Source organism: Setaria viridis, chromosome 4 (assembly GCF_005286985.2).
Source record: "Setaria viridis chromosome 4, Setaria_viridis_v4.0, whole genome shotgun sequence".
In the NCBI taxonomy this organism is placed as follows: Eukaryota; Viridiplantae; Streptophyta; class Magnoliopsida; order Poales; family Poaceae; genus Setaria; species Setaria viridis.
Window position 1 is genome coordinate 12,442,591 of NC_048266.2, and position 286,697 is coordinate 12,729,287.

Here is a 286,697-nt window from a genome sequence, read left to right on the forward strand (position 1 = left end):
GCATTAGTATTCAACTATGTTGAAAAAGAGTAAAAATCGGCTAAGGAAAATACCTCGGCGTTCGGGTCGATGTTGGCTGGATCCAGGAGATTGCAATATGCCGATGCCGAGTTGCAGAAGAGGAATTGTTTCCATTCGGCCCACCAAAGTTTGAATGGCTGGACAGCAAAGGGGGCTACTATCCAATTGTTCAGATCAATAGTGGTGGAGTACGGGATTCGGTCTCGTACCCGACTGTAGTCCAGACCTGTTGTGAGCCCATCTCTAAACTTGACTCGGCCAGCAAAATATACTTGAATCGGCAGCTAACCCATGCTGAGTTGGCGTGTTGCAGCAGAGGGATTGTAGAACTCGTACGTGGGGGCATCTTTCCCCGAAAAGAAGTTGGCTGGCAGGATTCCTGGCTTGATTAGCTCATCAGTGAGTTCTTCGTCGAATCGGCCAGTGGTCGAGTCGAAGCAGGTTGGGAGTTCAAAGATTGGGTCATCCCACTGATAAGGAAACCAGATGGTTGCATCTTCATTGAAGCCGTTGTAGAAGCATCGGAAGTACTTGGCCACTTTTGTAGCAGAGTACAAGCAACCCGGGAAGGCCGACGCTGCTTCACCGAAAGATGTGCATCGGCGACGAGCAGTAGGATCTTCTGCCGATTCAATGTTAGGGAACATCATGTGACCCACATTCTGCTGAGTGATCTTGCTCATATAAAGGTTCAACCATAGATTGATGAACCACCAGGGGCCACCTGGATTTCCAATCGGCTCCCCCTTGGATAGTTTGATGCCGATTTGGTGGAGCATGTGGTACGCCGCCCCTAGCAAGTGTTTCCCAAGGGGAACAGGGGTTCCTGCCGATAGCGCTTCGGCTAAAGCCTGGGTGTTGGTTGATGGGCCGGCTGCTCTTCCGCAAAAGAAATGTTTTTCTAACCACATCATTAAAAAGGCCGTGTGCTCCCTATTCTCAACAGACCCGGCTCTTTTGTTGCATCTGATGAATCCTTTCCACCCGCCGATTCCTCTTGTGTCCAGCCGATGTGACGTTGCGGCTAAGAGGCGGAAAGGTGTGTCCGGGGAGGAAATGTCAAGGCCGGTCAACAGAACCACATCGGCCAGTGTGGGAGTCATGGGTCCATGCCCAAACAAGAAAGCATTGAGGGCATCAGACCAAAATTAGGAGGCCGCTATCACCAACGGTTCATTTCGCTCCATCTGGGACAAAGATAGGTTGATACACTGGCCGATTTTGAGCTCGTCCCATAGGACCCTCTTTGGCTCGGCTATCCATTGGTACCACTCCCTCCAACCTGGGGTTTCATTCGGCCAAGACCTAAAGGTGCCCAACCAGTGATCTAGGTCCATGGTGGATTGTTTGAAGGGGATTCTGTGGGTTTCTAAATTGATGAGCTCTATTGGATCTGGGTTCCCCATGGGTCCGAGGCAAATAAGGCCAGGATTTCCGGTAAGATGGATGGTGATGTGGTGTCTAATCGCCTAAAAAGGAAAGAGGGGGTGCAAAAGTAAGAAACAGATCTAAAAGTAAATGCATTTGCCGATAAAGGGAGGATTCGGTAATAACCTCTGGGATGAAGTTCCTAGTAGTCGGCGTTACTGCTGGTGCAGCTGCGGAGGATGAGGCCGCCATGGGGATAGCTATTGGGATCTCCGATGAAGCTCCTTCTTCTGACGACGGAGCAACTGCTGTCGCCACTACCGCCGGAGGCACCATTTCCGGAGCATCGTGCGCTGGAGAACTGCCTGAAGGGGCCGCCATTGGAGGGGAAGAGAAGAAGCAACAGGAGGATGGCGCTGGGAAGCTTTGGCGCTAAGGGAAAGTGCTGAGGGAAGAAGAAGGCGCGCGCGTTGAGGAAGAAGGACGTGAGCTTGAAGGTGAAGTGCGGGGTGAACTGCCAATTAAAGGGCGCCTGAAGAGGGGTAAAAATGGAATTTTTACCGTGCCGGCGTTTTGAGTTTTTCGGGAGTAGTGGTTGTCGTGGGCGCCCGTTTCGAAAAGATTGCAATCATCAGCTGGAAGACCGCGAAACGGAAGTATATTTTCATTGCGGCTGTTTCGGAGGAGAAATTGAAAAGAATTTCGAAGTAAAAGACTATGTTTTTGTAACGACCGACCCCTAAACCTTCCCGAGTTAATCTTACTCAGAGCCCTTGATCCTAGTCATCTACCTTGCTTTTCCCGCGCCGAGCGCTCAGCTATCCGCCCGGTCCCGACCCCTGAGATCCGACCCCTCTCCGCTTCGTTCCTCTCCCGACCCCGGCAAGCGCAGCCCGCCGTCGGATCCTGCTAATCTTCCTCAACCATCCGTTCTATCCACCGGTGGACCCGCAAGATCTTTTCCCCAGATCCTCCGCGACAGCCGCACTCGAGTTGCATGGCCGCTTCAGAGTCGTCCTGCCACGTGGCTCGTCTTCTCCGACGCCACCGCTCAGTTTTGTCTCTGGCAAGCGACCGAGTGGGTTCTCGCGCCCCCTTCCCCAATGGCAGCGGAAGCCCTCTGCACCCCTTTCTGCAGAGCCTCGCCTCCCGCGCCCATCATCACGCCGCCAGATCCCGGCCCCAGAGCCCGATGTCGCCCGTCTTTTCCGTCCCTTCAGCCACAGTCGCGCCGCCCGGTCGCCGCTACACGACGATTCCTCCACCGCCAACCCCGACCGTGGCCGCGACAGCTCCTTTCCCACGCTCTGTCAGAAGCCGCTCGACAATCTGTTGTTCCGCGCTCGCCCGCGCTTCCCGCGTCCGCCTGTCTTCTCACCTGTGCGCCCTCGATTCTAGCGCCGTTAAACCGGTCGCTTCTATCAAATCTTCCGCACGGCGACGCACGCTTTCCGCCAAATCTCAACCACTAGTCTACCCGCTCCTACGCCGCCCTGACGGCAGAACGCAATGATCGCTGGCGTCACCCCCGGAGTTCTGCACCACCGCCCTCTTCGCTCAATCGCCGCCCCGGCAGAGCACTCCATTGCCTCTCCCCGGCCTTCGCGCCGCTCCCCTTCTCTCTCTCCCGCGCCGCTTCCTTTCCTCTGCTCCAGCAGCTATAAAAGGAATGCCCCTGTCGCCGGAGTTCCCTCCGCCATTGTTGCCCTAGCCATTCTCTCGCTCTCTGCTCAAGCTCCTAGCGCCACCCACCCAGTTCTTGAGGAGTTCTTCTCTCAGTTCTCTCTCAGTTTCTCCAAGTCACCCAGCCGCGTGCTCCTCCGTGCTGCGTAAAAGCTCTCTTGTGATCTGCAAGAAGCACCGCCGCCGCCGTAGCTTTCCCAGTCTTAGCCCTTGTTCGAAACTTTAGTCCCTCCGCCCAAGTCTGCTTCTTCCCGACCCCAAGCTTTCCTTTCAGGAAGAAGGTGAGTTGCCGACCCCAGTCCGCCTCGCCCGACCCCTCCTATCCGTCCGACCCCGGTTCCGTCTCGCCCGACCCTATCTATTCCGCCGATCCTTATCCGCCTCGCCCGAGGGTTCGGCTGTGGTCTTTTTCTTCAACCCGAGGGTGTATGTGTAAAACTGGGGAACCCTTCACCGCTTGCGTCTAAGGACCCCCAGTATATCACATCCTCTAGTTCAAGAATCAGATCATAAGTTCCTCTCCGACCCTTGCCTTTCGATCATCACCAGCTCTCTTGAACCACCCTAACCTCCTGCTCTTTGTCGCGAGTTTCTGGGCTCAGGCGAGCAAGTGTTGCTGTTGAAATAACTATCTATGCTAACCCTTGCATTGCATTCGTGTAGAGCTGCACCTCGCCGACGGCTTCTACGAGCTTCACCCGGCGCCAGAAGCAGAAGCTGTAGCCGAGTTCCTGCCCGCGAAAGCCGAAGCCACCCTAGAAGTCGAGCCGTTTTCGTCCTCTTTTCTTGAAGGCAAGCCCCGGTTGCATGAAAATCCTACGTGTTTTGCCAGACTTGCGCATGCCTTCTGTAACATGCTTGTGCATTTACGTATAGGAGTTGTGTGAAACCCTAGATGCATGACTTAGTCATCCCTATGATCTGAGCACGAGCTGTTGGACCGAGTAGCTGCATTGCTTAACTAGGAGACGGTAAAAGTCGAGTGATTTCCTGTCACTCGCGAGTTGTAGGAGTTGCATGTTTACTCTCCTGTTATAACTATAAGGACGATGGACGGGGCAGGGTTTTGGTAACTCTTTGGTGGACGGATGGTCGCCCCGTCTGTCTATGAAAACTTGCTAAGGCCCGACAGTGGTGGTGTTCGTGATCAAGTGTTTGAAAGTACTAGCCTCATACTTAGTATGGGATGAGGAAGCCTAGTACCGGATTGAACCTAGACGTGAGCGGTCGCCCCATTGTTCTTGGAACGGAGTTTCCCCTGCTGGTTGTCGCACGTGGTGGCAAGCGTGGTCGCAGAACGGCAGAGGCCGGGTCTGTGGAACCTTGCACCAAAGGAAATGGGCCCGACACGGGTTAGGGGATTGATGGGGAAGGCCGACACAGGAAGCGACCTCCGGGTGCGCGGATGTCGTGAGGCTAGGTTCACCATGCATGGTTAAAGAACTCGAATCGATTCGTCTGCCTCTCACAGTTTGAGATTGCTTGATCACTATGTCACCCTGAGTAAATGAGAAATCTGATGATGACATGTTTATTGATGTATCTATACCTCTTGTTTGGTTCTATGAATGCTTAGAATAGGTGGCACAACCTAGACTGGTAAATGAACCTAGAACTGGAGCTAAAACTTGAAAATAAGGTTACTTAGTGCTTCTGGCAAATAAACCCCTCAGCCAAACAGCCCTACATGTCTAGAAGGAGGAGTAGTTACTCCTATCGGTTAAGTCTTGTTGAGCTTAGTAGCTCAGCCTTGTTGTGGCTCTTGTTTTTCAGGTGAAGTTGCTGCGCCCGACCCCTCTCTGGTTGGTGCTTGGCCGCCCCAGCTCCCGCCAGGCTGGACGGTCGAGTGGGATCCTTCCTCGGACGGCGAGGAGAGGAACCAGTGATGTCCCGGTTGGCCTCACCAGGGATGTCCGACCCCGACGAAGTCTTCCGCTAGTGTTTTACCCTTGTTGTTTTTCCTTGAACCTTGCAAAAACTCTGATGTTGGATTTTATGGCCGAACTAAATGGGTAAAACTTGTTTAACTCAGTGGACTCGTTGTATTCTCTGTAACCACTCACCTTCGTGTGGGTTTGCTAAACTCGATCCTGTTTAAGTGGTTAAATCGGAGGAAATCCGACGGCACTTCGTATTAACCCGGTTTAGGCAGGAGTGTCGCATGTTAGGCGGCTTAACCCTGCTTAATCAAGCTAATCCGAAGTGGATCCGCCACAGCTGGTATCAGAGCCGTGTTTAGCATTTCAGAGAACACAACAAGCCCTACACACTTTTCTGAAAAGATAAAAGTTGCCAGAAACTTTTGAAAAACCTCGTACGATCGTTAAGGATGGCTTTAGTACGAGAGGCCCTAGGGGAATTTTGGGGTTGTTTTAGGTGACTAATAAGTACTTGGTTATTTCTGCTAACCCTTCCAGCACTTCGCCACGTCTATCATACGTGTGCCGAGTTCCGCATCGCGAGCATGCGAGGGTTGATAGGGAGTTCCATTCAAGGGACCCTATCTTCGCGGTTGTTTTCGCCCACGTCTATCACACGTGCGCAGGTTCCGTATGTGCTCCATACGAAGGTTGGTACGGTTCGATTCCAACGAACCTATCAGCACGGTTGGTTCGCCACGTTTGTCATACGTGTGCCGATTCCGCATCGCGAGTATGCGAAGGGTTATATGGTTCCATTCAAGGGGAACCTATTTCCACGGTTGAGTGCTGTCCATGCAGCCTTAAACGCATGGGTGCCGTTTCTATAGCGAGCGGTAATGATTGGGAACGCTTTCGTGGGTGCTGGCACGAAACGTTCGTGTGTGGTGTTTTCTGCAGGTATGCTAACCGCGTTCGTATAGGAGACGTTACTAGAACCGACTAGTTATTATAGGGAGAGACGTATTGTTGCCTTGTCACCGGCGCTGACCGCGTAAGACCCAAAGTTTCGGGCGGTTGTTTTTTGGTTAAGTGTAAGGTAGGCCGTGCATGCGTCATACCTAAAAATCTATAATGTTTCCCTCGCAACAGCAACCTTGTTCAGAAGAGTTCTTTTGGATCTAAGGATTTCTAGTTTCTTTTAGTGCTCTCGGTTAAAACCGTATGCTTCTCTATCCGACCCCTGACCCTTGGAATCTATCTCACGTGGTTTTGGTTCTTGGTTCCAGATGGCTGTTCCCGGACATGTTCTTTTTGGAGCGGACGGTACCTTCCAATCGACGTGCCTGCATTTCGAGGGGTTTCCCGCGATTCTGTGGGATACGCTGAAGTGGTTTGGGTACCAGTCCCCGCCCTTGTATGCCGGGCGGTTATATCTGGAACAGGGCATTCAGACGTGCCAAGTACAGGCGCTGGTACCACCTCCCCCTGCACGGCCCGACTGGCCCTCTCTGGGCATAATAGCCTATGGTCTCGCTCCGGAAGATACCTGGGAGTCCGCCGCCCTTCAGTTGCTCACCCAGTTCTGTCAGCTGCATCCCGTGGAGATCACGCTCGACCCGATCTCCAAGCTAGAAGGAGAAGTCGCCGACCTCGTGGACGGCATGATAGAGCTCTCGGAGGAGAAGATGGAGGTGGAAATGGAGTTGGCAGTTGCCAATGCCCATTTGGAGGAGCATCAAGCTGAGCTCGAAGATATGCATGCCCTCAACATGCAGCTCGAGGCTCAGGAGGACCCTGAGGAAGATGAGGGAGCGTCCAGCATGGATATAGAGGAAGATGAGGGAGCGTCCGGCATGGATATAGAGGAAGATGGCGCCCCTTCTCCGACTCATAGTGTCCATTGGTAGATTAAGGGTCCTCAGGAAACCATCTTTTTGTTGTACTCCTCGGCAGCCTAGATTTTGGAAAAAGTTGTAATAGGTTAGCCTCGAGTTGAGTGCTCCCTGTGTTGAAATACCGTTGTATATAAAGTTAATCCTGGTGCATAGCTTTCTCATCTTTGTATGGTGTGGATGCTAGGTTGAGTAAGTTGTGCCTTGACCATATGCTGTGTTCTGAGGACCTGTTCTTTGGCCGACCCCAGCTTGTGAGACCGAGTGCGCCGACCCTTTGAGGCAGTTTCCGCCTCGTCCGACCCTTTTCAAGTATGGACCGTGTCCGACCCCTTGGTTTGAGTTGGATCAGATCATAGGAGTCTGTATGTGGCATGTGTTGCCTGAAGTGGAGTACCAGGTCAAGGTAGAGGTTATCTATGCTGAGAATGAGAGAAATGTGTTTTCTCTATGAGGACGTGTGTTGCACCATTGGCAAGAGTCGCATTAAGGGATTTAAATTATACGTTCCCTTTGTTGGAGTACACCTAAGGTTATGAAATTAATGGGGCGTTAACTCTTGCAGATGGCGCACCGCACTAGGTCTGCTTCTGTGCCCAGCGGTAGCGATCAGCGGCAGGATCTTCCCCCGCCCCCACCCCCATCGCCATTGGAGGCAATCCTAGCAACTCAAACTGAGCTGCTAAGGCATCTGGTGCAAGGACAACAACAACAGCCACATGGCGGAAGAGCTCAGCAGCAGCCACATATCGCACGGTATGAGGACTTTCTGGGGACACAGCCCCCTCTGTTCCAAAAGACACAAGAACCGCTCGATGCTGACGCATGGGTTCGTACGATCGAATCCAAGTTCGAGCTCCTCACCGCTCCATGCCCCGACAACAACAAGGCGCGGTTTGCAGCTCAGCAGCTGCGTGCCTCCGCACGGCTTTGGTGGGATCACTACCATGCCATGCTGCCGGCTGGCCACGTGGTCAGCTGGAACGAGTTCAAGACGGCGTTCAAAGCGCATCACATTCCAGAAGGTCTCCTGGAGCGCAAGCTCAACGAGTTTCTGGCCCTCACCCAAGGAACTTGGGATGTGCTGCATTACGCCCAAGCTTTCAATGACCTATGCCGTTATGCTGGCTATCATGCGGACACAGACGAGAAGAAGCGGGACAGATTCCGCCGAGGACTGAGCTTGGAGCTCAGGGAAAGGTTGAACCCCATCAATGTGGACACCTACAATGAGTTGGTCAATCTGGCCATCTCTCAGGAGGACTGCATGCAAGCCCTCAAGGCCGACCAGAAGAGGAAAGCCTCTGTGGCATTTCCGAGTCCGCCGACTCGAAGGTTCCGGATGGTTCCTCCACAAGCCCCTGGCCGACCCCAGCAGTCAGGGAAATGGATCGCCCGACCCCCGCTGGCAACAACGCCTCGTTTTCCAGGCTTCCAACCGCAAGTGCCCCGGCCGACCCTGCCAACGCCACCTCGCCCGGCGGCCAGTAACCGTTGTTTTACCTGCGGCAATGAAGGACATTTTGCAAAGGACTGCCCCAGGAACAAGAATCAACAGCAAGGTCAGAACCCCATGGCAGCCAGAGGAAGAAGGCCCAAGGTGCAAGTCCGACAAGGCCGACTCAACTACACCAGCTTGACCGAGCTCCCCGAAGGTGCGCCAGTAATGACGGATACTTTCCTTGCTTTAAATCAAGCTGTTGTTGTGTTGTTTGATTCGGGAGCCTCTCATAGCTTTATCGGGAGTAAGGCTAGGGAAAGATGTGGGCTAAGTGTCGGTCACACTAAGGAACCTTATGTGATCGCCACTCCTGGAGGAAGGATAACGTCGGATCAGGTCGTTATTCTTGTACCTCTCCAGCTAGGTCCCACCCTCTTCAAGGAAAACCTTGTCATCCTTGACCTAGAAGGCATAGATGTCATCCTTGGTATGGATTGGATGGCCCGACATCATGTGGTTCTAGATACATCAGCCCGATCTCTCTACGTCAGCTCACCCTCCCATGGCAGTTCTACCATATCCTTGACCCATCCTGAGTCTTCGCTTCCTTGTGCCTACCCTCTCTTGGGAGCCCGTCTAGAAGACCTCCCGGTTATCTGTGAGTACCCTGATGTGTTTCCAGAAGATTTGCCGGGTATGCCACCTGATAGAGAAGTTGAGTTTTCCATAGAGTTGATCCCTGGCACAACCCCTATATCTAAGAGACCCTATCGGATGCCACCCGCTGAGTTAGCCGTGTTGAAGACCCAGTTGCATGATCTGTTGGAAAAGGGCTTCATTCGACCCAGTACATCATCTTGGGGTTGCCCTGCCCTATTTGTGAAGAAGAAGGATGGCAGTCTACGTATGTGTGTGGATTACCGACCCCTCAATGCTGTGACAGTCAAGAACAAGTACCCACTGCCACGCATTGATGTCTTGTTTGATCAGTTAGCCGGAGCAAAAGTGTTCTCCAAGATCGATCTTCGTTCTGGTTATCACCAAATAAAGATTCGACCCTGCGACATACCCAAGACAGCTTTCTCTACCAGATATGGACTGTACGAGTACCTAGTCATGTCCTTTGGACTCACCAATGCACCCGCCTATTTCATGTACCTCATGAACTCGGTGTTTATGCCCGAGCTGGACAAGTTTGTAGTGGTGTTCATTGATGATATCCTAGTGTACTCGAAGAACGAAGAAGAGCATGCCGACCATCTTCATATAGTTCTCCAACGGCTAAGAGATCACCAGCTTTATGCCAAGTTCTCCAAGTGTGAGTTCTGGCTAGATAGTGTTAAGTTCTTGGGACACACTATCTCCAAGGATGGTATCGTCGTTGACCCCAGTAAGGTGCAAGAAGTTATGGAATGGAAGTCTCCTGCCTCAGTACACCAGATCAGAAGTTTCCTTGGACTGGCAGGTTACTATCGACGTTTCATACCGGATTTCTCCAAGATAGCTAAGCCAATGACCGAGTTGTTGAAGAAAGAGGTCAAATTTGTGTGGGACAAAAAGTGTGTAGAAGCCTTCAAGACCCTGAAGCACTTGCTGACCACGGCCCCAGTTTTGGCTCAGCCCGACCCCTCTAGGCCGTATGACGTATACTATGACGCCTCTGGCACTGGACTCGGATGTGTTCTCATGCAAGACACTCGAGTCATTGCCTATGCCTCACGTGCGTTACGACCTCATGAGCTAAGCTACCCAACCCATGACCTTGAGTTGGCAGCAGTGATACATGCCTTGAAGATATGGAGGCACTACCTAATAGGAGCTCACTGCAACGTCTACACCGACCACAAGAGCCTCAAGTACATCTTCACCCAAGCCGACCTCAACATGCGTCAGAGAAGATGGCTGGAGTTGATAAAGGATTATGAATTGGAAGTGCACTATCATCCCGGCAAAGCCAATGTGGTAGCCGATGCCCTCAGTCGCAAACCCCATTGCAACTGCTTGTTGTCAGCAGCCTTCACCAAGACTCTGTGCCACGAGATGGGAAGACTCAGTTTGGAGATTGTTTCTCAAGGAACCCTTGGTCACATCATCCTTGACTCAGTTTTGGAAGACCAAATCCGGTCAGCACAAGTAAGAGATACGGAAGTACAACGGATCATCAGTAAGATCTCAGTAAAGGATGAGGGATATAAGCAATTCCGTCAGGACAGAACGGGAGGTGTGCATTATGGAAACCGGCTAGTAGTACCCGCCGACCCCGAGTTGAGAAAGCAAATCCTAGATGAAGCCCATCTCTCCAAGTTCTCGATCCATCCTGGCAGCAATAAGATGTACCATGACCTCCGTCAAACCTTTTGGTGGAGTGGAATGAAGCCGGAGATAGCTCGGTATGTTTCGGAGTGTGACACCTGTCAACGCGTCAAGGCCAGTCATTTGAAGGTAGCAGGAACCCTGCAACCGCTACCTATTCCCTCTTGGAAATGGAAAGACATCAGTATGGATTTCATAGTTGGACTACCCCTTACAGCGCAACGATATGATTCCATCTGGGTTATAGTGGACCGTTTGACAAAGGCGGCACACTTCCTTCCTATTCGTACCACCTACACAGTCAAGCAGTACGCAGAGTTGTACCTCGACCGTATAGTTTCCCTACATGGTGTACCCAAGACTATCGTCTCTGATCGAGGAGTTCAATTTGTGGCACGTTTTTGGGAGCAACTACACACATCTATGGGCACCAAGCTCATCCGAAGCTCCACCTATCATCCTCAAACCGATGGCCAAACCGAGAGAGTCAACCAGATTCTTGAAGACATGTTAAGAGCTTGTGTTATCCACTATGATAAGAATTGGGACAAGTGTCTGCCCTTAGCAGAATTCTCCTACAATAACAGCTACCAGGCCAGTTTGAAGATGGCACCGTTCGAAGCCCTGTATGGCCGAAGATGCAGGACACCCTTGAACTGGTCCCAACCAGGGGAAAGACAGGTCTATGGCCCTGACTTAGTGGCAGAAGCCGAAGAGCAAGTGAGGGTAATTCAAGCAAATCTCAAGGCGGCCCAATCTCGACAGAAGAGTTACTCCAACCGGCGAAGAAGACCCCTGCAGTTCGACCTTGGTGATCATGTGTACCTTCGAGTATCCCCGACCAAAGGAGTGCAACGGTTTGGAATAAAAGGCAAGTTAGCTCCCCGCTATGTTGGCCCTTATGAGATTGTGGAGATATGTGGACCTGTTGCTTATCGGATCCAACTCCCAGAACAGCTATCGGCCATACACGATGTTTTCCATGTGTCTCAACTGAAGAAATGTGTCCGAGTTCCATCAGAGATCTTAGAGCAAGAACAGCTTCAGGTAGAGCCCGACCTGACCTACGCCGAGTACCCAGATCGAGTTCTTGACCAGAAGGAAAGGCACACCCGACGCCAAGTGGTAAAGATGTACAAGATCCTCTGGAGAAACCACACCGAAGATGAAGCAACATGGGAAACGGACGAGTATCTGAACAAGCGATTCCCAGGTTTTCTATCTCATCAAGGAGGTAAAAACGTCATCCTGCTTTTGATGCCTGAATCTCGGGACGAGATTCTTTTTAAGAGGGGTAGGCTGTAACGACCGACCCCTAAACCTTCCCGAGTTAATCTTACTCAGAGCCCTTGATCCTAGTCATCTACCTTGTTTTTCCCGCGCCGAGCGCTCAGCTATCCGCCCGGTCCCGACCCCTGAGATCCGACCCCTCTCCGCTTCGTTCCTCTCCCGACCTCGGCAAGTGCAGCCCGCCGTCGGATCCTGCTAATCTTCCTCAACCATCCGTTCTATCCACCGGTGGACCCGCAAGATCTTTTCCCCAGATCCTCCGTGACAGCCGCACTCGAGTTGCATGGCCGCTTCAGAGTCGTCCTGCCGCGTGGCTCGTCTTCTCCGACACCGCCGCTCAGTTTTGTCTCTGGCAAGCGACCGAGTGGGTTCTCGCGCCCCCTTCCCCAATGGCAGCGGAAGCCCTCTGCACCCCTTTCTGCAGAGCCTCGCCTCCCGCGCCCATCATCACGCCGCCAGATCCCGGCCCCAGAGCCCGATGTCGCCCGTCTTTTCCGTCCCTTCAGCCACAGTCGCGCCGCCCGGTCGCCGCTACACGACGATTCCTCCACCGCCAACCCCGACCGTGGCCGCGACAGCTCCTTTCCCACGCTCTGTCAGAAGCCGCTCGACAATCTGTTGTTCCGCGCTCGCCCGCGCTTCCCGCGTCCGCCTGTCTTCTCACCTGTGCGCCCTCGATTCTAGCGCCGTTAAACCGGTCGCTTCTATCAAATCTTCCGCACGGCGACGCACGCTTTCCGCCAAATCTCAACCACTAGTCTACCCGCTCCTACGCCGCCCTGACGGCAGAACGCAATGATCGCTGGCGTCACCCCCGGAGTTCTGCACCACCGCCCTCTTCGCTCAATCGCCGCCCCGGCAGAGCACTCCATTGCCTCTCCCCGGCCTTCGCGCCGCTCCCCTTCTCTCTCTCCCGCGCCGCTTCCTTTCCTCTGCTCCAGCAGCTATAAAAGGAATGCCCCCGTCGCCGGAGTTCCCTCCGCCATTGTTGCCCTAGCCATTCTCTCGCTCTCTGCTCAAGCTCCTAGCGCCACCCACCCAGTTCTTGAGGAGTTCTTCTCTCAGTTCTCTCTCAGTTTCTCCAAGTCACCCAGCCGCGTGCTCCTCCGTGCTGCGTAAAAGCTCTCTTGTGATCTGCAAGAAGCACCGCCGCCGCCGTAGCTTTCCCAGTCTTAGCCCTTGTTCGAAACTTTAGTCCCTCCGCCCAAGTCTGCTTCTTCCCGACCCCAAGCTTTCCTTTTAGGAAGAAGGTGAGTTGCCGACCCCAGTCCGCCTCGCCCGACCCCTCCTATCCGTCCGACCCCGGTTCCATCTCGCCCGACCCTATCTATTCCGCCGATCCTTATCCGCCTCGCCCGAGGGTTCGGCTGTGGTCTTTTTCTTCAACCCGAGGGTGTATGTGTAAAACTGGGGAACCCTTCAACGCTTGCGTCTAAGGACCCCCAGTATATCACATCCTCTAGTTCAAGAATCAGATCATAAGTTCCTCTCCGACCCTTGCCTTTCGATCATCACCAGCTCTCTTGAACCACCCTAACCTCCTGCTCTTTGTCGCGAGTTTCTGGGCTCAGGCGAGCAAGTGTTGCTGTTGAAATAACTATCTATGCTAACCCTTGCATTGCATTCGTGTAGAGCTGCACCTCGCCGACGGCTTCTACGAGCTTCACCCGGCGCCAGAAGCAGAAGCTGTAGCCGAGTTCCTGCCCGCGAAAGCCGAAGCCGCCCTAGAAGTCGAGGCGTTTTCCTCCTCTTTGCTTGAAGGCAAGCCTCGGTTGCATGAAAATCCTACGTGTTTTGCCAGACTTGCGCATGCCTTCTGTAACATGCTTGTGCATTTACGTATAGGAGTTGTGTGAAACCCTAGATGCATGACTTAGTCATCCCTATGATCTGAGCACGAGCTGTTGGACCGAGTAGCTGCATTGCTTAACTAGGAGACGGTAAAAGTCGAGTGATTTCCTGTCACTCGCGAGTTGTAGGAGTTGCATGTTTACTCTCCTATTATAACTATAAGGACGATGGACGGGGCAGGGTTTTGGTAACTCTTTGGTGGACGGATGGTCGCCCCGTCTGTCTATGAAAACTTGCTAAGGCCCGACAGTGGTGGTGTTCGTGATCAAGTGTTTGAAAGTACTAGCCTCATACTTAGTATGGGATGAGGAAGCCTAGTACCGGATTGAACCTAGACGTGAGCGGTCGCCCCATTGTTCTTGGAACGGAGTTTCCCTTGCTGGTTGTCGCACGTGGTGGCAAGCGTGGTCGCAGAACGGCAGAGGCCGGGTCTGTGGAACCTTGCACCAAAGGAAATGGGCCCGACACGGGTTAGGGGATTGATGGGGAAGGCCGACACAGGAAGCGACCTCCGGGTGCGCGGATGTCGTGAGGCTAGGTTCACCATGCATGGTTAAAGAACTCGAATCGATTCGTCTGCCTCTCACAGTTTGAGATTGCTTGATCGCTATGTCACCCTGAGTAAATGAGAAATCTGATGATGACATGTTTATTGATGTATCTATACCTCTTGTTTGGTTCTATGAATGCTTAGAATAGGTGGCACAACCTAGACTGGTAAATGAACCTAGAACCGGAGCTAAAACTTGAAAATAAGGTTACTTAGTGCTTCTGGCAAATAAACCCCTCAGCCAAACAGCCCTACATGTCTAGAAGGAGGAGTAGTTACTCCTATCGGTTAAGTCTTGTTGAGCTTAGTAGCTCAGCCTTAATGTGGCTCCTGTTTTTCAGGTGAAGTTGCTGCGCCCGACCCCTCTCTGGTTGGTGCTTGGCCGCCCCAGCTCCCGCCAGGCTGGACGGTCGAGTGGGATCCTTCCTCGGACGGCGAGGAGAGGAACCAATGATGTCCCGGTTGGCCTCACCAGGGATGTCCGACCCCGACGAAGTCTTCCGCTAGTGTTTTACCCTTGTTGTTTTTCCTTGAACCTTGCAAAAACTCTGATGTTGGATTTTATGGCTGAACTAAATGGGTAAAACTTGTTTAACTCAGTGGACTCGTTGTATTCTCTGTAACCACTCACCTTCGTGTGGGTTTGCTAAACTCGATCCTGTTTAAGTGGTTAAATCGGAGGAAATCCGACGGCACTTCGTATTAACCCGGTTTAGGCAGGAGTGTCGCATGTTAGGCGGCTTAACCCTGCTTAATCAAGCTAATCCGAAGTGGATCCGCCACAGTTTTACTCCGAAACTGGGGGGCATGTGTTGACGCTAGATTTCGTCACCAGTGGAATCGGCGCCAAGAAAAGAGGAAATTGGAAAAGTACAGTTGGGAATCGGCCGAATGGCGCTACAGTTCGAGATCGGTTGGTTGGCGCCACAGTCCAAGATCGGCCAATGCTACAGTACGGGATCGGCCGATGACTTCTGCCTCGCTTAACCCTTGGGGTTCGGATCGGACACGCCGGGTTCCCGATCGGTTACCTTTTGCCGATAAGGAATCGGCCGATTAGGAGGTTGGGATAATTGGACCGGTATGTGCTTGGAAAGGAATAGAAGGATGAAGGGGAGATCAGCCCATGAAGCATATAATAATCAACCTAACACGAATCGTACTTGTAAAAAATCGTTTTCTATTTGAATTAGGGATAGAGTTCTAGTCAGTTAAGGATGTCATCTGTACGGGGCTATAAATAGCTACCTTTGTAAATCTGTAATCATCAACAAATCAATACAACCAACTACTATTTCCTCGTACTTACTTTCGAGCAGGCGATTTCGCCAAGCACTTTCTCCTTTTTCACGAGTTCGTACGGGTTGGCAGGGCTGCATCAACTTGATCTCCGGCCGATCTTGTAAGTTCCGTTTACCGAGTAAATTCTAAGCTTTAACTTCGGACGCATCGCTGTCGTTTCGTTTAGATTTATTCACTAGTTATCGATATTTACTAGAATCATAGGTTTTACCTGTCTTTCTAGTTTTATCACCAGTTATCCAGCTAGGAATCGGCGGTTTCGGCTTTCTTTACTTTCTGCTATTAAATTCACTTATTTTACATATTGCCGATTAGATCTATTCCTAGTGTTGTTACTATAGCATTGTGTCGATTACTCCAATAGTTTTCTGTCTACAAGGCTACAGTGATCGGCTGCCTTATAGCCGATTCCTTTATTACGGCAAATCGGCCGATTCGCTGATAAGCTCTCTCGAGATCGGAAACTTAGCCGATCGTGATTTCTGGACCTGACACGTATTCTTCCTTGCCAATCAACAGGTCAGATTGGCTGGCACGCCGCGCGAACCACACCAGGGCAATCACCCGAACAGGAGTTAAGCAGATTCTCCTGGGTCGTGTGTCAGACGCTGGGGATTCGGTTGACCGATTTCTAGCGCCAACAGTATGAGTATGTGACAAGTACACGCAAAGATCGCTCATGAAAATATTACATTAATTAATAATTATTTAAAATAGTGCACTTAATAAAAAAATAATCTACGGATAAATATATATTTCAATAAATATAAAAAATTATCAATGAATAAGAAAAACTTTATAAATTTTTTATTAATAAATATATAAACTAGAGTTTTTATTAAATGTAATATTCATATATATTATTATTAAATTTTATGGCATTGGTCACTAAAATTAGAGATAAATTTTAAATAATTCTATAGATACAACATTAGTAATAATAAAAATAATATCATCAATTATTAGTTATAAAGATAACCTTCAAATAGTTTCAATGATATACTGTCATTATTAATATTCAAATTAACATCATTCATTATTAGTTATAGAGATAATTAATAGTTTCATATGGTCGGATAAAGATAGTGTCGGATATTGTTGAATACGAATGTGGAATCAGGTAGAGAGAAAATCAAGAAAAAGAATTCGAACATTTTAGTATCATATTAATTCGAATACGAATACAGGTATACATATTGTCGTTTTAGCGGGTGCAAATGTCAATTTTTTACATTTCCATTTGTGCTCGTTCGTTCGCATGCAGCATGCAGCAGAGGCAAGAGGGCGAGGGGAATGTTTGGCGCGTTGGGCGACAGGTTCACATGCGTACACGTAGTAGTGGTCAACTTGTGCTCGTTGTTGTATACAGACTACAGCAGTGTACTCTGTTTTCGATCAACACCATACGTAGTCTTCGAACTTCTCTTTGCAGAGTCAAGTACCGTCATACTCCGAAGCCCATCTCGGAATCGGCCAGCACGCGTTCGTTTTCTTGGTTCCAATTTCCAAATCGCCATACTCTGGACAGAGTCGTCTGAATTTCGTGCTCATGCACGGACCTGGTACCGTGGTAACGTACCCTGCTGGAGACGTACTGCCGGTACCTTACGACGCCGCCGCGGACCTCGCTGGACATAAATGGCGGAGAAGCACTACGGCGAGTGGCAGCGCAGCAGGTAGCAAGACAGGGGAGCACTTGTACCAACAACACCGTTGCCCGCATGCAATCCTCTTCGTAGCTGCTATGCTGAAATGACCTTGGCAGCTACCCCACCTTGGCGCCGGGCCGCCGGCACCACCGAACCGGGTGTCGGGACTGGGATTTTGTGAGTTGCGACCGGCTGACCGCGACTCTTGACCATCCTTCTGTTTTTTTGGCTTCCCTCCAAACAAAGTGATTTCTTGGCTTGGACACTAACGCCGGCGTCGGATGGTGTATTGCCTGGAACTGCATTACGTGCTGTTCCCGTCGTCGCGCGCGTGCTTGCGTACCGTACGCCGACGGGAACCCGCCCGCAGCAGCATCAGGTTTCCACACCTGGCAATTTGTTTTGGATCGCCGGCCGCCGGGGCTGCTTCAAACCGTGCACGCGGGCTTGGGAGTCGGGGACACCTGCGGGCACGCACGATTCACGACGATCTCGTTCGGTGGCCGCCCAGAGTCGAATTCGCGGCCCGAGACGGCTCAGGACCTGGCGCGTCGCGACTCGCCCAAGTGGGGAAGGGCCTCCCATTGCCTCTCCATGTACCAGCCAACCGCCGATCGAGACCGATCACGGGGTCCCGAGTGAGCATGAGCACGGAGGGACCGCACGCGCCCGGCGCCCGGGTCGCTCGGCCCGGTCCGCTGACTCGCTGTCGAATCCATATCCCATGATCCCATCCCGTCGTTTCCACACCGCACATGTTCACACAACGCCCTTGGGTGGCATGCCTAGAGCCCCAGACGAGACAGCATCAGGCATTCAGGCCCGGCCAGCTTGGGTGGCGCTCCGCGACCGAATCGCCCGTCGCCGGCAGCAGGTCGTCGTCGTCTGCCACTCAAAGGAAGCTGCGTTTCCGACGGGGTCGGTCGGAGCTGGTCGGGCCTGTAATTTTCCGTTCTAACATGCCCATTCTCTTGTCTCTGCTGGTACGGGACACCGTAGGCGTAGGGTACGACGCAGCGGGGCACCGCCAGGCTAGACGTTTTTTTTTTCATCCGTCGCCCGCCCCCGCGTAGCAATCGCCTCCTCCCTGCGGTCGACGCCACTACCTTGTCCTCGTCTTCTCTACATAGCGGTCCCGCTATATAAAATTTATCACCGTAGTAGTTCAGGGTTTCATTCATCTTCTTTCCTTCTCTATCTTTATCTTTTCCTTTCCTCTTGGTGCCGACGGAGGACGACGATGGGCGCTGCACGCTCCCATGTGGGAGTGGCGACGACAGCGGGCTCCCTCGCGAGGGTGGCAGTCGGCGCGGCATGCTGCCTCATAGGAGCCGTGGCGGCTGCGAACTCCATAGTGGGAGTAGCGGCGGCGACCCGGCCGCGCTGCCGTCGGGATCAACATTTTTTTTGAAGTTTTTTCTATAACTTTTGATCTTCAATTTTTTTCCTTCAAAATTTTTGCTCCAACTTTTGTTTTCTGGCTATTTTTTTCATCATTTTTCATCAAAAACTTTTTTCCTTTTCTCAAAGTTTTTGTTTTAAATTTTGTTCTCGTCTTTTTTTCTCTCGGAATTTTTTGCTAGAACTTTTGGTATATTTGAATTTTGTGTATAGCCTTTCCTTTGTTCTAACAAGATTTGCTTCATTTTTTTTTGTTTCTGAATATTTTTTTAGAAAATGTTGCTTCAAAGTTTTTGTCAAAAGTTTTGTTACCAAATTTTTTGCACACAATATTTGGTTTTACTTAAAACTTTTGTAGTATTTTTTGCTTTTTTTATTTTTGTACTTTTCAAAAAGGATATTTGAATTTTTTTAAAAAATATTTGTTACGTACTATGTTGGAGGTGGGGCGTACGAAGGGATTAGCGGACGGCGCGCAGCTCGAGGAGGATGGCATCCAGTAGCAGGATCCAAAGTGGAAAGGGGATGTTCGAACGGGAATCAACCTGACGGAGACAATCTCTCGAGCGACCATAAATTAGTGGTGCTTGACCATCATCGGTTTCTACCACAAATAGGGAAGTATTTGGTTTGATAGGCCGTTTGACATGCGGGGCCGGGCAGTGGATTGGTGAAGTTCTATGATCATTTACTACCTCATAAACCATGCCTACCCTTGATACTGTTATACATAATAAAAATATTTTCAGACTACCTGTCTATGTCGCTTTCCTAACATTGTTCGTTCTCATGGCGGAAAACATGCATTGTTCGAATGGCAAAAACATCCATCCAATTCTTCGAAACTATAAATACTACTTCAAAACTATAAATACTACGTGGAAAATGGGAAAAATATATGTTTACGACAAGAAAGAAAAACACTTGTCATGGGCCGGAATTGGATGCCCGTTGGGCTTACAGCTCTGGTGGTAACAAATACTCGGATGCAAGTCATGTCTCAGCAACTTGTGAATGAAAAATTTCAGAATGTGCCAAACTCGAGATTGCAGCCCACAACTCCTCATCTGGATGCACTGGGAGGCTTCAATTCCAAGACAGCGTTTTGGATGCTGTATGGTGAAACTGTGAAAGTGCAACCGGGAGTGTTTGTAGGGCAGCTCTACACTACACACAGGAGTGTTTTATCTGATTACACACAGGATCTCCAGATGCTGCCCTCCAAAGACATGACGATCCGATGATGACCACCGCCAACAGCCTTCGTGTGGGATCTTCAATTTGTCGCTCATGGATTGTTCAGCTCGATCAAGATCATCTTTCTAGAAGTTTGAAAACTTACAGCAAAACGATGATGAATACAGGCTGCTTTGTTTGCAAACATGTACGTTCTCTCCGAGTTCCTTGCCATCTTTTCTAGACATCCATACAATTTTGAACGCGTGCAAGTTATAGCGAGCATCAGAAAGGCAAGGCTCGAATATTTGCGCTAGGTCTTCGCTGTCCTCTTTTTCTTCATTGAAGAACTCCCTGTAAGAATTGTATAAAACAAGAATAGAAGGGAAGTGTTATTAATTAAGCATCAAAATTGCAAGGAACCTTTGAATGAAGTAGAACTGACGTGTATTTTTGAATGAAGATTTATTTTTGGACAGTAAGGCAAACCTGCAACTAGGAAGCATCTTGGAGGAGGAGGACTCGACCACATTGGAGCCGGCTGGAGCTTCCATGTCCTCCAGCAGCATCGAGGATGCCATTGCACTTCCTCTCTTCCTATTTGCAGTGGTCGTTGCATACTCATGATCAAACTCCTCATACTCCCTAGTCGACATACAAAAAGGAACATTTTTTTGGTATAAGTAAGAATTCGTGGACTGTGATACCCCAAAAAACATGTCATACCAAATTGGAAATATTTCGATTAATTTTTTCTTAATACTCCTTGATCATAAATATAAGTATGTTGAGTAGTTTAGGATGATATAGTCAAAAGAGTGGAGATTTGACCAACAATTTCCATATGAAAATATGATATCTGAAACAGAAATAAGTATATATATTATGAGAGGATTTTTAATGATGTAGTTACGGGCGTCAAATCTTACCTTATCAACTTGTCTAATTCTCTGCATATCGACGGTCAAAGTAATGAAAGGCCAATACCAAAACCACTAATATTCAGGATCCGAGGAAGTGACAAATTGTTATAGTTGTATTCAACAATGTGATGCAAACGCGTAAAAAAGAGGCTCAAGAGTCAAGACTTGAATGAACGGGAGGTGGAACTAGCAATCCAAATGAGTGATAAAAAAAAAAAAAAAAAAACTTACTGCAGAAAGCTGAACTCGAAGTGGATGGGCTTGCTGGGCGACATGTCTAACCGGAGGCTGGTAGAATGCAACACTTTAACACCTTTGGGGACAAATCGCTCAAGGTTATCTCCCTTGACTCGAAATGTGGTGACCAACACATGTTTAGCATCACAATTGCAAGAGAGCTTCATGCCTATCCAGACAGCGCACATGACCCGGCCACCAAGATGAGAGAGGAACCCATATCCTTCATTGCCGAAAGGGATTCAGTAGGCAGCGCCATCCGGTGCCGATCCTTATCCTGATCCTTGCACAGCTTGTAGGCATAGAGAACAGCAAAGTAGAGGAAGTAGATGGTGTCATCTTCCTCCACATACAAACCGCGGTGACGGATTGGGATGTAGCTGGTCCTCCAATCAGTCTCGACGGTGGCAACCACAGCCCAGGCGCAGTTAGAGCAATTGAAAGTGTAGAAGAGGTTGAATGGCGAGAGCGACAACAGGATGGTGTCGCCGACCACGACATGCCCCTGGAGGACAGGGATGGTGTCCTGGAGCATGTCTGCCGCCATTGGCTGGAGTTCCACCTCGACGTCGCCGGCCGGCACCCACTCCCCAGCATCCCTGTCAAAGCGCAGCATCACGAGGCTGGATGGGCTTCACTTCAGAAATTTCTTAGCGCCATCACCCTAAGAAATCCAGATTTTTTCCCGATTCCGATTTTTCCCGTAAATCCAGTATTCGATCGGTATACGCGGTATACGGTGCCGGTCGGTACGGGATCTTCCCGTTCCTATTTTCATCCCTAGCCCACCACGCGCACGCAGGAATCGATTCGGGCTCGAAAATCTTTGCCTTCCTATATTTTTCGACAGAAACTCCAAACTCCAAAGTTGTGTCTCCGTTCCGATTATTGAAGACGCGGCAAAAATGAGAGTAACATAGCAAAGGCCCTAGAAAGTTGTGTCTCCAAAACCCTAGCTTGCCGGATCCAGTCGACGGCGATGGCGCCGCGACGGGCCGCCGCCGGCCCCTGCTGCAGTTTCCGCGACAAATGCCTATGCAGCTGGGTTAGGCGCTGCTCACCACGGATTCCGAGCGTGGCCCCGGGGCGGGACTACTCCTGCGTGCCGGCCAGCGGGGACGACCCCGGCGCGTGGTCGGTGCTCGTCGGCTTCATCTCAGTGTCCGAGGGCAACGCAGTCGACTTCCGCCTGCACCGTTTCCATGTGGCACGGTGGCGACGACATAGCCAAGGGGGGGGGGGAGATGGAGCCGCCACAAATCCTCAGTGCCATGGCCTCGCCGAGCCCCGATGGCCGCTCGCTCTTCCTCTTCCCCATACAAATCGAGGATCGCCTCCGTCCCCTGCAGCTGCATCTGCGCCTCTACGCCTCCGACAACAGGAAGATCACCGCATCCCCCTTGCCTGCCGTGCCGCTGGGCCCCATCATGCGGACCCGCCCAATAGCGGCCGCCAGCGACCTCTGGGCGCCGTGCTTCTCCGACCACGTTGGCCCGCCGCTCTCCTCCACGCTCACTATGAAACGGCTCGACAAGGACGCCGGCCGGTGGGTGGAGGTCGACGCCAAGAATAAGCCACACGTGACAAGTCCACCGCCTGGTGAGTTCGTCGGCCGTGTCCTCCACGGATACGTTGTGATTGGCCACGTCATCCTGTTGTCGATGCAGCCATCGCACGTCTTCTTCACCTTCGATTGCTCCACCTGCACCTGGGCTGAGGTTGTCACCACAGAGACCGAGAAGAACCGCTACATCCCTATCCATGAGCGTGCCGTGTACGTGGAAGAAGATGACACAATCTACTTCCTCAGTAGTGCTGTTGTCTACGCCTACAAGCTGTGCCAAGATGACCAGGGTCAGTACCGGATGGCTCCGCCTACTCTGGTTGATTGTATTTGCCCTTTCGATGATGAAGGCTATGGGTTCCTCACGCATCTCGGCAACAGACTCATGTGTGCTGTCTGGATCGGTGTTTCGCTTCGCTGCAGTTGTGATACTAGACATGTGCTCATCACTGTTTTTCGAGTTACGGGCAGCATGAGCAACCAGGGGCACTTCTTCCCCAAAGGCATCAAAATCCTTCATTCCACGTGCCGCCGGTTGGACATCTCACCGAGCACACCCATTACATCCAACGGCGAATTCTGCTTTCTACAGTAAGTGATGTCTCTTCCCTGTTTGTTGTCCCTTTTGGATCAATTACTAGTTTTCTTTGGCAATTCACACTTATCTAAGTACAACTTTAATAGTTTGGTGCGGAGGAGTTCTGCAACTGAAAGATTTTTAATTTCCTATGAATTTCTTTTTTGAGTCACTTATTCTTATTTCTGCAAAAAAAAAATGTTTCCTTTTCCATGTCAACTAGGGAGTACGAAGTGTTCAACCTTGATACATCGATGCCGCTTGAGGCTATGGAAGCTGCAACCAGCCTCAATGTGGCTGAACCCTCTGTTATGCTTGGCTGTTGCAGGTTTAAAATCCTGTCCCCAAAAGAATCTTTATCTAACCCTAAATATTTCTTTATCTACTTTATTTTTTTATTGTTTGTTGTGATTGTGAATGTTTGTATACCATGCAATTCCTGCAGGGAGTTTCGGAATGAAACACCACTCCGAACTGCTGTTATGCTTGAGGGATCTCCTATCCTGGCCAGAAAAGCTCTATACATTGTCTGCCAGGTTGCTTCTCATTCAACTGTATACAAGGTTTTTATTGCTGATGGAAGGTTGGAGTGCCATGGCAAGATTCTCAGACCGCGTTGCATCATGAACACGTTTAGTAGTGGAGATGAGTATGGTATGATGAAGAAGCCTCTCCCATGGCATTTTGTTTGTTGCAGTAAGAACATATATGCTTACGGACGCTCAGGAGATGAACTATATACTTGCAATTTGCATTCTGGAGCCCTCTCTTGCATTCCTTTGAAAAGGCCTGTTCAAGTGTCGATAGCTCTTGTTCTTCAAGTTGGCAGCAGGATTATTGCTATCGGTGATACCATCTGCGATGTATATTGTTTTGGTTCTAATCAGGAATGGAAACATATCCGTACGCATGGGACATTCAATCTGAAAAGGGAGGTTAATCTGTCTGGCTATGCAGTGTTGAGTGATGACATCTTCATTGTTTCCGATGCTGATAGAAGCTGCCTTCTTTTGCTTGACCTGCTAACCAGGGAATGGAGTTATATCAGAATATTTTCTGAGTTTTCAAGGTCACCGCATTCGTGGGTAGAAGTTGTTTCTGGCTGGCCGTCTGAAAGTGGATTTCTAAATGGGAGATCTGTATTTATCGAGGGTTTTATTTACTCATGTGCAGATGGAGGTATTGCCGCTTATGAGATAATTAAACAAGGTGATTCTTATTACCTCGGTGATCATGTTTATATGAAACTTCAATGGTGCAAGTTTTGGGAAGCGCGTAGAATGTGCTTGGATTATGTTGGCAAAGACACAGTTTCTGGTGCCATTGTGCTTTGTGTGGTGCAAGGTGATTATTTCTTTCACATTTTTATGTGTCTATCTTCTCCATTTTATCACCAGCAAGTATGAGATTCCTATATATCATTATATACTTAATTTGTCTACTGTCTCCATTTTCCTAATCCTCTTTAGCCTCCTAAATGATCTTTTTTTGGACTTTAGTACTGTATGATTCTGTTACATTAACAAAGTTCAGTTGATTTTGAGTTTATCTTATGTAATGGCTTAATGTAATATTTGAATAAAGGTGGTGGGATGGAAGACCTTACTTTACTTGATAAATGGGTAAATGGCCGTTACTGTGTTCATGTTCGTTGTAGGAATGGTATGTGACTAAGGTTTTATTCATTACATATTATGGGGGAGGGCAGATCTTGCACAGTGCTAGAGTGTCCATTTGTGGCCTGGGGTCCTATGGCAAACCTTGCAGAATTAATTAAGAATTTTGCAAGGGTAAGCTAGACTACGAATTCCCTTCTCAGATCCTAACTTGTGTGGGAGCTCCTGGGTAATTTCTTTTCCTCATCTGGCACAAAGAGTGAATTTCATGAAAGCGTAATATGGTGATTTAGTGCATTATATCTTGGGAAATGCTGAAAGAACTAAAATGAATATGGTAATTTAGTACACTGTCTCTTAGAGCATGCTGAACAGAATAAAATCAGGTCTCGTGTCACTTTGAAACACAATTAAATTATACATGATTCATGATGCATGTTTTTTATCTGATATTTCAGGCTTCATTCACAAAGGATTTTTTTTTGAATAGAGTGGATCGAGTGGTCCATCATGGGGTCATCCCATGATTTCTTTTTTTTAAAAAAAAAATACTATCCCATGAATTTTAGTGGGATGAGATTGAGACCATTCCTCGGTACGAATGAAAGTGACGGTGGATTCTCCAGTTCCGCTCCTCAAACCAAACAATCTAGTTACAGTTAGGTTTGGAGTTTGGATCGGATGATTCAAACCACACACGCAATTAGCTACCACTATGCATGTTTTTAGTTTTTTAATTGCTGTGGTGTGACAACAATTCTGTGTTTTAATTTATTTCTTTTGGAATCCTTGGTTTGTAATGCATAGGTTATAAATATTTATCATCAATGTGCTTTTCCATTATTTGTTGAAGTTCCCACAGTACACACCTCTAATGTGAATGTGATTGCGTTTTCTAGGTGGTAATTATTTTAGCCGGTCTGGTCCTCTGTGCAGCCAGCCTGTATGCATCACCACTATCAAAGTTAAGATTGAAAGAACGACTGGGGGTAAACTGAGACCAGCACTGGACCATGTGGATGTTGGCACTTGTTTCCTTGAGCAGAAAGAAGTAATCTGGACTAGCAATTGTTTTGCAACTGTCCCTTTCTAATGCTCCGTTATGTCCTGTATTATCATTGCATTGTAGTAGCTGTAACTAACGATGCATCAGTAAACTTATCTGATGCTCAGTTGTTGTACTGAACCTATATCAAGCTTTCTGCAACCTTGGAAGTTGGAACCAAATGCTTTGCATGATAAATACTATGTATTTTTGCAGACATCTGGTTTTATTATGTTATGGTGTGGGCGCCTCTTGTGTGTCTCACTGAGTCACTGCATTTCTTTCCTATTTGTGTCATTATTTTTCATTAAAATTCTATAATTCAATAACCGAAGAAGGAAAGTTGTAGAGCGCAATCGCTCTGGGCCACCATTAGCTGCCTGTTAATCTCATTTGCAACTGCTTCCCTCAACTCTCCCTGGGTATCCGATGACGACCTTGATGCTCACAGAGCTGCAGCATGCAGGTAAACCATGTGTGCCACCAAAGATGCCCATACGTCGTAGCTAAACTGTGTCTGATCCTTTCACGGTTAGCTCGAGGGTTCTTATGTCTTCTTTTATTACTTGATTCCGCTTCTGTTTCATTACCCCGATCTTCCTTTTGCTTTTCAGTGCGGCACAGTTGCTGAACGACTCAGAAATGCTCGGGGCAAGGTGGGAGGTAAGTAGTTCAGTTTGCCTAGCCTGCCCAACGCGGAATCATCTGCTTATTGGAGTATGTCATATCTTCTTGTTTTCTCCTGCAGATATCCAATCATGCCTTTTATTTCTTCCCTCTTAACTTATATTGCGTATCTCTCAACAAATGCACATACTATGCGGATTTTATCCAGTAATACAATGGAGTCATGTGTTCCAAAAATTATATACTCTCTTGTTTTATTAGGGCAATATTTTGACCAATAATTACTTTTCAATATACAAATCTAATATCATCAAATTCATAACAGAAATCAACTGGTACAATGATTTTCCTATCCAAATGAAATACGGTTCAAACAAAGGGATAATCCAGAATCAATGCAATTTGGTCTCACGCCCAGCTCTGCTCGAATGTACCTAGAGTAACCGTTGTCCGCCGCAGGCCACAAGCTCCTCTATGTTCGGTGCTTAACTTTCCAGTTGTAGCACAATCGAAGCACTACATCAGGTTGTGAAATTAGGCACCTACTAAGCATGGACGGACCTAGGGCAAAGCTGAGAGAGGGCATGCTTTAAGACTAGCTAAATTTAGAAAGTTTATACATAATAAAAATTATTGAATAGTTTAGATTCAAATTTTGAGTGAGGTCATGTGCCCTCACTAGCTGCAACTTGGGTCCGCCCCTGCTGCCAAGTAGGTTTGTTTGATTAGATACGAGTTTTATTTTTATTTTTCTTAGTTTTCTGTTTCTTGAATTCTATTTCATTCTCTTCTTCATGATCTCGTATCTATTTTCAAAAAAATTTACTTATTTTTCCATGGAACAATAATGATAATTATCGGAACAATTGCAAATGAACAAATTGAGCATTAGCCTTAAGCTAGAGGGACGAAACCAGTGACTTACTAGAACATTGGTTTTAGTTGGTAGAACAATAATAATGACATTTTCAGATTAGTTAAGAAAATTAGCGTTAAACTAGCGGAATAAAACAAATAATATAATAATGTTGATTTTAATTTGTATAATCATAATATTAATGTTTTGAAAACATTTCAAATAATATGATGGAAAATTAGTACTAAACTAGTATAACAAAATGAATTGTATAATAGAATATTGGTTTAAGTTAGTAGGACAATAACAAATTTTATAGCTTTTCCAGTAAGACATGGAATATTAGTGTTCGAAGGTGCAGGTGCAGCAATCGAAGGTGAAGAAGATGTGCGATGGCTGCATCGACAACAGGATGACGTGGCCAATCACAACGTATCCGTGGAGGACACGGCCGATGAACTCACCAGCCGGTGGGCTTGTCACGTGTGGTTTATTCTTGGCGTCGACCTCCACCCACCGGCCGGCATCCTTGTCGAGCCGTTTCATTGTGAGCGCGGAGGAGAGCGGCGGGCCAACGTGGTCGGAGAAGCACGACGCCCAGAGGTCGTTGGCGGCTGATATTGGGTGGGTCCGCATGATGGGTCAGCGACATGGCAGGCAAGGGGGATGCGGTGATCTTCTTGTTGTCGTCGGCGCTGAGGCCTAGATGCAGCGGCCATCGGGGCTCGGCGTGGCCATGAGGATTTGTGGCGGCTCCATCTCCCCACCATGCACTGGTAGAAAAACTGACTATTAGTCCCGGTTGGTAGGGAGCAAATCTCCTGAAAAACCATCCGGGATTAATCAATCGAGACAAGGGGGATCTTTTGTCCCGGGTCAACCAACCGGGACTAAAGACCCCGTTTTTATCCCGGCTGGAATCCCCGGGAGGGCCCCCCACACACGCACGTTGCAAGTAACAAGTCACGAGATTTTTCAAGTAAAATATACGCCTGCGCGGTGCGTGAGATTCGAACCCATGACCTCCAGCCTCGCGCGTAACTTCCTTCCCATCCCACCTATATAGCACATCCGACTATATAGGGAATGCAAACCTTTTGGATTAACTCGTGGGGACCCTTTTATTCTATTCCAGTTGGTATTTCAAACCGGGATAAAAGGTCTCTCAGGGTTTTTTTTCACTAGCCTTTACAACCGGGATAAAAGTAAAAGGTCCTTGTTGATGAGCTCCCGCCAGTGGTCGAGCTTTAGTCTTGATTAGTGAACCTTTTTATCTCAGACCTACTTTGAATCGGGACTAAAGGGGGTGAATCGAAAGTCAGTTCTCTACGGCTCTGTCATTGGCACCACGCAGGACCTCGAGCTGGCCCAGCACGTGGCCGGACCGTGCCACATGGAAATGGTGCAGGCGGAAGTCGATTGCGTTGCCCTCGGACGCTGAGATGAAGCCGACGAGCATCGACCACGTGCTGGGGTTGTCCTCGCTGGCCGGCACGCAGGAGTAGTCCCGCCCCGGGGCCACGCTCGGAATCTGTGGTGAGCAGCGCCTAACCCAGCTGCATAGGCATTTGTCGCGGAAACTGCAGCAGGGACCGGCGGCATTTGTCGACTGGATCCGGCAAGCTAGGGTTTTGGACTTTTGGTTCCCCTTCCGGCGGCTACCCCTTTCACTAGGATTACCCCTTTCCGGGGGAGGTGCTTCTTGAGAGCTGAGAAGGGCGGCCCATACCGTGGGTCGGTGGCCCGAATAGTTTTTCTTTAATTTCTCTTTTTTATTAGTGTTGATGTCATTTATATTTCTAATAATGTTTTGAACTTTTGATTTTCAATCGTATCTAAGAATTTAAATTACTTATTAAAAAAAATCACAGAGTATAGCGATTCCTTTTCTAGATAGATTGGATCGAGTTGAAAGTATTATTTTTTCTAAGAAAAATTACGCCATTCCAATCTGTTCATGGCCACCAACAAGAGAATTGATGAAGCTACTCCAGCACAACTAATTTGGAGGTTCTGAGATGAACTCTTGCACAACCATGGAGAATCTGACATGAAAGCAATCAAACCTAAATATCCTAAAATTATATCTTAAACATATACTCTATTTTTCCTGAAATTACATCTTAAACATATGTTCCATTTTTCATGAAATTACATTTAAATATCTGCAGCAATGCGCGGCGGCAGGTGGTGAGCGGTGGACTCACTTTTTGGTTAATGAAGGGAAGAACCCTTCATAAAGTGAAAGCTATGCTGCTGTCACTGGAAATTAATAGAGCTTATAATTAGGTTAGATGCTCTACTCTGGCTTATTTGATTGAAGGAAGGTTCCTGGGAATTACCCTAAACGTTTTTTTTTTGAAAAAGAATCTCTAAACTTCATCATTTTCATCAAAGACCTAAAGCTAGACTAGTAAAAGAAAGAGCACTCAATGCCCTTTTTTGTTTTGTAAAAAAGGTAGGAAAAATTCTACTTCTGTCACATTAGCCTTTTCATTTGCAGTTTCATTGTAAAAGAGTATCAATCGAGTGCCTCGTTTTTTTTTTGTTTTTTGAGAGTATGGTTTAAACAGCCGGAGGCATAATAATGAATAGTTGTGTGCATAAATTATGCAAAAATAAACTCCTTTTTCCTAATAAAAATTATATAAGAGTTCTCCCAGACTACAGTCAGGAGTATATGATAGATGACTAGAATAGTCTTCCCAGCCAGGCAGCGTCGACACGTTACACCTCCCTGCTGCTGCAGCAGCAGAATGGCGTAAGCCACTACTGCATTAACGCATGGCAGCCTGGTCCTCGCGTCGCGTGCTCAAAAAGGAGACCTACAGCTGCAGGCTACAGCGCAGGCAAAAGCCAGCTACAGGAGTATAAACTTTAGCAGAGTCGTATCGAATGTTCGGATCCTAATTAGGAGGATTAAATATGAGCTAATTATAAAACTAATTGCACAGATGGAGTCTAATTCGCGAGATAAATCTATTAAGGCTAATTAATCCATCATTAGCAAATGATTACTGTAGCACCACATTATCAAATCATGGACTAATTAGGTGCTTAATAGATTCATTTCGCGAATTAGACTCCATCTGTGCAATTAGTTTTGTAATTAGACTATATTTAATACTCCTAATTAGTATCAAACATTCAATGTGATAAAGTTTAGCGGGGTGTATCCAAATACCCCCTTAAACTCACAATTTCACAAACATGCATATTTGCGACGGACATACATGAGATCGAGCAGTGTTCCGAATATTAGACATCTGACAGTTGTCTTCTGTCGGTTTACAATGAACATGTGCCGTGTGAAAGATTAGATGCATTTTTTTGGAAGGGTCGGCCCCTAACTTGGGTGCTCGACGTATGCGGGTCGATGTTCGTGGAGCAACTCCACGCGTGACTTTTATACAGCTTGTACATCACGGGATACACCAGAAGGTTTGTTACACAAATCTAAACAATCTACAACAGCTGAACTTGTACCGCAAGATGTACACAAGAGATTACAATACACACAACGATCAATCTTATCTTTCAACACCGTGACCAACGTCTATTTCAAGTGAAAATATCCATCCAGTATCCCAGCACATGTTCATTGTACTTGTACTGTTGCATAGCACAGTTTTGAAACCTAGAGTACAAGCATTGAATTGTGTCCTCTAGCTCTTCTAAACGCATAACACTTACAATAAGCTAACTAGTTATCTTTCTTTAAACTAATTATTTTATCCTAAATATATCATACATTTTAAATGAGGGAATATCGAAAAATTATCACTGAGATGTGTCATGTGAGTATGAGGGGCAAGCCTCTTGAGACCAAATTAAAGGGGACATCCTCACCCTATACTGTACAAAATTTCTGCCGAAGCACCCTATACTGTACAAAATTCATTCAGGAACTTAAAAGACTAAATCAAACCTTGTTAACTCAAGCTAATTAGTTTCTAGTTGCTTGCTTAGCCCTCTCAACATTCCTCTTGTAACTCTCCTCTTTTTGAGCAATATACCTCTTCAGGCTTCACTCTTCTATCTTTGTCTTTGCAGCGGTTGGTTTCCTTTTAATGTCCTTATTTTCCTCACCATTTATTTAACTTTCTTGTTAATTAGTTTTCTACCTTATGTAAGATTGATTGAAAGGGCAATGTTCAATTTGGCCATCTAGCTGACACGCGGCCGTGAGGTCCACATGTTTGCGACCCCGTTCATGCACGTACGATCAAGACCGCTGCTCTCCTAACAAAACCAAAACATTTGAGATATCATATATGCAGATGAGACTAGTGGTTTGCAAAGAATATATGCACCGACAAGGACACGTCATGTCTGCATTGGCATGTTACATTGCTCCGCTGCTCTACCACATGAATAATGTCCGGCGGGAACTATCACTACTCGAAAAATAACCTCTCGTCCCGAGGTTTAGTACCGATCACTTTTTGACCTGGTACTAATGTTAGCATTAGTACCGGATCCAAATTTGGGATCCCTCGGAGGTCCTTTAGTACTGGGTGGGAACCCCACCCGGTACTAAATCACCCGTTCGGAGCCCCCCCTCCTTCGGTCCTTATCCCTTCCTCCTCCCTCCTCCTCCTCCTCTACACTGTCTAATCCTCCTCCTCCCACATGCGTCTACCTCTCTATCTCTCTCCCTCCTCTATCCTCTATCTCCCTCCCTCCACACTCCTCGATCCGTGCCTCCCCTCCCTTCCCCCCTCCGCTCGCCCCTCACCAGTGGAGCGGAGGTGGAGGGGTGGAGGGGCGGCAGGTGGAGGCTGGAGGGATGGCGGGCGGAGGCGGAGGGGCGGCAGGGGCCACTGGCGGGGGGGGGGGGGGTTGGGGATTTCAATTTTTTATAATTTTTAACACCCTTTAGTACCGGTTATTTCAATCGGTACCAAAGGACCCCCCCTCTAATACCAAATTTCTAGTACCAGTTGCACGACCGGTACTAGAGGAGGGTTGTCAACCGGTAGTAGAGGCCTTTTCTCTAGTAGTGTGTACGCATGCGCACTTCCTACTGGTATTGGGGCTGTTAATGCAACGGTCAAATGTGTTTCCTTTTTGTCAGGAATCACTAAAGATTTCTATCGCAGTCAATGCTGAATGCATGTGAACGAATGGGAGACAATCATCAGCTAGATTTTTCATCCTGGTAAAAAAAAAGTATAGTAGATTTTTCAAAATAGAGAGAAGCCGAAAGAAAGCTTACAAATTTTTCTTCTTGGAGGGACTTGCACGCCAACCACGTAGGACCTGCTTCGGTGGAGAACAAAAGTAGCACAGTGCATACGACCCCCCATCCCGACCTCCCCCACCAGCTCCTCCCCGTCCGGCAGTCCCCGCTCCTGATCCTCCCACCAACCAGACCGGACCGCACAGCCGGACCGTGAAGTGACTGCTGGTGCTAGCCATCCCGCACAGCTCTCCGTGCTCCACCCCATCATCCCCTCGCGCGCGACCCCCTGCTCCATCGATGCTAGAAGTAAGAAATCGTGAGGTGAGATCGGCCACCAGTGCCTCGAAAAGATGACCGAGTTCATGGAGTACCTGGCTCGAGGGGTTGTGCAGCTGCGAGATGCTCATGCTGCGAGTTATGAGACCATGTCTCAACAGCAGTCTCACATCGTCGGGCCTGTGCAGAAATAGGTACAGATCTACCTGCTACTCTAGAGCTCCCCCGAAATCTTCCCCCAACTTATGTATCCATACATGGATTGGATCAGAATAGCTAGATGCACTACTAACGTAGCTTCTTTCTCTTGTGCTATGAATGCAGACAACTGCTGGAGACTATGTTAGGTCATACAAATTCCATTATGATCCTACCCAGCCCATAGCTCAAGGCACAATGACCATCGAGTCCAATGGAACACCCCAGCGGCACGAGCACGACATCACTATTCTCTTCTTGAGTGATGAGGAAGCGTGCAATGGGGAAACTGGTGAAAGGATGGTCACAGAAACCCAAAAGCTTGCTTACTGCCCTGACTCGATAGTAGAAGCATATTTATCTGCTTACTGTGAAACAATCGGCCGTTGGGTTATGGTTTATGAGAGGTTAGACAGATTCTTCTCCGGCAACGACGGCACGCTCCCACCCTTCTTCACCAACCTGGAAAAGTTAGACTTGATGACCTTTTGGAGAGCAACAACCAGGTGAGTGTGAGTAGCAAGAAACGACATTATCTTCTCGATCTGTAGACTTCTTGATGGTGTATCACTTGGACAAAACTACTCAAAAGCTTCTCTAATTTTGCAGCTCATTCATTGCTGCTATTTCTTTGTCCAAATCAAGAGGTGTCATCCATGGTGGCCCTTTCTGTCGGACTTGCTACGTCATTTCCTCAGGAACGGTCAAAATCATGAATGTAGGGCGAGCCCAGCACTCAAGGGATTATGTTGAAGATTTGTACCACCTGAGGTCCTTCATTTGGAGCAACCCAGTTTTTGGTGTCACGAATAGTGCTGATTGGGCTGGATTTGACAATCTTCTTGGTTCTAGGAAGATGCAACAAAAGTAAATTCCTTGACTTCAACTTGAATTCCACTTTCACACTACTGTACATCATTTCCAAAATTTCTTGTCTTGTGTCTAGTTTGAGGTGTAGATGTACATATGGATACTGTGCGTACCAGTAGTTCTAAAATATATCTAGGTATATAAGTATACTTTAGGAAGCATATACATACCGTTTTGCATATGTGATCTAACATAGCAATTTTGGCCAAGCCACTAGTACTGGTCAATGTATCTGCAGGCTGACATGAGGCAGGCCATGACTAAAGGCATAAAACTCGATCGGTTAGCGGTCGTTCATTACCAAATTGTTCATTATCGAATTGTTACAAACTCTCCTATCATGGCGCTGAGCCTCTGACTATTAAGATGGGTGATTGTGACCAGTCCTATTCTTCTTATCAAACTGTTTCTTTCGATGCAGTGTTAGATTTTTCAACCTGGTAAAAAAAAGGATAGTAGATTTTTCAAAAAAGAGAGGAGAGAAGCTGGAAGAAAGCTGACAACTTTTTCTGCTTACAGGCACTTGCACGCCCACACTGTAGGACCCGCTTCGGTAGAGAAGAGAAGCAGCACATCCCCATACGGCCCCCCATTCCGACCTCGGCCAGTCATTGCCCTCCCCCACCTACACCTCCCTGTCCAGCAGTCCCCGCTCCTCATCTTCCCCACAAACCAAGTACGAAACCCTCGCCACCGCACAGCCGGACCGTAGAGTGACTGCTGGTGCTAGCCATCCCGCACAGCTCTCCACCCTCCACCCCATCATCCCCTCGCGTGCGACCCCCTGCTCCATCGATGCTGGAAGTAAGAAAACCCTGAGGTGAGATCGACCACTAGTGCCTCGAAAAGATGACCGAGTTCATGGAGTACCTGGCTCGATGGGTTGTGCAGCTGCGAGATGCTTATGCTGCGAGTTATGAGACCATGTCTCAACAGCAGTCTCACATCGTCGGGCCTGCACTGAAATAGGTACAGATCTACCTGCTACTCTAGAGCTCCCCTGGAATCTTCCCCCAACTTATGTATCCATACATGGATTGGATCAGAATAGCTAGATGCACTGCTAACCTAGCTTGTTTCTCTTGTGCTATGAACGCAGACAACTGCTGAAGACTATGTTAGGTCATACAGATTCCACTATGACCCTACCCAGCCCATAGCTCAAGGCACAATGACCATCGAGTCCAACGGAACACCCCAGCAGCAGGAGCACGACATCACCATTCTCTTCTTGAGTGATCAGGAAGCGTGCAATGGGGAAACTGGTGAAAGGATGGTCACAGAAACCCAGAAGCTTGCTTACTGCACTGACTCGATAGTAGAAGCATATTTATCTGCTTACTGTGAAGCAATCGGCCGTTGGGTTATGGTTTATGAGTGGTTAGACAGATTCATCTCCGGCAACGATGGCACGCTCCCACCCTTCTTTGCCAACCTGGAAAAGTTAGACTTGATGACCTTTTGGAGAGCAACAATCAGGTGACTGTGAGTAGCAAGAAACGACATTATCTTCTCGATCTGTAGACTTCTTGATGGTGTATCACTTAGAGAAAACTACTCAAAAGCTTCTCTAATTTTGCAGCTCATTCATTGCTGCTATTTCCTTGTCCAAATCAAGAGGTGTCATCCATGGTGGCCTTTTCTGTAGGACTAGCAACGTCATTTCCTCAGGAACGGTCAAAATCATCAATATAGGGAGGGCCCAGCACTCAAGGGATTATGTTGAAGATTTGTACCACCTGAGGTCCTTCATTTGGAGCAACCCAGTTTTTGGTGTCAGGAATAGTGCTGATTGGGCTGGATTTGACAATCTTCTTGGTTCCAGGAAGATGCAACAAAAGTAAATTCCTTGACTTCAACTTGAATTCCACTTTCACACTACTGTGCATCATTTCCAAAATTTCTTGTCTTGTGTCTAGTTTGAGGTGTAGATGTACATATGGATACTGTGCTCACCAGTAGTTCTAAAATATGTCTAGGTATATAAGTATACTTTAGGAAGCATATACACACTGTTTTGCATATGTGATCTGACATAGCAATTTTGGCCAAGCTACTAGTACTGGTTAATGTATCTGCAGGCCGACATGAGGCAGGCCATGACCAAAGGCATAAAACTCGATCGGTTAGCGGTCGTTCATTACAAAATTGTTCATTACCGAATTGTTACAAACTCTCCTATCGTAGCGCCGAGCCTCTGACTATTAAGATGGGTGATTGTGACCAATCCTGTTCTTCTTATCAAACTGTTTCTTTCGATGCAGTGTTAGATTTTTCAACCTGGTAAAAAAAAGGATAGTAGATTTTTCAAAAAAAAGAGGAGAGAAGCTGGAAGAAAGCTGACAACTTTTTCTGCTTACAGGCACTTGCACGCCCCCAACGTAGAACCCGCTTCGGTAGAGAAGAGAAGCAGCACATCCCCATACGGCCCCCCATTCCGACCTCGGCCAGTCATTGCCCTTCCCCACCTACACCTCCCTGTCCAGCAGTCCCCGCTCCTCATCTACCCCACCAACCAAATACGAAACTCTCGCCACCGCACAGCCGGTCCGTAGAGTGACTGCTGGTGCTAGCCATCCCGCACAGCTCTCCTTGCTCCACCCCATCATCCCTTCGCACGCGCTCCCCACTGCTCCATCAATGACGAAAGCAAGAAACCCTCAGACGAGATCGGCCACTAGTGCCTCGAAAAGATGACCGAGTTCGTGGAGGATCTAGCTCGAGAGGTTGTGCAGCTCTGAGCTGCTCATGCTGCGAGTTATGAGACCATGTCTCAACAGGAGTCTCACTTCGTCGGGCCTGCGCTGAAATAGGTACAGATCTACCTGCTACTCTCGAGTTGCCTCGGCATCGTCCCCAAACTGATGTATCGATACATGGATCGGATCGTAATAGCTAGATGCACTGCTAACGTAGCTTGTTTCCCTTGTGCTATGAACGCAGACAACTGCTGGAGGCTATCTTAGGTCATACAGATTCCACAATGATCCTACCTAGCCCATAGCTCAAGGCACAATTACCATCGAGTCCAACAGAACACCCCAGCAGCACGAGAACGACATCACTATTCTCTTCTTGAGTGATGAGGAAGCGTGCAATGGGGAAACTGGTGAAAGGATGGTCACAGAAACCCAGAAGCTTGCTTACTGCCCTGACTCTGTAGTAGAAGCATATTTCTCTGCTTACTGTGAAGCAATCGGCCGTTGGGTTCTGGTTTATGAGAGGTTAGACAGATTCTTCTACAGCAATGACGGCACGCTCCCACCATTCTTCGCCGACCTGGAAAAGTTAGACTTGATGACCTTTTGGAGAGCAACAATCAGGTGAGTGTAAGTAGCAAGAAACGACATTTCTTCTGGATCTGTAGACTTCTTGATGGTGTATCACTTGGAGAAAACTACTCCAAAGCTTCTCTAATTTTGCAAATCATTCGTTGCTGTTGTTTTCTTTGTCCAAATCAAGAGGTATCGTCCATGGTGGTCTTTTCCGCAGGACTAGCTACATCATTTCCTCAGGAACGGTGAAAGTCATCAATGTAGGAAGGGTCCATCGCTCAAGGGATTATGTTGAAGATTTGTACCACCTGAGGTCCTTCATTTGGAGCAACCCTATTTTTGGTGTCACGAATAGTGCTCATTGGGCTAGATTTGACAATCTTCTTGGTTTCAGGAAGATGCAACAAAAGTAAATTCCTTGACTTCAACTTGAATTCCACTTTCACACTACTGTACATCATTTCCAAAATTTCTTGTCTTGTGTCTAGTTTGAGGTGTAGATGTACATATGGATACTGTGCTTACCAGTAGTTCTAAAATATGTCTAGGTATATACGTATACTTTAGGAAGCATATACATACCGTTTTGCATATGTGACCTGACATAGCAATTTTGGCCAAGCCACTAGTACTGGTCAATCTATCTGTAGTCCGACATGCGGTAGGCCATGACCAAAGGCATACAACTCGATCGGTTAGCGGTCGTTCATTACCAAATTGTTCATTACCGAATTGTTACAAACTCTCCTGTCGTAGCGCTGAGCCTCTGACTATTAAGACGGGTGATTATGACCAGTCTTGTTCTTCTTATCAAATTGTTTCTTTCGATACAGTGTTAGATTTTTCAACCTAGTAAAAGAAAGGATAGTTGATTTTTCAAAAAAAAGAGGAGAGAAGCTGGAAGAAAGCTGATAACTTTTTCTGCTTGGAGGCACTTGCACACCCACAATGTAGGACCCGCTTCGGTAGAGAAGAGAAGCAGCACATCCCCAAACGGCCCCCCATTCCGACCTCGGCTAGTCATTTCCCTCCCCCACCTACACCTCCCTGTCCAGCAGTCCCCGCTCCTCATCTTCCGCACCAACCAAGTACGAAACCCTCGCCACCGCACAGCCGGACCGTAGAGTGATTGTTGGTGCTAGACATCCCGCACAACTCTCCGCGCTCCACCTCATCATCCCCTCGCACGTGCGCCCCACTGCTCCATCGATGAGGAAAGCAAGAAACCCTCAGACCCGATCGGCCACCAGTGCCTCGAAAAGATGACCGAGTTCGTGGAGGATCTAGCTCGAGAGGTTGTGAAGCTCCGAGCTGCTCATGCTGCGAGTTATGAGACCATGTCTCAACAGCAGTCTCACTACGTCGGGCCTGTGCCAAAATAGGTACAGATCTACCTGCTACTCTCGAGTTCCCCCGGCATCTTCCCCCAACTGATGTATCCATACATGGATCAGATCGTCATAGCTAGATGCACTGCTAACGTAGCTTGTTTCTCTTGTGCTATGAACGCAGACAAGTGCTCGAGGCTATGTTAGGTCATATAGATTCCACTATGATCCTACCCAGCCCATAGCTCAAGGCACAATGACCATCGAGTCCAAAGGAACACGCCAGCAACACCAGCACGACATCACTATTGTCTTCTTGAGTGACGAGGAAGCGTGCAATGGGGAAACTGGTGAAAGGATGGTCACAGAAATCCAGAAGCTTGCTTACTGCGCTGACTCAATAGTAGAAGCATATTTCTCTGCTTATTGTGAAGCAATCGGCTGTTGGGTTATGGTTTATGAGAAATTTGACAAATTCTTCTGCAGCAACGACGGCACGCTCCCAACCTTCTTCGCCAACCTAGAAAAGTTAGAATTGATGACCTTTTGGAGAGCAACAAACACGTGAGTGTGAGTAGCAAGAAACGACATTATCTTCTCGATCTGTAGCTTTCTTGATGGTGTATCACTTGGAGAAAACTACTCAAAAGCTTCTCTAATTGTGCAAATCATTCATTGTTGTTGTTTCTTTGTCCAAATCAAGAGGTGTCATCCATGGTGACCTTTTCCGCGAGACTAGCTACATCATTTCCTTGGGAATGGTCAAAATCATCAATGTAGGGAGAGCCCAGCACTCAAGGGATTATGTTGAAGATTTGTACCACCTGAGGTCCTTCATTTGGAGCAACCCAGTTTTTGGTGTCACGAATAGTGCTGATACGGCTGGATTTGACAATCTTGGTTCCAGGAAGATGCAACAAAAGTAAATTCCTTGACTTCAACTTGAATTCCACTTTCACACTACTGTACATCATTTCCAAAATTTCTTGTCTTGTGTCTAGTTTAAGGTGTAGATGTACATATGGATACTGTGCTCACCAGTAGTTCTAAAATATGTCTAGGTATAAAAGTATACTTTTGGAAGCATATACATACGGTTTTGCATATGTGATCTGACATAGCAATTTTGGCCAAGCCACTAGTACTGGTCAATGTATCTGCAGTCCGACATGAGGTAGGCCATGACCAAAGGCATAAAACTCGATTGGTTAGCGGTCGTTCATTACCAAATTTTTCATTACCGAATTGTTACAAACTCTCCTATCGTAGCGCTGAGCCTCTGACTATTAAGATGGGTGATTATGACCAGTCCTGTTCTTCTGATCAAATTGTTTCTTTCGATACAGTGTTAGATTTTTCTACCTAATAAAAGAAAGGATAGTAGATTTTTCAAAAAAAAGAGGAGAGATGCTGGAAGAAAGCTGATAACTTTTTCTACTTGGAGGAACTTGCATGCCCACAACGTAGGACCCGCTTCGGTAGAGAAGAGAAGCAGCACATCCCCAAACAGCCCCCCATTCCGACCTCGGCCAGTCATTGCCCTCCCCCACCTACACCTCCCTGTCCAGCAGTCCCCGCTCCTCATCTTCCCCACTAACCAAGTACGAAACCCTCGCCACCGCACAGCCGGACCGTAGAGTGACTGTTGGTGCTAGCAATTCCGCACAGCTCTCCGCGCTCCACTCCATCATCCCCTCGCACGCGCGCCCCACTGCTCCATTAAAGATGAAAGCAAGAAACCCTCAGACGAGATCGACCACTAGTGCCTCGAAAAGATGACCGAGTTTGTGGAGGATCTAGCTCGAGAGGTTGTGCAGCTCCGAGCTGCTCATGCTGCGAGTTATGAGACCATGTCTCAACACCAGTCTCACTTCGTCGGGCCTGCGCCGAAATAGGTACAAATCTACCTGCTACTCTCGTGTTCCCCCGGCATCTTCCCCCAACTTATGTATCCATACATGGATCGGATCGTAATAGCTAGATGCACTACTAACGTAGCTTGTTTCTCTTGTGCTACGAACGCAGACAACTACTGGAGGCTATTTTAGGTCATACAGATTCCACAATGATCCTACCTAGCCAATAGCTCAAGGCACAATGACCATTGAGTCCAACAGAATACCCCAGCAGCACGAGAACGACATCACTATTCTCTTCTTGAGTGATGAGGAAGTGTGCAATGGGGAAACTGGTGAAAGGATGGTCACAGAAACCAAGAAGCTTGCTTACTGCCCTAACTCGGTAGTAGAAGCATATTTCTCTGATTACTGTGAAGCAATCGGCCGTTGGGTTATGGTTTATTAGAGGTTAGACAGATTCTTCTCCAGCAACGACGGCACGCTTCCACCCTTCTTCGCCGACCTGGAAAAGTTAGACTTGATGACCTTTTGGAGAGCAACAATCAGGTGAGTGTGAGTAGCAAGAAACGACATTATCTTCTCGATCTGTAGACTTCTTGATGGTGTATAACTTGGAGAAAACTATTCAAAAGCTTCTCTAAATTTGCAAATCATTCATTGCTGTTGTTTTCTTTGTCCAAATCAAGAGGTGTCGTCCAAGGTGGTCTTTTCCGCAGGACTAGCTACATCATTTCCGTAATCCATTTTTCGGTGTCACGAATAGTGCTGATTGGGCTGGATTTGACAATTTTCTTGGTTTCAGGAAGATGCAACAAAATTAATTTCCTTGACTTCAACTTGAATTCCACTTTCACACTATTGTACATCATGTCTAAAATTTCTTATCTTGTGTCTAGTTTGAGGTGTAGATGTACATATGGATACAATGCTCACCAGTAGTTCTAAAATATGTCTAGGTATATAAGTATACTTTAGGAAGCATATACATACCGTTTTGCATATGTGATTTTACATAGCAATTTTGGCCAAGCCACTTGTACTGGTCAATGTATCTGCAGGCCGACATGAGGCAGGCCATTACCAAAGGCATAAAACTCGATCTGTTAGCGGTCGTTCATTACCAAATTGTTACAAACTCTCCTATCGTAGCGTTGAGCCTCTGACTATTAAGACGGGTGATTGTGAACATTCTTGTTCTTCTTATCAAATTGTTTCTTTCGATATAGTGTTAGATTTTTCAACCTAGTAAAAGAAAGGATAGTAGATTTTTCAAAAAAAAAGAGGAGAGAAGGTGAAAGAAAGCTGATAACTTTTTCTGCTTGGAGGCACTTGCACGCCCACAATGTAGGACCCGCTTCGGTAGAGAAGAGAAGCAGCACATCCTCAAATGGCCCCCCATTCTGACCTCGGCCAGTCATTGCTCTTCCCCACCTACACCTCCCTGTCCAGCACTCCCCGCTCCTCATCTTCCCCACCAACAAAGTACGAAACCCTCGCCACCGCACAGCCGGACCGTAGAGTGACTATTGGTGGTAGCTATCTCGCATAGCTCTCCACGCTCCACCCCATCATCCCCTCGCACGCGTGCCTTCAGACGAGATCGGCCACCAGTGCCTCAAAAAGATGACCGAGTTTGTGGAGGATCTAGCTCGAGAGGTTGTGCAGCTCTGAGCTGCTCATGCTGCGAGTTATGAGACCATGTCTCAACAGGAGTCTCACTTCGTCGGGCCTATGCCGAAATAGGTATAGATCTACCACCTACTCTCGAGCTCCCCCAGCATCTTCCCCCAACTGATGTATCCATACATGGATCGGATCGTCATAGCTAAATGCACTGCTAACGTAGCTTGTTTCTCTTGTGCTATGAATGCAGACAACTGCTGGAGGATATGTTAGGTCATATAGATTCCACTACGATCCTACCCAGCCTATAGCTCAAGGCACAATGACCATCGAGTCCAAAGGAACACCCCAGCAGCACCAGCACGACATCACTATTCTCTTCTTGAGTGACGAGGAAGCGTGCAATAGGGAAACTGGTGAAAGGATGGTCGTAGAAACCCAGAAGCTTGCTTACTGCCCTGACGCGGTAGTAGAAGCATATTTCTCTGCTTACTGTGAAGCAATCGGCCGTTGGGTTATGGTTTATGAGAGGTTTGACAGATTCTTCTCCGGCAACGACGACACGCTCCAACCCTTCTTCGCCGACCTGGAAAAGTTAGAATTGATGATCTTTTGGAGAGCAACAATCAGGTGAGTGTGAGTAGCAAGAAACGACATTATCTGCTCGATCTATAGATTTCTTGATGGTGTATCACTTGGAGAAAACTACTCAAAAGCTTGTCTAATTTTGCAAATCATTCATTGCTGCTGTTTCTTTGTCCAAATCAAGAGGTGTCGTCCATGGTGGCCTTTTCCGCAGGACTAGCTACATCATTTCCTTGGGAACGGTCAAAATCATCAATGTAGGAAGGGCGCATTGCTCAAGGGATTATGTTAATGATTTGTACCACCCGAGGTCCTTCATTTGGAGTAATCTATTTTTCGGTGTCAGGGATAGTGCTGATTGGGCTGGATTTGACCATCTTCTTGGTTCCAGGAAGATGCAACAAAAGTAAATTCCTTGACTTCAACTTGAATTCCACTTTCACACTACTGTACATCATTTCCCAAATGTCTTGTCTTGTGTATAGTTTGAGGTGTAGATGTACATATGGCTGCTGTGATCCCCGGTAGTTCTAAAATGTGTCTAGATATATATGTATACTTTAGGAAGCATATACTTAACGTTTTGCATATGTGCTCTGGCATAGCAATATTGGACAAAGCATTAGTACTAGTCACTGTATCTGCAGTCCCACATGAGGCAGGCCATGACCAAAGGTATAAAACTCAATAGGTTAGTGGTCGTTCATTACCGAATTGTTTCAAACTCTCCTTTCGTAGCGCTGAGCCTCTGACTATTAAGACGGGTGATTGTGACCAGTTCTGTTCGTCTTATCAAATTGTTTATTTCGATCCAGTTTTAGGTTTTTTTCATCCGGGTAGAAAACAGGATACTAGATTTTTCAAAAGAAAAAGAAGACAGAAGCTGAAATAATGCTGATAACTTTTTTTGCTTGGAGGGACTTGCACGCTAGCTGTGTTGGACCCACTTCAGTGGAGAAGAGAAGCAGCACAGCGCCATACGACCCCCGATTCCGGCCTCAGCCAGCCATTCCCCTTCCCCACCTGCCCCTCCCCGTCCAGTAGTCCCCGCTCCTAATCCTCCCCACCAACCAAGCAGGAAACCCTCGCCACCGCACAACCGGACCGTGAAGTAAATGCTGGTGCTAGCCATCCCGCACAGCTCTCCGCGCTCCACCCCATAATCCCCTCGCGCGCGCCCCATTGCTCCATCGACGCCGGTAGCAAGAAACCCTGAGGCGAGATCGTCCACCAGCACCTCGAAAAGATGACCGAGTTTGTGGAATAGCTTGCTCGAGGGGTTGTGCAGCTCCGAGCTGCACATGCTGCGAGTTATGAGACCATGTCTCAACAGCACTATCGCTTCAGCGAGCCTGCATTGAAATAGGTACAGACCTACTTCCTACTCTCGAGCTCCCCCACCATCTTCCCCCAACCGATGTATCCACACATGAATCGGATCATTGTAGCTAGATGCACTTGCGAATGTAGCTTGTTTCTCTTGTGCTATGAACACAGACAACGGCTGGAGGCTATGTTAGGTCATACACATTCCACTATGATCCTACCCAGCCCATAGCTCGAGGCACAATGACCAACGAGTCCAACGGAATACCCCCAACAGCACTAGCACTACATCACTATTCTCTTCTTGAGTCACGAGGAAGCGTGCAATGGGGAAACTGGTGAAGAGATGGTCAAGGAAACTCAGAAGCTTGCTTACTGCCCTGACTCAATTGTAGAAGCATATTTCTTTGCTTACTATGAAGCAATCGGCCGTTGGGTTGTGGCTGATGATAGGTTTGACATATTCTTCTCCGGGAACGACAGCACGCTCCCACCCTTCTTCGCCGACCAGGAAAAGTCAGAATTGACGGCCTTTTGGAGAGGAAAAATCAGATGAGTGTGAGTAGCAAGAAACGACATTATCTTCTAGATCTGTAGACTTCTTGATGGTGTATCACTTGGATAAAACTACTCAATAGCTTCTCTAATTTTGCAGATCATTCATTGCTGTTGTTTCTTTGTCCAAATCAAGAGGTGTCGTCCATAGTGGCCTTTTCCGCAGGACTAGCTATGCCATTTCCTCGGGAACGGTCAAAATCATCAATGTAGGGAGGGCCCAGCGCTCAAGGGATTATGTTGATGATTTGTACCACCTGAGGTCCTTCATTTGGAGCAACCTATTTTTTGGTGTCACGGATAGTGCTGATTGGGCTGGATTTGACTATCTTATTGGTTCCAGGAAGATGCAGCAAAAGTAAGTTCCTCACCACTGCACAGCCAGACCGCGGAGTGGCTGTTGGTGCTAGCCATCCCGCACAGCTCTCCGCGCTCCACCCCATCATCCTCTTGCGCCCCACCGCTCCATCGACGCCAGAAGCAAGAAACCCTCAGGAGAGATCGGCCACCAGTGCCTCGAAAAGATGACCGAGTTCGCGGAGTACCTGGCTCGAGGGGTTGTGCAGCTGCGAGCTGCTCATGATGCAAGTTATGATGCCATGTCTCAACAGCACTCTCACGTCGGCGGGCCTGCGCCGAAATAGGTACAGATCTACTTGCTACTCTCGAGCTCCCCCATCATCATCCCCCTACTGATGTATCCATACATGGATCAGATCGTCATAGCTAGATGCACTGCTAACGTAGCTTGTTTCTCTTGTGCTATGAACACAGACAACTGCTGGAGGCTATGTTAGGTCATACAGATTCCACTATGATCTTACCCAGCCCATAACTTAAGGCACAATGATCATCGAGTCCAACGGAACACCCCAGCTGCATGAGCACCACATCACTATTCTCTTCTTGAGTGACGACGAAGCGTGCAATGGGGAAACTGGTGAAAGGATGGTCACGGAAACCCGGAAGCTTGCTTACTGCCCTGACTCGGTTGTAGAAGCATATTTCTGTTCTTACTGTGAAGCAATCGGCCGTTGGGTTGTGGTTTATGAGACGTTTGACAGATTCTTCTCCGGCAACGACGGCATGCTCTCACCCTTCTTCGTCAACCAGGAAAAGTTAGAATTGACGGCCTTTTGGATGGCAAAAATCAGGTGAGTGTGAGTAGCAAGAAACAACATTATCTTCTCGATCTGTAGACTTCTTGATGGTGTATCACTTGGAGAAAACTGCTCAAAAGCTTCTCTAATTTTGCAGATCATTCAGTGCTGCTGTTTCTTTGTCCAAATCAAGAGGTGCCGTCCATGGTGGCCTTTTCCGCAGGACTAGGTACATCATTTCCTTGGGAACGGTAAAAATCATCAATGTAGAAAGGGCCCAGTGCTCAAGGGATTATGTTGATGATTTGTACCACCCGAGGTCCTTCATTTGGAGCAACCCATTTTCCAGTATCACAGACAGTGCTGATTAGGCTGGATTTGACTATCTTCTTTGTTCCAGGAAGATGCAGCAAAAGTAAATTTCTTGACTTCAACTTAAATTCCACTTTCACACTATTGTACATCATTTCCTAAATTTCTTGTCTTGTGTCTAGTTTGAGGTGTAGATGTACATATGGTTGCTTTGCTCCCCAGTAGTTCTAAAATATGTCTAGGTATATATGTATACTTTAGGAAGCATATACATACCATTTTACATATGTGATCTGGTATAGCAATATTGCCCCAGCCACTAGTATTAGTCACTGTATTTGCAGTCCCACATGAAGCAAGCCATGACCAAAGGCATAAAACTCGATCGGTTAGTGGTCGTTCATTATCGAATTATTACAAACTCTCCTTTCGTAGTGCTGAGCCTCTGACTATTAAGTCGGGTGATTGTGACCAGTCATGATCTTCTTATCAAATTGTTTATTTCGATTCAGTTTGAAAAGGGCTGCGGCATTGTCCATCGTACACTTTCTTATCTCAATTTATGGCTCTGTTTGGATTGTACCTTGATGCTGCTCTAGAGAGAAACCTTATCTATGTACAAGCTGGAAATTAGCAGAGCCAGATTCATTTCTTCATTTGTTATAAAAAATAAATGTTGAAATCCATTTGAGATGGATTGCATTATGCTTAATGGAAATATAGATTGTTTTTAAGTAAATCTGGAGCCCAGCCTAATAGCTTTTCTTTTCATCCAGAGACTGGGAAACAGTTCTATTGAATCATCCAATTTTATTGGAGCCAGATGATTTGCTTGTTAGTATTGAAGAACTTCAAACTTTTATGTGGGGCAAGGATTGGTTGCAAACTAGATTTGCAAATGTACTTTATGTGAAAATTCCTAGGTACCGAGAAAACTTCAATATTTTATTGACCGAACCGTGTCCTCGTTAGAGTCTTGGCAAAGAGTAAACCCCTCTCTATCATCTATTTGGCCATCATTCAGTTCTCAAGGAACATGCATCTCCACGCATATGATCACAGCAATGAGGTATACACTTTGCAGTTTCTATGACAGCTACAATGGCTTGTTCTTTACTTCCTTCATCCAAAAAGATGGCTTGTTCTAATGCCCTACATTATGTGCTTTCAGATTTGGGACTCCTCACGAATGGTTCAGGAAATAAATAAACTGTTTCCTGGCTTTATGAGTATGGTCTACTCAGTAAGACATGCGACGAACACTGACTGGAATGACTTGCTCGATCATCATCCAGAAACAAAGAAGTTTGTTCGTTCTTTCTATCGTTAGCATGTGTAAGCCCTGATTTGCTTTAAATATAATGGTTGTGCTTTCTTGAAGAATGGGCTGCTCAGAAGTTTGTCTGAATATCTATTCCTGAAATTAATAGGGCGGCCACCGAGAAGTGCGGATGACAAGAAAGATGGCTCTTTTATGATTATATTGTTTGCAGGGGCAGTCAACTTAAGTTTATGTCTGTATTCTTCAATTTGTCTGATGCACTTACCGTAGCAGTTGTATCAGAATTCAGAACCTATCATTTGTGTAGGTCATTTAGATGTCGTTTGCAATCGCAGTGAACTTAAGTTTCTTTGATGTGGTCTAATCTACTTATTACCATAGCTGTTATATGATTATATCAGAACCTGTTGTTTGTGTTAGACATTTATATAACGTTTTCAGTTGTATGCAATGAACTTAAAGTTTGTTCAATGTGGTCTGATCTACTTATCGTAGCTGTTGTATGAGAACCTGTCATTTGTGTTAGCCATTTAGATGACGTTTGCAATTGTATGCAGTGTCTAAGTTTCTTCAATGTTGTCTGATCTACTTACCGTAGCTGTTATATTGGAACCAGTCTTTCATGTTAGCCTTTTGGATGAGAGCAGTGGCAGACTGGTAGTAGTTTTCTAGTAGACCCTCATCATGACACAATGGTGCCATGATATAACTACCATAGCTACTTTTGCCTTTAAATTTCTGATCTATTAGTGATCTGCCTTGAAAGATTCTATGTGCAAACTGCATATATATCTGATATAAAGTTATGTGCACCGATTTGCATGCTTCTCTTTATTACTTGATGTTTCACAAATTGAGAGTTTCGGTGCTTATGCTTTTGATATATTTGTCCCAATTCAAGTTAAGTTGTAAGTAGTGGATACGCTTAATTATGTAATCACATGTGTACAACCAGTATAAGATTTGAAGTTTTGTAGCCTATGACTGAGTACAGTTCCTGCAGGATATGTACTAGTGAACGTTCGGATGAAACCTAACTCAACCATATTCTACGATTACGATGTAGCAGTGCTGATTCCTCCTTTCTTTCTAACTTTTCATTTTAGGCATTCGTAACATGGTCTTGAATACATGTAATCTTGCGAGTATTTTTACAATGCAGAGAATGACAATAAGGAACTAGCACAGTTGGTTTCATTGGTGTGCTTCTGACATTCTTCTCATTTGGCTTACGGCTTACCCTGGCCTTGGTTGTGTTTTCTCTTCTCCATATTGCTTGGTTCTGTCAGGACCAGTCCCAGCTGGGAGTTTCTCTCCCCGATCTAGTGCTTTTAATTTGCCATGCTATCTTATCAGCGGCAGAGAAGCACAACTTTCAGCCATCGTCTGTAACAACTATGTAAGACGGCTACTCTCGGCATTTTCACAGCTACCATATCTTCACTCCTGTGCCTGACTCCTTTGAGAACAATATAGGGTCGCAGTAGCTACATGGTTTCCACATGCACAAAGTTCTGTCTTGGCTTCTCGGAGCAACCTCCTGGAGCTTGATCCTTCAGAGCGCTGACCCAGAACAGACGGGCCTGTTTCCAGAGTTGGATGCCGGTCATGCCCCTGTGCTGCTATCACCTCAACGCTGCCGAAACATGCTTCAGCCTTCATGAGCGAGCCATGGAAGGCGCCATTGTTTTGCTTCTATAGGCCCTTTCTCGGTCGATCTCGCTGCCTTGTTGGAGATTTCAGTGGTTAGAGAGCTCACTTCGTTAGTGCATACATCCCACCAGGTCCACAGCGAGGTGATTGTTATCTGTAAAAGTAAGGCTCCTTCCATGAAGAATACGTAGTGCATCAGTAGCTGCTATGCTCAGGTCGATCAACTGGAGACCTAACTGTCAAGCTCTACCCTTCTTTAACTACCCTTTGAATGTTCATGTGCTGTACAAATTAAAGACTGCTATGAGCGAACCACCAAGCAAGTTGTTTGATCCATCCTTTCTTATGATGTGACACCCTTAGAACTTCCAATTACCTAGGGAGTTATTTCATTTATCAAATCAAAGCACCCTAGATGACGTATTATATTGCTAACCAGAGGCATAACCCTTCTTTCCCCTCATAAAGGCAGTAGTCAGTTACAGGACTGGAAACTAAACACTGACAATCATAGCCACGTATCACAACACTACAGCAGATCAAATCACATACTGATCTCTTTGAATCTGCATCATTTATGATCATTACAGCTTGACATCAACAAAACACAACCGCAACAATTACCACATCTTAGTCGCACGCACCCACTCCAGCTGTCCAGCAGTGATTGACAACAAAAGCACAACAAAAAGACCTTACTCCTTAAATTTGTTATCCAAACCTCAGCTTCCGCATGCTAGTACTTACCGGGACATCCTTGATCTTTGATCCAGTAGACTCGGGCTCCTTCAACTTGTGTGATTTGCGATCATCCTCTACAGAAACTGCAAAGAAAACCATGATTCAATACTTCATGTACTAGTTATAGTTTTCCACACAACATAGAATTGTCAAAAAAAATGATATTCATTATTTGAACTGCTTAGATAAGCCAAAAAGTGAACTACTGAGGTACTGACTCTCAATTAGCATCTCACTATCAACAAAGCCTGAAACACAATTCCAGATCTTCTTCACAACCACTCACTCAAAAAACACACGATGCATACTCATTTTCACATCAAAAAGGCAAGAACGATCTGCTCTATTTTTTAAGTCACAACTCATATTTTACTTTCATCCAAATCGGACCACTTTATCCATGCAGCAAGAAGAAACAAATTTAAATTTATCAAATTAGACACAGTTTGACCAATCGCTCATTGGCACATCAGCCAAATGTTAGCTACAATGTCCCTCAGAATTGTCCAAGAACAGTGATACATGTCAATAGTATCAACATCCCAGGTTGGAAACTGAATATAGGAATACTGGCCAAAGTAGGCAATAATTATAATGCATTCATCCCTCCAAAAGGCAACTAATAAAAAACTGCAGATAAGTAGTGACTCAGAATACTCAGTTGTTACTCTACTTGATGTGTCTTCTCATTTGGCTTACGGCTTACCCTGGCCTTGGTTGTGTTTTCTCTTCTCCATATTGCTTGGTTCTGTCAGGACCAGTCCCAGCTGGGAGTTTCTCTCCCCGATCTAGTGCTTTTAATTTGCCATGCTATCTTATCAGCGGCAGAGAAGCACAACTTTCAGCCATCGTCTGTAACAACTATGTAAGCCGGCTACTCTCGGCATTTTCACAGCTACCATATCTTCACTCCTGTGCCTGACTCCTTTGAGAACAATATAGGGTCGCAGTAGCTACATGGTTTCCACATGCACAAAGTTCTGTCTTGGCTTCTCGGAGCAACCTCCTGGAGCTTGATCCTTCAGAGCGCTGACCCAGAACAGACGGGCCTGTTTCCAGAGTTGGATGCCGGTCATGCCCCTGTGCTGCTATCACCTCAACGCTGCCGAAACATGCTTCAGCCTTCATGAGCGAGCCATGGAAGGCGCCATTGTTTTGCTTCTATAGGCCCTTTCTCGGTCGATCTCGCTGCCTTGTTGGAGATTTCAGTGGTTAGAGAGCTCACTTCGTTAGTGCATACATCCCACCAGGTCCACAGCGAGGTGATTGTTATCTGTAAAAGTAAGGCTCCTTCCATGAAGAATACGTAGTGCATCAGTAGCTGCTATGCTCAGGTCGATCAACTGGAGACCTAACTGTCAAGCTCTACCCTTCTTTAACTACCCTTTGAATGTTCATGTGCTGTACAAATTAAAGACTGCTATGAGCGAACCACCAAGCAAGTTGTTTGATCCATCCTTTCTTATGATGTGACACCCTTAGAACTTCCAATTACCTAGGGAGTTATTTCATTTATCAAATCAAAGCACCCTAGATGACGTATTATATTGCTAACCAGAGGCATAACCCTTCTTTCCCCTCATAAAGGCAGTAGTCAGTTACAGGACTGGAAACTAAACACTGACAATCATAGCCACGTATCACAACACTACAGCAGATCAAATCACATACTGATCTCTTTGAATCTGCATCATTTATGATCATTACAGCTTGACATCAACAAAACACAACCGCAACAATTACCACATCTTAGTCGCACGCACCCACTCCAGCTGTCCAGCAGTGATTGACAACAAAAGCACAACAAAAAGACCTTACTCCTTAAATTTGTTATCCAAACCTCAGCTTCCGCATGCTAGTACTTACCGGGACATCCTTGATCTTTGATCCAGTAGACTCGGGCTCCTTCAACTTGTGTGATTTGCGATCATCCTCTACAGAAACTGCAAAGAAAACCATGATTCAATACTTCATGTACTAGTTATAGTTTTCCACACAACATAGAATTGTCAAAAAAAATGATATTCATTATTTGAACTGCTTAGATAAGCCAAAAAGTGAACTACTGAGGTACTGACTCTCAATTAGCATCTCACTATCAACAAAGCCTGAAACACAATTCCAGATCTTCTTCACAACCACTCACTCAAAAAACACACGATGCATACTCATTTTCACATCAAAAAGGCAAGAACGATCTGCTCTATTTTTTAAGTCACAACTCATATTTTACTTTCATCCAAATCGGACCACTTTATCCATGCAGCAAGAAGAAACAAATTTAAATTTATCAAATTAGACACAGTTTGACCAATCGCTCATTGGCACATCAGCCAAATGTTAGCTACAATGTCCCTCAGAATTGTCCAAGAACAGTGATACATGTCAATAGTATCAACATCCCAGGTTGGAAACTGAATATAGGAATACTGGCCAAAGTAGGCAATAATTATAATGCATTCATCCCTCCAAAAGGCAACTAATAAAAAACTGCAGATAAGTAGTGACTCAGAATACTCAGTTGTTACTCTACTTGATGTGTCTTCTCATTTGGCTTACGGCTTACCCTGGCCTTGGTTGTGTTTTCTCTTCTCCATATTGCTTGGTTCTGTCAGGACCAGTCCCAGCTGGGAGTTTCTCTCCCCGATCTAGTGCTTTTAATTTGCCATGCTATCTTATCAGCGGCAGAGAAGCACAACTTTCAGCCATCGTCTGTAACAACTATGTAAGCCGGCTACTCTCGGCATTTTCACAGCTACCATATCTTCACTCCTGTGCCTGACTCCTTTGAGAACAATATAGGGTCGCAGTAGCTACATGGTTTCCACATGCACAAAGTTCTGTCTTGGCTTCTCGGAGCAACCTCCTGGAGCTTGATCCTTCAGAGCGCTGACCCAGAACAGACGGGCCTGTTTCCAGAGTTGGATGCCGGTCATGCCCCTGTGCTGCTATCACCTCAACGCTGCCGAAACATGCTTCAGCCTTCATGAGCGAGCCATGGAAGGCGCCATTGTTTTGCTTCTATAGGCCCTTTCTCGGTCGATCTCGCTGCCTTGTTGGAGATTTCAGTGGTTAGAGAGCTCACTTCGTTAGTGCATACATCCCACCAGGTCCACAGCGAGGTGATTGTTATCTGTAAAAGTAAGGCTCCTTCCATGAAGAATACGTAGTGCATCAGTAGCTGCTATGCTCAGGTCGATCAACTGGAGACCTAACTGTCAAGCTCTACCCTTCTTTAACTACCCTTTGAATGTTCATGTGCTGTACAAATTAAAGACTGCTATGAGCGAACCACCAAGCAAGTTGTTTGATCCATCCTTTCTTATGATGTGACACCCTTAGAACTTCCAATTACCTAGGGAGTTATTTCATTTATCAAATCAAAGCACCCTAGATGACGTATTATATTGCTAACCAGAGGCATAACCCTTCTTTCCCCTCATAAAGGCAGTAGTCAGTTACAGGACTGGAAACTAAACACTGACAATCATAGCCACGTATCACAACACTACAGCAGATCAAATCACATACTGATCTCTTTGAATCTGCATCATTTATGATCATTACAGCTTGACATCAACAAAACACAACCGCAACAATTACCACATCTTAGTCGCACGCACCCACTCCAGCTGTCCAGCAGTGATTGACAACAAAAGCACAACAAAAAGACCTTACTCCTTAAATTTGTTATCCAAACCTCAGCTTCCGCATGCTAGTACTTACCGGGACATCCTTGATCTTTGATCCAGTAGACTCGGGCTCCTTCAACTTGTGTGATTTGCGATCATCCTCTACAGAAACTGCAAAGAAAACCATGATTCAATACTTCATGTACTAGTTATAGTTTTCCACACAACATAGAATTGTCAAAAAAAATGATATTCATTATTTGAACTGCTTAGATAAGCCAAAAAGTGAACTACTGAGGTACTGACTCTCAATTAGCATCTCACTATCAACAAAGCCTGAAACACAATTCCAGATCTTCTTCACAACCACTCACTCAAAAAACACACGATGCATACTCATTTTCACATCAAAAAGGCAAGAACGATCTGCTCTATTTTTTAAGTCACAACTCATATTTTACTTTCATCCAAATCGGACCACTTTATCCATGCAGCAAGAAGAAACAAATTTAAATTTATCAAATTAGACACAGTTTGACCAATCGCTCATTGGCACATCAGCCAAATGTTAGCTACAATGTCCCTCAGAATTGTCCAAGAACAGTGATACATGTCAATAGTATCAACATCCCAGGTTGGAAACTGAATATAGGAATACTGGCCAAAGTAGGCAATAATTATAATGCATTCATCCCTCCAAAAGGCAACTAATAAAAAACTGCAGATAAGTAGTGACTCAGAATACTCAGTTGTTACTCTACTTGATGTGTCTTCTCATTTGGCTTACGGCTTACCCTGGCCTTGGTTGTGTTTTCTCTTCTCCATATTGCTTGGTTCTGTCAGGACCAGTCCCAGCTGGGAGTTTCTCTCCCCGATCTAGTGCTTTTAATTTGCCATGCTATCTTATCAGCGGCAGAGAAGCACAACTTTCAGCCATCGTCTGTAACAACTATGTAAGCCGGCTACTCTCGGCATTTTCACAGCTACCATATCTTCACTCCTGTGCCTGACTCCTTTGAGAACAATATAGGGTCGCAGTAGCTACATGGTTTCCACATGCACAAAGTTCTGTCTTGGCTTCTCGGAGCAACCTCCTGGAGCTTGATCCTTCAGAGCGCTGACCCAGAACAGACGGGCCTGTTTCCAGAGTTGGATGCCGGTCATGCCCCTGTGCTGCTATCACCTCAACGCTGCCGAAACATGCTTCAGCCTTCATGAGCGAGCCATGGAAGGCGCCATTGTTTTGCTTCTATAGGCCCTTTCTCGGTCGATCTCGCTGCCTTGTTGGAGATTTCAGTGGTTAGAGAGCTCACTTCGTTAGTGCATACATCCCACCAGGTCCACAGCGAGGTGATTGTTATCTGTAAAAGTAAGGCTCCTTCCATGAAGAATACGTAGTGCATCAGTAGCTGCTATGCTCAGGTCGATCAACTGGAGACCTAACTGTCAAGCTCTACCCTTCTTTAACTACCCTTTGAATGTTCATGTGCTGTACAAATTAAAGACTGCTATGAGCGAACCACCAAGCAAGTTGTTTGATCCATCCTTTCTTATGATGTGACACCCTTAGAACTTCCAATTACCTAGGGAGTTATTTCATTTATCAAATCAAAGCACCCTAGATGACGTATTATATTGCTAACCAGAGGCATAACCCTTCTTTCCCCTCATAAAGGCAGTAGTCAGTTACAGGACTGGAAACTAAACACTGACAATCATAGCCACGTATCACAACACTACAGCAGATCAAATCACATACTGATCTCTTTGAATCTGCATCATTTATGATCATTACAGCTTGACATCAACAAAACACAACCGCAACAATTACCACATCTTAGTCGCACGCACCCACTCCAGCTGTCCAGCAGTGATTGACAACAAAAGCACAACAAAAAGACCTTACTCCTTAAATTTGTTATCCAAACCTCAGCTTCCGCATGCTAGTACTTACCGGGACATCCTTGATCTTTGATCCAGTAGACTCGGGCTCCTTCAACTTGTGTGATTTGCGATCATCCTCTACAGAAACTGCAAAGAAAACCATGATTCAATACTTCATGTACTAGTTATAGTTTTCCACACAACATAGAATTGTCAAAAAAAATGATATTCATTATTTGAACTGCTTAGATAAGCCAAAAAGTGAACTACTGAGGTACTGACTCTCAATTAGCATCTCACTATCAACAAAGCCTGAAACACAATTCCAGATCTTCTTCACAACCACTCACTCAAAAAACACACGATGCATACTCATTTTCACATCAAAAAGGCAAGAACGATCTGCTCTATTTTTTAAGTCACAACTCATATTTTACTTTCATCCAAATCGGACCACTTTATCCATGCAGCAAGAAGAAACAAATTTAAATTTATCAAATTAGACACAGTTTGACCAATCGCTCATTGGCACATCAGCCAAATGTTAGCTACAATGTCCCTCAGAATTGTCCAAGAACAGTGATACATGTCAATAGTATCAACATCCCAGGTTGGAAACTGAATATAGGAATACTGGCCAAAGTAGGCAATAATTATAATGCATTCATCCCTCCAAAAGGCAACTAATAAAAAACTGCAGATAAGTAGTGACTCAGAATACTCAGTTGTTACTCTACTTGATGTGTCTTCTCATTTGGCTTACGGCTTACCCTGGCCTTGGTTGTGTTTTCTCTTCTCCATATTGCTTGGTTCTGTCAGGACCAGTCCCAGCTGGGAGTTTCTCTCCCCGATCTAGTGCTTTTAATTTGCCATGCTATCTTATCAGCGGCAGAGAAGCACAACTTTCAGCCATCGTCTGTAACAACTATGTAAGCCGGCTACTCTCGGCATTTTCACAGCTACCATATCTTCACTCCTGTGCCTGACTCCTTTGAGAACAATATAGGGTCGCAGTAGCTACATGGTTTCCACATGCACAAAGTTCTGTCTTGGCTTCTCGGAGCAACCTCCTGGAGCTTGATCCTTCAGAGCGCTGACCCAGAACAGACGGGCCTGTTTCCAGAGTTGGATGCCGGTCATGCCCCTGTGCTGCTATCACCTCAACGCTGCCGAAACATGCTTCAGCCTTCATGAGCGAGCCATGGAAGGCGCCATTGTTTTGCTTCTATAGGCCCTTTCTCGGTCGATCTCGCTGCCTTGTTGGAGATTTCAGTGGTTAGAGAGCTCACTTCGTTAGTGCATACATCCCACCAGGTCCACAGCGAGGTGATTGTTATCTGTAAAAGTAAGGCTCCTTCCATGAAGAATACGTAGTGCATCAGTAGCTGCTATGCTCAGGTCGATCAACTGGAGACCTAACTGTCAAGCTCTACCCTTCTTTAACTACCCTTTGAATGTTCATGTGCTGTACAAATTAAAGACTGCTATGAGCGAACCACCAAGCAAGTTGTTTGATCCATCCTTTCTTATGATGTGACACCCTTAGAACTTCCAATTACCTAGGGAGTTATTTCATTTATCAAATCAAAGCACCCTAGATGACGTATTATATTGCTAACCAGAGGCATAACCCTTCTTTCCCCTCATAAAGGCAGTAGTCAGTTACAGGACTGGAAACTAAACACTGACAATCATAGCCACGTATCACAACACTACAGCAGATCAAATCACATACTGATCTCTTTGAATCTGCATCATTTATGATCATTACAGCTTGACATCAACAAAACACAACCGCAACAATTACCACATCTTAGTCGCACGCACCCACTCCAGCTGTCCAGCAGTGATTGACAACAAAAGCACAACAAAAAGACCTTACTCCTTAAATTTGTTATCCAAACCTCAGCTTCCGCATGCTAGTACTTACCGGGACATCCTTGATCTTTGATCCAGTAGACTCGGGCTCCTTCAACTTGTGTGATTTGCGATCATCCTCTACAGAAACTGCAAAGAAAACCATGATTCAATACTTCATGTACTAGTTATAGTTTTCCACACAACATAGAATTGTCAAAAAAAATGATATTCATTATTTGAACTGCTTAGATAAGCCAAAAAGTGAACTACTGAGGTACTGACTCTCAATTAGCATCTCACTATCAACAAAGCCTGAAACACAATTCCAGATCTTCTTCACAACCACTCACTCAAAAAACACACGATGCATACTCATTTTCACATCAAAAAGGCAAGAACGATCTGCTCTATTTTTTAAGTCACAACTCATATTTTACTTTCATCCAAATCGGACCACTTTATCCATGCAGCAAGAAGAAACAAATTTAAATTTATCAAATTAGACACAGTTTGACCAATCGCTCATTGGCACATCAGCCAAATGTTAGCTACAATGTCCCTCAGAATTGTCCAAGAACAGTGATACATGTCAATAGTATCAACATCCCAGGTTGGAAACTGAATATAGGAATACTGGCCAAAGTAGGCAATAATTATAATGCATTCATCCCTCCAAAAGGCAACTAATAAAAAACTGCAGATAAGTAGTGACTCAGAATACTCAGTTGTTACTCTACTTGATGTGTCTTCTCATTTGGCTTACGGCTTACCCTGGCCTTGGTTGTGTTTTCTCTTCTCCATATTGCTTGGTTCTGTCAGGACCAGTCCCAGCTGGGAGTTTCTCTCCCCGATCTAGTGCTTTTAATTTGCCATGCTATCTTATCAGCGGCAGAGAAGCACAACTTTCAGCCATCGTCTGTAACAACTATGTAAGCCGGCTACTCTCGGCATTTTCACAGCTACCATATCTTCACTCCTGTGCCTGACTCCTTTGAGAACAATATAGGGTCGCAGTAGCTACATGGTTTCCACATGCACAAAGTTCTGTCTTGGCTTCTCGGAGCAACCTCCTGGAGCTTGATCCTTCAGAGCGCTGACCCAGAACAGACGGGCCTGTTTCCAGAGTTGGATGCCGGTCATGCCCCTGTGCTGCTATCACCTCAACGCTGCCGAAACATGCTTCAGCCTTCATGAGCGAGCCATGGAAGGCGCCATTGTTTTGCTTCTATAGGCCCTTTCTCGGTCGATCTCGCTGCCTTGTTGGAGATTTCAGTGGTTAGAGAGCTCACTTCGTTAGTGCATACATCCCACCAGGTCCACAGCGAGGTGATTGTTATCTGTAAAAGTAAGGCTCCTTCCATGAAGAATACGTAGTGCATCAGTAGCTGCTATGCTCAGGTCGATCAACTGGAGACCTAACTGTCAAGCTCTACCCTTCTTTAACTACCCTTTGAATGTTCATGTGCTGTACAAATTAAAGACTGCTATGAGCGAACCACCAAGCAAGTTGTTTGATCCATCCTTTCTTATGATGTGACACCCTTAGAACTTCCAATTACCTAGGGAGTTATTTCATTTATCAAATCAAAGCACCCTAGATGACGTATTATATTGCTAACCAGAGGCATAACCCTTCTTTCCCCTCATAAAGGCAGTAGTCAGTTACAGGACTGGAAACTAAACACTGACAATCATAGCCACGTATCACAACACTACAGCAGATCAAATCACATACTGATCTCTTTGAATCTGCATCATTTATGATCATTACAGCTTGACATCAACAAAACACAACCGCAACAATTACCACATCTTAGTCGCACGCACCCACTCCAGCTGTCCAGCAGTGATTGACAACAAAAGCACAACAAAAAGACCTTACTCCTTAAATTTGTTATCCAAACCTCAGCTTCCGCATGCTAGTACTTACCGGGACATCCTTGATCTTTGATCCAGTAGACTCGGGCTCCTTCAACTTGTGTGATTTGCGATCATCCTCTACAGAAACTGCAAAGAAAACCATGATTCAATACTTCATGTACTAGTTATAGTTTTCCACACAACATAGAATTGTCAAAAAAAATGATATTCATTATTTGAACTGCTTAGATAAGCCAAAAAGTGAACTACTGAGGTACTGACTCTCAATTAGCATCTCACTATCAACAAAGCCTGAAACACAATTCCAGATCTTCTTCACAACCACTCACTCAAAAAACACACGATGCATACTCATTTTCACATCAAAAAGGCAAGAACGATCTGCTCTATTTTTTAAGTCACAACTCATATTTTACTTTCATCCAAATTGGACCACTTTATCCATGCAGCAAGAAGAAACAAATTTAAATTTATCAAATTAGACACAGTTTGACCAATCGCTCATTGGCACATCAGCCAAATGTTAGCTACAATGTCCCTCAGAATTGTCCAAGAACAGTGATACATGTCAATAGTATCAACATCCCAGGTTGGAAACTGAATATAGGAATACTGGCCAAAGTAGGCAATAATTATAATGCATTCATCCCTCCAAAAGGCAACTAATAAAAAACTGCAGATAAGTAGTGACTCAGAATACTCAGTTGTTACTCTACTTGATGTCATATGCTGAAATCTCCCTTAGATAACCTATCAATTTCCACTTTACAAAGCAGCACTTTACAAAGTTACTAAGCTGCTTGATAAAATGTTCAAAGTTTCATAATGCTGAAAACAAATATCATCAAAATCTGTAGCAACTAGCATGGGAGCTTATCAAGCTATTGAAGTATGCAGTGTAGTTAAAACTTACACCAGGGGACAATCTTCCGAGAGCACTATGCTGGTGTTGTCATCGAACACCCCTTCAAAGCCGAGACTCGTTCTGTCCACCAAGTGGATGCAACTGAAGCCATGGCCCATGTCGTGGCTCGTCGTCCATAGCACCGAAATGTCCAGGTAGAATGGATTATATGGCACGAGCTTCAAAGGGTGGCCGTGGCCCATGGACTTACAGCCCTTGATGGCGTCGCCCATGACCTTGTTGATGAGCGCGAAAGCAGGGTAGGCATCCACGTCCTTGACCCTGTTCCCAGGCCTCTTGTCCTGGATCCAGTGCTGGTACTTGTCGTTGGGGTCGGTGGGCGCAAGGCAGACAGCGCCGTTGCGGACGGTGACGCTGAGGCGCTCTTCAACCTTGCAGTAGATGCGGCAGGAGGGCTCGGCTTCAAGCCCCGCGAGGGTTGTGTTCGTCTTGTCGTTCCAGTTGAGGATCTTCCACCTCTGGGTGTCGCGCTCGGCCCACTCCGTGAGCGTGATGGTGGTGTGGTCCCGCACGCCGCCGCCGTCCAGGTCGCTGGGCAAGGCGTCGAGGCCCAGGTCGATGTCGTGCATCATGCGTATGCAGCCGAAGTACCTGCCCAAGTGGCCGCTCTCCGTCCAAAGCACCGACTGGTCGAATCTGTCCGGGTTGAACTTCACCAGCCTCACCTGAAATTAAGGGCCCCCCAACCACATTATTCCAATCTACAATCTCCAACAACTCGATTCAAACAAATAATTTCAATTTACATTCTCTATGAACTCAAAGATCCAAGATTTACGTTCTCCATGGACTCAAAGATCCAAGATTTCGCGCAAACTGACGAATCAAACATAGTCAAAGGAAAGAGCAGATCGAGGGGGAAAATTACCGGACGGTACGGGCCGAGGGAGTGCTGGACGGTGAGGCCGGTCGCCTTGTTGACGAGGGAGAAGACCGGGTTGCCCTCCTCGTCCTTGACGCACAGGCTAAGGCGCGCGTCCTTGAACCAGTGCTGATGCTCGTCGGCGGGGTCGGCGGGGGTGAGGACAAGGGCGCCGTCGCGGATGGCGAGGCAGCGCCCCTCGTCGGCCTTGCAGAAGACCTTGAACGTGCTCTGCTGCTCTCCACCGTCGCCGCCCAGCTGGCTCCGACCACGGTTCCACCAGAAGTGGGACATCCTCACCGGTGGAGAGTTTTGGGAAGAATTCGCCTTTTAGATTGAATCGAAAGTGGAACCTTTGATCCGCCAAGAGATATTTTGGCCCGCAAGGCCCCAACCATGGAAGGTAATGAACTCGAGGAGTCGAGGTCGAGTCGTTGCTCTGGCGATCTGGCCCCACCCGAGAAGGGGGCATGCTTATATATCTAATGTTTTTTTTTACCGGGTAAAGAGATATGCTCAAGATTAGTTACTCAAAAAGTATTTACAATCTTGTGAGCAATTAAATGCTCAACACGGATCGGGCTGCACTATGACTCAACATTATTGTGAGCTGTGCTAATTTGTGGGCTACGAGTCTACGACATTCTACTGTCTCTTTACATGATTGAAGCTCATCGATGGGAGTCTTTCCGCCCCTTTCCTGGCTTCCCTGATGATAAAAGCCAATGGGAATCTCTACGCCTCTCGGTTAGATACAAATTTGATTTTAAAAACAGTAAAAATATTATCTAAGATACTTTTACGAAACTTGGCACACACGTAGTTTTTTTTATCACAAAGTTAAGGTTTGCCTTCTAGATAATTTATATAAAAATAACAAATTTTATGTGGACACGCAATAGAGGACTTGTCATCTAAGTACATTCTTACCTTGAATTTATTGTTTTTAAATAAATTAAATTGGAACGAATCTGAACCACAACTTTTACGATAAAAGACCATATGAAAACGTGAAATATGGACTTGCAAGTTCTAAATATTTTTTAACCTCAAAATGCGCGTTTGACAAATTATCAGTATTTTTTGTCATCGTATGTTTAAAAAAACAGGGAGCATGTATTGGTGCTCAAAATTGGCACCAAGCCGATCTAGCGAGCCCGACCGGTCAGACCGGTTGGTCGAAGCAATCTAATTTCTGTAACGGGTCTGGCAATACAAACCTATCGGTTTACCCCTAATTCAAGTAAAATTGAGAAGTCCTTGTAGATCACGACTTGTAAAAGGAGACCTCCCCCACCCTATCTTAACAAAAATTCTAAAGGGAGGATCGTTTCCGTGGTAGGTTGACTTTTGATCCGTCATATGTTGACACCCACGGTCCGAACTCATGGTTGAGTCCTACCTGCGTACGTTACGCAAGTGCCAAGCCCTTGGTCGCGTCCCACATGCACATGTGTCTCCTTGCCCATCACTTCAATATAGGCTGTTGTGCATGACGAGCCTCTCGCCGGATAGAAAAAAATTGTTTCGCATAAAAAAAAGGAAAAAGAGAACACCGCTACCGATACTAAACTTTAGGAGGGGTCACATCGGATGTTCGGATGCTAATTAGGAGGACTAAACATGAGCTAATTATAAAACTAACTGCAGAACCCCTATACTAATTCGCGAGACGAATCTATTAAGCCTAATTAATCCATCATTAGCAAATGGTTATTGTAGCACCACATTGTCAAATCATGGACTAATTAGGCTTAATAGATTCGTCTCGCAAATTAGACTCCATCTGTGTAATTAGTTTTATAATTAGATTATATTTAATACTTCTAACCAATATCTAAACATCCGATGTGACATGTCATAAACTTTATGACCTCACGTTCAAACAGGCCCCTAGGTCTACCATTGCTAATCCATGATTCTGCGCATTTTCCTATTTGTCAGCCCGCCTTTTCCGTTCATTCATGCACTAGGACCAAATATATACAGGTACATGAAGGAAAAAATATAAACAAAATCCTTTAATATAAAAGGAAAAATAATGGGTAAGGTTGCAGTAGAGGGTTTGAAAAAGGGTGCTTCATAACCAATTAGTTTTTCATACCATTTAAACCCAATCATATCACGGTAGATTGAGCAAGTGTGAGCGGATCATGTGATGGTACATTGAGCAAGGGTGAGCGGTTGCTTACAGGGTTGCCCTGGCCTACGGAGGCATCGATGACGTCGCCGGTGACTTTGTTGACGAGGACAAAAGCGGGATAGCCTTCCAGGTCCCTGATCCGGTTGCCGGGCCTCTTGTCCTGGATCCAGTGCTGGTACTCGTCGTTGGCGTCGGCGGGCGCGAGGCAGACGGCGCCGTCGCGCACGGTGAGGCTGAAGCCTTCGCCGGCCCTGCAATAGATGCGGGCATGTGGGCTCCGTGTAAAGCCCGCCGCAGGTCTTGTTGGCCTCGTCGCTCCAGGAGAGGATCTTCCAGCTCCGGGTGTCACCATCGGCCCCCTCCGTGAGCGTGATGGCCGTGCCGTCCCGTACGCCGCCACCGTCCTCGTTGCAGGGCAAGGCGGCGTCGAGAGTCAGGTCGACGTCGTGCATCATGCGGATGCGGCCGAATTCCCTGCCCAAGTGACCGCTCTCCGTCCACAGCACCGACTCGTCGAAGTCCTCCTCCGGGTTGAACTTCACCAGCTGCCCCCCCCCCCCCCCCCCCCCCCCCCCCCCCATCCCAAAACACATTATTCCAATCCGCACATCATCCCAATCTGCACAAGAACTCAGCGGGGGACAGCAGTCGAGGGGAAATTACCGGGTGGTAGGCGCCGAGGGAGTGCTGGACGGCGAAGCCGGTGGCCTTGTTGATGAGGGAGAAGACGGGCTTGCCCTCCTCATCCTTGATGCGCAGGCTGAAGCGGACGTCCTTGAACCAGTGCTGGTGCTCGTCGGCGGGGTCGGCAGCGGCGAGGACGAGGGCGCCGCCGCGGACGGCGAGGCAGAGCCCCTCGTCGGCCTTGCAGAAGGCCTTGAAGGTGCCCTCAGGGTTCAGCCAGGGGTGCCCGAGCCCGGAGTCGTCATCTTCTCTCGGGGGTTTCGGCGACGGGGAGGATGTTCTTGGAAGGAGGAAGCTGAAACGGTGGCGACGGCCAATTATTGCACGGTAAAAGTATTTGGTACTTGAGCGTTGTCCGTCGACGGCGTGAATGCTCTAGACCTACCGTGGCTCCGCCCGAAACAAAAACAAATTTGAATATTTTGTTTTCCAAAAAGAAATATGAAATTTGGACATTTTGTTTTCCAAAAAGAAATATAAATATTGTAGAAGAACAAAAACAATATATTCAGTGGCTCTTGGTCAAGACTAGAGCCAACGTTTAGAGGCCAAAACTACGAATTCTTTGCTAATTATAGCCGTGAGAAACTACTTAAACCTGCTGAGTCTATGATGGTTACGTTTTCCACTAGTTCTACATTTTGGACCCAACTTGATAATTTCATTGCTGATGTGAGAAATGATCCCTATTTTACAAATTGTGTGGACCTTGCTACTCTTACTGGCTCAAACTGAAAGACACACAATCTTTTGGTCAATCCGAGCCGGCAAAATGCATCTCAATAACTGGGTAGTTCCTCTTCATTTTGCAGTACCAATTATTTATAAGCCTAGGTCTGAGATTTCAATGCAAAACAGAGCACAAATGATTTGACATTCAATCCAATAATCCAATTGATGATCGAACTTAAACTAGAAAGGATGGGGATTAGAGAGGAGAAGCACCTCAGATCTCTTTGGAGAGTAGAGCCGTGATCTGTGGATGTTTGCAGGAGTCTGCCCCTGGAATAACAATAATTATTTTTATACTGATACATTTATTTTCTTGTCTGCCAACGTAATATCAAGTAAAACAAATAGACTTTTTTAGCTGTGATTTAATAGCCTATGGTATGCACCGGTAGAAAGAGAGATTATTCATCTGTACTAATAAAACACGCTGCCTAGTCTTTGTTAATTAAGAAGCACGTGAGCACTGATGTCGATCTAGTAAAAAGTTGCGCTCTAAGCTTGATACTACTAATTAGCTTGCGATGCTTTCCACAAGGACCAACGCGATGTCGGCTATCTAATAAATCTGGACAAGCAATGAATAGTAGTGTTAAAAAATATTCTTTACATCTACGATGTTGGATCAAGGTCAACTGATATTTTAAGCTAAGAATCTGGAGAATTCAGCATGAGATGAAGTACTAGGTAAATCTAGATTTGTCAGGACGACAAGGTTAGAGAAAGAGTGCACAAGTTATAGTTTAACAAATCAAGTAGTAGTACAATACGATTGCACTGCTCTTTGCCATACAAGCAAACAGATAGCTCCTTCTAAAACAATCAAATAAGATTCTTTGCAAATTCTTGGCTAAGAAATAGCCAGCTAAGTTACTGCAGTAATTGATCTATAGTTTACTAGTAGACCACCTACATTCCTGAATGGTCATCTTCAGAGCTCTAGAATGATGGGGGGAGTACATCCGCATCTTCTACAAAATTATGATAAATTTGGATTGTTAAGGTTAGGAGTTCTTTTATAAATGTTTATTAAGAAGAACAAAGGAAGCCTTAGTGAAATTTTGAATACCTACATCTTCCGCCAGCTAATTAAGAAGGAATATGTTTCATTATCCTAGTTACTACTAAATCTATTTCCTTTAATAAAAGGGTATGCATTACGAGATTCAAACCTCATAGTTTTTATTGTAAGTTTTGTTACATAAAAGTGGTGCAATTATGTTTATATTTGAAAGTGTTACCTTATATTTTTTATTTTCTCCTTGCAGTTGTTACATTACAAGAAAATTATATAGGCCTTGTTTGGGAGGGAGGGGCTAAACTTTAGCCCTGTCACATCGGATGTTCGAATGCTAATTAGGAGGACTAAACATGAGCTAATTACAAAACTAATAGCAGAACCCCTAGGCTAAATCGCGAGACGAATCTATTAAGCCTAATTAATCCATCATTAGCGAATAGTTACTGTAGCACCACATTGTCAAATCATGGACTAATTAGGCTTAATAGATTCGTCTCGCGATTTAGCCTAGGGGTTGTGCAATTAGTTTTGTAACTAGTCTATATTTAATACTCTTAATTAGTGTCAAACATCCAATGTGGCAGGTAGCCCTGTGTCTTGAACACCCTCCACAGTATAGTATAGTAAGAGTCACTTTGGTCCATGAAGTATCAAATCAGCCATCTCACTCCTTTAGGAAGGCCTATTTGAAACGTAGAATTTTCCAAAATACATGAATAGCAAAAACATATAATCGGAATACACATGCAATTGAAATCATATATGATTCTAAAACATAGGAAAGATTCAAAATATATGTTTGGATGAGGTATGGGAAAAATAAAGGAATCCTAAGACACAAAGGAAGGAAAACATCATGAGGTTGAACCTCATGCTAAATTCATATATAGGAATTAAATCCTCTATAATTCCTCTACTTTTCCTCCATTTCAAAGGGGGCCATAAATTTTGTTGTTAGGTAAAAATGGTCCCAAGTTGACATGGTACACCATGTCAATTCTAGGCATCCTTTCAATTCTTGGCATTATTTCACTAACCCATTGTTTCGCAAAACTACAAATGATGCTAGATGTGAACTATACAATTATAAGATGCTTATCATTGTTTTGGGTTGCTTGAGAAGGAACCGACAAAGATAGTGCCATTATAACAAGTCGTATCGTATTTTCATGAATTTTTGCGAAATAAGAGGTATCAAAATGTGCTTTGTAGGAAGAATTGAATAACATAGATGTTCTGTGCAAAAAATGCACCAAAGATGAATACTAAATCATTCTATGTTTCTCTTCGTACTAGAAACACGTTTGGTAATGGTTAAATTGGTTAATTAATAGCCTGTCGTTTTTTTCTATAGAATGCAAAATGCCTACCAAACTCCTTACCGTGCAATAATAGGCCACCGCCACCGCCCACCGCGCCCCTTCAGCTTCCTCCTTCCAAGAACGTCCTCCCCGAAACAACCCCCGACGCCCCGAGCCCCCGAGAGAAGATGTACGACTACGGGCTCGGGCACCCTTGGCTGAACCTTCAAGGTCTTCTGCAAGGCCGACGAGGGGCTCTGCCTCGCCGTCCGCGGCGGCGCCCTCGTCCTCGCCGCAGCCGACCCCGCCGACGAGCACCAGCACTGGTTCAAGGACGTCCGCTTCAGCCTGCGCATCACGGATGAGGAGGGCAAGCCCGTCTTCTCCCTCGTCAACAAGGCAACCGGCCTCGCCGTCCAGCGCTCCCTCGGCCCATTCCACCCGGTAATTACCCTCCCCCCTTGCTCTAGATCCTTCCCCTTTACTCCCTATGTTCGATTCGTCCGTCTCTGTGAATGGTTCTTGGATCTTTGAGTTTTGGAAGAATGCGGACGGAGATGATGTGTCTGGGGGTGTTTAATTTCAGGTGAGGCTGCTGAAATTCGACCCTGAGGACTTCGACGAGTCGGTGCTGTGGACGGAGAGCGGCCACTTGGGCATGGACTTCGGCCGAATCCTCATGATGCACGACGTCGACATGGCCCTCGACGCCGCCTTGCCCCGCGATGAGAACGGCTGCGGCGTGCGAAGCGGCACGGCCATGACGCTCACGGAGGGTGCCGAGGGCGACACCCGGAGCTGGAAAATCCTCTACTGGAGCGACGAGGCCAACAAGACCTGCGGCGGGCTTTACGCCGAGCTCACCTGCCGCGTCTACTGCAAGGCCGACGAAGGCTTCAGCCTCACCGTGCGCGACGGCGCCGTCTGCCTCGCGCCCACCGACGCCGACGACGAGTACCAGCACTGGATCCAGGACAAGAGGCCCGGGAACCGGATCAAGGACATGGAAGGCTACCCCGCTTTTGTCCTCGTCAACAGAGTCACCGGGGACGCCATCATGGGCTCCGACGGTGATGGCCACCCACCCAGTGGAGCTCGTGCCATACAATCCTTGCTACCTGGACGCTTCGGTGCTGTGGACGACGAGCCCCGACATGGGTCACGGCTTCCGGTGCATCCACTTGGTGGACAACACCTCCATCAATCTCGATGCCATCGAGGACAACAAGGACAGCGGCCAGGTGCACGAAGGCAACAGCCTCGGCCTATCGTATTGGCGCGAGGATGACTACCTGCAGTGGAAGATTGTCCCCTGGTGTAAGTCTCCTTTAACAGCATAGGAAGTTCTACAGCTTTTGTTACATTATCTGTACCTACCATCTATAGCAAAGAAAATTTCTTATTAGTACAAGAAAGTCTTAATGTGGTGGATGATAGAAACTGATTGCTTGTCAGTACGAGATTTCAGTATATGACTTTAAATGCAGTGACCATTTAGGATGATATATTCTGAGTAACCCTTATCTGCAGTTCAGTTATTTTCCATTTTTAAGGGACCAATGTGTTACAATTGTTGCCTTATTGTTGCTGTATTCTTTGATGTCTATAGTTAAATTTCCAAAATGGGCTCGTTAAACATCTCTCATGTTTTTGGAACAATGGTGAGGGCCATTTCAGCTACCATTTGTCTAATTGGTCCATAATTTGCCAAAAAAGGGACCTGTGTTAGGTGTGGGGTAGTTTGAGAGATTGAAATTTTGTGCCTTTTTATTGCATGGATAAGCAAATGTAGTTTGGATGGACATGAAATCTGAAAAGAACTGAATGATTTTAGAGTTATAATGGTTCAGAATAATGAATATCAATTCTTCAGCAATTTTGTGGAGTGCGCAGGTGTAAGCTGAGCAGCCACACAGGGCCCCACATTTACCAAATGTATTTTTGTACTGATTGCTAATTAGCTAGAGTAAGCACCCTGGTCAAAGTCAGTAACTAACCTTTATCTATCCATGGTTCCACTTTCCTGGAAATCTGCCGCTAGCAGTGTTCCCCAAGCACGATCCTTGCTGTTAGCCTCTGTACCCTCTTTGCAATATAACCCGATCAAAAGATCCCTTGGTGACCACTATTCAGTTAATGGACCCATTTTGATTGGTGGCAATTTATTTTTTTTCTTTGTGAGGTCACTTAGATACCTTTCTCTTGATCCCATGGTGCATCAATCAATCAATTAGGCTCGAGCTTGTATCATTGCATTGCTCAGTCTAACCATGTTTGTGCTGAATTGGGGTCTAATCATACAGTGGTGATGAACATCGTCTGGACATATTTGAATTAACTACAGTTTAGTTCTTAATTTTCTAGTATGTTAAAAATGCTTTTATTTTTTTGTCTTTGTGCATTGTGGTTTGTTTTCTAACTAGGTTTATTGCTTCACAATTGAAGATTTCACTTTGAAGTATTGCTAGATAAGTTATGCCTTTCAAGTGAAGATTAGATAGTAGTACTAGTTTAGCTTGATTTTGAAGTATTGGTAGTAGAATTATATTTAATTTTGAAGAGTCGAGGGTCTACTCATAATTTAGCACATGATCTTCGTAATAATCTCTAAGACAGCCCTGGTGCAGTGTGTGGAGAACTGGAAACAATGTTTAACTCTAAAACATGCCTTTGTTTGCAGGTCCTATGGAAAATGATTGTGAATCACACAATAATTTGGAGGTGCTTGTGCCTAGAGGGTCTGAGGTTGAGGATGGCCCAGACATGCAGGAGCCGCTGATGGCACAGAGTTGCTGCCACAGGACATGCTGAAGCTGAGGTTTGGATAGCAAAAGTCTAAGGGGATGAAACTTGATTGGAGTTGGAGTTTTTGGGGTGCTTTTCTTGCTAATCTGAACTGCTGTTTTGTAGATTAAGTGTAGGCGTGACTAGGATTTGATAGCTGTTGTATGCTGAAGCTGCATCAGTCATAACCTTGACCTAGAGGTGGGTAGATCAGTTCCTTGTTTGTTATAGTGTTGTTAAATCTCGTGTGTGACCTCTGGTTATGATGTCTGCGGAGTGTGTACTGTTTCCAGCAGTTCTCTGAGAGCTAATTTGATAACCATTCCTCTTGTGGATTGAATAGTTCTCTCCAATGCACAAGGGGAATGGGTGCATCCAAACAAGGCCGGGTGCTGCTCTCATGAGCAAGCTCTATCTGCTTGAACCATCTCCAGTAATCGGTGTTACCTTCTCTTTAGGCGTTATCATGTTAACAATTGCGATAGTATCTTTGAAAATTCATGAAAAAGTTGAATAAAATATGGAAGAAAAGAGAATGTAATAACCTGTATGCATGTAAAGTTTTAGCATGAACAAAATCTTGTGCTAGGGGAAACAAAAAGTCTAAGGCCCCCTTTAGAACAAAGGAAAAGTGAAGGGATTTAGAGGATTTGGATCCTGTAGAAAATTTTCCTATAAGACCCTTTGAAACAAAGGATATATTCCTACCAATTGTATGAAATTCATATGTGATGGTTTACTACATTGCAGTTTTGGGGAAATTCTACCAAGAGTTTAGGCTTCACGGAAATTTTCCTTTTGTGTCACTGTCTCATCCAATTTTTGTGTTTGTTTTCTGACACCATCCAAATGGTGATTAAAAGTGCATGAAAAATCTGAATAAATACAGAACAAAAGCAAATGCAATCATCTATGCACATCTAGATTTAAACTTGAGCAAAATCTTGTGTAAAGAGATAAAAAAGAGAAATGGACATGTGAATAGACGTGGATACAACTGCTCCTATTTGCATGTTGATTTCCACCTTTTGTTTCTCCTTTTCAACCTCTAATTTTACATGCATATTAATGGTTGCAGCTTTATCCATCAATATGTTTGTTAAAAATTTCTACACTTATGTGTCCTGGCCGGCCTCGATGTTTTCCTACTTCAACAGTCGGCAAGTGGGTTTTATTCGAAAATGAGACACATTTCTCTATGTGTATATACATTACCTAAATGAGCTAAACTGAGTTGCATTCCTGTATGAGCTATAGTGTCTTATGGTTGGCAAATTTTGGTGGGGCTGGTGGTGTATGTTGGGCAATATGATACCTATTGCCTTTGGTTGCGATTTTGGTGATTGAGTGACAAAAAAGTCCATGGTACTAATATGTTTGCCAAGTGTAGCCTTATAGGTTTTATAGGTCCCAAGTATGCATTCTAAATCATAGGTCCCAAGTTTGCATTCTAAATCATGGCAGGATCCAAATCAAGTGATCTAAGCCATAGCAAAAGCCAAAAGGACTTACAATTATTCTATGATACACAAGTCATGGTATTCAAGTCATGCTATCCAAATCATAGTATTCAAATAATAGTCAAACTCCAAAGAAATTTGAATTAGACAACTTTTAGCTGAAAAAGAGCATCGAATTATCCTAAAGTACGGTTTTTGTGATCATCAGAGCTTTGAACTTGGTGAAATGCTGAAAACATGGCGGCACCGGAATATTCGATGACTATTGGAGGTTAGCGCCAGGCTAATTCAGAGTAGGTGTAAATTAAAGTGAAGCCAACCCTAGCTCACCGGAAGATCCGATGGTTTTTCGAAAGAAAGCATCGAAGCAAGCATCAGATGAGTGCGCAGAGAAGAGACATACATCTGGAAGGTTTTTGGAAGAAACTCTTGCCTGTACAAACATACTGCAAGTATTTAACAAAAGTGAGATACTGGGCAATTCTTAATTTTTTCTGCTTTCAGTAAATTTCTGTCCATTTCTTTTGTAAAACACCTCTGTTAACATCTTTGTATTTCCTATTTCTGTATGAGTTCTGAGACCCCATGGATTGTTAGGTGCAAGTTGTAGAACAAGATATTCCATAGTCACTGTCTGAATGAAATGTGAATTTTGACCAGAAGCGCTTAGTCTAATATACAATTTTACGTTTTCATTTCTGCATTTTACATTCAAATTTGATAGAATGCAACTTCTTTAATGCTACCTTAGTTGATGCCTTGAACCATGGATACTAGTTCCTACTGACATACAAATCAAATGTTCGTTCTTTTCACAGGTGATGTGCTTTCTGGAACCACTTCTGCTGGTGCACTATGGTGTGTTATAAGGGTAGTTTGGCATGCACTGGTGGAATGGGCCGTTTCTTGTTCTCCCCATTACGACCCTTTGAGCACCACTATGGTAGCATGCTTGAAGCGGGTAAGCAGTTGAACTAACAAAGAAGTTATTACAGGATCTAATCTGAAAGATTTGGGGATATTTGGTTCACTACTATATATCTGAGAATATGTGTTTCTTTTATTTTTCTCTTGCAGATTCACTGAGCTATACTTCCACAATATCTGTTGCTTTGGCAGTTGTATTCGAGATATTTGTCAAGTTGATAGGTGGACAAATTCCAATGCCCAAGTTGTTTCCTGCAGTTCCTGATTTGGCATCTGTTTGGGAACTTTTTACAGCAGTCCCAATTCTTGTCACCGCTTATGTTTGCCATTACAATGGTATGAACATAAGAAAAAGATGGGCCGGGTACATTTTATAATTGCTTTCCTGGAAATTTTATGTATTTCCATGAGCGTGAAAGTGTCAGAAGGATGAACCTTTTCTAGTTCTGACTGCACAAAGAAATTATTACGAAGTGTAAGGAAAAGATGGACCCAAGTCTTTTTTATAATTGCATCACTGGAAATTTAAGTATTTCCAAGGGTGTGAAAGTGTCAGAAGTACAAACTAGTTCTAACTTTTTTTTTCGCAGGACTGCGTATTATTATATTAAGAAGAAAAATAAGTGGGTTTAGAAATCCCATACATCCCCCTACCCTCCCCCCAACGCACACACTCCCTATTACATCTAACGGGAAAATCTCTTTAACATGTCAAAGGCTTGAGCCAAGACCACTGAGAGAACTCACGCATTGGCTGGCTCTAGAGCAAGGAGATTGGATATTTCCCGAGCTCCGGCCAAACTCCAAAGGCAAAATTCATCTCTCACCAGAACCATGACTCCGTTTAGATTTGGTAGGATCCCATCAAACACACAATGGTTACGGTGATTGCATATGGACCAAGCCCCTAAAATGATGATAGAGTTGAGATCTTTTTTAGCTTGATCCGCAATTCCATTATTTGTGCTTGTCCTCCATTCATCAAAGCAGTTGTTGTCAGGCTGGGGAGAGAGATGTTGCAGGCCGACCATCTGTAGGATGCTGTACCACACTTGCCGAGAAAAGACACGATATTATCAGATGGTCTTCCTCAGCTTGATCACAGAGCTGGCAACGTTCAGGGTGGGGCAGACCTCTTTTAGCAAGACGGTCTGTCGCCTAGCACCTGTTGTGTGCCACTTACCACATAAAGAACTTGCATTTGCTTGACGCCCAGCTTTTCCATATTCTCTCTCATGGCCCGAATTGAACAGCCCCAGTAAAAAAACTCTCATATGCAGATTTAGCAGAGTACACTCCTGAACTAGAGAATCATCTGAAATTTTGCAGAACTAAGTCTGATAGAAGGTCCCACAGGTGCAGATATTCAGTCAGCACCGGCACTGTGATGGCACCTCTTATGTCCTGCACCCATCTTAATTCAGTGAGAGCTTCAAACACTGTCCTCTTCCTTGCTCTGTTAGAGATCAACCCAAATAGATTAGGCACTAGTTGAGCTAGACTCTAGCCATGTAACCACCTATCAGTCCAGAAAAAAGTGTTCTTCCTATTACCGACCTCTAAAACAGTAGCCACTGAAAAGAAAGCCTTTACCGAGGGGTGAACTTGGATTTGGAAAGCCGCCCATAGTCTATCAGGTTCAGTTTTCTGCAACCACACAGCCAACGCATCTGGGGAGCCCAGCCCAACTGTTGCAGATGAGAAATGCCAAGGCCTCCAAGCTCGGGTTTCCGAGTAACTTAGGCTAGGCCACCAGGCAATGACCTCCCTTTGCATCTCTTCTACCTCTCTAGAGAAAACTTCTTCTAATTTTATCAATAGCTTTAGAGGTCTTTTACGATATACAATACTACCAAGCGGTAGTATAGAACGTAAGCTATTTTTGATATGGGTAAAATTGTAATTAGCATGACATATCTCATTCGGGAATTTTTTTCGGCACCCATTTTCCCGATCTCACAGCGCACCCCGCCCGCCACCACCCGCACGGCGCGCCGCCAGTCCCGCCGCGCACGCCCGCCCGTCGCGCCCGCACGCCGCCCCATCCGACGCACCACCACCGCCCGTGTTCCTCGGCGCCAACGCGGCGGCGCCATCCAACCGCCACGTGTTCCCCATCGGCACCCTGGCAAGGTAAGCCTGCCGTCGCCTGGCACGCGCCGGGGCGCGACCCTGTGCCGCCGATTCGATTGTGACCAATGGGGTTTCGTTCTTGGATCGGTGGCTGCGCAGCGGGTGGAGGTGGTTGTTCCTGTTCAGGTTCAAGATCTGGTGGATGGTCCCGGCCACCGGCGCCAGCGCCGCGGCCGTGCCTGCGGAGACGTAGATGCTGCTCATAGAGTCCAGGGATGAGGAGGGTTCCGCCGCCGCGGAGGGGGGGTGTGGTGTATGCACTGATGCTGCCGGTTCTTGACGGCGATTTCAGGGTCAGACTTCAGGGGAGCCCCGAGAACGAGCTCCAGTTCTGCTTGGAGAGCGGTGAGCCTTGTCTGCTGCGACCTACTGAATTTCAATTTTCAAGTACTTGATCGAATAGATTGTGCGAAGTTTGTCATTTTGGCAAGAGTTTCTGAGAGGGAAAATGGTGTACTGTTCACTCTTGGTAGGTGATCCTAAGGTCCAGACGATGGAAGCAGCTGATGCGGTATTCATCAACTCAGGGGTTAATCCATTCAAGCTAATGAAGGAATCCATCAAGTAATGTCATGCTCTTACTTTTAAATGTAATAAAAAAAGATTTTTGTTCTCACTTGTAGCTTTATTCAGGTTGCTATCAAAGATCAAAGGAAACTTCAAGCATATTGAGGACAAGGAGGTAACTCTATGCAGGTTCTTTTATGCCTATATCATCTAATTTGTTGATGTTGTCAAGTCTCGGCAGCTTTTGCTCATTCTGTTTTTCTTATGTATTGCTTAAATATATCACGATCAGATCCCTGCAAATTTGGACTGGTTTGGGTGGTGCACCTGGGATGCATTTTACAAGGCTGTTAACCCAGCAGGGATCGAGGAGGGCCTTAAGAGGTATATGAACAATGTTGTACATTTCCTTTTTCACATAATTGTTTATGTAATATTAGAAGGGAATACAGATACAGAAGGACATCTTTTTGCCTCATTTATATTGCTATATCATCTAGTCTTTGCTCCTCAGGTTCGCTGTTAGCTGTGCCAACACTACTTATAAGATCTCGTAATCATTTCTTCGAATTGACATATTTGTCTTGTTTTGTGAGAATGGTGCCTACAATGCTTTTTGCATGTTGTTTCTTACAGGTAGTACCTCTGTCTATGCATGTGTTGTTGCTTGTATGCTGCAAATGATGGAATTAGAGCTGAAGAAGCTAGAGGAAACCATCAAAAATATACATGAAGAAATGTTTTATCTCCGTGAAAGGTAGTACGTAGTATCGACTATGACCGGCAACATTGAAACTAACGTTGGCAAAGCATTTTCTGTATCACATTGTGGCCATGTCATGTGTCCAGGGAGGAGGAAATGCAGGACCTGAACAGGCGAACACACTCGAGGATGGCTTGGCTCGGGTTCCTCTCGCTCGGCATCTGCTTATCAGTGGTGGGCTTGCAGCTGTGGCACCTGAAGACTTACTTCGAGAGAAAGAAGCTATTGTAGTTCCCCAATTATTCACGATAGTACACAGCACTAGAGCAGACAGGTGTAACTTTTTTGTGTGAACGGTTAATCTATGTTACACACAAAATGATAGTTGAACTGCGACACAAAATACATACTCCTCGTAGAAACTCAGTAACTAGCATTGGAGGCTTGGTTTCTGTAACTGCTCCAAGGAACTGGACAATATTAGGATGTCTCAGCTTCATTAGCAAGTTGACTTCATGCTTAAAATCTTGGCTGCAGATTAAGCAAAAATTTTATAAGAAAATATTAGATAAAAACACATACACAAACATGTGTCCTACAACTAGAACACCTACAGTTACATATTCAACCAAAATTACTTTGACACAATTCATATAATCAAATCAGTTGGAGTACTCAGGGAGGTTAACAGTTATTCTGATAGTTTACTTACATCAAAATGAGCCCTGTTGTAGGTAGCAGGTTTGATGAACTTAAGATTAACATTTAACCCAAATACAAAACGAACTAAAAGTGAAGTACCGTACATCAGTAAACTATCTGCATTGAGTAAGAGATGTTTGAAGACTTAACCTTTCCAATGACAACTGGTTTTGTGAAGTCGAACTAATGCTTGCTTTCAGGATTAGAAAACTGAAATATCTTGGTATAAATGATAATATCCATGAAGATTCGAGAAGATATGCACAGGGTAGATGTTCTACTCTTGCAGTCGATCAACATGCAGTGCACATCAATTTAACGGGTAGCTATTATCCACTTGATTCCTACAAGGATATAGTACTCTTAATACTCCCCCACTTCTTTACAGTAGCTTCAGGATCCAGATCGGGCAATATATCGTGCTAAATACAGCTCAGGGCAGGAGGGCACTGGAGCACCACTGTCAAACAGCACATGGCCTAGAGCTCATCTTCTGCCCCCTCTCACTCTCATCTAAGGTCAGGCTATGAACAAAGCTCGGCAGGCAACAACGCCCGGAGTACCATGCCTTCTCCTTCCGGCTCTTGGCGACCACGGTCGGCGTTGGTTCCGTGCTGCAAGCGGAGCTGGATGTGGATTCAGACACCGGCTTCCCGTCTGCAGCAAAGGTTGTATCATCAAGAACCTATCACAGCACATGCAATTTGCGCGCAACAAGTGGAACAATCCACATGCACATGCTACTGATATAATAATAGGACAATCTAAAAAAGGGAATGGTAAGATAAACTAAAGCACTGTTGCAAAAGTAATCACAGTATGATGGGCCAGGACAATTGCACACAACACAACTATAGAAGAAAACTATGTCTTCGCCTATCTAAAACTACATTGAAGCTTCTTTAGGCGGTTACCAATTAAACATGTTAACCGTTTGATTACCTCCATTCACACTGTAAAAGTCATCCTCACAGTCTGAATCTAACCAAGCTCGAGACTCGAAGAACACTTCATCCTTGCTGCCTGCAAATTAAATTCCATAAGTTGCACTCTTGATTAAAAGAGTCACTGTATTCATGTTATTGTACTTTCAGCTAAGTGGAGAGATAAATTCAATCAGCTTGGTATATGAGTGTGTATCAGTGAAGAGAACAATTTCAACTAAGCGAAATTCAGAACCATCAAGAGCTAGCAATTGATTTTGGGGAAAGAAACATTGAAGCACAGCCCATTGCAAGTAAGCTATTCAAGAGGTTATTGGCAAGATCTTGATTCGCTCAACAAAGCCGTGTGCCATTTCAATTTAGGATTTAGTCAGCAATTTTACACGCACAAAAAAAAAACTCCTCCATCCTAACGAAACAACAGAAATAATCAGGCTGTAAAAAGCCTTTAGTCACTAGAGTAATCTACTTTGTATAGAAGAGAGCATCGTCATTTAGAAAGCTTTAAATTTTCAAGAACAAATTGTAACAGCTAAAACTCCTTCTCCATTAAATGAAACCAAAATCAGTCAGTATATCAACAAATATCCTTTTCCGTTCAAGATCGTCAGCCCCTGCAAAATTACGAAGCTACTGATCTCCAGAAGAGATGAATGCAGCGATAACACTACACACTTGGCTATCAAATCTTCCAGAGCCCAATAAATCAATAAACGAACCCAAAAAGTCCCTTTTCATCTAAAGAACTGACTGCCCATCTGCTTCTTTACTTCCAAAGATCCTCTCAAAACTATAGTAATAACTGACTGAAAAGATAAAGATCGGGACCTCCTTCAGAAAACAACCAAAGAAAGCAAAGATTCATCACGCGTACCAGAATCCGGGCTCTTTGGGCCAAAACCTGCCCGCTGCTGCTCCCCCTCGGCCTTGGACTTGAGATCACCAAAGCCATCGCCAAGCGGAGCAACGCCGCCGCCGCCCTTGCCGATGGCGGCCTTCGCCTTGGTGGGCGACGTAAGAAACTGCATCTTGGGGAAGCCTGGATCCTTGTTTTGAACCGAAGCGCAAGAACCCATCCCCGCTTTTCTCCCCTTTCAAGCGATGGCGGTGGCGACGAGACAGAGAGAGAGAGAGAGGCCGCCGTGGACAGGTGGATGTGGCGCGGAGTCTCTGGCGGCTCGGATGGATCTTGCGCTTCCGTGGACGAGGCCGCCGTCGGCCCCCACCGCCCGCCGCCGCCATCGCCGCCAGTCGAGAGGTGGAGATGAGGAGACGCGAGGAGTAAAGGAAACAAGGATACAAGGGGGCGTTTGGATACCAGGGCTAAACTTTAGCCCTATCACATTCGATGTTCGGATATTAATTAGGAGGACTAAACATAAGCTAATTATAAAATTAATTGCAGAACCCCTTGGTTAAATCGCGAGACGAATCAATTAAGCCTAATTAATCCATCATTAGTGAATGGTAACTGTAGCACCACATTGTCAAATCATGGACTAATTAGGCTTAATAGATTCGTCTCGTGATTTAGCCTAGAGGTTGTGTAATTAGTTTTGTAATTAGTTTAGGTTTAATACTCCTAATTAGTGTCAAACATTCGATGTGACGGGGGCTAAAATTTAGCCCCCTCCTCCCAAACACCCCCTTAAGATAGGATAATTAAGGGGGTGTTTGGATCTCTAGGACCTCCTAAAATTTATGTCACATCGAATATTCGGAGGCTAATTAGGAGGACTAAATATGAGCTAATTATAAAACTAATTACACAGATGGAGGCTAATTCACGAGACGAATCTATTAAGCCTAATTAATCCATCATTAGCACATGTTTACTGTAGCATCACATTGTCAAATCATAAACTAATTAGGCTTAATAGATTCGTCTTGTGAATTAGTCTCCATCTGTGCAATTAGTTTTGTAATTAGTCTATATTTAATACTCCTAATTAGTATCTAAACATTCAATGTGACAGAAATTTTAGGAGTGACTAAAGAAACAAACACCCCCTATGAAAGACGTGATATATTTTAACAATACCATTATACATATTTCCAAACATACCCCTATACTACCCATACTACTTATGTATACTACCTATACTACAGCTTAAGGTTTTAGTAGTATACAATTAATTTGAACCGTCAGATCCTTACATACGAGTCCTTTTCGAATGGTAGTATAAAGTAGTATTGTGCACCGTAAAAGGCCTCTAGGTTTAGCCCACGGAGGAAGATCCATTGCCATAGCCAAATATACCAGCATGCTAGTGAACACAAATTGAACCAGAACCAATCTCCCAGCCCTTGTGAGCAAATCTGCTTTCCACCCAGGGAGCTGATCAACGATCCGATCAATGGTTGGCTGAATTTGCTGCTTTGTCAGTTTTCGCAAGGAAAGTGGGACTCCTAGATATTTGCAAGGGAAATCTGAGATCTGACCGGGGAGATGCTCTTGTATGGTGGTGTTATCCTCCTCCGAACACTGGATGGGGAAGACAATACTTTTTTGCACATTTGTTCTCAGCCCTGAAGCATCTCCAAAAAGCTGAAGGATATCCAATGTTATGCCTATATCACTGGCCGATGGCCTTAAGAAGATTACCACATCATCAGCATACAAGGATATGCGGTGCTGCAAGGCCCGTCTCGCAAGTGGTTGCAATAAGACCACATCAGATGCTTTCTTGACCATATGACATAAGACATCCATGACCAAAATAAATAATATCGGGATAGCGGATCGCCTTGGCGAAGCCTGCGTTGATGTAGAATTGTTTTCCCCGGGCTGCCATTGATGAGCACCTGTGTGGAGGCAGAAGCCAGCATCCCGCTAATGATGTCACACCATACAGGACCAGAACTCAAATGTCTCATAATCTCCAATAAGAAAGGCTAGGAAACTGAGTCAAAAGTCTTTGTGATATTCAACTTCAGAATGAAACGACCTTTGATAAATGCACTTTGATTGGGAGACACCATCTGATCCAGCCGCCCTACTAATCTGTTGGCCAACAGTTTTGTAATGAGCTTAGCAAAAGAATGGACTAAGCTTACTGGTCGAAAGTCCCTAATACTTGTGAGATGGGATATTCACTTCCTCAAGATTAATGGTGGTGTCTCTGTCCATGTTTACCCCCAGTAGAGTAGAGTAAAACTCATTCACAATCTTCTCCTTTTCTTCATGCTTGGTGAGGACCAGGCCATCATCTGAGACAAGTTTACTAATAAAATTCTTCCTTTTTCGATGTCTGCATGTGAAATAATGCAGTATTGGCATCCCCTTCACCCAGCCAGCTGATCCGGGAGCGGCTCCTAGCAATTCTTCGCTGCAAGGATGACAGAGCCAAGGCGTGCCTTTTAAGTTGATTGTACAGCCATTTCTCCAGACTAGAAAGAGGACCGACCATCCTGGGCAATCTCGAGTTGATGAATAATTTCTCTCTTGCCATCCCAAGCTGTGAACTGATGTGCCCAACTTTTTTCTAATTCCAGCTTTGCAGCCCTTCTTTGACAAGAGCACGAAGTTTCCTTGATAGAGTTTCAAAAGGACAGGAAGAAGATGGTTCAGAAGACCAGGCAACCTCAACTGCCTCTTGGAACCCTTCCAATTTTGTCCAGTAAGCCTCAAAGTGAAATCTGGCTTTCCCAGGTTTGTTATCATGGAGACCAAGGAGGAGACAGTGGTCTGAGCCATCAGTGGCTGAACTTTGCAACAAACAGTTAGGGAAGAGCTGCTCCCAATCAACTGTACAGAAAACTCTGTCTAACTTGACCAGTGTTGGTGTGTCCTGCTGATTGGACCATGTAAACTGCCTCCCATGTAGAGGCAGCTCTTTTAAACCCAAATCATTGATGAGACGATGGAATCTACCCATCATAGCCCTGTTTAGGTTGTCATTGTTTTTATCCTCAGCTTTGAATATGAGACTGTAATCTCCCAGCACTATCCAAGGGCCCTGGCAAGTGGCTCGAACCGCCCTTAGTTCCTGCAGGAAGAGCACTTTATTGTCGTCCCCCTGAGGTCCATAGACGCAGGTGAGCCACCATGCTTGACCTACGCATGGGCAGAATTGAACAGAGATGCAGTGTCTGTCCACCCGAGTAGCATTGGCTGGGCCAAGCTCATTGCGCCAAGCTACAAGAATGCCTCCACTAGCACCTACCGATGGCAGCTCTACAGAAGGGTAAAGTCTGAACCAAGGGTGGCAGGAATTGTTTCTCGAGATATCTCTTCCATTTTTGTTTCTTGAATGCAAACCACATCCACACGAGAAGAGATGACCAGAGTGCGCACCACATCTTGACGTGCCTTAGAATTAAGCCCTCGCATGTTCCAACATAAAATGTTTGAAGGATTCATTGATAGAACATATTAAAAGGTCGACCATGAAACAAACCAAGAACACATCAGACATCCCCATCAACATCCTCGGGGGTTGCCCATCCAAACAGGGCCGCTAGAGCTTGGACATGAGAAACTGGGAGTGATTGGCCAAAGAGCTTGCTATACTCATCCAAAGCTTCCTGGTGGATACCTTCATTCTCCTCGATGACGTGCAGAGCCTCATCACCTTCTTCTTACTCCTTGTGTTCGCAGCTCCAATAGGTTGTTCAGGTTCAACTCCCGCGATTCGGCGGCTACGACGTGGAGGAGCAGCAGGTGTCCGAGTCTGAGCCCTTGGCCTTGTGGCGCGCGGTGTCGACAGAATTTTCAGTCTTTCTTGTGATTTTTGCCATGAAGCTTGCTCTGCGTGTGGCTGATGTGGGTGTCAGCAGCGCCGGCGTCGAAGGGACAGTGTTGCTGATACCCTCCGGGGCGTCGGTTTCCACTGGAGCAGCGACCCTAGCCTGAACACGACGCCTGAAATAGACCCTAGAGCAGGTTCTTGAGGCATTGGCCATTCTCGAGACCGAGCATTGCCATGGCGCCGCCGGACCACGAACGGGCATGCATTGCTCCGCATCAGCTGCTGGCACGAGCGGGAGTGAGGCACTGCCCAGTGATGGAGTCGCCTGTTCCTGCAGTGGATTGTTCGACCACATCCTCTCCCGAGTGGGAGACCACGTACTGGCCTCAACCACAGGCTGAAGGTCCTCATGTTGTATGGGCTCATGGTTGTCCATCAAAACCTGACCGGAAGTAGCTGCGTCTTCCGCGGAAACAAAGATGGCCCCCGAAGAAGGTGATGCATTTGCAGCAGGAGCCGCAGGGTTCACGACCAACCGGTGCTCCCGCGGCGCTTTGGGGGACACGATTGCCGCCTCGGATTGTCGTGCAGCCATGGGGGTGCTTAGGGCACGTACAACGCGTCGCCGAGTGCCGTCTGTGTCCGGTAGTTTTTGCATAAAACACCCTCGTATGGCGAGGAGATGGTGCCATCATCGTCTCGTGCGGCGACGGCAAAGGCTCGTGGTCCAAGACCAAATCGCCAACTAGAGGACCGCTGTACAGGGTCATTCTCTCGAGGCGACGACGCGGATCCTGCTGCGGGTGCGCTCGGATCCAGATTTTGACGCGAGCAAGATGGTTGCTGCGCGCCAAAAATCCATCCTATCCCTCCACCCGGTCAGCGGCAACGGAGGCGGCAATGGCAGCCCGTTGTGGAAGCAGCTCGGCAGCTGGAGCAGCAATGACGGACCGCCCCGTTGTTCGTGGCTTGGGCGCAACGGCATCACCCATCACCACCGGCGCCAGTCACGGCAACGGCGGCCTCCTCCATGATGTGGTTGACGATGATGCCGTCGTCAAGAGAGAAATCGACGTCACGGAGCCCCCGCTCACACGACGGCGCCCCCGCCCTGCAAGTGCAAGAAACGTCGTCGCGAAAACCTCCTCCCGGTGACCCCGACCCGTCGCGAGGACCGCGGCGACAGAGCCTCCCACCCCTCTGCTTAGTCAGCGTTTATGATGTAAATGAGGTACTCAACGAAAGGTGGCTATGGAGATCCATCGGCTTGCTGAGAACAACAGCGTGCAGCACGGCGGCAGGTGCAGTGTGCAGAACGTACAAGTTGTTCAATGTTTTGGATGTGAAAACTGATTTAGTTTCCTTCTTACCCAAAAGTAAGATCCTAATTCTACTGTGAAGTTTCCACCTAGACTCTGTCAAGCTACTGCCTCTAGTATGAACATGTGTGAATCTTTTTGTTTTGCGTGTGAACAACAACAAAGCTTTCCTTATTTAGTCATATTATGTTTCATTTGATTTATGAAAATTTTGTTCTATTACATTAATATAAATATATTCTAATATCATTTATATTTATGTTTCCAAAAGATAGTGTAACCATGATTATCTTGCTTGATCTTTCTTTTTTTCAACCAGTAACACAATAGTACACACAAGTCTTATTTATGATTGATCATGGCTACATGCGGACATTAAAAATTTAACAGACAATGGGTCGTACACGTTGTCTATTTAGCTATCTTTACGTGGTGTGATATCATCGTACAGACGAACTGTACGAACTGTCTGTGGGTTGGACATGCCGTTAGGGTCTTGGGCGCCGCCTCCTTAGTAAACACGGGCTCCTTGGGATGATGGGCGTGTAGCCGTGGGGGTGCTTTGGGTCTTGGGCGCCGCCTCCTCATTAAACACGGGCTCCTGGGATGACGGGCTCGTTAATTCTCCTTCATCAACCTCTGTAATTAGTGTGGCCGTCTCTTCGGGATGGCGCCTTGGCGAGACAACCTTGGCAGGTGGCCCAGTTTGGGTCACACGCCGGCAATCAATTTTGGCCTCGGCAACTGAATGGGCGCACATCTCCCGAACCGGCCTCAGCCGTTGGTGCACGGGAGCCCGAGCACCGGCGGCGCCGCTAGGTTGCACCTGCTCCGCTCGCTCCGCCAACGGGCTGCGACGTCGCCTCCACCGCCTACGACGACGGTCATCAGCCGGAGCCGATCGAAGGATGAGGTGGGACATCGGCCGGATCGTTCGGACCAAAACGAGCAACTGTGATGTCCACCGGGTAGATGAGGGTGCGCTTGCCTGGCAGAGCATCGTCTCCCGCCGCCGGTGGCTCGATGATCTCCAGGTCCATCGTCGGCAGCACGAGCGTTGGTGAGGAGCACCATGCGGCGAGACGGAAGACATCCCTCTGATCCATAGTGTCAGGGTGGAGGCCGCTAATCCAACAGGAATTGTTCAGCAGTAGCTCCGCCGTCCCCAAGTCCTATGCATGGGTAGGAATACCCCGCAACTCCACCTCGACCGGAACTGGGGCCTTGTTTAGGTCCTGTTTGGCATGACTCCAACTCTGGGTGGAGCTGCTCCACTCCAGAACTCCAGGTGGAGCCAGCTCTGGGTGGAGTTGGAGCTGTCTGGTAAGGGTGTTTGGCTGAGAGGGTGTCCCTAGCTCCAGAAAAGAGGAGTTTGAGGGTAGATTGCCTTTCTTGCCCCTGGTTCGACTTGAACTACTTATCACAAATATAAAATGAAAGTACATGCATTGAAGTCTAAAATAATAATAAATTACATGTTCCAAAATTTTAAAATTTCGAAACAAATTCATAGATCCAAAATAAGGTCATTACTATAATCATTGCACTAATTCCATGTTAGGGCAATTGATGTAGCCATACTATCACGAAAGGTGTCCATAGTCACAAAGCTTGATTCCGAAGTTGATCCATCAGAGGCATGTTGAGACACGGCATACTTGTTGTATCTTTCCGGAATAGTAGGCATGTAGGTAAGATCTCTATCAAAATTAGCAAAGTCCACATCAACGCTAGCATGTTCACGTATGAAATTGTGTAGAACCATAGTAGCAGCAACAATCTTCTTTTGTGTGACCATGGAATAACCGGGCATCTTGTAAAGGATTTGCCATTTCATTTTTAATACTCCAAATGACCGCTCAATAACATTACGAACAGATGAGTGTATACGGTTGAACTTCTCTTTTGGAGTATTTGGTTCCATACCTCGATGCCACTCGGGTGAGTGGTACCTTTCACCCTTGTATGGAGCTAGATACCCCGGACGATTAGGATAGCCCGCATCTACAACATAGTACTTACCTACACATATGTAAAATAAAATAAGTTTGTGCATACAAATATGAAAAGGAACATAAGAAAAAATCTTTACCTTGAGGAGGATGTGGGAAGATATTTACATCTACTTCCAATGCATGGTACAATACACTAGTGTCATGCAAAGAACCCGGTTGACCCGCAGCCACATAGGTGAAGCGCATATCAAAATCACAAACGGCAAGCACATTTTGAGTTGCAATTCCAGTCTTACCAATATATCTCACTTGTTCTTCAGGTGATAAATACACACGAATATGGGTTCCATCAAGTGCACCAATGCAATCCTTAAAGTGTGGGTATGCTCTCTTGTCATTCCTAATCCTCTTGTGCACATTGCGAAAATTAGGATCTGTTGGTCTCAAGAAATCTTGTGCCATGGCAACCACACAATTTAGAACTTCATGAAATTTTCTACTAATGGTTTCACCTGAGTGTTTGAACTTATTTTGTCCTCTTCTATTTGACTCACAACCACCACATGTGAATAGGAAAATAGCCAACATTTCATGAGTATTCACGTGCTTCGATGGTTTTAATCCGTACCTCTCAACCAACACATCATGAAGATCCTGAAAAATAACCTCATTCATCCGAAGCATTCGATGGCACTCCCCTGGAGTGTTCACCGTCTCCATCAGCCAACCCATTCCACTTTGTTGTGAAAACATAAATCTCGGCGGTGCCTTATCCATATATGAGTCATGATAACTTTGTGCTAGCTTACCACAGCTCTCAACCATTTTAAAAAAATATTCACCATCAGAATCACTAGATTCATCAGACTCACTTGAAGACATCTGCAAACATTGACATAAATAAAATGCAATAAAATTTCAAAATCGTATATGATCGGATGGACCCTCCATGTTTAGTTCCCTCCAAACTCCCAACTTTGACACTATGCAAAAAGAAGATTCCCCATCACATCAAACTTGCGGTACATGCATGGAGTACTGAATGTAGACGAAATCAAAAACTAATTGCACAGTTTTGTTGTACTTTGCGAGATGAATCTTTTGAACCTATTTAGTCAATATTTGGACAATAATTCACAAATACAAACGAAACGCTACAGTGTTGCTACAGTAATTTGGACACCTCAAAGTTGGGCAACTAAACAAGGCCTGGGAGGAAGATAGTTGTTGGCGCGGAGCATGGTATATATCTTTTCTTTTCATCTCCGATTACTTTTGGTTTTTGCCTGCTCATCATTTCAGTTTCAAACTTGCAGTTCATGAAGAAAATGAAAATGTTGATCCGGCAGAACCTAAAAGGCAAGAGAAGAGATAAACATGCCAGTTTGCTAAAAAAGGAAAAGGAGAAGATGCGTGCAAAGGCAAGGTTACTATCGTAGGAAGGCTGAAAGCAAAACAATCAAGCCACCACAACACTTAGAAGCCACACCATTATCCTTGAACACCACGTCATTTTGTGACAGAACCAACAAAATCGGATCAGGTCCATGTAATGGACCTCAGTTTCCAAGCGCGGTCACAGGGTCACCACCATGTTTGTCTCGTAGAGGTATTTTTTTTAAATATGATATTTCAAATAGCTTTCAAATGCTACAGACATGATATTTTGATATTATTTGTATGCACAGAATTACTTAAAAAGCTTGGCCAAGATGATGGTGGCAACAAATGGCTACATAGAAACCATACTTACAGAAGGGTTAATATGACAGGGTCTGGACATGTTCGATCAGTCCTTAACTAGAGATTTACATTTGTCATTTGTCATTATCATTACAAGGTTATATTATCTAAGATGCCTTTATTTGTTGTGCTATCTTTGTTTTGTTTATTTCACCATTTATATATACGACTTCAACTAATTTTCAATCCAGTAGATGTTCAAGAGATTAAAACTCCAGAGGAACGTAAGAGGCTTAGAGAAAAGGAGCGATATGCTAAAATGTCTTCCACAGCAAAACAAGATAAAATTTCAAAAAAAGATGAGGCTCGATTACAGAAGAAAACAAGAACACAAGGTGCATTTCTTTAATGATTTGATAATTCTATATAGGGAGTATTTATTGCTTTCGTGTATGCAGCTTTGCCTTCACACACCCCTGTGTTTGGAACCGCGCAATCTGCAGTAACGGAAGCAAGCGCTGTTCGTAGGACTAGAGGTTCTACCAATGGTCAGTATTTTGATTGCAAATATTATGCAATCAAAGAATCATATTTTTCATTAATGCTGACAATATGTTGTTGCTGTAATCAGGAAATAATAGTGGTCCTGAAAATGTTTAGCAGTTGGGATCAGAAATTTGGGAGCCAGATGACATGGAAATAGTGTTGGAAGGTAAACTTTTTTCTATCACTGAGTCTGTATCATTGATTACGAGCTCATTGGACCATCAATAAAATAGTTTTATTCGTGCAAGAGGAAGACTTGGATTGCTTGGAGCCTGATGATGTTGTACCGGACAATTATGAAGACGATGAAGCAAGGGTGTTTCTTGAGAGAGGTAGATACAGTTAAATATTATTATTCACTTTAACATATGTATAGTGTGCAGTGTATATTACTATTTACACCATTTATGATTTTTTTCTTGGCAGTTGTTCATTACAAAATGTGCAGAGATCTAGATGTGTTTGTGCTAGATCAAAGATCCACTATACAAGGATCTACCAGCTACTCACCATGTTCTCAGCAAAGTGGCAAATTATGAATATTGTGGTGCTATAAAGTTCCCGATGAAGGAGATAATTTTTGCTGTAGGAAGGGGAAGGTAAATATATACATTCCTGATGTGCCAGATGAGCTTCGTCGCTTGTTCACAAGCCAGACAGACAGGGATGCATTATATTTTATAAAGAACATTCGATATTTCAACTCACATTTCTCATTCACCAGCTTCGATGCCTCTATTGGTCGCCGCCTCGCCACTGCCGTCGATATTGTTTTGTAGACTAAAATAATTTTGAGGCACTTTATATCATTTTCTTTCTCAAATTTACATTGTTATCGTAGGTACAGGTGTTTATACTTTCAAGGTACATGGTTAGATATATCACAAGCTAGATCAGTAAAAGCCCGGTGGTAAGGGTCCACGACATATGCAGCTGTATTTTTATGATACGGATGAGACAATGGCACACAGAGCACAGAGGTCTCCTCATCTTGATGTCAATTTGATTAGAACTGTTTTGGATATACAGATACATAATAACAATCCATATGTCCATACATTTCGGTGTCTAGGTCAGGTGCCAAACCTCGATGAATACAAGATTGAATTGAATACAAGTATTTCTGTGGACCAGAGGAGATTTAATGCATCGGCAATGGATCAGGTGGCTGCCATCTGGCAGGATGGATCAGACGAGCGGCGTAAATTTCAATGGAGTATAATAGTATATGCAAACTTGGGGCATGCACAATTTATAAAAGCATACCATGGCTACTATGATCTGTTGGCTTATCCTCTGTTCTACCCTGGGGGAGAAACCAGTTGGGTGGATAAAAAGATATTGTTGAAAGAAGCACCGGTTGTGCGTTTTCCAAGGAAAAAGAGAAAGTATACAAAGCGTAAACAAGCAGGTATGTGCATCATCACCGTGTGATTATTATATATCCATTGTTTGTTTACTGATTGGTTGGATCTATTCTTGTAGATGCAAATGGTGAAATACTAAAAGACAAGGGTAAATCTTCATGTAAAAGAGTTGCCAGAACCAGTGGTGGTGGTTCTAAACAAGGTTACATTATACATATTTGTTCAATTAGATTTGCGATTGTTATATTTTTCATAATGCACCACAATATAATACAAGGGACTAATACAGTTAATTACAAAGAGATTGACGGAGATGGTGATGGGGACAATGGTGATGGTGATGACGGAGGTATGTGTATTTGTTTTCACATTATCTTTTTTTTGCTAATTTTACCAGATTTTTTTGTTTTAAAAAATGATATATATGTTGTAACTTTTTTGCACATGCATAAGGTATTGGTAATTCAGGGTCACAACTGCACGTGAGTGCGCGGGGGTATTACTATTATATCATGCAAATACGTGATGGGGTATTTGCAATATTTTTCTATGGAGGATGCCTCTTCCAACAGTGGATTGTTGATATGTATATAAAGATTGAGTCCATGCGCTCAGATTGGTACTCCAATCCAGAACATCAAAAGATTATACGAGCAGATCTCTACCAGGTTTATCCACTAATCATTCATTTATTTAATGCATACTATATGAATTTACAATAGGGTTCTATCCGGTGTATTTTTTTTCTTACATTCATTTATTTAAACAGAGAATCCTTGACACCCTTGCTGCTAGAGAGGTGGATGGTTTAAAGGCTGTTAAACGGATTGTGCTATCTAAGAATTTTCGTGGAAGCGACCATGATGTCCACGCAATGTTCATGGATGCCATGGCTTTAGTTGCATGTTATGGTCGCCCAGATTATTCTGTGACAATGACTTGCAATCCTTACTGGCCGGAGATTATGGAACAATTGTTGCCTGGCCAGACACCCTAAGGATAGACCAGACATTGTTGCGAGGGTATATCATGCGAAGCTACTTGACCTTCATGATTTTTTTATCAGAAGGTGGCTGCTTGGGTACATGTCACTGAGTTTTAAAGAGGGGTCTGCCATATGAGCACTTTCTATTAATTATGGCCAAGAGTGCTAAGCTGAGAGGCCTGGCGATTTTGATAAACATATATCAGCAGAGCTTTCGGAAAAAACTAAATATCCTCTCCTCCATCAACTTGTTTGCACACACATGATGCATAGCCCATGTGGAACTCTTAATCCACATTTTGCATGCATGATTGACGGTGAGTGTCATTTCAAGTATCCTCGCCAGTTTTGTGACAGCACCCAACAAGGAAAGGATGCATATCCTATTTACAGAAGGTGGCAGGATGGACAAAAGGTTTTTATCAGGAAAAAGTGGTTGGACAACAGATGGGTTGTTCCCTACAACCCAATACTTTTGATGCATTATAACTGTCACATTAATGTTGAGGTCTGTTGCAGCATCAAGTCTATTAAGTATATCTACACGTACATTTATAAAGGACATGATTGCTCCTCATTTTTGGTTGAAACCTATGGTGAAAATGGACCCATAAAGGTCAATGAGATCAAGCCGTACAGGAAAGCAAGATGCATCACTGCAATAGAAGCAATCTACAGGTTGTATCGTTTTCCAATGTACTCTATGTCACCCCATGTTCTGCAAATGCAAGTGCATCTTCCTGGTATGCACATGGTTCCATTCAATGAGATCGACAAGCTTGAAGATGTGGTGCAGCGTGCTCAGTCGCAGCGGTCCATGCTTACAGAGTACTTTAGGATGAAAAGAGAAGATGCTAATGCACCCAAGTACCTATACAGGGAGTTTCCAGAGCATTTTAGGTGGATTAAGTCTAGAAAAATCTAGATGCCTAGGAAAATAAAATGTTTTCAGATTGGAAGGTTGGTTTTTGCACACCCTAAAGAAGGTGAGAGGTACTACCTACGTGTGCTCCTAAACCATGTTAGAGGAGCAACTTCATTTGCTTCACTCCGAACTGTGCGTGGCATGTTGAGTTCGTCCTTTAGAGATGCTGCTGATATGCTGGGGCTTGTGGACACTGATAAATCTTTGGATGATGCACTTGTTAAGGCTACATCATTTAAAATGCCTTATGCTTTGAGAAGGATGTTTGCTACAATTACAGTGTTGTGTGAGTACACCACAATCCTTGAACTATGGGACAAGCACTTTGAATCTATGGCAGAAGACTACCACCTTACCCATCATCATCGGTTACTCCACTTGTGCTTAGGGACATAGCCGATATCATCCATTCGATGGGCAAGGACATACGAAGCTATGGACTTCCTGAGCTGGATGGGTCAGGTGAGATATGTTGATATTTTCTGAATAAAAGTGTAGAAAATTCCATCACTAAATGTCCATTAATTATTTGCACTCATTAATAGATCAATATACTTATACTTGATAAATCCTTCTGTATATGATTATAGTGAGTGGTCCTGGAAAATATATCGTGTAATAATCTACTCTTCTTATATAGTCTGAATTGAGGTTATGTGAACTATAGGTTTCAGATGTACATGGCAACTTTAATTTCATATTAGCAAGTTACTAGATTGATAGTTTCAATAGTGTCGGATGTGGATTTTTTGTGATTTGTGTTTTGATATTGTGGTAAATGAATTTTGTAACTTACAAAAGATGATACTTTCTCTTGCCCTCATTTGCTAAATAAATATTATCAGGTGACTGCTAAATAAATATATTTTTAATTGTTGCTCTTTATTAATAATTCAACAAACTTGCTGTTTGAGAGTTGCTTAAAATTTTTTTAACATTAGTTTCACATAATGTTTTTTAAACAACAGATCACACATCAAGAGACTACTACAGAGAGTTGGCGGAGGAGAGAAAAATTGGTTTTGAAGAAGATGATATGAAAATTATTGACTCGTTGAATGCGAAACAGAGGGCTGGTTTTGATGAAATATTTGAGCATGTGGTTAATAATCGAGGAAAGGTATTCTTTGTGGACGGTCCTGGAGGAACCGGAAAGACGTACCTGTATATGGCATTGCTTGCTAAAGTGCACTCGATGAATCTTATTGCAATCGCTACCGCGACTTTTGACATTGCAGCTAATATCATGCCGGGTGGTCGTACTGCACACTCTAGGTTCAAGATCCCAGACAATAATTCCATATGTAACATTACCAAGCAGAGTGGTACGGCAGCATTGTTGCGTACAGCCTCTTTGATTATATAGGATGAAATAGCCATGACACGGAGAAAAGCAGTTGAGACGCTTGATAGGTCATTACAAGATATAATGGAATATTCTGATCCTTTTGGGGGCAAGGTTATAGTATTCGGAGGAGACTTTAGACAAGTTTTGTCAGTAGTGCCTCGCGGGACCAGGGCACAAATCACTGATGCGACACTGAAGCGTTCATATATATGGGACAACGACATACAGAAGATACAGCTGCGACAAAACATGAGGGCACACAGTGATGGTTGGTACTCTGAATTCCTTTTAAGGATTGGCAGTGGAACTGAAGAAACATACATTAATGATTGTGTGCAGGTCTGACGACATTGTCATTAAGTACAAATCTGATAAGTCGATTGATACGTTGATCGAGCACATTTTTCCGGATTTCAAAGGCAAATGTATAGCTGTGGAATATATGCGGGAGCATGCAATTCTATCCACAAGAAATGAGCATGTTGATGGGCTGAATGCTAGGATGATTGACATGTTCTCAGGCAATGAAAATGTGTACTATAACCATGACTCGGTTGATGATGACACATCTAATAACTACCCTCTTGATTTTTTCAACTCAATTACACCAAATGGGTTACCTCATGAGCTCAAGGTCAAGAAGAATTGTCCTGTTATACTCCTTCGAAACCCTGATCCTCACAATGGGCTTTGTAATGGTACTCGTTTGGTGGTTAGGGGGTTTGAGGATAACGCAATCGATGTTGAGATTGTCAATGGACAACATGCTGGGAAAAGGGTTTTTCTTCCCAGGATACCTCTGTCCCCTTCAGAGGATATTACACTCCCTTTCAAGTTCAAACGAAAGTAGTTTCCTATCAGACTAAGCTTTGCTATGATTATCAATAAAGCTCAGGGACAGACGATACCTAATGTCGGCATATATCTCCCTAAACCTGTGTTCTCGCATGGACAACTTTATATTGCATTGTCAAGAGGTGTTTCCCGGAAGACTACATGGATTTTGGCTAAACCTAACAATGATGTTGACTATACTAGGATGAGAACTAAGAACATTGTTTATAGCAATGTGTTGGAAGCATAATAATACATGTTAGTTTGATGATTTGTATATAAGTATATTTTATTTATTTTTACTAGCAAATATGGCCTACATGAAAACTACATCGATATATTACTATATGGTCTGTATGTAGCTAATCATATTTTAATATGACTTTTGCTTTGATTTTTATCTATACTAATATAATGTTTTGTAGCAACAAGACTGCAAATCACAGGAAAATACTTTCAAATGTGTCGCGCCAATAGTCGGTCAAAGTCTATCCCCATCACCTCGCCGCGCTCCCACGCTCCCAAAGGACGAGGGCAAGAAGAAGAAGCGCGCCGCGGGCAGGCCCCTTGCCCGATCCACCGCTCACCCCGTCCCGGAGACCGCCGCGCTGGCCACGTCATGTTGGTACAGCAAATATCAAAGTATAACCAACATAGGTAAAATGTTAATCTAGTGGGAACATAAGGATCATATCATATGTATCTATTGCTGGTAACAAATCGAATTGCCTATCCATAGCTGGTAGCTCACACGAGCGAAGATTTCTATACTAAAAGGTTCATAATCACATATATGCGGCCATACTTGTAAGGTGCCTCCAAATGATAATGAAGATCATATGAGCATCTCATGGTGTCAAGAATCAGATGATTATTCTGGGAGCGATCCATGGTCTTGTCCATCACCTCTATGCATTCCTTGTACTGCTCCATTCACACTGCAACTGCAAAAGTAGATTTTTTCTAGTTTATCGGTGATTTATTTCTTTTACTTCACATGTAAGTTACATAATATAACATGAGTACCAATTACCATTTTTGTTGATCGCAATCTGTCTACCAATGGATTATAAAGCTACAAAGCATGATAAAAAAGAAAGAAACAAGGAATCTACAAAATGTAAGCAGCAAGAACAGATCCATCCTGAAATGTTCATCAATAATGTAAGCAGGAAGCAAGATAGCTACAAAACTTGTAGTCAGCTAAACTAATCAAGGTATCACAAAATGCTACTATGATACTTTCAGTTTTTTCACAATTGATTCATAACCATAAAGGAATCAAATTAAAAATTTGTAAGAAGTCTCAATCATTCAGGACATTAGAATTCAGAATAATACAAACATCTCCATCCATTCACGTATAGACAATCTCTAAACAATATAGCCGTGAATTGACTCCTTTGCTCAAGCAATTCGTCATCTGCAGAGACACAGTTCACATTAGAATTGAATAATGTCAAGAGAATCACCAATATGTAATTTGTGATTCTCTGAACGGCTAAGCAGGTCGGATCACCTGTCTGGTTGTATGCAGAACCGCCACCACCAAAAGCACCATAAGGATCTTCCATCTAACCACCACTGTAGGGAGGAAGAGGATAATTAGGACCTCCTCCAGGCCTGTATGAATGATCATGTCTCTTATCTGCCAAAGGTTTGGCCATGGATGCTTCCAACACTTGACCTGCATTTAGTAAGCCCATGGTTAACTAAGATGCAGTTTTTATTCATACAACACTAAGCAGTTCTACCAACTAAAACATCCCTTTCTACCAACAAAAGAATAGATAGATGAATAGTATGCACAGATCAAATGCCTCGCTTAACAAAAAAAAAGTAGATTCTTTGAATTGATTAACATATTTTGATTTCCTTCTCTAAACTACATCTCTACACCACAAATTGAATCAATTGCACTGAACAATTGCAGTTCCGCTGAACTCATAGAGCTCATGTCAATCTCTCTATTGAACTCTAAATTTTGAACCTGAATATACAAGCACAACTGATAGAGATGGGGACTGTACAAAACAGCAAGCAAAATTGAACGGGAAAAGAAGAAAATTGTACTGTGTACCCATTTCATCGAACATATTGAGGGCATCATCCATGGAAATGTCAAATGCGGAGCTAACTCCAATGAAAGCAGAGAGGAGGGGGTGGAAACGGGGGAGGGTACCTGCTCGAGGTGTCCCTGCAGGAAGTAGAAGACGAGGTCGCCGATGTGCACCCTCTCCATGGATCGATGGGAAAGGCCGGAGTCGGGGCCCCGCCGCCCTAGCGCCCCTGTCAAGCCCGCTCTTCAAGTCGGCGGGGCCGATGGGGCAAACCAGCTCCGCGAGCTACGGCTCGGCGCATCATGCGTGCCAGGGACACCGCCGCGGACGCGGCCGCCGTGTTGTCCTCCTCGATGCAGTCAGACGTGGCGACCACGCGCACGGTAGCCTCCGTTGCCTCGAGGCCCCTCTCGTCCTCATCCTTCTCCGTCCACCAGAATACGTGCCCCCCGGAGACAGGGGCGCGGCCGCCGGGCACCGGCGCGGATCAAGGCCGAGTCGGCTCGGACCGCCGGAGTCGCGGCGCGGCCGCCGTCGCCGCCGCTGATCCACGCCGCCTCCTGCGCGGGGACGCCGAGGCCGAGGTGGAGCAGGCGTGATGGACCGCCTCCTGCTCTCCCGCCCACCGTTCCCCGTCCCCACCCACGCTGCTGCGGGCGCCGACGGCGACCTCCTCGAGCTCGACGTCCTCTAGCCCTCCAGCGCCTCCGCCTCATCCGCGATAGGGCTCGGCCTCCTCACCGCGCTCCCGGAGGACGAGGGCAAGAAGAATAAACACGCTGTGGGTGGGGGCCCCGCCCGATCCGAAAAAATGGGCGGAGAAGGAGGCACGGCAGTGGCGAACGGATGAAAGAAATGAAAGAGGAGGTGGACGGGAGGAGTCGCGAACAGGGAGACAGACGGTTGTCGTGGAGGAGCACAGGCAGCGGACGGGAGGAGACGGAGCCTGGCGGTAGGGAGGAAGCCGTGGCCGCGCCGCCGCAGCAGGCTAGGCGCGCCGGCCAGGGCAGAGGCGCCTGCTAGCAAGCGGGCGTCGGAAGGGAGAGAGAGAGGAAGGGATGGGAGGGAGGCGTGCAGGGGGCGGACGGGAGGAGATAGAGCCTATGACAGGTGAGATCTACGACGGACGAAAAAAAAATTAACAGAAACGTTACTCGTTTTAATATTAGGTATAGATTGGATACGGTAACAATTCAACCTATGATTCATAACACGGTGCAGAATATTTGGAACTGGTTGGCTATCTGTTAACCGCTGTCTGGCAGCATGGATGCACAACAGCTCAATTAGCATGACGTCTCACGTGCATCCTCCTATTATCAGAGTTTAGTTCAGATGTAAATAATATTTTTTACTTCGTCTAACTGGAGATGGATATTCAGCCGATGGGATATGTACCGTTATGTGATACTAGATGCAAGCTCCCGTCTATGTGTTAAGGGGTGTTGTTTGTCTTGCATGCATCTTATTGGACGGTAGCATAAGGTCCATCTCAAATAAAGTATGAAATTTATGGTGCATGTAATTGTTTGTGCTATGCAAAAATAAGTAACTATAGTGTATGATGAAATAGTTATAGTATAGTTTTTTAATTAAGAATTACAGTATGGTTTAAATTTTTCACCGTAAATAATTAGGGTATACTTATTAATGTACAATTATTTAGGTATACTTATTAATGTACAAATTATAATAGGTCGATCTCAAGTGTGATAAACTTATAGTCTCTAAGTTTTTTTCTAAAACACGTGCGTGCACTTAACTATAGTCAGGAAGAAGAAGAATCAGGAAACTAGCAGGGCCGAAACGGCGGACGAGGAGCTATAGTTTTTCCAAATGGGCCGCCCGGCCCTAGCTAGCCCGGCACTAACCCATCCTGACCCGGCATTATTAGGCCCGAAGGGTTTTCGTGCCAGGCTGAGCTGGCACTACGTGCCGAGGAGGCGGCCCAGGCCTGGCCTGACGACCTTTTTATCTGGCCGGGCCAGCCCACTAACACGACGGGCCATGCCGTGCTAGTGCCCGGCCCGGCACTAGCAGCGGCGGCCGGCTCCAGTTGCCCCCGGAGGGCGGCGGCGGCCGGCCTCCCACAGACGGTCGGCCCCCGGCGGCGGCGGCGGCGGCGGCCGGCCCCCCGCGTCGGCCTATGGCGGCGGCGGCCGGCCCCCCGCGTCGACCCATGGCGGCAGCCGGCCCCCCGCGTCGGCCCCTGGCAGCGGCGGTTGCCCCCCTTGGCGGCCTCGAGCAGCGGTGGTTGGCCCCCCGCGCAGCTGGCCCCCTACGGTGTGCATGGCGGCCACTGTCCCAAGCAAGCAGGAAGGTCGGGAGGAAGGTGGGAGGACCCTGGAGGCTGGGATCCTGGGGACGGGTGGACCGTGGATGGTCAGATGGGGAAAATTGAAAGGATAAGTTAGGGTTCTGCATTTATATGGTAGTTAGATCGGGCCGTATCGGGCCAGCCCAAAAATCGTGTCGTGCTCGTGCTGGCCAGCGTGCCGGGGAGGCGGCCCAGGCCCATAGTGCCGGGCCAGCCCTAGCACTATTCACTTTGTGCCGGGTCTATGCTCATGCCGTGCTTTTTAGTGTCGGGCCTCGGGCCGCCCAACGGGCCTGGGCCATTTGGAAATCTTTGCGAGGAGCTGACCAACGTCAAGTTCGGAACGCCGGGCGACCGTGGCAGAGACGGCCTCTGCTGAACCGTTGAGGCAGTCGCCGAACACTGTGACGAGTGACGACCAGAGCGCGGGTTAGGTCCTCCTCCCGTTGTGAGATGGCGGCCGAGCGATCGAGGATCCGCCGGGGGCGGGTTGCCACGGCAGGGGCCTCCTCGTCGCTTGAGTCCGAAGAGACGAGCGCCGCCAGCCGAACAGGATCCGCAGCAGGCGCAGCACTTGGCGGAGCATTGACAACCTCCGTTGGCATGCCTGCTCCGGCCTCGACGCCGCCGTCGACGGCCCATGGTCTCCACCATCCCACTGTGTTCCTCGGAGCGGTCCAACATATCCACAGGGGTCGAGGTAGCCGGAGGTTCCGACGTTGAGGACTGATCCACCGGCCTCCAGGCAAGGCGCCGCGCTGGTGGGCAGTCAGGTACGCGCCGGCGCCGGCAATCGTAGGAGCGGTGCCCATCTGCCCTGCAGGTGAAGCAGCGCGGCTTCGAGCGACACGCCGCCGCCCGATGATCCTCAGAGAAACAGTTAAACACCTGCCTCGGAGATCCGTAGGGACCCGTCGACGAGGCAAGCGCTCCCGGCGGTGACGCTCTTGGCGAGTTCGCCGGCTTTCCGCCGCCCCCAGCCCTCAGCGTTAGGAGCACGCTTGGTAGGGGCGTGGCGGTCCGCTAGCCGCAGGACAATGCGCGGTACACGAGGCGCAGGTTGAGGAGCCGCAGACGGGGACGCCAGGTGAGCAGCGCCACCGGGTCTCGACGCGTCTGCCGTCTCCGCCGCACCACGAAGAAGAACCTCCTTGAACGAGATCAGGGAGGACTCGCCGGAGCTTCCAGAGGAAGGCGAGCCGTCGCGCCACCTCAGCGCCTGGGAGCGCCCAGCAGTCGCGCCACGGCAATCCACGGGGGTAGGGGAGAGGAACACCGTCGCCGGTGGGGAGGGGGTGAAGCCGAGGAGGGTGGCTGCCGACTGCCGTGCCCGGAGTAGGCGGCGGCGTGGGGCTGGTGGTAGGCGACGGCGAGGGGCTGGAGGTAGGGGAGTCGTCGGGGGGAAGGAGAGAGGACGCTCGTCATTTCTCTCGTCTTGTTATGATCATATGGGCACCCACAAACGCACAATCCATTCTAGTTCTAACTGCACAGAAACTGCACGGAACATTTTTTATTATTACAAAGTAAAATATGGATCTGCATACTCTTATAATTGCATTCCTGAAATTTTTTAAGTATTTCTATGAATGTGAAAGTGTCAGGGGCATAGAACGCATATAGATCACCAACGCATGAATAAATGGTCATAGGACACTTCGAGAGCTATTCCTTCAACTTAGTTGTTCACATTTTTTAGCTGATGTCTTTTATGGAACCAAGTCCAAATCTCGACTGACTAGGATATCTGATTGCCTTTTGCAGTTCACCCAATTCATAATGAGCTAAAGGACTCTTTGCAGATCAAATCTTGTGATGTGCTAGCAAACTTTGATTTAAATCTTGTGATTCCATACAGTTCAGTTCTAAATGATGCTGTCAGAGCTATGATGTTCACCTTATGCTCACGTTCCCTTGATATTCCATGCATTGCGGCTTAGGTCCTGTTTGGATAGCAAGTGCTAAACTTTAGCACACTACTTTTAGCACGTATGCTAAAAGTGGTGTGCTAAAGTTTAGCACCCCACTTTTCTTTAGCACATCAAAAGGGTGCTAAAACCTGCTAACAGTGCTAAAAGTGGTCCCCAAGTCCACTTTTTTCCTAGTTGCCCCCCTCTCTCCTCTCCTCTCTCTCTCTCCTCCCTGCCACCTGCCTGTCCCGCTTCTCCTCCCGCCAGCCATCCATCCCACCGGCTATCCCCGCCCCAGATCCACACTCTCCCCGCCTCCGATGACGCAGACCTCCATGCCAACACCCTCGGCCACCACCGCCACCGCCGCACAGGCGCCAAGGCCCGTGGTGGGGCTACCAGACGCCATCGTGGCCGCGCTGCCGCCGGACCCATACGAGCAACTGGAGGTGGCACGTAAGATCACGGCCGTGGCTGTGGCGGCCTGGGCCTCGCGCCTCGAGCTCGAGGCCACGCGCCTTCGCCAGAGGCTAGCCAACAAGGACCCCGCCGCCACCAAGCCTCGACGGGGGAGCAGGACTCGGACCCCTCCACGACGAAGAGCACGCGCGGGACGGTGATGGAGAGGTGGCCGGAGCTTGAGGCCGTGGTGAAGGCCTCCCCCGGCCCAGTAGTCCCCGCCACCGTGGCGGAAGCAAAGGTAGGAGGCGAGTAGGAGCGAGGCGAGGAGGATGAGGAAGCCGAGCACGATGGCGATGGAGTAGCCGAGGCCGAGGTTGGAGAGCGAGGTGAGGAGGGATGGAGGCGGTGAGTCCCTGGTGGTGAGGGAGCGGTGGAATCGGGGACGAGGAGGAATCGGTGGCTGAAGGAAGAAGTTGAGGAGGCGGAAAGGAGGGGTATAATTGTCTTTTGTCACTAGATGTGCTAAAGTTTAGCACCCTATATATCCAAACACCTCAAGGTACTAAACTTTAGCACTCCATTTCAGGGTGCTAAAGTTTAGTACTGTGCTAAAATTTAGCACTTGCTATCCAAACAAGATCTTAATTTGGATGGGCTTCTCTTGGCTTCTGCAAGGCCTCTCTCCTCTGACAACAGAAGATTTGGTATAATGACAGCAGTGCTCCTCCTAGTGGTTTCGGGGTGTGCAAACTTCATTCCTAGTATCTGGGACGCCTTTGGGCAACTGCTGCTGTCTGTATCGCCTTTATTTTCCCCAGCTGCAATCACTCTAAGGTAAGTTGACGCTATTATTATTTTTTGTTTAAAATGATTATAATAGCAGCTTCCTTCCAGTTCCAGTAGGTAGATTCTCCTAGTCTGGTATGCTTTTGTTCTTTATTGTTCTAGATTGCCGATACCTCTGAGCATGCGGCCAATGAGAATAAAAGGAAAGAAACTCTGTCGGTGGTTAGTCCAAAATACATTCGTGGATTTTGACTGTAGTGCACGCTGCTAATATGGAAACATGTAGTAGCCCTGATGGATAACCTGGATTATAATTGGATGAATTTGTGGATTGGTTGCTGCCATGATGGTTAGTTGTGTTGAATGGCATTTTATTGTGGTAGCCTCTAATCCTTTCTTGTTTTGGTATCTCAGAGATCCGCAAGGCATTGCAAAGAAGTGGGACAGGATTAATTCTGGCGGTCTTCATGATTGTTCTTGCGGTTATCAAATGTAGTAGCTGTGTACAGCGATGCCTATAAAATGTTCCACAAGAAAACTGCTCCTTCCAAGGCCTGAAGAAAGTCTGCTGAGGGTTTGTCGTCATGGTGGTTTGTACATAGTTAGTCAATAAAAGATTCATTTAAAGAGTACTCATGTGATCCATTTTGATGGTTCGTTTCGTGGGGCATGGTTGACTCAATAACGTTGAGTTTCATGTATGTATGTATACTAGGGATGCACAAACTCGGTACAGTGTAAAAACAGGAGAACTGTGTCAAATGTGAAATTAGAGAGTTAATATTGTGATGGGCTTTGTTTTTGCAATTGCAAGTACACTGGATGCGAACAGTCACGAGATGGCCTTCCGAGTGTGCTAGTGCGATGCTTGTGAGTTTGCCAAGGCGACCTGGTTATCATTTTGTAGCTAGGGGACACAACCAAATTGTAAACTATGGACTTTGCTGTCTGATAAATAGTGGCTTTGTACTGTTGTGGTCTATTGACAATTTAACTATTGTAAAAAATTTAAACTGTCGATACTTTTTTTTATACATTTACTTCCTTCATATGCTTCATAATCTTTCGTCTCAGAGGGATATGATGACACTACTTCCCAAAAAGTAACATTCTGCTGAAACTGGTTGTACTGTTTTCTGAAATCATTTTGATTGGGTTGAATTTCTTTTCCAGCACCAGCACCTCCCAAATAACTTGGTTTGCTTTTGGATCAACCTAATCCAAGAGGTGGTTTAGGTTCCAAGTGGGTGGGTCATGTCACCGGCTTGCCAAACATGCTCTGTGATCTGTGAAGAAGCCCAACAAACCACAAAGGAAAAACAAAACCCCAGCGTGCCGAATCCAATCCACGATGCAGCCGCCACCGGTGGCCGACGACGATCCCGACTGCACTTTCGGCCGGTGCTTGTGCTCCTGGCTTCGGTCCTGCTCGTCGCGGGTTCCGCCCGTCGGCCCCGGCAGGGACTACGAGCGCGTTCCGATCGGCGCCGACGACAGCGCCGCGCGGTCGGTGCTCCTCGGCTTACTCCCGCCTCCTCCGCGGGACCAAGCCCACTACGCCGCGTGCTCGGCCGGAGCGACGACGCCCTCGAGATCCTAGACGACGTCGACTACGATGCCAAGGGCGATTCAGCGCAGATCAGCGCCGCCGCCGCCACACCGAGCCCCGACGGCCGCTCGCTCGCGCTCTGTCTCTTCTGCTTGGATTTCGGTGTCCCCAGTGGCAAAGTCGAGTCCCCCCTCGTATGGAGCTTCTTCCGGAACTCAACGCCGACAAGAGGATCAGCTTACATCCTCTGCCTCCCCTGCCGCCACGTCCCTTCATGCCGATCCGCCCCATCTCGGCCGCCGGCGATCTCTGGGCGCCAGGCTTCCTCAAGCACTGCGGCCCAACCTCCCTCGTGATGCTAGCTACGCCTTGACAAGGAATCGGAGCAGTGGGTTCAGGTGGCCGCCATGGAGGCGCAACACTGCGTCATCAATGGGTATGCTGTGGTACATGACACCATCCTGCTGTCGTCTTCAACTGCACCATCTGTGCCTGGGCTGCCGTCAAGACCAACAACAATTGCTCCACCGCCTATGCCTGGAAGTGTGGCCAGCTCGTTACTGATTACATCCCTATCCGTGGTCGTGGCGTGTACGTTGAAGAAGACGACACCATCTACTTACTCTGTGGCAGTCTTGTTTATGCCTACAAGCTGTGCCAAGATCAGGATGGGTGCCAGTACCGGATGGATCAGTGTACTTACTATTGGTGATCGTGTCTGTCCTTTCCGCGAGGGTACTCGATTTCTCACGCATCAAGGTGACCGGGTTATGTGCTTCGTCTGGATCAGTGTGCCATTTTGGGATAGCGACCTCCATTGCAGTCGTGATGCTCCCCATGTGTTATTACCACGTTCCGAATTATTGGTGAGCACTTTATCCCCAAAGGTGTCCAAGTTCTGCATTCCACCTGCCGCCAGTTAGACATTGATCCAAGCAAGTCTAGTGGGTCGCGCTACAAGTTCTGCTGCTTTGTACAGTAAGTTATTTCTCTTCCTGGTTAGTTTCCTTTCTCGTTTGCTTTTCATGCCTCTCTTTCCGTCTTGGCATCACATCGTTGACAGAATTATATCAATCTAGTATTGGAAAGTTCTGTAGCTAAAATACTTCCATTGTGATATGAATTCCTTTTTCAATCACAAGAAACTAATTCTTACTTCTGCAAATAAATGTTTTTTTTTGCTTGACCACCAGGGAGTATGAGGAGAATGCACTGCCCCCTGCAGAAATGAAGAGAGAGAATGAAATGACACCTTCAATGAACCTTGAGTTGATGGAAGTTCCAGCCAGCTCCAATGTGGTAGAATCTTCCATGATGCTTACTTGTTGCAGGTCATAAATATTCTGCCTCTAACTCCATTTTTAAGGTTTATCGCTTGTTTGATGCTTAAAATGCCACGTTTTTTTCCTATTCCCACAGGGATTTTTTTCAACAAAACGCGTTTCCTATGTGCTCTCAGGCTTGAGAACTCTGTTATCAAAACGAATAAAGCTCTGTATATTATTTGCCAAGCTCCTAGTTATTCAACTGTGTTTAAGATTAATATTATGGATGGAAGGTTGGCATGCCATAACCAGAATCTCACGCCGTACTCCATGATCGACACATTTGTATGTGCTGATGCGGATGATCTGATGGAACAGCCTTTCCCATGGCATTTTATCTGTGACAGCACATCCATATATGCTGTCTCAGACAAAACGAATGACATACATGTTCTCAGTTTGGCTATGGGAACCCTCAATAGCTCTGAGGCAACAAGGCCTGTTGGTATTGAATTTTCAGTAGGTCTTGTTCTTACAGTTGGTCCCGATATCATTGCTACAAGTGATACTCTTGGCGTCTATCAGTTGTCTGATGCACATGAATGGGAGCGTCACAGCATTCAAGGGTATGTTCATCTGGAAAAGAAGGTTAAGCTGTCTGGTTACGTGGTCTTGAATGAAAAATCCTTCTTGGTTTTGTGATGGTAAAACTCGTTGCTGTTTCTTGTTTGACCTGGGCAAGGATACATGGAGCATTGTGGAGGCATATTTTGGAAGTGGATTTCTAAGCGGGAGACCTGTATTTGTTGAAGGTTTTTGACTAGAAAACCATCAGCACCGGATGATCCGACAGTACCATCGGATGAAGCGTCGGATGAATTTTGGATGTGTCAGTGAAGAACTTGGCCGCGGGGAGGTCAACGACTAGTTGCACCGAATGTTCCGATGCATGCTAAAACTGACCATCAGAACATCCGATGGTATACTTTAACTAGCCGTTGGAGCAACGGCTCTTTGAGTCCTTGGGCTCCGATGGTATACTTTAATTGGACATTAGAGCAACGACTCTTTGAGTTCTTGGGCTATTCATACCCCCTCTACTCGTCCATTTGAAGTTGCTGGAGTGTACAGAAGTTCATTGGAGATCAAAACTCATCAAGAACATATCCAAGCCACCAAAAATGCTTAAGTGATTATTCTAAGGCTTAGCACAAACTTAGGAGAGTGATTAGTGCTAGGATAGACCTAGAGAAAGGGAGAGTGCAAGGTGTGCCGGCGCCTTAGAGCCTTGGTGGCTCGCCGGCAAATCTTCGACCCTCCGTCTTGGTGTGGAGCGGTGTTGAAGACCGTGTGCGGGGACGTAGAGACCCTCTTCCTTAGTGGAGACGGCAAGGTGATTGGGGAACTTGACGTAAGCTTTAGTGGCCGAGTCTTTGTGGCAAGTCAAGAGGTATCTCGGGAGAGGCTGGAAAGCAATACTCTTGTATGTGAGCGAGCCTTGTGCTTTCCCCTCTCTACGTTAAGAAAAGGGCGAGCGGCGGGCGACCTCGTGTCCGGCGTCGATCTCGTCGGCTTTCCCTCGCCTACGGTGGCCGGTTTGGCACCGGAGGGGATGGGGGGCTGCGAGATCGTCGGCCGGTGTACACACCCTCTCCTTCTAGCTTAGGATTAGGTAGGTTAGGGTTAGCTTTGCTCCCGGCGACGATGTCGAGCGAGCCAATAATCTGCCTCCTTGTTCTTGTCTCCGCTGGAGGTTGGATGAGGACGGCTGAAATCCCCTGTGTTCTTCCTGCTGGGGTGCTGGGTGTTCCTTCTGAGGCAGACCCATGGATGATTTTGCTTCTCCAGAGCTTCTCCTGCGACGGCGACGGCGAAGGTAAAAGCTTCTGGAGCTTTGTGTTCTCCTTTGTCCAGGCAGAGGGTGGACTGGATTCCCCTTTCATGGGGCTCTTTTTTCGGGTTGTTAATGTCGTCAGCAGCTGCGTTTTCAGTCCGGAGCGTCGACTTCGTTGATGCTGCTGGTTCTTTCCTCTTCCAAGATCTTGACGGCGTCGGCCGATGCACGCCATAGGGGAGATGGTTTGCGGCTTCAAGCTGGAGGCCCCTATCGATGTCTTGGTTGAGTTCTCGTCCTGGGCGACGTGCTCCTTCTCCGTCTCCGGCGGATCTAGAGGATGTGCGATGTCCAGGAGATCTGCGTCAAGACCTAAGGACTTTTGTTTCAAATTCGAAATTTGCTAGGGTCTTGCATGAAACTTTACATTACTGGAGGATGTGTGCTGAGGACTTGATTGTAATTTCTAGTTCCTCCAGGGTGTTGGTTGTAAGATCCAGGCTCTTTTATTAAACGGGATCCAGTCCCTTCGCAAAAAAGATCAAAGTTGGCCTGATTCCTTTAGCGCCCATCATCTGGATTGTGGAGCATGATCCTGTTATTCCTGTTCCCTGTGAGAAGGCACAAACCAAAATTAACAAGGTGGAAAGGATGGACGAAATAATGCTGAACTACTGAATGACCAATGGAAGTCGTCAAGAATTGTTCATCATAACTGCATGTACCGTAACGCTGGGGAAAAAGCTGGAGAGACATGCAGATGGGATAACTGGCAATCAGTTTCATTACAACAGAAGCTGATAAATAACATCAATCATCTGTAATGATATTATTTACGGGCAGGTTGATGAAACTATATATTCCTGAGACTGGCTACTCAGTTTCATTTTCACGACCAGGAGATAATCGACCACTCCTGTATCGGATTATGGAACCTAACACAACAGATATAGTACGACTGACCTCTAAATCATATCCAGCTCCAAGAAACAATGAGTACATATTTGCAATGGAAATGGAGCTCATAATGACTTGTGCCCTCTTTAGCTTACCAAAAAAAAATCATCGCCAATAATTGCCATTTTCCTCATCACCAGCCAAAACTTAAATGACTTACATTTAAGCAATATAATTTATCATGTTCAGAGCTCATCATTTGTAGTAGTCACGTCACTTGAAACTCAGCATAACGAAAATATTGTTGCCCTGAAACAGGATAATTCTATGTCGTACAAAGCACAAATTGGAATGCTGGTTCACCTTGTGTTTACATCTTGATATATCCTAGTATTGCCCATCTTCTTTCAAGCATCTATACATAAAGGAAATGCATTGCTGAAGAACCAAATCCATCGATCATGATGTGCGCATGCCTGCATCACTCATCACCGAGGGAAGCATGGCCTATGCAGAAAGGCGCAGAAACGCCTACTTTCTGGACTACTTCATGGTCTGCGATGTCAAGTTTGGTTACATTCAACTTGCAGCCTTAATTACGAAATACAAATGTTGGGTAATGGTGATGTTCGGCTCTTCAGTGCTAATGTTTCGACAGGATGATGATGATGTCCTGTTCTTTCACATGTTTTATTCTAAGGCCCTGTTTAGAGGGGTGCTAAACTTTAGCACACCACTTTTTAGCACCTTTTAGCACTTGGGCTCCCAAACAGGGGTACTAAAGGGGGTGTGCTAAAGTTTAGCACCCCCATTTTCTTTAGCATACCCAAGGGGTGCTAAAAGGTGCTAATAGGTGCTAAAAGTGGTCCCAAGCTCATTTTTTCCCCTACTGCCCCTCTCTCTCTCCTCTCCACTTTTCCCCAAGCTAGTCATAAATGAGGGCAATGTAGTCATTTCTCACCCAATGTGCTAAACTTTAGCACTGTATCCAAACAACCCCAAGTGCTAAACTTTAGCACTCCATTTGAGGGTGCTAAAGTTTAGCACTGTGCTAAAGTTTAGCACAAGGTTTCCAAACAGGGCCTAAACCAATTGCACCTCAAAGTTATCTGCTACAGTGCTATATAAACTGCATGCACACTTAGCTATGTTTGGTTGAGCCGTAGCTTTTGGAAAAGTAGCTGTGGGCTATGGAAAAATAGGTGTGAGTTGTGAGCTATGGAAAAGCCGTTTGGTGGAACAATTGTGGCTTTTGGAAAAAGTAGTGAGCGGACCCCACGTGTCATTCATAGTCCACCCCACTCAACCTTCTCTCTCTCACTGATGAGCGGACGTCAGTCCCTTCTTCTTCCTCCGCTGCTCCTCCCCTCCTCCACCTCCCCTGCTCCCCTGCTCCTCCTCCTCCTCCTCCTCCTACTCCTCCTCCTACTACCCGTGCTCACCGCCGCTGGCCCGGAGAGGGCGGGCTAGGAGAGGAGGAGGAGGAGCGCTGCCACCGCTAGCCGGGAGAGGAGGAGGAGAGGCTGCAAATGGAAGTGCGGCCAAACAGGTCAGAAGAGGGGAGCCGGGGATGGAGAAGGTCGCTACCAGAGGGAAGCTCCTCACGCCGGCAATGGAGGTGCGGCTGGCCAGGCGAGGAGGGGCCGCCAGAGTCGCGGGGAGGGGGGGGAGCGGCTAGGGAGCCACAGGGACGGGCTGCCAGGGAGCTGCCGGGGTTCATAGTGCCGTCGTTGTCCTTTTGTCACGCGGGGTGGGAGGGTGTCGTGGGTGGAAGAGAAGGGAAAAAAAAGAAGCGAACCGGTACAATATAATTAGTGGTAGTGGATAAATTTTGGGAACTTATCGATTCACAGCGCGCGCACAGGTGCTGTGAAAAAAATGAACTACATAAAAGCAACTTTTTTTTAGCGTCTGAGGAAGCTGGTGACTTTGGTTGGATTTTAGCTTTTTTGGAAGCCGAAGTACCTACAAAGCCAAACTAAAGGATGCTATTGCTGCCATTCTCAAAATAGGTGAATAGACGGCGGTGGGGGCAGAAAAAAAACGGCAGATTTCTTCCCAAAACCACCCCGAAGAGAATGTTCGGCTTCTCGAACGTCTTCCACCCTACAACAGCGGGCGGCGGCGGCGGCGGCGTGCTGCCCACCTTCAAGATCTTATATGCAAGGCCGACGAGAACTTGTGCCTCACCGTCCGCGACGGCGACGCTGTCCTCGCCCCCGCCGACTCCAGCGACGATCACCAGCACTGGTATAAAGACAAGCGCTTCGGCAGATTCGTAAAGGATAAGGAGGGAATTAGCCCGCCTTCTCCCTCATCAACAAGGCCACCGGCCTCGCCGTCCAGCACTTCGACGGCCCGTTCCACCCGGTAATTTGCCGCCCGATTCTCTCTCTTTCTGTATGATCGATTCGCCCCTTTGTGTCAATGGTTCATTCATCTTCGAGTTCGCCGATGACCTGAGTGAATGATTTCTTCGGGAGATTTTCAGGTGAAGTTGGTGCGGTTCGATTGGGACTCGTTCGACAACACACTGATGTGGACGCTGTCCAGCGAGCCGGGCAACGACGGCTTCGGATTCATCCGCACGCTGAACGACGTCTTCCTCAAACTGGCCGTCATTGAGGAAGACAAGGGCCATGGCGCCACCATCAGGCTCTCGGATTCGTGCGACGGCGGCAGCCACCACTGGAAGATCCTGCAATGGTGCGACGAGCCCTATGCCGGCGGCGGGCACGCCGAGCACCCCTTGCAAGGCCGATGAGGGCTTCAGCGTCGCCGTCCGCGACGAGCACCAGCACTGGATCGAGGACACGAGGTCCGGAGACATAATCAAGGACGAGGATGGCTACGCAGCTTTCGCCCTCATCAACAGGGCCACCGGCCATGCCATCAAGAAATCTGATGAAGCCAGGGAAGGCCCTGTAAGCATCTATCCACCCTTTGTCCAATCCTTTTCATCAAAATTTTAAATGTACGGATTATTGCGTTTTGTGTGAGCTGATTGAGAGTATGTCCCTCTCCATGGCCAATATGATATGAAGTACTAGAAGGTCATAGCAGTAGCAGATACTGCTTTTGATTCTTCTATACAAATTAAATTGAATTGATCCTTAACAATCAGGGACAACAGACTCATTGTCTTCCTGAATATTTATAGGATAGGAATTAAAAGTTTTTGCCTTTTTAGGCTGAAATGGTATCAACTGTAAGCAGAAACATCACACAGCAAAGAACAAATTTATGATAATAGCATTATTCGTCAGTATATATCCTTGAGGCGAGTTCACAATGCAGACATGTTAGGATTGCCACTCCTTAATACTGCAGTCTAATAACCTGTTAACTGTGAGAAGGAGAAAATAAGATGAAAATAAAATTATAAAGACTTTGGTAATATACCTAACATCAAATTAAAAAGAACTAAGCTTGCATACACATCAGTGCATAGCCATTTTTTATGCAAGTCAACTTTGGCATTGGCTAATTATTCTGCCACTAGTACAGAAGTCTTGATTCTGACGCAATTGTTCTCATAGGAATAGTCAAGCCATCTCAAGAACCATTTGTAAAGTATTCTCGATACATAAATGCCTCCAAGCACCAATTAGTGATATTCTGCTCGTACGTTATAGGAAGAGGGGCCTCTTTCAAACACATGTGTAATTCTGCTTCCACTTGTGAAACTGAAACGGTTGGTTATGAAGAATTGAAGATAACTGTTGATTGAATATATATGTTCGAAACTTCACCTTCTCCTTGGCCCTAGGCAGCAGCACTTGTTCTTTCTGATATAGCCGCACTCTGCATGGTAGTGCAAAAGGTATAGGAGAACCTTGGATTACTTGGATCTTTACATTGTAGCGCAAAAGGTATAGGAGTCTTGTAGGGAGGTGTGAGAGTAAATACTTGGATCGTTACATTGTTGTGCAAAAGGTATAGGAGTCTTGTGGCTAGAGTGGGAGGTGTGAGAGTAAATAGGTTTTCACCTTCCAGTTCCTTCTTGCCCTTTATTGGTTCACTGCCTCTCCTGATATAGAGATGATTGTGTGACACCCAAACAATTAGTTAGATTGGATCCAATCTAATCACTTCTTCATACTTGTAGCTATACTAAAGAGAAATCTTTCCCAATTACATAGCTAACATGATTGGCAAGCCTTACATGCTATGGACATGGGCATGCTGCTTCAAAGTGCACCCGGTGCAAGTATATAAGCCATTTTCTGATGCACCTCTTCCTCAAACTGCGAGCTGAAAATTCCGTAAGCAGGCTGGTGGAGGCCATGATTCAATATAGAAAGATCCCATGTCAATGATAGATTGCACTTCAGCCTACATCTCTTTGCTTTGGGTATGGGTATCCAAGATAAATTTTGGCAATGATGGCCTTGAAGGTTGGTGCGTTAGTTTGTAGAGATGCTGTGGTGGACGTGGGTGAAGAGGTTCTTGAGTTAAAGCCAATCCCTATTGATATCATTGCTATTCATGTGATGGTGGTAGCACAGTTGTTAGTGTGTTATTGGCGTCCATTGTGGATGATGGAGTACCATGCCTTTTCCAGAGAGGTTTTTGGACCTTGGACATGAAGAAACAGGGCGTGGTGAACATGTAGCGCTACTGTTGGTGTGCCCTTCATTCTTGATGTCCATGTGTAGTGGCATAAACTCCAATCCAAAATTTCCTAATCTCCTCTCTTCTATATATAATATGAATAGGATGGTGACTAGACTGCCATTTCTTTTTATTACCGGTCAAATTTCACAAAGTTTAATTTTGGGCAGAAAGTATTAGTTGCTTGTAACATAGCCACATAGGTAATGCCAGACATCAATTCAGTGATGTCATATAGCACTATTTTACCTATCACGAACCTCCTTTGCAAACATCCAGTTCAGTTGGAGAAGCAGTAAATTTCCTGAAATCTAATCCTTTCTTGGATTGTAATCTCACTTAAGTTCTTTCCTTTCTCATTCACCTCTTCTGTTTGTTTTTAGCTTGTCATTTTTCCTTCTTTTGGTCCCTTATGGCCCTTTTGTACATATTTGTTTGCTCTTTTTATATGCAAAAGAAATCCCACAGTAGGGATCTCCAAAAAAGCAGTAAACAACTTTTCACACAGCTCCAAATGTGCAAAGATTTCTTTGTATTGTAACACAATGCAACATTAGGCAGCTTTTGCTCAAAAAGAAAAAAAAAGGAGAGGATAAGTTGTACAGTCAAGATTCAAGAGTCAACCTTATGCAGTGTAACACAGCTTGACTTTGCGGATTAGCAAAGCACTTCACTACGTTCTGTTTTACTTGAGGTAGATCTAGAATATCCATATCAAGGATTTCGAGGTGGTGCAGCATCATATAGCTTAGGGGTATGCCTGGGCACCCCCTGTAGACAACACCTAGGTGTTGTGGTGTAATTAAAACCTTGTGGCACCAGAGTTAGGCCTAAGTGATGCCTCATCGACCATGATCCATATTGATTTAGGTATGGTAACTAATGGGCACTTGTGAATAAGAACTATTATTGCAAGCTCTTTCCTTGCAACTTCTTGGTAGATCCATTCCCATATAACAGAGTCTCTGTCCCAAATACCTCCCATGGCCCCATGGGCCTCCCTTTGAAAATTTCCTACAGGGCCTCCCCTTGTGAAGGGAAATTGCCATCCACTCTATTTTTGAATGACTTGTTTGTAACTTAATTTACTTTTCTTTTCAGCCCCAGTCGTCCGCTCCTCCATTTTCTTTCCTTTCAATGACCTTGATGCATATAGTACTCTTTAATGCAAATCAGAGGTGTGCCTTATGAACCATATTTTGTTCAACAAAACTGACCAGGATTTTGTTTTGGCTTTATTTCTTGTTTCTTAGGTAATGCTTGTTCCATATGACCTGCACCACCTAGACAAGTCAGTGTTGTGGTCGAAGAGTGGTGACATGATGCATGACTTCCATTACATCCGCATGGTCGATAGCATCTGCCTCAACTTGGACATCTGTGAGGAAGGCCGCCACGACAAATACTACAAAGGGGTGCAAGATGGCACCAAGGTCATGCTCTCTTATTGGTGCGACGAGGGTGTGTAACACCCCTGGTGTTAATTAGGGTCATTAACATTTAAATTAAACAAATAAATGTATCTAATAGTTTTTGTTAGCTTGTGAGGCTATGATTTATCTTTTAAAATATGATTGTTAAGGTGTTTATGTTATTTTTTTATAGCTAAAAATAAATTAAAAAGGATATAGGAAATTATGCTCAAAGGTAGTTAGAGATGCTAAACAAATCAATTTGAACCAGGGTTAGGTTTGAATGCTAAATCAAATTCGAATTTCACTTTTGGGACCCTCCCTGGTTGAAAACTCTGTATTGGTTTACTCCAATTTAGTCACCTTTGGCTGATAATTAAGAATTGTTTTTACTAAATACTAAACTTTCGAGCATTGCAAAACTTGTAGCCTCTCCTATCTAGTTTCACCTGGTTATGATCTGGATAGGTGAAAACAAAGTTTAAATGCTCAAAATACTGGTCAAACCTTGAGCAAACTGCTGTTTTAACCTCATCCTGAAAATGCCCGAGTCATTGATTGTTGGCTGAAATCATAAGTTTAGGAGCTGCTAACTCCTGTTTTACTTAAAAACATAACCAAGAATTGGTGCAAAATGGATTGTCCTATGTTTGGAGTTTGCATGCACAGGGTTGTTGCCCAGTTTGGAAAACGTTTTGGCTTTCAAAAATCGAACCAAAGTCAGCCCTGTGCAACAAAATGTACAAAAACTGGAACTCTGAATTTTGACTCGCGAGTTTGTTTTTGGCCAAACTTTGGGGGTCTGTAGCTTTCAAACCGTAGCAAATCTCGTCACAAGTTGAATACAAGAACTGTTAGTCTACTTTTCCTCTCCAACTTTTGTATTGGTCGATCGATGTTTTGCTATACGAATGTTGAGAAAATCGAGCCTGAAGTCGCTGATGTTGGGTGGCCGATTCTGAACTGAACAGTTCACATTTCACGACGACGCCGTGTCTGCCATCAGAATGTTGCCGTCACACGCCGACGACTGCGCCTGCACGCGGCCCCCTCGCAGTCAACCCGCGGGACAACTTGTCGTATCATGCCCATGCCGCGGCCATCCCTCACCGTACCGCGCCATGCCGCTGACATTCGCGCCAGCACTGCCTCGCCCGTGCTCGCTCGTCCTCAGCCGTCCTCGCATCGTCCGTGCTCTACTGCTCGCCGTCTCCTGCCATTACTCGGCGCGCCCAACCATCACTCGGCCGGCCTTATCCTCTCCAAACCAGCTGGCTCCCTTTCTCCCTTTCTCAGTCTTCTTCCTCTAGCCCAAGAAAACTAAATAGAGCAAGCTCCATCTGCTGGCCAAAATCCCTGAGCTCCACCCCACCATTCTCAAATCGCCGCTGCCTACACCTGCCTCACCTTCCCAGCTTCCTTCCCCACCACTTTTTTCCCACCGCCATGATTCCAGGCGTCGACGATTGAAAATCCCGTGCCCACCCGAGCCGCCAACCCGCCATGGCTGCCCTCCCGTGGAGCCCCTGCCTCTGGCCACTATCTTGGCAAACCGACCGCACAAATCGAACTTCGGTGATTCCCTGGTGCTCGTGCTCTGCATGCCGCCGGGCGTGCGCCGCTGCCAATCGCGGGTAGAGCTAAGGTTCGGGTTTTGAGGAAAACAACAAGGGGAGCGGGTGCGCCTAGACTTAGGGAGGCTCTTGGGGTAGTCATTGGGGTGCGCGGTGCGGCCGCCGGGCCGGCAGTTCCTCGCCGCCGCCGCCCACTGTGGGCACTCGGGTGCCTAAGGTTGAAGAAGGAGAGGAGGGCACGAGTGTGAAGGAAATAGAAGCTTAGGGGGTTATTGGTAAAAGGTTAGGGTTTAAGTGTTAGGTGGGAAACTTTGAAGGGACCTAAGCGCTATATCCAAGGGCGGTTTTGTAAAGGGTAGGGTAGATCTGCTGGTAAAGTTGACGTAGCTGCAAAAGTAGTTCTTCTTTTTCGTCCTTAGTCCAGTTAAAAGGGCTGAAACTTGTGAAATCCTTACAAAATCGTAGAAAAATGAGACAAATGCAAACTAAATTTTTTGGTTTCTTCTACCTATTAAAAATACTTGCTCCTGCAAAATATGTGCTTCTATTGCTCATTAAAATGCATGTTGTTTGACCTCCTTAATTTAGAATAAATAGCTCCGTACTCCTAAAATCCTAATAAATTCATATAATCTACCTTATTGTTGAAAACTATTCTGGAAAGTTTGTAGCACTGAATTGCTGATAGAACTCTAGTTATAATTCATTCTTCATATCAGCAGATTTACAATGCTTGATTTTTAATAAATTCTGTAGTAGCCCAATCAAGCTAAAATCTTTACAGTAAATTGTTTGTGTGATGAGAGAGCTCCTGTAAATGATTAATGTTTATATAACAGCAAATGTTTCCTTAGCAATTATTCTTTCTGTAAGCTAGTATTTGATTAAAAATTGCAATTATTTTTATACTCTTTATCAGTAGCATATTCATCCCTAAAAAGGCTGCTAGCAAAATATTTATGGTTACTTGCATAGATCATTTGTTTAGTCTCTGGCATGTTGTCACCACAGTTCCATTCAGGAACATGTGTTACTTAGATCTTGCCACTATCATGGCATGCTAATCACTTTTTAGGACCTGATATTCATGCCATGCTGCAAACCAAGTTACTGAAATTTCGATAGTTGTATGTTTCACGGGAAAACTCTAGTAGTTCTTTTTATATCAATCATACTTCTGTGTAGATAACAATGTGTTTCTATGCTCTACTTGGAACTTTTAATCATGTATGATTGAGTTGCTGCACTCTTTAAACCGGATGTTAGGCATGTGTTATCATCTTTCAATCAACTCATACATATGCAATGTCGTGTAGATAACCCACTAGCCGACGGTTTGTACGATTTGATCGCCGCGCTGAGAGTGAGCAGCTCGAAGCTTCTCAAGTTGAAGCGCCACAAGACCTGAACCAAAGTTTAGAAGAGGCCAAGGCTAGTTTGGAAGGCAAGCACCAGAGCATGACCACTGATTTCAAAACTATGCAATGTTCTTACTTAAGTAATTTTATGCATTTAAGTTCCTAGGTGTTGAATAAAACCATAGTTGCATGATCCTTAGGAATTCTAAGTCAAATAATAGTATGTGTAGGTCTTTAGAAAGGCCATGCTTAATTAAGAACGGTAGAAGTCGAGTGATGGTCTGTCACTCGCGAGATATAGGCTCCTTTACTAGTTATGGTTAAATATGAAATGAATGGTACACATGAGAAAAGTTGGAGACCGGGCGGAGATAGAAATTAGGATATTGTTGTTGGTTGCGCTCCGCCTGTGTCGATTAAGGCCTGTCTGTTGTGGCCCTGTTGATCGAGTTTGAATTGTACTATCCACGTGCCGGTAAAGTCTAGTACCTTATTGCACAATTGTAGATTGAGTTGGTCCTAATTTCTATCCTTGTGCTAGTCAGTAACTCATGTCTAGCCTGGGGAGGTACCGGTAGGGATTAGTACTCAAGGATCGCAGGGGTTCTCAAATACTATCACTCTCTAAGGGAACCGTTTGCCATATGCGGCTTGACGGTGCATGCATATGCTGTGTGTATAGATCCACCTTGCAAGGTTAATAATTCAAATCGATTCGCTGTCGCTCTCGGTTAAGAAAACCTTGATCACTGCGTTACGGTAAGTAGTGGAATGGAACGAAATATGAATGATGATGAAGTTATTGTCTAATCAATTATTTTTCTACACTAAAAAGTTTTTGACAACTTGCTGACTTAGAATGATTAAGTTCAACTTTAAATTGGATGCTAAAACTTGAAAGTAAGGATCCACTCTTAGTTGCTTTTTGGCAAAATAAACTGTCGGTGTTCAGTCCCATCAACCTACCGAGGGGTATCCCGAGGTAGTAGATTGATTAGTGGGGGATCGTCGGACCTGGAACTTGAAGGTAAAAAGCGAGGACACAAGAAAGATTTATACAGGTTCGGGCCACTAGAGTAGCGTAATACCCTACGTCCTGTTTGGGGTGTTGTATATTGCGTCCTGTGCTTGGGTATTGTTTGGTATTGAGGATATGGTCCTCTGTTGTGGTTCTATGAGGTCTTGGCCTACCGATCTAGGTACCCCTACCCTCCTTTATATACTCCAGGGGGCAGGATTACTGATCGGTTACAAGGAGTTCTAGTAGGATTATAGGGTATGAGTGCTAGTAAGATTACAAGGGAATTCTAGTAGGAGTCCGTCTTCTTCCTTCCTTGCGGGTACTGGGGATCTATCCCCGACAAGACCCCGAGCACTTTATAGTCGAATGCAGCGGTCTTCGAGTACTTTTCAGATCCTTGCCGAGTAGTTTAGTGCTTCTCGAGAATTTTATCTTGTTGAATATTCAAAGTTCCTCAAAGCTGCCATGAGGCTATGGTGTGATCAAGCCCTTGATTATCTTGATTTTGTAATCTTCATTTTTGAAATGTGATATGGAGGGCGGTGAAAGTCGCACTCCATATGAAGTAGCCCCTGAGCCTTAGGTTGAATCGAAGAATCAGGCTGAGGGTCAATAAAATCTTGAATCTTCTTTCTTCGTCTTGAAAAAAATCAATTGTTGGGTGTAGCTTATCAGCCCCGAGCCTTGGAATGATTAAATAATCAATTTAAGGGTCTAGCGAACTTTAGTCTTCCACATCTGAGTAGTTGTGCGGCGTCTAGCCCCCAAGCTTATGCGCCAGGTGAGCCATAGGAGCTACGTCGAGTAGTTATTTGGCGCTTAGCCCCCGAGCTTAGAAGTTAGCTTAGCCATTGGAAATATTCCGAGTAGTAATTGGTGCGTAGCCCCCCAAGCCTGGGAGCTAGCGGAGCCACTGGAGGTACGCTGAGCTTCTTAGAAAATTGTCACTGAAGCTTGACCTACAAAAATACATTATGTAACATTTTTGTAGAATTTTGAAGATACTATCGAAATTTATTCAGTAATGAATGTAAATGTTGTATGCTATGCTCTTATTTTAGTCGTATTTCTCTCGAACAGTTAGCCTGTTATGTTTTAGCTATTGCCACTGCGTGTGAGATCTTTGTCTCATATATGCGTACTGGCACTGCTGCTACGTGTCTGAGATCTTTGTCTCGTGCACGTGTCCTAGCGTTTAGGCATGATAGAAGATCCGAGGCTTTCACGGATTGAGGCGTGTTCTACTCAAGGAGATTAGCAACCGTTAAGAGAAGACATTTAAAATAAGTAGTCGGCATTGCGATAAAAAGACTGCGCGATTGCACGTAAAGTAGTCATTGACACTTTTCTGCCTTTTTATCGAGGAGAGCGCATGTTGCCGTGCAAAGGATTTGTGCCTCACTAGGGTGTAGCCGCTGTGAGCCTCTAGCACTCAGTGCACCAAACTTCGTGGTAGAGCCTCCTAATTTCGGTGTACCAAGCCTATGGTGGAGCTTCCTGAACTTAGTGCACCAAATCCGTAGCGATAGCCTCCATAATTTGGTGTACCAAGCCCACAGCTGTCGGTCAACATGCCCCAGGAATAATTGGCAAAGTGTAGCTCTGGAGGGTAATTTTCGTCGAGAGGCGTACACAAAAAGTACTCGCCGCGTTGCCCTGCATGCGAAAAATAAGCCGAAAAAATTATATAAAATAATTAAAAGAGTAGCTTAGCTTAATTCGTGGACGATTGTCGACGAAGTCGTGGCGATCGTCGTGAAGCCACGACAGTTATTGATGAAGCTGACTAGTCGGAGTCGATTCCGATTAGTTGTTGATCACGTGAACCCGCCCTCGATTAGTTTGTAGTTGAGACGAGAAGTTTTAGGTAGTTGCTATTGTGTCACTGAGCGTTCTGGTGAAGCAACGCAGTCATGCATGCTAAAGTCCCACGTGCATTTCTTAAATACGTGTAGCGAAGAGGAACAAATCTCCTAGTGGCCTTCGTGGTACATGTACTGAAACTCAAAAAGTAGCCTTGCATGGAGAGTACTCGAGCTGATAGTTTCCTCGATCCGCGCATGAGCAGTAGATGTAATATTGATTGGCCTTCATTTCTTCAGTATAGGATTTGACAACTAGAGGCAATTAGCTTAAGATGCATCGTCGGTGACTTCGACTCGGAGATGGAAAAATAATTTCGCCGATATTTTTCCTTCTCACGGGCGTGGAGCAGTAGCGAATCATCAGCCTTGAGCGACGCATGGAGCCACGGAGGATGATCAGCTATAGCAATGCGACCAGTGATGCAGTTTTTTGCATGCAGATCAGCCGACAACCGATTGATCTCCCACAAGCTTCTTGTATCCGCTTCGAATTGGAACTTGACGACTTGCTTCTCGTCGAGTAGATTGATTTTGAAGATGAGGTCCTTCAAGCTCGCCCGATGATCTCGATGATCACCCCTACCTAGCGTGCCAGATGTTGGTGTTTAGACCTAGCAACCTACCGAGGGGTATCCCGAGGTAGTAGATTAGTTGGTGGAGGTTTGTCGGACTTGGAACTCGAAGGTAAAAGCAATGATACAAGATATACAGATTTATGCAGGTTCGGACCACCAAAGTAGCGTAATACCCTACATCCTATTTGGGGTGTTGTATATTGTGCCCTACGCTTGGGTGTTGTTTGGTATTGAGGATTTGGTCCTCTGTTGTGGTTCTATGAGGTCTTGACCTACTGATTTGGGGACCCCTGCCCTCCTTTATATACTCCAGGATGCGGGATTACTAGTCAGTTACAAGGAGTCCTAGTAGGATTACAGGGTATGAGTGCTAGTAGGATTATAAGGGAATCCTAGTAGGAGTCCGTTTTCTTCCTTCCTTGCGGGTACTGGGGATCTATCTCGACACAAACCTCTCAGCCAAAAGTCTTGCATACTAGGAGTCGACTAATTATATACCATAGTCGGGTAAATTTTGCGGAGTATTAGTACACTCAGCCTCACTTGTTGATTACTTTCAGGTCTTAGTGAGGAAGAAATGGTTGAATTGGTTACCGGATTATCTTGGGATGGCTATCCTTTACGTGAAGGGTTGTTGGTTGAGTGGCTCCTGGCCTCACCTTGAGATAGTCTCATGTTTGAATGACATGTTGTCGGGCTACTCATATTATCGTGTATCTTCACTAGAACTTTATCGTATTTGTCTTCCGCTGTGTATTTATCTTCCGCTGTGTTTTATTTAAAGAACTCTAATTTGTAATATATCTATGTATTTCAAACTCGGTTTGTAAATTAAATCTGGATGTTTGTAAACTGAAATGTCATGTTGTATCATCTGCGCTCACCTTCGTGTGAGACTTGTTGCATATTGTTTTGATCGAGATCAGTGGTTGAATCGGGCTTGACTCGACAGACTGTCGGATTACACTGTTTTAAGTGCGTATTGACCAGATGAACCATTAAGAGGATGGTTAGCATGCTTAAGCCGATTTAATTTGGACGGTTCTGCCACAGGGTGACAGCCAATACTGGAGGATGGTCTCATGGAGTAGTCTCCCTGCATAGCACACACTTCACAAAGCTTGTGTGATTTTAATTTTGATACTTTTACTATATGGAATTACGTGTTAACACTTGACAAGCTCCTACTGATTGCTACCGCCTTTTCTTGATTTTTGATTTCTTGCCATATAAAATTATGTGTATCTTACCAACCAGCACAAGACCGAATAGGATCTTATGGGAGGACATATGCACGCCCAAAGGTGAAGAAGCCGGCAGCTGAAATGAAGGATCAGACGGCATCGACAAGATCTTTCGGTTGTCCAGTTGGTTAGGACATCCAGTATTCCAGTTTGGTTCCGGTCCTGTTAGGAGATTTGATTAGAGTTTGATTAAGCAATTTGTTTTTCCTAGCTGGTTTTTAGGCATTATTAGAGATAAACTTGGGCAAGGAGAAATTGAAAATGGCCGGTGCTATAAACTGGTGTGAGCAGCAGAGGGCAGAGCTAGCCCTGGCGTGAGCGATTAGTCCGTGGAGGTGTCGAACCCAAGTGGGTCCTTCGGCTCATTAGACATGATCTACGCATGGTATGCTGTGCATGACTTTGACCATTTATTCTGAGCTCGACGTAGCCCTTTAAAATTATTCAAACCTCATGTACAAATTAAATGTAAACTGATTATTTATGTCGTATTTCCTACCAAGCTAAAAACAGAGCACATAGCCACGTGTATGATCCACACACATGGAGTAGTGGAGTACTCGGTCCCTCTCCAGTGACGATGATATCCACATACTTATATATGTTAGGAAAATATTTGGTGCAAACCACCATCTCGGTGGAAACGTGAAAACCTCTTCAAAACCATATTTGTAAGTATTAAAAAAATATAAAATGGCGCACACCCATAGTGCATCCATAGATGTACTTTGTGGTAAAAGTTGGGATGCAAACTCAAACTAGGAAAATTCAAATGAAAATGACAACTCCCATGTGCATAAGCACTGAAAGACAATTCCTGTAAATTGGTCTTCTAGTGCATATGCACTTGAAATTTGTCATTTTTTAATGAATTTTTGCAAAATGGTTTTGCATCCCATCTTTTGCCACAAAGTGTGTCTATGGCTGCACTATAGATGTGCATCATTTCAAATTTTTTGAATACTTGTAAGTATGATTTTTTTTAGGGATTTCACATTTCCACCGAGAAGGTGGTTTGCACTTAATATTTTCTCATATATATCACCTACTTGTTTACTCTCACCGAATGAACTAGGGATATCACACGCAAAACCATCCGGAACTCACACGTAGACTAACAACGATTCCATATCCCATAGCTAGACATCATAATCATCATATCCAATGCAAAACAACGCTAAGTATAATCACAATTCTATGAATTAGAATATTATGTCTAGAGAAAATGCTATGTGTGGCTTAATATGAATTTGCTTACAAGAATTAAAATTCTTCGGCTCTATATGCTTGCGCGCTCTGCTGTATGGACAGGTTGCGGGAAATCATTTTTTTCATTTAAAAAATATTGAAAATTTTAATTTATAATTGATTTTTATCATTTTTTTCAGTTCCGATAAAAAGTAGCAATATTTCAATGAGTTAGGGAAAAAATAATTTTCTGATGTGATGTGGTACTTTCAACTCAAATTTGAACCAAGATCTTTGATATGGATTGAAATTCAAATACTTTTAGACCTAGTTTTGATGATCAAAATTTTTCAGCTTTCACCAAGGATCAAAACAACGTTCAACCCGTCGGGCCGTCCGTTGCCCGGGCCGGTCCGGCCCCGTCTCGCCGCCGTCTCCCCCTCTCCTCCCTTCGCTCCGCAGCCGCAGCCATGGACCCTTCGATGCCGCCGCCTCCGCCGCGAAACCCTAACCCCTCCTCCTCCACCACCTCCATGCCGCCTCCGCCGCCCCCGAACCCCACCTCCTCCTCCATGCCGCCCCCTCCGCCTCCCAACCCCTCGCCGCCACCGCCGCGGCCGGAGGCGGAGTCCCAGGCGACGTCGTCCGCGGCGGAGGTGGAGGGGCGCGGTGGCCCTACTCCATCCTCCTCTATGCCTCCGCCTCCGCCCCCAAAGCCCGCCCCGCCGGTACCGGAGCCCGAGGCGAGGGCGGAGGGCAGCGCTGGCCCTAGCCCCAGCGCGAGCGACTCGTCAGCGGAGGAGGTGCCGAACCCCAGCGGGGCCTCCTCCGGCGACACCGAGATGGAGGAAGCGGCCGCGCCGCCAGCGGAGCGGCAGAAGCAGCAGCGCCCGCGCGCGCCGTACGTCATCCCTGAGTGGAGTGCCGCGCCGGATCACCCCTTCTTCCTCGAGGTGCTCAAGGACGGCACCATCGTCGACCAGCTTGACGTGTGAGTCTTCAGTACCCCGCTCTCATCAGTTCCATTTCCATTTGTTAATGAAGTTATGGTGCCATTGTGGTTTCTGCTAGTCTCCTCTGCTCATGTTTTCTTTAAGGATAATTTGTGTACCGGTGCAGTTGGTTCGTAATGTTTTTTAGCTCCTGATTAACTATTTTTTAGTCCTGTGAAATCAGTAATCCTCAGTACCCAAATGAGCTTAGCTAAGTTTTCTTACCCTTATATTTTGATCCACTGCTCTGGTTATGGCTGTCTGAGACATATTTACACCGGAACTAAGTATTTGCTCTAAAATCATGTTGGTTGTTGATATTTCGAAACTAGAACTGGTGAATGACTGGCTTTCCATATATGTTGCAGGGCCAAGAAAGGAGCTTACATGTTTGGACGGATTGATATGTGCGATTTTGTACTGGAGCATCCAACTGTTTCTCGATTTCATGCTGGTATGTTTTAGTTTTAGCCACACTCTTGTCAATTAAGACTTAGGCGTAGTTTCAAAACTGCAATGTTAACCTGCCAGTTAAATGTTCTGCTCCAGAATGGCTGAATGGTTCTTAACACTTAGGAATCCTTCTTGTTATCTTGTAACTGTCTGCATGTCGTATGGTTGGTCCCAGTTTCATACAGCAAAAAGACTGGAAATATGTTTGGACCAGCAAACTTGTTAGTTGTACATCCTTGCTGATTCCTGAAATAGCAGGCTGGAAACTGAGTGCTGTTGTATCACCACTTAATGAACCTTAGGAAGAACAATGAGCACAGTTGCATTCATGAACATATTAGAAATGGCATTGAATCATGAAAGCATGAACTTTGCTTTGAATAAACCTTTCTATTGGGAGGGTAAACATTGCCTAGTAAACTGTTTATTTATAACCAAAATTGTGTGGATGACATCATAACCATGAATAAAGTTGAATCAATATATTGAGCATTAATCTTGGATAAAGAATTCTATGTCAAGTCTATTGCGCACATGCTATTGGAAAAATCTCAACAGTCATGGCTTAGTGACAACATACAGTTGAATAAACTAAATATTCCAGAATTATTGATGATATTAATATGATATGAACAATGCAATGCCACTTTGTCGAGGAGCTAACATTTACTAACTACGATGTAACATATTACTGTCATTATCCCTATATAGCAGAAAGAACATAATATGGGAAACTTGAGAGACTGGGTTAGCTAAGTTATGCAATTAATTTCCCTTGCTTAAATGAGTGCTTCTACTATATGTTCCTTACAAAAATTAGGAGTAGTAGTTAACTTCTCTCTTTATGAGCAAATTGTTCCTCCTTGTTTTTAATGCTTCTTTAATTCCAATTAATCTAGCAACACCAACTTTCTGACTTAATCTCAATAAATTTCTTTTTTTAGTGCTAAGGAAGTAACTCGTGAGTTGCTTTTATGTTATTTTAGTTCTGCAGTTTAGGAATGATGGGAAGGTTTTCCTTTATGACCTTGGAAGCACACATGGATCTTTTATCAACAAAAGTCAGGTAATATGAATTCCTGATATCTTCTGTTTTCTTAATATCCTGATATCATTAAATTTTATGAATGCATGCTGCCACTTTTGGCATTTTAATTAGAAAACAGTATGTTCAGTGTTGCAGTATACTGTCATTCCTTTGTTCTTGAACTGTTGCTTTTTTATTTTGTTGCAATGCCGATTTACACTGTAAAATAGTTCTGTTTGGGTTATTTGAATGCTGGTCCTTGGACTTATTTTGTTTTCTAGCTTTTTGTTACCATCCCTTTTTTTTCCTACATGGTAAAAGGGCATACCCAGTGCTGAAATCTCCTGCACAAGGTGGGGTCTGGGGAAGGGATTTCTTGGAAGCCTTGGAATATATGTATGACAAGGTGGAGTCTTGGAGTATTGATCGATTGGTCATATAGGCATAAGTCAGATGTCAAATAGCTTCAATTTGCATTATTATCCTTTTTCCTTTTGGTTACCATCCCTTTTATTTTCCTAAAAAGTAAAGGGGCATACCAAGTACTGAAAGCTCCCACACAAGGTATGGTCTGGGGAAGGGATTTCTAGACAACCTTAACCTTGGTTATTTGGTAAGGAGGTTAATTCGAACCAGGACGCAAGTGGAGACATTCTACCACTGCGCTAGGCCCACCCTTCATTGTCACATGTTCATTCGCTCTTGTAAACTCTTCTTTAGATATGAAGAATGCATTAGGGTATTGATCAATGCATACCACATTAATGCTTTAGTTTCTTTATGTTACTCTTGTCAACTCTGGGGTGGCCTGTGTTTCTGTCTGTTCCTTTGTGTCAATCTTTCAAACATCCCTGTGTATTATCTATTATATTTTTTATTATATGTTCTGGATTTGCAGGTCAAGAAGAAGTTGTACACGGAGATTCATGTTGGAGATGTAATTCGGTTTGGGCAGTAAGTAAGCTTGTTACTAACTATTTGTCCATTCTTTTTGTTTATTAGTTCTTTGGATCTGGGAACTTGTTCCCTCTTCTGTTAATCTTCCATTTTGCACGAAGAAGTCGCTTAATAAATTGCAGCATTGCGGTGCTGAAATATTCTCTATATGATCTCTCTAGAGCTTCTTTTGTTCTTACGTTGGTGTATATTGTTGCATAACCTACTTATTCCAGAGTTTAGCATACCCCCTGTTCAAATTAATAACATACTGAACATTAGTAATTTAATATGTTAATGTCAAAAAGTCCAGACTGATATGTGTACTGTGGCTACTTAATTGTTTCAGCAGAACATTAGGTTTTACTAACAGTGGTTTTAGTTGACTCACTATGCATTTTAGATTCTATAAATCTTGGACTGCATTATATGCTTGACAAAGTCCCTTCAAATGTACAGACAGATAGAAAGGTTGCAGAAAAAATAATGCTGGTAAATCGAAATGGCACTATTTTGGCTTCCTAGTCATGTCCCTGCTTGTTCTTGTGCAAAGCGAATTTTGTTTTCCTTCGATCTTTTTAGTGTTGTGTCTCTTGGCAACCTGTTTACACTCTATTGATCTGGTGTCTTATTTTTCACTTGGTTAACTGGGACTTAACTCTCCTCTTATGCATTAACTAGATCATCACGTCTGTACATTTTCCAAGGACCATCTGAGCTGATGCCTCCAGTAAGATTCTTAGACTCAATTGGCTCATTTACCACTAAACAAATTTTCTCATTTCTTTGCTTTCTTCCTACTTCATCCACAATTTAATCAAAGTGAATTGCCGATGCAACAAGCACCTTGCTGTTCTCTATTTCTACTTCAAGCGGCTACGGCAACAACAATAACAATAACAACAAATTATTTGAGTCCCAAGCAAGTTGGGGTAGGCTAGAGATGAAACCCCACGAGCCGCCACAAAAAATAACAGGCTAGAAAGGCAAAAGGAGGTATTATTATTATTATTAAGGTTATCTTCAGATGAAAAGACTAACCAGATTAAATCCGTTTCTCAGTTCAGATTTTCTGATTCTTCTGACATTGTATCAGTTAGATTCAAATAGTGAATCAAGCAAAGTGTACATGATTTGTGTGCCTTTGGATTTCATTTTACCCCTATTTATTTTAGATGCTCTTTCAGGAATGTTCAAGGAAAAAAGATTTTGACATACTTCCTAGAGAAATAATTTATTTCAGTGAAAAGCAAAGATAAATTGCGAAGAAGTAGAATATCATTTACATGGAATCGAAACTAGTTTAGTTATCCTTAACTGTTAGTTTCAAGCTTCTTGATTGTGTGAGACCCAATTGTGTCATGCGGAACATTTTTAAATCCCATAAGCTCCATCAACCTATCCTACTGTTTGAGTTTCTTATATTCATTTGTTTCTTTTTCTTGGCAGGAAAAAGACATGCAGAAGCTCCGGGATGCTAAGATTCAGCAAGATATGCTTGATCGTGAAGCTTCTGTTTTACGTGCAAAAACTCAAGCGGCTTTAGCTGAGGGAATCTCATGGGGTATGGCAGAGGATGCAATTGAAGAAACTGCGGAGGTTAGCTGTTTGTTTCTAACAAGGCTACTGATATTTTGTAGTTTAGATAAAAGCTTTTGATGGAGCTATTCTAAGTTCTGGCCACATCATATCATATTTTGCAGCACTTTCCTATTTTGTCTTCATATATTGCTTTGTGTTTTTACTGATCACGTTCTTTTATCTTAGGATGATGCGGATGAAATCACTTGGCAAACCTACAAAGGTCAGCTTACTGATAGACAGGAGAAAACACGTAGCAAGATACTAAAACGAATGGAAAAGGTACGCACTTGTTTTACAGAAAAGCCATATTCTGATATTCCTATACATCATTGCACATTCTTATTTAGCCTAATACTAGGATGAAACATCTGATTTGATTTCATGTGAAATTGCCATTAATTGTTAGGGTTCATATGCAACTGTGTCCAGATTACTCTTTCAAGTGCCTGGGTGATATTGTGATGAATGATGACCAGATCTTGGGAATATTCTTGCCTTATTTCCATTATTTTTGGTTTTGGTTTCCAAATTAAACAAAAGGGGCTATTGGAGCAGCAATTTCTTTTTGAACTGCCTATAGATTATATTAATACTTAATATCATCATGAGAGCTATGCTTGCATGCTGTAATGTTAGGCTCTTCAAAAGGGTGAAAATTAATTCTGAACTTATTACATGGATCCATATTGTGGTGTTGGAATACATTGTAATTTACAATTGGCACCAATTTTTGTTTCACTTTGACTCGTTAATTAGTTAGTTTGTTCCTTTTCTTGTTGGTACAATAACCTTGCCTGCTGTCTCAAATGTTTGTGGCGTGTGAATAAATGAAATCCTCCACATCGAGTGCAATAAACCAATCTACAAGATATTAAATGAAGCCCAATCTTTAATATACCAGAGTGATGCAACTTGAAATAAACAAACCAGTAGATACAGTAAGCAACTAGTAGCGCTAGCAAGTAATGCTGTATGAACAGTGCACATGCTACGTGCCATTGCGCTTCATGCCAGCTGTACGCCCCCTTGCCATAAGGTAACCAAAGGCTTCAGGACTTAATGATTCAGAATTTCAGATGTTAGGAACTAAACTAGAAGCTAATTGTGGTTGTTAGTACCATGCTGGATAACTGGACTATAAATTTGGATTTGCCTGCCACTTTATTTTTGTATACAAGACTAAAGTATGAACAACATTGAGATAGTGGTTGTTGTCATGTTGCTGGTTGTCCATTGTTGTATCAGGAAGTGCTTACTTTGTGTATGAAGAAGTGTTACACAGCTCTCCTGCGTGTATGAGAAAAATCATGAAGCTTTACCTGCTATTTTGTTTCAGATTGCCAACATGAAGAAAGAAATCGATGCAATAAGGGTTAAGGACATTTCTCAAGGGGGGCTAACCCAAGGTCAGCAAACACAAATAGCACGAAATGAACAACGGATATCTCAGGTTAGTGATGGATCACATGCATTACATTTATTAATACGCTATCGCCATCCATTTCTCATCTGGTGAGCAGGACTAAACCTATTCTTCTTCAGATTATGGAGGAGCTGGATAATCTAGAAGAAACTTTAAATGACAGCATACGGGAAAGTGTTGGTGCTCGTTCTGGAAATGCAAATCGTGGTAGCCATAAAGCAAGTCTTGAGGAAGAAGATGATGTTCTTAGGTATGCTGAGATCTGAAATGCATTTACTATTGTTTAGTATGCTTAAAGGTAGATCATTATATGGGTTGATCCCATGCGCTGACTAATAAATTGTTAAATAATTCAGCGACAATGATGAATTTTATGATCGGACAAAGAAGAAACCTAGCCAGAAATCCAATGAGCAACAATCAGTTGAGACTGCTGATAGTCTTCTTGAGAAAAAGGATTCCATCACCGGTGATATTGAAAATAAAAAGAAGTTGCTTGAAGAAGAGAAGCATAAGCTGGCTCAGGGCAGTACTGCAGATCTCGGGGATGACCTTGATGCTTACATGAGTGGCTTGTCATCTCAATTGGGTATGCTAGTATGCTCCAATTACTTCGATTAATCATTCATTAGTCTTAGAATTTCAACATATTTTATTTTTCATTACAAACATGAAGCATGACATTTGAATCATATGCTAAGAAAAATATTGGCAGAGGTGGGCATATGAATGCTACTAAAAATTTTAATTGAAAGGTTCCTTAGGCCTCTACTTAAGTAGTTTCCTTCAGTTTCACGAAATCATCAAGGTCTATCTTCCATCAGAATAAAAGCAAGTAGCCCAGTTAAGCTCCATAAATCCAGTTGTGAGCCAGTGTTCAGCTCTCATTATGATTCTTGACTCTGGCTTGAGCACATGTGTTTGGATTAATTTGTTACTGTAGATAGAGGGTCTGCTGATTTCCACACTATCATTTGGAAAAAGGATACATTAACCTTCATTAATTTTCACTTAAATGGCAATTACGTAGCATTAAGTGACTAAAGTATATGCTGTTGCACATACTCCCTCTGTCCTGAAATACAAGGCATCCTAGGATTTTTAGGACAGATTAAGGAGGTGGGCAAATGTTTCATATACCCTTAGCTAATGGTAATACAAGGCAAATTTTCCAGTTAACAAGGGAAATATTTGGCAAGTTTTTAATTGCGTTGATTGAGTACTTGCCAAAAACTCCTAGGACGCCTTATATTTGGGGACAAATTTTGAACCCTTGGATGCCTTATATTTCAGGACGGAGGGAGTATGCAATTTTCTCATTTGTTTAGACCTGAGCATAGGTTTGGCCTTTAACATTGATGAACTAACCTTGGAGTTATGCATTTACTTATGCACAGTTATTCCAGCATTTTTCCAGTTCAGATGCTTTTCACTGTCTTAGAATCTTCTGACTGGTTTGAGATATCCTGCAGTGCATGATAAGATTGCCCAAATTCAGAAGGAAATATTTGATCTTCAGGCTGAGCTGGACAGAGTAGTTTACCTACTAAAAATAGCTGATCCTATAGGGGAAGCAGCTCGCAAGAGGGACCTAAAGCCTCGAGAAGCGAGACCCCCAGCATCTAATGATAATCCAAGACCAGAAGCCAAGAAACAAAATAAAGTTGTGAAGACTACTTCAGCTGAGAAGCCAAAGGATTCTTCTAATGAGACGGCAACGAATAAGCCTGCTAAAGTAGAGACTGATGCCTCCAAAAACCAAGAAAATGGGAGCAAACCTGCATTCTCCATACCAAAACCTCAGTGGCTTGGTGATAAGAGGATCATAGAACCTGAAGAAAAGTTCATAAATGAAGAAAAGTCGGATGCAGAGGAACCTGACAATTTTGTGGACTACAAAGATCGGAAAGCAATTCTTTCTAATTCAGGCAGTGGAAAGGATCTTGAAGAGGCTGCTCCTGGGCTTATTTTACGGAAGAGGAAGTCCACTGATCAGTCAGCTTCCAGCGAGGCAAATTCATCTTCAGTTGAAAGTGAAGCATCAGTTGCTGATGCTGTGGCCCTTCTGCTTAAGCATAAACGGGGCCTACAAACTTCAGAAGAAACGGAGAATGAGGATGAACCACATGCTAGCAAGAGAGAAGGGAAGAAGTCAAAACAAAAACGGGTATTGGGTCCAGCGAGACCAGATTTCCTCGAAGCAGGACCAGATTCTGAAACATGGGTGCCACCTGAAGGTACGGAAATTGTACTATTGTGTTACCACTCTGAAGCATATGAGCTGATTTGCCCCTTACTCATACTATTACTGTGTCTTGTGTAGGTCAAACTGGTGATGGGCGCACTGCGTTGAATGACCGTTTGGGTTATTGAAGCACCTCCATCAACAACTCTTGCTGTGGAGGAGTGGTCCTGTGCCTACAGTATTGCAAGCTTGTTTGGTGCCATATTCTGTGAGGGCAGTGCAATTGGAGCTGAGACTCATTCTGTTGATGGCGAGCTTAGAAAGGAAATAGGTTTTGTTGAGCTTCTAGTGGAATTGTAACTTGCTGATCCTCTCAATTTTTTGCAGAGAAGGTACATCCTCTCTCCAGGTTGCAGAGATTCAATGTATAATATCACTATAGAATGTAGATTGTGTGTGTCATGGTGATTTGTTGTATTTCCTGTTATTTCATACTGGCACGCCCATAGTTCAACGGAACTCAATTGGGTAGGTATGTTGGCATGTCGCGTACGGGGCTGGGAGTCATCTTGCCCCACATTCCAAACATCTTTTGTTTCTCTTCTGCTCGAACATCATAAGTAAAGTTGATCTAGTTTGGGAAAAAAATGTTCCAATTTAACAGAAAAACCAAGAAAAAAAGTTTCGATGTCACCAAGAGTATGCGAAAAGTTTACTTGAGTTTTTTTTTTTTGATAAAGAACTTCCATTCCAACTTAACAACAGAGTACATGTTTGAGGTTCATGGAACCCCAAGATACAGCTTTTAGTGCCGATAAAACAGCACAACCATGGACATGATTAGGGGAAGTACGGATCATAGTACAAGGATTATGGGGAAGTACAGATTTGGCTTGCACAGCAAGCAGATGGGCTCCCTGATTCTCGATTCTAGTGATCTTGTTAACCTGAAAGCTAGCAGCCAAACCAAGCTGCTGAAATTCCGAGATCCATGGCCTAAGCTTCCATGGAGCCTCCATCTGTCCCTTCTGAAGATGCTTGACTGCAAGAAGGCAGCCAGAGCCTAGACCAAGAGTGTGCACCTGCAAAAAAGAAGCTACTTTTGCCACCAAAAGGAGAGCAGATTACTTGAGGTACTGGTTGCTGGGTTAGATGAGCCAAACAAATTTGAAATCTCAGATCTCCAGGGTACCCATAGTGGAAGTGCCATCTGCATCTATAGAATCTTATGTTTGGACCGTGGATGAAACAGTTGAATATCACTATTAAGTTGTGATTATATACATCAAGCGATTAACAGTGATGGCACGAATACGATCTGTAGTCTTACGATACGCTGTTTTTCAGAAGGAAAAAAAGTCTACGATATGCTAGGATTTTTCTTTTTTTGATAAGGGACTTTCATTAAAACTTAAAAGCAATGTACATGAATGAGGTTCAAAGAACCCCAGGATACAGACTGAAGAGCTGAGAGCACTGCACAACTATGAGCATGCTCAGAAGCATTACAGATTGAAGTGAACACTGAATATGAAGTTGCATTTTTGGCCTGAACAGCTAGAAGATGGAAAGCTTGAGTTTGAGATCTTGAGATTTTGATGACCTGAAAGCTTTGCACCGAATTGAGATCCTGAAAATACGAAATCCATGGTCGAAGCTTCCATGAAGCTGACATTGTTCCATTGTGCAGATGTCTGACCGCTAAAAGGTAGTCAGATCCTATCCCAAGTGAGTGCACCTGCAAAACAGAAGCTATTTTTGCAGCCAGGCAGAGAGCAGCAAGCTCTCCCATGACTACTAAATCCACTGCTGTAGTAGCAAGGAATTGCAGACGACACGAGTGTACAACCTGAGGTCAATAACCATGTCCAGACCAGCAAATCTGACATTGTTACCTTGCCCATCAGGAGAAAGAGATGCATATGCATAGGCAAAGTTGAAAGGCTGCAAGTTTTGACAGCTCCCTAGATCCTGCACCACAACTAAGGAAGGAACAACTAAAGGAATAGAGATGTTGTTGGCATTATATAGCATAAAAAATCTAGTTGCAAGATCTCTATTTTCATATGAATGTGGAACAAATAAAGTAGCAGTTGCAATGTCAGGCTGTACCTCGTGACTAACTCTGTTCACCGCCCATTTCTTGTTATTGAATCTGTAGTCATTTCTAACGCTCCATAGGTACCACGACCTAGTAAAGACCTGCTGCAAAAGATCAACTGAAAAACTATTCGTTAAGATTGAAGCTAAGGTGTATTGAACACCATCAAGTTCTTCAGCTAGTCGATCTGTTCTCAGAGGCGGATCAGCTGCAAACCAAACAACTCTGGCAAAGTCACACTCAAAGAAGAGGTGAAATTCAGTTTCAACAAGACCTCAATTTTTGCAAGCATGGTCAATTCTAGAACTAAAAGAAGCTGCTCTGTGACCTGTAGCTAGGGAGTGTCTAATTAATCTCCAAGAAAAGGCTTTGATTCGAGGTGGAAGAGTTTTGTGTTTCCAGATCCTTATTAAAATTGACAGAGCTGCAGAGGAAATGCAACGAGGGCCTTGGTTTGGGAGGGAATGAGTCATTTGAGTGGAGAGGTATTTGTAAAAATCCTTGGCAGAATACCTTGGACTGAAGGTTTCCAACAGAGCTGATCTGTAGAAGGTGAAGAAACTTTGGCAACTTGAAGGATGGAATCAACAGCTTGTTGATTAGAGGTGGAGTTAATCAGATTTGAATTCCAAGTGGATTGTTGCTGATTCCACATATCAGAGACTAAATTGGGTAGCTGTGTATGGGTTTGAGGAAATTTCAAGTGGCTCTGAATATTTTCCCATATGTCAAACCAAGGCTCAGTCCAAATGTTTGTGTTACCTCTCTGTATCTGCACTACACATTGCTGTGTAGATAATGCTTAACCTGCATAATGGAAGACCAAAAAGCAGACCTAGTGCCATAACAAGGGGCTCTCCAAAAAGTAGTATTAGGAAAATATTTAGCTTTAAGAACAGAACAAAGGAAGGAATCCTTGTTAGTCGCAATCAACCATACAGAATGCAGCACTAAACTTTTGTTCACAGTATAAAGGTTTCTAATACCTAATCCTCCAGCAGACTTAGGCTGACAGATGTCCTCCCAAGATCTGAAATGAAAAGGCTTAGAAGAATCCTCATCCTGAACTCCCTGCCACCAAAAACGTCTGAGAATAGAATTTATCTTCCCTGTGAAGGTTCTGGAGAACAATATATTATGCATATAATATATAGGGATGGAAGACAAAACAAAATTAATATAAGTGATTCTACCAGCATGATTAAGCTTGTTAGCCCAAGATGAGATAAAGTCCCACTCTATTCTATCAAAAAGCTTTTCCTAAATCAATCTTAAGAAGGAAGCCTTTATGTTTCCAAGTAGTGAGACCAAAAGAGTGAGTAATTTCAAATAATTTTAGAGGTGATGTGTCTACCGGGAATAAAAGCTGATTGAGATAAATGCACTTTATTTGGAAGGAAAGGTTTAATCCTGTCAGCTAAGATTTTAGCAATAACCTTATAGATAACGTGGCAAAGACTCGTCTAAAATACTGAGGGAGCACATGAGCATTTTTCTTTGGAATAAGAACAATGAATGTTTTGTTGAGGTCAGGTGGAAGCATACCTGTGCGATAGAAATTTTGAACAAGATTTACCACATCGTCACCAAGCCAGTGCCATGAATGCTGGATAAGTCTTGCTGCTGGTCCTTGTCCTGCAGCTGCTGTACCTTGTGCTCCAGCTGCTGGTCCTTGTGCTGCAGCTGCTATGTTGACTGGAGGATAGTGTCCTTGTGCTGCAGCTGCTATATTGACTAGAGGACAGTGGGGCTGCAGCATATGCTTGCTGCAGCACCACTTTTGTTAACTACTTTTAGGGTAGGACAGTCCTAAGCATCTTAGACTAGATATGACAGCATCAAAAAGGCATCTTAGACTAGCATATGCCTTGATGCTTGGCTGGTTGGCTGCTAGGCCAGCTATAAATATGTATCCCCAACCCTTGGTTGGATATGGTATTGTGGAAAGAAAACCCAGAAAATTACCCCAACTCTTCCTAGTGCCATCCTCCCGATGAGAGTTACAGTTCAGATCCTAGCAACTGGTATCAGAGCTGTACTGTCCTGTAGCTTGAACATCTCCTGCTCACAACCCTCCCCAGCCACCTTTCGTCCCCAGCCAGTAGCAGAAACACCGGCTGTCCCTGCTCACTCCTCTCCCTCTACGGAGACGAGCGGCAGCTCGTCGGAAGCAGCCTCTTCCCCACGCAGCCCCCGGTGGCGCGCTATCTCCGCAGGACAGTCTCAGCACTCGGTCGCCTCGAGCGCGCGGCGTCGGCAGGAGGCTGAGCTCGCTGCGGTAGAGGAGCGTACCCGAGTGGCGGCGGAGACCGCTGCGGCGGCGGCAAGGGCGTCTAGGCTGGCGACGGCGGAGCTGGCTGCAGCAAGGGCGGAAGCGGAAGCGGTGGCGGCGGTAGATGCCGCACGTGCGGCGGCAGCGGAGCTCGAGACTCTACGTGGCGGTAGCATCAGCAGCGCTACCTCTGCTGATGGCGGTACCGACGTAGAGCTCATGCTAGCAAGGGAGGTGGCACAGGAACGGGCGGCGCAGTGGGCAGCCGAGCACCCCCGTGGGCGCGGCGGCGGCAGCCCAGACGGGCGTGCACGCGCCGGCGGTGCTCCCGGCGGGGGGGCGCGCGACGACCGTGTTCCTGGCGGACATGGTGACCGCGACTCCCAGGGCGACCCGCACATGGACCTTGCACTGGAGGTCCAGCGATTGCGGGAGAGGGCAGCCCAGCTGGAGGCGGAGATGGAGTTCGATCGGCGGCGCGGTGGCCGGGTCGACGAAGGGCGCGGCCCTTACAGGCAGCGCGGCTCTCCCTCCCCGGACCGCCGTCATGGTCACCACGGGGCCCAGGCTGTTGTCAGGGAAGTCGGCCCCAGTGGTGGGTGGCCTACCCTCACCAAGACCAACTACGTCGAGTAGGCCACGGTGATGAGGGTGAGGCTCCAGGTGCGGCACATGTGGGAGGCAGTCCGGTACGGTGACGTCGACTACGATGAGGATTGACGGGCGCTGGACGCCCTCATCGCTGCAGTCCCGCCCGAGATGCAGTTCTCGCTTTCCAGGAAGCGGACTGCCAAGGAGGCTTGGGATGCCATCGCTGCGGCACGCATCGGCAGCGACCGCGCCCGCAAGTCCACACTGCAGGCACTTCGCAAGGAATGGGAGAACCTGGCCTTCAAGCCAAGTGAGGACGTTGATGACTTTGCTCTCCGTCTCAACACTCTGTTGCAGAAGATGGTGCAGTACAGCGACAACACCTACGGCAAGAAGAGAGCTATCAAGAAGCTCCTCCGCTGCGTACCCGAGAAGTACAAGCAAATCGCTTGCTCGATCGAGTATCTGCTGGACCTCTCCAGGATGTCGATCGAGGAGGCGATAGGTCGCCTCAAGGTTGTCAACAACGACGAGTCACAGCCTCCCTCAGGGCCTGTCATCATTGGCGGGAAGCTCCATTTCACTCAGGAGCAGTGGGAGGCCCGCCAGGGTGATCGGAAGAAAGGGGAGCCTTCTTCCTCGACAGGCGGCCGTAGGCGCGGCAAGCCACGCAAGGCGCCCAAGGCGCGACGAGGCGCCGAGGGCGGCGCGCGAGGAGGCGCCCAAGGTGATGCTGGCGACGGGCGAGGAGGCGCCCAGGGTGGTGCTGTCGGCGAGCACAGGCCGCCACGAGACGACGCGTGCCACAACTGTGGCAGGCTTGGCCATTGGGCCAAGGACTGTCGACAGCCAAGACGCGGCCAAGCTCACGTCGCACTAGCAGAGGAGGAGGAGCCGGCTCTGCTCCTGGCACATGCAAGCATCGAGCTAACTCCAGTGGCATCGGCCGCAGCGGTTCTCCTCCACCTTGACGAGCCGAGGGCACACACCTTCCTCGGCGACGGCTCCAGCAACGATAAGACTGAGGGGTGGTGCGTAACAGCTGCCATTTGAGACATTACAATGAATTTGAGCAATTAGAAGCAATTCCAAAAGAAAAAGAAAAGAAATTGGCAAAAAAAATTCAAATTCGGTCAAATTTGACCGAAATTTGAATTTCAAATTCGAAATTCAGAAAAACTTGTCAAACATATGGAATACAAGTGTAAGAGTATTTGGAATTGAGGGATCAAAAATTTGGAATTGAAATAGTGCTAATTATCTCAAAGGAATCAGTGAAAAGAAAAAGAAAAAGGATGTTCACTGTTCACCGTCCGAAAACAGCAGTCCAGAAAAACAGCAGCAGAGTCTGTTTTCAAAATTAATTTCTGGCAAATTTTGCAACTAAGTGCACCAAGACAACTACACTATACTGAAGTATGAACCTTGGACTACAATATTCATGTGTTGTTGGCCAGGAACAGTGAAGGGAAGGTAGTCAAACTCAAGCTCAAAGTCAGCACAAAATCACAGTTAACTGAAACTCTGAATTTGGTTAAGTCTGAAACAGCAGCAAAGCATCAACTTGGAACTCGAATTCAGAGCAATGTAGATCAAAAGGGGTACTTGTTCATGAGCAAAATGGAACATTGGGACATTGTAGAACACATTTAGGAAGATGTTGAACTGAAAGAACAAGAATTGAGTCATTAATTTGGTTCCCAAAGTGAGAGCAACACCACTGTCATAACTGACGAACTGAATTTCTGATTCAGTCAAAATTCAGAACAAACTTGAGCAACATCTCCAAAATTCCGCTGGTTTGATGTTTATCTCGGGATGGAGCCAAAACAAAAGATGACGGGTTTGAGATTATCTCCAACTTCTGTTAAGGCGCTGGAGGCCGTCGGATTGAAGATCGACCACGACTCAGCTCTGAAGATCACGGGCGGTGACTGAGCACCCAGACGTGTCGCCGCCGCCGTCGTCGGTCGACCGCCAGCGCGTCTAGCTAGGCCACCTCCTCACCACGCAAGCCTAGGGGTAGACCACGGTGGCAGCCATGCGCGCGGTGAAACCCTTGAATATTTACTGCTCCCGCGCCGTCGTTTCACCGTCTTCCTTTTTACCGCCGCCCGCACTCCTCTGTCCAAGCACCGCCGCCGAGCAAAATTCCGCCGCCACATCTCGCCTCCTGTCGATTCCTCTCGTCCACTCCTCCACAGACACCCCAGCTACACCCCAGACCAGTCGTTGTTCCACATCCATGCCCGAGTAACCGTGTTCGCCGCCGCTTCTGCCCGTCGCCGTCGCGCCGCCCGCTCACGGTGAGAACCACCTCGCGCTGCCTCTCTTCCTTCTTGAGTAGTTGTAGTCGAGTCCTTAGGGTCCTAGGATGGAGTAGAGGTAGTTGTTTGAGTCAGTTGTGTCGTTGTCGTGAGTAGCCACGGCCGGCCGAGGGAGTCGCCGCCCGTCACCGTGGAGGGGATGGCTCCGGCCATCTCCCGGGGAGCTGTTGCCGCACGCGGAGCCGTATGGGTGTAGAGGTGGTGTTGCGACCTAATCCCGCCGCCGGGAGGGCGCCGGCCGGCGAGCCGCGCCGCCCCCTGTCACGGGCGCTTTTGGCGGGAGGAAGGAGAAGGGCCTGGACGCCGGGGCCCGCGCGTCAAAGGAGAAAGAGGAGGGAGGCCGGGCGAGGCAGTAGCAGGCAGGCCGACCGGTCGGTCGGTTGCTGGGCCGCGGTTTGGAGGCCCAGTAGCACGCACGCGGTCGGCTGAAATCGGAAAAGAGGCCGGAGGCCCAGAGCAGTAGCAGGCCGACGTCGCAAAAAGAAAGGAAAAAGAAAAAGGGCCGACGGCCCAGTGGGAGCCGGCCAGTTTTCGCAGAGAAAAAGAAAAAGGAGGTGGGCCGAGAGGCTGGTGTTGGGCCGAAGAAAAGAAAGAAAAGGAAAAATCGGCCCGCGGGGCCCGTCGGGGGGAAGAAAAGAGCCGGCGGGTAGATTGAATAGGGAAAGGTGGGGTCCGTGCCGTGGGGCCCAGCGTGCGTGAGAGAGGGTAGAGAAGGGTTGAGTAAGAAAAGTTTTCCGGATGATTTTCGGGAAAAATTAGATTCCTTTAGGTAAATAATTCGTTTAAATCCGTTTTACACCTTTTTAATCACAGAAATTTGTAGGAGTGTCCAAAATTAGTGAAACCAATTTTGTTAGGCTTGTTTTATTTTCCTTTATGCATTCAAATTTTTACACCCTAGGAAAATAATAAAAATTCTGGTATTTATTTAATGCCTTCCTTTTAAGGTAATTAAATAAATACTTAATATTTATAAAATGTATAAAATATAAATAACACTTTATTAATCACAAATAATTCTTAACTCATAGGAAATTATATTTTCAAGTTAGGAAACAATTACCACTTTTTCTAAAAATAAAAGAAAAAGCTATAAGGAGGGTTAAATAAGAAAAATAAAAATTGTAGGTTAATCTTTTTAGATTTTTGTGTGTTGGTTTGCAACTTTATCATGATAAGTCGTATAGTCCTTGTTGGCTTGCAACTTTATCATGAAGGAAAGTTGTATAGTCTGTTATTCAAAAATTTTGCATTCTAACCCCTGCATGTATTATACCGTAGATCCTGAAGCACCGGAAGCAGTTTACTAGGAATTTTCAGAAGGACCTTCGGAGTCCGAAGAGGTGTTTGAGTTCGTTCCCTGTGAAGCCAATCCATCAGAATCTACTAATCTTTTTAGCGAACAAGGCAAGCCCCGGTGCATTTATACCTATCTATTTTGGAGTCGTTATTTCATGTGACTAGTTATAGGTTATTTGCTTATGGTATGCACTAAGTCTAGGAGTTGATTGAAACCTATTCTTGTGTATGATCATGCCTTGTTTTAAGGACATCTTTGCCACTTGTTCAAACCTTAGAAAATACCCAAGTCTAGAATTGCTTACTTGCTTACATACTTGGTTTACCAACCTTAAGGAAAACTCTTAAGTCATACATGTTGCTTATAAAGGATACCTTGGAAAGTGAAAACGGACAAAAGCTAGAGATGTAGTTCTGTCTGCTAGATTAATTTGATTAAGGCCTGATTCGTTGTCTTAACCTTTGATCAAGTGATAAGCATCTGATCACTTACTGGGTATGGGACCAGTAAAGCCCAGTAGGTTAGTAAACTCTGTGATCAGGAATACTTCGTACCCGCGCTTGACGTGCTGGAGATTGGCAGGGGTGTAGCCTGAAACTCACATGGAGATCGGGCCAGACGTGAGATCCCATGTGGGGGTGCATCTCTGGGTCCGGGTAGTCGTATTCCTAATCATTGATTTTGCTAATCGAGAGGTTGTTAGATACGACCTGGACAGTCGTATAAAGCTGGTGATCAGGGTACGCTCCTGCAGGATGTAATTAGATCCGGATCGCCGCAATTCTCGGTTATGAATGCACTTGATCACCGTTGAGCATCGTAGTATCAATTCATGAAATATGTATCTTCTGTTATCAAGTGATGTATGATTTAATAGCTATGGTTGCTTTTACTTCTGTTATCATTTAGAATGGTTAGGTAATGACTTAACTCAAATAAAAGATAAAACTAAGGCCTTACTCGTACTAAGCTTTTCGGCAAAAATGGTGTCAACCAAGCACACCCAAAAGCTGGCATGCATTCCAAAGAAAACTATTTATATTGGTTAGTCGGGTAAGACTTGCTGAGTACCCCGTACTCAGGGTTTTCCCCTTGTGGCTATCTTTCAGAAGCTCCACAGGAGGCTACAGAGGAGGAGACCCCGAAGCCCTAGGGTATTGACTTGAGTCTTACAATACCCTAGAGAAAAGTTTACCTACGCATCTTCTCCTGAACTATTTATGTTTAAATCTTAGAGCTTGTCTAACACTGCATCACTAAGTTTGTTTCAACCTATGTCCTGTAATAACTCGTACCTTTTATATATGTATATAAAAATGTAATGTTTATTGATATTATCCCATCGCGGATATTATCCTGATGTATGGTTATGAAACACGCCGTGGATCCTTCGAGGAGTCCTAGGGACACTTGACGGACTACCGGACTTATGCTGTTTTAGGTGCGTTTCGGATAATTGCTGTTCCGACAGCGATTAGGCGCACTTAAACCAGCTTAAGTTGGGCGGTTCCGCCACATGGTGCCTCGACACCGGCACGACCCAGCACATGACCGGTCGGCGAGAGTTCTTCACCGAGCTTGACTCTAGCGTCCGAGGCACCGTCAAGTTTGGGGATGCCTCCCGCGTAGAGATCAAGGGCGTCGGCTCCGTCATCTTCACCGCCGAGTCTAGAGAGCACAGGCTGCTCACCGGAGTGTACTACATCCCCGCGCTGAGGAACTCTATCATTAGCCTGGGATAGCTGGAAGAGAACGGTTTGCGCGTGGTGATCGATGACGGAGTCATGAGGATTTGGGACTGCCGTCGTCGCCTTCTTGCCAAGGTAACCAGAGGCGCAAATCACCTCTACATCCTTAATGTGTAGGTGGCACAACCCTTCTACCTTGCTGCTCGTCGGGACGACAATGCGTGGTAGTGGCACGAGCACTTCGGGCACCTTCATTTCAAGGCTCTGAAGCGGCTCAGGCCTGCCATGTCTCGATCATGTGGAGCAGTTCTGCGATGTTTGTGTGTTGACAAAGCAGAGGCGGCTCCCCTTTCCCCAGCAGGCGAGCTTCCAAGCTAAGAAGAGGCTCGAGCTCGTGCATGGGGACTTGTGTGGCCCGATGACACCGGCCACACCCGGAGGACGACGCTACTTCTTGCTGCTCATCGACGACCTCTCCTGCTACATGTGGGTGATGGTCCTCGGCAGCAAGTGGGAGGCTGCGGACGCCATCAGGCGCACGCAGGCTGCTACGGAGGCAGAGTGCGGCCGCAAGCTGCGCGTGCTGCGCACCGACAACGGCGGCGAATTCACAGCGGCTGAATTCGCGTCGTACTGCGCTGATGAGGGCATTTAGCGCCACTACTCCGCGCCTTATAGCCCACAGCAGAACGGCGTCATCGAGTGGCGCAACCAAACAGTTGTGGGGATGACTCGAGCCCTCCTCAAGCAGAGGGGGATGCCGGTTGTTCTCTGGGGAGAGGCAGTGGTGACGGCTGTCTATATCCTCAACCGCTCGCCCACCAAGGCGCTCGATGGCAGGACGCCATACGAGGCTTGGCATGGGCGCAAGCCGGCGGTGTCCCACCCGCGGGTCTTCGGCTACCTTGCGTTTGCCAAGGAGCTTGGCCACATCGGCAAGCTTGACAACAGGAGCACTCCAGGAGTGTTCATCGGCTACGCGGAGGCTTCGAAGACCTACCGCATTCTCGACTCGGAGACACAGCATGTGCGCACAACGCACGATGTTGTGTTCGACGAAGGGTGAGGATGGGTGTGGGACAAGGCAGTGGACGACGGTTCGACTCCGACGTACGACGACTTCACTGTCGAGTACGTCCACTTCGAGGGAGCTGGGGGAGTAGGCAGCTCTTCTTCGCCGAGCGTGCCTACCCCAGTCCCCGAACCTTCACCGACTCCGACGCCTGCTACTCCGGCAGCGCCACGCTCTCCAGTCGCGACTTTGGCTGCGACAAGATTCTCGTCGGCACCACCACAGCCGGTGACGCCACGTACTCCAGCACCGACGACCACCCCTCCGGGCACGTCTACTCCGACACCAGCTCATGTCGAGCACAGCCCGGTGGAGTTCGCTACTCCGCTCTCTCACGACGAGGAGCGCATCGACGCGTACCACGACGGCGAGCAGTTGCGGTACCGTACGATGGAAGACCTCCTCGGCGACCAGCCGGTGCCGGGACTGGTGTCTCACAACCTGGAGGCACAGTTGCACCTTGTGTGCGACGACGGTGAACCTCGGTCTTTCGCGGAGGTCGAGAGACACGCGGCATAGCGCGCTGTGATGCAGTCAAAGATGGACACGGTTGAGGAGAACCGCACCTGGGAGCTTGCTGACCTCCCTCGTGGTCACCGCGCGATCACCCTTAAGTGGGTGTTCAAGCTGAAGAGGGATGAAGCTGATGCCATCGTCAAGCACAAGGCTCGCTTGGTGGCACGCGGGTTCGTGCAGCAAGAGAGGATCGACTTCGACGATGCTTTCGCCCCCGTGGCACGGATGGAGTCCATGCGACTCCTCCTTGCGCTGGCCGCCTAGGAAGGCTGGCGCGTTCATCACATGGACGCCAAGTCAGCGTTTCTTAACGGCGACTTGAAAGAGGAGGTCTATGTGCACCAGCCGTCGGGTTTTGTGATCCCCGACAAGGAGGGCAAGGTGCTGCGCTTGCGCAAGGCCCTCTATGGCCTGTGGCAGGCACCGAGAGCATGGAATGCCAAGTTGGATTCCACGCTCAAAGGGATGGGCTTCGAGCAAAGCCCGCACGAGGTGGCCATCTACTGGCGGGGCAATGGAGAAAATGCCCTGCTGGTGGGTGTCTACGTCGACGACTTGGTGATCACCGGCACCAAGGATGCGGAGGTGGCGGTGTTCAAGGAAGAAATGAAGGCCACCTTCCAGATGAGTGACCTGGAGCCTCTCTCCTTCTACCTGGGGATCGAGGTGCACCAGGATGACTCCGGGATCACGCTTCGACAGACTGCCTACACCAAGCACGTCGTGGAGCTAGCCGGAGCTAGCCGGGCTCACCGACTGCAACCCAGCTCTCACTCCGATGGAGGAGAGGCTGAAGCTGAGCCGCAATAGCACGACGGAGGAGGTAGACGCTATGCAGTACCGGCGTCTTGTGGGGAGCCTTCGCTACCTCGCCCACACACGACCGGACTTGGCTCTCTCCGTTGGCTACTTCAGTCGGTTCATGCAGCGACCCACGATGGAGCACCAGCAGTCCGTGAAGAGGATCGTCCTCTACATTGCGGGGACCCTCGACCACGGTCTCTTCTACACGAGGTGTCCCGGAGCGGCACACTTCGTCGGGTATAGCGACAGCGACCACGCCGGCGACATCGACACCAGCAAGAGCACGAGCGGGATTCTCTTCTTCCTCGACAAGTGCCTCGTTAGCTGGCAGTCGGTCAAGCAGCAGGTGGTGGCGCTGTCCAGCTGCGAGGCCGAATACATAGCGGCCTCCACTGCTTCGACTCAGGCGCTTTGGCTTGCCCAACTGCTCGGTGATCTCCTTGGCAGAGACACTAGAGCGGTGGAGCTCAGGGTGGACAGCAAGTCCGCTCTGGCCCTAGCAAAGAACCCCGTTTTCCATGAGCGCAGCAAGCACATCCGGGTGAGGTACCACTTCATCCGAGGCTGCTTGGAGGAAGGAAGCATCAAGGCGAGCTACATCAACACCAAGGATCAGCTTGCGGACCTACTCACCAAGCCTCTTGGGAGGATCAAGTTCCTTGAGCTTTGTTCCAGGACCGGGATGGTCCAACTTTCCCACAAGACGACGCACAAGACTTAGGGGGAGAATGCTGGATAAGTCTTGCTGCTGGTCCTTGTGCTGAAGCTGCTGGTCCTTGTCCTGCAGCTGCTGTACCTTGTGCTCCAGCTGCTGGTCCTTGTGTTGCAGCTGCTATGTTGACTGGAGGACAATGGGGCTGCAGCATATGCTTGCTGCAGCACCACTTTTGTTGACTACTTTTAGGGTAGGACAGTCCTAGGCATCTTAGACTAGATAGGACAGCATCAAAAAGGCATCTTAGACTAGCATATGCCTTGATGCTTGGCTGCTAGGCCAGCTATAAATATGTATCCCCAACCCTTGGTTGGATATGGTATTATGGAAAGAAAACCCAGAATATTGCCCCAACTCTTCCTAGTGCCATCCTCTCGATGAGAGTTACAGTTCAGATCCTAACAATGAAGCTCTGTAGAAGGCTACATTGAATCCATCAGGGCCAGGGGCTGCATCTTTCTTCATGTTCTTTAGGATTTCCCGTAGTTCAGCTTTACCAGGAATAGAGCTTGTGAAATCGAAATTTGTATCTTCATCCACACTATTTTGCCGAGGTATATAGTGGGACTGCTGACACTTGACTTGAGAAAAGATTTTTGAAATAGTTATTGAAGCAGGTTGCAATCTGATCTTGGGTTGTGAGTGGATTCCCACATTCATCTGTAAGAAAAACTATCCTATTTCTCCTAGCTCTCTTCAGAATAGCCTGCTGGAAAAAGTGGTGTTTCTATCCCCCTCAGAAACCCAAAGCTTTTTGTATCTCTGTTTATGGAATCTGCCTGCTTGTCCATGATTATTTGATGCTGCTGGATTAAGTCTCTTTCCAACGAGTGGTTCCGAAGGTTTGGAGGGAGTCTCTGAATCTGAGAAATGCTGTCCTCAATTGCTTGTCGATGAGAGTTCCGATTAGTTTTCCTTTTCCTCCATTTTCGCAAGTCTGAAGATAGAAACTTTGCTTTAAGGTGGAAAGGGCGTGAGGACTTATCCCAGCTACTTGTAGCTTCCTTCTGAAAATCATCTTCCAAATCACCGATTCTCAAATCCGAAAGGTTTTTTGTTTTTATTTATGTTGATTGTGGGATTGCTAAAATTGGAACCTGCATAATGGAAGACCAAAAAGCAGCCTAGCTCCCGTAAGGCCACACCAAACCAGCATTACAAATGGTTGTGTTTTCTGAATTAAGACGGTTACCTTCAGTACAAAAATGTAGGCAGCAGGGAGCCTGGGACTTGCAAACATGTATAAATTCAGCCTATGAGTGTATAATCTGGTAGGCTGTGTACGTGTCTTCTATACAACTTCTGATGACGACTACGAGAAAAATGAAATGAAAAGATATGACCTGAATTTGACTAGTTATGTATCACCCTAGCCCCCTGGCCAGTGTGGAGAAACCCAGCATTAGTTATCAAATGTAAGGCAGCTTGTGAAGCGCAGTTCATGTTCTTGTTGACCGGCTTCATTGTCACGCAGAGAGCCTTGTGCTGACCATGCTGAAGGCCGAACCAATTTATGGTATGAATATTGACTTCTCATGCTTTGTGCTGACCGTCTCTGAATTTTCTGCACGGATACAACTGATCAACAATCAATCACACACGTTTCAGATTTTGCAACGAGTTTAGGCTTCACTAATGCCATTCAACGGGTTCCTTTTTTTTAGCTTTCCCCTTTGGCCGACCAATCTGTCTGACACTTTTACCACTCAGAAGCTTCAGTGCACGCTCAAGCGTGATCTCCTTCGGATCCATATTCTGTTATCAAACATTTTCAAGATATTATCAGTCTTGCAAGTAAAGCCTCCAAATTCACCAAACACGATAAAAAATAAATGCACATGAAAAATAAAAATGTATCAAACTTTGAAATGTAAACATCTTTTATATGGCTACAACACAAGGAATCGGACAATCATAGCTGATATGTTAATACATATATTAATGTTAGTCTGGTACTCTGGTTTCTGAAACTAAAATGTTATGATGGTAGCATGTACCTTTGGAACTGCAGCAAGAGATCTCCTATGCTTGATGTTGTATCCAAGTTTAGAATGTGTTATAAGTACAGGATGCTCATCATCGGGATGTTTTCCCTGTAGGAAAATACAATATCATGGAACCCAACTCAACAAAAAGCACCAACAGCTACAGTTCAGAGAAATGTGTACCAGAATTTTGGGATATTGCAACAGCTCAATTGCATCTTCTAGAGTGACAGTATCTATATCTTTGACCTGAAACAAGAGTTCAATAACAGTTGTTTTGAGCTCCTGAAAAGGATAGAAAATTGTTGGTTATGGGCTTCCTTTTAATTTAGAAAAAATAAGGTAATGATCACCTCAGAAAGGGAAGCCCTTTTTGGAAACAGTCCCTTTTTGTCCTCTCCAACCTGGACATAGTGACCATACGGACCTTGTTTCAAAAACACCTGTAGATTTAGCAATAAAGTTGTTACACACTTAATTCACATTACAAATTTGCAAATAACAAATCTGAATGTCATAAATTGAAAATACCTTTTTATCAGAATCAGGCATGATACCTAGTAACCTGGGTTCAAAAGACTTAGGACTTTCATCTATGGGTTCGGTATCATCTTCTTGCTGTGACAATGAGCGAGCAATGTATCTACAGTAATTAGACCAGTGATTAGGTATGAAAATAATCATCAACAATCAATAAATAAACCTGGAACTCATAATACATAGCAAGTAACAATGAAGAATATAGGTATTCAATTTATAGTGGGGGTGAACAAGGTCATACTTGCATTTCGGATGTCGATCACAGCCTATAAAGTAACCTTCACCATACCTACTTACTTTAAATCTCAGGGTTCCCTCAGAACAGCTGCAGGAATTGGAAACACACACACAAAAAAAAAGGATGTTGATAATTACAAACGTGAATGCATCCCATAATACAATCACATTGAAGGTTAGCCATAACAGAAACCTGAATGAATATTGCAAATATCTTGATTTCCAGTATTCAATATGTACGATCTATGGAAGATAGCTTAAAGGTACATGTGACATGCATTACCTAGGGCAAATTCTACTGTCCTTATCATCATCAGGAAAGAGGATAGGACCAAATTTTTCTTCGAACATTCTCTCTACCTGCAATAATGTCAAATTTAGTTTCGAAAGTTTAGTGCTTACAGGTATATCAATAGTATTAAATGTGCATGTTGAACTCAGCAATTCCATGCTCCAAAGAAGCTAAAGCAACCCAATGCTACGCTAGACTATTGTGAAACTATCTGGACTCAGCCAGTTGACCATGCCACCTTTTGCCCCCAAGAAGTGTTCAGTCCTCCCCAAAAAATATTTTGGAGCTCCCTTTGCACATATGTAGGGTTCAACCAGAACCGTGGTCTGTTGGGTGATATAAGTGGACAGTTTTTAAATATCTACTTAACCAAGATGCATCAGCAGAGACACAGAGAAATATTGTAGTTTGCCATTTCTCATGTCTTTTTCTTCAAAGCAAATGCAGACTTGATCAGTTTTAGGCAATACAGGACTATGGATAAAATCCTACCAAAGCAAAAACCCTAATCTATTAACCAGAGAAATGAACCTGAAATAGTTGACTTCAGTTGATGTGTCATTCAAAAAGATTGATTTGATTGTCATCCAAAACCAAAACTAAGAGAACTTGTATCATCAAAGAACCAGCTGTTGGCAATGGCCAAGGTGAGTTCCCTGAACTCACAGCCACACCACATCTTCTTCTCCGCGCCGCCGCCGCCGCCACCTTCTTCTCCGAGGTGCACCTGAGCTCGCATTTCATCAAGCACGACGCGTGCACGCGGGGCTTCTTCAACCACGTCGCTGAGAGCACAAACCTGCACCATCAGGAGGGCGGGCTCCTCGTAATCCTACTGGACCAGGTGCACGCGGTCTTGGCGGCGCGGCTGCTTGCAATCGCGGGCCCAGTGCCCGATCTTGCCACAGTTTAGGCACTGGTCCTTGCTGACGCGCCCGCCGCCGCCGCCGCCCTTCTTCCTTGTCTTGCTGCGCCCTCTTCCGCGTCTGCCGCCACCGCCGCCTCGCGAAATAGAGGACCCTTCCCCTGCCTTCCGCTTGCGCACACGCACCGCGCACTGCTCCTCAGTGAGTAGCAGCTGGCCGCTGGCGGATGTGTGCGCCGGCGCCTCCACGACGCGGTCCTTGACCGCCTTGAGTCGCCCCGCAATGTCCTCAATCGTGCGCTCACTCATCTCGAGCAGCGTCTCAATTGACATTGCAATTTGGGCGAATCGTGATGGCACGACCTGTAGGAACTTGGTGACGGCATCCTCCTCGGTGATGGTGTCGCCCAGCGACCCCAACTGGCTCACCATCGTCGTGAGCCGGAGTGCGAAGTCCTCGACAGCCTCAACGTTGCGGAAGACGATCGCCTTGTACTCGCGGTGGAGCTGCTACGCCTTCGCCTTCCGCACGCAGTCGTTGCCGAGGCACATTGTCTTGAGGCTCTCCTAGGCCTCCTTCGTTGTGACCTTGGAGCCGAGCGCAACGGAGAACTCCGACGGCACGCCCTTCAGGATGGCCTCCATGGCCATCTGGTCTTCTTGCTCATCGTCCGTGCCGATGCTCACGGACTTCCAAAGGCCCCTGGCCTTCATCATCAACTCCCACTCAGCGTAGTCGCCGCGGGTGAGGATGGGGTACTGCACGCCGCCGATGTCCCACACCATCTTCTTCACCACGCACGTCGCCCCGCGACGCTCTGGTGATAGAGACGGCCGGCGCCCTCGTCCTTGCCCTCTCTCAGCCATCGCCGCGCTGAATCACTAAGAACTCGGCTCTGATGCCACTTGTTGGCAATGGCCAAGGTGAGTTCCCTGACCTCACAGCCACACTCACACAAACATAAGCTGGAGGTAGAAGGAGATAGAGAACAGAGCACACACACACAATCAGTTTCAATTTTGGTGCTGCTGAACTGAATTGAGCTGCAGCTGCTCTTCTACTCTTTATAGAGACTAAAGTCAAACTAGAGTACATATTAGAATGAGTGCTTCTACCAACTACCAACTACCTACTACTTAGCACAATACATGACAGGGCATGCTTGCCCTTCTACTCATGGCACTGCTGCCATATACAGCAGGCAGGACCCAGTAGCAGGCCAGGAGCTCTACCAGCTCCATTGACTTTGCAAAAGGAAGAGAGAAGCAAATGAGCTGAGCAATTAACCAACACCAGCATACTCAGAAATTAAAATAAATCTTACCTTTCTGCCATCCAGTTTACTAGCATCTGCACAATATTTACTGAATCGTTCCCAGTAATCTTTCAGAAGACCCTTCCATTCAGTTGAACCAGCAGATACATTGTCTAGCTATTAATGTCAAAGAAAAGGAACTTCAATACGATTTAACAACCAATTAATTTTTGCATATTACTGAAAGATGTTTTTATAAAGGATAAATTAAACGCTATTGGTAGCAATATAAAGTTCATTTTCTGATTGCAATAGTTCTGCAGATACCAGAGCTAATAGAAAAATCTTCAGAAATATATAATCATGAGGTAAGCGGATTGTCTTGCTTGAGTCCCATGCTTTTTATGGCTTCTCATAATTAGCTCATTACAGAATTAGGGTGATTAAGAAATCAACTATACTGCTTTTCCCCAGGCATAACACACTGCAGTGTGAAGGCATCATGAGGGGGATCTTCCCCTTCCAAGACAAGCCCAAATTCAGATCCGTCTCCGAGATATGTTTATTCTGTGAACTTGTGACGAGCATTGTTTTCCTCATTACACTCACTACAGTTTGTAGTTATCATATTTTAATTCAGATTTAGCATGCACGGGGAAGCACAGAAATTAACAATGTGTACTGAAAAATTGACAGTCTAGGGCTAGTTTCAAGTTGCTGACGTGTCCTAAACAGTGCTGTGGATTCTCTGCGACCCTCAGCTCTCATCTGCCCCTCTCAACTGCCGTTCACACTTTAAATTGTATTGGGTTGCCACACCAAACTACTACAATATTTATTTGTCTTCCATTATCACTGAGAAACTTAGTAATTGTAATAAAAATAATTAGACTTATGGTAGTAGTCCTCTTCATCTTGGAACATTAGATTAATTTGCGATTATTATGAAATTAATACATATGAGGCATTTAGAAGCAATGCTATGTAAGTATAGTCTTCATCATCTAACTGACATTTAAGCGCTCTTGGCATCCCAGGGTTGCTGGCCAGAGCACCATGAGTTCATGACTTATGTCTTGAATCATTTCCAGTTATAATAAAAATGTTGCTAATGTCTTGAATACAAGAATAATCATGAGCACAGTTAGAAGCGTTCCAGTGTCCATTAGGATGTGCTGCTTTCCTGAATTCTCATATTGGTTTAATTAATATTTAATAGCAGTAGCCACCAACCAGCCAGCCTAGGCAGGTTTCTAGAACTATGGTATAAACCACATAAACTATAAACTGAGAAATGTTTACTACCTCTGTCTCCATGTTAGCTGTAAAGCTGTAATCAGCAACCTCAGAGAAATGGTGCAAAACGAATGCCGAAACCTGAAAAATGAGAAGACATTGAACACCAAAATAAGACACATTGGAATTTAATTTAGGACAAGCAAACTCTGCTAGTGCTCGAGAAAAAAAAAACAAGCAAACTCAGATAAATTGAAACAGGGCCTATAAATATAACTGGTGTTGATATGGGAAACATGTCATTGAGCTGGAAAAGGGAAAGGGGGAATGCCCAGTGCTAAAGTTCGCAGGGTCTAGGGAAGGGAATTTCTAAGCAACGGTAAACACCACAAAATGCACAAGAATGTAATGGCAAGATGTAATCAGGCATTTTGCTAGCAAAACCATACAAATATACTCTGAGATCATTAGAGATAAAGGTAAACTTTAGATGTTTTGGCGAAAACTTGCATTGTTTACAAATAATAATAAGAGACAAATGAAATAGTCAAATAAAGATACATTATACAAAAGGGAAAATTGGATCTTTATCATCAAAACATCCAAAGTTTAGAAAAATACCATTAAAAGATCGAGATTTAGAATATCACCATCATAAGATTACACCGTTATTGCCTTCTACCACTTCTGTTAACTCGACATTAACTACTGATTGGAAAAAGAAAAGAAAAACTCATGCTGGTACCTCCTCTTCCAGTAATATGCAGACCAGCAAGGGCGATCAGATGAGGCAGAGTTTGCAGTGGCAGCATCAGCAACCGCTAGGGGCAGCGTGATGGTGGTTTAATTTACACTTGCACCTTCTGCAGTTATACTCCTTCCATGCGTGTGGCAGATTAATAATTCCATGCCTTTTCCACGTGCTTTTAGTCTTGAGCTTCTCTAAGTAGCTCAAGAACGAATAGCACATAGCCTACACACTTCTCTGATGGTAGCCCCCAAACACACGCACACACGCAGCCCTGAAAGGGGATTGTGGCTCCCCAGCGGAAGCAGTTCCCAGCCGCTCAACTGGAGTCGCTGGAACCCATGGGATGAGGTCAGATAGGTGCCTCGCCGCCAGCATTCAATGCCGGAGCCACGGCATGTCCTCCGTGGCCCCACATTCCAATCCTGCTGCGGAGCCCAGCCCCAGCACCGTCGGTTCCGCGAAGCCATGGCTGATGCCAGGGTTCGGACTTGGGAACTCGGAGCCACCACATCCAGGGAGGTGCTTCGCCAGGCATATGGTCTTGGCAATCCCCTTCTGCTGTTTCGCGCGTGTGTTTGGGGCTGGGGTGTATGCGAGCTTCTTTTTTTCAATCACTAGATAACGTCCAGTTAACAGAATAGTAGAAGGCAACAACGGAGTAACCTTTTAATGATAATATTCTAAAGTTCAATCTTTTGGTGGTATTTTTCTAAACTTTGGATCTATTGATGGTGCAGATCCAATTTTCCCTATGCAAAATGATATGCATTTGCAGAATAGATTATCTAATACAAAATGATGCATTTACCTGAAGTATTATCTGTCTTAGAATAAATGTACAAAAAATTGAGATGATAACAGAGCTAAAGATATTTGATCATATAGGATCATTCCAAAGGGAGGACATCAAATCAGGAAAAAGAACAAACCATTCGACCGCGGAATTCAGGGTGCAGAACTCGACTTTTTATTGTCACGTATTTCCGGTCCTGAACAAAACAAGTATAGAAAATACTATTATCCTCGTGGACAAGTCAGCACTAATGACAATGAACGAAGGTAAGATTTAGTGCATAGTAGATTTCTAAAACTTTGCAATTGTTTTTCACCAATATGTTGTTGCTATCCAAACTCAAAGGCATAAGAGTGCGCTAGTTCTGAATGTGATCTGGGGAAAAAAATAAGTGTGCCTTTTTATTGCTTTGTTCTCTCATGGTATTAGCACCAAATGCCAGGGAAAATGACCTATAATCAGCGGTTTAAACTTATATGACTTCAGCTTTAAGAAACTGGTAGTGATCAGGGATATAGAAAAGGAAGAGCATAAGGGAATGCGAAGGAGGATAGTATTAGCAGAGAGAGAATATGTATCTGTCCCTTTTTTACATCACTGAAAAGGGCTCTACTACCAGAGCACCAGTTCATAAACCCTGGTCCACGATGAATGGAACCAGAAGACTATGATTATGATAGCTCAACATCAACCTTAACCAACTTATATACCAAATTGAGACCCCTGCTCATAGACACCAGGCAACAGCACCACCCTCCCACCCCGCTATACCCTACTCACCACCCTCCTGTCTAGTTTACCTATTAAGCAATCAGACGCTAGGCGCCATCCCAGTCTAGCACCTAGCACCTAGCACCTAGCAGCTTTTAGAACAATGCTTGATACAGCATACCCTAAAAAAGGACTCAATCAACCTAGAAGGATCTAGGTGGCATTGTAATAAGAAGAAATAGGCATGCAAATTTGAGTTAAAGACGACCCAAACATGGGCGGCGAGAGTGTACACCCACAAACCCACCAACTGAGCTAGGCTCAGTACTCTACAGTCTACACCCAGACCCACATGCAGACCAACATCATTCAATTTCCACTGCAACCCAAATGTCAAGTGTGACATGCACCCATGACAGGACACTATAAGACAGCATGGCGTGTGCTATATTTTGTGGCATATGCATGTAGTCTTTCCTAGAGCGCACCTACAGGTGCGAAAGCAGTCATGCAGCCATTGTTGATAGAGGCAATTCCTTACGTACCATTAAAAAAGTTCGCAATTCCATATCAACCACTACAAAAGTTATTGTGCCTAATGTGCCACTAGTCCATTTTGCTGTTTCCCTCAACACCACTGCCGTCTAATTTGACTGCAACGGCAGCTAACAGCAGGTCGCAATGACCATTTTGCCCTCATCTTCCACCTTTCGTATTCCCTCTTCTTGTTCTTGTATGGCATGACGGCCGGCGCGAGGTGCACCACCCACCTGGGCCTCTGCTCGCCCGCGATGCTCGCCTACGCCTCCGCCCGTCTGTGAATCCCCGAGCCAGAGTCACTCGCACCCCCCTTAGCCGAAGCCCACGTTGTACAGCTCGTGCTTTTTGGTTGGAATCACATCGCAACCCACTCATGGAACGGGATAATCTTGGATGGCAGACGCGTGCACGCGCACCCAATCTAACACCGGGAGAGAAGGCAGGAGCTAGGCCTTGAACAGATAATCCCCGTGCATCAATCTTAGCTATGTACTAGTAGTCTAGTACCCAAAAGGAAGATGAAATGGCCATCAAGTGCACGGTGCGGTGGCCGCTAGGCTGAGCTCACGCTGGCGGCTGAACACAATGGCACACTCCGGAAGCTTGCCGATCCCCGCCCACACGCGTTCCCAAGCTGGAGCCGCTCCTGCCCTTGACTGCTCCGCCGTGCGCTCCTCCAGCACCACTAGGCCGGGTTTTGAGATCCCCGGACACAGCGGACACGGATTCGCCAGCGTTGAGGTGGAACGGCATGCGGGCAGCGATAGTGACGTGGTTTCACGGCGTTCTCGTCCGACACGTCGAGCTTGTCGATATGGTCGTCGTCGGGATTGGCCATTGGCGATGACACCTCAACTACCATCGGTGGTGGTGACCGGTGAGAGTGATGTCGTCGGCTTCGTCTGCGAGGAGGGCGGTAGAAGAGTTGGACTCAACGGTGGTGAAGGGGGAGCGCCGGAGCGGGGGTGGGGAAAGGAGAGGTCGACGATGGGGGGACCATCACCATGGAAGGGGTGGGAAGAAGCCGTTGACTTGGAGCTTGACAAATAGGGCCCCATGTAAGAGGGGCACTTTGGCCATTCCCGCAAAAATGTGACAGCTTCTATACCTCTAACGGTGAGATGGGGTGACAGAATTGACTGCAGTGGTATGAGAGGAAACAAAAATTTGAGGTAGTGGCTTCTAAGGTGCAAGAACTTTTCTGATGGTAGATATGGAATTGCGAACTTTTTTATTGGCCCGTAAGGAATTGCCTCTTGTTGATATCAGCTCAGGACATGTATCGGTGCAATTAGTTGAAGACATTGGGGGTAATTTTTTAAAGTTAGGGAAGTAAGGTATATGATTCTATTACTTGATAATAGGATTCGAGCTCATTAAGAACTACTGCAATCAGTTTGGCATCAATGCAATAAGCCTTCGTTGGAAGACATGTGCGCAGATCCTCTGCTGTGTCCAGGAAGGAACAGCACTGTGCGCAAGAAGGCCAGATAGCCCTTCACTAACCCCTTGAAATAGACCAGTAACTCATGCCTCCATGTACATTCCCACAAAATCCAAGACAATTATAGTGCACCACTCTGACAGAATCTACATGAGCCACCCAGCCCAAACTTGGCATCGGATACATATTAGCAATTAAGTATCCAGCACAAAAATCAACAGAATATGTCTAAATTAAGAAAGGCTAACAGATATACTTTAGGCATACCTAAATAGCCTTCCAATACCATGGTAAAAATAGTAGGGAAGTAGAATGTTATATTACCTGTAACACTTTCAGTATAGATGCATAAGTAGATGGCCTTCCAATTCCAAGTTCTTCTAGCTTTTTAATCTGGAGATAACAGGCATAATATGAAAATCTTGTAGCAGTAGAAGCCAGTAAAAAGAAACATTATTTCACTGCAGAAATGGATAATCCTCAGAGCAAACAAGTGAAAATAAAACATAATAGATTATTGCTTACCAGTGCACCCTCAGAATAACGTGGTGGTGGCTTAGTAAAGTGTTGCCCAAGATGCACATTAACTGGAGACACAAAGTCCTTAACCTGGAAGAAAGGAGATGCGTTAATAACATACTGGAATAGTTGAATGATAGCCAATAACCTCAGTAGCTTGAGAAGTAAAAGGAAGGAATCGTCGAGCGATAGTTCAGCAGCTGCTAACCTTTAATTTGGACAGGACCTCAAAATTAGCCTCAAGCACAGCATCTCCCTCAGAGCTGTCGCTGGATGGACTTGCCTCAATGTCCTAAAAGTAGCAAAGTTTATTGTTATTGAGTTTTAAATTCGTAAACTGAAAAGTTGGCACACATTTCCTCATAAAGTGCAATTGACAACCATGCTTCCATTCAAGCAAAGTCCTACTCCTAACCATCAGCACGGAACGGAGCTCAGTCCAGAACATAAAAAAGCCAAAGGCACTGATGAATCAGAACAAACTCATGCATTTCGATAAAAGTTTTGAAGGAAATAACCTAAGGAAAAAGAATGCAAACTCCACAAAGGGATTCAACGGAAAACTTGCAGGGCTACAAAATAACACAAATTATGTACTATGCAACAATTCAATATAAAAATGTATTTTTGTGCATATCTGAAGCCATGAAGTGACCTAAAAATTTGTCTTTCCATGTCCTAACCGACATTAAAAAAGAATGAATTGATACTGAATGAGTGCAAATAGATTACATCTAGATAAGTGAGTTCGTCAAGCAAAACATTAACCCAATAGCGAAGTAGAAAAATAAATGGTCATCTGGTTACACGTTTGCAATAGTGCCTATCATACATCACAAATTCATGATATGATATGAATGCCAACGACTAAAAGTTGCTTTCGAGGACATGTGTGTTTATCTTTTTTTACTTTGTACAAGAAGCTAAACACATTAGGGAAAACCCACTCAAACTAGCAGAAAACAAGGCTGGTTCATACCAACAGTGCGTTTGGCAGCTGAGGGAAAGGGGCATGGGAATTAGTGGTGGGATCACTTAGGGAATTGACTTGAGTTTAATTTTTAGTCCTATTCCCTTGTTTGGCTTTTGGAGAGAATTAAGAGTGGGAGTTTAAGAGAGACTTCGTATCCTTTCTTTGGTGTGGGAGTTTAGTAGGGAATTATATCATAAGTCATGATTAACGGTGTAGTTTAAAACAAATACCCACCCAATTTTCCCAGATAGTATGTTTTTTTCTTGAACACACAGGAGAGCTGCGTATCATTATATTAAGAAGAAAAATAAGTTTAGAACCCATACAGCACTACATACTCTCACCATACAATAAGCTTGCACATACTTGCCTTTTTGATACATACAAAACCCGACCTCGACGAACTTTAGCTATCATTTGGCATGGGGGCAAGGAGGTGAGATATACCTCAAGCCCCGGCCAAACTCCAGAAGTGCAATTCATCTCTAAAGAGTAACAACACTACGTTTAGGTTAGGCAGATAGTATCTGATCCAGTTGTACTTGTACCCCGAAACAAATAGCAAGCAAATGAAGATTATGTATATGATAAAAGCTATACCAGAAAAGTAATTGGCCTCCGAACCATCAAACTTTAACATTGATACATTCAATAGATCAAAAGTGTCATCAGGCTACTCAGTAGGCTGAAAGAAGTAGCACAAGCTAAGGTTGGAAGGCCACCTTAAAAGCCAACCAACGCATTTTCTTAAGAAATTCAAGTACAAGAAAGGAAGGACTGTGCAAATATAACTGCACCATAGAGGATTTCTAAAATCCATAGAAGATGCAAGAAGCAAGTGTACAATAATTATACTTTTAGAACTTACCCCATAGACAGCTTGGTATCCCTTGAAGTCCAGTCTTGATGCAGACGAATGAAAACTCATGTCTCCTCCAGGAGTTCCAATATCCACTTGAATCTACAGAGCAAGCATGTAGTTTGATGGAACGCTTAATAAATTAAAATTTAACAAAAACACAGTACAAAGAATTTTAACATGTTTCCCATGCTAGAGAATGAGGATGTCACATTTACTATCTACTACACCAGATGTGTTTTAAGCAAATGTTTTTATTGAAGACAACAGCTGAAGTGAAGTTCCTCAGCTGTGTTCCTAAGGTAGATGGCAACAATTGTAAACAGGGTTTTAGTTACACAAAACATATAAACTATGCAAAGAAACATGGCTAAATGAAGTTTCACAAACCAACCAGTTAGCTGAAAGCTCATGGTGAATCTCCAGCATGTAGCCTCAATTAGGTCTGCAAGAAGGACACATACTGCGCTGCGATTGCTTTTCTTGACTAGTTGACACATACCGGACCACTTGACTAGTTGGCTTTAATACCACACTGAATTTTATACATCATATTCACCCAAAAACCTAATGCTAATGATATTGGAAATGTAGGTAACATATACAGAGATGCCTCATTAATCTACCATAAATTAAGAAAAATGGAATAAACATCCTAAAACTGAAACATGTCTCCTCAGCTAGAAGCACTTGCTGGCTGCTGCAAATTTCTTGTATGTTTCAACTTATTAAGGTTTTCCTTAGCCAATAGAACTTTGTTTACCATAACTTATCACCATCATAAAAAAACAAAATCAACCATAGGGAAAAATGAAGTGCAAGAGTAACCAACCAGATCAGTCCTGGAAGCTTCCATTTGGCAAGCCATTGTCCTTTTCCATATTAGAGTGTACAGTTTTAGAGAATCATCATCAAGTACTCCAACCAAAGATGCTACAAGAGATATAGTGACGCAACCATATATTAAAAAACAGACATAATAACGAGTGATATCACTTTCGAAATGAATTAGAAAAACTATATATATGTAAGATGCTCATGCAATCCATTGCCATATTCCATTAGAGTGTACAGTTTTAGAGAATCATCATCAAGTACTCCAACCAAAGATGCTGCAAGAGATATAGTGTCGCAACCATATATTAAAAAACATACATAATAATGAGTGACATCACTTTCAAAATAAATTAAAAAACTATATATATGTAAGGAGCTCATGCAATCGAATAGAACATGCTGATTGGAGGAAAGATACTGCCATTATCAAGTGGAAATGGTCATCCATAAAGCATATTCACTACAGATTGCACAACACAGCACCCTCAATGATGCAAACAAATTCCAAGTGCAATTTTCATACAAGTATTACTCGAATCTCTGAAAATAATAAAGCAGTGTATGAGGCAGAATTACAAGGCATGAATTGTACAACATATTGTTCATTAAGAAATGTGGACCACAAGAAACCAAACCTATCATAGCATATCATGTACATTACTAACAACATCTTCGTGATGATTCTTGAATCTGAGATAATAGAATTATAACCTCCATGGGGCAATATGCATGTACCAAAGCTTACTCAAAATTGTTTGCTAGGAGATAGTTAGCAGCTGTAACTGAAGAAATGCAATAAATCAACAAAACCACAGGGTAACTCATTACATGGCAACCTCCTGATACTGGTGGGCCTAATGGATTCATGGGCTTCTTGAGCATTTTTCACCTTCTTTAAATACTTCCTGATGTTCTCTGAAGCATACTCTTGACCATATCTGAAGAAAATTCAAATCAACAAGAAGAATTGCTGGCCACAAACCATATTCAGATTCACATAATTACATCAGGTGCTAGAATCTCAAAACTATAGCGGAATACCATCAATCAACAACTTGAACCCTCTTATCATGTCGTCAAAGATCATCAGAGTTCAGACCAATTAAAGAGTTTTAAATTAGTCAGCTCTTTTTTGAATAATGTGTCTTACAGTTGTGGGTTCATCTAATAAGCCTTAAACAAATATGAGCGACTCTGAAAATTTCCACTAGTATAACTAAATCCCATAGGAACTCAACCAAATTATTGGATTAAGCATGGATTACATGTTAAATGGAACAAGAGAAATTAGCACCATGTTAAATTAGAAAGAGACTTAGCAGCTACTTTAGAGAGAAAGTTGTGAACCTTTCTTTGACCAATGAATGGATGTCTTCTGCAGCTCCATTAGAAATCTTCAAGGGGTGAAAGGAGAACAAACAAGTCAACAAGCTATTTAAACAAGTAAACATCTAGTATATTGGATCTTCAATAATCTCTTATTGACAACTTTCTGGAAAATCTCACATCAATGGATAGTCAGAAGCGTCCGTCATGTACCATTGCATCATTCATTTAGACTTTAGTTACCTAACTTCAGTCAATTTGGCATGCCAGTCATGAAATGTTTCATACAAGAATTTTAGTGAATTAAAGTTTCAGTGTACTTATTATCTTTTACTCCCTACAGTCACAGATAAGTGGCATTTTAGAAATCTACGTGCTCTCTGATCTCCATAATGTAAATTTGAGTAGTATATCTATCATAAGATATTAGAGAAGGTGCATACTAGTAACATGAACTCTTTAAGCAGTCTAGCTTTGACTATGAACTCCGAAACCATCAACTTTGCAGGCTTAAACTATTTGAAGCCTATTAATGACAACTCAACTAAGTGCCAACAAATGTGTGGTTATGCAGTAATCATGCAAAAGAAGTGTTTTGCTCAAGTGAATGCATCATTTAAAGTTCCTACTGTCCAGCTTTCTACCCACTGCTTTAATCAGAAGGCTTACACATGCACCTGAATGCTGCAGCATAGTTTTGATCATTTTAAAGTAAATGCACTAACTTTAGACTATGAACAAACTAGATGATCAATTTGAAATTTTCAAATAGAAAGTAAAGCAGAGGGGAACAAAGACTTGTGGAACATATGCACACAACAATAAACAAGGTAAAACTACTTGAGTCAACAAAATGTTGGGTGTTACTTACATGGAACCCATCAGTTCTCATATATGTTATCAACCCAGTCGCTTCATCTGAGGAAAGGTTGATACCCTCATAAAGCTTTTGGGCAACCTGCAGTCATATAATGAGTTGCGTGAGCCAACAGATTATACTACATATAAATGCGCTACATAATGAGTCTAGCAGAAACAACCTTCATGGTATACCCTGCAGTAAAATGTAGTTTGTTTGCTGCATCCTGCTGGAGGCTGGACGTAATATATGGCATCGGAGGATTCTTGTGAATTCTACTTCTTTTAACACCTAGAACTTCAAACTGAGAAGAATGAATCCTCTTTTCTATAGCTCGTGCTTCTTCTTGAGAACATATGGAAAGTTGATCCAACTTTTTTGAATTCAGAAGCTTTATACGGGATGGAATGAATGTTCCACTTGAAGGATTTGCAAACTGGGTTGTGAAGTCTGTCTGTACTGTCCAATACTCTTGTGGCTTAAACTGTTCTATTTCAGCTTCCCGATCACATACAAGGGCCAAAGCAGCAGATTGGACCCGTCCAGCTGACTGGCAACCAGGCAACTTCCTCCACAGAAGTGGCGATATGCCAAACCCAATCAGATAATCAAGAGAACGGCGTGCAAGATAAGCATTAACCAAGTCCATGTCAATATATCTCGGGGCCATTAAAGCCTTTTTTATTGCATCCTCAGTTATTTCATGGAAAGCAACTCTTGCAACAGTCACATTGCAGCCTAGTGCGCCTTGCTGTTCAAGCATTTCTTTGATGTGCCAAGCAATTGCTTCACCTTCACGATCAGGATCAGATGCAAGAATTAAATTTTCTGCTCTGGAGAAAAGAGAAGGGCATTGGTAAAAAAAACAATCAACCATTCCTCACAACACGAGGGGTAAAATCAATCAGCAATACATCTGCAGATGTATCAAGCTTTCATAATACTAACTTAGTTGAATTCAGATTAATATAACCTATCATTAGTATAAGCAGAAGTTTGGTCTTAAGGGAAAGTGTCAAATTACATAGTTCAGGTGGGCAAAAGATATGTTCGGATACAGTTCAAGCTACAGCTGAGGCCATGTTTTACCATCTTAATGGAAGATATAAATAAAAGATTAAAAATAGACACAACTAGAGGAACCACCATCACAGAAAAATTTTACATATTGGCAACCACAGAACTTTATTCATACAGAATTTAGTTGATTTACTTTCACAACATGTATACTACAAAAACATCAAACCAACAAGTAATACTTTAGCATGTTGCGTCAACATACACAACTGATGATAGTGACACTTCAATCACAAGAATAATGTAAGCATACAAAACTGGTGACGGTGATACTTACATATAGGAACATAAAAATAAGAAATCAGAGCACAAACTATCTGCAGGGATTGCTTAGCTATAGAAACTACAGTCCCAAATGAACAAACTACTAATTGTTTTAATATTTTCTAGCAGCTGCCATTGAAAATTCATAAGTTTGGATGCAGTGTAATAATCAGGAGATTTACTACAAATTAATTGCTTGTCCACAGAAATATATACGACATTTGTAATTTGCAAATCAAGTTTATGCTCAAAGGTAAATAGTCTCCGTTAGGGTCTAGGCTCAGTGTTATAAATAATACTTTTAAAAACCAGTAACTTTAATTCAATAAAGTTAAGAACTACACAGGGCCTGTTTGTTTGCTGCAGCTTTTGAGCTTTTCCGAAAAGCTGTTGCTGGCTTTTTGGTTCTGAAAAGCCACCACTAGCTTTTAGAAGATGTGTTTAGCTTTTTGAGCTCAGAAAGGTACGAAAAGCTCACAAAACTGAGCTTTCCAGCTTTCCATACAAACTCAGCTTTTCTGAGCTTTCAGCTTTTCAAAAGCTGCACAAGAAGTTCGATGTTTGTTTGAGCTTCTAACGCTGAGAAGCTGCCAGGAAGCTCAAACAAACAGGCCCACAATGCAAAAGGTCATCCTTTGTTGCCACTTTTACTGCAGGAATTATAAGGATTGGACATTGGCATCATGAAAATGTGGCTCTGAATACAATAAAAGATTCTGGAGGCAAACATCCATGCGAACTGGAACCTATCAAGCGTTACAGCAAACTTCTACGAAAGGCCTATGTGATATTGTTTTTGTCTATAACTTTTTTATGATTAGAAACACAGTAACTAATGTGTGTAAACCTTTGAGGAAAAAAAGTGGCAGTGTTTCAACAGAGAGAATTAATATCAAATAACCAAAGAGTATCTACGTTTTATAATTTATATAAGTACAAAACATGTGAAATGATGCATCCATACTACACACTTTAAGAAACATACCCTTTGAGTGCTACTTTAATGCTCTTAAGGTGTGTCCAGGCAGCAGCAGGCACCTCCCAGACCATGCTGAAGTCATCATCAGGGCGGACGGATTTTGACCTACCTGCTAAATCTCTCACATGACCATAGCTTGGTACCACTTCGTACATGTCTCCAAGGTAATTCTGAATAACTTTTGCTTTCGTGGCTGATTCCACAACCACAACTGATTTGGCTGTGGGAGGATACAGTGGTACAAGTGGCTTTGCCTCACTACGAGAACCATCATTAGAGGTTTTCATGTAACTTTCAGCTTCAGATGACACAGTAGAAGCAGCAGAAACCTTTGATTTTGACTTTGACCTATTATTCACCTTTTTCTCTTTAGAACTATCAGCACCCTTTTTGGATTTAGAGTTGTCAGCCTTCTTGTCTTCTTGGTTAACACTAATACTCTCGGTCATCTTTGTTGCAGCTTTACGAGTTCTAGCAAGTATCCTCTTTTTCTTGGTAGGTACTTTCTTTTCTTTCATATCTCCATGAACTTCCTTTTTGCTTCCTCTAGAACTCTTCCTCTTGGCAGTGTCAGTCTTAGCATCAGTAACACTCTTGCTGCTGGTACTAGTAGATGTTGAAGCCTCATCAGCAATGGTACTACATGCAGCTAATGTGCTTTGTCGTTTCTCAGATCTGTGAAACAAACTGTGTGCAACACTTCCACCTTCCCTTCTCATATTTAGGTTTCCAAATGAACTCTTATTTTTAATGAGGAACCTTAGCTTTTTATTGCATGCAGTTGAGAATGGTCTTGAATTACCAATATTATTAGCCTTCAAAGCAATTCCACAGTTGTCTGTGGCTCTGAAACATATAGAACTATGCTTGCCAAGAAGCCCAGTAGTTAAAAAGGCACTACTTTTGGGCTGTAGGGAAACCCCGGAACTATTTCTTGAAAATAGTTGCCCTGATGAATTGCCCCTGAATGCAACCCTGCACATTTCACAGGGACGGAAAGGTGAAAAGGGCCAGGCGGCGGAAGAATATCTCTGAAACACCCCGAATTGAAGCTGTAAAGGCAACAAATAGACAACACATAAGGGACAAGCAAAGCCCAAATTAAACACCATAAACAGAGTATAACACTGTAGAACCATTGTATCATTCCTCTCATCTTCAGCCATGTTCTTAGTTGAGTTAATCCTATGATGATGAATTGATGCAAACGAAAGGAAAAAAAAGGGTGAATAAAACAATTGCACCACGTTTCTATTTCTTGCCAGTCAGAATTTTGCACATTTAGTTGGCAGGGGCCCAAGATGTTTTATATGTATCCACGGGATAAAAAAAATAATGTGCACCATGACATAGTTCCACGCAGAACTCTGCAGCTTGACATAGCTATCCCATCAAAGAGGAAAAAAAAACTAGAAAGCTTCGCCTGTGCCTCACGGGCAATACAACGAACAAGTGCGTTCACGCCCCACCCCGGCACTACGCAGCACGTAAACTTGCGCATTGGATGAAATTCTCCGCGGGGTGGGAGCCACTTACCATTGCGGGGGTCGGCGGCGGCAAGAGCGCGTGGGTGACGGCGCGGTGGCGCTGGGCATAGCCGTGCGGGAGGAGGCGGCGGAGCTGGAGCGCCATGGCCAGCGAGGCCGTGGGCGGAGCGGGGCAGGGCGGGCGCGCGCTCAGGAGAGGAGGACCATTGGTTTCGGGTGGGGTTTAGCTAGGGTTTTAGGGGCAAGGTGGGAGTGGATTGCGATTGCTAGGAGGATTGGAGGTGTGGCGAGGGAAGGGTGGAGGCGTGGAGCAGGCGGCGCCGCGGCGGAGCTGGCCTGTGGGAGCGGAAGCTGCGGAAGGCGCCGGTTGGAGGGGCCAGGGCCCAGGGGCAGAGGAATATCTACGGATTTTGTCGCCGGATGATTTTGTTATGGCTTTGGCGGCTGAGATGGTTTCAAGATTCGTGCGGCTGTGTTGCCACTCAGGCCCACGCTCGGTCCATATTGGAATTTTTTTTCCCGTAAAGATCCACGTTGGTCGCTGAGGAGAAGCAAGCTAGTCCAAGTGCACTGTTTTCAAAAATACCACATCATTTCATAAGGTGTATTTTCATGAATGAAACAGGAAGTTCCAGTGCACAGTTTTATTTCACGATTTCATAGGATGCCCATAACATTTAATTGTGAGGCATGTGATTGGCTATTGTTAGATGAAATGAAACTCCATAGCCCCCAATGCAAGTTTCAATAGGTTTCATAGTCCTGGAAACAGTGTATACACAGTTTCATCCTGATGAAACTCCTTCCCTCTCTCACTTCATAACTACCATGCCATGTCATCACATATGCTGATGTGTCACCGTATTTAATGTGCATGAAACCTCTGTGAAACTCCCACTGGGATTAGCCTAACAGATAGATATATGCAAAACGGTAGAGCTACCGCTCCTTCCAAAAATAACTTCGGCTCTGACCCTTTGGTGAAGTGGCTTATCTAGTGGAGCTAAAGTCGTTTTGCAAAATATTTAGTAAAACGGCTCTTAATGATAATATGGGTAATTTTATGATCACTTAATGCTTGGAGAGAAAGGAGAAGCTGGTGAAGCCATTTTTTTAGCTCCTCTTCTCTAGTGTAAGACATTTCGCGGCTTCTCCCTGACTTCGGTGGTGGAACCGTTTTGAAATTACCCCTTTGGTATAGCTTCACTAAAAACTAGTGGAAAAGCACTTTGAAAAGTCCTGCCAAACGGGACATAATAAATTCCGAAAACCGCTTGTAATTAAACTTCCGGTGTTCGAAATTCACACGGAGTCCACCACCGCCCCCATGTGCCGCGTGGGGACGGAGAAGGAGAAACAACCCACACTATACCACAAACCGCAAAACCCCGTCACATGTGCGTCGGTAAAAGTAGGAAATTACGATTGATAAGTTAGTTGGTAAAGTTCTCTAACAAATTATCGGTCGGTAAATCAAGTTTTCCCCGAGCAAGCATTGGTCGGTATATATATTTAGATTTTCCATTTAAACATCAGTCGGTATAATATAATATTTGTAGTGGCCTATCAGTTGGTATAAACATTTTGAGCATTTGAGTAAATTTCTTTTTTTATTGGAATTACTTAGTATTTCAACTTACATATGTTGTAAAAATGATATTTAAATTACAAACGTATAAGTGAGTTTATATATTTAATAGCTTCAACAAATGAGGATAAACTAAGAACTCAACATTAACATAAGTACGGTACCAGGGAAAGCCCCATCAGTACCAGTTCGTAACCCCCTTTAGTACCGGTTGCGCAATCGGTATTGCAAGTTCAGTACTAAAGGGGGTCTTTAGTATCGGTTGAAATAACCAGTACTAAAGGGGTATTAAAAAAAATAGAAATCCTGTTGCCCCCACCGCCCTCCCGCCTGACCCCGTTGTCGCCGGCCTCCCTCTTGCTGCCCCCACCGCCCCCAAAGCCCTCCCGTCCGGGCCCCGTCATCGCCGCCCTCCCGCTTACCGCCCCCAACCCCCGCCATCCTCCCACTCGTTGCCCCCACTGCTTGCCCTTGGCCCTGTGCGCCTCCTTGCCGCGATGCTGAGAGAGAGAGAGAGTACATAGAGGAAAATAGGGGAGAGAGATGGATGAGAGCTCCTTTAGTAGATGGATAAGGACCGAGAGGAAGATAGAAGATGGGGTGACGGGTAGGAGGAGCTCGTTTAGTACCAGTCAGTAGCTCCAACCGGTACTAAAGGAGCCCCATTAGTACCAGGTGATGCCCCCAAGCAGTACTAAAGGGGGTCACGGGCTAACTAGTCCCGGCCTGACACTAATGCTCACGTTAGTACCGGGTCCAATTGCAACCGGCATTAATGTAGTGGACGAAAGGTATATTCTTCGGTAATGGTAATTTTTTTGGACCCCACAACTACCACAGTTTCCTTATAAGAGTACAGGGCGGCATGGCAACGTTGCAGTAGCTAGCATGGATTGTGCTTGTATTAAGATATTAAGATACACATCCTCCTCCAAAACATACCCAGTGTGGTACTACTAGATTTTGGCTTTTATGACCTCGCTTGGATGCCATCATCTTGGAGGAATTGAAATCTAAAGCTATTTGTCTTGGAATGTGGCATTCCATAACTTTATATAAGCCTATCTTAAATTCATGGGGGCGAATTTATTGGGGGCGGGAGATGGAAATTGATTCTATAAATCCTCATGCTATGTTTTTATTTAATGTGCAACTTATAGCAAGCTCTTCAACTCGCTTCCCTGTAGTAGAAGTGCAGCACATAAGTATCTCTCCCATATGTCCAATAATAATATACAAATATATTCCACATACAATTATATTAGCTTAATTAATTTGTATCTAAATTATAATTATTAGAATGGAATTCAATTCCAAGGATTCAAACGGGGCCTAAGACTATTTGTTTCCCATGCTTTATTTTATTTTTATAGTTTTCATATTTCATATATTCTTAGGTTTAGCCGACCTTCAGCTGCTTTCCATCACTCGGCGAAACTCCTCGATCTGCCATTCAGCTGCTTTCCACGATGATTTCTATGGCAGGTGCCAGTGCATCGCTTTCACGAAGCGGTTCCTTTTCTTTTTGCGTGCAAGTGCAACTGGTGTGACTTTCATGAATGGAACTCTATGCGATGCGCGATCCGGCTGGGAATTGTGAGCAATAATCACCATAATCCTGCATGGATCTCTAGCATCTGGCTTTGATCGTCCCCTGGCTTAAGGTAATGGTGTGATGACAGACACGGAACAAACGAGAGGCCAAGGTACTGGGGAATTAACAGACCCATTGTGTGATCCAGCGATGATGCATCTTTCAACCAACACAAGTTTTCCTGACGCCGCTTATTCTGAAAAACGATGGATGCAAGCAGGTAGATGCACTTCTCATGCTGAAATTCTGGTAATACTACTCTTGGGAAATAAAGGAAAGGAAAAAGATGAATGGGGTTGGCACTGCAGGTAAGTGGTAGTATATGAAAAGCAAGGGAGTGGCACAGGTATTTAGGGCCCGTTCGTTATTGGTTCAGAATGAAAGGACTGTTCTTTTTGTCCGGTTTGGAAGGAAACAGGTCTAGATTGGATCCTCTCACACTTTTTGGTCCGGATTGGAACCCTGTCTCCTCACCCCCGGATTCATTCCTGATCTAGAATGAGTGAAAGGGCTGAATCCACTGATTCCTGACCTGGCACAGTTTCTGTGAAACCATTTATGGGCTGCCGAACGAGGCCTTAGGGGTCTGTCAACGGAGCGTAACTTGGTGAAGCTGTGTTGCCTGTGCAGTCAATCAATGATAGTACTAGTGTGAGTAAATGTGAATGCCCATAGATCGACAGCTAGCATAGGTGTACAATAACTTAAGTTGCCTAAAGTTTTTTCTAAAGCACGTAGTAGAGCTGCACATTACTGTTTACTAAGTTGCACAAACCTTTTTAAGAAAAACAAAAAATGAATTGCCAGTTTCAGATTTTTGGTGGCACTTAGTGGAAAGCAGAAACAAAACAAGCTTCCCTGTTAGAATTGTACGAAGTTATTATGAACCACATCAAGAGTCCAAATCAACCATGTCAACCCATGCTCTCTTAGCATTCTACAACAACCACTCAATCCAGCAGCGTTTCAGTTATTCACTTTCCTTTTTTATGTGAGATTGCGTCTGTACTGTGATAATGTTGGAACTTAATTGAAAACACAAGTAGATAATACTATGCCGTTTTACTGGTCTGACTGGCCCACACCCATGGTAGAACCAATTGCTGCACCGTATCCCGACTTTTTTGTTTTTTAACCCTTTTTGCGAAAGATTCTTACAAATACGCTCCTGGCGGAACCAATTCCAAAAATGGACCCTTAGCTTGGCGCCATCCACGCTGGCGCTAAGCTATAACGTCTCGGCGCCAGCCACCCTGACGCCAAGGTCCATGCGCAGCTGCTGACGCGGATGCCGATGTGGCGGGAGCTTGGCGCCATGGATCTTGGCGCCAAGCTTGGCGCCGAGCTATCTACCCTCTTCGCGTTTCGAACTAAACAAGTACAATTATTTCGAGAAGTGTGCAACAAACTAAGCTGTGGGTTCAACACAAGGGTTTGAACTCAGGTCTCCAGGATAAGAAGCCCACCTCTTAGCCAGTTGAACCACAGCTTAGTTTGTTGCATACTCCTCAGAATAATTATACTTGTTTAGTTCGAAACGCGAAGAGGTACGGGGTAGATAGCTCGGCGCCAAGATCTACGGCGCCAAGCTTGGCGCCAAGATCCATGGCACCAAGCTCCTGCCACATCGGCACCCGCGTCAGCAGCTGCGCATAGACCTTGGCGCCAAGATGGCTGGCGCCGAGACGTTGTAGCTTGGCGCCATCCACGATGGCACCAAGCTAAGGGTCCATTTTTGGAATTGGTTCCGTGAGGGACCTATTTGTAAGAATCTTTCGCAAAAAGGGTTAAAAAAACAAAAAAGTCGGCACCATATCCACCAGGGCAACTGCAGGCCGGACTACCCTCACGGCCTCCTCACTCTGCCACTACTTGGCCAAGTTGGCTAATAACGCAAGAGAAAGTGGTCACAGCACAGTCCAAGCAACCACGAAAAGGTTCACTGTATCCAAAACAAGTTTCCCAGAGGCCGCACATTCCAAGCCATGGTTGCAGGCGGATGAATGTGGCCATGCGGGGCATTTTGGAACATCCTAATGGAAGTCCTCAAAATGTATATAGGGCCACTACATCTGAGTGGTGTATATATGAGAAGCAAGAGAGCGAGTGTACCTTATGAGCTGATGGATGGCGTAAATTTTCCTTTAACAGCATATGAAGTCCATGGAGTGTACCTTTGTAGAACTTGTGTTGCATGTGCATCCCATTAATAATTCTGTACTGTAAGAAAATGTGGTGAAATGTAGAGATGTAATTGCCTCGAATAAGCTGTACATGAGAGTACACTCATAAAATCGTGATAAAGGCCATTTACATTGTCGAATAGCCCTCTAGAGTCGATTATTTGTGCACATAAATGACCTATATGAAGAAAATAACAATTTCATGATTGTAGATCTTGTCTCAAAAGATATGATTTTCTATGCAAATTTACCTCTATCCTGACTCCATATAAACCTTATGATTTTCTAAAGACAAGACAAACCATCCATTATCACAATCAACTCTTTTTAAAAAAAACCCAACAGGAATATGAGTTACATGGCAACACCAACGCTTTCAATGGTGCATGAGTAGTACATGAATATGAATTGACATGCAACTCATTATAGGGCCAAATGATTATGATGATGAGAGGGCCATCATGGGCTCTGGATCATGTGCTGGCTGTAGAAGGGAGGCTGGGACGTTAAGCATGGAGGAGCAACAAACTCAGAGTCAGGCACTCCAGCAAGAGATGAAGCGCAACTAGTGCTAGCACGCTCTGAAGAATTCCCAGGCCCGTACGTATGCGAGCAATGCTCTCCGTGTTACGGCCTGGAGCTCGTCCATCCAATTTTGGTCGGTTGGCTTTAGAGTAACGTGACGATAGAAACAGGAGAGGCGACTGGATGGAGTCGTCAGGGACCGAAACTAAACCAACCTTTGTGCACCCCCGTCGGATCCGGCAAATAGCCAGTGTCTAGCTGCAAGATTCCCAGTTCAAACCAGATCAAGTTTTTCCGGTGCCGCATTCTGAAGCCATGGTTATAGATGCACGTTTCATGCATGTGTTGTTAAATATCAGGCATATTTCGGTACATTTTAATTCCAAAAATAAGCACGTAAAAGATTATCACGAATATGTTGAGTAACTCGGTGACAACATGATATATGCAAGTGTTCAAGTTTAATCTCCTAATAAACAAGAACAAACAGAACCAAAAGAGATTCAGGATGTACCTTAGGGTGGGGCTAGTGTCGGAGGTATCGGATGCGCCGTTACCATCTAAATTAGTCATACTATTTGTGGGATGGCTTCAGTTGATATAGTCGTTCGGTCGCCGGGTCGTAGAGGAAGTAGCTGAATAGGGAGCGAGTAGTCGCGTCAAATGCTCCCCAAAAACCTTATCGCCTGCCTATCCCGAGCAGGATCTTCAACAGCAGATGGGGTTCTGAAGGCTCTGCTCTCGCTAGTACTATGCACGCAGCACTAGTGATGGGAATGCAAGATTGAAGTAGAAAACAGTGAGGGAGAAAGAGAGTGTTGGTGTTTTTACACTGCTGAGAGCAAGACGAGGTGCCTCTTTTATATAGCCTCCAAGAGGTGAGGTTCATCGAATCTGGACATCATAATGTGATGGAAGTTGCTAGTAATTGATGGGAATAATGCACTAGTAACTCTTAGCATTTTATTGGCTGTGTTAATTGAGTGAATCAATTCTCATAACAGCAATAATCACCTCTCCTCAACTTCCCATTCAAAATTGACCAATTAGTAAATCCTAACATTTATCATGGACCTCTTAATTCTTATTTAATTAATTGAAATAAATGGGCCTAACCCAATTAATCCAACATGTGTGAGATCGACGAAACATTCTAGCAAAAATGGGGACAAACATTTGGCAAGAAGATGGGAGCTTTCATTACTTATTTATGACGTGCATATGATGTTTTTCATTAAGAATAAGAGAATTACACGATGCAACTTCAGGAGAAACGCTAAAGTGTAGAGTTACAAGATCCACGACCAACAACAAACAACATAAACACGACAACAGACAAGAAAACCACCTCACCACCACCACACTAAATACAACCTAAGACGACTGATGCCTATAGGAGAGAAAGATACCGTGAACACACGCACATCACCGCTTACCTAACAACCCAGAGTCAGCGAAGGAAGAGTGAGGAGGTCATGCAAGACGATGCCTTCACGAAGGAAGCGACGCCAACACCACCATCGTTCGTTTGTCCACGGATGAGCGGACCAAGTTTTCACCTGGCAAAACTAAATGGATTTGGCGGCCGCAACAACGCCCCCAGCGAGGTGAGCTACGTTGAAGAATGCAACTGTTGTCGGAACCGGCGAATGCCCACTACTAGAGAAATGGCCTTTCATCCAGCACCTTAGTACTAGTTACAATTAGGCCCGGTACTAATGCTCACATTAGTACCGGTGTGACGACCGACCCCAAATCTTCCAAGTTAATCCTAATCCGAGCCCCTGATCACCTGTCTTAGCTTTCCAAGCCTAAGTGATCAACCTCCAGACCGGTCCCGACCCCTGAGACCCGACCCCTCTCCGCTTGTCCCCAGTTCCGACCCCGTCGACCCCAACTCACCGTCGGATCCTTCTAAGTCTTCCCAAAACACCCTTTCTATCTGACCGGTGGACCCACGAGATCTTTTCTCCCAGATCCCCCGCGACAGGCGCACTCGAGTTGCATGCCCGCTTCAGAGTTTCCCCGCCACGTGGCTCAACTTCTCCGACGCCCGTCGCTCCGCCTCGTCTCTGGCCCGCGACCGAATGGATTCTCGCGCCCCCTTCCCCAATCGTAGCGGAAGCCCCTCTGCAACCTTTCTGCAACACCTCGCCACCCGCGCCCATCATCACACCGCCAGATCCCGGCCGCAGAGCCCGATATCGCTCGTCTTTTCCGTCACTTCGACACAGTCGCGCCGCCTGGTCTTCGCTACCCGACGATTCCTCCTCCACCAACCCTGACCACGGCAGTGACAGCTCCTTTCCCCGCCCTGTCAGAAGCCGCCCGACAATCTGTTGCTCCGCGCTCGCCCGCGCGCCCGCGGCTGCCTGTCTTCTCACCTGTGCGCCCTCGATTCTAGCGCCGTTAACCCGGTCACTTCCATCAACTCTACTGCACGACGACGCCCGCCTCCACCAAATCTCAACCACCGGCATACCCGCTCCTGCGCCGCCCTGACGCCAGAGCCCAATGACCGCTGGCGTCATCCCCGAAGTCCTGCTCCACCGCCCTCGTCGCTCAATCGCCGCCCAGGAAGAACACTCCATTGCTTCTTCCCCGGCCTCCGTGCCGCTCCCCTTCTTACTCCCGCGCCGCTTCCCTTCTCACTCCCCCGCCACTATAAAAGGAAATGTGCGAACCCCGCTGGAGTTCCCTTCGCCATTGCTGCCTTTCCGCCTTTCCGCTTGCTCCCTGCTCGAGCTCCCAGCGCCACACACTAAGTTCTTGAGGAACTCTCCTCTCCGCTCCACTCCGTTTTCCCCAAGCCATCCAGCCGCTTGCTCCTCCGTGCTGCGTAAGAGCTTACTTGTGATCCACAAGAAGCACCGCCGCCGCCGGAGCACTGCCAGACCTAGCCGTTGTTCAAAGCCTTAGCCCCTCCGCCCAAGTCTGCTTCTTCCCGACCCCAAGCTTTCCTTGTAGGAAGAAGGTAAGCTGCCGACCCTTGGTCCACCTCGTCCAACCCCTGTCCGCTTCGCCCGACCCTTCTTATCCACCCGACCCCGGTTCCGTCTCGCCCGACCCTGTCTGTTCCGCCGACCCTTCTCCGCCTCGCCCGAGGGCTCGGCTGTAACCTTTTTCTTCAAACCGAGGGTGTATGTGTAAAACTTGGGAACCCTTCAGCGTTGAGTCTGAGGATCCCTAGCACACCAAACCCTCTAGTTTAAGGGTCAGATCATAAGTTCCTTTCCTCCGACCCTTACCTCTTGATCTCCACCAGCTCCCTTGAACCTTCCCACCCTCCTGCTTTTGGTCGCGAGTTTCTGGGCTCAGACTTGCAAGTGTTTCTGTTGAAATAACCGTCTATGCTAACTAATGCATTGCATTCGTGTAGAGCTGCGCCTCGCCGACGGCTTCTACGAGCTGCACCCGGCGCCAGAAGACGACGGTGTAGCTGAGCTCCTGCCCTCTGAAGCCGAAGCCGCCCCAGAAGTCGAGCAGTTCTCTTCCTCCTTGCTCGAAGGCAAGCCCCGGTTGCATGAAAACCCTACGTTTGTTTGCCAAACTTGCGCATGCCTTCTTTAACATGCTTGTGCATTTACGTATAGGAGTTGTTTGGAACCCTAGATGCATAACGTAGCTCCCCTGATCTGAACACTAGCTGTTGGACCGAGTAGCTGCTTGCTTAAATAGGAAGCGGTAAAAGTCGAGTGATTTCCTGTCACTCGCGAGTTGTAGGAGTTGGATGTCTACCCTTCTGTTACAACTGTAAGGATGATGGACGGGGCGAGGTTTTGGGTAACTCTTTGGTGGTCGGTTGATCGCCCCGTCTGTCTATGAAACTTGACTAAGGCCCGACAGTGGTGGTGTTCGTGATCAAGTGTTTGAAAGTACTAACCTAATACTTAGTATGGGATGAGGAAGCCTAGTACCGGATTGAACCTAGACGTGAGCGGTCGCCCCATTATTCTTGGAACGGAGTTTCCCCTGCTGGATGTCGCACGTGGTGGCATGCGTGGTCACAGAACGGCAGAGGCCGGGTCTGTGGAACCTTGCACCAAAGGAAATGGGCCCGACACGGGTTAGGGGATTGATGGGGAAGGCCGACACGGGAAGCGACCTCCGGGTGCGCGGATGTCGTGAGGTTAGGTTCACCATGCATGGTTAAAGAACTCGAATCGATTCGTCTGCCTCTCACAGTTTGAGACTGCTTGATCGCTATGTCACCCTGAGTAAATGAGGAATCTGATGATGACATGGTTTTGTTGATATATATACATACCTTGGTTGGTTCTATGATTGCTTAGAATAGGTTGCAAAACTTAGACCGGATAATGAACTTAGAATCGGAGCTAAAACTTGAAAATAGGGTTTTACTTAGTGCTTTTGGCAAACAAAACCCCTCAGCCAAAGAGCCTTGCATGTCTAGAAGTGTGGAGTAGCTTTACTCCCTGTCGGTTAAGTCTTGTTGAGCTTAGTAGCTCAGCCTTGTTGTGGCTCCTGTTTTCAGGTGAAGTTGCTGCTCCCGACCCTTCTTCCGCTGGCACTTGGCCACCCCAGCTCCCTCCGGGTTGGACGGTCGAGTGGGATCCCTCCTCGGACGGCGAGGAAAGGGATCAGTGATGTCCCGGCTGGCCTCACCAGGGATGTCCGACCCCGACGCTTTGCTTCCGCTAGTGGTTTTACCTTCTGTTGTTTTTCTTGAAACCTTGTAAAACTCTGATGTTTATTTCATAACCAAACTAAGTGGTTAAGTTGTTAACTTGGTGGACTGGTTGTATTCTCTGGAACCGCTCACCTTCGTGTGGGTCTGCTAAAATGGTCCTGTTTAAGTGGTTAAATCGGAAGAAATCCGACGGCACTTCGTGTTTACTCGGCTTAGGCATGAGCGTCGCGTATTATGCAGCTAAATCATGTTTAATCAAGTAGATCCGAAGTGGATCCGCCACAACCGGGCCTAACGAATAGTTTACGAGATGCCCCTGTGACCCCCTTTAGTACCGGGTGGAGCCCCCACCCGGTACTAAAGTGCTCCACCCGCCACCTGTCGCGGCTTCTTATCCATTCGTCCATCCGTCCCCCCTCTATCTCTATCTCTCAGGTTTAGCTTCCTCTCCTTCTCTTCTGCACCCTCACCCTTAGCTTCCTCCCCTTCTCTACCTCCCCTCCCCTTCCCCCTCCGCTCGCCGCTCAGCAGCAGCGAGGAGCAGCGGCAGGGTGAGGTGAGGCGGCGGCGGCGGGCGGGGCGAGGTGAGACGGGCGGGCGGGGGCGGCGGCAGGGCGGGGAGGCGGGGGCCGTCAGGAACGGCAGTGGGGTGAGAGGACGGCGGGGCGGGGTCCGTCGGGAGGGATGGCAGGCGGGGCCGAGTGGGAGGGCTGGGCGGGGGCGGCGAGAGCCGGGCCGGATTTCATTTTTTATTTTTTAATACCCTTTAGTACCGGTTATTTGACTCGGTACTAAAGGGGCCCTTTAGTATCGAACTAGTAGTACCGGCTACACAACCGATACTAAAGGGGGGTTTCCCAACCGGTATAGAAGGTTATTTCCCTAGTAGTGGCCAAGCAAGGCTTTCACCAAAGGCCCCATAACCAACTCCATGCAGCCGACCGCCAAGGCCTGGACGAGATCCAAAGCGATGGGATGGCAGCGAGCAATCTACGGCAATGATGATGAGGAACATCCGCAGGCACAGTAGAGAGGGACCGCTATCACAACAATCGAAAAACAACCATGAAGCGACTAAGGAGTGACCGAAGGGGGACAGGCGGGCATGCCAGAGGGGCTCACGTCGGCGAGAAGAAACTTATTACATATAACTATCTACTAGCATGTGACTATGTGAGTATATAACAAGTAGGGAGAATGCGAAATCTATATATACTCACATAAAATATAAATCACATATCTCAAGTATTTTTTCAAATGGTCAAAATATCACAATACATATGTTAAAATTGTATTCGCATTCATATATACTACATTCATACTATAGAGTACAACACACATACTATAGAGCACACATACTATAGAGTACAACATTTCAATTGTGGGTATCTAGACTTACAAGTCTAATACGGTAGATAGTGTATATATAAATCTATCTATAATCCTATCTATAATCGTGAGTATAACACTTCAGTATAACTATGTAGTCTAGCGTATATATAAATGCAATATCCATATCCATAGTCATAGTCGTGTATGGCACGTCTAATGCCATATCCATAGTCATAGTCTTGTGATTCTTTTTTTTGAAGCGAAATAGTCTTGTGATTCTAAATCACCTTAAATGAAAAATGTACGAACTATAAAATTTTAAATCTCATTTACCACTACAACTTTGATATAGAGCTTATCTATATCCGAGGTTGTTTGAAAAGTTCAGAAATTTTAGATTTCAAAATTAGAGAACTACCATGCTCTATAACCTTATGTTGTTTTGTGATAAGAACGACCTCAAATGAATCATGCCAAGAGATATAATATTCATGAACGCTTATATCTATCTTGATACCAAATGAAAATTTTAAGAGTTTCGAAGACAAAACATGTAGAACCACCATCCCTTGTAACATCTATACTCTTTCTTTTGAAAAAGAATAATAGAAATATATAATCATGTGGTTTTGTTAATAGAAATCCAACAGTATTATCTATATCATAACTACTGTTTCGTTTTGTTGTTTTGAAAAGATGATAGTAATAAATAGTATTGCTATTGTTATGAAATTTTTAGAAACTACCAATATACAATGGTTGATTTTCACCCTTAAATAAACATTACATGCAAATGAAAGTCACGGTGTATTACATAACTGTCCATGTGGATAGTTGCTCTGCAACAAAATGAATGACGTGCCACATGTGGATAGTACATGTAGTGCATGTTGGAGCGAACCTAGATAGGACATAAAGGGCCCCTCCACAGGTGTTTGAATGGGCTCGCCGTACGATTGTGCCCCATGCTGCAATAAAATATATGTACTCCATCTACCCAGGAATAAAATATATGTGCTGTGAGCTGTCTAACCTCCATCCACCCATGTGACTGAACTTACCTGTGCATAGGTTAAGACGATGTTTGGATTCATGGAATAATTTTTAGTTTGGGTCATATCTACTAATTAGAATGACTAAATGTGATCTAATTATAAAACTAATTGCATAAGCCGTGGCTAATTTGCGAGATGAATCTATTAAACTTAATTAATTCATGATTAGCACATATTTACTGTAGCATCACATGGTCAAATCATGGACTAATTAGATTTAATAGATTCGTCTCGCGAATTAGCCTTCATTTGTAAAATTAGTTTTGTAATTAATCTATATTTAATACTCCTAATTAATATATAAACATTCGATGTGACAGGGACTAAACTTTAGTCCCGGTCTCAAAAAGGACCTTAGATAAAAAAATTCATCAAATATATGCCGGTCATGTGCCCACCTCCTCCCATTTTGGTACGTCATGGTACGAGGTATAAGCAATGGGATCTAAAAGGAGAATACTGTAGTTGCAGCAGCAGTTCATTATGATATTCCTTATGTACCACCGTAGATCAAGTGCTCCCTTGCACGCATGCACACATAGTTGGTATAAGCAATGGGATCTAAAAGGAAAATACTATAGTTGCAGCAGTTCATTATGATATTCCTTACGTACCACCGTAGATCAAGTGCTCCCTTGCATGCATGCACACATAGTTGGGAATGCTTGAACTTGAACCAAATCAATTTCTTTGTCCTGCATGTCTTCCATATGTGTTTAACATTCTTTTTATCCACGTATGTATTTCTGAAAATGACAATGGACACACATCATGATGCAGCATCAATTCATCAAATGTGTCAAATACAATCATGATAAAGAATTGTTTCACCTTCGAATCAAAAGTTATCAATATGTTGTATCCGAGCAGGTAATGTCCTCGTCAAAAAGGCTATATGGAAAATATTTAGACGCTGTTTGGCATGGCTCCAACTTCACCATTTTTCGCTCCAACTCCAAACTCCAGCTGGAACTCGCTCTGCCTAGCTCGCTTTGCACAGAGTTGGAGCTATATGGGATGTTTGGATAGAATGGTGCTGCAGCTCTAGAAAAGAGGTCTTTAAGATGGATAGCCATTGTTGCCCTCCAGCTCCACATGTCATTCTCTCTGTCTTTTTTTTTTTTTCGTTTTTCACCGGTTATCTTCTTCCTTGGGAGGAAGGAGGAGCTTGCGCCCACACATGGGGCAGTGGCCTGGCCGGCGGCGTGCGTGATGGGGTCTGCGGCGGGGAAGCGGTCTCTGACCATGCAGGGGACTCGACGATGTTGTGAGGCAGTGAATCTCCAATAGACAATCCATTCTGGCTGGACGCCATTATCTGCATATAATAGCTGGTCGAGGAACGGTAAACAAGGGGAAAGATAAATAAATCAGAACACTGGAACGAATTGCTCTGTACTTCTGATTGGAGAGGAGAAAGAGCAGCTCTGCGGCAAGGGGCCAGCGGCGCAGGACGGCTGGCGGACAGCGGCGCGCGACGAGACCGGCCGCCGCTGCTCCCGCAGACCGCCGCGCTTCCATCCGCCGCCGGAGCTTCCATCACCCGCGCCGGCCCTGCTCGGGCGGCAGTGCCTGCGAGGGGACGGCGGCCCTGCTCGGCTTCCCCGCTGTCATAGATTGATATTTGAGAGTGTACTCCAACAAAATCAACCAGAGCCCTACCAACTACATGGAATTGGGCTGCTCCACAAATTCGTAGAATTAGGGTGTTTAGTTTGGAGTTGGAGTAAGGACATGAAACTTCCAAAAATTTGTACTCTATTTTAAAATGAGTTATGTTATTGAATTTTAAAGAACCCAGGGTGATCTTTGTGTTTATCCTTCTAAAACCATCGCATCTCCTTAGTTTATTACTGGGGTGGAAATCATTCTAACAGGAACGCTTGTTGCACGTTAGTACTCCATTCATTTCAAATGGTACTGAGATATATATTATGACTAAAAATTGTATACGAAAAGTCAAAATCCGCTTATAATTTGGAATTTTTTCATACATTTATTTGTTGCACGTTACTAGGCCCGTTTTTTTTCTGTCCGAGGGCCGAGCAAGTCAATAGGGCTGAAGGCCCACGACCACATTCCAGAATCCGAGCCCAACAGAAATCGTGTCGGACTCGGACCGTTTCAACTCCCGAGCCCAAATACGAACGCCCCTCGCCCAACGCTATCTCCCATGATCCCATCTCGTCGACGAGTCCGTCCTCTCTGACCCCACCACCACACACATGGCCGCGCCCGCCGGCGGCGACTCCCGGCCCCTCCCGCCGTCGCCGTCTTCCAAGGGCAAGGCCAAGATGGACGACGAGGCGGAGGCGGAGGGCTCGGGGAAGATGTGCGGCATCTGCTACGTCGACGGCCGGCAGGCCATCCGCGGCGAGCTCGACTGCTGCGCCCACTACTTCTGCTTCGTCTGCATCATGGCCTGGGGCCGCGTCGAGTCCCGCTGCCCCTTCTGCAAGGCCCGCTTCCGCACCATCCGCCGCCCGCCCGTCCCCGGCCGGTTCCCCGACGAGCGCATCGTCACCGTCCCCGAGCGCAACCAGGTAACCATTTAGTACCCTAAATCTAATCTAATCTAATCTCGCGAGTTTTTTTTGGATCTCGTATAGCTGTGCAGTAGAAATTTCATGTCCAGGACTGCAAATTCCGGCAAATTTTTCATTGGTTATGCCGTACCGCGTGCTATTCCGCCCCTGTCAATTTGCCATGCCAGGACGCCATGAATTCTCCGCGGGACAACGCTGACGTGTTGTGCTGGTTGGTGCAGGTATACCATCCGCAGGGCAACGGGAGCAGCACGGTGGGCGTGGATCCTTACGCGGAAACCATCTGCACCGTGTGCAACGGCTCCAGGGACGACGAGCTGCTGCTGCTCTGCGAGCTCTGCGACGCGGCCGCGCACACCTACTGCGCCGGGCTGGGGACCACTGTGCCGGAGGGGGACTGGTTCTGCAAGGACTGCGCGACGGTCAGGGAGGAGCAGTTGAGGTGGCTGGCTGAGAATGAGGGCCGGGGAGCTCAGGATGAATTTGAGGTCAGCATCGATGTTCTGAGAGCGGAGCCAGTTGCTGCCCCTTCTGTTCGTGATGTTGTGGATGAGTTGGAGTGTGATCCAGACAGGGCTGGTGTGGGAAACGGTAGGCTTTCCATGGATGACCAGGTTCCTTCCATTTATGACATTGTGGATGATGATTTTCCTACCGTTGGGGGGATCGGTAGGAGGCCTGGAAAGAACACTGAAGATCTTCCATCACAGGGTGCTTCATCAGCTGGATCTCAGCATCCTGGATTGACCAAGGGACGAGATAATGGTCTTGGGGCGTATCATGCTTGCATCCGCCTTGAAGTTGAGAGAGCTAGAACACTACGCAACTCCCGCAATCTTGATAAGCGCATAAGGGAGCTGCGGGAGAACTGGGCTGCCCTGCGTGATGGTTCTGTGGGGTTTGCTCCACGTGTGCCTAATGGAAGAGGGAAAGATACTGGTTCCACTTCTGCTGCTACCGATCATCAGCGTCACCGTCAAACGACGCCTGCAACTGCCAGCTACAGAAATGGTGCTCCTGCTACTTCTGCTCAGCAGCCAAGACCTTCCCCTGAGGAAACTAGTACCTCACTAGGACACAGTAAAAAAGTCTCGCACAAGGACGCTCGTGATGCCCATAAGGCATGGAAAAGGTTGGAGATCGCAAAAACTTCTGGTGGGAGGAAGATATCTAGCAAACCTGCCTCCCTTAGCTGCAGCACCCCATTTTCCATGGGGAACAGATCAACTTCTTACAGTCCTATTGATTCAGTTTTGGGACAAAAGAATGGTAACCTGCCTAATAAGGTGTCTCAACACAATAGAGCAAACTGTGGTCAGGGTACAGAAATGGAAAGTACACCACCCACAGAATACACAGCAGAACGCCGTAGCTTGCCTGAGGACAGACATGCATGGGTTCATGAAAGGACAATTTCTTTTTGGAATCGAATAAATGAGGAAAGTCTAAATGGTAAAGTTGACTCATCAACTCAAGATCAACATGTTGATCAACCGTTAGCATCTTCATGTAGTACAGGCGGATTAGAGAAATCCAAATCAGGCATGCTGCATCCACTGAAGTGCAGTTCATCATCCGGTCAGTCCCCTGTGATATCATCACTACAGTTGGGGCCTAGGGCTGGGAGCCAATCTACTATGATGGTAAACCCTGAGGAACCCTCAGCTGTTTGTGCTGCAACAACCAATGAAATAGGTAGTGCTGCAACCACTGAAGTTAGAAAAAGTTCTAGAGCAGACCGTCATGAGCGGAAGAGGAAACACAGTTCTGAAAAATGCAGTGATGAAGGACCCAAAAGATCCAGGTCAGCCTGTAAAATTGCAAAAAGTGAGATTTCTTCGCTGGCTGTTCGCGAGCTGAAACTACTCAAGATAGACAAGACGCATGGTACACATTCTCCTTCCAATTCTTCTGTTCCCCAGCATATAACTTTTCTTTTGCTGTTACATATTTAATCTCATAAACCACTGTCTGTGATACAGGCTCTGAAACCTTCAAGGAAGTTGCTCGGACAGCAACACATACTGTCTTGGCTTCCTGCGGATTTGAGCATTCGCCATCGCAGTCCCTTGCACTCTCAAGACTGGTCTGCAAGCACAGCCCCAAAGTCAAAGCGCAGAAGTCATCAGCGATAATCGATTCTTGCAGAGAATGCTTGCATAGCTCTGTGAAAGAAGCCATCAGCTTAGCGTTGTTGGGTAGGCATATGGATCAAACCGGTGCCTCCTGTTAGATTCTAGACATTTAGTCTTGAGATTCTCTCTTGTCTGGTCATTGTGAATATCGTACAGCACAAACTAGAGACAAGTTGTACATTTCATATTTTCATAGCATGGCAATACCATCCTATAGTGTAGTTGCTAGGTCTAATCAGTACTGTAACAACTAACATTCTCTTTATTTTGCCATGACCATGGTGGTAGTACTGGGACCAAACATTTTCAGGCTCGTGAGGTGTGGTTGGTGCACCTGGAGCACGGAATGGGTCTCACATCATGACATGGTTGGGTTGTAAATGTTGGCTATTAATGGGTGGACAAAAGTCACTAGATGAAGAAAAACTGGATGAAACTTGGCATAACTACTGATCTCAAATGTCTTGATGCACTAGCTTTTGATGGTTCAACTAAAGCCTTCCACTGATAAGGAAAGCGATGAAAGCACACAACTACTGCTGTTGCTGAGATTTTGTAGTCTGTCTTGATCCAAGCAATACCTAAAGTATTTGAACAAGTTGTGGCCCAACTTGCAGTGTGCATCATATATAATGTGGAGCAAACAGTCATGTTATATTAAGAACATAAAAAAAGGGGTTGGTTGCATCAGCAGTTAACAACTCAACTAAGGTCAAGCTTTCATAAAAAGTGTCAATATAACCAATAGAACAGCATATGTTGCACATCTATTCTGATTTATGAATGGCACTAAACGATTTAAGCTAGAGGGGACATTTGCTATTGCAACTGTCAAAAGGTGCTTTCACCTCCAAGCAATTGTTGAGTCTGCCTAGAAGTTGCTTGGACATCTGTAACCCTGGCCATCCTACACTTGAATTTTGAGCTGTCCTCCTCGCGAGGTTTGCCTACCACCGTCCACAGCCATGTCCTTCCGACACCGGCGAGCCACCTTGTCGAGCCCCTGCCCCATCCTACGTACATCTTTTTTTTCCCCAACTTTGGTGAGCATCTCCTAACGTTTTTGACCTATCCCATATCTGAAAAACTATTTTCAAAAAAAGAAGGTTAAAACACAAGAGTGTCATATAGCCCTTTTCATCCAGGTAATAACAACTTGTACGACCTCGACTTCTGTTACCAAGGGCAAGATATGGGAACAAATTAAAAAATAAAAGTTCCACGGCAATATGGACTGATTCAGGTAAAACTAAGTACGGCCGCATAAGGTCAACCAGATAAGACGGCATGGAAACGCCAGATTATGTTATAGTAAAATGTTGTTGTAGGCAGTCGCCAAATAACAGGCGTTACGTTCAACACGAAAGAGTACAGGACGGAACGCCGTCCGTGCGGATCGTATTTTTTTCTCTCCTGTTCCATGAAGAAAAAATAGAATATTGTATTTTTAACAGCTGCGAAATGCCAAATCAGCAGATCCAAAGGAGTCCAAATGGGACGCGTCCAAATCAATGTCTCGGCGGTAGCAACTAGGAAGCTCCAACACTAGCTACGCGGCCTGGGACTGTGCTATACTACTACTGGTGTGATCTGGTGTGACTGTACACCGCGTGGCTTTATTACTCGTAGAAGAAGAAGCCTTTCTTCGATCTGCCGCCGCCGCTGAGATGGTATGGGAATACAGACATACGGTACAGAGTGTATGTACTGGATGGGGTAGCGATTTCACGGTTTACGATGACGGGTACTGGAGTACAAACCGTAGAAGCATCAAATACCGTCAGAGTATAAATGGAGGCATGTACGATGGAGCTATCATTGCCATTTCGCTGAAAGGGAAAAGGAGGCACCTAAACTTTGCTAATGGATTAAGCACACTGAACAAATTAAAGGGGCAGAGCAAAGGAAAGGAAAAGAAAGAAAGGAAGGAAATAAAAGAAAATCTAGATCTCTCGAGTCAGTCAACATACTGCACAAAATGCTTCACGTACCAAGATCATAGTATGTATGAACCTTCAACACCCCACCCTATTCGCGTGCAACACATCGTTTAGCCTGCTGCGAGTCCCAATTTGATGAACCCTCCATTCTTGAATATACGGACATTTAGAATAAGAGAAATAGTTTATTCTAGAATAATTTTGTTTGTCCTAAACGTGATATATCTAAGGAAGGAATGTAATATTCACCGTTCCAAGAATCAACTTCTCAACATGAGTCAGTGCGAATCATTGTGTGCTTTGTCTGATGTCTAGTTTCATTTTTCATTACATCCACACTTGTTTGCAAGCCGTTCAAACCGCTTCACATTTCGAGCAAATAACCTTAGCCTCAATCTACGTCTGATGAGAAGATTCCGAGCTGCATTGAATTAATGTCAGCTAAAGGAAGTACACCTATAGAATCGCAAATACACGTGAAGCAATGAGAGGCGGCACCCAACCCTTGTTTACCTTGATAGGGTCTTCTGCAATGAAAGCTGGAACCTAGCTTTCAAGAACCATTCTCTTCATGCTTTATCATCATCGCACTCCGACCATTGCCCACTCTTGTTAGCACATCAGAAGGACTTGCGCAAGCCTACACCTTTCAAGTTCGAAAATATCTGGACGAAAGTTCCAAACTTCCAGGAGATTGTAGCTAGTGCCTGGTCTCAACCAACCACACATACAGAACCTTTCCACAGGATTGGGTACAAGCTTCACGTGACAGCAAAAGCTCTGAGGACGTAGAGCAAATCATTGATCTCTGATGCCAAATTCAAGCTACACATGGCCCAAGAAGTCATCATGCGATTGGACATTGCTCAAGAAAATAGAGACCTTAATGAGCCGAAGCACAACTTGCGGAGTAAGCTCAAAAAGCGCATTCTTAGCTAGCCAGTAATAGAAAAGGCTAGGAAACAACAAAGCTCAAGAGGCATATACTTATGGAAAGGTGACGCCAACACCAAATTCTTCCACCTCAAGGCGAACACAAGAAGGCGGAAGAATTTCATTCAACGACTGTGAAAAGGCACGGGTTGGGCTATATCTTGCTGGAGCATCATCAAACAAGACTTAGTCGCAACAATTAACTACTTCCACACAGGGTGCTGCACAAACCTGAACCTTGTCAACAAGGCAAACATTGTCCTACTACCCAAAAAAGACGGGGCAGACTCAATCACAGACTTCAAGCCAATCAGTCTCATCCACACCTTTGCGAAAATCATCAACAAAATACTTGCATTACGTCTAGCGTCAAAAATGCATGCGCTCATCTCCCCATGTCAAAGCACCTTCATAAAAGGCAGAAGCATTCACGACAACTTCCTTTATGTCAGAAACATCACACGACGATTCCACTGAAACGGGACACCATCGCTTCTAATGAAGCTTGACATTTCCAAAGCTTTCGACTCAGTACGTTGGGATTACCTGCTCTCATTGATGCAACATAGAGGTTTCCCACAGCGCTGGAGAAACTGGATTGCCGCAACTCTAACCATCTCCACATCCAGAATAATGATCAACGGAATTCCAACCGACCCAATCTAGCATGGACGTGGACTACGATAGGGGGATCCTCTATCCCCACTACTCTTCATTCTCGCCTTTGACCCACTGCACCAGCTACTCTCCCAAGCCACGAACCTAAAGCTGCTGCAAAAGTTAGGGGGAAGAGTGGCGCTGTGGCGGAACCACCTCGGATTAGCTTGATTAAGCAGGGTTAAGCCGCCTAACATGCGACACTCCTGCCTAAACCGAGCTAACACGAAGTGCCGTCGGATTTCATCCGATTTAACCACTTAAACAGGATCGAGTTAAGCAAACCCACACGAAGGTGAGCGGTTACAGAGAATACAACAAGTCCACTGAGTTAAACGAGTTTTTACCCATTTAGTTCGGCCATAAAATCCAACCTCGGAGGTTTACAAGGTTTCAAGAAAACAATGGAGAAACACTAGCGGAAGACTTCGTCGGGGTCGGATGTCCGGGTGAGGCCAGCCAGAACATCACTGAGTCCTCTCCTCGCCGTCCGAGGAGGGGTCCCACTCGACCGTCCAGCCTGGCGGGAGCTGGGGCGGCCAAGCACCAACCAGAGAGGGGTCGGACGCAGCAACTTCACCTGAAAAATAGGAGCCACAACAAGGCTGAGCTACTAAGCTCAACAAGACTTAACCGATAGGAGTAAGGGCTACTCCTCCTTCTAGACATGCAAGGCTTCTTGGCTGAGGGGTTTGGTTGCCAAAAGCACTAAGTAACCCTATTTCAGTTTTAGCTCCGGTTCTATGTTCATTTACCAGTCTAGGTTGTGCAACCTATTCTAAGCATTCATAGAACCAAACAAGATGTGAAGATATAACAAGAAACATTGCCATCATCAGATTCCTCATTTACTCAGGGTGACATAGCGATCAAGCAATCTCAAACTGTGAGAGGCAGACGAATCGATTCGAGTTCTTTAACCATGCATGGTGAACCTAGCCTCACGACATCCGCGCACCCGGGGGTCGCTTCCTGTGTCGGCCTTCCCCATCAATCCTCTAACCCGTGTCGGGCCCATTTCCTTTGGTGCAAGGTTCCACAGACCCGGCCTCTGCCGTTCTGTGACCACACATTGCCACCACGTGCGACAACCAGCAGGGGAAACTCCGTTCTAAGAACAATGGGGCGACCGCTCACGTCTAGGTTCAATCCGGTACTAGGCTTCCTCATCCCATACTAAGTATGAGGCTAGTACTTTCAAACACTTGATCACGAACACCACCACTGTCGAGCCTTAGCAAGATTTCATAGACAAACGGGGCGACCATCCGACCACCAAAGAGTTACCCAAAACCCTGCCCCGTCCATCGTCCTTATAGTTATAACAGGAGAGTAAACATGCAACTCCTATAACTCGCGAGTGACAGGAAATCACTCGACTTTTACCGTTTTCCTAGTTAAGCAATGCAGCTACTCGGTCCAATAGCTAGTGCTCAGATCATGGGTCACTGAGTCATGCATCTAGGGTTTCACACAACTCCTATACGTAAATGCACAAGCATGTTACAGAAGGCATGCGCAAGTCTGGTAAAACACATAGGATTTTCATGCAACCGGGGCTTGCCTTCAAGCAAGGAGGACGGGAACTGCTCGACTTCTGGGGCGACTTCGGCTTCGGAGGGCAGGAGCTCGGCTACAGCTTCTTCTTCTGGCGCCGGGTGAAGCTCGTAGAAACCGTCGGCGAGGTGCAGCTCTACACGAATGCAATGCAAGGGTTAGCTTAGACAATTATTTCAACAGCGACACGGGCTCGCCTGAGCCCAGAAACTTGCGACAACGAGCAGGAGGTTATGGTGGTTCGAGAGAGCTGATGATGATCAAGAGGTAAGGGTAGGAAGGAACTAGTGGTCTGATCCTTGAACTAGAGGATGTGATAAACTAGGGGTCCTTAGACGCAAGCGCTGAAGGGTTCCCAAGTTTTACACATACACCCTCGAGTTGAAGAAAAAGATCACAGCCAAGCCCTCGGGCGAGGCGGATAAGGGTCGGCGGAACAGACAGGGTCGGGCGAGACGGAATCCGGGGTCGGGCGAATAGGAGGGGTCGGGCGAGGCGGACTGGGGTCGGCAACTCACCTTCTTCCTGAAAGGAAAGCGTGGGGTCGGGAAGAAGCAGACTTGGGCGGAGGGACTAAAGCTTCGAGCAAGGGCTACGACTGGCAATGCTCCGGCGGCGGCGCTGCTTCTTGCGGATCACAAGAGAGCTCTTACGCAGCACGGAGGAGCAAGCTGCTGGGTGACTTGGAGGAAACTGAGAGAGAATTGAGAGAAGAACTCCTCAAGAACTGGGTGGGTGGCGCTAGGAGCTTGAGTAGGGAGCTAGAGAAGGCTGAAGGCAACGAGAGCGGAGGGAACTCCGGCGACGGGGGCATTCCTTTTATAGCTGCTGGAGCAGAGGAAAGGAAACGGCGCGGAGAGAGAGAAGGGGAGCGGCGCGAAGGCCGGGGAGAGGCAATGGAGTGCTCTGCCGGGGCGGCGATTGAGCAAAGAGGGCGGTGGTGCAGAACTCCGGGGGTGACGCCAGCAATCATGGCGTTCTGCCGTCAGGGCGGCGTAGAAGTGGGTAGACTGGTGGTTGAGATTTGGCGAAAAGCGGGCGTCGTCGTGCGGAAGATGTGATAGAAACGACCGGTTTAACGGTGCTAGAATCGAGGGCGCACAGGTGAGAAGACAGACGGACGCGGGCGCGGGGGAGAGCGCGGAACAACAGATTGTCGGGCGGCTTCTGACAAAGCGGGGAAAGGAACTGTCGCGGCCGTGGTCGGGGTTGGCGGTGGAGGAATCGTCGTGTAGCGGCGACCGGGCGGCGCAACTGTGGCTGAAGGGATGGAAAAGACGGGCGACATCGGGCTCTGGGGCCGGGATCTGGTGGCGTGATGATGGGCGCGGGAGGTGAGGTTCTGCAGAAAGGGGTGCAGAGGGCTTCCGCTGCTATTGGGGAAAGGGGGCGCGGGAACCCACTCGGTTGCTTGCCAGAGACAAAACTTTGCGGCAGGCGTCGGAGAAGACGAGCCACGCGGCAGGAAGACTCTGAGGCGGCCATGCAACTCGAGTGTGGCTGTCGCGGGGGATCTGGAAAAGATCTCACGGGTCCACCGGTGGATAGATCGGACGGGTGAGGAAGATCAGCAGAATCCGATGGTGGGCTGAGCTCGCTGGGGTCGGGAGAGGAGCGAAGCGGGAAGGGGTCGGATCTCAGGGGTCGGGACCAGGCGGATAGCTGAGCACTTAGGTGCGGTCAAGCAAAACAGCTGACTAAGGTTAAGGGCTGCGATCAAGACTAACTGGGAAGGCTTAGGGGTCGGTCGTTACAGGCACGCTTCAGGATATCCATGTATGCAGATGACGTGGTGATCTTCGTCAAACCAGACTGCAAAGACATCAACAATATGGAGCTCATCCTAAAAATTTTGGGGAAGTTACACGGCTAAAGACTAACCTGCAGAAAACAAGTGTGACGCCAATCAGCTGCGGCGACATAGACCTAGAGGACACACTGTCCGGCTTTTCGGTGATACGCACCAACTTCCCCATCAAATACCTGAGGCTACCGCTCGCGATGAGGAGATTACGCAAAATGGAGTTTCAACCTCTAGTGGAAAAGGCAACCTCCAAGGTATCAGGCTGGTACGGGAGACACCTAACGCAGGCTGGCCGAGTCTACCTGACAAATCCATGCTATCTTCATAGCCAGTCTACCTACTAATAGTACTCAAAGCGACCAAAGAAATACTAGAGGAGCTTGACAAAATAAGGAAAAAATTCCTTTGGGTCGGCAACTAGACGCTCAAGGGAGGTAAAGGCAAAGTCAACTGATGCAGTCTTCCCAAAGAACATGGCGGTTTGGGAATTCTGAACTTGGAAAGATTCGCTAGAACCCTGAGACTACGGTAGCTATGGCATGAATGGGTCTCGCGAGAAAAAGCATGGATATGTACTGAAACACCATGCGACAACACTGACCGCACTACTAGAAATATGACCTTTCATCCCTAATATTAGTACCGATCACATTTGGACCCAGTACTAGAGGGGGTATTAGTATCGGATCCAAATTTGGGATTCTGCGGAAGCCCTCTAGTACCGGTTGGAGGCTCGAACCGGTACGAGAGGGTTTCCCACCGCCAACTTTCATTTTTTTTCCCGTCCCAGCGCTACCCCGTGCTTTATCTCCTTAGCGCACACTTAGAAATATCTAGAGCACCCCCATCCCCCACACACTTATCTCCTCACCCTCTCTGCTCCTCTCTCTCCCCTCCTGCCTCCTGCCTCCCCTACCTCTCTCCCTCTCTCGATCTCTCTCAGTGTAGCGCGAGGGATCCCCGGCCAGCCCTCTTCCTGCTTTTCCTCCCCTCCCCCCTCCGCTCACCCTTCACTGGTGGTGAGGAGTGGCAGTGTGGCGAGGTGGGTGGTGACGACGGCGCAGGTGGTTAGGGCGGGCAAAGTGGCAGCGAAGGAAGTGGCAGAGGAGACAGTGGGGTGAAGGGGGCCGGCGGCGTGGATCGAGGCGGAGGAGACCAGGTGGAGGGGGCAGGGGCCACCGACGGCGGTGGGGCCGTGGAGGTAGCGGCGGAGGAGGTCGGGGTGGAGGTGGTGGCGGTGGGGGTGTGGAGAAGGAGGAGGGGCGGGCAGGGGGGAGGGCGGTAGTGGCGACGTGGAGGAGGAGGAGGAGGGGCGGGTGGGGCCAGCGACGACGGAGGCGTGGAGGTGGCGGCGGAGGAGGCCGGGGGTGGAGGTGGTGGCGGAGGAGGCGTGGGGGTGGAGGAGGGGTGGGCGGGGCTGGCGGCGGCTGGGGGGACGGGGGTGGAGAGGCGGGGGGTGGGGGGGTGGCGGGGAGGGGGTGCGGTTTTGGGGCTGGCAGCATGGGGGCTTTTCTTTTTTAATTTTTTTAACCCCTCTAGTACCAATTGCTTAGTACCGGTTGTGCAACCGGTACTAGAGGGGGGTTTCTAACCGGTACAAGAGATGGTTTTTCTAGTAGTGTTGTCTCCTCTTCACGGCTTGCACAACAACAACAATCGGCAACGGTAAAAAGACGAGCTTCTGGCACTCAGGATGGCTACAGGGCCGTAGGTCCAATGAAGCGTCCTTATATAAGCAGAGACTAAATGTGATACAAATATCAGCCACATGAGGCTGATTACACATTTATTCAACAGATGGTTCTAGAACCATACAACTCTCGAGCGAGCAGGCGCGAAAGCCACGCTGAAACAATAAGTAAAACAACAACAGTAACGACCCAAGCTATTGTCCAGATGAACCCCAGACAGCACTCGGGACTACACGCCAGTGAGTCCTGCAAAGTCCCAACACCACAAGCAACGTTGGGTGCGGAAACGACCACCTACTCGATGTCCTCGACAACAAAGTCCGGGTCTTCCTCTGAAGCAACAAAACAAGGGTGAGTACAAAAGTACTCAACAAGTCCAACCACACCCATGGAGGGGGAATAACAAGAATATGCACAAGTCATAACAAGGATAAGGCTAAGGTTCATTTGTAATAAAGGTATTTAACACATGCAAGGGTTCACTTTAAAAGGGTCTTCGCAAAGCATTTATTGAGTAACCGAATAATGGAGTGGGGTTGATCCTACTCAAAGGATCCAAATTTTAATGCTACCAGACTCCCCATCCACGGTAGCTCATGGCACAACTATCGGGCACTTCTAAAATCTAACACACACCTTGAAAATCAATGAGCTAGGCCTAATAAAACCACTTTGCTGCAATTCCCCTAACTGCTTCTTCAGTTCTGCCAACTCAGATGCTGCCATCCTATCTGGTCTCTTGGCTATAGGAGAGGTTCCTAGGATAAGATCAATTATGAACTCTGTATCCCTGTCCAGTGGCATTCCAGGTAGTTCTTCAAGGAAGACATCGGGGTATTCACTCACTACTGGGACTTCCTCTATAGCCTTAGCTTCCATGCTAAAAACCATCAAGTCTGGTCCACTTTCCTGAGTGTGACAAGTCACTTGCATGCCATCCTAATTGGTTAGGCGTACTACCTTATCAGCACACCCTATGTGACCATCATGTAGGCTTAACCAATCCATCCCAAGGATCACATCTATCCCCTTAGACTTAAGCACTACTAAGTTTGCTAAGAATTTTATCCCACTTAAATTGATCCTTACCCGGGAACAACCTAGTTGGCATCGAATGTCAGCTCCAGGCGTTCGGGTTAATAAGAGTAACCTTAGTAGTACTGTAGATATATTGTGATTGTTCACAAAACTTGATAATATGAAAGAATGTGATGCTCCAGAATCAAAAAGTATTGTTGCCAAGACTGAGCTGACTAAAAACTCACTGAGTACCATGCCCTGAGCTTCTCGAGTCTCTTGCACGCTGATGTGGTTGATGTGGGCTCGTCCAAATGACTAATGGGAAAGCCTCATCTGCTGGTTGTTGTTGTTGCTAGGGTTGTTGTTGCTGCAGATGGGAACATGGTTGGCACCTGACGAGGCTGGTCTTGGCCCATTCACAAAGTTGGAAAAGGTTGAGGCTGCTGGCTTGTTGTTGGCGTATGGATAGTTGGCTATGAAATGTCCTGTCTCGCGACAGTTGAAACATGCCCTGTTGTTGCTGGTGACTTGGCTGGCGTTGCTCTGCGGGGCCTTGATGGGGTTCTGGCTCCTAAATGGGGCATTGGGTTGGTGAGAACCGGATGCTTGACACTAGGTCCTGTACTGCATAGGGGCCTGGGACCTAGGCACTGGATGACCAAAGTTTCATGACTTCTGGAAACGGTCCTATTGGTGGGCCTTGTTCTCTAGGAACCGGCGCTTGTTGTCCCTTCTCTCATCTGCCTTGGCTCTCTCAGTCAAGATAGCCATGTTCATCATTGTGTTGGAATCCGGGTAGATCTGAGGAGTAAGCAGGGTCCTAAGTTCTACACTCAAGCCCTTGTTGAACATGTCCTGCTTCTTTTCATCCTTGTCCATTTCTTCCGAAGCATAATGGGCTAGCTCCATGAACTGATAGGTGTACTCCTCCACAGACTTGCTGCATTAGCGCAGTTCACGGAACTCATCCGCCTTGCGCTTCATGGTGGCCGCTAGAATGTGATAGCAGCAAAACTATATCACAAACTCCTCCCAAGTGATACTAGAAGCATCTTGGGCGGCTATACAGTAGTTCTCCCACCAAGCTAGAACAGTCCCAGTTAGCTGATGGGCAGCCAAGAGAACCTTGTCTCTGCGCTCACAACCAAATGGTTCCAGCTTCCTTTGGATAACCTGTAGCCATTCGTCTACATCCAAAGGGTTAATGGTCCTACCAAAAGTGGGTGGCTTGGTCCGAAGGAAGTCTTTCAGCTTCTCATTCATGCTTTGCCTGCGGGGCCTCGGGCGGGTGATGGCATTGGCCAAGGCTTCTAGCAGAAGAGTCTGATTTTTCATTACTTGCACCAGATCAATAACAGGCGAAGGTGGTGGCTGTTGTGCGCCCCCCTTGGCTTTCTCCTCCCCCTTCAGGCTGACTCACCTCCTACTCCTGATGGTGCACTGCAGGGGGTGGTGCTTGCCTTTCTTGCTGTCTTTCTGCACTAGGGGTGGCATGGTCCTAGCTTGGGGAGGTCCTGGTGGCATGGTCCTAGCTTAGGAAGTATCTGTAGATTGGGTGGGATTTCATGAGACTTGGATTTGGATTTAAGGTGATGTTTAAGTTAATTAATTCGTAGTTTCGGAAAGACAAAATCGACCTCCTGTCGACAAGCAAACAGACTAACAACACAACAAGCACAAACGATTTTATTTTTGCCATGAGGGTTACAACACCTGGAGGTAAGGCCAAAACACGCACTACACAATCTGGTACAACAACACAACTGGGGGGCGGGGTTACAACTCTAAACTTCGGACCGAGACGGCTTCACTTCCTAGGGTACAACTCTTAGTTGGGTACCCTACTCGCGGGGTGAGTCTTCATCCTAGACGGAGTGGTTTTCTGGTGGGATGAGGAGTGCCAACACATCGTCCTCCACCGAGGGTGGCTTGGCGATTTTAGAGCCTCGTCTGGAAGACTCTAAAGGTGGTGGTGCTTGTGGAGCGTTGGGGCTCTTTCGCTTGCCGGATCGGGGCCTCGTCATCTTCCATAGCCACCATCCTCCTCCTAGCATGATTCACGAGGTGGGCCTCCTTCAACTCCTGGGAATGCCGATCATCGGCCTGCTTGAGGGCCTCAATGGTGGCAGCCTCACTGCTTTGGGCGGCCGCAGCTCGTGCCTTGGCTTCTACCAGCTTCACCTGGAGCCTTCTCACCATGACCTCTGCGTCCTCGACTCTGCGAATCTGCTGCTTCATCTTCAAGGTATGCTTGTCATAGAGCTTGTCTAAGGTGAGGAGGTAAGCAGCCATGTGGAGCACCGTGGGGTCGTCCTCGCACTGCCCACGTCCTTCCAAAGTCCTCACCCGGACCAGCCAGACTGGGCAGTTCTTCTTGACAGGCGGGTAGAATCTCATCGGAGTGTGGCCGATGTGCCCCTCATAAATCTAGCACAGGAAGCGTAGAGCCTTCCTGACTGCCACTTGGTAAGTGTCCTCATGCCGAAAATTGGTGGCAGACACATTCCATGGCTGGATGTCGGGGTAGTAGCTACTCCTCCCGATGTAGATAATCATTTCACACCGAAGGATCCTGTGGTCCTCGTACTCCCTGCTGGTGTACTCTGAGCACTCGTAAATGCCGAGGTGGTGCATGCAAGCGAACAACAACCTGGGAAAACCGAGCTCCTCCAAGCAGTGGCTGTTGACCCATCCTTCTTCAGCCATCATTTTTGCGACAAAGCAAGGGAAGCAAGAAATTTTATAAATCACATATTTTGGTCAAAAAGGCTTTTCTGGTCCTAATGGTCGCATCCTACAGCCAACGACGACTCTCATACCACCTGAAGCGTCCCCACATAAGTAGAGACTTAAATGTGATACAATAACACATTTATTCAACAAATGGTTCATAAACCGTACAACTCCTAAGGGAGCGGACACGAAAGCCATGCCGAAACGATAAGTAAAACAACAGTAACGACCCAAGATATTGTCCAGATGAACACTAGACAGCACTCGGAACTACAAGCTAGCGAAAGCATCCTGCAAATGCCCAACACCACAGGCAACGTTGGGTGCAGAAGCAACCACCTACTCGATGTCCTCGGCAACGAAGTCTGGGTCTTCCTTTGAAGCAATAAAACAAGGGTGAGTACAAAGGTACTCAACAAGTCCAACCACACCCACGAAGGGGGATAACAAGGATATGCACAAGTCATAACAGGGATAAGGCTAAGGTTTATCTGCAATAAAGCTAGATTTTTAACACATGCTGAGGTTTTTCCTACCCAGAGGATCCAAATTTTAATGCCACCGGACTCTCCGTCCGCGGTAGCTCACGGCACAACTGCCGGACACTTCCAAAATCCAACACACGCCATGAAAATCATTCATCTCCCAAAAGCTAGTTATGTGCCCAAACCATAACTCGTCCAATACCGTGGACACGGCTATTCGAATAGGTTTTAACTGTGCAGAGGTGTACACTTTACCCACAAGTAGGGTACCACAACACAAACACCTTAGTGTTGGCGCGGATCCTAACAAAGCCATTACCCATCTTAGCTAAGACCTAATAAATCATCATGGAAGCAACCATGGGGCTAAGGACCTACCAACAAGGTCTTAACCAGGACCTAAGCCTACGTATGCTTACTCCTTATCCATGATCTCCCATTGCTCACCTAGCACACCGACGATTATTAGACTTGCTAGTGGGGTTTATGTTAAGCCTTTGCCACATACACAGGTCGAGTGGTTGCATTATAAATTGGGTTAGGAAAGATGACACATCAACTCGCTCCTTAACCAAGACAAGTTAGATATCTCCCAACCTGCTCAACCACTAAGGTACGAACCCAACTTGGCTTTTGACATAAGAAACACCCATCCGTCTCATCTAAGCATTTTCTTCCTTTTACTTCCCGAAACCCATTTACCTCTTTTAAATCACTCACACCTTTATTCTTTGATAAAATACATTGTAGTCATAATTGAATTGTAATAAAATGAGTAACAAGGTCCTAAGCATTCAAACAGTAATTATCATACAAACAGAGCATATCATATTTAGAGATAATTCTAGGACGTCAAGGAATAATCATAACAATCAAGGGGTGGCTATCCAACCGGGTTTCAGCAATAAAATAATATGCAATTTATAAAGTTAGCCAATAGGTTGTGTTTGAAAAACTAGGATAAATATGCATCAAGGGTGAGATTGGACTTGCCGTCCTCAAAGCCTTCCGGGAGTTTGTGCTCGTGGTACGGGTCCTCGGGCTCTGGCTCGTGGTACTGGCCTCCAAGCTCCTCTTCGGGCTCCTCCTCCTCGGTCACTCCGCGATCTAAGGCACACACGAGCGAGCACACAATAAATAAAGGAAAATAGAGTTTTACCCGTTGAGCTCGGGGAGAGAGAGAGAGAGAAGTGTATATAAAGGAAGGAAGAGTATTTTCAGGGAAATGGTATATGACTCAGCGGGAATATGTTTAAGAATGTTGTGGTCGAATTTGGGTTCATAGGAGGAAATTTGGCGCATAAAATATCGGCGAGAAGGTGCTTAGGGGCTGGTTTTAAAGGGTCCAGGGACCTTATTGCGAGAATTCTTTGGAGAGGGAGGGGCTCTTGGTGAAAAGGAAAAAGAAGGGGGGTCTCGGTGTAAAGAGGAAAAAGGGGAGGGGGTTTTGTGAAAAAGGGTCCCTCCTCTATCTAAAACAGAGAGGGAGCAAGGGAGGGGTCGGGCCTGGGCGGCCGGCCGGCGGCGGCGCTTGCTGGCGCGGCGGGGGTTGCGCGCAGCCGGGGAGAGGGGAAAGGGGGGAGGGGAGTGAGGGGAATCCATTCCCCTCCTCACCTTGGGCCAAGGGGCGTGGGAGAAAGCGTCGCAGCGGCGGACGACGGGAGGTGGCAGTTGGGCGACGGTGGCGACGACGCTTCAGGGGAGGAGGGAAGGGAGGTGGCGGGAGAGAGCAATGGTCGGGGTGCGGTGGTGGAGTGGAGGGCCTTTTATAGGCCGGAGGGGAGGGGGCGACAGGCGGTGCACAGGAGGCGGCACTGGCACGGCGGTAGGGGCTGAGACAGCACGCGGGCGTGGGGCGGCGTGTGGCGCGCCATGGCCTGAGGCGGCGGGCGGTGCGGGGCAGGGGCCATGCGGGCGCGGCAAGCAGGGCGGGACGCCAGCGTGCGGTGCACAGCGCACTGGCGCGGGGGCGATAGAGGGCGGGGCTGAGCGCGGTGCGCCACGCGCTGGCGCAGGACGGGGCGTGTGGCGCGGCACGAGGGGGGGGCACCGTAGGGGAGTCCAGTGGTGTGCGCATCTAGGGGAGAGGAAGAGAAAGGAGGAAGGGGAATAAGAAGAAGGAAGAGAGAGGGAAAGAGGAAAGAAGAAAGGAAAAATGAAAAGAGAGGAAGAAGAAAAAGGGGATGAGGCAAAGAGAGAGAGAGGGAGATGGCGGAGATTGCGGAAGTGGTCGGGTTTGTAACGTGGCGCGATGCGCGGAGAGGAAAAGAAAAAGATTGGACGGTCGTCGGCCTTGGGTGCCGGGATGGCAAAATTGTCGGGAAGACAGGATTTGGGAGCTCAAGCATTGAAAAAGTTTTGAAAATGATTTTTAGCGAGTGATTTAATTTGGTGAATTTTATGGACGTTACACTACGGTAGGGGCCAGGCACGACGTGTGGGCATGCGGTGGCATGCGAGGCCAAGGGCGGCGAGCGGCGCGGGCGCAGGGCGCGGTGGGGCTAGAGCGGGGCGTGACGAGTGATGCGGGGCGCAGGGTGCGGGACCGGGTGCGAGCGCGGGGCTGCTGGCGTGCGGTGCGGGTGCGGGGCTGGGGCGGACGCGTCGTTCTGACGCGGGCGCGGTGGGGGCCGAGGTGGGCGCGGAGTTCTAGCATCGCCTGGTAGCGAGCACACGAGCGCAACAGGAGTGCGAGGGGGGCCGGGCAGGCGCGCGGGGAGGCAGGCGTGCGCGGCTAGGGAAAAGGATGAGGGGAAAAAAAGGAGGAAGGGGAAGGAGAAGGAAGAGAGAAAAAGAATGGGAAGAAAAGGAAAAGGAGAAAAAGGAGATGAGGTAAAAAGGAAAAAGGATTGGAGTAAAAAGGGAAAGATTAAATTGTGTGAAGAGTTAAAGAGAGAGGGAGGGGGATGGCAGGTATTGCGGAAGCGGTCGGGCCGGCAACATGGCGCGAAGTGTGGAGAAGAAAAGAAAACGATTGGACGGTGGTCGGCTTTGGTGCTGAGACGGTGGAATCGCGGGGAAAACGAGATTTGGGAGCTTAACCGGAGAAAAAATTTTGAAAATCATTTTTAGCGAGTGATTTAATTTGGTGAATTTTAGGGATGTTAAACCCAAGGACATAGCACCAACTCTCTTCAAGATCTGCCGGCCGAAAAACAGAATAGTAGTAGCGGGCTACATTGAAACACTTGGATACGAGACATAGGGAGGGTAGAAGGGCTCACACTAACACACCTCCACGAGTACTTCACACTCTGGGAAATGCTCGGTGACATTCAGCTACAACCGAACCAGGAAGATCAAATCAGATGGAAACTCACAGCAACCGGAGAGTACACGGCGGCATCGGCCTACAAATTGCAACACCTTGGATGTGCCAAAGCGCCAAAACTAATTGATTTGGAAATCATGGGCGCCGTCTAAATGCAAATTCTTTGCATGGCTGGTAACTCAAAACCGAGTGTGGACATCGGACAGGCTGCAACGTCGAGGATGGGCACACAACCTTTCCTGCCCTTTATGCTAGAATGCTCTTGAGGCGGCTCTCCACCTTCTAGCAGAATGTCGATATACAAGAAGATTATGGAGCCTCGTAGCATCCTGGACGGCACAACCTACTCTACACCCTCAATTTTGGAGGCCCAGTGAAGACATGCTTCAGTGGTGGGATAAGATCACTTCGAGCGCCCATGTCTCCCGTAAAGCGATTCGGACCTTAACAATACTAGTAATTTGGGAGGTCTAGAACGAGCGAAACGCAAGAGTTTTTAGATAGCCAGAAACGTCAGCGTCGGGATTGATGGCCAAAATCAAAAGCGAGGCAGCAGCTTGGGGCCCAGCGTCTCTTGTATAGCGAGAATAACTCTTTTATTTCTTTCTGGCTAGCCGGTTGTACTCTTCTTCTCTATCAATGAAATAGGCACAATTTGGTGACCTTTCGTTCGGAAAAAACGCTTCACATTAGAAAGGCCAGCAAGTGCTTGTTCAAACCATTTTACATAGGCATTTATCAGAAAATAAACCATTTTACAAAGGCAAATATGGCTAGGCTTTTATCCGGGAGGGCACAGCATGAGTATCAAATCGATGGATGTAATGTACCTGCACGACCATGACCCGTGTGCACATGACAATTGACAGGGTCTCACCTCAAATCTCAACAAACACGGCCACCAACTGCTCCCGTCTCGCAATCGAGAATTCAAGACCCATGTAGCTTCGTCAGAATCTAAACAAAAAGCCCGAAAACAAACAGATGACGAGGAGGAACAGGCGAGGTCGACGACAGATATCATTTCTCCTCTCCCAGTCTTGCGAGCGAGCCCCGCCATGGATATCTGCACCAGTTGTTTTCAAGCCAGATACTAGTTGCGTGCTTGCGTTCGCGTGGACTGCGTCGACTTCGGGACAGGGGACGCTGCCCTTTTCCACGCGCCACTCTGCTCTGAACCCATCCTCCTCCCCTCCCTACGACCCTACTCCACCACGCAGAGGAGAAAGCAACAGAGGAGGACTCGAGGAGAGAGAGGGAGAGACAGGATTTCCTCTCGGTCGTCTCCTCGATCCGTTCTCTGCTCCCAGTTCTTTGAAGCAAGGCACTGGGGTTAACTCCGGCGACCGGAATTCTCGGCATCAAGGTATGGTGGTGCAACGCTTTGCTGCCAAGTTTTAGATGCCTCTGTTCATGCCCAACTGAATTTCGCTGTTTTACGGCTAAGTTGCTCTGCAAAATTGCATCTTGCCCCCATGGCGCCGCGAAGTTCTCTAGCGCCGAAATTGCGTCTTACCGCGTGACGTCGCCGCGCAGGGGCCGTTTCAACCTTTGCCGCGTTGTGCCAGGCTGCCGCCGCCTGCCAGCGGGATGTTTCGGTGGAAGATGGCTTCTTGACGCGTTTCTTCTGGTGCCGCTCCCATGGCAGGAGCAGGAGGAAGCTAGGACCCGGCACCGAGAGGCGCGCGGTTCGTGCTCCCTAGCGTTGCCTCGCACGGCATGTTCGTTGCCTCGCCGGGGAGGCACCGGGAGGCGCGCCGCCGGGATGGACGGTAGGGATAAGGTGCTCATCGGGGTCGCCGCCGGCGTCGCTGCCGCGGCGCTCGCGGCGGCGTGCGTGCTCCTGGCCATCTGGCTGTACCGCCGGCGGGCCAGCGTCGCGGCCCGGACGCGGTCCCTGGAGTCGCCCTCGGCGACGCTGCGGGCCGACGGCTCCCGCTGCGCCAGCCTCGACTCCAGCGTCTCCGTCTCGGTGGTCTCCGAGAGCGTCGCCGACTGGGGCCACCCGCCGACGGCCAAGCGCGCCGCGTTCTGGGCCTGGAGAGGCGGCGCCGGCCACAACGGCAGGGAGCCGCCGCAGCTGACCGTTTCCGGGATCCCAAAATATCATTACAAGTATGGCAATTCTTACTCTTTAATCTTCGTGTTCAGTTGTTCATGTTCTTTTTGGCAGTTTTACGCCTGTTTCGAACATGGGCATGTTCCAGAATCAAATCTTCAGTTAAGGCTGTCACTGAATAGAGTAGCCACTTGCAATGTTCCCCGTGAAATCCCTGCGAAAAATTACTGCAAGTCAGATGGGTCTGTTAGGTTGTCACTGAATAGAGTAGCCACTTGCATATGATCAAAATAATCATTTCTGAATTGTTCCATCACGTTGCTGGTGGTTGCTGCTCAGGGATCTGCAGAAGGCTACCAGCAACTTTACCACAATTCTGGGGCAAGGATCGTTTGGTCCTGTGTACAAGGCTGTAATGGCCACCGGTGAAGTGGTAGCTGTAAAGGTTCTTGCGAGTGATTCAAGGCAAGGGGAAAGAGAGTTCCAGACTGAGGTATGTTAATATTTTCCGGGGTTTCATTTTTTGTTTTTTGTTCTAAGAAAATTATCAACTTTGGTTGGTGTGATGGATGTGGTAAGACTTATGCACTTTGTTTTGAGGAACAACTATCCTGGAAATTGGCTTGTTTGTTGTCATGCTGTGTCCTCAATGATGCTCCAATCGACAAAACACCGCCATTGCACTCTGGTGACATATTATGGAGTCAAAAAGCTGATGAGAAATGAGCACATTCACCTAAAAAGAATAAGTACCATGTGTCTAGAGACAAGTGCAAATGCATTGAAAAAGAAGGGCCTCCTAGCGTTTGGATACCCCCGCTAAACTTCGTGTCACATTGGATGTTTGATACTAATTACGTATATTAAATATAGTCTAATTACAAAACTTTGCACAGATGGAGTTTAATTCGCGAGACGAATCTATTAAGCCTAATTAGTCCATGATTTGACAATGTGACTACAGTAACCATTTGCTAATGATGGATTAATTAGCCTTAATAGATTCATCTCGTGAATTAGACTCCATCTGTGCAATTAATTTTGTAATTAGCTCATGTATAGTCCTCCTAATTAGCATCCGAACATCCGATGTGATCCTGCTAAAGTTTAGCACCTCGTATCCAAACATCCCCTGTTCAGTCCCATCCCTATGATTAGCTAATTTCAGGGTTACTTTTTTCTCAGATACATCCACTTGTTGTCACAAAGTAATTATGTTCTTGAATGATGGAACACGCTTTGCCTCAAAAAATTGAAGCATCCTTTGCCTCAAAAGGAAAGGAAAGAAAAAAAAAGAAACATGCTGTGGGTAAAGCCTAAAGCAAGTACCTTTAATCTATGTGAAGTAGTGCTGTGGACATTTGACTCTAATGACCTGATCAAAGTGCAATCGTGACTACATTTTAATTATTTGCAGGTAGCATTGCTTAGCAGGTTGCATCATAGGAACCTTGTTAATTTGGTCGGATATTGCGTCGAAAAAGGTCAGCGCATTCTGATTTACGAGTACATGAGCAATGGGAGTTTGGCAAGACTTTTGTATGGTAAGGGAGACAATTTCTCTAATTTTGTAAAAGGAAGCATGAAATGAGGAAACATTACAAAAATGATTTGCATATTAGTTTTACACAGAGCATATAGTATTTCAGTGCACTACGTAGCGAACAAACAATTGTTTTGTCATTTGAAAGACTTGTTCCTAATTACTTTGACATAATGCCATTCAGGTGACAATAAACGGAGTTTGAGCTGGCAAGAAAGGCTGCAAATTGCTCACGATATTTCTCATGGGATTGAGTATCTGCATGAAGGGGTACACTAACTGTTCATGACTATTGAAGTGTGTGTTCAGTAAGTTATCTGATCTATGTTTCATGTGTGCAGGCTGTTCCACCTGTTATTCACAGAGACTTAAAGTCTGATAATATACTTTTGGACCATTCAATGAGGGCCAAGGTTTGACAATTTATGATGTAGTTTTTAAGTATTATCTTGTCACTTTGAAGTATTGATCATTCAACTGCTCCATATGCACTTTTAAGTATCATCCTGTCAGTTGTTTTAACTGAACCAATACTACTCCTGATTAGTATAAAGTTGAATGATTCAACTCAACCTGGATATATGCAACTAAAAGCAAGATTAAAATCACAAGACAAAATACTTAGCCTGAAACTATGCTCATATATTCTAATTTACCTTTTCCGGGTGGGTGCAGGTTGCAGACTTTGGTCTATCAAAGGAGGAAGTTTATGATGGAAGGAAATCGGGTCTCAAGGGCACCTATGGATATATGGATCCTGACTACATGTCCACAAATAAGTTGACAAAGAAGAGTGACGTGTATAGTTTTGGCATTATACTTTTTGAACTGATAACAGCCATAAATCCACAACAAGGTCTAATGGATTACATTAATCTGGTAAGTCATTTTAACGTTACTGAAAGTCCATCAGAATTAGAAAGCCTGTTTTCCACTTATTCAATAGGTATTATCACTCAAAGTTAGGAGGTTGGTCACATGTTTTATATTAGACTAGTTCTGCCCGGTCACAACTCACAACTCCACTTTTAAGTCATGCACATCAGACCAGTGCACTAACTAAGACATAAGTTTTGCATGAGCTATGTATAATACTATAGTTCATTTTAGTCCTTCATTACCCTGTGAAGCATCATGTTGGGTAGCAAACATTGTTCTGAACCTCAGTCACAAACATTGTTGTTTAGTACAACTTCTTACTACTTGTGTTTGTGTTTGTTTCTTTAGCACCTCCTAAAATTCCAGTCACATCGAATGTTTAGATACTAATTAGGAGTATTAAACATAGGCTAATTACAAAACCAATTGCACAGATGGAAACTAATTTGCGAGACAAATCTATTAAGCCTAATTAATCCATGATTTGACAATATGATGCTACAGTAAACATGTGCTAATGATGGATTAATTAGGCTTAATAGATTCGTCTCGTGAATTAGCCTGCATCTGTGTAATTAGTTTTATAATTAGCTCATGTTTAGTCCTCCTAATTAGCCTCTGAATATTCGATGTGATATAAATTTTAGTCAGGACTAAAGATCCAAACAGCCCCTTACTACATTGCTGTAAGATGAAGATGCCTTGTGAAAGCAGTCTGTGAGCACAAGTGTCATCGGTCGTGCTGTGGAGTATTTATATGATGCATGGATCCTTTCAGGCAGCACTTGGAGGGGAGGGAAGGGTTGATTGGGATGAGATACTGGACAAGGACCTCCTAGTAGGGAACATCCCTGAAGAGGTTAGGATGCTTGCTGATGTTGCCTACCGATGCGTTAACAAGAGTCCGAGGAAGCGCCCTTGGATATCAGAGGTCACGCAGGCCATCTCAAGGCTCAGGCAGCGCCAGCTGACAAAGCATGATGCTCTGACTTTGCCAAGGAGCGAGACCAGGACAGTCCTGAGGAGGATAGAGTACCAGCATGTCGAGCTGAGCGACATTACCAGCATGAAAGAACTGACGCCGATAAGGGCATGAGCTTGTTCTAGTATGTAGGTTCCTTGTAGAGTTAGATTTTAACTTGATCAAAAAGTAAATCAAAATGTAAAAAGGGTTGAACTTGGTTCGAGGAAGCTGTAGCTGTTTGATGAAAGCATCAAGTAGTTGAGGTCCTTGAAGATCTCTTGGATGCAGTGAGAGGTCCCGTTAATTGGAGTTCTGACTGACCTTAGATTTGAAATCGTTTTAAATAATCAGCAGTAGTAGTTGTAGCATTTGGCAAGACAATGGCATCCATATTACAGATTTACGGTAAATCAACAAGGAAAATTTTGTTTAACTTATAGAACCATCGTAAGTTCCATGAGCTTCAAGAAACACCGCTGAAAGAATCCAGGATGTTTTAAAACACTGAAAAAAAAATCAACTGCGAATTTTATTTCCATCAGTCGCCGTTATTCTTTGGACATTCTTCTTTCTTAATTTTCTGGTGTCATAGTTGTGCAATAGCAAAAGTACCTTGGAATACAAACACTGCAGCAACAAAAGCAACAGCTGGAAATGGATAGAAACACACACATTCCATGAGTCCATGACGAAAACACCTTGGGGTACAAACACTGCAGCCACAAAGTTTCAGCTGTGTTTTCCCAACAAGTTTCTGGACTTCTGTCGCATTTATTCTGGTCGTACAACATATGAGAGAATTGATTTCACACCTAAAGACTGCAAGATAGACTGAGGGCATTAAACTGTAGCATGCCTTTAATTTCACAGATGCAGTACAACTAAAAGTCACTAAAAATTTTTACCATGCCCATGCGAACGAGAAAATCAATACTCCGGTAGCAACAACAGCAGAGGAGCAAGCTAGAGCTAACTGCCACCCTTAAGGATAAGGTACCAGACTGATACTTAGGGGGTGTTTGGATCCTAAAGCTAAAGTTTAGTCCGTGTCACATCGGATATTCGGATGCTAATTAGGAGGACTAAACATGAGCTAATTATAAAACTAATTGCAGAACCCCTAGGCTAAATCGCGAGACGAATCTGTTAAGCCTAATTAATCCATCATTAGCAAATGTTTACTGTAGCACCATATTGTCAAATCATGGACTAATTAGGTTTAATAGATTCGTCTCGCAATTTAGCCTAGGGATTGTGAAATTGGTTTTGTAATTAGTCTATGTTTAATACTCCTAATTAGTGTCCAAACATTCGATGTGACAGGGGCTAAAATTTAGCCTGGGGATCCAAACACCCCCTTAGCATATCAACTACAAAACAACAAAATGATTGTAAATTGAGCTTTAAGATTCATCTGAGGTCTGTCACAATGTTTAATTACCACATCAGAAACTTTCTGCTTAATGTTTATTTGAATGGAACTTTTGAATGCATATCATGAGCGGAAGAGTTGGGCGGCCAAGAACTGGGGCAGACATTGCATCCCAACTTCCTTCAAGCAACTCATGTCTAGAAGGTAGAAGCCTAGCTAGAAAATGAAAAGAAAAAGAAAACTATGTACAGAGCAAGGCCATCATCACGACATGGACCTCTGGATCAGGCGCTCAATCCCTCAAGCCCTATCGCAATCCCGTGAAGGATGGCTTTATTCTAGAACGGCATAGCTTAACACCTGCAAGAAAGCCACAGCAAACAGCAGCAGCTGAACAGGTGCTCACCTCCCTAGTCCTGCGCTAACTCAAAACTGGCAAGAAGTGCCCAGTCTCTGCTTTGCCCTTTGCGCTGTCACGCTGCACTTGCGTGAGCGGAATGCCTCAGGCAGCAGCTCCCGGAACTTCTCGAGGAACAGCCCCCACATCTCGGGTCCCATGTCAGCCAGCTTGACGAAGCTCACACTTGCCGGGAGCATATCATTTGCACTCCCCCAGTTACAAAGTTGAGAGCCATTGTTGTTGCTGTTGCTCTTTGAAGTTTTCACAGAATCCACAACCTTAGGACCAGCAGACAGTTGACGCTGGGTTTTGTCTGTTAGACTGACACCCTTCAGTGAGGTTGACAGCTTCGAAATGTTAGCCAGCCACTTATTAACAGGCTTAGGGCAAGCTAACTTTCCTGCATCGCTTTCTACCTCCTCAATGTCATCTTCCTCCTCCTCCTCCTCTTCTTCTTCTTCTTCATCATCATCACCCTCATCCAATTTAGACAGTTGGTTTCTGGAGTTTCCCCGCTTAATGTCAAACTGATGGGCAGATGGTTCTTTTGGTATTTCATGATCTTCACTGTCGAGTTCAAATTGAGTTAAATCCTCGTCACCAGAGTCATGTTCTGAGGAATTGTCATCTTGTTCTGTTGCTAGCCTCCTTGCCTCCATACAGATAAACTCTAGCTCACTTGGCTGATCTTCCATTCCAGTAAATTCCCTGCTCATCATCTCCCCAATCTCTGCAAGGCACAGACCAAATGCTGTGGCTTCTTTCAGAAATATGGTTGAGAGTATTAGTACCCTCAGGCATGCTTCATGGATCATAGGCAATTCCATGCGAAGCATGTCAGCATCTTTCACTGGATCAAGATTTTCTATGTACTCGAGCTCATCCTCAGAGAATGGGACTGATGCCTGAGGCCAGTGGATCCATTCAAAATAAGGATCCTCCAAACACTCCGGAAGGCAGAGACCATGATCAATAGGAATAAGCTCAGTCAGATTCCCAAATTTTCCTGCTCCAGTCTGCTTCCTTACCAGCAGATTTCCAGCATGTCTGTCAGTGTTGAAGATCCTGATGTCAAGAATAGCAATCCTATGGACAGCAGAAACAGGAAAGCTTGAGGTGCCATAATCACTGGCATCAAAATCATGAGGAATAAACTGCTGAAATGATGCAATCTTGCTAACAGCTTGAGTACCACCCTCAACAACATTCTTGTTAGCACAGTTGACTCCTTCATTTATATGAAACGCAGGATGAGAAATCCTAACGAGAACCGTCGGAGGGACATTAGCAGAGTTATCATAGTCCAGAAGGTAGGCAGCAACTTCTCTAATACAAGTCTCACCAACTCTAACTGATCTTTTGAGGCCTGGCTGCCCAAGGGATTTCCCTACAAAACCTTTTGGGTTGTTGGGAGCAAATGGCTCCTCATCATTTGGCTTCACAATTGCAGCATTCTGACCTTTGCTGTTCCTGAAATAGTAGGCACCACCAAGCCCGCCACTGACAGGTACTGGATCCACACCTTTTCTTATAGCCTTAGCAACATCCTTCACAAGCAGCCTTGTTCGAGAGCAACGGCTTGGGCATACTAGCAGTTCAATTGAACGACCCTTATCTCTTTGCTGCTGGAGATCATTGCCCGTAGGAGACATGCATGGTGTGGAGGAGCTTCGATGCATGGAATTCTTGGTGAGAAGCAATGGGGAATCATTTCTGATGGTGCTGAGATCATTTTTTAGGACACGATCACCTAATACCAGAGAACTCTCCTCGGTGGGAAAATTAAGGGCCACCTGCATCCTTCTTTTGACAGTGTGCACATTGTCACCACGATCCAGTTGAACATCCAGGACACAACCAGTGTCCGTTTGGACAAAGAGACGTTTCCATCTTCCTACCCTGGCTTCGCTTCTACTCTTGGTGGGGTACTCACTGCTAAGAGCTCGGTCCAAGGCTGAAACTGCCATCTGGGTCTGCACTGGGCTCTCCAAGTTGCGAGACATAGCGGACACCTACAGAGGAATTGAGGCCAATGAACTGGGGGAGCTGCCACAATGCAGGCTTTCTTGCTTCTCTCTTGTTTTCTTCTGCGCTCGTCAACTTCAGCAGACGAGTGCGAGAGAGACGTCACCAGCAGTGATCATCAGGCAATGACGGCACCAGAAAGCAACAACAAACAAGGAAGGTGAAGACAGCAGGGGGCCGTAACTGATGAAACTGGACAAGGTTGCTTGTTGATTGCCAGATCCTGTGAGAACAGACAGAATAAGAGGAGGTTATCATCGTATTCCCAAGTCAGAAGAAACTAACAACTAACAAGTATCAAAACAAGACAAGTATGATCTCCTCACTCATAACTTAAAAACCACTATAGCATCATTCCTGCTCCAAATGAAGCATGAAATAGAAGATAAGGAAGTTTCCTCATGGTACACTCAGGCAGTCACGCAATCAAGAAACCCCAACATTTCACATGGCTAAAGTAAGCATCCATGTTTGTTAAGGAAAAGTTGGCGCACGCAAGGAGTGGACTACCACTTTCCATATAATTGTTGACCATTAGGTTGTTTTTTTAATGTACATGTTGAAACTATGATATGTTAGTTGAAGATAGGTGCATCTTTTGCAGTTTTATCATTTAATTTCAGATTCGAGCTGTCCCCCCATCACTCTTCCATGCAGCAGCCGTAGCAGCAGCTACAGGTGCTCTGGCCTGAGTGCCAGCTGCTGCTATTTGTGAGCCCGAACGGCTGTGCTGCACAGCACAGCTGCAGCCGCAGCCGCTCAACAAGCATCTGTGTTTGCTTACCCCAAACCTTTGTCAACCGATGAGATCCAGCCATGCCACTAAAATTCCACGCGGCAACTGAAATAAGGAACCTCAAAACCCACTTCTCAGTTCGCCCTAGTAGCTGAATGCATCTGCCACCTCATCTCATCTCGGAGGGGTTAGTCAAAACTTTAAGCACTTGTCAAAGGTGGCCCTTTTACTACAGGAACATCGTAGCCGAATCTACACTCTCCGGTAGATGCACAGGCACAAATTCTGCTCCGCAGTTTTATCGACACAGATCCGCAGCTGCTAGAAGCAGATGAAGAAGCAAATGCCTAACGCTATGACGTCAAGACTCAAGAGAAGTAGAATATTAACACCAACATGTCCGCTACCATCGATTCACCATGCTGAGGTGAGGAATAAGGCAGCCAAGCTGAGAGCTTAGCGCAGCGGCATAGCAAAAGAAACCATCGTTCTGGAAGCTACTAGAAATGGAGCTGTGCGCATCTATGTGCAAGAAACCACAGGTCTTTCCTGCTAAACATGCCACCCTTTGCTCTCCCGGCCAAACAGATGAGGCAAAAACGGATAAATAATAAACAGAGCCGGCAGAATTAGTGAAATGAACACCAGCTCGAACGGAGGACCCCAGGAAAATCGGGGAGGAGAAGCCCCCAGCCGTACCTGATCCAATGCGGAGCCTCGGGAATGGTGGCCTGCCGCCGGCGGAGTCGCAGATCTGGCACTGCGCCGGTGCCGCCTCCGCTGCCGCACACCGAGAAGGCACCACCACCCGTCCCTGCCCGGCGGCCGGCGCAGCACCACCAACTCTCGGTCGCTGGCAGCACACCCCCACCTCCCGGCGCCCCCCACTGGCCGGCTCTGCCTCCCAACTCCCACTCACGCTTCTTCAATCGTTCTTGGCGTCCGTGCTGTGTGTTCGTGCGCAGGGGTGGTGCCTCAAGTAGGGGGTGAGGGATGGATTAATAGAGGGGGTTAAGGAGGCGGGGTTAGCATAACCATGGTTAGAGAGAGAGAGACGCGAGTTGTGCGTGAGGGGATTGGTCCAGGCAACAGGCTTCTCTGCAATTTTCCTTTTTGCGCTTGACACCCTCTCTTTTCCTTGAATTAGGTTGCCAATAACTATAGAGTATATTTCTAGTATTTGAAGAAAAAAAAACTTGGACTTCTAAGAAGGAACGGGTGATTTGCATAAAGGACCTTATTTTATTTATTTATATATATATATAGAAATATAAGAGGGCAAGCCCCTAGAGGACCTTATTTTGCTCACTCCCTTGTAATGGAAATTGTCAATTATAATTGTTTTGTTTGGCAGTTTTGGAACACAATCGCTTGGTGCGTGTACAAGTTTGCGTTACATGTTGTTTGTTTTACGTACGCTACAATTAGCTGCCATGTAACGGGCCCTTAGGAAGCCGACACTGCCCACGCTTGGGCACGTTTTGATTCCACAGCTCCACGTACGCTACAATTAGCTGCCATGTAACGGGCCCTTAGGAAGCTGACACTGCCCACGCTTGGGCACGTTTTGATTTCACAGCTCCTATGTGACGGGTTCATATAGGAAACCGACACCGCTCACACCTTGGCACCTTTTGATTTCAAGGCATCATCTTACTTTCTCTTAATATTCTTCTTGCTATAATCCCTTCTTACATACGATACAGTTAGAAGAAAGGCATTACATTGAGGTGAGGGTACCATGAAGAGGAACCATTTTCTAGAAGATGGGAAACGGATAGGACGCAATTACCTGAATATTTTGCTATCTACGCATCACTAGAATTTTCCTCCTAGGTAGGGTATGGCGTTGTTGACAAGAGCTTAGCTTTTGGATGATTGGTGAATGCTTTTTGTTGCGAGCATGATAGGTTACCATGTTGTGGATTCCTTGAGAGTGGCACTCACAACTCATTGACCTTAGCTGCGGAGATGTACCACTACATGATGGTTGCGTTGACTATACTATGCTTGCCACTATTACCATTGAGCCTATCACCGCCAAAGAGAGATGGCCTTCGGCGCCAAGCAATTTCCATTTTCTTTACAAGAGGAACCAAATGCTAGCATGTTCCATTGTATTGTTTCTTGCTCTAGTGTCTTTATGTTTGCATTCACATTTGCCCAGTAGGCATTACCTTAGTTTCATAGTAACTATAGTCTATACGTAGAAACATTAGTTGGGCATATGATAGAAAGGATACCCTATGTACTATATCCATCGATAGCTTCTAGGACGGCATTGCTCCTAGGGCTCTTATCCATAGAAACCATCTCCCTTACTCCCTCTTGGCGATATGCATTCCCCAACTTTGGCCACATATCTCACTTACTCCCTCTAGGTGATATCCTCTACCCACACTTTGGCTAGCCTATTTGGTAGTTTTATTTTGTACATTAGCATTGCTTTGAGTGTATCTTCTATGTCACCACTACCACTCTAGTCATACTAACTAGGTAGGCTCGTTTTAGCATCTTGACTAAATGTTATACAATCAGCCATAATGTATAAAACAACCACCATACATATAGAAATCCTCTACATACACATTGTGCCCTACTCCAAAGACCAAGGAAAGCCTAGTTTGTCCACTTGATCAACCATCCCTCCTCCCTCCACAATTCATGGTCTACTCATTGTGGTTTGTTGCATCCCTGTTGAGAATACATCTTCCTCATTTGATCACTCCAATCCCTAGATCTCATTCAAAGTATCAATCAAGGTTGTAGTTATGCCACCATAGGTAACTTTTGGTCTATATGTTTCGTTCCCCCATGAAAATCCTGTTTTGTATCCCCCAAACTTTCATAGATGAACATTTTGTAATTATCTCTTACCTCTTGTTTGAGTGCATCACTTAATTTCTTTAAATTGTCTTCGGGTTTAAATTTCCATCCATGTGTTCTCTCTAGAGTTTCTAACATCAATAGTGCTCATTCGGGATTTAGGCCTTCTATTGATTGGTCCAATCTCCGGTTTGTCACATGTGGGCTGTTTGATGATACTTGGGCTTAACGGTTTTGTCGGATTAGGATTGGATGGAGTAGGTCATAGGCCCATTTCAAACCTAAAATAATCCCGATGCCTATTGCCCACCCTCTTTTTCTGGGCCGCCATCCACTACTTACCCGATGTGCTATTTAAAGCAAATGTTACTTAGATATACATGTTAGGCTTTAAGTTGGGCTCAATTTCAAAGGTTATAGGTTGGGATCAAACTAGATCTGATTGTAGGCTCATTTTGAAATATAGTCTACCAATAGTTTTGGATAGGTATACTAGTTAGCCCATGTACCTCCTTGGCCCCTAGCTATCATTCACTTGTGATTTGGACCGTCTAGCTAGCACTTGGTTAAATGGCACACAGAACCATAAAACCTAACATTAGTTTGCCTCAAGCTCTCCATTGACTTGTCGCTATATGAGGGTGAGTGTTGTTTCATTTAATTTGCGTATCCTATCGTGAAATTTGCGAATATTAGAACACATGTTCCTTGTATATCCTCATTGGATACACACTATGAGCTTACTATTGTTCCATTCTATTTGTGATGACATCGCAAAAAAGCATGAAATGATATTCTCATGAAAAATAATAGGGATAAATTTCCTTCTACCATGGCTACACAAATGGAATGTTGGCATAAATTGAAGGAGCCCTTTCAATTAAAAATCTACCATAAGGCCCTTTCAAGTTTGATCCACCAACTGTATTTCAAATGAACTTTTATGTTTAATGCAATGTTTACTACACCAAATTGAGTTTTTCCCTCAAATTTTGTGATGGCTTCATCAATTTCTCTAGTACCATTGCTTGGCAATGCTATAAGAAAAACAAAGTATGCCCTTTCTGTTTTGAGTAATAGCGGGATATAGACGAAATCATTCATAATGGGTTGAAGAAGGGCACGGTGCCTATTATAGTACATATAAGAAAAATGAAAAGTTTTTTATAGATTGTGTTGTAACAAGGTTCAAATCAGCATACTAGGTAGGATGTTTGTATGCAACTATCACGACGCTTCCTCATAAATTCATATGTAAGTCAACTAACATTTCTTATAGCAAAGAAAACCATAATTGTTGAGTATTTCATGAACTAAATGTCCAATGAACCTTTCACAAAGGGGCATATAACTAATTCATAGAGAAAACTTGTCTATCTAGGTTTACCTATATGAAGGGCTACTTCACTACGATCCCCAAGACTATTTTTGAATCATAGGGAAAAAGTTACATTGATGAAAGTTTGGTGGATCCAATAATAAATTGTATCCTACCACCTTCAAGGAAATAACAAACAAAATCTAACACGATAGCCACACCCCATCCCCCACCCCCCGACTGATTTAGTGGTCCACTGCTTGTGATATTCTTATCCTCTTTGCTCCTCCACGCCTTTGTATACGGCCATGACACCCTTATTCTCCATACCTAACATGGGCTACTCTCCCATTCTTCACTTCTAGACACTATCTATCACACTCACCCACCTAACAAACCATAGCATATGCCCTTTTCTTGCCCTACATGTGGCCTTTTGTTAGCACATGGGACCTCAGTGATGCTGAGGAGCTCATCCGCTCATTTTCCTTCGACCACCATATAGATCAATGTATGATCACCAATTGTGAGCTCATCGATATATTTTTGCCATTCCAACATCTAGAGGGAAGGGATGTGCCCGTAGGAAGGGAATAGGTTTGTGATTTTGTCAATCTTGCCTGATGATGTAGATAGCTTGAGTGAGATGCATCACCGGTGAGTGAACCTAGTCCAGTGTAACCATATTTTGTTCTCCCTCTCTTCTATTTCTTTTTCTGCTCTCATCTACTACATGGAAGAGCATCATCCTAGTGTAAAATAATACTAGTGGATCCTATTTTTTTCCTCGTTTTGCTTTAGTAAGAACAAAAAGAGTTACAAACAAATTAATATTTTGATGACATTATTCTCTGCAAAATTGAACATATTTGTTTTCCCTCTCTCCTCTAGTGGCTCGGTTTGGCAGGCACATTGGAGTAGCACTATTTACCCATGACATGACAGTCCAAGACATAGAACTAGGATCATCCTCCTACTCAACCCCTAATACAAATTGAAAAATGAAGGAACGGAGAAGGTGCAGATCTTCTAGGTGGTAACTACATTATTGGTCGAGCTACCATATATTGTTTCAGTCATGGTCCAATTCTAGTATTGGTGCATTTCCTCAACACAATTTGATGTGCTCCTACATTCTTGATCTTGAGTTAATATTTTAGAAATGTCCAAGGACCTTACTATAAAGATATAATTTCTAAAGTTCTCTTCATGAAAGGTAGGATCAATGTACTAATTTAGCATTTTTTGGGGGGTTGATCTAAAATTAGGCCACAAGCTCTTCCAAATAAAAGCTAGACTTGCTTTTTCTTTAGTTTTATGTGAAGTTGTTTTGGTATATTGGAGCTTTGCGTAGATAAAGGGAGAGAAAGGTACAGTGACATGTCCAAGTCAAGTTTAGTTTGTCTCTATTAAGTACAGTCATGATATGTATATCTACCTAAATATTATGTGTAAAGATACATACATTTTCACTAGATATGCACTAAATTCAGTTAGCTATGGCTCCTTTACTTCGCTTAACACGGAAGTACATCTTGTTCTCGTGACACTGGCATAGCAAGAAGCTTCATATCCCTATTTTGCATTGTCCTTTTTGTCTTGCATCAATGCATCGCATGGTTGTGCTCATCGTGACAGGCTACTGGAGAATGCGTGCAAGATTAGGGCCGTAGTGTTGGTCCCCAAGAAAACCAGGTTCCCTGCACATAGGAACTTTACACCGGTGCTCCACGTCAAGCATGTCTACCATGCCAGTTTCTTGTCAAGGGATAAGAGATGAGGCTCATGATGTGGTTATCCGAGGTGTTTTCTCTTTTGGTTCACAGTAGCAAGTGTGAGTGCAAATGTACATGGTGTGATGATGAACATACCTTGTGAGTTTATTGTTGAATGGGAAAAGTTAGCTTTTTCTGTTTGTTTGTTTAGTCTTGTGCTCCTTTTCTTTCCGTGAATCACTACATGTTAGCTTCAGTTTTGTTTGTAATGTCTTTTTATTAATTACCTTTTCTGTCTTTTGCTAGAGTGTACGCATGCTATAGATATCCCTTGTTCTATGTTGAAAGTTGTTTTAAAGTGGGGTTCACGTAAAATGATGTAACTTAAGGGATTCTCCATGTCTGACGCAAAAGATACTTTAAAGTGACTCACATGGAATTATGTATCTTAATGCATATCTCTAGGATGTGTAAGTTTTTAGTAGGTGGGCCTATTCATCCATAGCTCTTTTCACGTAAATGTACTCCTACCCTGCTTCACCCCCACAATTTTCTATAATAATGTAAAAAATTTAGAACATAAAAATTTAGATGTTGTTCTTTTGCCAAAATTTAGATATAAGTGCATAGAAATCAAACAATCTAACTCAATAAATTTTTGTCAAGGGTACTTTGAATTTAGAGCATATATCATCTTTTGTTACTCATTTGAATGGTGTAAGAGAAACTACTTTACTAGCGTTTGTCTAACATGCATAATGGACATTCTGTGTGAACTTGTAGTGAAATGTAGAAAAGTTAGCTTTTTCTGTTTGTCAGTTTCGTCTTTATGCTCCTTTCGTGCCTTGAATCACTACATGTTAGTTTCAGTTTTGTTTGTAGTGTCCTTTCAATTACCTTTGCTATGCTGGAGTGTCTGTATGCTATGGATATCCCTTGTTGCGTACCGAAAAAAGGAGTTGTTTTAAAGTGGGATCCACGTATGATAAGATTCACAATGTTCCATTCAAAAGTACTTTTCAAAGTGGGACTCATGTGAGTGAGGTGGTCCTAATACATATCACTAGGATGTGTAAGGTTTTAGAAGGTGGGCCTGCTTCTCCAAATTATTTTCTATAGTAATGTAAAAGTGCCGACTGTATTTTTTCCCCCAAACTTTATATCTAAGCGCGAAGAAATCAAATAATATAACGCAATAAGTTACTCTCACAAGAGTTTTGAATTTGGGTCATAATCATCTGTGCTACTTATAATAGAATACTATAAGAGAAAATACCTTGCATTGCATTGCAAAACCTACCGCCATCATATACTCTCCGTACGACTCTGCATCAAGCACGCATGCAATTAAAGTACACCAAAGTATTTGCAACGCGTGATCACTCTCGCTCAGATTCTTTGTGTTCTCACTTCACTAGTTTCCATCCTGGAGCGCTGTCAATTCCACTATGCCGTGCCTGCAACTCACAGCGACAGCGCCACACGAATTTGAGCTCAGTTGCCGTGTCGCCATTGCTTGAGCCAAAAAAGCGACAATGGAGATAGATGCGAAAAAGCGCACGCGAGAAAATGACGTGCCACACGGCGGAGCGGCAGCGGGGATCGAACGGCGACGGCGACGCACACACGGGCGGGCTAATAGCGCAACCTGTCGGAAGGAGCATGGAACCTCCGGCTGGATGGAGTCTCGCTTTTGTTTCCAGCTGCTCAGACTGAGGGTGATTGCCATGGCTGTCGTTCTTTCTTTCTTCTTTCTGATGAAGCGGCTTTCTTTTCTAAGCGGCATTGCCGTCGTTCATTTGCTGTACCGATGATCAGTTGACAATATGCTTCAATGTAGAGCAAAGTTACGCGCCATAAAGAAGTACTAACGTGGCTGATTATTGATTGTATAATAGGGCGGACCAAGTAGCTCTTCTGGGGTCTGTTTGGTGGAAAATTCCTCTGCTTCAAATAGCTCCTTGTCCAACACTAACATATATTTTCATCTCATGTTTGGTCGTCAAATTTATAAACATACACAAAAGTTAGCAAATTTAAAACCAAGCAACACCCCTCTCCTCTCTCAGTATTGGGAGGGAGCGGAAGACGATGGCTGGCGCAATGGAGAGGAGGATAGCCATATACCATTAAAATTGGAGAGACGCCTGTAGGTGCGGCGCAGGGTGGGAGGTAGCGAGGCATGGGTGCCTTGGGAAAGGTGGTGGTGGCACTTTCGCGGGTAGAGGAGGATGGTGCAGTACTCGGACAAGGGAGATTTGGCAAAGTTTGAAGAGGGCAATAGGCACTCGATCAAGTCATCCATCAAGATATTATATTTTTCTCTAGCTAAATAGCTAGTTGGATACACTTAAGGCATTAACTGATGCTTGGCAATGGTTTGTGAAGCATCCTCACATAAGTACAGACTAAATGTGATCCAATTATCAGTCCTAGAAGGTTGATAACACATTTATTCAACAGATAGTTCAGAAACCGTACAGCTCCCGAAGGAGCGGGCGGGCAAGCCACACCCAAAGTAAAACTAAAGCGATAACAATACAAATCCAAGTTGCAGTCCAGTCGGACTCTGGGCTGCAATCGGAACTATGCGTCAGCGGAAGCATCCTGCAAAAGAGCCAACACCGCAGGCAGCATTGGGTGCAGACGCAACCACCTACTCGAAGTCCTCGGCGACGTAGTCCGAATCCTCCTCTGAAGCAACAAAACAGGGGTGAGTACAAAAGTACTCAACAAGTCCAACCCCATCCACGGAGGGGGATACAGCAAGAATATGCATAGCATACAACAAGGATAAGGTTATGGTTCATTTGCAATAAAGCTAGATTTTCAACTCATGCAAGGGTTCATTTTTCAAGAGTTTTCACAAAGTATTTTATTCAGCAATCGAAACATTAAGTGGGGTTGATCCTACAAAAAGGATCCAAGTTTTATCGCTACCGGACTCCCCATTCGCCGTAGCGCACGGCACAACTGCCGGACACTTCCAAAATCCAACACACACCGAAGAAACCAACCATCCCCAAAAGCTAGTTATGTGACCAAGCTGTAACTCGTCCAATGCCGTGGACATGGCTACCCGGATAGGTTTTAACTCTGCAGAGGTTGTATACTTTTCCCACAAGTAGGGTACCGCGACACGATCACCTTAGTGACGGTGCGGATCCTAACAAAGCCATAACCCACCTTAGCCAAAACTGACTAGTCAACACGGAAGCACCCAAGGGGTTATCAACCCATCCACGAGGTCGAAATCGGGACCTAAGTCACCAAGAGCTTAATCCTTTTCCATGGGCTCTCGTTGCTCACCAACACACCTGAAGCCTAGCAGCTTAGCTAGTGGGGTTTATGCTAAGCCGTTGCCCATACAACGATCAAGTGGTTGCACAATGGTTGAATTAGGTAAGATGACACATCAACTCGGTCCTTAACCATGACAAGATGGATATCTCCCAACCTTACTCAACCACTAAGGTACGAGCTCATCAATCCGGCATTTCACACAAGAAACGCCCATCCATCTCATCCATGCACCACTTCTCTTTACACTCGAAAACCCATCTCCTCAGTGGAACACACTCACACATTTATTTTCTAAATAAACAGGTGTAGTCATGATTGATTTGAGAGTAACGAGTTCCTAAGCTTTCTAGCAGTATTTATCGTCTAAACAGAGCAACTCATATTTAGAGATAAATATGGGACGACAAGGAATAATCACAACAATCAAGGGGTGGCTATCCAACCATGTCTTGCGATAAAACTATATGCATTTTATAAAACAGGCCTATAGGTTGTGTTTGAAAAACTAGGTAGTAAATATGCATCAAAGGATAAGGTTGGACTTGCCGTTCTCAAAGCCCTCCAGGAGCTCCTGCTCGCGGTACTGATCCTCGGGCTCGGGCTCGCGGTCGAACTCCTCCTCGGATACTCCGCGATCTACAGCACACACAAACGAGCACACAATAAATAAAAAGGAAATAAGATTTTACCCGTTGAGCTCTGAACAGGAAATGTGAACGGAAAATAGGTAGGAGGGGTATTTTCATGAAATTTGGATATGCCTCGGCGGAAATATATGAGAGGAGGCTGTGGTAAAATTTGGGATCGATTGGAGGAGGTTTGGCGCATGAAATGATGGGTTAAAGGGGTGTTAGGGGCTTTAAAACAAGGTTTAGGACTAAACCACGAGAACCAGGGACCTATTTGTAATTATTTCTGAAATGGTGGAAGGGCTTGTTTGCGAATAAGGGAAACTAGAGGGTTAGATCGTGAGGGGAGGGATTTTATCCCTTTCTTCTTCCTTGGGCCACAACAAGACATGGGGAGGGGGATGGCCGGCGGCGGGCCGGCCGGCCTAGCTCGCCGGCGGCGAGGCCAAGTGGTGGGGGAGGGAGAGGAGAGTGTGGGGGGGCCATTTTGGCCCTCACCTTGGCCGGCTAATGGTGGGGAAGGGGGCGCCGGCATTGGTCCAGGAGGTGGCGGTGGCGGGTTACCGGCAGTGGCGTGTGGTGACGGGGAAGAGAGAGCGAGCAGGGAGGCGGTGCCGGGGGTGTGGGGAGGCGGCAGGGGCTCGCCCCCCCCCCCCCCTTATAGGCGGCGCAAGGGCGGGCGGAGACCGGGGTAATGATGGTGGCCGGACCTTTGGCCGGTGGCGTGCCGGGATGAAGAAGCTCGTGGACGGCGTGGCGGCGCGGTCGACGAGGGCACAGGGGCGGCGACCGGCGACGCGACGCGCTCGGCCAAGCGCTAGGCGCCAAGGCGCGAGCGCGGGGGGCGCGGCGCGGCGCGGCAGGGCGGGTGGCCCGGCGCGGGCGCGCGTGCAGGGCAGGAGCCAAGCGCCTGGCGCTAGAGGGAAAAGAAGGAGGCAGGGAAAAGAAAGGAGAGAGAGAGGAAGGAGGAAGAAAGAGAAGGAAGAAGGAAAAGAAAAGGAAAAAGAAGGAAGAAAGGGAGGGGAAAAGGAGGGAGAAGGGAAAAGAGGGAGACGGCGGAAATTGCGGGATTTGACGGCACGCATGATGGACTTGACGGGCACGCGGCGAAAAATACGGGGAACGGAAAATGAGGGTTGACGACGTCGGGGCCGGAACGGCGAATCCGACGGGAAGGAAAAGATTTGTCGGGGCTCATCGGTCGGAAAATTTTGGAATGCATTTTTAACGGGTGATTTAAATTCGTAATTTTTATAGGCGTTACAGTTCGGTATATGTGGATAGTTTCCAGACGTTGAAAAGAGATCAAAGAGATGGAGGGGGAGGGGACAATGGCCCCTTTTGCTACGTCACTATCTGTAGGTACCATCTCATACGAAGGACTATCAAGTAAGGTATTATATCACCATAATCGTACCGGTTTATTTAGATAATTGAGATGGATATTTCTTTATATCAAGATTCTATTTGTCCAACAATTATTTTATTGTACATTTCTTTTTAATAAGTCGTGTGAGGATAGCCCTAGAACGGAAATGTTCTAGATCCACTAATATTAGTACATTGAAAATAGCTGTCACGTGCACGCTGACGAGGCTCCTTGAAACTGCAAGGCCCCGAGATTTCCTTCAGACAAGCAAAGCTCCCATTTTCGTACAAGTGCAACTACACAGGAGATAAGCTCTGGGGAAGTTCATCTCCTTTAACTTGGCCTGCAGCACACACATCACAAGTGCGGCATGCCGCATGGTGTCCTAAACAGCAAGGTCAGCTCGCTAGCTTTTATTTTTTCAATAAAGAGCCGAAGACGGTGGCCGGTGTGATGGAGAGGAGGATGGTCACACACCGCGAAGTTGGAGGGACACCTATAGGTGTGGTGCTGGGTGGGAAGTGGCCAAGTTTGTATGCCTTGGGAAAGGCGGTGGCGACGCTTGCATAGGAAGAGAAGGATGGTGTAGCACTCTGACAAGGGAGACTTAGCAAAGTCGAAGTGAGCAAATAGGCTCTCAATTGAGTCATCCATCGAGATATTATATTTTTTCTCTAGCTAAATAGGCTAGTTGGACACATTTAAGACATTAATTAATGCTTGGCAATGTTTCGAATCCTCCAGATATAGAGCTACCTCCGTGATCAAATGGTAAAAGTTAAACGTATTGTGGATAGTGTGTAGATGTTCTAAAGAGATCAAAGAGATGGAGGGGGGGGGGGGCAATAGCCCCTTTGCTCCGTCACTATCTGCAGGTACCATCCTCACATAAGAGGTTGTCAAATAAGGATATCACCGTATCCGTATTATTCTATTTAGGTAATTGCGATGGATATTTGTTTATATCAAGAATTCTATTTGCTCAGTAATTATTTTATCGTACATTTCTTAGAATAATTAAGTTGTGCGAGGATAGTCCGTGAGCGTAAATGTATGTTTTAGATCCAATATTAATGTTTTAGATGCAATATTAGTACGTTAAAAATAGCTGCCACAATTGTAATATATGTATTATTCTTTTATTTCCATCTCAACTCAAAACCCACAATAATACACACACTCGTGGGCATTGTTTCCCAATATGGTGACGACGATGCTAGGGAGACTGCAGATTTCTGAAACTCGGTGGGTGTTTCCGTGTTTGGTGAGATCGTATGGCTGCCCCTCCGACAGGGACTCCCCTGTTTGGCCCATTCGGAGCCGTCAGCCTCGCCACAGCCAGCAACCAGGGGACCAGCCGCTTCATTTCTTTCTCTCTGTTCACTGAACAGAGATTGGGAAGAGATGTGTGGTTGCAATTTGCTGTCGTGGCGGTTGAGGCGGCAATTAACAGCTGATGGAGACGATGCTGGCTGAGGTGTCAGTGGTCGCTGGCACAATTATCCGTCAGCAAAAAGTGCAGGGACGAGGCAGGATGTGCTTGGTTTTTCGACCACGTCCCACTTGATGATCCCACCAGCTGGCAGCTCTCTCTGTGTGTGTGACCATGCCAACAGTAAAAGCGCAAAGGAACAGAGGATGATGTTCATCATATCTATCCATTTGTGCAGTAAATATGGGCATATGCTGTGATTTTTTTAATTATGATGCATCTCCTACTCTCCTGAGTGCTGAGTTAGAAGAATGCATAGATTTGCTAGTTCTAAGGTGTCTTGTATCTCACTAGTGAGTAAGTCATTTTTTCGCATGACACTTGTACATGCTTTTCTCTCGACCTGTGCTATGATTTGCAGTATAATACGTTGTCTTGGAGTTTAGTTACATCTAAGTCATTTCGCCCTTGCATGGCTGAAAAAGACGCACTTAATTAAAAAAATATTTTAGCTTCATAAAAAAATGCATACTCTAAGCTTATGGATAACGTCTTGATTAAATCCAATGGTTAAAAAGTTGAAAAGAATACATTGTTATGGTCTTATGGACAACGTCTTGATTAAATCCTCTGTAACTTACACATAAGCAATATTCAGCTAACCATTCAGCTCATAAAGTTCTTGTGATGGAACCTGCCCACTCGGGTGGAGTGCACGTGCGTGCATGCGTGTGTTGGTATGAACGTATACTTATGTATTATGTTTTGCAAAAGAAAAGTAATAACCTAACACTATATATACCAGCAACACTTGGAAATTTGTTAAGTTGTGGCGGACAAAAATTTACTTATCACAAGTTACGCATTCTGCCACCAACCTAAAAGTTAAAAAAAAAACGCACACACCTAGGGTTTGTGCGATTCTGGAGGGCTGGCGGCATATAAGAAGAACCCAAAATACCGGCCGGGCCAGCGATGAAAGCAACTCGAGCGGTGGATGGATCTGCCACTCCCTCCGCCAGAAACTCTTGTTTGAGACCTCGGCTTAACTAAGCTGATTGGAAGTTTAAGAAAGAGACCATCGAAAGCGATAGGACGTAATCCCTCCGTTCCAAATTATAAGTCATTCCAATATTTTTGGAGGGTCAAAGCATCTCAAGTTTAACTAAATTTATATAATAAAGTACTCCCATTCATGATATTAAATAAGCATCATTAGTTTATTCATTAATATATTTTCATAATACATCTAAATTTTTGTGATCCTCTCTATAATTTTGACCAAGAAAGTTGGGAACGAAGGAAGTAATTCTAGGTTTGTCAACTACGGCGCCAAGAATCCGGGAAAAATATATTCACAACAAGAAGAATCTGTGGGGAAAAGAAATAAACGAACCAACAACTCGGGCAAGCAAGAGAATTTGACGGATACAAGTGGAAGGTAGCAACCAAGTGATAGCTACGTCGTTGTCAGCGCATTGCAAGACATGAAATGGAAATCTAGCTTGATTCTGGACTTATTCGATTTTGATGACAAAGAAAGTAGTGCTCCTATCGCGTATGGGCGGGCACTAATGATGGAAAAGCAACCATGTGGGTAATTATTGTTTATATAGTACAGTGACGTCCAGGTATAGCAACAAAATTTTCCTCTCCAGATTAATCAAGGAGATGGAAATCACGTAGGATATTGGAAGCTTGGAATTGAATTGGCAAGACGTGCCATATCTTTGCTGGGCCAAATGTCCCTGTAAACGAAGAAATAGCTAGTAAGCTCAAAAGTCCAAGTAGTGTTTGATTTTTGTTATTGATGGATGGATGATGCGAGGTAATGGCAGATTAATTTGGAAGGAAATTTTGACAGTGTCATCTCACGTGATAAGGGATTATTTCCGTGAGTACTTCAGCAATTTTAAATTTTAAATTATAAGTCGTTTTAATTTTTTAGAATTTGTAAATATTATTATTTTTATGTATCTATGTAACGAAATCTGAAACCATCTGCATGCAATTTGAAACAACGGAGGGAATGCTTAGTACTCAAGAAATGCCATCTCGTATCTTGAAGCCATCAAGTGAAATCGCCCGCGTAGGTACACTGAACCACGCAATTAGCAGGTTGATCGTCCTGCAGGAAAACAGAGCTGATGTGTGTGTGTGTGTGTGTGTGTGTGTGTGTGCTGTGTGCCATGACTCGAAACCTCGTGACCGCACATGCATGAAAGGGACCAAGCATGCATGGCCAAAGGAGAACAGGCGGTCAGCTCTCATCAGCTAGTAGATTCAACCGCACGATAACGTACGTGCCCTGCTTTCCGTCCACGTACGATGTACCCTGCACGAGCACGACGCGGCCGGAAAGAGATCCCCTTGACCACAGAGATCACAGACCTGCCATCGGAGCCGTCCACTTGCCCTCCTCGTCCTGTTTCTCGAGATCCTCGACACCTCCAGCCGCGGGCCCCGCGCAGGTCACGTGCTGTCGCCGCATGCACGTGCGGCCCGCCGGCGGTGGCTCCCTCGCCGCATGTCGCCGCGCCGGTGATCATCGCAGGGTCCGACACGCGTCGATCGATCGTCTCCCAGAAGATGCAAAAAGGCGCACTCGGTAGAAACGACGGGATCATCGTTTTTTATCGATCGATCGATCGAAGGCGACGCGCACAGCAGCACAAGGTAGCACTGTAGCAGGCCAGCCAACCTGTCGAAAGGAGAACGGAGCCTCCGGCTGCTGTCTGGCTGGCCAAAGTACGTATCTGTTTCGGTGTTTCCCAACCCATGCATCTTGAGGTATTCGGTGCCAAGACAAATGTCCATCGCCATCCGGTAGTCATTCGATCGGGTATACTTCTTCCGTCCGTAAAGAAAACACAAGTCACTTAAAGTTTGACATGTCTTCAAGAGTCTTTTTTTTGCTAATGTTCTCCTCCTATATGTTGTAAAAACCACCCCAGCGAGCACATGCTCAAGGGATTTAACACGTTTTCATAAGTTAACAGCCACCAGTACGATCTTTACCGAAATTACATACTTCTAGTAAAATCTTGATCCTTTTTGAGATTACACAAAAAGAATTACTCACGAGAGGCTAAATGTTGTGGTTTCGATATTTACACAAAAACTTCAATGCAACATAATGAATAACCATAATGCAAGCGGTTAACGAACTCAACTCAGCTAACTCGACATGAAGTGGCTCTATATCAGCGAAACCGATTGAATCGGTTACAGGAGATGCTTGGCAGCAGAAAAAAAAAACTAGCTCCACTCCACCAACTTCGTGAAAACATAAAGTTGTTAAAGTTGTTGTACGTATTTGGTAGTCTATTTTACTTTGAATGGGCCCACGTATCGGTCTCTTCTTTTCTCCCCTCCTCTTCCTCTCTCTTCTCTTCTCAATTTTGGACGGTGCAACATGTATTACAAGAAATCATCATGAGAATTGTAGAACAATCCTGCTCATCAATCCTCAATCCAAATCACAACTCAGACCTCAACAAAGCTGGAGGCAAAAAAAAATTCGTCAATTCCTTCTAGTTCCACCAATCCCCCGCGATGGCGATGGCGCTCTGGCCGCGAGCGGGGAGCTCCTGCTGCTTCAGTGTCTACTCCAGTCCTTTCTCGCCGTCGCGGCCATCGCCGCCAAGCCAGCCGCCGGCGCGCGTCTGCGTCTCGCCCTGCCGTCGTCCCGCCGCGCGCGCATCTTGGCCTGACTCGCAACGGAGGCGCCGCCGCCGCCGCCCCCAACCGCGGGGGCGGGGGTGGCGTGGCAGGAGCTCTCGACGGCGAGCCTGGCGGTCATGGAGGACGCAGGCGCCACCCCTGGCTCGTCCTCCTCGTCGGCGTCAGCACGGTCGTGACGGGTGGCGGAGGTGCGGCCAGCGCGGCCCCGCGGGGTGTCGGAGGTGCGGGTCTGCACGCGGCGGCGGAGGCCTAGCCACACGCCTGACGATGGACAATGCGGCGGACCGCGTGGTGGCAGCGCGGGCCTGCGCGAGGCGTATTGCGCGGCGGCGGCCCGGCCACACGCACAACGGCGGACCCCACGGCGGGAGACGCCCTAGCAGCCACGGCCACACCCGCCGCCCCGGCCACCACGGCCATGGCCGCCCCTTGGGCCGCCCAAGGTGCCACGGCCAAATTCGATCCGGATGGAGGAGCTGATGAAGGAATTGCAGGATTGGGTGGACGAGGGTCGCCGCGCTGTCCATTTTCGCCGAAGATTGGGGCGGCGGCGGTGGGTTTCGCGTGAGATGGGGAAGCGGCGACGGGATGAGGGGAGGGGGCAACGGGAGGAGAAGGGTGTTTTTTCTTTTCGCGAAGCGGGACGTTGTGTAACTGGCGGTGGACAACTCTACGGTAGATCTGAAACTAAGGTAGTGTTTGGTTGGCTCAAATGTAACGTAATCTGATTACTGAAGGTAACAAATCCCATTACATATGTTTGGTTGCGGTAGTTTGTAATCAATTGACACTGTAATCGAATCCCTTACCTAAATAATATCTATACAAGCTTGTTACCCCTCCTCCCCCACCGTAATCAGATATAGCACCCACACAGTAATCTGATTACGTTACCAGAGTGCAACCAAACAAAGAGAGCAATCACCCATTCCACCTCCAAATACACTGTAATCTGATTCCCTTTACGTTTACATTACCTTAGCACGAACCAAACACTATCTAAGTGTTTTTGGGTACTTCAAGAAAAATATGTATATGTATATGATTCTTGCTTCATATTTTTTCTGGAGCTGGACGTGTTTTGCAAGAAGTTTTATGTAGTTGGTGGAACTGTTTTTAGTGGAGTGCGGCCACATACCCTGCTCACTTAGTGTGGTTTTTTAGTAGAGCTGAGTAGAGATATGGTGATTTACAACATAATTCATAATGATTTATGATGGGAATGTCAAACTCCGAATGATTTACGGGATCGTTTCTATAAGTTTCCATCGTTCGGAACAGCTTGACCGGTTGCACTTTTCTATCGGAGAGGTTGATCGAAGGGGCAATTTGACAGGTGACACCAACAATCGCTGAGGTTATGTGGCAAAACTATCCACTCCACCTCAGCAAACAAAAAAAAGGGTGCACAAACAATCGGCTATTGTGTTTCCACTGCAAACCCTTTCAGAAGAAAAGAAAACATCTCATCAGTGATTGTGCCAAAACATCTATCATGCATATGCATTCTACCTACTTCTGCACTTGCTGAAGGTTAAAGGAACACAAAGAAATAGCTCACGTTTGCATTTGTGCAAAAATGCCATAATAATTAATAAGGGGTTTTACATGCAAGTTGCCGTGGTGGACAGTATAGATCATGACCCCTCAATCAATTTGGTTTGGCCCCTCCATTACAAGAAGTTATATCTTTCCCTTCAGTTTTTAGCAAGTGGCCTACAGTGTTAGTACCATTAGTATATTTTTCTAAATGGCTCACAATGTTTGTAGTGTAATTTTTTATCTTTAGCTACAGTTTTTGCAATTGCCAACAAGATAATCCCACACAAACTCATTACCCACAGTTTTTGTAACTAGTGACCTAAAAACATTATAACTGTTGGCCACTTATATAAGGAAACTGTCAGGAACAATGCTAAGTTTTGTAGTGCTCATGCGATTTGGCATTCTTAAAAGTAGTTCTCAACAGATGATAAGATTTTAGCCTAGGTTTTACTTAGCATAGCCTACATCAAGTTAAAATAAAGGGCCACACCCCTGCATCTCCCTCTATCTAAACGCAATGAGACCGGGCCCCCTCTTAACAATCGGCCCAAGCTCTAGCATCGCAAGGGATCCGATCTCATTTGGTGCTGCATTTGTGCAACGTTGTACTAAAATACAAAAATTTAGTATGTAACACAAATTGTTAATTTATATGTGTATCTGTATTACCAAAAAACAAAGAATGAAAACAAATGAATCGTCTAGGATAATGGGGTTGTTCGCTTCAACTTATAAGCCGGCTGAAAAGCTGAAATGGCTGATTTGTTGTGAGAGAAAAATACTGTTTGATGGCTGATAAGCCGACTGAATAAGCTGAAGCGAACAGGCTAAATATTCTGAATGTGGAGGGCAGGATGCACGTATATAAGAAAAAGGAGTATCTCTGCACTCCCTCCGTCGGACACTGCTGTTTGAGACCTCAAACTGTCTGAGACCCTCCACCTAAGGGTCTATTTGGTTTGAGTTGCTTATGCATAAGCAACTTAAAATAAGCAACTTATTTGCTTATGAAACCAATCACCCTTACTTATTAGGTTGCTTATGGGGACTAAAAGGTGCACTTTACACCTCCTACCCTCATTCAATGCACTCTACTCCTCTCTCTCTTTCTCCAAACAGCTAGGGGTAAATATGACAATGTCCAACTCATTCAATGCTCATAAGCAAGGGTATCCAAACAACTAGACTAAAAATAAGCAACTCCAAATAAGCAACTTTAACCTAAACCAAACATGCACTAAGTCCACGTAGGATGTCCGTATCCGCAGAGATTCCCTTGACCAGGGACCACCCTGTTCCATCTCAGCCGTCCACGTGCTCCTATTTCATTCCCAACGGCGCGATCCTCGCCCATTCACGGAATACTTCACTTCACTCCCCTCCCCCGCGAGCATGGGCCCCAGCGGATCACCCTGCGTGCTGCGGCCCTGTCGCCGCGACCGCCGCACGTGGGGAGGCGCTCGCCGCAATCATTGCCCGCGCGCCGTCCAGCCGGGGCTGCTGGGCCGCGTGTTGATCGATTCCCTTGGTCCCTCCCCTCCCGCCCCGTAGCTTTCGATTAGCGATCTTGTTTGATCCACTCTTCAACATCTTCCCTTTCTTTTTGGTTTGTTTGAGGAAAGATCGATCTCTTAACCTATGCACTGATGGAAAAATCCTTGACGATTCTTTTCATGATGTTGACGACTGGCCATGTCGTCTAATCTCAACTTGTCTTTTTTTTTTTTCACACCATTGGTGTTGTCAGGATGCTACCTGGAACTATATAGCAACCATCTCGGAGTACCACCTGTGACTCAAAACAAATCCCAAATCTCCCCTTCCCTCGCCTACTAATTTTGCTCCTTCTGTTTTAGTTTTAAACATTGGCATTTAGGTAGGATAATCTAACTTGTTGGTTTTTAAGTTATAATTAGTTTGTCCTAATTGAATGTTAAGTTGCCATATAGCAGTTGCATCTCAAACGACCTTCGTGTTTATAATTTGAGTCTAAATAGTGATGCACGAGAAGATGGCCTATCACACCAGCTCCCGCGACAGTTGTTGGAACAATAAAGGCACATACGAACGAACATATGTGATGAATAGAGGTTATAGGAGTGGAAATTCGATGAATTGGAGGAATTAGCATTGGTGCCTAAGGGATGTCTTGAAGCTCATAAAATGATGAGTTCGTTTACATATTTTAGAAAAATGTGTTCCTGTATCTAACAAGCTAGATTTATTTCATGAGATAAATCCTTATGCTTGCCATAAATTATAATTAGAGGCGCAACAAGCTAGCTGAGTACGTAGATAAACTTTTATTCAGACATAGACTTCTTATTAGTTCTGATTCTGCATGCATTTACTTCAGCCCTAAGCCCTATGGTTTGTTTACATAAGAGTACATGGCTTTGGAGAAAAGAAACATCTTCTGGAGATAAAGGAAAGTTATCACGGATTATCCATACGTCTAAGATACTCTAACACTGTATCTAACGGTGTGTCCGTATGTACATGAAACATCGCGGTGATGAAATAGATTTGTTCTTGTTCTTGCTAAAAGTGACTACGAGCCACTCATCATCCCATATGCGTATTCATCTCTGGATCGGCAAAAAAAACGACCTGACACACCGTTGCATTGCATAGCAACCTTCGTAAACCACCAGTTGCGACCCTTGGAGGTTGTAAAGGGCAATATTAGCAGCAGGAAGCGGTGTCAGAAAATGCCATGAATTAATGTACCATTGTACTACGGTAGCTATCCTCGCGTCTTTGGCCCTTGGAGCTCCGAAGAGCAAAATAGGATGATGCTGCCTGCAAGAGAAAGAAGCAGCGACTCATTTTCAAAAAAAGAAGAACCAAGCGTGTAGTTTGAGACTTGCGAGTGCCTCCGGATCGGAAGCAGATGGACAACACTGCAGTCCGAGCGTTTAATTTGGAAAAAATATACACGACCACAGTTCTATGTGATCTTCCTGACCTAACAATTTTAAAGATCAGGTTTAATAGGGAGGGGCTAAAATACTATTTGCTATAGTACTAATTACTTATTATGTTAAATTGTAAATGAGGAGGCTTAAGGGCCATAATACATTACCACCTCCAATCTACTGCATCATACAGATTCTTGATCCGCCGGCAAAGCTTACATAACGAGCAACGAGCTGACCTCTTGGCACAGGCTCCGCCGCACCTACACGCATCAAATTCATGCCAACATTTCCCCCGCCGTCTGCCGATTGATGGAATTTCTACGATGCGGGTGAGTGGACTAAGGTCCTATTTGGATACACTTCTTCTAATCACGTTTGGATTATAATCTAGGTGAAAATTTTCTCACTTCTCGCTTTTTGTTTCTCATAGTTTAAATCTTTGAAGCGGCTTACTACATAAGCGATAATCGGTAGAAATAAGCAAAACGGTTGGCGGGATTCTCACTTATTTCCACTGATAAACTTAAGCGGAAACAAACAGGAATCTGCTGGGGCTGAGCGGGCCCGGTGGGGCCACTCGGAATGAATAAAGCGCCAGTACGTCCAAGTGTCTAGTGTCCAACCAAACTAGACCCACACACGGTGTGCGTGAGGAGGCTGTAAAAGAGCAAAAGCGAAAGCGAAAGTAGGGGTAGGCGGGGCCCGTGGACGAATGGACGGCCCACAAGAGCACTTAGGCCGCGAGGTCCGGCCCAGTATGAGCAAGAGCAGAATGACAGGTCACCTACCAACCCATATGAGCACTCAGCCGCGCAGTCCGGCCCAGTGGTCGCTGGCTGGCCATCCAGGCCCCCATTCAAACCAAGGCCTTTTAGTTTACATTCTGAAACCTATGGGGTTTTTCTTTTCTTTTGAAAGAGAAAACCAACGGCTAGAGTCAGCGGTGGCCAATGCTCTACCACGGTGCCACGTAGTTGGTGCCACGTTTTCGAATCCTGCATTCCGATTCCAGCCTGAACTAAGCGGTAGGCTGAACACATTTACTGAATCGATATACCACTTATTTGGTGTCTCTCTGGTTTAGTTTGGTCATTAGATTGTATTTGGTTGGGACTCTTTAGTTTAACTTGTTCCCTCTTTAATGTAGAGGAGGAGAATGAAGCAGATAGGTGGTGGGAAAAGATAGGGCGCCTGCATGTCTAAGAGTTCATGTGATCGTTTACCGTAGAACTAGTCAGCAACCTGCGACGAAACTGAAGTTTGGAGTGTCTCATTTTACTTTTGTTTTGCAGTTTGCTTGCTTGGGTTTCAGCCTGGGCTGAGTACCCTACTATGTTGGTTTGGGATAGAGGCTCGACGCCTGTGTATGATTTAACGGTGTTCTGGTTAGCATAGTCAAGGGAACATGGGCATCACTCTGGTGTTCTTGTCATGTTTCGGCATATTAGTTGTCTTGCTAGTGCATGACTTATCATGGTTTTCAAGTTTGTACACTGTCTTGTCGCCCCTTAGCTGCAAACCAAAACCAAACACACCCCTGCATCCAACCGAAGTAAGTCTGCAATCAGTGATTCTACCATCATCACCTGATTCCATTTCCCTTCACGTTACCTGAGCGTGAATCAAACACTCTTAACAGTCAGCAACTAAAATATTTTAGTATAAAGTGAATCCCAAGAGAGCCAACTGGTTACGACAATTGACAAGTGATAACTAAACACGAACAGCTGACAAAAGCACACAGCCTACAGCTCCAGCTGCCAGTAGGGAAAGAAAAGTACCTTGGCATTTTCTGCCAACGGAAACAAGCAAACTGATAAAACGCTCTGCATTTTTTCTTTTATACAAGGACGCTCTGCATTGTTATTGCCCACATGGAGAAATTATGAACATCGACAATCTACCCGTTCACCAATGTTTCCCCCATATAGTAATCCTCCGTGATGCCATAGATCACGAACCCAAAGGTTAACAAGCATCCTCCTTGTAAGTTCAATGTACTGATCACACTATAAGAACTGCAAGTGGTAGAAACATTCTGCACAATTGACATATAATACATGCTGTATCGATACAATAAACAGTGTGTACATCTTTCAACAACATGGTTGCCAAAATTTCGCCGGTGGGGACAATGGGGGCGGCTATCAACAACTGCTATGTTACACAACCCGAGACCAGATGCAGGAAGTCAGGAACCCAGCTGCATCTCTCAGTTCTCTCTTAAATTACATCCCTCTTAGTGGTAAATAAATTCTATCGCCATCTATACAAGACCATCTCTTTTATTTGGTGGAATGAACAAATCCCCACTCCATGCTATAATGTGTATTTACCAACTACATCCAACACCCCCCTTTCACCCTTTCCTCAAGTTTTACAGGTAGGCCTCAACTATGACTCGTACAGAGCCGAGTCGCTTGTCTGACTTCAAAATATCGCCTTTTAGGTTCAGTTGCATTTGCAAAAGAATGGTATAATGTGAATGCGGTATATAGACATGAGAGGATATCATGATGTTTGTAGAAGATCACGATCTTGGAGGCATTCTTGGGGATTGGCATAGAAGTAATCCTCTTCCTTGGGTCTGTCGGGAATCACCGTCCTCTTTGAAGCTGAACCCATCCGCTTTGCATGGGCAGCCTTGATCAATGAAGAGAACTCATCCCATTGCAGAGAACCATTGGTGTACCGGTCCACTAGCTCAACAATAAGTTTTCGGTCTAACAAGACTGTCTTCTTGAAACCCATGAATCTGAAAACAGCAAATGGCAGAGCATATATGATTATTACATTTGAAAACTTCTACCATTCACTTCTTCGGGACATTATTAATGCACCGCTCAGAAGAAACAATGATGTTAATTCTATTAGCATGCAGCCTGGTATTATGCTGAAAATTGCACATGCAGAATATAACTTATATCACAAAGTAGAATAGTGCAAACCTCCGATGACCCTCAACGACTTTAGCCATATTGCCATCATATGTTGGAACAAATATATCACTTTCTAAAGATACCAAGTAATCTAGTGCAGCCATTTGTGATGAATGGTTCTGGAAGAACATCAGATCAGAAGGTTCCAAAAGTGTCTCCTTCCTCACCTACGCACAATGGTTAAATCAGAATATTAGCAAGGAGAAGAGGGCAGGTAGAAGAGTACTGTACAACACAAGCACGATACAATAGATGCATAACATATTCTATCATGTCCATACCACATTCGGGTATGCTGAAGTTAGAGCAGCCATCCTGCGCTTTCCACCATATATTTCTCCAGCAGCAATGTATATTTGCATACTTCTATCGATGTCCAATGCTCTGAGGACAAGAGCAGTCTCCTCAGGTGTCAACGGGCAAAGGCCATCTTTTCTTTTTAAGTCTGAGTCAATCACTTTCTCTTTCCACCATGGATAAGCATACCTGAAGCCAAGAGTAGTTTGGAGCATGTCCAGTCAACTGTTGTCTAAGAAAAACTACAAATAAGAAATAACAAGCAAAATTCCACTGCAGGATAAAGTTACAATTCCAAGCAGAAATTCACCTCATTCTTGTAAGCTCTTCTGCCTCTTCATTACTGCAACCTTGTGTACAGCCAGAGAATGCCAGCATATCCATTTCATAACGTAAATGAAGGACCAAGAAAGGGCCATTTTGGCGAAGTATTCTAATTACTCGCTTGCCCAACTCTTCAATTTGAGGGGTAAATCTGAGAGAGGCATAATTTACTCGGCATCGCAGTTTCTGGATGTCAATTGGTAAACCATTGTTTGCTAGCCTGGCATCAGTTCTATTCAGATGGAGAACCTTGTACTTGCGAATCAAAGGAAGAATCTGATTCAAAATTAATCAAGCATCAGTTTATACAATAAATTCTGCAAAGCAGAGCAGTCATGACATAAAGTAAGATGCAACTTACCTGATTTTGATAATAGGAAATATCAGACCAACTAATTGGTGGCATGGAGTGAAACATTCCAAGTTCAACCCTTCTCTTTACCCTCGGGGGCAATTCTCTCAGAATGCGGACTTCACCTCGTAATGAGGTTATAAAGTGCTCGACATCAAATATGTCTTGGAACTCGCTGCATGCATGATAGAATAAATTGCTGAAGTTAGCTTCAGCTAACATAAACACAAGTACCAATAATAGTTTGAAAAATAAATTAAAGTCGCCAAACAGCACCTTGGATCATTCCAAAATGAAGTCTTATCTAACTCTGGAACAACTAAAGTTACATTCAAATATCTTGCAATTACGACCATGTCACATATCTGAAAAAAAAAGTAAAGAAGGGCAGAAACCAGTGTTAAGGGCCAGACGTTGTAGGCAAACTGCTGAATTAATAGAAATAAGGGTTTTCCAATTGCTTACTGCAGCTCGCATTTGGTTAAGCCCACCATTGCACGAAACCATCAAATAACCATTGTTCCTATATATTCCTGGAAGGAAATGACAACAAAACATCAGGGACAGGAAATACTAGAACATTCACAAACTATTATACTATTCAAAGACCATAAAGTGCTGGTGCACATTGAGTACTTGAGTAGCAACAGGAAATTGTGAGCACACTTTTCCAGTCATTCATAAGGAAAGGCATTCAGCTGTCAATGGAAATGCAGTGTGCAATAATGTGTTGACCAATGCCTTTGTTGTATAGGGAAAATTAGCATGACTCCTTCTGTGTCTGAGTTGGAACGTGTCCTAAGAGCTAAGTTACTTCCCAATTGACCGATCCACGGGTTCTTCACCAAATGCAGTTACTAGAAAAAAGGCCCAAGATGTAGCTACCCAAGAGTTTCTGAGAATGTACTTTGCCATCCATGTGAAGAAACAATTATGAAATTATGGATGAAGAAACCATCAGTTTCATGAATGATTGCTACCCAACCAAGCCTATGGAAACGTGGCCCACCTAAAAAGTACGATCCTAACATGGAAACCCCAGACCGCAAATATCATGATCAGAATACAAAGACCAGAATGACAAAAACTGTTGACCTACCGACCGAAAGGGTATCATGCATTTTCCGATACTATGCCAATGCAACACGAATGGCATGCACGGCCCAAGCTAAACTTTGATATGAATATGGCGATTCAGTATCATCGAAACCATGTGAGTGCGTGACAGCATTATCAAATGCTGCACAAAGCATTGCAGGTGACATTACCCACAACGAAATCCACATGATGCAACCAAGATTATCCAGGGCTTGCCAATTTGAGCACAAGAAAGCGACCGAAATTGTCACCAACCAGCAGTCATTTTCATGCAATGCCGAGGAAATGTCCACAGGAGATTTGGAGGGATCTACCACAATGCAGGCAGGCTGTCAATGTCCAGCTGGGAGCCGCATTGTCCAGCCGCAAGACAGCAGGTCGGAACAGGACGGACGAAAGCGAGGAGGCAACTAGAGAAGAAGATGGGACCAAGCCAGGCGACTCACTCTTGGGCGGCAGCGCGGCCTTCTCGACGACGGGCTGCGGGCGCGCGGCGAAGGCGGCGCCGGGGAGCGCCGCGGCCTCCTCCTCGGGCGCGGTGAGGCAGGACGGCCAGCCCTTGAGCACCCGCGGGCCCCAGTTGTCGCCGACGGCGGTGAGCTGCACGACGCAGGTCCAGAGCAGCACCGTGGTGGTGGCGCGCACGACCCAGAGCTTCATCCGCGAGCGCGCGGCGGCGGAGGAGGGAGGGAACCTGAGCTTCTCGCTGGCCGCCGCCGCCGCCTTACCCCCTGACGCCACCTTCCACCCCATGGACCATGGACCAAGCAAGAAGGGGCGAGAGCCACCGACGGCGTTGGGAACGAAGCTCCTCCTCCCGAATCAAATCCGCCGCGTCCTCGGCGCACCCGCCGCGCTACCCCCGCCCAATGCGGCTGGGAACAGGGCCTCTCCTCCTCCTTCCTTGCCCCCAACCAGCACCGCCGCCCGAGGCTCCAGCCTACGCGAGCTTCGCAGGAAAAACGAGAGCCTCACCGGCGCCCGCAAACGCGGTCCTCGCCCGAATCCGGCCGCCGCGAGCCTCTAGCTAAGGCACCGCGCCTCCTCACCACCACGGCCAGCGTCCTCCTCCTCCTCCTCCTGTGTAGCGGCTCCCTCGACCGGGCAGCCAAAAACCGGCCGCGCTTGCTCGGTCGGCCGCGGGCGCGGCGAGATCGCGGGGGAGGCAGCGTCGGCCGCCGCAGGCGAGGGGGGGGCAGGCCGGCGGAGAGGACGCGGCGTGGATCTCGGGGGGACGGGGGTAGCAGCGCTAGCGCAGCGGAGCGAGGAGGGGGTGAGGGGAAGGTGGGAGCGATTTGTGGGGACGCCTAGTTATTTTTGGGCGTCGGTGCCTCGCCTCGCTGGCTCGCTGCCTGCGCTTCGGCGCTGTGGTGGTGGTTGTTTGGCCAGTGGCGGGTGCGCGTAGCGGCGTTGATGCTTCTCAGAGCGGCGTCTGTCGTAATCTCCCGAGGGGGGGGGGGGGGGGGGGGGGGTGCGCACGTGGAGGGCCAGGATTTGACGCGGTGCGGAAAGCCGTGGGGGCGGACGGCAAGGATCGGCCGGGGGAGAGGTGGTTGGCATTTGGGCAAGTGGGGGGCGGAGCATGGACGCGGCATGGCATCGGGGGTGGATGGTTGGCTGGTTGCTGCCTTTGCTGTTGAGCGTGGGACGGCGCGCCACCCGTGACGACGGTGGCTGCGGCCCGGCCCGGCCGGGAATGTCACCGCCGGCGCGGCGTTTTTAACCGGCGAGACGAGGCAGTCCCACTTGCACGTTGCTCCTGCGCATTTCTTCGGCTGCGCTGGACGCTGGGGTTTACCCTGGTGCAGGGGGCAGGGACCGGAGTGGCGCTGTTTTTTTTTGATAGGTCACATGCCGGTGTTGGTATCTCCAATTCTTAATTCTTTCATTGATGCTACGCTAGGGTTGAATGACGCGCTGCAGGGAGGAGTATCAAGGAACTTTTTACAGCTGACTGCATGCATAGGGTCTCGTCCGTACTCCGTTGGTGATTTTTTTTGGGGGGTGGGGGGTCGGTGAAATATTGTTTTTGACACATCCTTGCGTGTTGTGGCAAGCTCTGTCTCAAGGACAGGACAATCCAGAGGAAAACAAATAGAAGTTTCTTGGCAAAATATATATGAAACTATTATCCCTTAGGACAGCCTAGCCCTAAGTTTTCTACATGCTGCGTTGATAAATGTTTCTATTATCGAGCGATTTCTCATTTTAGATTCCCTAGTAGTCCTCACTCATTGAAACCAAGCTCCATTCTAGCTTTACGAGTAAATTTTATCGAGTAGCTTTGATTCGTTAGTATATATCTTTATTTATGCATTATAACACTTCTTATTTTGACTTTTCTACGTTCATAGATATTATTATATATCTAAACAACTAGATAATGTATCTATGAACTTTAAAAAGCCAAAACGACCTACAATTCAGAACAGAGGAAGTATATTCTAAAACCATCTGTGTATATTTCTGCACCCTACCCACAAATTTGATGGTCGGGTGTTGCATTTTCCAATGCTATTGATAAACTTTTGGGCTGGGTAAAAAGATTGTGTGTTCTTGCATCTTGTTATATTCGCTGAACTTAAAACACACATGTGAATTCGACTGGGTCGTTGAAATTGGATCGAGTTAATAGCTTTCATTGAGAAAAAAAAAGAGCTAACATCACTTTAAAAAGGAGAGGGGCATGACTTTTTTCACAACTCTACAGCACCAAATAAAAGTACCATTTCATTTCTCACATAGTAAAAAACAATAGTGGATGGAAAGAAATAAATACGTTCATGTACACAAGGAATTGGAGACAGTCCATTGCACGCGTAGCTACCACCTACTGTTGACGTAAAATCTAAACCTCAAGCTTCTGCGTGGAATAACATAGAGGATCTGGGGGATCTCTTAACTCCAGTACAGACTCCAAATCGGCTCGTGAGTGATGCAAGGTGTGCCAATCAATTTGACCTGCAATTGACAAGGGAAACGTAAAATTCACGAGCCGATAGGCGACGCAGCCTTCGAGCTTATAGATAGTAAACATCACAACATGATAGATTATTTAATGTAATTATGCAGTGTAAATAAATAAAACATTTAATGGCATGTGCCATCGGCTATATGAGACTGCGAGCTAGGATAAAAGCATTGTAACACAACAGCCATAAAAGGGAACCCTTGTTAATGCGCACATTAGATAGATTAACATATCTAGCCAATGCCCTGATAAGTGTATTGAACTCAGATAAGGTAACACGAATGAGAGGACATTGGCATCAATCTACTAACTTAAAAGATTAGAACATTGCAACAAGGACTAGCTGATGCTGACTGTACGCAAGCCGGATACATTAACAGATTTTAATTAATGTCTTGATAAGTGTATTGAACTTAGACAAGGCAACATGAATGAGAGAGCGTTAACCTTGATCTGACAATGTAAAAAACTAGAGCACAATCACCAAAGACCTCTTGCCTACCGCTTACAAGCCTATTAAGGTAACAAAGTCTAATCAATGTCATGATCTTAGACAAGGTAATACGATGAGAGGGCATTAACTTCGACACGTTAATCTTAACAGACAGACTCGCAGCAATAGGGCCTCGCATGCGCCCCTATCGGCTCAATAATGTCATCATGCTTCCGTGAGATACGGATAAGACCTGACCGAAGCATCGACTCTCAATGGTAACATGCTGACGTCAGAGGCTTAACAGTTAGCAATACGAGGGGTAGGGGTAAAGATCTATCGTACCTAGCATATATAAAGCAGTAAAAGCATGCAGAGTCTGCTAGCCGATACGATCTGATAACTCTGAACGTTTAAACAAGGCAAGGGAGCCGATGAAGACAACCTGGTTAGATCTAAGATAACTCGATAACTAGCCACACAACAATATCAAATATAAGACTTAACTTAAAAAGTTTTGATAGAGATCGTAATGACCGAGTGACGATACTTACAAGCTTGCCCGAGATCGAAGCCGATGCAGCCTTGCGCGCTAGAAAGAACTTGTCGAATCTACTCTACTCCTGCTCTTAGGATTTTAGCGGCACGTCGCTGAAAGGTTGTATTGATTGTTGATAGATAACCTTTTACAAACTCTACGGGTACATATTTATACTCTTAAACTAAACCAAACTTAAGTAGCTAACTATAGAAATCTTAAGATACATGGACTCTATTTTCCCTTATGTAGAATCCTTGCTCATGAAGCTTCCTTGTCCGGCTCATCCGCAAGACTGATCCGCATACATGATTAACCAGACTCCTTCGACGAGATACATGTAAAGTAAACCAAGAACCATGTGGTAACCTTCCTTTGTTTATTCCAATTATCTTCAGGCCTATCTTCTCTGCATGCACTTTCTTTATTTAGCTTGCCTCTCCTTGTTTGGCTGATCCCATCAAATTAATCCTTATATTAACGAGTCCTCAACCAGACATAGGTTTTTATCAGCTAAAATCCGATGTCAGCTGTACACGAAAATTTTGTTTTTAACAATTCCGGTACCGACATATCGCCCTTCCTCTTAGCCTGGCCAAGAACGGCACGGCCGGCGCGCTCTGCCTGCCTTTTGCACGCTTCACATGCACGCCCGCATCGGCCGGTGGCGGTGCTTCACGGAGAAGGCAGTCCACACGCACCACATTCCAAAAGAATCAAATAAGGGGGAGAGGAGAGAGGGAAGGGCAACGTGACAGATCATTGCGTGCCAAGAGTGCGTGTACCGAACAAATAAGTGGCTAGGGTTGCCTCTGTTAACAAATGTGGCCACTAGCTGCTGATGATGCTCATGATCTTGCTAATCATTTTCTGCCCGAGAATATTGCCGCGCATGTTACCCCATCGAGCAACGAATGTTCTTGGGCCTGTTGTTGGTTGCTCTGTTTTAAACATTCTATTGGGAACCTTATTTAATTTCACTTGTAGTTTTGCTCTTCTAGAAGAAAGAAATACCTGTACGTTCAGGCTCGCCGAAATCTCTGCGAGGTAGACTGAGATGCCGGGGAATTGACTTTATAAAAAGAAGAAGAAGAAGAAGAAGAAGAAACTTGGGAAGCGCATGTGCGGTTTGCAAATTGCAAGGTTGCTATTATCACCCACAACAAAAAGAGGTGACCGTTGGAAAAACTAACATCTTTGGACTTTGATGTCTTATAACTTTACAATAACCATGGTTGAGGAAAAATAGTATATAGTGAGTATTTTTAACCATTTGTTAATTGAGAGGTATATGTATGAACATTTTATATACCTACGAAATACTGTAAAAAATATTTGGAACGTACCAAACTTTAAACGTATCCGATGGATCAAAGTAAAACAGAACCTCACTAAACTTGTCGTCAGAAAACGGTTTATGACTTCAGACTTTGTAAAACATATGAAGGTGAGGTTAGATAAAAGATGGTTAAGGTTGCATCTCATGCATTACACGCGGTGGTGGTGAAGCAGGAAAAGGAGAAGAAGATCCGAGCAGACAATTTGTTCGATCTGAGCACGCAGGAGCAGAGACTGATCGACGTTGAAGGCAAAAGCAGCTAGGCACACAACGTACGTGCTGTACTGGTAGTAATCATCGCCTTCTCCCGTTCTCTCTTCATCTCTTGTGTATAATAGTCTGTTGAGGAGCGGAAAATTCGTGTCCGTGGTCCGTGCGTACACTGGCATTCCGTTTTCTCGCATTTGACGAGATGATGGATACCCGTACCTGCCTGGTCCCATGTCCCATCAGCATGCCAAGACACCAGCCTGATCTACTTTGTTGTTATCGCGGCTATGCATATAGCTCTACAACAAAAATTGTTAACGTTGCAGGAAGAAGAATGATGGTCCACACGTACGAGCGAGCTATACTGGTATTGTTGGGTACTATAATATAATGCAATTTCCTACGTGGCTAAAACTAATTGATCCTCCACAGCAGGCATGAGAACGGAGGCACGCACGCACGCACGCTGTGCTCACCCACCAACCATAACCACATATACTGTAGTGCAGTGTAGTGCGCCGCTCCAAGTGTCCATACGCGCGGCGCACCCGTGGACGGTCATGATAGGATGCTGCACTTTCTCCTCTTTGTGGTGTTGTGCTTGTGCATCATGATGTGCATGCATGGTGGTGGGTGCAGACACTTACCGTCCACCCGAATGCTTGCTTTAATTGGTTGTATTAGTATCAATTCTCCTCGCCATTGGTATAAAACACCGTCAGAGTTGCAGCAGCAGGCAGCAGCTAGCATCAGTAGTCCTCACCGCATTGATGCCGTGCAAACGACCATCCATGCATGATGGGTATGAACTTGAAACTGATCTTTATATGTAAAAAAAAAAATGAACTTGAAACATCAGCGGCCGGCGCTTCGCACCAACAATAATCAGCGCCGCCGGCCACGGCGGGCCTCCCGGCCGGGCGACCTTCCATCTGGGGGACTATGGGGTATGGGTGGGAGGTCGCAGATCAGTGGCGTCGGCGGCGGTTGAGTTGTCAAGGAGCACGCGCTTTTCGGCAGCCGCACGTGGCTACGCGCTGGGTCGTCGTCATTCCAAATCAATCTGACGATCCTTTTTTTAAAAAAAAATAAAGCAATATGAATACTTGTGATTTTTTTTATTTTTATATTTTTTTTATGATTTTGCAGAAATAAATAGTCGAACCAAAAATTTGCAAAAATGGACCTATGCCGCCGGACCAAACGGCGGTAGGTGCTTAACGCCGGTTGAAATGGCGGTAAAGGTTCTTAGCGCCAGGTGAAATGGTGCTAAGTCCCTTACCGCCCCCCATCCGGCGGGCCGCCCACGGATTCGAATGGTGCCAGTTTCGAGGAAGTCTCGCCATTTCATGTGTACGATCGTATAGCGTATGATGTGTAGTAATCCGCAGACTAGGCCGGGAGTTAAATCATTTTCAATTATTTCGTTCAATAACTCTACCTCTCAAATTACAAATTTACATATTTTACTTTCAAAAATGTCATAAAAAATTAAAGAACAATATTTAAAACAGAGGTACAGCCTCAAATTACGAAGTTACATATTGCTACATAATTTACTTTCATAAATGTCATAAAAATGAAGGAAAAATAATTAAAATGGAGTTATAGCTGGTTCAAAGTAAATGTCATAAAAAATGAAGGAAAAATAATTAAAACGAAGTTATAACCGGTTGAAACGACTGAAGGTACTTATAGCCATTTCAATCGGCTATAGCATCTCCAACCGGCTGCAGGGACTTACCCCCAGCCGAAATGACGGTAAGACCCGTACCACCATTTCAGCCGGCGAAACACGGCTGCACGTGCTAGACCCTTTAGCCGTTTCAACCAGCGAAAGGAATCCTACCGCCGTTTGGTCCGGCGGCGTAGGTCCATTTTTGCAAATTTTTTGTTCGACTATTTATTTCTATAAAATCGAAAAAAAAATAAAAAAATAAAAAAAATTCGATTCCAGCAGGCCCATGCACGACAGCCCAATTGATTTATAGCCTCGTCCAGTGTGGTTTGCGAAAGAGTGACTGGGCTTAAGCAATGCAGGCCTCGGCCCAATGAAGAGGAATGGGCCCTTCAATCGTCATCATCACAACGGAACGAACACTAGGTACATTTGGGGCTTTTTTTTTTCTGAGAGCAACATTTGGGGCTTCTAGCTAACCCACCAGGGAGGGGCAGAGCTGGGCCGGCCCACCGCCTAAGGCCACTCCGTTGGTTAAATAGGCTAACTTAGATTGAGCCTCTTCGCTACAGTATTCTACATTGAGAGAGACTGACTTGCTGCCTGGCAAGCTGCAGCAAGGCCCTCCGTTCCTCCCCGCGCACAGACGTTTCCGTGAACCAGGTCTTGGTGCGCCCAGATTGCCTGCCGCCCGCGGCCGGTTCACTGTTCACTCTCTCACAGTGGGACCAGGGCGAGCCGAGGCCAGGAGTCCAGGACGAAGAACTGAAGCGCAAAACGCCAAAACCCACTTTTCGCCGCGGCATGGCGCCTGCGCTTCTCCCGGCCTCTCTCCTTCCGCCGGAACCCTCCTCCAGTCCTCCTTCCTCCCCTCTCTCTCCTGCTCGTCACGAGACAACGCGAGAGGAGAATCGCCGACGCGGGGCATGGCGGCGCCCTGCGTCCACCGTGGCTCCTCCACCCACGACCACGGTACCCTCTTCCATGGATGCTACCTCTCATAGTCCTTATTCCGTTCCCTCCCCTGGACTCCTGGAGTCCTGCTATCTCTCTCCCTCTTCTGTGTTTGGCTGCATTATTTTTGATGGTGATCTCAACTGTTTTTATACGCGAGCATGTGAAGACGCGCTCCTCATGGCCCGCCCTGGAAGGTGACCTCGGCCGATTCAAAGGTAAGCCACCCACATTCTCCTCTCTTCACCGCATCCACGGACGAAATTTCGTCCATGCGTTACCTACCTTGTGATGCTTATTCTTCCATGTTTTCGTAGCTGGGGCTCGTTATAACCTTGATTATTCCACTATTCATTATGTCGCGGAAGTTGATGTGTGGAATTTTAATTAGCTTGATTTCGAGCGGATAGTGTTTTCCAACAAATGTTACATAAATGTTTTTCCTCTTGTCGGTGTTTTATACCCGGCAACCTACCGAAGGGTATCCCGAGGTAATAGAGTGGTTGGTGGGGGATCGTCGGACCTGGAACTCGAAGGTAAAAGCGAGGCCACAAGAGAAAAATTTATACATGTTTGGGTTGTCAGAGTAGTGTAATACCCTACGTCCTGTTTGGGGTATTGTATATTGCACCTTACGCTTGGATGTTGTTTGGTATTCAGGATTTGGTCCTCTGTTGTGGTTCTATGAGATCTTTGCTTACCGATCTAGGGATCCTGCCCTCCTTTATATACTCCAGGAGACGGGATTACTAGTCAGGTACAAGGTAGGAGTCCTAGTAGGATTACATGGTATGAGTCCTAGTAGAATTACAGGAGAATTCTAATAGGAGTCCGCCTTCTTCCTTCTTTACGGGTACTGGGGATCTATCCCCGATAAGCCCCCGAGCGCTTCATAGTCGAGTGTAGCAACCTTCGAATACTTCTAAGATCCTCGCCGAGTAGTTCTGGTGCTCCTCGAGTACTTTGTCTGGCTGAATCTTCAAAGCAAAATTCCTCAAAGCTGCCATGAGGCTATGGTGCGCTCAACCCCTGATAGTCTTGATTTTGTAATCTTAATCTTTGGATTGTGATATGGAGAACGGCGAAAGTCGCACTCCATATGGAGTAGCCCCTGAGCCTTAGGTTGAATCAAAGAATCAGGCTGAGGGTCAATAAAATCTTGAATCTTATTTCTTTGTCTTGGAAAAATCAACTGTTGGGTGTAGCTTATTAGCCCTAGAATCTTGGAATAATTCAATAATCAATCCGAGGGTCTTTAGTCTTCACACAAGTCATCATTCGAGTAGTTTTGCGGCGTCCAGCCCCCAACCTTATCCGCCAGGTGAGCCATAGGAGCCACGTCGAGTAGTTATTGGCGCTTAGCTCCCAAGCTTGAAAGCTAGCTGAGCCACTGGAGATATTCCGAGTAGTAATTGGTGCTTAGCCCCCGAGCCTGGGAGCTAGCGGAGCCATTGGAGGTACGCTGAGCGTCATGTAGAGTCGTCGCTGAAGCTTGACCTGCAAAAAGAGATGCATACATTATGTAGCATATTGTAGAATTTTGAAGATACTACTGAAATTTATTCAGTGATGAATGTAAAATGTTGTGTGTCATGCTCTTGTTTCGGTCATATTTCTCCCGATTAGTTAGCTTGTTACGTTTAGGCTCCCAGTCCTGTTTAGCCATTGCCACTGCGTGTGAGATCTTTGTCTCGTGTACGCGTACTGGCACTGCTGCTACGGAGATCTTTGTCTCATGTCCTAGTGTTTAGGCATGATAGAAGATCTAAAGCTTTCACGAATTGAGGTGTGTTCTGCTTGAGTAGATTAACAACCACTAGGAGAATATATTTAAAATAAGTAGTCGGCGTTGCGACAAAAAGACTGTGCGATTGTGCGTAAAGCAGTCATTGAGACTTTTCTGCCTTTTTGGCGAGAAGAGTGCGTGTTGCCGCGCATAGGATTTGTGCCTCCTTAGGGTGTAGCCGCTGCGAGCCTCCAGCACTCATTGCACCAAATTTGTAGCCGTAGCCTCCGAAATTCGATTTACCAAGCCTGTTGGCGGAGCTTTCGGAACTCAGTGCACAAAACCCGTGGCTATAACCTCCGTAATTCGGTGTACCAAGCCCATGACTGTCGGTTAACATGCCCCAGGAATAATTGGCAAAGTGTAGCTCTGGAGGATAATTCCTGTTGAGAGACGTACACAAATAAGTAGTCGGCGCGTTGCCCTACCGCCAGGCCGTGACTCACGTGGTACTCAAAGTGAGATACACTCATGTCTAGCTTGCAAATATGTTTAGCTACTTCACATTGAGGCATTCTGTTGAGGTGTGGTCATGCCCTCATGTGCCTGGATGTGCCACGTCCAGGAATACAAGGAAGATGGTGAAGCTGTCCTGGAGGCGCAAGAACTGGATCCTCAAACTGAGGATATTGAAATAGAAATTCGGTAACTAGCCTGCTACCTTTTGTTTTCTCTCTTTTGAGTTGAGCTGGCTTTGTCAATCGAGCAATTGGTTTTCTTTTCAGTATTTCTACATCTCGTTCTACCATGCGTGAGCAGTTGACAAAATTGTTTGTTCCATTCATTTGATTAATGCAGAAAGGCTAATGATGCGATGACAATCTCTCCCGATGATGATGATCTTTGAAAGCAAGTCTGGCTAACTTGAGCAAGTAGTTATAGTGACAAGCACTCCACCCTATTTCTGAAAGATCTTGTTTCTTAAGGTAGAAGCGTAGGTAGGGATGGCAATTGGAAATTCCCCATCAGGATCGACCCCCATACCTGCCCCTGCTAGAGCTCACGGGGGAGATTTTCTTCCCATCCCCATCCCCGCACGGGGAATAAATCCCTGTGAGGATCTCCGTCCCCATCCCTTATCTGTTCAAGTTCAACTGAAGATAGCTTGAGCTTTCTTGCACGAATCAATTGCATTCCATTCAAATTCGTTTTTTTTCTCCAGCTTCGGATTCGTTTCTTTTCTCCAACTGCGTTCGAGTGGCTTCGGATTCGAGAAGGAAATGTAGAACTTTCTCAATTGAATCAAAGAAATAAAATCGTTAAGCATCGTGGAGATACAAAGGGAAGAGGACAAAAGAGCTTGGCATCCGCAGCATTGAAAAAGCAAAAGCAACATCAAAAGAGGAGTAAAATGCATTGGGCTGGAATTACCGGACCATCTGCGGGCGGACGTGGCCTTGCTCCCGTCTTCTGGGGAAACAACATCTTCGCCGTTTTAATGTTGCTTTGTACGAACACAGGGCACGCCCTGAAAATCATCAGTACAAGTACCATGGCAGTGGCAGACCAAAGCCGAACGAGCCACCCTCTACGATTGTTCTTCTGCTGCCGCAGATTTTCTTTCCTATCTATCTTCCGTTCCTGCACTGCAAGAGACATCCACACTGGCAGGATTCACGGGGCAACATGTACGCCGCCACAGCGACGACGCGACGCGTCGCCGTCGCGCGTGCTGGCCGGGCCTGCTGACGATGGGACGGCCGGTGCACGACGCGATGCGCGCGGGCGGCGGCGGCGGCGGCGGCGGCAACCCAATCTCGCCGCGCCCCGTCGCGGCGTCGGTTTCGGCCGGGGTCGGGACAAGCCACGACGACGACGTGCGCTGGGGCAGACGACAGGCAGGGCCGGGACGTACGTCGCGGGCGCGCGCGTGGCGGCACCGGATCGACCAAGCTAGCTTTGCTTTAGGTGTATCCGTTGCTGAAAAAGATTGTCCATACCTCACCGAAACCTAGGTGCAACCCGATCACTGGTAGCTGTTTTAACAATGTAACTACAATATTAGCGACTAAATTCCAGAAATGCCCCTTATGCCACAGGCGCGAGTTGTCAAGCAACCTTTTTTGCTCGAGTGGGTTGCCATTTTTGTTTGCCCCTGCCGTGGGCAACCCTGTAAATATCTTCGCGTCAGCAGAGGAGGTGTGCGCGCCACGAGGGTATTTACGGCCACGGCTCGTTCGGTGATGGAATGGAGGACGCAAAGCAGGGGTAGAGCAGAGCAGGCAGCACCTACTACTACTAGGCCGTCCGTCCCCACATGCAGGAGCTCCAGCCCATCCCCGGCCTGGCGGGGCGGCTGTTCGGCAGCGGCGGCGCCGCCGCGGCCGCCATCGGCCTCCTCCGCCGCCACGGCGGCTCCTCGGCGGCCGAGGTGCGGTGCCCGCGGTGCGACTCGCCCGACACCAAGTTCTGCTACTACAACAACTACAACCTCGCGCAGCCGCGCCACTTCTGCAGGGCCTGCCGCCGCTACTGGACCAAGGGCGGCCACCTCCGCAACGTCCCCGTCGGCGGCGGCTGCCGCAAGCCCAGGCCCAGGCGCCCCGCTGCCGCCGCCGCCGACGGCCGCGGCAAGGACGGCGTGCACCGGGACGGAAAGGCCCCGCGCTCAGGCTTCGCCGGCGCCGCCTCCAGCTCCAGTCCCACCGCAGCCGGCGACGCCGACGCGCCCGTGTCGGGCGCGTTCTCTGTCGTGACCGAACCGAGCGTCCCCAGGAGTGGCGGCGTCGCGGAGGCTAGCGCCGAGACCGGCAGCTTCGCGGCCGGCGACACGCGGGCGCTGCTCGTGCCCCCGCCGGCGCCGATGTTCGCCGACCAGGCGTCCGTGTTCGCGTCGCTCTTCGCGCCGCCGCGGCCTCTCTCGGCCTTCGGTTCCTCGGCGCAGCCGCAGCCCGAGCAGGCAGAGGAGCGCGTCGCCGCCAGTCTACTTGCTGCAGAGCAGCCGCCGCCATCGTGCACTGCGGCCTTCACGGACACGGCGCCGTTCGCCGCAGGATCGGACGGTGCGCTTTCGGCGGGACCATCCGACTGGCCGACGGCAGGGATATTCGAGCTAGCGGGCGGCAACGCCGGCGACGCGTCGTTGCCGGAGCACTGGAACCATGGAAGCTGGACGGATCCGGACCCGGCCGTCTACTTGCCGTAGCGTGTCACTGATCACACAACTGGTTCATTTTGTACTTAAACTCGTGGTCCAACAAATGTTAAGGGCTTCTTTTGATGACACCGTTCGTTTCCAATTTATGTAGATTGGAGTGAAAATGAACTAATATTTTCTCTGTTAATACTCTCAATATATGTGGATTGGAGACTATACATCTGTCCAAACAAAGGCCTTAAAGATACATGTGTGCAACAAAGGTTAAAAAAAAATGATCTCTTAGTATTTTGTGTTTCCTGATTAGCAAATTGTTGCTGCATAATCAGAGTGGATATCATGATCATCAGAGCAGTTAGCAAATTGGTCCTAGCTTGCGTGCATTGCTTCTACTATACACGAGTACAAGCAGAGGCAGTTGGCCTGGTTTGGCAGCCTGGCAGATGACATGAGGATGTGACGTGTTAACTCTTGGACGGGGACACGGGGCGGCGGGCGGTTGCTGCTTCGGCACGCGGATGCCTTGACATGCTCCTCTGCTCGGCCGCATTTGGTAGCCGTCACTGTTTGGTACCATCACCTCCATGCTGTTGCCAAGATTTTGATCTGTTCTGGACTGTTTTCAGGGTCTTCGTCTAGCAAGGAAAATTCGGATGACCATGCCATCCTTTGTGTAGCAGCTTGCAGCAGCGTAGCATCCTTTGGGCAGTTATGATTTATAGGCACTGTTCGGATTGTGCAAATTTTCTTCCGGGTTGCTACGAGAAAACAGCCGGTGCGCTAATCTCGTCACTGACTTAGAGGGTGTTTGGTCTTTAGCAACTTCTAAGATTCCTATTACATCGAATTCGAATGTTTGGATACTAATTAGGAGTATTAAACATAGACTAATTATAAAACCAATTGCACAGATGGAGACTAATTTGCAAGACGAATCTATTAAGTCTAATTAGTCCATGATTTGACAATATGATGCTACAGTAAACATGTGCTGATGATGGATTAATTAGGCTTAATAGATTCGTCTCGTGAATTAGCCTCCTATATAATTAGTTTTATAATTAGATCATATTTAGTCCTTCTAATTAACGTCCGAATATTCGATTGTGACATAAATTTTAGTCCGGACTAAAGAACCGAATACCCGTAATCACTTCGCAAGAATCAATGTGACTTGGATGCAAGGGCACTGTCCTGTCGTTCGTCAGGTGCAAACGTGAGCCGTTTGGTTACTTTTACTTATTTTTAGCACATGTCACATTGAATGTTTAGATACTAATTAGGAGTATTAAACGTAGACTATTTACAAAACCATTACATAAATGGAGGCTAAACGGCAAGACGAATCTATTAAGCCTAATTAATCTATCATTAGTAAATATTTACTGTAGCAACACATTGTCAAATCATGGACTAATTAGGCTGAATAGATTCGTCTCGTCGTTTAGTCTTTACTTATGTAATGAATTTTGTAAATAGTCCACGTTTAATACTTTTAATTAGTATTTAAATGTTTGATGTGACGGGTGCTAGAAACTAGAAATAAGCAAGAAAATCAAATCACCTGACGAGCTTATCCAAGGAGGCAAGGACGATGGGCACTACCGACGTAACGCCGCCGGCCGGTTTCTTTGAACCCACGGAACCTTGAGAGATGGGACAGATCGATACAGCAGAAGCCAACCGGCCGGCCGGCAAGTCGTCGCGTGGAGACCTGTCGCTCCAGCCCGTGACGCGGACGCGCCCAACAGAAACCGGTAGGAGGAGGATTACGGCGGCGGCGATGCAAGTCGCCACCTGCGTCGTGATCAGCTCTGGCGGCCAGGCTAGGGTGCTCTGGGGCGGCGAGCCGGCCGGCGACTCGTTCGTTCCGAAGAAGGCACGCGCGTCTGGATCGATGGAGACCGATCGATCGCGAGGAACAGAACGCGCGATGATTGCCTTCGTTCTCGGGTGGCGCGTCACGTCGGAGGTATAGCACGAGTCTCGGTGTCCTTACCAGTTGCCACTGGTACGAGGCCCTCCCAACGGCCAGCTCATAGAGTTTTTTATTTGATGAACAGTAACAATAGCTCGCACAAGTCCCGAAACCCATCTCTCTCTCCTGCTGTTTGAGCTAGCAGCTCGTTGGAGAGGGGGCCTGGGCCTTGTTTAGTTGGGGAATTTGGGAGGTGCCAAATTACTGTTACAGCACTGTAGCACACTGTAGCGTTTCGTTTGTATTTGTGAATTATTATCCAAATATTGACTAATTAGGCTCAAAAGATTCGTCTCGCAAAGTACAACAAAACTGTGCAATTAGTTTTTAATTTCATCTACATTTAGTACTTCATGCATGTACCGCAAGTTTGATGTGATGGGGAATCTTCTTTTTGCATAGTGTCAAAGTTGGGAGTTGGGAGTAACTAAACATGGCCCTGATGACGCTCTACTGTTGCGCAAGGAATTTTGTGGCACCCGTGTCGGTGTCATGCTTGCAGTTGGAGGCGTGCTACTCACGTACAGCGCCGGCCGGTACAAGGCGACAGCGAGAGGCAGAGGCGTCACCTGGTCGTACCTCCCTGGTCCCTGCAACCTTCCAGCCGTCGTTGCTACTCGTGCTCGCTCAAATATCCATGACTTTTGGACTTTTTTTTCTCTCTTTATAGTTTGGAGATGATCAGATGAATACAATGGTGGTGTTTGTGTCATTGTGCGTGTACACATATCGAAACTCACAAAGGGCAGTTGCGGTATTTAGTTCACATATATACTGCTCAATTAGGAATTTCTTAACACTTGCCCACTTTGGCATGTACCGCAACGTGCACATGTCTAGTAACAAGCTCCTTTCAAAAATCGATGGGAAAAAAAGAAGGGAGAATGGAGATAAGAGGATATTGTTACTGCGTAAGATGTAGAATTATAATGAATTCATGAAGAAGCTATTATTAGGTAAACACGTGTTTGAAAACACAATAACCATTGTCCTTGCCCTTTCCTCGAAAGAAAAAAAAACCATTGTCCTCGCCATATTTGCGTGCCTTCACTTTGATCCAGATTGGTTTGGGGAAAAGACCTAGGAATTCCAAAGACCTAAAGCACCACAACCACGGTAATTTTCAAGCCCAGTTCAGCCCGGCCTTGTTCAACTTTCCTACAAGCCCAATCCATTTTTCCTTAGGGGGAACAAGCCACCGGCCTTGCATCTCAATTCTCACAGTATGGGCTGGTATTATTGGGCCTATCTTGAATCATGAGCAAAATCAAAATTATGCCCTACAAGACAAATTATGCCCATGATTCACCTCTTCGTTGGAAAATTGATTTGGTCTCTTTTTTTCCCCTCCCTATTACAAATCCTTGCTACTATGGAATTAAAATAAATATCTTTTTTTGGACCTTGGTGTGAAGATGGTATTTCAGTTCATTTTCTCAGTGTTAATCACCCTTCCCTGATGTGAGTTGGACCAGCTTACAGACTCAAAATCTTTGTTCATCAAATGAATAAACCAATGTCACATTATTGAGATTTGTAAAATACGCATCTGCTGGTACAATCTTCATATAACAATCACGCGTATAAAATTTGAACGTACGTGCCTGCGTTGACAAAAAAAAAACACAGCATATGAACGCACTCAAACAGGGTACAGTGCTAATGAGTTAGGCGATGGAGCACACTTTAATTACTCTTAAATCACCTTGAGCAGACACTGACAGCACGTATGACGCCACGGCTTATGACGGTAGTTACTGCGTTGCGTCAGACGAGCTTGGACTCGGAGAAATAAAGTAGCGGGGTCCAACGCCACACGTCTGCTTGTACGAGCACGACGTGAACACAGGGGACGATGCCGGCCGGCCGCGCGCGGCCGATGCTGGCTGCAAGCGTGCGAAGCGTCTCCCTCGCCCGGCCGGCGCGGCCGTCCCTCCAAACTGTGGCCTTCCCCGGCCGGCCTCGGCCTCGCTTTGCTCCGCTGCAGTTCCGTACTTGTCCGGCCGGCCGGCCACCGACCAGCCGGCGGCCGGCAACATCGGTGGCCACCGGGAGCGTTTCCGAAACTGGATCGGAGTAGCGTGCAAGCCGTTGTGAGTTGACGAACGAGACAAGGAAGGACGTACGGGGTCGGGGTTGGTGGTTATCGTCCGTGCTGTACTTCGATGAGTGAATTGGCAATTCAGCATGGCTTGTGGTATTCAAGAGCTTGCGGTACCCGCAATTAGGTGGCAGGGGAACATGAGCGCCTCCATTTTTATTTAGGGGTAACACTTAGAGATGTCATTTGTACGGAACAAAGAAAGCTCAAGGTTTTCAAGATGCTCAGGTTTGGCATACTCTAGGCTTGGTGGTTCAGATCATCAGATGGAACCCCGAGTTCGAGCTTGAATTAGAAAAATACCTGATTTATAAAATTAAAAAAAAATCATATATTTAAAATTGGAGGGCGCACAAAACTACCTCTAGTAATCTTCATGCGGCAATATTTTACATACCCCTTGGCTCAATTTTATGTATGTATAAGTATACTGTTTCAATTTTTCTATGCATAAAATGATATAACATTCAACTATAGACTCCAAGTTTATGCGAGGAAGGATCAAGTCTAGACCTTATTTGACGAACTCAAATAAGCCAATAGATAGATAGCATCTCTTAATTTCCACTTATTTACCGTTTTGCTTACAAAGAGATACATTACCTCAAGGGTAAAGGCACCTATTTAAATTTTTATAGTTGCGGTTCCTTGAAGGATTTGGACACTTGAGAAAATGGGAAAAAAATGGATATATTCATCATATAATAAAGCGATCCTAAGGAAAGAGAATATTATCTAAAAACACCAGTATAAAATCTAGCGAGATAAGATATGGTATTAAGGTAATTTTATATGGGAAACACTCAAGATCCCACTTGCATTACCCAGTTAACCCACTCATAATCAGTGGCCCAGCACTGCCCTCTTTACTCTCTCTTTACCAAAAGCCAGCACCTCCATTTGTTCCGGCAACCCTCCTCTTCAAGCTTCGTAGAAAAGCAACCGGCCGGCCCGGTCGGAACCCGAGCCCAACGTCTCGCAAAGCCTTAAACCCCCGACCCGAGCCAGTCTCTCTCGTCTCACTCTCACCCGGCCGCCACTCTCTTCCAATTCCATCCAGCCGTTTCCACCCCACCCCAATTCCATTCCATTTCGTTTCATTTCCACCCCCTCCGTTCTCCTCCCCCCGATTCCGATTTCGATTCGATTTGAAACAGGGGCAAGAAATGCACGACCGATCCCACAATCCGCAGCCGGCGGAGGCCGGCGCCGGCAACGGCAGGGCGGCCGGCGAGGGGGGCGGTGGCGGGAACGTGGATCGGGTGCTCTTCAAGAACCTCGTCGAGATGGTGCCCCTCGTCGAGTCGCTAATGGTGAGTGGTGGCGGCGCAGATCTCGCCGGGCTCGGGGCGTGTCGCGCGCGCGGCTCTTTGGTTGGGCTCCTGCGCCGTTTGACCGATGTTCTGTGTTGGTTGTTCTTGGCCGCAGGACCGGAGGGTGAACCCGTCCTACTCGCGCCGCGCCTCGCTCGTCTACACGCCGGCGCCGGCCAAGAAGGTCCCCCCCCCCCCCCCCCCCCCCCCCCCCCCAACCAACTAATTCAGCCCTATGCTTCTTTCTTGGATACTGTGGATTGATCAATTCTGTTCCGGTCCCGGTTGCGTATGTTTGAATCTATACGGTTTTCTTAAATTGCGGTTTTCCTTGCACTGTCGCTCTCCGTATTTAGTTACGATTTGGAAGAAGAAATTAATGCGTCCAAAGGCTCGTTTCCCCCCTTTCAGATTAGAGACGTTCTCACAGTGACAGTTTCCGTAGATCTTGAAGCTTCGCAGCTTTCGTGTATCTTGTAGCCTCGTTGGTGATGATTGATACGGCTGAATCTTCAGTACATGCGATTCTCCTGTGAAACTATCATGATTGCTCCTTGGCTTTGATAGTGATGTACTGTATCTCAGAACTTGAGGATGGATGGATTGTTTTTACAGGCGAGCGATTTGAAGAGCGTGAAGTCGCCACAGAGTGTGTCCGCGAAAAAACGGAGAGACCCTGGTGATGCAGCCAAGAAAAGCACCCCGGACTCCAATGGTGAGAATGGCTCGGTTTCGCCATTGTCTCTGTCGGGTGCAGAAAATAAACCCAAGGATGAGATTGCTGTCCTGCGCGAGCAGATTGATGACCTGCAGAAGAAATTGCTTGAGAAGGAGGAGGCCCTGAGGTATGCGGAGAACTCAGTGAATGAGATGAATGTGGCATACGCGACCATTGATGAGCTAAGGCGCCAAGTGGCTGAGAAAGAAGCTCTGATCAGATCTACCAATTCTCAGTTGCATGATGCAAAGGTAAAGTGCTGCCAACTGCTCCTAGCCTCCTACATAGTGATTTACTAGTATTCTGAGTCCATATTGTAAGTTAATAGCACTGCTCCTAGCCTCCTACCTAAGTAAACATGTAACATTGTTATCAAACTGTATAATCGGCCTAACTTGTAAGTTTAGCCCGGATAATCGATAAAGTACTTTTACTTGTTTCCGAGGGCTATAACAACCCTTAGAGCAGTGGTAACAACATCTGTGACAAAGGCTCGTGCACAAAATCCACCTCCACGTATGTCTTGCATTGCATTCAGCCATTCACACTTAATATAATTCTGGCTGTGCTTTACTAGTGCAGTTCATGGTTCTATATCTTCGAAACCTGGGTTATTGTTTGATGTTATTATGTGCAGTTTGTGAAAAGTTTCTTATCCTCATTTTGAGGATATTGCAGATTAGCTATGCCTGCTGTTCCGCACAGGTTGCATAATACTCGTGCTTCCAGCTAAACATTTGATTAAGGCATTGAGTACAATACAGTTTTTTTTATAAATCAACTTGTGGGTATTACATATTCTATCTTAGCTGATCACACATAGTGATTTCTATTCATACATGTTATGCCAAAAGAATATATTTTTTTGTTGGTAAAGATGCTCAAATAAAATGTTTTTTATTTAAGTGATGGCAACAGCCTCTTTTGACCTCTTCTTTGCCGTCCCACAGATTATGCTTGCGGACAAACAAGCGTCTTTAGAGAAACTGGAGTGGGAGGTGAAGACGTCAAATAAAAAGGTTGAAGATCTTCAAGGAGATATGTCCAATATGGAATTCGAGATAAGTTCATTGATGGCGTTATTTGAAAAAGTTTCGGAAAATGTTTCGGAAAATGTTTCGGGTGACTGTTATGATGGTAGTATACCATCATCATATGAACTAGAGGCACTTCAATCGACGGTAAGCATATGCATCCTTGACGCACCGTTGACCTGCTTAAACCATTAAAGTTAGTGATGGAATGTTAGTGTTATTTCAATTGCTCCTTGTTCTCCTTATATGACAAGGCAGTCCTCCTGCTGTTTTTTCAAAAAAATTCTCTTTGCTGGTTACTGAAAATACAATTGCATTTTCTAAAATGTGTGCTGCTTTTACAAACACACTGGGAATTGTATAATATTGCTACTCCTTAACACATATTGATGTGAGGTTCTTTGAAATTTGGGGGGAAATGTTGATTAGAAGCGCTGGAGAATTTTTATGGAATTTTGTGGCTTTGAAATCTAATCATGGGAGTGAAGTCTTACGCTTTTCTATAATTGGAGTGGCATTTTCATCTTGCAATGGATGCTGCTTTGCTATTATGAAAATATTAACACTAAGAAAACTGAGTTGATGGTCTACACTTGTGTGAAGATAACAATTAAGTATTTTTCTCAGAGCGAAATTGACAAGATTGAGGTCGAGAAGATAGAGCAGGAAAGGATTACATATGCTGAAGCTCTCGCGGCTGCGAGAGAGAACCCTAATGAGGAGCGCCTGAATTTAGCTGCCGAGGCACGGTCAAGGCTGCAGGTCCTTGTACTATAATGCTCCTTCTGATTGTAAGTGTATGTATGATAATGTTGAACTGCTGATGTAATTGTAAGTGTTGGCTTGAGTTGAGGTGCTTGTGGAATCGCTCTGGTGGTGATGGATTAAGCACCACCGGAGGTGATGGATTAAGCACTGGAAAGTGACTGTTGTTCTATTTTGTAATCATATTTATTCAGTTTTGAGTCCTGCATTGTTCATTATGAAATTTCAGCTGTAGTTTAGAATACCTGTTATAGTTACTACCATTTAAAGATACATGCAAATGGTTGAAGCTGCTTATGCAGATTGTTCCTTAGCTTAAGAGAACTTGAGAATTGATTACTCCCGTGAAAAGCTATGCAGTAGCTTATTAGCAAGCACAATGCCGTCCCATAAACTGTACCTATGAAAAGCTATGCAGAAAGCCACATCTGACCTGCGCCCCATGGCCACAGCTGCACCGTGTGAGAGTTGGGAACAGAAAAGCCCTGGTACACCACTGGGCCTAGTTGAAAGAGCACACCATCCGAAGGAACAAGCCTGCAGGCCCACCAATTTACTAGACCGAACAGAGGCCCATCGGACACACCAGCCATATTAAACGGACAGACCCCACAAGCCAGTGGATCCCTAGCCGTTTGAAACAGCGCGCAACAGCCGGGCAGCCATCATCGGCCATGCTTTTCATCTCCACCTCAAGTTTCCGCGTGAATTCCTCACGTCCTCTCAACCTTACCAACATGACCCTATAACAATTCTTCCCCATCTTCCTTTACAACCCACCCCACAAAGCAAGAAACAAATCTTGCACCACTCCCTCCGACAACTAATCCAAATTTTCCTCCCAGTCAACTGGTATTGCCACCACCCTATCTAGCCAATAAAAATGTCACGTGTCTCGGTTGCAATCCTCTTCTACATCCTCGCCGTCGCTGCCCTCAGCGCGGCCGAGGTCCCAACAGAATCGCCAAAGGCATCTAAGGCCACCACTCCTGCCAAGGCACCTGAAGCTGCTAAGAAATCTGCCCCTGCTAAGGCCCCTGAAGCTGCTGCCACCGCTCCAACATCTAGGAAGTCTGGCCCAGCTGCCGCGCCAGCCACCACCTCCACACCGTCTTCTTCGAAGGATGACACGTCAAGCCCTCCCTTGCCGTCAACCTCCGCAGCATCCCCTGCTGCTGAGGGGCCTGCCGAGGGACCAGCTGATGCTGATCAATCCGGAGTTGCCACCCTCAGCAGTGGCGCTACCATGGCCGGCGTTGCCGCTGCTGTTGCTACCATGATCTTCTACTAAACTCGCGGTGTGTGTGTGGTGGGGTGGGGTGGGGGGAGAGGGATGTCGTGGTGAGCCAGAAGGAAAGATCGGCTGTGCCAAAATTGCTCATCTGGTCCGGAGGGACCGAGTGTTTCTTTGCTTTGCACACTTCGTTTGCTCTTGCAACATTATGGGGTCAACCATTTATATAAGTGAATGGAGTTGATTATTTGGTACAGCTTGTTTGTCATGGATTGTGATAGCTTGTTCTCTTATTGGTTTACATATTAGTTAACTCAGCTTGGAACCGTAACAATGTTAATTAAAAGAATCTTAAAAACACATATCTTGGAGAATAATCTTTGCATGGCAGGGCAAATTAAAAGTGGGGCCCCACATTTATGTGCAAGTAACCTTAAGATGTTGCTAAATGTACGAACTGTATGTAATAGTTCTCATGACTACCAGACTTGTATTTGGTACGTTTTATATACACACCATTAGATCAATACACAATTTTGGATTTCTCAACAAGTATCAAATTTCTTTCCTACCACACAAATGCATTATAGTTCAATCCCAAAATTTACATGTTTGCAGAACATGCCTTGCTTTCCTTTTTCTTTTGAGTTTTTTTTTCAAAATATTTATTTATATAATTTTCAAACTCCAGTATTCCAATTTCACTGGAAGGAATCCATGATTCTCTTTCAAATGGTAGCCATCAACAAGGACTCATACATGCTGATCAGTGAAATGTAATCTGTGGAAAGTTCGTAACTTACCAGAGCAATGGGTCAAGAAGAAACCTCAAAACTGCAACTTCTCCAAACCAGGCGGAAAAACATCCGATGGCCTAGATAAATTAGGATTAAATCAATAGAGATGTAAATTCCATCAAAGTTGCCAAAAAATGCATGTGAACTCTTCCAGCATAGGGCCTCGACCTATACAGGTGTGTTTGGTTGCCTGGCTAAGGGCTAGCCAAGCTCCCCAGAGCCACCCAACTCATATTTGGTTGGTCTTAGCCAGGCTTGCTGGAAACGCCCCATGTCGAGCGCCTTCACGGAGCCAGGCTCCGCGCACACACCCTCTCAAGTTGGCTCACCTCCCGCCTGCAGCAACCTTCATTTCTTCTCTTCCTCGTCCTCATCTTCTTCACCTTTCCTCACCTTCCCATTACCTCCCACCGTTTGCCAGGCTCCGCGGATGTAGTGCCCCTCGCCGGCGCCGGCGAGGCACCCGCAACTCAGCTCAGCCCTGACTCGGAAGGGTCGTAGTGCTCGCCGCCACCGGTGTTCAGGCCGAGCACTTGAGCTCACCTCCCGCTCCCTGTGCTTCTTCTGATTAAAGCCATGGCGTGCCTGCTCCAGATCTCCACTGGTGCCGGAGTCAAAGATTGAGCAACCTCCAAGTATTCATCTTAATCAATAGAAAAAAATGAAAATAAAAACAAGAACTCCAATTGCGGTTGCATCCCAAAATTACTCATCCAAATTGATTGCAGATGCATCCCAAATCGATTCACCAAAATCGATCGTGGCATTAGTAGCCATGGACCCACTCAAATCAATTGAAATCGAAAAGAGGGGAACAAGAGGCATATAGATCGATGGAGGCCACAACGGGATCCAGCATCCCCGCCTGTAAGATAGCGTTGCTGCGAGGAGCTCTTCTCCAATCTCCTATATGCTCTAGCTCATAGCCAACATTCCCATCCAGCAGTTCCTAGCACCCCCACCCCTCGTCAATCAAAAAATAAGTGCAAATATCTGAGTTGAGGAGAATAGGACTGAATTGATTGGATGGCAAGCTAACCTCATGCACAAAAGTGCAGGTTGCCACGCCGAGGGTGCGAGGGATGAGGGCGTACGGTGGATGGACAACCAAACACAATCTTATCCTAGCCAGGCTTGAGCCGACCACGCAACCAAATACAACTCAATTGCATAGTATTAGACGGGTTTAGGTTGGCCTGGCTCCAGATTCTAGCCAGGCAAGAATAAACCCATGAACTAAACATACCTTGTTGTACATACATCTATGGGTCCACCGGAAGGTTTGGACAATCCTAGATATAGGGCTGGACACCGAGATGCATCTGACATGAAGACTCTAGCATAGGATGGTGTAGTATACATGGAAAGATAGGAACTAGTTGAGGATTAGAAAAGTACTCGTTGTAATAAAAGTAAAACTCCTCTAGTTGTATCCGACTAGTATTCTTGTAACCAACCGACCTGTAACCCTACCCCCGGCAATTTAAGGTGAGGCAGGGACCCCCTCCAAAGCAATTCAATCCAACCAACATACATGACGTTGGGTATTACGCAATATAGCGGCCCAAACCTGTCTAAATCGTATGTCAGTGTTTACCTTTGAGTTCCTGATCTCGACGAGCCTCACTAACTAAAACACTACCTCGGGCACCCTTCTCGGTAGGTTGCCGGGTTTAAACACCGACAGCTGGCGTGCCAGGTAGGGGCACTCGTCGAGAATCCACTGGCAAACTCGATGGCACAAGTCATCATCAAGCCAATCATCGTGTTTGAAGCAGGCGTGACATTCGTCTTCGGCTCCTAGGTTTGCATCGTAGACGACGCTCGAAATTTCCACCGCCACATTGCGTCGACCCCGGAGAAAAAACATCAAACCATAAAGCTCCAACGCCAAGCTCTAGAAGATCTTGTCAAGAATTTCGATGAATTTTCAATTCTTGACCTATTTAGAGGCTGGAGGGATGTACAACTCGACTTCTCTCGCTGGTCAGATTGACTTGCATGAGCCGGCACATAAGCCATCGTGCGAGTCGGATTACCACCAGAGTCGATTCCCGTTCGGACTCTGCAACACGATCACTGCTTATCAGACAGCCCTATCCAAATCACAATCCAATACGGATGCGATCGAAGACCTCGACTATTACTCGGATCCGGACGAAGAGACTCCTTTATCAGGACCGCAGTAGGGCTTGGTAATCACATCAACCCCTCAAGGCAGATTCGTCTACTGGCCCAACATGAAGCCATCTGTTCTTGCCAAAGACGATGATTTGCGCCTCATCGCCTACCTCGACACTCTCCCGTACCAGGAGGGAGCTCTGTTGTCACCCATCTATGAGGAAGGTGGCACCACGGAGGTCATCGTTTCGAGCTCGGGAAGCCACTCTCCAGAGAGAGGGCTCTTCACCCTCATTACTGGCAAGAGGATGAAGAAGAAGAGCAACGGGATAGAAACCTACGATATGAGCGCCACCCAGACGACATTTCGAAGGACAAGCTCACTACCAATGTTGTTGGTGAAGAGACTGAAGCTCAAAGAACTCGACGACGAGCAAGGATCGCCGCAAGAGCAGAGCATCGCGGCCACCTTACAGAGGACCTACCAATTTAGAACTTGGATAACGCCTTTGAAGTAGTTCAAACGCGCCACCATCGTACTCTCTTAGCTACCGTCGTGTCTATTGATCTCATCACCCGCGCGATGCCCCAGAACAAGTACACTAGATAGTTGGCTGAACTAGCAGAACTCGTGTACGAACAACTCGATCAACAGAATCTGATACATTTAGTCCAATGCACTGTATCCTAGCGAAGTCAGTATAACAGTAGCCATAGAGGCCCTCCATCCAGACCAAGTCAGTACAGCAGGGTCCTACCGACTACCTTTAGCTCCAGCTTTGCTTGATCTGGCAATAGGATCGAGTTATCTCAAGTTAAACAATAAGAAGATGAGACCCTGCGGAGCTACTTACGTTGCTTCTTTGACAAGAGGGCCAAAATCGTGGATGTAGCGGAGCATGATATTATTGACTGCTTCCAAAATGGCCTCCACGATTGCCGGATGTTCCAGGATTTCGGCAGAAGATGCCCCACTAATGTCAAATCTCTCAAGATCATGGTACAGATATGGGCAGATGAAGAAGATAGGGAGATTGAAAGGTTCGAGTCCAATCGCAACAAGGGCAAGAACAACAACAATCAGAACAATGGCCAACGTAACGACAAGAACCACAATGATCGCCCCAACAATGACAACCGAAATAACTACTCGGAAGGTCACAACTGCAAGCGCAAGCTAGACAATACTGCCACGACAATTTTGCAATCGTCCAAGAAAAGTGGTGACAAGAATCAAGATAGGCCCTCGTTCAACGAGCTCCTGAAGAAATAGTGTCCATGGGACCCATACCACAAGCACTCTACTATAGATTGTTTCAGTCTACGCAGAGTCATGAAGGACCTACCAGAGCCATCCGACACCAAAGACAAGGGAAAGACCAAAGAAGATGAAGACGGTGGTGACAATGGCAAGTTCCAGAACCCATGCAACACCGTCAACGTCATCTTCGGTGGAACCCCGGGTACTGCTAATAAGCGATCCCAGAAGCTCACTCTTCGAGAGATATTGTCCATTGAACCTGCAATGCCAACGTTCCTCAAATGGTTCGAGGTGCCAATTACCTTCTCCAGAAAAGATCAATGGACTAGTTTCTCAGATCCAGGACGGTATCCCCTCGTCCTGGACCCGGTTGTCACTGGCTCCAGATTTACTAAAGTACTCATCGAAGGCGGTAGCAGTCTCAATGTCCTATTCGCCAAGACGCTGAAGAAAATAGGCCTTGACGTCACTGATATGCTCACCCCAATGAACTCTCTGTTCTATGGGATCATCCTGGGCAATGCCGCTGTACCCCTCGGATAGGTCGTTTTGCCAGCTACCTTTGGGACCAAAGAACACTACCAAATATAATACATCCAATTCGAGGTGGCAGACTTTGAAACATCATACCACGCCATCCTTGGAAGATCATCATTGGCCAAATTTATGGCCATCCCGCACTACGTGTACCTATTGCTCAAGATGCCGAGACCCAAGGGAGTACTCTCCCTGCGTGGAGATTTGAAGAGGTCGTATGACTGTGACACAAAAGCGTGGAGCTAGGAGCAACTACTCAAGCACCAAACTTGATGATGCAACTCTTGACCGCATCCGAGAAACTGTCCCCGTCAGAACTCGAGATGCTAGAAAAGGAGTCGAGGGCAACCTAGGTCAAGCCGGCAAGTGAAGTCGACGTCAATGCCATTGACCTTGAGACTGGTGATAGCTCCAAGACATCCCTGATCAGTATAGACCTAGATCCTAAATAGGAAAGCAAGCTCGTCAGCTTCCTCCGGGCCAACCGAGACATCTTCATGTGGAAACCAGCAGACATGCCGGGGGTGCCCAGGGAGTTGATCGAGCACTCACCGAACGTGAATCCAAAAGCTACACAAAAAAGGCAACGCCTGCGACGATTCGCCCAAGACAGAAGGGAAACCATCAAGAAAGAGCTGGGCAAACTACTTGCAGCGAGCTTCATAAAAGAAGTCTATCATCCATAGTGGCTCACCAATCCCATCCTAGTTCGAAAGAAAAACAACAATGAATGGAGGATGTGTGTCGACTAAACAGACCTCAACAAGCACTGTCCAAATGATCCCTTCGGGCTCCCTAGGATTGATCAAGTCATCGACTCTACAGCTGGATGCACCCTACTCTGTTTCCTCGATTGCTACTCGGGGTATCACTAGATAGCTCTCAAGGAACATGATCAAATTAAAACTGCGTTCATCACCCTATACGAAGCTTTCTGTTACACAACAATGTCGTTTGGGTTGAAGAATGTAGGCACCACTTATCAACGGGCAATCCAAGAGTGCTTCAAGAAACAGCTATACTGCAATGTCAAAGCGTACGTGGATGACGTGGTTGTAAAGATCTGAAATCCCGACAATCTGATCGCTGACCGGGAAGAAACCTTTGCTAGCCTGCGAGAATTCCAGTGGAAGCTTAACCCGACAAAATGCATTGTTAGCGTGCCGTCTGGGAAACTACTCGGGTTCATCATTAGTCACCGAAGCATTGAAGCTAACCCCGAGAAGATCTCCTCCATCACCGATTTGCTTGCCTCATCAGGCATCAAGGACGTCCAGAAGCTAACTAATTGCATGGCGGCCCGAAACAGATTCATCTCAAGGCTTGGAGAATGGGACCTACCCTTCTTCAAACTACTGAAGCGGCAAGAAAAGTTCCAGTGGACCGAGGAGGTAGACCAAGCCCTACAAAAAATTGAAGGACTTCCTATCAAAGCCACCGGTCCTCACGGCACCAAACCCTAATGAAGACTTGCTGCTCTACATCACCATGACTACTAACGTCATCAGCACAACGATTGCGATTGAAAGACTAGAACTAGGTCATGTATACAAAGTGCGAAGGCCCTTTACTTTGTCAGCGAGGTATTGTTATACTCCAAGGTCAGATATACCCGCCGGTCCAAAAATTGCTATACGCAATACTGCTCACCTTGCGGAAGCTGCGGTATTACTTCCAGGAGCACAAGATCTCCGTCGTCACCGACTTCCCCCTAGGAGAAATTCTTCACAATAGGGATGCAACAGGAAAAATATCTAAATGGACGGTAGAACTCGGAGCATTGTCCCTAGAATTCAAGTCAAGGACTGCAATCAGATCCTAGGCACTAGTCGATTTCATGACAGAGTGGCGGGAAAATCAACTACCAGCGCCAATAAAGCGTCCAGAGCATTGGGTCATGTATTTTGATGGATCACTCAAGCTTGAGGGCACCGGTGCAGGAGTACTCCTGATATCTCCCAAAGGAGAACAACTCAAGTACATCTTGCAAATCTTCTGGGAAGTGTCCAACAACAAAGCTGAATACGAGGTGCTTCTACACAGGCTCCGCCTGGCAGTCTCGCTAGGAATAAAGTGATTATTGGTCTACGATGACTTACTGTGGTGATTAATCAAATCAATGATGAGTGGGATCACCACAAGGAGAACATGGATGCGTATTGCCTAGAAGTACGCAAGCTAGAGAAAAAATTCTCTGGTTTGGAGTTCCACTATGTAGTTCGCGACAACAACGTTGCCGTGGACGTCCTATCCAAACTTGGATCTACTCGTGCTCAAGTTCCAGCAAGGGTTTTCATCCATGAGCTACACAAGCCTTCCATAATGGTACCGACACCATCAAAAGCACTGGTCGAGGTCCTACCGCACCAGATCAGGAGGTTATGATGATTGACGTAGACTGGAAAATCCCCTTCATCGACTACATCAAAGAGCACAAATTACCTTCAGGCAAGCCAGAGGCAGAGCAAGTCTTACGACGCAGCAAGAACTATGTTCTAGTTGGAGACAAGTTTTAAAGAAGAGGCGCAACATCAGGAGTACTCATGAAGTGTATCACATGACAAGATGGCAAGGACATACTGGAGGAGATCCATTAAAGTGTTTGTGGCAACCACGCGTGTTCATGCATGATTGTGGGCAAAGCTTTCAGAGCAATGTTCTATTAGCATACAACTCTCGCTGATGCCAAGGATGCCAATTCTTCATCAAGCAGGAGTACGTCCCTGCCTATAAGCTGATCACCATACCACCCTCTTGGCCCTTCACATGCTGGGCGCTCAACATGATTGGCCCACTACCCACGACGCTTGGAGGATTCAACCGAGTATTGGTAGCAATTGACAAGTTTTCCAAGTGGATTGACGTGAAGCCAGTAACCTGCCCTAAGGCAGATAGAGTACTCAACTTCCTCGATGAAATTGTCCACCACTACGGCTTCCCAAATTGCATTATCACAGACTTGGGCTCCAACTTCAATAACCATGAGTTTGGGAATATTGCGAGAACAGTGGGATTGATGTCTGGTATGTCTCTATCGCTCATCCGCGAGCCAATGGTTAGGTTGAGCATGCTAATGGGATGGTACGAAAGCTCTCAAGAAAAGGCTGCATGATATTAGAAACATGAAAGGAGGCAAGTGGCTCAAAAAACTACCCAATGTCCTTTGAAGGCTTTGTACCTAGCCGTGCAAGCCTACATGACAATCGCCCTACTTCCTGGTCTATGGATCCGAAGCTGTCCTACCTGTTGATACCATGTGGAAATCTCCAACAGTCGAGCAGTACAAGGAAGGGGCAGCAGAAGAAATAAGGCATCTAGACTTAGATAGCCTCGAAGAAGCTCGCTGTGCAGCACTCGTCCAATCCGCCGCTATCATGATCGCAACATCAAAGAATGTTTGTTCAATATAGGCGACATGGTCTTGAAGCGTATCCAAGACACCAAGGGGTTGCACAAGCTAAACTCACCATGGGAGGGACCGTTCATCGTCTCCAAGGTCATTGGTCCTTGGTCGTATAGGCTTCGACATCTCTCTGGTGAAGATGTCGACAACTCATGGAACATTGAGTAACTCTGTCGATTTTATCCTTAATTTAGATTTTTAAAATCGGCCATCGACCCTAGTTGTAGATTTACAATTCGATAAAGCAGACACAATTTTTTAGCGTAATTTGACTACTTATCTCTGCCTTATCGCGCCTTGCAGAAGCAAGTTCGTAGTACTCCTAATGAGCTATTCAGCTTCCCAGGCAAAAATCACCCAAATACGGCTTGTATTAACAAGTCTGCAAAATCCCAATGAGTTATTTAACTCATTGGACATAATCATCCAATTGCGGCTTGCAGAAGCAAGTATGCAGTTCACCAAAAAGGTTATTCAACTTTACTGGGACAAATCTATCCAATCGTGACTTGCAAAAGCAAGTTTACAGCTAGTCAAGGAGTTATTTAACGCCTGACGACAACTTATTGGACAACTCTGTCCAATGCGGCTTGCAAAGACGAGTCAACACTTCTTTAGGGATTACTTAATCATCTAACAAACTACTCATCAGGCTATTTAGCTTAAGTCGTGGCTTGTATAAATAAGACTGCAGTTCTAGGCTTTCCAGAGCGTAACATAAATACAACTCAGAGAAGTTGTAAAGATAGGCTCTAATCATCGAAATTGTGAAGAAATTACTTGCCCAATGGTATACTATCTAGATACCTTGAGTACTTGTGCTGCACAAAAGGGGGCGCATCCTAAGTACTCTACGTTGTGTATCTGATGAGGCTCGTAAAATAAGCCTTGTGTGCAGACACTTACATCTACCGTATGAGCAAATATTAGGGAAGATTGTAAGATGCACTAAAACAACAAGTCGAAAGTAGCAGAGATTGCGACAAGACTTAGAAAGATTTACATTACAAAACATTCATATCATGTTTTCAATACAGAACTAATGTTTGCTTTAATACAGAACTACTCAAGGACTAGATGATTGGCTACTTCTTTTGCAATGGGGTCCATCTCCTGCATGTACTCCTGAAAGAGTTCATCAATGCAGTCCTCTGCTATACCCTCCGCAACAGGAGCCAGATCAGCTTGAGGATAGAAAGACTTGGTGAAGCTCAGCAGTTGCTTGGAGACAGACTTCTCCATCTTCTGAATATAGCCAGTCAATTTCCGTAGCACGTCCTTGAGTACTTCAAACAGTGGTCGGGGCTACACCTTCAACTGTAGGCTCCACCATGTCCGCTATTAGTTGGGCCGCTTCAGATATCTCCTTCAGAGCGAGTTTGGCAGCTTCCAGCTCAGCTTCACGCTCTCAGATGGTCTTCATGGCATTGACCAGATCAACCTCACCATCCTCGCGCATCCGCATCTCCTTCTCCAGATCATGCTCCAACTTCTCAACATGACGCACCGGCTTGTCATGTTGATCTGTCACCCAGTAGAAAGCATTCTTCCAATTGGTGATTGACACTTGAAGCTCTCGTTCCAATTTCTTATATTCTGTGAAACATTGGCATGAGGTCAGTAAGATCATCAGACAATCAGTAGTCGAAAGAGATCAAAGGAGAGGAGACTACCTTCAATTTTCTGATTGAGAGACTTATTGCGAGAAACAAGATGATCCTTTTCATCCTCCAGGTCTTAAATCTGGCTCCGGAAGGCCACCGGTGTGCTGTTGTGCTTCATTATCAAGTGGGAGGTATACAATTTTTCCTTGGGAAGCTCTTTCTCTAGTGCTTCAGTACGGAGTACGGTATCACCATATCCCTTGAGCATCTCTGATTTGCGGCGGGAGCAATTGATCGAGTCCTAGAATTCAAAAATTAGTACTCGTGTTAACACATGGGTGCCAATCATCATGCCAACAGAGCAAAATAATTTCAACTCACCTCTGCATAATTGCCGAGATAAAGGTGCATCTCCATGATAGTGGCTATCATATCTGGGTTCAGCAGCGGATCATCGATCAACTGGATATCCTCCGTTGTTATCTTTCTAGCCCCACGTGGAACCACGGCAAGACCACCAGACATCCCAGGCTCGAAGGATGAATCAATAGCCACGGCCCCGAGGGCTGCCACCACCCTGACTTCTATCTCTAGCTCGGGGGCTACATCTGCCACCATAATGCTAGGGGTAGTGATCGCCTCATCTGCAATCAGTTGCTCAAGGGCTGCAGAAGCAGTCACCACATCCACAACAGCTTGCGCCTCCTCGGGTACTTGATGCTCGGAGGTCGAGATATCAACATTGGTCGTCGCACCAAAAGCAGCCATCACCTTTTGGGTACTTGTTGCTCGGGAGCTTGCACTACAACGTCAGTCAAAAATGATATGACACCTCACATCAATACTGCTACAAATGATATGGCACCTGACCTACTTGTTGTCACAGGGTGTTCCTTTACCTGCAGATTTTCTTGGGCTACAGCAGTATCCTGGACTGAAGGGCCATCGCCATCAGTCACGGGTCTCGAGCCAAGCCCTCCAAGTTCCATATCAGAGGATTTCCTGCATAAGACAAAGCTTTAGAGACACAACAAGTTGATTATGAGCTACAACTAGTACTAAAAAAGAACACATAGATTACTTTGATGATCTCCTTAGCTTCAGCGTCGGTTCTCCAAACAACCGCAGCGGCTTGACAGCTGGAGACGGTGCTTTCGGCATGGCCTGCACATCCACAATAGGATCTTGGCCAGCTTTGAGCTCTGCCTCTGCTGCTCGAGTTGTATCTGCGCCAGTGGGGTTCATCACCTGAGGATCACCCTAAGTGACATCTTGAGGCTCTGGATCATCCTCAATTTTGATTGGTGATTTGTTTTGAGCAGCTACAACAACTGCCTTCTCTGCTTCGGTCGCCTCTTCGAGTACCTGCATCCCACCAAAGTCATCTCGAGTAGGCATGATGGTGGTGTTTTATATACCTTGCGGGAATGCATGATCCTTAGGATCCTGTCCTTCTTCAAAAGTAATTAACGTGGGAGGCAGAACTTCTATGGTTACAGACTTCTTTATGGGCTTCTTCCCAACTGCAGTCTGCTTCTTCTTTGGTAGCGGAGGAATTGCAGCTTCAAGCTCATCATCAGCTGAGCGCTTCCTTGATCTAAAGGATGACCCGACCTTAGCAAATGGCCGGACCTTGACTTCAAAGTCCTTCATGGCATCGCAACTAGTGTTGTTGGAGGCCTCGAGTACTTCCTCTTCCTCGTCATCAAGCAGCTTCACAAGTAACGTCCGATCCGGGAGGAGGAGGAGCAGAGAAGTACAAGCCGACATCTTCCTGCACACAAAGACAAGTTAGCGGAGAGCAACACTTCAAATAGGTACTCAGGGGCTACGGCCACGGGTACTTACGGGTTTTGGTGGGCGCGAGGCGCTGAATTCTGCACAACTGTGAGGATCTCAGTCACATGTTTAAACATCTGCTTCAGCCTCACCATAATTTCATTTGTGCTGAGCTCATCAGGAGAAAGTCTGGATGGATCATTGACACTAGTATACTCATAGCCCCAGTGGTATCGCTGCTGCAAGGGCTGGATTTGTTGTTTCATAAAGCTAAAGGCTAATCCAACTCCAGTGAGTCCTTCTTGCTTCAGCTTGGATATTCTATCAATGAGATCGGGTAGTTGGAGGCATCCCCCATGCGTTGGCTCATCAAGCCACCGGTTGTTCCAGGAAGGGCGATGTCCTGTTAGTTTGGGTAGTTTTGGATCATGATTACCAATGTAGCACCATTTTTCCTTCCACCCATCATTGAAGTCTATCAACTCATAATCTAGATACAAGCCGCTGAGTTTCTCCCTCATCTGGTTACCGGCGCCTCTGACTACTAGAGTGTGTTCCCTCATCGGTTGTGGCTTTACACGAAAAAATTTCCGGAATAACTGGAAGTGAGGCCTGATTCCCAGAAAAGCTTCACAGAAGTGAACAAAAATGGTAGCGTGGAGAATTCTGTTGGGGCTCAAATGAACCAACTGCAACTTATAATAATCCAGAAGACCTTAGAAAAATTCAGATGTTGGCAATGCATGACCGCGCTCGATGAAGTGAGCGAAAATTACCGTTTCATTGGGTGTTCTTCCAATGACCACAAATTGCCGTAGGCGGATCTCCAACTGATGAAGTCTTGATTTTGGAACAGCTTGGCGGCCACAAATGCCTTGACCTCCTCCTCTATCAAGGATGACCGCTTCCAAGCGCACGTGGGAGTTGGCGGCGCAGTCTGATCGGTTTTCCCGTACTTGGGAGCCGGCAACTAAAAATCTTTTCCCTTGCCAGATCCTTTCTTCTTCTTTTCCTCCTCGGCAAGCTTGACAGTAGCAGCCTTCCTTCCCATCCTTGATGTCACAAGCTTCTTCTATTGCATACGCTCGGGGGCTGAATGGTGGGGGGAGGGCGCGCTAGCGCTCGGAGATTGGGTTACGGCGGCACTAGGGCAGCGCTAGGACTACAATACAGGAATTGGAAAGACAGATGACAAGGGTAAAATGGAAGGGATAACTTCCTCCGTTATTTTTAACAGTGGCACAGTAAAAACTGCGCAAATGAAGGGATTTCGAATCACAGGATTCCCAAAAATCAGGAAACCTGATTGGCAGTTACCTTTATTTTCAGGAGGAGATAAGATTTCTTTCCAGAGATGGTCATATCGACCAAAAGTTGACCCTTATACCCACCAAACTAGTCGGCTAAAGGCTCGGAGGCTATGTTTCATGTGTCCATTGATAAAAAAAAATTTCTCTGGGGGGAAAGTGATGCAAATTACAGATTGACTCTCAGCCTGATTATTTGATTCAACCTAAGGATCGAGGGCTACTCCATATGGAATGCGACTTTCGTTGCACTTCCATATAAAATTCAAGGTTGAAGGATACGAGACTGAGTTAAATGAGACTTGAGCACATTCTAGCCGTATGGCAGTTTTCGAGTACCTTTGAAGATTCAACCAGATGAAATACTCGAAAAGTACCAAAACTATTCGGTGAAGTCTAACAAAGTACTCGGAACTGCTGCATTTGACTAAAAGGTACTCAGGGGCTTATCGTAGATACATCTATAGGCCCACCAGAAAGTTTGGACAGTCCTAGATATGAGGCTAGACACCGAGGCGCATCTGACATGCAGACCATAGCGCAGGATGGCATAGTCTACATGAAAAGACAGGAACTAGTCGATGATTAGAAAAGTACTCGTTGTAATAAAAGTAGAACTCCTCTAGTCGTATCCGACTAGTATTCTTGTAACCAATCAACCTGTAACCTTGGCCCCGGCAATATAAGGCAAGGCAGGGACCTCCTCTAAAAAAATTCAATCCAATCTAACCAACACACAGGACGTTGGGTATTACACAATCTAGCGGCCTGAATCTATCTAAATTGTGTGTCAGCGTTTACCTTTGAGTTTTGAGCTCAATGAGCCCCACTAACTAAAATACTACCTCGGGCACCTCCCTAACCCGACGTTTCTAGTCAAAATTTCACCGACCAACCTTTTTCCAGCAGCGCATTCTCTGGATGAATTCTGCCCATCTCTTTAGCCATGTACATCTGTGTCACAACGTCTTAAAGGGCAACCATTTTTGTCATACATACTGGCAAAGATGGCCCCAGCTCACATGTGTAGCTGAGCATGGTTGTAACACGAAGAGAGCTACTACAGGCCACATTTTCCACTCCACTCTACCTAGCGCCAACGTTTCCTCACATAGCATTTCCAGTTGTTTGCACCACTGTCATCCTGCCAAGATGCGGAGATAAAAAGGGTAAACTGGACGATGCCTGCAGCTAAACATCAAGGTTCAAGGGTACCACAAACAGCATCACTTGAATCCAGCACGCAAAAGCTAGCAAGTATTTATGTGCATTTAACAACGCGTCAATTTGGGAGGAAGAGAAATTCCAGATTTCTTTCCTTGTGAAAAGATTCCTGGGTGAGTTGTGAGATCACACCTGGTTTCTTCTTATACATCACTGGATTTCAACTTGGGAGGTATGGATCTCTTGGATTTCGTACCATTTGAATGGTACATGATTATTCTTATCGTTTCATCGTCAGGCATATGCAGTGGTTAATGGATACACCTTTTTTCTCTTTAATAACTTGCCAGGTTATTACTAGCTTTTATAACTCGCCATACAAGTCTTTAAAAGATGATATACATATATTTGGAGAAAACTCTTTGCAAAACAAGACACGCTCTTGCTACTCTTATGCACTCGTGAAAATGTGCGTAATATGTCGTGCTGCAACACAATGTGCTAAATGTTGCAAACTTATCCACTTATCCGTATGCTCTAAAATGCACTACGTAATGCAAATGCATGGAAATGAGCAAACGCTGTTAACATACAAAGTTTGGATCCAAAATACCAGATACCTAACTGACTGATGCTAAGCAGAGGGAAGAAAACCTCTGATTGGCTATGCTATCATGTTGGAAAGGCAGGCACCTCGAAGCTGCCCATGAAAACCAGCAGCGCTCATGTGAAAATTAGAGATATGGACTAGTGGAAACTGCCCCGTCCAACCTTTCCAGCATTGTATTCTGCATCAATTTTGTCCATCTCAACAAACGTCCTGCAGCCAACCATTTTTGTCATTCATCCAAGTAAAGATGGTCCCATGCCAGCAGAACACTGCATTGCAATACAAACAACGGCACATCTCACATTTATCACTATGGCTTTGCACCACTATCCCCATCACCTAGCATTTCCAGTTGTTTGCTCCACTGGCATCCTTTCAAGATGGTGAGAAAGAGGAATCACAAGACACCAGCTAAACATGAAGGGCAGCACAAATGGCATCCACTTACAACCTACTCCCTCCGTCCCAAATTACTATTCATTTTAGCTTTCCTAGGTATATGACTTTTACTACGTATCTAGACATACTATACATGTAGGTGCATAGCAAAAACTATGAATCTAGAAAAGTCAAAACGACATTTGGGACATTTGGGATGGAAGGAGTACAAGCAAAATGTAGAACTTGTTTATGAGCATTTGAAGTGTGATGCTTAAGCATCGGCGTAGAACTATATTATATGTGATGAGGTGGTCTTGGACCGTTGGATCGTGTCGTATGGTCTGGACCTAGGTTGAAGGGAAATGCCCGTTTTCTCCCGTTCATTTGCGACAAAAAATGACTACTAGTGAGTTGTGAGATCACATCTTGATTTTTTTCATATGGGTCACTTGATTTCGATTCCGGAGGTGTGGACCATGTGACTTTAATTTGATACCATTTGAGCTGCACGGTACATGATGCTCGTTGTTTGGCACGCTCTGTGGTTTACATATATGGGGGCCTAAACCCTTCCTTTCCTCTTGAGCACTGCCAAACCAAACACACACCCCCCAGGACACAAAGAAAGAAGCCTTCCTGTCCCCGAGCACAATGCGCCTCGCCGGAATCCTCTCCGCCTCCACCGTCCTCCTCCCCCTTCTCCTCGTCCTCGGCGCGTCTCCGCCGTGCCATGGCGCCTCAGGCCACAACATCACGGACATCCTCGCGGCCCACCCGGACTTCACCGAGTTCAGCGCCGCCCTGACAAGCACCGGCGCCGCGGCGGAGATCAACAACCGCACCACCATCACCGTCCTTGCCGTCGACAACGACGTGATGTCGCAGCTCAAGGCGCAGCAGCTCCAGCCGAGAGACCTCGAGCGCGTGATCTACCTCCACTGCCTCCTGGACTACTTCGATGCCACCAAGCTCGGTAGCATCCGGGGTGGTTTCGTCCAGGCCACTAGCCTCTACCAGGCAACCGGCAAGGCGCAGGGAGGAGAAGGAATGGTGAACGTCACCGTGTTCCGCGGCGGGCGTGTCGCGTTCGCTCTGTCCGGCACCTCGAACGTGCCGCCGGCCGCGTTCTACCAGAAATCCATCAAGGAAGAGCCCTACCAAATCGCCGTCCTGCAGGTGAGCGCCCCGATCTGGTCTCCAGCGCCGGTGGCCGGGGCGCAGGCGCCCGCTCCAGAGCCGCCGGCGCCGGGATTGGCGGATCTCCTGTCCAAGAACGGGTGCGGGGGCTTCGCCAGCCTCCTTGCCGCGACGGCCGACGCTGCGGCGAAATTCGAGCGCAGCGCCGGCGGCGGCGGCGGGCTCACCGTCTTCTGCCCGGACGACAAGGCGGTGACGGCCTTCGACGCCACCTTCAAGAACCTCAGCGCCGACGGCCAGCTCGCGGTCCTGCTGTACCACGGCGTGGCGGCGCACTACTCCGCGCAGTCTCTCAAGACGATCAATGGGGATGTGAACACACTTGCCACTGACGGATCCAAGGGCTACAAGTACAACCTCACCGTCCGTGCTGACGGCGACACGGTGGAACTGTCGTCGGCGTCCCAGAGCGCGGCCAAGGTGACCAAGACGGTGGTCGACAAGGCTCCCCTCGCAGTCTACCTCATCGACGCCGTGTTGCTGCCAAGTGAGCTCTTCAACGCCAGCCATGGCCGCACTGCGCCCGCTCCTGCGCCGGCCTCGTCACCTGCCCATGCGCCGCCACCTGCTCCTGCGCCGGCCTCATCGCCTGCACATGCAACTCCACCTGCTCCTGTGCCGGCCTCGTCGCCTGCACAAGCACCCACACCGCCAGCCATTGCGCCGGCGACTCCACCTACGCCCAGGCGCCACCCCGCGCCACCACAAGAGGCGGACACCCCTGCGGATTCGCCGGACGCCGACAGCCAGCCGCCTGCAGATCAGAAGAACAACGGAGCTAGGGACACGGTGTCTTGGAGTCTTGGCATGGTGGTGGCCGCCGCGGTGCCGGTGATCGTGCTCCTGCTGCAGTGAAGGGTTCATGCTGGTTAGAATGATTTCGATTTGGTGTTCCCGTGACCAATCATCTTGATTACAGGTTAGCATGGAAACAGTGTTTATGGGCATGTATTGGCCAAAATAATATGATCCTGATTATTGTGCCTGCTTAACAATGGTGTTCTTCGTGGTTGGATTGGCATTTCTGTATTGAATCTTTCTTCTAATTCTCTCTGTGTTTCTCCTTCCTGAGATTGTTACTGGACTTCTCTTTCTCTATGAGCATCAACCCCGATTCTCCATTTTGAAAAATATAAAATAAAATAGAAGACTGATTAAAACTCCACCGAATTCAAACGGGAGCGACTGAATGCAAGGGCAAACACGTTTTCTGGACTTCACTGTCGACCTACCAAAACCAATTCATTAGGCAGTAGAGCAACTCCAAGAGTATCCTAAACATCTTTTTTAGGAACTTCCTAAACTCACATAAAAGATAGAAAAACTTTCTAAATTTCTCACCTGACAACCTGGCATCTGTTGGAACTACTCATCACAAGACAATGCAAGAAACCTTTGACTAGAGAGCTGTGGAGTTTTTCATCTTTTTCCCCCATAACCTCATGATATGAAGGAAATGTGTTCGCCAAAGTTAATTTACTTTGTTTGGTGATATATCAGGTAGAATTATCTCATCAATTGTCTTAGCATCAGGTTCCCGTGTTCCATATACATCTGCCAAGCAGATGAAAAGAGCAAATAAAATAAAATCAGAAAGCTAAAGTACCAAGGTTGACAAAATTAACCGGACTTTCCATAAGCTTTCTACATTGTATACTTCTGTCTACACATTCAATTTACATCTAAAAATGTGCAAATGATAGACCGAAATCAACGCATGCAAAAGAGACCATATTGAATTCAGCTGATCACGACTCTTGATACTTGATACATATAGAGGAATTAGAACATAGTATGATCCGACAACAAATTAGTATACGTAGGGCTAAAACTAGAGTTTGGTCCAACCTAAAATTTAGACATCTCAACTTTAGCTGGTTAAAATTAGCTGTCCTGTTTGGATAAGGGTTAATTTTCAGTCCATATATTGATCTAAGTCTATTCTACCCCTGGTGAGGCCTATTGGAACACATTCCCACACACCGCTCATCCTTTTGGTTGGAGCATATTTTGACCTTTTTGCATCTGCGGTCTAAAACTAGCCTCAATTAGTTAGATTTGGAGGGCCAATGAACTAAAGATTAGTTGGAGGGTTGGCTTTAGCCCACTTTTAGCCCCCCTATTTAGATCACCAGTGGCTAATTTTTAACTGACTAAAGTTTAGCTAATGGATCCAAACATGTCCGTACTGTCTATAATTTTTGAAACAAGGAGAGTATGAGCCTGCTTGGTTGTATTAGAATTTTTTCCTAGCCAAAACTATGGCATGTCAATGCCAAAAGTTAGGACAGGAAATTTAGGAATTTACTTGGTTTAGTGTCAAAATATGGCAACCAATATTTCTTCCACTTATGAGATTCAACAAATTTCTATTGACTTGCCATAGTTTTTGCTATAAATGTTGGTGTGCCAATTTCTTGTTATTGAACCAACTGGTAGCCAAAACTTCTAGGCATACCTAGATTTTTGCTGGGCAAACATTGGAACCCAACCAAGCATGCTCTACGTCAAGACCTGACCAAGAACATCAATTTTTTTAAGAACTTATAAACCTCGCGAAATTTACATCATGATTAATTTCTTGAGTGGGGGATACACATTTGGCGAATGTAGTGTGATATTTTGATACCAACATAGTAATCTCTGCAATTTTCTTACATTGAAATAAATCATCAGAAAACCAGTGAATAGTCAGAAAGTGTGTATGTTTTGTTTGATTTACACTTATTTGTCTCCTTTCTTTTGCATTGATGTCACTTACACTGGTCATTCAAACGAACACATACGTTGCCCTGAACCCTATGAATACTGATGTATTATATCTAGTGCTACAATATCTTTAGCAATTGTGGAGTGAGATCGTGGAATTATCATTACTGGATTGATGCCCTTAAGTGAAAATTGAGTGCACACTGGCTCCCTAGACTGGAATGTCCACGAACCATGATAGGTGAAAAATAAGGTGATCTTTAAATCCAGCATTATATGAAACCATGATAGGTGAAAAATAAGATAGTGATCTTTAAATCCAGCATTATATGAAAGCTAAAGATTAATTCCTTATTTTTATTAGAATTCTAGATTTGAGCACTGCGAGCGTGCAGTATAAACATGGTGAGCAGCTTCCTAAAAGTTCTTTTTTTATTTTTTTTCCCGAGCTTGCGCTATCACAGGGATAAAAATGGAGAATAACAGCCACCCTCCCTCCCCCCTCTCTCTCTACTTTGCTGAAGTTTTGGATGTGACAGCGAGATTCTAGACTAGCGGTAAGATCCACGCCATGCTGAGGTGGAGGATTTCGACGAGAGCAGTGTAGCGGAGCTCTATAAAAGGGTAATATGTGACGGTTGAGGGGCAGAAGCTCCATAGGAGCCGAATGCTAGGTCAAGGCGGAGCTGGCCGATCGAGCTTTGTTTTTTGTTTTTGTCTTTTTTATTTAAATAAGTTTGAATGAATTTTTACAGAGATATTATTTGTTAAATTATATGAATAAATGTTTACAAAAGTTTACGTGAATAACTTTTAAGAAACAAAGTTATTCAAGTAAGTTATATGAATAACTTATGTGAACAAAATTATGTAAATAACTTATTTGAATAATTTTTATAGAAAGTGTTATTTAAGTAGTTTTTGGGGGAAAATATTCATATAAGTTTCTTTTGAAAAAGTTATGTAAATAACTTTCGCAATTTTTTAACTTTTGGAAATACTATATTTTCATTTTTTTAATGGTGAAGAACGGCTGTTTGTGTAAGTTAGAGGAGCACGTGGGATGGCTTATCTTTTTCCTGTCGGAGACCAATGAGGACCTACCGTCGTTTTCTTATTGGAAATTGCATGGTCACGTGCTACATGATGTGTGCGAATTCGCAACATCTTTTTGGTCTCTCTACCCGTGACATTTTTTTCCGACAAGGTAAATGCTGGACTTCATTTCATCGGTTCTTCTATTGTTTAACTATGTTAATTTACCATATTGAAGGAACAAAGGAAAAGAAACATTCACTTTTAGAAATAGTCGGTGATTTTTGTTTTATTGTTTTTTAAGGCTAAATGGAGAGGGCTCTCCATGTGGTCTCTCAGATTAACGAATCGATCATCAGCTCATGAGAAATCGATGCATAAATAATAACATAAAAATCCACTTTCTCAGTTAAAAAAAAGACCCAGAAAGTCTACTTGTCATTTGACCAACTCACTTATAGCCTTCCAAAGTTCAAAACAATTCCTTATTTTCTTTCAATAATGTCACGTATATGCTAGTCATTTTAAAGAAAAGCATATGCGCTTCAGTGCATGTAAATTCCGTGAATTGTGATTTATCAGTACGCCAGAGAAACTAATTCTGTATGTGACATTGGATTTATTTATACTCATTGATAACCATTCAAAGTTGGAAACAATTTATTATTTTTCTTTCGGATAGTGTCACTTTTGGTTTTTATTTCTGAGAAACCAAACGAACTTTTAAGACCTACAAATTATGTTAATTTTGCTCTTGAATGAGTTTCACATATCATTGACTAATTAGGCAAAAGTAGTATTACATTTCTAATATAATAAAACATGATGAGTGGAGATACTTGCATGCATTTCTCTAACATACTAATCATTAGCACATTCACAAACTAAAAAAACATGATTGGTATTTAAGTTGATCATACTCCACCTCCACTATCAGGGTGGGAGTAAAGATTTCACCACTTCCACCATTCTCTTGCCATATATATATGGGCTGCCTTTGATGTTTATTTGGAATTTTCTGAATTAATACATGGCCCAAGCCCATATATATATAGCACACAGAGAACAGAGATGGTGTACTGTATATATAATCAAAGAACAGAGAAGCATTGCTATCCGCTCTTGCCACGCGGTACATTTAGTGATGGTGAAGAATATCGTAAGGTTACTTTGCACAATAATCCAAGCACAACTACAAAAAGGCTCATGCTGACAGTGCTTCAATATAGCAAAACTAGTTGACGATGGAATTCCTCACGTGTAGGAAACTAGAACCAAAAATGTTCGTTGTCAATTAGTAAAAAGGGGTGAAACTCTAGTCAAGCTATGGTAAACATTTTGTCCGTTTTTAAAAGACTGGAACATCGCCATTAGTCGGAATAATACTGATATGTTTTAGAGGCAAAATTGCCAAGAGCGTTGACTTTTACTCGGAGTATGCAATCGAACAGGACCACTATATGATTGAAAACATAACATAGATCTATGTGCAGGAGGTTGCGCATTTTGATGGGACCAAATATTGGTGTTTGTGTTAATGATTTATTCATGATTATAACGTTATATTCCTTAAACAATAAATATATTATTTTCTCCAAAAAAATATTGCCATACATTTGGTAAAAATTGCAAATTCCCCCCTAAGAACAATATGGGCGGACATTGCACTAGGGTTGAACTTTTAGGGTGGTAAATATAATTATTTCTATTGTAGAGGGTATTTGAAGGATATCCAACTAGGGTGGGGGTTATTTGTAATTTTGCCTAAATATTTATTGTAGCATTAATTTTACTTCCTTTTTTCTTCTACCCATTTATATACTGCTTAAATTTTCTTTAGCACATTACGTGACATGTGGCTTTTCATTCAGCTTTATATGACGCGTGGCACATTTTTATGCACCTTTACTTGGCACATGGCTTATTTTCATCCAACCTCTTATGCCATATGGCCTTATTCATCAGCAATGAATGACAAGTGGCACTCATGCAAGGCTCTCATATGACATTTGTTACTCACTTTTTTCTTCAGTAGATGGTTATAAATAAATAGGTCCTATTGACCAAGAGAAACATCTTGGATGGATATGGACAATTTTCAAGCAACCGGTCATTACAATGGTGCAGGAGGTAAGTGAGATTATGTTCACATATCTTACTTTTGGTACCGTGTATATAGGATGAATAAAGGCGTAGATATATATAAAGGCGGGAAAGTCGCTACCGACAAAATTACGAGTTGGGATTCGAGAAAAATAGCAGGTTGGGTTGGAGTTTGGTTGGAGCATGGGCCGTACTCCGTGGCATGGACAATATTGGTAAGAATTGGCCATGACGTAGACCTGCTCTAATAACACAGAATCAGCACAAAGATCTTTACCCCCTTTGCTACAGTTTACTCGAGACAAGGTAGGATGAGCAAAATTAGACCAAGCCACTTTGTAAGTCTCATGGAGAGATGCAAGTTTTAGGACTAGGCTTTATTCGAGGAGGATTAGCAACACAGAACACATATGTTGTGGCCGTCTGTAGACATTATTTTCAAGCTGTTTAGAATGCATTTTCTTCAATTCACTTTCTGCGGTATCATGTTCTGGTTTTATATATCAAACATCATTGTTTTCTTTTTTGTTAAAAACAATCAGAAGGCAAGGAAGCACCGGAAGCCCGAAAAGCTACCCTGGCGCGTATGAGGCAGCCTGCCATGCCGGCGAACTCCAAGATCGCCGGCGACGCGAAGGAGGCCATGGACCTGTGCGTCGCGGAGTTCACTATGGACCTCATGCGAGCGGCCTGGCAGCAGTGCAGGCAAGACCAGCGGTTGACCATCACCGGCGACGACCTCATCCTTGCCATGCGCAGCCTCGGATTCGACAACTACGTCGGGCCCCTGACGAGAGCACCTCCGCCGCTACCGCGTCCGGCACAGCGTGATGCCACCACCATCAACTGCCCGGCATCAGATGGAAAATCCGATTAGAGCATGGTGATATGAGAATAAATCTTTGTTTAGTTTTATTATTAAGTCTTGCTACGACGCATGGACCGTGGGATGGCACGGCCAGATCGCGTCGTGGCGAAAGATCGAGTCTGGGCAACAGCCCTTGTATCGGCATATATGTTTCAATGTTCCTTTTCTTTTCCGTAGTTATATACAAAGAAAACGCCACAAAGTAGTGGGGTAGAGTGGCACAAAACTCTCATGTGATCGTTCTGCCGGAGCCTAATTCGTGTCCATGTGTTCATATGCTTCTGTGGGTGGTCGAACGTCAATGTCTTTTTTCCCCTTAATTGCATACTTGTGATGAGGGTTTGAGATTGCGGACAAGATTTTTATTCAGCCACCGGCAAAAACTCCAAAATTCACTAACATTTCAATGAAATTAATTTCACCAAAATTTGATCTGGACTTTGACAACAGACTAGTTTTTGAGCATTTGAGTCTTGATAGTATTTAACATGAATTCGCATCTTCATGCAATGGGTAGGAAGTCATAAGGCACTCTAAAAAGAAAAATGCAAGCCTAGAATAGCATGCTTGGAACAACGCACAAAGACCAAGCTAACTGGATTTATTCTGTTCCCACCTAGAATAGCAAAATTTCCTGAAATTTTGAACCCCTCTTCAGATAATATAATTCCATGGATAACACGGTGAAAACCAAATAGCAATATATATGTTGTGAGATTATAAGCTTTTATAAGTGTGATTACCTCTTCCTGGAGTAGCTCCATCATGATTCTTGCTATCATCCGTTGGGGTAAAATTTTCAGGAACAATTCCAAGTTTCCAACGGAATTTGATTGCCTATAGAATTATATATTGAATAGCATTAAACAATTGAAATTGAGTAGCTAACAAAGTTGAAACATTAGAATTCCAGACTTTAGAAATTGGATCTCAAGGATATAATCAACAAAACCCTAAGATCAAATCCCTCTCAACTCTGCCACGTGATGACCTGATGATCAAGAAATTGTATCATAGAATCTCTACTATAACCATAAATCTCATAGATTGGCTTTTGAAGACCCAACCTCAACACCTATGTCACCATTTTTATTTTAGAACCATATTTTATGTATAATTTTTTTATTCCAGACCCATTTAATTCGCTCCCACAGGGATTCAAACCTGCGCCTGCTGGGTGCTACTTAGGTGCTCTAACCATTAGGCTAGAGGCCCTTTCGCTATTTTCAAACCATAATTAGAGGATTTTAAATGAAAGCCAAAACTTCATCATAGCTTAGTCAAATGCTCCAACAGTGTTGTCGTCTCCGCCAGCCCCTCCCCCTAGAGGAGTGAAATAGTCAAGTGTGTGTGTGAGAGAGAGAAGGAGGGAGGGAGGGAGAGAGTATTATGGGTGGAATCAGGGGACAAAGGAGCCCATGGGGTGGTAACCTTAAGTAGTCCAAAATATGGCGCAAAGGCCAAAGCCGTCTCCCACCAAATGCCACATGCACGCCTAACCATTAATTTTGCACCAGCCCACACCTTGCAGCGCATGGTTCCATGGTGCCCAACCTGTGCCCTTCTTTTTGCAGTAGAGCGGCCTCGCACCCCCTCTAGCATACCAAACATGCCAAGGTGCACGCCATAGGCCTAGGTGCACGCCATAGGCCTGGCTAGAGACCTCTATCAAACACACCATTCTCTCATGCCACCTATACTCATTGCTTTTAAAGAATCCAAGCGAATGGCACCCAAATGCATCTTAGAGGTTCTAGATTGCTATTGTGTGATTCATGACATATTCCGTGGATCGGAGCTCAACATTAACCCACGCTTTACCATTACTGGACACACCACATGCCTCAAACTTTGATGGCATCCGCAGCGGCAAGAGGCCATCGCAGGCTCGCGAGCGATGTCACGTATGTTATCCTTGCAAATTTCTCACATAGATGTCAGATGACGACCTCCGCTCTTGTGCCTCACCTGATGACCTACCAGATGGTGCCACCTTGCAAGCAGTGGTACTGGACAATAGCTAGGGTTTAGAGGGCTAGAGTATGTACCTTGTTGTAGGATTATTTAGATGCATATTTTGTTATCCTAATTTAGATGGTTATTAGGGAATATATTAGATTGTTTTTTGTCATGACAGAGGTGAGTAATTAAGAAGAGGGTATTGAGGGTTATTTAAGCTACTCTTTTTAATGGTAAAGGTGGGTAATTTTGATACAATAGGAATAGATCCCATGGCTATGTATTTTTCTAGTGTGCATTTACCATGCACATAATAACAGAGACAAATGGTGGGAAATTATTAATAAATCATTTTAAGCTCAGTTGAGCCAAGAAATAATAAGTAAAAGTGAAGGTAGAATTTTTAGCGAACTATAAAGAAAAAGAAGAAGAAAAAGGGAGATTTTACTTAGGAGAGCAGTTATAGAAAGGGAGGCCGCGGATATAGGTTTAAGTAAAAGAAATTGTTTATGTGTTAAAAAAAGGGTGAAAATAATTGAAGAACTGAAACACGTAGAGAACCAAGAAAAGGAGTACGCACCAGCAAGAATAAATGGAATACATGTAATTCATTGTATGTAAGCGCCTGCTTGGCAAGGCAAACGGCAAGGCTTAGCCAAAATCTAAACCAGCAAAATGGTAGAGAACACATAAAGTCCCACCACTAGGAAGCCGGCAGCTGCCCCACATATGCCTGGGTACGTGCCCGTGGCATCCCACCAAACCCTAGTGCAAAAATGATCGCGGGCCAGCAACGTGAACTCCGCCACCTGAAAAATTATATATTAATCACGTGACATTCTTGAGAGGAAATCAAATTTTTCAAGCTGATGTGTTGAAGACAAAAGCTTATTCAATCCCATGGGAACAAATTTTCTAATATAATTATTTTGGTTGAAAAGGGCTATTTATATCTTGAAATATTATATTAGGTTTATTTTCAAGTTTGCCTAAAAGATTTAGCTTCATTAATATCTTTCATTTTTTCCTTGGATCCTTCCACGTTTCCTTTCATTTACCTTCTCATGACACTTGGCTTTATCTTATCATTCCCTCGACAAGTGTCCTTCATGCAAATCTTTATTAAGACAGCGTGTGGCTTCTTATTCTCAATAAGATGGCTATAAATAATTGGCAATTCCTGATGCAAGGAGACCCCAAATAGGACTATGGATAACCAACCTAAGAATCACCAAGATGGAGGTAAGTCCTCCTATCTTTGCATATTAGTTTCCGTTATGATTGGTTATAAATAGAAGGATTCGGGTGGGAGAAGCGCACGCTACCGACAAAATATTAAGTTTTGGCAACCTCTCAAGTTGCGCATGTTACTTGTGTTCGAACATGGGCCGCTACTTTTTTTCTTGGATTCGCAAGAACAGGCCCATGATGCAAACCTGCCCTCCTCAATATCCAGTTTCAAGAGAGAATTCACCAGACAAGACTTGTGTATAATTTTCATATCTTGTATCTATAGTCAAGGCCATGTTAGGATGGTCGAGAAGAACACTTGCATGACAAGTATATCTGTAGTATTTTTTTTTGAGTAGCTAAGTCATGGATTTGGTACAAGTTCTTTACACATATCATGTCCTAGGAAAGGCCATCAGGAGGCATAGATAGCTTGTAACAATGCATTTGTGTGAACTTGGTTTTCGGTATCATTTTTGCTGAATGATTGCTTCATTCTATCGGTTAACACCAGACCCCTTTTTTCTAACACATGCAGCCACCGAAGCACCCGAAGAGCACAAGATCCCAAGAGCCACCGTGGCGCGCATCATGCGGAAAGCCACCCCGCCGAACTCCAAGATCGGCGCTGACGCGAAGGAGGCCGTGGACCAGTGTCTCGTGAAGTTCGCCGCGTTCGTCACCCAGGTGGCCGCGGAGGAGTGCCGGCGGGACAAGCGCACGACGGTGACCGGCGACGACCTCATCCTCGCCTTCAAGAACCTTGGGTTCGACAACTACGTCGGGCCCCTGACCTTGTACCTCCGCCGCTACCGCGAGATCGAGGGCAACATGCCACGCGCCCGGCACAGCACTATGAGGTCGCAGGGAGCGCCGCCGGCGCCTGTGGCGCTGACAGTGGAGGCCGCGGCGGCGCCGTCGTCGGGTCTGACCTTGCAGCTGGGCCCGCCGTCGGTGCCTGACGTCACGGAGCTGGGACTTCACGCTGACGTGTACGTGGTGTGGCGTGGGGCTGGACCGGCACCGGCAGCAGGCACCTCGCAGGCGCCATCTTGTGCTGACGAGGAGGAGTAATGCCCTGAAGATGGCAGATTTGCTTTGGGATTGCTGGAGAATCCCAATCTGTCCTTGACATTGGTGACTGGGATTTCTCGAGAATAAACATTTGCTTTAGTTCCGCTGGTGATGGAATCCTTGCCAGTTTGGCTACACCCTCGATCGTAGTTGTAATAATAAATGAATGAGACATTTCATTGTCCCTTTTTTTTAATCTTTGGTACTGGCAGTATATCGTTTTATAAAAGGTGTTTTGTAGTAGGATGAACTGTTAAACAGCCTGTGATGTCTATTTCATCATGATCAGAATCTGCTCAGTCCGGTTGTAGCCATGGCTTCAATAATCTTTGTTCCTCGGGTGATGAATTCTGCATGCTGAATGTGGCTTTACTTCATTAGTCTGTTCTTCTCAGTGTCCTTGCAAAATTCGTGGCTGGGAAAATCAGAGCAGCAAGCAGCAAACGTGGGATCAGACGGATCCAACTGAAGAAGCCGGACTGGCCGTGAAACCAGTCTAGCCTAACTGATTCATGGACGCTTCCAAATAGCCATCATTACAGTGGCCAGGGAATCCTATGACAGCTTTGAATGCACAACTTTTATAAGGTTAAAGCCCAAAAAGTGACGGACACAGCCAAAAACCTTTGGTGTGCATGGTGAACCTGACTTTAGCCTATACATGCCGCGTCACCTGCTGAACTGAGTTTGCCCACGTACGGCAGAAGACGAGTACGTCCTCCATAGTCGACGAACTAACTTGAGGGAACATTGGCCACGGCTGAAGACGAGTCCGCCGTAGTGACATCCGGCACCGACCCAGCACTGGCGTCTATGCCTAGTGCCGTGTCTCCAACCTCGATCGTCTTCCTTCCCGGTGTCACCAGTGGCGGCGTCTTCCTTCCGGCACCGACCCGCCAGCAGCACCGGCGTCGTCTATGTCTAGCGCGGACTGCGCGGTGCCTCCAACCTCGTCTTCCGTCCGGTGTCACCACCTGTCATGCCTCCTGGGTCCTGACGTATCCATATGTGCTGTCGGCAGCGGCACGGCACCCTCTTGATCCATGGCGATTTAGGCTTCCTTTTTTAATCAGTATTGTTTCAGTTGAGCTTCTTTGGTGCTTGTTAACATAATAACATTAGACACCCAATTGTTTTTTAAAAAAACTACCAGCGCCGAAGCACCAGAAGGATACACTATTCTGAAAGCCATCTTGACGCGCATCAAGAACCGCACAGTGCTACCGGACTCGAGGATCACCGGCGATCCATTCTATCATGAAAACTTTTCAGCATAGCACTTTTTAGTACAACTTTTACGCATGACGCTTTGCTAACAAAATGATCGCAACAACTTCTCAAACATAAGTTTTCTATCACAACTTTTACATAACAACTTTTACAAAATAAAATGTACAAGTAATCAACCCCTAAAGTGTTTGGATCCCCGGACTAAATTTTAGCCCCCGTCACATCGAATGTTTGGACACTGATTAGGAGTATTAAACATAGAATAATTACAAAATCAATTTCACAACCCCTAGGCTAAATCGCGAAACGAATCTATTAAGCCTAATTAGTCCATGATTTGACAATATGGTGCTACAGTAAACATTCGCTAATGATGGATTAATTAAGCTTAATAGATTCGTCTCGCGATTTAGCCTAAGGGTTCTGCAATTAGTTTTCTAATTAGCTCATGTTTAGTCCTCCTAATTAGCATTCGAATATCCGATGTGACACGAACTAGCTCCAGGATCCAAACACCCCCGAAACTTGGACTCAACATAACTTTTTTGCATAACTATCTTTCGTAACAAACTTCTCAAACATATATATTTCATTAAGCATATAGAACCAAATATATAAAAAAGGTACAATAAAGTAAAAGGAAAAGATAAGACATTCGGCCTTTAGATCCATGATAATGATCCTAACTGCCCATTTGGAAAGGCTAACTCGAAATATATCATGTCATGCACTTCGTTACATACTAACGGGCCGTGGCCTGCTGAGCGTGAGTGTGGGCTGGTGGTGCTGGGCGCCTACTGCTGCAGGCCGTAACCCAGTTTTGAAGGAGAGTGGGCTACTTTGGAAGAAGGATGGGCTGTAAAGCCTGTGAACAAGAGGGAGTTTAGGCTAAAAAAATAAAGGAAAAAATGAAAAAAAATAAATGTGTTGGCCACACTTGATCATGTGGTAATAGTACCCACTTGACTATGTGGCAGTTTTTTTGGAAACCATATCGATCTACGATGAATAAGCATGTCATAAACTTATGACGTTCACCGATTAGACTTTACGACAAAATAAAACTCATCACGTTATGGCATTGCACTAGTTTATAACGATTTCTAGTTGATCATAATGACGAACACCTCATTTTCGTCACTAAGCCATAGTGATTCACATAGAACGTATAAAATAGAATCCCATAACGACGAATACCTCCAATGTTGCGAGGTAATCGTTACGGAAGGTATGATTTGTTGCAGTGATAGTAATTAAATTTCCCCGTCCATGTTTACTTTCATCCACCGTCACTTGACAAGTGGGCTTTCCTTAGTCCACGTTCAATGATAAGTGTTATTCATGCATACATTCATTACGACACCTGCGAATTTTCTTCCTCTTTTATATCGCTATAAGTAAATGGATTTTCTTGATGGAAAGAGACAAATAGAACCATGGATGAACACCAAGCTAACGATCAACGAGACGGTGCAGCAGGGGCGGGCCTACTTGAAGTCAAGGGTATTCAATGGAATACCTATTATTTTTGCTAAACATTTAATTAATACTTTTATGTGTTTTGAACACTTTCAAGTTTTGATCTCAAATCTACAAATTGAAGGATATAATGCTCAACTCTGAGTTATATACCCTAATTTGTTATACAATTAGCACTATGTGATGTTATAATCTTTTATGCATGATAAAATCTAGGCTTAGGCTTAGGCCCTTAAGGTGGTCAGACCGGTTTGTCTAGACCTACTAATTTTGGTGGTCAACAAAAACGAATGTAGAATTTTTACCCAAGTATAAAGAAAAAGAAGAATTTTTACCCAAGTAGCAAGAATACATGGAATTCATTGTATGTTAGAGCATGCCTGGCAAGGCAAACGGCAAGGCATAGCCAAAATCTAAACCAACAAAATGGTAGAGAACACATACAAAGGCAGCCCCACCACTAGGAAGCCGCTGCCCCACATATGCCTGCGTACGTGCCCGTAACACTCCTCCAAGACAAACCCAAGTGCGAAAATGATCGCAGGCCAGCAACGAGAACTCCTCCACCTCCTCTGAACCAGAACCCGTTCCCGCTAGCCTAAGAACACTGGACAAGCTGACACTGGCCTAGCCAACCACTGGAGAAAAGGAGACGAGAGACTGACATCTAGGCCCAAGGCATATATATGCTATATATATCATGCCGGGGCTATTTTCTATCTTCTTTGATAAAAAATTATATATTAATCATGTGACGTTCTTGAGACGAAATCAAGTTTTTCAAGCTGATGTGTTGAAGACAGGCATATTCGATCTCTTGGGGACAAATTTTTCTAGTATAATTATTTTGGTTGAAAAGGGCTATTTATACCTTAAAATATTATATTGGGTTTATTTGCAAGTTTGCATAAAAGATTTAGCTTCATTAATATCCTTCGTTTTTTCTAGGATATTTCCATGTTTCCTTTAGTTTACCTTCTCATGACAGTTGGCTTTGTCTCATCATTTCCACGACAAGTGTTCTCCATGCAAATCTTTATTAAGACACGTGTGTCTTCTTTTTCTCAATAAGATTGCTATAAATAAGTGTGATTTTCTTATGCAAGGAGACCTCAAAATAGAACTATGGATAACCAACCTAAGAATCACCAAGATGGAGGTAAGTCCTATCTTTGCATATTAGTTTTCAGTGTGATTGGTTATAAGTAGAAGGATTTGGGCGGGAGAAGCGCGCGCTACCGACAAAATACTAAGTCAGTTTTGAGAACCCCTCAAGTTGCGCCGTTACTTGTGTTTGAACATGGGCTGGTACTTCTTTTTCTACGAAGATATTGGCAACAACCGACCCATGATGCAAATCCGTTCTCCGCAATATCCTAGTTTCAAGAGAGAATTCACAAGACAAGACTTGGTATATAATTTTCATATTTTGTGTCTATAGTCAAGGCCATGGTAGGTTGAGAAGAAAACTTGCATGAAAACTATATCTGTAGTATTTTCATAGAGTCGCTAAGTCATGGATTTGGTACAAGTTGTTGTAACAATGCATTTGTGTGAACTTTGTTTTCGGTATCATTTTCGTTGAATGATTGCTTCATTCTCTCTGTTAACAAACCCCTTTGTAATTTTCTAACACATGCAGCCACCGAAGCACCCGAAGAGCGCAAGATCCCAAGAGCCACCGTGGCGCGCATCATGCGGAAAGCCACCCCGCCGAACTCCAAGATCGGCGCCGACGCGAAGGAGGCCGTGGACCAGTGTCTCGTGGAGTTCGCCGCGTTCATCACCCAGGTGGCCGCGGAGGAGTGCCGGCGGGACAAGCGCACGACGGTGACCGGCGACGACCTCATCCTCGCCTTCAAGAACCTTGGGTTCGACGACTACGTCGGGCCCCTGACCTTGTACCTCCACCGGTACCGCGAGATCGAGGGCAACATGCCACGCGCCCGGCACAGCACTATGAGGTCGCAGGGAGCGCCGCCGGCGCCTGCGGCGCTGACAGTGGAGGCCGCGGCGGCGCCGTCGTCGGGTCTGACCTTGCAGCTGGGCCCGCCGTCGGTGCCTGACGTCACGGAGCTGGGACTACACGCTGACGTGTACGCGGTGTGGCGTGGGGCTGCAGCGCCGGCTGCAGCAGGCACCTCGCAGGCGCCATCTGGTGCTGACGAGGAGTAATGCCCTCAAGATGGCAGATTTGCTTTGGGATTGCTCGAGAATCCCAATCTGTCCTTGCCATTGGTGACTGGGATTTCTCGAGAATAAACATTTGCTTAGTTCCTTAAAAAAATATAAATATTTGCTTAGTTCCGTTGGTGATCGAATCCTTGCCAGTTCGGCTCCACCCTCTAGCCTAGTTGTATTAATAAATGAATGAGGCATTTCGTTGTCCCTCCTTATCTGGCATACTGTACTGGCATTATATCATTCTAAAAAGGAGTTTTGTAGGATGAACTATTAAATAGCCTGTTTCTACAGGGTGGTCGTGTACTCACCGTGTGATGTCCATTTCAATATGATCAGAATCTGCTCGGTCCAGTTGTGGCTTCAATCTTTGTTCGTCGGGCGATGAATTCTGCCTGCTGAATTAATGTGGCTTTAGTTCATAGCAAAGTGCCTGTTACAGATGATCGACACTCCTCATATACAATGTCTGATTCAGCAGAGTAAGCAAGACTATCGCATAAGCCTTATCTACCTCAGATTTCTATTAGTCTGTTTTTCTCAGTGTCCTTGCAAAATTCGTAAGACTGGGAAGACAAAGGAAAATCAGAGCAGCAAGTAGCAGACGTGGGATCAGCCGGATCCTACTGAAGAAGCCGGCCTGGCCATGAAACAAGTCTAGCCTAACTGATTCCAGGACGCTTTCAAATAGCCATCATCACACTGGCTAGGGAATCGTATAACAGCGGGCTTTGAGTGCACAACTTCTTTTTTAAGGTTAAAGCCCAAAAAGTGATGGACACAGCCAAAAACCTTTGGTGTGGTGAAACTGACTTTGGCCTATAGCACGGCACCTGCTGAACTGAGTTTGCCCACGGCACAAGGCGAATCCGCCATAGTCGACGAACTAACTTGAGGGGACATTGGCCACGGCTGAAGACGAGTCGTCCGCCGTAGTGATAGTGACATCTGGCACCGATTGCCTACTGAGGTATCCATGTGTGCCGGCGGCGCCCTCTCGATCCATGGCGATATAGCCTTCCTGCCTCTCGCTTGAGTAAGAATTGAAGGTGAGAAGCCTTCCTACGCTGCTTTGGCAACTTGGCCTCAGCCTACCGAGCGGCAAGCCAAAGATTCACAGTTTTACATGATAAGATTATTAAGTGATTTGGATGGTTGTCATGATGCTGAGGCAAATCTACGATTGAAGTAAAACAGCCCAAGTTTTTTTTTCTAGATTACACAGTCATATGGTATTGGTCCTTTGCACACAACA

The 286,697-nt window shown here is 45.8% G+C and overlaps 15 protein-coding genes, 1 long non-coding RNA gene and 3 pseudogenes across 20 annotated transcripts; 13 read left to right on the top strand and 6 right to left on the bottom strand.

Annotated features, from left to right (window-relative positions):
- The first annotated feature begins 22,203 nt into the window (after nucleotides 1–22,203).
- Nucleotides 22,204–26,432, top strand: LOC117854138 (uncharacterized). Its single transcript, XM_072293414.1, has 4 exons — nucleotides 22,204–23,114; nucleotides 23,324–24,444; nucleotides 24,758–24,762; nucleotides 26,376–26,432. The coding sequence occupies exons 1-4, from the start codon at nucleotides 22,204–22,206 to the stop codon at nucleotides 26,430–26,432; spliced, it is 2,094 nt and encodes a 697-aa protein (XP_072149515.1).
- Nucleotides 26,433–59,404: 32,972 nt separating this feature from the next.
- On the bottom strand, nucleotides 59,405–60,750 carry LOC117851852 (ricin B-like lectin R40C1). Its single transcript, XM_034733755.2, has 2 exons — nucleotides 60,463–60,750; nucleotides 59,405–60,259 (listed from the first exon to the last, which is right to left on the bottom strand). Exons 1-2 carry the CDS (start codon nucleotides 60,748–60,750, stop codon nucleotides 59,579–59,581), a joined length of 969 nt encoding a protein of 322 aa, XP_034589646.2. The 3' UTR covers nucleotides 59,405–59,578.
- Nucleotides 60,751–62,520: 1,770 nt separating this feature from the next.
- LOC117853439 (ricin B-like lectin R40C1) lies at nucleotides 62,521–65,696 on the bottom strand (annotated as a pseudogene).
- An 860-nt stretch (nucleotides 65,697–66,556) lies between these two features.
- On the top strand, nucleotides 66,557–71,796 carry LOC117853440 (ricin B-like lectin R40C1; annotated as a pseudogene).
- LOC140222570 (amino acid transporter AVT6A-like) lies at nucleotides 71,378–99,874 on the top strand (annotated as a pseudogene).
- Nucleotides 74,817–75,170, top strand: LOC140222463 (transmembrane emp24 domain-containing protein p24delta8-like). The gene is made up of 2 exons (XM_072293122.1): nucleotides 74,817–74,902; nucleotides 74,995–75,170. Exons 1-2 carry the CDS (start codon nucleotides 74,817–74,819, stop codon nucleotides 75,137–75,139), a joined length of 231 nt encoding a protein of 76 aa, XP_072149223.1. The 3' UTR covers nucleotides 75,140–75,170.
- LOC117853441 (uncharacterized) lies at nucleotides 75,789–77,779 on the bottom strand. The gene is made up of 3 exons (XM_034735802.2): nucleotides 77,369–77,779; nucleotides 76,482–76,573; nucleotides 75,789–76,235 (listed from the first exon to the last, which is right to left on the bottom strand). Exons 1-3 carry the CDS (start codon nucleotides 77,568–77,570, stop codon nucleotides 76,014–76,016), a joined length of 516 nt encoding a protein of 171 aa, XP_034591693.1. The 5' UTR covers nucleotides 77,571–77,779; the 3' UTR covers nucleotides 75,789–76,013.
- Nucleotides 99,875–103,873: 3,999 nt separating the features above from the next.
- On the top strand, nucleotides 103,874–104,841 carry LOC117853095 (uncharacterized). Its single transcript, XR_004640015.2, has 2 exons — nucleotides 103,874–104,312; nucleotides 104,428–104,841. It is a non-coding gene; the product is annotated as an uncharacterized lncRNA (long non-coding RNA).
- A 2,349-nt stretch (nucleotides 104,842–107,190) lies between these two features.
- Nucleotides 107,191–111,454, top strand: LOC117853864 (ricin B-like lectin R40C1). The gene is made up of 3 exons (XM_034736143.2): nucleotides 107,191–107,537; nucleotides 107,659–108,091; nucleotides 111,035–111,454. The coding sequence occupies exons 2-3, from the start codon at nucleotides 107,807–107,809 to the stop codon at nucleotides 111,248–111,250; spliced, it is 501 nt and encodes a 166-aa protein (XP_034592034.1). The 5' UTR covers nucleotides 107,191–107,537; nucleotides 107,659–107,806; the 3' UTR covers nucleotides 111,251–111,454.
- An 8,962-nt stretch (nucleotides 111,455–120,416) lies between these two features.
- LOC117852770 (uncharacterized) lies at nucleotides 120,417–129,153 on the top strand. Its single transcript, XM_034735015.2, has 12 exons — nucleotides 120,417–121,009; nucleotides 121,379–121,464; nucleotides 122,450–122,529; nucleotides 123,389–123,444; nucleotides 124,108–124,156; nucleotides 124,876–125,025; nucleotides 125,194–125,289; nucleotides 126,347–126,460; nucleotides 126,553–126,683; nucleotides 126,790–127,022; nucleotides 127,906–128,670; nucleotides 128,757–129,153. Exons 1-12 carry the CDS (start codon nucleotides 120,489–120,491, stop codon nucleotides 128,804–128,806), a joined length of 2,331 nt encoding a protein of 776 aa, XP_034590906.1. The 5' UTR covers nucleotides 120,417–120,488; the 3' UTR covers nucleotides 128,807–129,153.
- Nucleotides 129,154–133,750: 4,597 nt separating this feature from the next.
- Nucleotides 133,751–134,635, top strand: LOC140222571 (uncharacterized). The gene has a single exon (XM_072293415.1). It carries the CDS (start codon nucleotides 133,751–133,753, stop codon nucleotides 134,633–134,635), a length of 885 nt encoding a protein of 294 aa, XP_072149516.1.
- An 8,524-nt stretch (nucleotides 134,636–143,159) lies between these two features.
- LOC117852240 (uncharacterized) lies at nucleotides 143,160–162,202 on the bottom strand. Of its 2 annotated transcripts, none has more exons than XM_034734247.2 (21): nucleotides 161,884–162,202; nucleotides 160,354–161,399; nucleotides 158,209–158,860; nucleotides 158,040–158,126; nucleotides 157,190–157,236; nucleotides 156,671–156,780; nucleotides 155,838–155,938; nucleotides 155,015–155,107; nucleotides 153,382–153,465; nucleotides 153,180–153,263; nucleotides 152,979–153,047; nucleotides 150,096–150,155; nucleotides 148,485–148,556; nucleotides 147,249–147,356; nucleotides 145,050–145,126; nucleotides 144,771–144,854; nucleotides 144,521–144,632; nucleotides 144,343–144,432; nucleotides 144,173–144,238; nucleotides 144,002–144,097; nucleotides 143,160–143,759 (listed from the first exon to the last, which is right to left on the bottom strand). In XM_034734247.2, the coding sequence occupies exons 1-21, from the start codon at nucleotides 161,977–161,979 to the stop codon at nucleotides 143,637–143,639; spliced, it is 3,357 nt and encodes a 1,118-aa protein (XP_034590138.1). In that variant the 5' UTR covers nucleotides 161,980–162,202; the 3' UTR covers nucleotides 143,160–143,636. The 2 variants fall into 2 exon arrangements, with proteins under 2 accessions (XP_034590138.1, XP_034590137.1); XM_034734246.2 differs by having other exon boundaries at nucleotides 144,173–144,274.
- A 14,725-nt stretch (nucleotides 162,203–176,927) lies between these two features.
- On the top strand, nucleotides 176,928–179,889 carry LOC117853264 (uncharacterized). The gene is made up of 3 exons (XM_034735649.2): nucleotides 176,928–177,305; nucleotides 177,530–179,195; nucleotides 179,291–179,889. Exons 1-3 carry the CDS (start codon nucleotides 176,988–176,990, stop codon nucleotides 179,539–179,541), a joined length of 2,235 nt encoding a protein of 744 aa, XP_034591540.1. The 5' UTR covers nucleotides 176,928–176,987; the 3' UTR covers nucleotides 179,542–179,889.
- Nucleotides 179,890–196,498: 16,609 nt separating this feature from the next.
- Nucleotides 196,499–201,266, top strand: LOC117853103 (calcium/calmodulin-regulated receptor-like kinase 2). Of its 4 annotated transcripts, none has more exons than XM_034735470.2 (8): nucleotides 196,499–196,900; nucleotides 196,982–197,649; nucleotides 197,933–198,086; nucleotides 199,011–199,137; nucleotides 199,321–199,406; nucleotides 199,478–199,549; nucleotides 199,812–200,015; nucleotides 200,794–201,266. In XM_034735470.2, the coding sequence occupies exons 2-8, from the start codon at nucleotides 197,300–197,302 to the stop codon at nucleotides 201,109–201,111; spliced, it is 1,311 nt and encodes a 436-aa protein (XP_034591361.1). In that variant the 5' UTR covers nucleotides 196,499–196,900; nucleotides 196,982–197,299; the 3' UTR covers nucleotides 201,112–201,266. The 4 variants fall into 4 exon arrangements, with proteins under 4 accessions (XP_034591361.1, XP_034591359.1, XP_034591358.1 ...); XM_034735468.2 differs by having other exon boundaries at nucleotides 197,071–197,649; XM_034735467.2 differs by having other exon boundaries at nucleotides 197,103–197,649.
- Nucleotides 201,267–202,365: 1,099 nt separating this feature from the next.
- Nucleotides 202,366–206,503, bottom strand: LOC117852873 (phosphatidylinositol 4-kinase gamma 5). Its single transcript, XM_034735160.2, has 2 exons — nucleotides 206,212–206,503; nucleotides 202,366–204,999 (listed from the first exon to the last, which is right to left on the bottom strand). The coding sequence occupies exon 2, from the start codon at nucleotides 204,752–204,754 to the stop codon at nucleotides 202,778–202,780; it is 1,977 nt and encodes a 658-aa protein (XP_034591051.1). The 5' UTR covers nucleotides 204,755–204,999; nucleotides 206,212–206,503; the 3' UTR covers nucleotides 202,366–202,777.
- Nucleotides 206,504–228,279: 21,776 nt separating this feature from the next.
- LOC117853168 (rhamnogalacturonan I rhamnosyltransferase 1) lies at nucleotides 228,280–232,591 on the bottom strand. Its single transcript, XM_034735539.2, has 8 exons — nucleotides 231,711–232,591; nucleotides 230,632–230,699; nucleotides 230,443–230,531; nucleotides 230,176–230,341; nucleotides 229,801–230,090; nucleotides 229,475–229,679; nucleotides 229,203–229,360; nucleotides 228,280–229,009 (listed from the first exon to the last, which is right to left on the bottom strand). The coding sequence occupies exons 1-8, from the start codon at nucleotides 232,015–232,017 to the stop codon at nucleotides 228,766–228,768; spliced, it is 1,527 nt and encodes a 508-aa protein (XP_034591430.1). The 5' UTR covers nucleotides 232,018–232,591; the 3' UTR covers nucleotides 228,280–228,765.
- A 10,699-nt stretch (nucleotides 232,592–243,290) lies between these two features.
- LOC117851964 (dof zinc finger protein 4) lies at nucleotides 243,291–244,486 on the top strand. Its single transcript, XM_034733886.2, has one exon. It carries the CDS (start codon nucleotides 243,431–243,433, stop codon nucleotides 244,316–244,318), a length of 888 nt encoding a protein of 295 aa, XP_034589777.1. The 5' UTR covers nucleotides 243,291–243,430; the 3' UTR covers nucleotides 244,319–244,486.
- A 4,813-nt stretch (nucleotides 244,487–249,299) lies between these two features.
- LOC117854227 (protein MICROTUBULE BINDING PROTEIN 2C) lies at nucleotides 249,300–252,394 on the top strand. The gene is made up of 5 exons (XM_034736528.2): nucleotides 249,300–249,662; nucleotides 249,778–249,846; nucleotides 250,278–250,631; nucleotides 251,331–251,561; nucleotides 252,042–252,394. The coding sequence occupies exons 1-5, from the start codon at nucleotides 249,516–249,518 to the stop codon at nucleotides 252,189–252,191; spliced, it is 951 nt and encodes a 316-aa protein (XP_034592419.1). The 5' UTR covers nucleotides 249,300–249,515; the 3' UTR covers nucleotides 252,192–252,394.
- Nucleotides 252,395–268,824: 16,430 nt separating this feature from the next.
- On the top strand, nucleotides 268,825–270,603 carry LOC117853761 (fasciclin-like arabinogalactan protein 2). The gene has a single exon (XM_034736049.2). The coding sequence runs from the start codon at nucleotides 269,029–269,031 to the stop codon at nucleotides 270,427–270,429; it is 1,401 nt and encodes a 466-aa protein (XP_034591940.1). The 5' UTR covers nucleotides 268,825–269,028; the 3' UTR covers nucleotides 270,430–270,603.
- The last annotated feature ends 16,094 nt before the right edge of the window (nucleotides 270,604–286,697 follow it).

What these genes read in the sequence shown, in the direction of transcription:
- LOC117853864 (XM_034736143.2), top strand. Translation starts at nt 107,807, where the DNA reads ATGGCGCCACCATCAGGCTCTCGGATTCGTGCGACGGCGGCAGCCACC. An exon ending in ATGAAGCCAGGGAAGGCCCT is followed by an intron (nt 108,092 to 111,034) that starts GTAAGCATCTAT and finishes CTTGTTTCTTAG; the next exon opens with GTAATGCTTGTTCCATATGA.
- LOC140222463 (XM_072293122.1), top strand. Translation starts at nt 74,817, where the DNA reads ATGCTGCAAATGATGGAATTAGAGCTGAAGAAGCTAGAGGAAACCATC. An exon ending in ATGTTTTATCTCCGTGAAAG is followed by an intron (nt 74,903 to 74,994) that starts GTAGTACGTAGT and finishes TCATGTGTCCAG; the next exon opens with GGAGGAGGAAATGCAGGACC.
- LOC117853441 (XM_034735802.2), bottom strand. Translation starts at nt 77,570, where the DNA reads ATGGGTTCTTGCGCTTCGGTTCAAAACAAGGATCCAGGCTTCCCCAAG. An exon ending in CCCAAAGAGCCCGGATTCTG is followed by an intron (nt 76,574 to 77,368) that starts GTACGCGTGATG and finishes TTTAATTTGCAG; the next exon opens with GCAGCAAGGATGAAGTGTTC. An exon ending in TGAATGGAGGTAATCAAACG is followed by an intron (nt 76,236 to 76,481) that starts GTTAACATGTTT and finishes GTGCTGTGATAG; the next exon opens with GTTCTTGATGATACAACCTT.
- LOC117852240 (XM_034734246.2), bottom strand. Translation starts at nt 161,979, where the DNA reads ATGGCGCTCCAGCTCCGCCGCCTCCTCCCGCACGGCTATGCCCAGCGC. An exon ending in CTGCAGGGTATACCATGAAG is followed by an intron (nt 158,127 to 158,208) that starts GTTGTTTCTGCT and finishes ATATGACTGCAG; the next exon opens with GTTGCCCAAAAGCTTTATGA. An exon ending in CTGAATTCCGCGGTCGAATG is followed by an intron (nt 148,557 to 150,095) that starts GTTTGTTCTTTT and finishes CTCATTTTTCAG; the next exon opens with GTTTCGGCATTCGTTTTGCA.
- LOC117853103 (XM_034735467.2), top strand. Translation starts at nt 196,519, where the DNA reads ATGACGAGGAGGAACAGGCGAGGTCGACGACAGATATCATTTCTCCTC. An exon ending in AAAGAGAGTTCCAGACTGAG is followed by an intron (nt 198,087 to 199,010) that starts GTATGTTAATAT and finishes AATTATTTGCAG; the next exon opens with GTAGCATTGCTTAGCAGGTT. An exon ending in TAATGGATTACATTAATCTG is followed by an intron (nt 200,016 to 200,793) that starts GTAAGTCATTTT and finishes GGATCCTTTCAG; the next exon opens with GCAGCACTTGGAGGGGAGGG.
- LOC117854138 (XM_072293414.1), top strand. Translation starts at nt 22,204, where the DNA reads ATGGAGCCGCCACAAATCCTCAGTGCCATGGCCTCGCCGAGCCCCGAT. An exon ending in GGCGAATTCTGCTTTCTACA is followed by an intron (nt 23,115 to 23,323) that starts GTAAGTGATGTC and finishes CATGTCAACTAG; the next exon opens with GGAGTACGAAGTGTTCAACC.
- LOC117852873 (XM_034735160.2), bottom strand. Translation starts at nt 204,754, where the DNA reads ATGTCTCGCAACTTGGAGAGCCCAGTGCAGACCCAGATGGCAGTTTCA.
- LOC117853761 (XM_034736049.2), top strand. Translation starts at nt 269,029, where the DNA reads ATGCGCCTCGCCGGAATCCTCTCCGCCTCCACCGTCCTCCTCCCCCTT.
- LOC117853168 (XM_034735539.2), bottom strand. Translation starts at nt 232,017, where the DNA reads ATGGGGTGGAAGGTGGCGTCAGGGGGTAAGGCGGCGGCGGCGGCCAGC. An exon ending in TCATTTTGGAATGATCCAAG is followed by an intron (nt 230,342 to 230,442) that starts GTGCTGTTTGGC and finishes TCATGCATGCAG; the next exon opens with CGAGTTCCAAGACATATTTG. An exon ending in GAAGAGCTTACAAGAATGAG is followed by an intron (nt 229,680 to 229,800) that starts GTGAATTTCTGC and finishes TCTTGGCTTCAG; the next exon opens with GTATGCTTATCCATGGTGGA.
- LOC117851964 (XM_034733886.2), top strand. Translation starts at nt 243,431, where the DNA reads ATGCAGGAGCTCCAGCCCATCCCCGGCCTGGCGGGGCGGCTGTTCGGC.
- LOC117851852 (XM_034733755.2), bottom strand. Translation starts at nt 60,750, where the DNA reads ATGTCCCACTTCTGGTGGAACCGTGGTCGGAGCCAGCTGGGCGGCGAC. An exon ending in CCCTCGGCCCGTACCGTCCG is followed by an intron (nt 60,260 to 60,462) that starts GTAATTTTCCCC and finishes CCTTAATTTCAG; the next exon opens with GTGAGGCTGGTGAAGTTCAA.
- LOC117852770 (XM_034735015.2), top strand. Translation starts at nt 120,489, where the DNA reads ATGGACCCTTCGATGCCGCCGCCTCCGCCGCGAAACCCTAACCCCTCC. An exon ending in ATCGTCGACCAGCTTGACGT is followed by an intron (nt 121,010 to 121,378) that starts GTGAGTCTTCAG and finishes TATATGTTGCAG; the next exon opens with GGCCAAGAAAGGAGCTTACA. An exon ending in CAATTGAAGAAACTGCGGAG is followed by an intron (nt 125,026 to 125,193) that starts GTTAGCTGTTTG and finishes CTTTTATCTTAG; the next exon opens with GATGATGCGGATGAAATCAC.
- LOC117853264 (XM_034735649.2), top strand. Translation starts at nt 176,988, where the DNA reads ATGGCCGCGCCCGCCGGCGGCGACTCCCGGCCCCTCCCGCCGTCGCCG. An exon ending in CCGTCCCCGAGCGCAACCAG is followed by an intron (nt 177,306 to 177,529) that starts GTAACCATTTAG and finishes TGGTTGGTGCAG; the next exon opens with GTATACCATCCGCAGGGCAA. An exon ending in CAAGATAGACAAGACGCATG is followed by an intron (nt 179,196 to 179,290) that starts GTACACATTCTC and finishes TCTGTGATACAG; the next exon opens with GCTCTGAAACCTTCAAGGAA.
- LOC140222571 (XM_072293415.1), top strand. Translation starts at nt 133,751, where the DNA reads ATGCAGTTCTCGCTTTCCAGGAAGCGGACTGCCAAGGAGGCTTGGGAT.
- LOC117854227 (XM_034736528.2), top strand. Translation starts at nt 249,516, where the DNA reads ATGCACGACCGATCCCACAATCCGCAGCCGGCGGAGGCCGGCGCCGGC. An exon ending in CGCCGGCGCCGGCCAAGAAG is followed by an intron (nt 249,847 to 250,277) that starts GTCCCCCCCCCC and finishes TTGTTTTTACAG; the next exon opens with GCGAGCGATTTGAAGAGCGT. An exon ending in TAGAGGCACTTCAATCGACG is followed by an intron (nt 251,562 to 252,041) that starts GTAAGCATATGC and finishes TATTTTTCTCAG; the next exon opens with AGCGAAATTGACAAGATTGA.